Below are 246,628 nucleotides of genomic sequence, written 5' to 3' on the forward strand. Positions count from 1 at the left end.
AATGACTAAAAACTTCCAGTTTTGATTAAACTAAAGTTGACTGATTCTCACATTGGTAAATATTTACCTACGACTACCGTTTTTACTACTACAAAAAATTGCCCCTTTAATAACGCCTGCTCGCGTCCCCTTTAGAGTTATATCCCAGTTTTCAAGTAGTTTGTGGGCTACGCTAGGTTTGTATAGACTGGTTTGTGATTTAATTCTACCTAATCCAACCTAACCTAACATGTACGGAATATTTTCTCAAACGGTAGTCGTAGGTAAATAATTACCCTCACATTAAGTGTCATTCCTTGTTTTTCCCTTTGTGATTAGTGTTCAGTAGATATTTTATAACTCATCCATTTATTTCTCATTTTCCCTTTCGAAAACTATAATGCTGTTTTCGTAAGGTTTATTAAACTTAATAAAACAAAAGCTTGTATACCTATTGAATGCACGTACCTATTTTATGCACAAGAAAAGATTCATAAATAAACATCAAATATACTCGCGGCTCCAGGAAACTGCCCTAACCAGTTAACCACTAGACCATATAATATTATTACGCTGACCATATAAATTTTGCAATATCTTACCTACCTACGTAATTCAATGCCAATAAAATTATTGTATTACGATCACATAGTATAAGATTATAACCATTCTTTTTTCATGCTGGTATTCTTGTAATTTTAATTCGAGAGGCGGGTTTGGGTACCGCCGCCCCTTGAACCGTTTATTGGATAACCAACACCTCTGCCATAAGTCACCCCAAGTGATTCGCTACGTTTGGTGACTTAGCAGGGGTGCCCGGGTTCATTGGGTGAGGTGTGTTTAGGATGCGCCTGCCCACCAGCTGGGTGGCGTGCCAGATCAGGAGAGGCTGGTTTGGGGAGACCCTTTGACCTCTAACGGATCACTCGACTCTTGACCTATCGTTGTGCGCCGCAGTGGGAGGGATATATTCCTACGTCTGTCACTCCTGGACACAGTGACCCCTAGATTCCTACCCAGAACTTCGTCTCCTTTCTTTCCTTAAAAAAAAACCCTCCTCGCAGTTTCCCAAAAGATGACATAGGCTCTGAGGGGGAAATTATTTTCCTGTTGAAAAATTGATAAGACAACTACCATTCTAATATTTTAGGCATGCCGCACACGAGAGACTTTAGTTGCGGCAGCAGTCGAGTGCATCAAAATTTATCTTGGTACATAGATTACCGCACACAAATGACTCGACATAAGGGAGGTTTTTTTGAATTTTGGAATAGTTTGACAGTGTCCATGGTCGAGGGATGATTTTTTCAAGTTTTGTTATTATTTCAGTTCTGTCAAGCAACTAGCCTATAATGATATAATAACAGAACTTGAATAGAACTTTCACAGAACCACAAAATGAACATTGAAATTTGATGAATTGTTCAAATTCTCCGAAACAACCCGTCCTTAGATTAATGTTTTATACGTCAATAACAAGACGACTAGATGATAATCTATAAGCATTTGATTCTAAGAAATCCGTCAATGACGATTACAATCATTTAATTAATAATCAAAGAATTTTAACAGTCGCAGTAAAATCTCATATTTCTTTTCATCCCTCTACCTTACCCATCACCGTTGCTATTATTTTTTTCTTTAAGGCCCTGCTTCCACAGGGATACGCAGGTATCCAATCCTCAACGATTCAAATATCTTGGTGACTATCGCCATACATCTGCACTGAGGTTCACACACATGCACCATATTTTGTAAACTCATCCGTGACGCTAGTCTCCTACTACCAGGTTGTCCACGTCGTCGAGACTTTAAACATGGCATCATTCGGGTCAGACATTATGATCAATGCAATGGCAGGATATAAAAATGACACTTACAGCAACCGTTGTTTGTGAGTGAAAGAATTCTAGTTTTGACGCTTCGTGAATTCAACAATAATTGATGGCGATGGGCGTTTGGTGATTTTATTAGCGAAATGTACAGACTACATAAGTTGTTTGCGACTCGAGTACTTAACACGATTATTACATACTCGTGTATGCTCGCGTATAGCATCCTATAGAAGATCGGCCTTAGCTGCTATAGTTATTTTATAATAAAATATCTATATATTGTTAAATTGTTGACAGTGTTAACACAGTGTTAAGTTATTTATTTATTAGAATAGGTGCATTATAATAGTAACAAAATATTTACAACACAAAAAATTGTTATTTTTATTTTTTTCACGTTATTATAATATCTTGTATTTTTTCAATATTTATTTTGTAAATTGCAAACACAGTTTCGCAGAGAGACAGGATTGATGATTAAATCCTCAATTTTTCAAACAAAATTGACATAAATACTAAGAGACGTTATGTTCATACTAATCGGAAAAAAAAAAATGACACGTTTCTATTTCTAGATTTAAATCGAATAACGAAACACACCAGAAAAATATAGCCACAATGATTTGGGTGAATGAGTGAAATGGCTACAAATAACATTACTCATAGCTAAATGAACGGAACGCATTAGAAAGAGATAGCCATTCAAAGAATATGTGTACGGGTGAAACGACTATATTATTATGAAGGCCCCTTGTTCTCTTACCTCCTCGCTACACCAGTTGCGAGCTCAAAGCGGCCCACTGGCAGGCGAGCGTGTCCGCAGCAAGTATGACGTCACAGGCCAGAGACGAGAATTTTAGTATCCAAGTCTTGCTCAGACTGCTCGCTGCGATTCTTACCGTCATTATTGGCTAACAGACAAGCAAGCAGAGTAGTAGAATAAGACTTACTGTCACTAGGTTGTCATTAATACTCGTATTTGTTTCTGCGTTCGCTGTCTCACTTTATTTTATTCGAAAAGCATTATGATGTTCAAAATTGTAAATGGTAGTGTAGACAGCCTTGATTTAATTAACCCCATTGAATTTCATGTACCCATAAGAGCTACTCGCTCTAAAACCCTCTTTAATTGTAACAATTCTAAAACTGAACATTTCAAACACTCGCTTGTAGATTACATGAAATTAGTAATAGGTACGCAGATGTAGCGGATCTGTTTAACTGCACAGAAGCTAGGTACAAAAAAGCTTTAATATCATATCTTTTAAATCATGGCCAATAAAATGTAAGTCTACTCTTACTTACGTAAAAAGTCAAATAAATATTTTTTATTAAAACACAAATAACATTGTTTACATCACTTTATTTCGATACAAAATCTCTGAGATTTGTATCCGAAATAAAGTGATGTAAACAATGTTATTTGTGTTTTAATAAAAAATAAATAATGCCATCACAGTGGAAAGCAGTTAGAAGAAGTTTTCTTCGAAAAAAAATTTTTTCAAATAATGTATATAAAATGAACTGCCTGGGGCAACTGAGGAAACTTGGGTCAATAAAAATAATGAATAAGGTGAACCAACAGCTTGATTGGCACTTAACTACTTTCAACCAAAACCTTAATATAAATGCATACATTTTAGCTATTGTAATATATTATCGAGAATGTATCTATACTATCATATATTTCAATCAATACTAATCTAACCTAGTCTACCTATAAGTTTTGCATGTACTTGTATCTCTAACTTTTTATATCCATCTAGAGTTTCTGTTAATTGTATATTTTCTGATGTCACTGTTTATAATTTACTGTATATGGTATATTTTATACCCTTGATATTAAAATAAACAATGAATAATTGTATTTACTAGAATAATAAATGATTATTGAGTGCATGCGAATAGAAAGAAATTCTATCAGATTTTTTGTTGCTTGAGAATGATTTGTAAACATCTCACAGGAAGGCATTTTTGTTCACAAAACAGAGCCTAGAGCAAAGTGTTAGTGGCAGCCAGTGACAGCTTGTCTGACTGTCGGGCTTATTTGCGATACTAAAGGCAGTAAATCACCAGCTTGCCCATTGGACCCAGTTCAATGCAACCACGCGCGTTGTCTCATTAATCTGCCTTTTTAATTCATCTAAGGGCATCGGGGGGATTGAAATAATGAATAGGTATTATTAGAAACGCATTTATTTTATATTACATAATTGAATAATGACAAAGCAGTTGGTTTTAAGCTTATTAAGTCGATAATCGTTGAATAATATCTTTGTATTTTTTGCAAATATAACATGCTAACTACATCCATGTTAGATGGCCCACCTGATTATACATATCACCAATATGTTTGTAAAATTTCAATTGCATTCAGTATGTGATGTTTGGCAATAAACAGGCAAAATACAACAATAATACGCCATGACATGATGTTTTCTGCGCAACTGTGATGTGTTTGGTAAAACAGTTCACCAAACCCGGTTTCATGGAAACGCGAATGTGTGTAATGTGAACATTTTAAAATAATTGTATAAACTAACCTAATAATTTATTATGTACACTTTATTTGCAAGCAGGATAGAAATAGCACACACAAGTCACTTTGTAGTTTTGGCTTTATCACTAAATAGGTATTTTAAAAGATCAATTAAAAACAAAAGAATGTACATGCATGCTTGCAAAAAATTTACACTTGTACCAACTAAATTAACGCTGGACGCATTATCTCACTCATAACTTTATAAATATACTTTTTAAAAGGTGCATTTAGAGATTGAACATTACCGGGCGGAAATATTAATAAATGTCTTTATTCCGAGGTCGGTACAGTCTATGACTTAGTTGTACGAGGGTTTGAAACTTATTTGAAAAATAAGTTCATTAAATGCTATTGAGCGGGGCTGGCTGGCGGCTGTTGAGCTTCCAAGTTCTTGATGAGCTGGGCCAGCCAGTGCTTGGTGGACTTGTCCTCTTGCAAGCAGAAGGAGAAAGTGGCATCCCGCAGCTGGTCGGGCAGGCATTGGCGGAGGGCCTCTCGAGCTCGGGGGTTGTCTGACAGTCGCAGGTAACACCTCACTACGTGCTTTAGCAGCCTCGCTGACGGCTCCTTAGCCAGGGAGAGAACCATCTTTCCCAGTATCATCGCCACATGTGAGAACCTGTCGTACGTCTGACAGATGTAGCTGAGTCCGCTATCGTCCAGCAGAATCTTTTGCAAGATGAAGGTGGCAACAGTTTTAGAAAGCTCGGAACCATTCTCCATTATTCTCAAACATAGTGGAATGATTTCGGTCGAGAGCAGAAATGTAATCACTTCCTGTTCGTCAGTTTTTACCAAGGCCCCGATGACACCGAGACTTGTCAAACGCAGGTATTCAAAGGGCCTTGTCTTGGACACGGTATGGAGAAATGGGTACAGGAATAATGGCACATGGGCTTGAAGAAAGGCAGATCTGGTTTCCGGATGAGAAGCGACACATTGCATTAAAGCCAAAGCATTGCAAACTCTATTACTTTGATGAGCCGTCAGTGTCGGTGGTATCATAGCCACATAAATGTTGGTAATTTCTTGAAGTAACGCCGCGATGGTCCCGAAACTGTGCCACAATATCGGAGCGAGGTCTGGAACCACTTCACGTTTCTTACTTAATTCAAGAAGTGCATTTTCTCTCGTATCGGGACTGCACAATTCCAAGATCCATTGATATATTTTCTCTCTGTCAACAGCGGTTTGCAGGTTGGCCGGACTCGGCTGCCCACTCATTTTTAAAAAGTCTTGAGTCATTTCCAGGTTGAAAATTAACTAACTTCCCAAATAATACAAAAATAAAGGTATGGTTCAAAATTGTTGACACGAAATTATAAAGCGCAAAATGTGAAAAACAAAGCAAATTCCGAAACTCAGGCGACACAGATTGTTTTTGTGGTGTTGTCAGCATACGAAAAGTGTTGCCTCTCGCGGAAACATAATATATTAACGTCATCCCTGGATTCGCCAAGTGCAAGTTGGTTAAATTTAGTGCGGGGCATTTCTGAACAGCTTTCCTCTTATAAAAATAAAGAAATTATATTTTGTCATTCAGAGTCAACCTATTATGTTAGATTCATTGTACATTTCACGTACTGAACATAATTTATTTTGTATATTTCGATCACATTAAATAATGAAGATCATTTTATGATACTTAACAAAAAAATATTACCTATATTTACAGTTAGTAGAATTTTGTTGTATTATAGAAGAGTGGAAGGTAGTATTATATTCCAAAAATTAGATTTATTGCCATATGTATTATTAAAATTCCAATTTCGGTTCAATGTCTGTAACTCCCATAACTCCGGTTCAATGAACTATACATATAACCGGATTTGCTTTGAATTATATTATTTTCAAAATTGAAACTGTTTGTTTGAACATATTCAGAAAAGCGATAAAGTAGATAAAGATTAGTCGACACAGAAAATTATTTTAATTGTCTTTTTCAAAATTGGAAGTATATATCTCTATTTTTCGCGGGGCTTTTTTTATTTTTTTTTTATTTAATATTTGTTAGTTTTTTACAATAAATATACAATTTATACATATTATACAGTGTTATAAAGGTAAATAATAATAGCTTTTCCTCACCATAAAGGAGGTGATATCTCACAAAAGCGGCGCTATACAAATCATCCAATAAATAAATAAAGAGACGAGGCTCTTGTGTTTGGTGAGTGAATCCTAGCTCAATTATATGGAATAATGTAAGTAAGTAAATAATATATTTGCAAAACCAAAGGGATAAGTAAGAAATAGGCAAGATTTATCAATAATACATTTTCAAGACTTGAAGGAAATAATAATAAGATAAGATATGGACTTTTATAGTAGTTTTAGGTAATTTTTTAATTTTATTTTAAATTTATATTTTCAGAACATTATTATAATTACTATTTATACCTCCCTTATTATAATAGTTGGTGGTATACTTACAAGCAGTTGATCGGGGTTCGATTCTCAGCGGTGACTATTAAATAATATAAGTATTTATATTTACTTTATAAAAAATACAATTTTTTTTTGATCCCTTGATTTTTCTCGGGTCTGCCCTCGTTTATTATTAATATCATAATAGACAAACTTATAAAAAATATAGCAAACGGGAGTATATAAATATACAGATAAAGATAAATACGACATAAAGATAAATAAACATAACATTTACATGACGTAAACATAACATAAACGTAAACTTATAACATAACATAAACATAACACACTTAACAAAAACAATACAGAGCTGGTAAAAAATAATAGGTAATTACAAAATTTAAAAAATAGGGACCCAGACAATAGAGACAAAATTAGTAGAATTTTTTTTAAACAATGTTGTTATGGTAAAAGTGATCGTTTTTGGGTTTTATAATTCAAAATATATAAACCTCGATCGAAATAAGCTCGAATCTGTATGCAAATTTTCATGACTTCGTATTTGGCATTATTTTATCTTAATATACCGTAGTTTCCAAAATTCCACAAAATATGGAAACACGTTAGTGCTTCAAGGCTTCATTTTTAAAATTCTTCGTAGTAGAGATGACAAAGTGGCCATGGAGTCAAAAATATAGATGACCTAATAAATATTCACAGAAAATACGCCACAGATTAGTTTCAAAACGTAATAACTTATCAGTAAACTTTCTGAGGTTAGGATTTACATAATATTAATATGAGGGAAAATCGAGGGGTAGTACGTAATTAAACCTGCATATACCTACGCAAGTACTAATTATCCATGCGACAGCGGTCATCCCTATCCACTGCGTACTGGAAAAGTACCTACGTACCGCTGACTAGTGATGGGAAAAATTCTAAATAGGTTTGAAATTAAAATCCTTTTAAGGATCGACTAGTTAGTTAGGTACTTACGTCAACTTGCATCCCTGTGTGACATCCTTATCAAGTTTTTCTCATTTTAAAATCTCTTGGATGGTACGAGTAGCAAATACTGTAGAATAGGGTATTCGATGGTAGATATTGCTGGTACAGCACAGTTTCACGTTCATTGTAATGCCGGGTTTCCACTTATCTTTTATTTTTTCATGGAACGAAAGTTGAAGTCGATTCAACTTTGGGTTTCTGTCGCTAGAATGCCTATTATTAAAGCTAATAACGATCCGAGTACAAAATCGTAACACGAGTCTTACAGAGTTGTTCTTTGTTTATTCTTCGAAAACAGAGTATTTCACTCATTCCCCAAATTTAAATCAGAAATTTCTAACATTTTGTTTCGTCGATATTATAAATAACCTGTAACTTACTTTTTATGTTTATTTTTACCACATTACTCTCCTTTCTTTGTACTTGTTTTACCTACGAGTTGATTGCGATTGCGTTGATTCATTTTGTTCCCATGTTATTATATTCTATTGTTTGCTATTAGTTATATTCTATACGGGTAAATTGGAGTGCATATCCCATTCATGCAGCTGGCAATTAATCTATTATTATTATTATGTCAATTTTAATGCACTTATTTAATTTATTAAGACTTATTTTTTTAGGTAAAAGCTCTAAGGGCGTAAATAAATAAATAAATTATCGCTGATATATTTTTTCATAGATTCTGTGAAATAGATTACGTGACAGACCACGCTATATTCGCGTCGCTTGGTTTATTTCAGCATATCGCTCGCCATAAATTCTCATTGGGATTGTACGGCGAGCGATATGCTGAAATAAGCCAAGCCATGATGCCTATAGCGTAATCAGTCAGCCCCATTATGTAGTCGAGGTCATCGCTACCGATGCAAGAATATTTCTGTCTTAAAAGAACAGTTAGTCCGTTTGTTAGATCCTATTTTTTAGCCGCCCATATACCAACACCAAGCTACTCAAAGTAAAAATTATGCATTTATTACACCTACATTCATTTTCCTATAAGTTGCTATTTAAAACTATTTAAACGATCGCAGCGCCATCAATTGGAGATACTATCTCTGAAGAACAAGAAATCAACATTGGAGTTCCTCAAGGATCTGTTTTGGGACCGCTCCTATTTATTTTATATATTAATGATATAGTGAAGTGCTTAAAGTACTGTTCCATCAAACTTTTTGCAGATGACACACTTTTATATATTATAGCAAATAATATTGAAGATGCGTTGTCAAAAATACAAAATGAACTTAATGAATTATCTGAGTGGTTAAACATAAATAAATTGAAATTAAATGTAACTAAAAGTAAATTTATGGTATTAGGGAAAAAACTAAACGTACATACTGCCCTAAATATAGACAATCAAAATATGGAAGAAGTAAAAGAAATTAAATACCTGGGAATCATAATAGATAACAAGTTAAAATTTAACACTAACTTTGAAATTTTAAATAAAAAAATGGCGAAAAAGGTTAATTTCTTAAGTAGGATAAAAGGAAAATTGGACATTAAAACAAGGATATTGGTCTACAATACCACTGTAGCATCCCATCTAAATTATTGTACAAGTGTAATATTTCTAAGTAACAAAACCCAAATTAAGAGAATGGAAGTAATTCAGAACAGAGGCATGAGGTCAATACTGTGTTGTAGCAGGTACACCAGAATAAAAACCATGCAACGTCAACTCAATATTTTAAGTGTGTGGCAACGATTAGTTTATAATACCTGAGTGTTTATTTATAAGCTAAAAAATAAAATGTTACCTGACTATATGTCAAAGAATGTTAGAATTAATAGTGCAGTTCATTTATATCCTACGAGAAACTGCAACGATTTTAGGCTTCCTAAAACACACTTATCAGAAACACAAAACAATATTTATTATAAAGGTTTTAAAATGTTTAATGAACTCCCGGTAATTGTTAAGGAAGCTAAAAGTCTTGCAGTTTTTCGTGGATTATGTTTCAATGTTGTTAAATCTAAATTTTAGTATGTAAGAAGTAAATAATATTGTAGTAGTCATAGAAAATAATATATTAGGTATAAGATGTAAACTCTTATAACTAAATAAAATATACATAAAAAAAAAAAAAATTTCCGTCTACTATCAAATGTCAGAAAAACAAATCTACTCCCTGTTGAAGTTGTCCAACGTCTAATTATAAAAATAATATTGAAAAAACCAAGAAATTATCCAACACACCTAATTTTTGAAGAATTTAAATTATTAAAATTTAATGATTTTGTTCAAAAAAACATAATAACTCAAATAATAAAAGAAAAACAAAATCACAGCTTTTTAACTGAAAGTCGTACTCGTCAAAAATATATATTTCCAACACAAAAATGTAACACCACTTTTGCTCAACATCATTACATATATCTAGGGAAAAAATAATTCAACAGCCTACCCCAAAATATCAGAACAATAGAAAACGATAAACACCCAGTAAAATCAATTAAAGAGAAGTTCAATATAAAAATACCAATTTTTTTTTTTTTTTTTTTTTTTTATTAAAAAGAAAGACAAACATTCCCGGGTCACGGATAGATCCGAAGATGTCACACAAGATGTGACATCTTCGGATCTACCGGATCTGCCCTGATGATGGACACTGCAACGCTGTCCGAAACGTCGGCTAAAGAAGGAGTTAGCGCAACACGGCATAACACCCCAAAAACAAACAATAAAAATGCTTTTGGCCGTGAGAATCCAAAAACTTACCCAATTGTAAAATTCATTTTTATGTTCTACGTCTAGGGATGCCCTTTTTTTGATTTTATGTATATAGGAACTAAGTAAGTCGGTACTTACCTTCTTATGTGTAGATTAATGAAGCTAAACTTAATCTGGGTTCCCACCTAATCTATCGAACGATCTATTTCATAGAATCTGTGAAATAGATCAGTGAAGACAGGTTTCCTACGCGATAAAAACCCAAAGTTGAATCGACTTCAACTTGCATTCTATAAAATGGACCATATAATACGTAAGGTGGGAACCCAGCATTACCTCCCCTTTTTAAAGTTCTGTGGAAGGTGTGGGAAGGGTGTTCGTTTTTCGAACATACGAACGGTTCATGCGATCGCAGGTCGCGGCGGCGCTCCCCGGCAGTACGACGCCGGGCGTCGTGTAAACCCGACGCGAAGCCAAACCGCCGTTTCGCGATATTTTCGCTCAAAACATAATAATGTAACGTAGATTTCGAGTGCGCATCGATGTGATTTTGTTATGATCTAAATTACATGATGTAATGAGACAGATTTATTTCAAGACAAACCTATTATAAATTATAACATTACTTAAATTTTCGTGATTCAGATTTTTTTTTAATTATTTGACGTATTATTGCTTCGATGATTTTTTTTACATACATGGTGTCCAGAAACTTGTAGTACAAGCGGAAAACTGGTGAATCTACATCACATTTGGAGTTGTTTTGTGGTATAAGTTTTTTGGATTTGAGTTTTCGTTTTTGATTAAATTGAGCAGGTACGAAGAATTTTTAGGCCAAATAAAAAAAAAACAGTCGCTGGGGGTTAACGTCAGCTATTTAATGTATTTTAAAATGCGCCGAAGCGCCTTGCTCCAAAAGTTTAAAAAAAAATTCAATGTGATGTAGGGACACCAGTTTTCTGCTTGTGTACGAGTTGCCGGACACCGTGGAAAATAACAATTTTATTATGTGCAACGTAGATTGGAGAGGAACGTTTTTATGTTAATTTTCGTCGCGTATTTTAGTGATTTAATGTCCCTATATATTAGCGACCAAATTCTTGTGAAAATGCTTATATTGCAATCTTAAATTCAATCGGCTATCTAAATCTAAGCTTTAAATTGCAAAAAAATCGATAATGCAGCTCTTCTACTCTATCCTAAATGTAAAATTCATAAATCTACTTGTAAATTTTGATTTTTTTTTGATGGCATTTTTGAGTTAAAATTATCACCCGTGGGTGGTATAATTATTTGTGATGTTTACTTCCAGAGTCATGTAAATCCCGGTATGTATGTGAAAATTATTAATATTATACTCCTTTGAAAGTTTTCAGTTCCAACAGCTTTCTCTGTTCAATCATTCCCTCGTTTTAGACAATATAATTTAGAATTGTCTGGAATAATATTTACTTATAAAATAACAACAATCAACTCATGTTTCTCTTTGCGGTTTTGGTAGGTCCCCCTCACCACAATCCGTCGGGTATTATTTACATTATGATCGTTAAGTTTCTTGAACCTGTTAATACTAAATAAATAAATAGTAATACAACTATATTTAATGCAATGATTCATTTTTTTAAATCTTCTCAGACATAGGGCACATTTATTTTCGTACATCTAAATAAAGATTAAAATATAAAACAAATTAAAATTAAAAATTATATAAATGTACAAATTGTTTTCATTTTAATGCGATCAATACTTTTAAATCACATGCTCATCTGATTGGAAACATTTCGTTTTACTTCCAAATTTCAGGACATCTTTTCATTAAAGTCATGATAAAACCTTTTTAATTCTACATTCACCCACAATCCATTGCACATTCTGAACATAAAATCTGTACCGATTTGAAAGGAAGCTGTGGTCGCCAATTTACGCGAGACCATTTGGTCCCCAGGCCCCAGATGGGCTAATGTAATTGATTATCTGTTCAAGAAATTATTTCTTCAAAATTTTCTACAAAAGTAAGATAAAATTGACCTTAGTTTGGCACACTGTCAAAACAGTATTCTATCGGTTTACATGTTCAGTGATCACAGAACATACATAAGGTATCGCTGTGTTTTATGCAACAAAATTAATTTCAATATGTTTTGCACCCGCACCAAAAGTAGCGAACCGTTTGGGATGACCTATGGTAAATGTGCTGGTTATCCAATTAATGGTTCCCGGGGCGGCGGTATCTATACATGTTTCCCAAATTTCGTATACCTAAATAAAAATGCCAGTTCTTGGCCATCTTGACTTTTTTTGCTACGTTCCAGCAATGTAATAAATGTAACGTTTTGTTTGGCTTTGTTTTCTCGGGGAAAGCGATTCCAAGCATGACGCATTGTCTGACTCACGACTCATGGCCCATGACCCATGACCCGTGACCTCATAACTACTCGCCTTCCTCTTCTCCGCCTTTTTGGGGTATACGCTGTATAAAATCTGCAAAGCAACAAGCTTATCACACCACCTGGGCCCCGATTCTCGACGAAGTTATTCTACTCGGACAACGAGTGGTTCGCCCCACTCGTTGTTCGAGTGGGATGACTTTTGACGTTTGGCGTATCCAAGTATGTACCTTCGACGAGACTCGAGAATAAGAAAGTTGACCATTGTATGTACTTTCGACGGTGATTGCGAGCGGCCTGGATTGGAGAATCAATACCTTAGGCCTCGATTCTCGACGAAGTCATTCCACTCGAACAACGACTGGTTCGACCCACTCGTTGTTCGAGTGGTATGACTTAACGTTTGGCGTATGCAAGTATGTACCTTCGACGAGACTCGAGAATAAGAAAGTCGACCAATGTATGTACTTTCGACGGCGATTTTAGCGGCCTGGATTGGAGAATCGATGCCTTGGAACAAACGATATTACGATAACATTTTTTTAGTTACGATACAATTTTATTTTACCCGTGAAAAACTCATAGTACACCGACACTAACAAATTAACAAATCGAGATCAGACAAAAATAAAATAAAATTAATTAAATTCAGGATCTCAATGCAGATTTGATGGCTTTGCCCCGAGGAATTTTAAAACATTGGACGTAGGTATCGTTTATAAAACGAATAAATGTACTTAGACTATGCCTATCTTGTTTAAAACTAGCCCAGAATCGTGATTAATCACGGTATATTATAATTATAGGATTTGAAGTACTTACAAAAAACAATGTTTGCCTTAGGAGCATTGCCTTTCAAAAGAAGAAATTTACCTATCGAATGTTAATAAACTTGAAAAATTACGACATCAATCCATCATGAATTATGAATACCGTTAAACATGTGTGGAAGATTTAAGTTTATTTTTTTATTCTAATCAGTGAAAACGTGTATTTTTAATATTTTCATTAATAATTATTGATTTTCAAAACGATTTAAAAACTCCACATTCCGAAACGGTTCTAACTGGCTACAACGTCATTATGACGTAGAAAACGCCACTGGCTGGTAAGACGGCTAGTGCATAGCTTGCACTGACTTTCACGTGACATCAACGCCTTCATTTCACCAATAAAAACAAACGTGTCTTTTTGGCGGCCGTCCAAAAATGGCACATTTTAAATCATAGAAAAAATAAAATTAAAATACCTTAATTATCGTAATTTTTTTTAAAGTAAAAAAATCATGAAAATGTGTACCCTGTAGTTATTTTATTAATATACATCAGTTCCAAGTTCGAAAATTAAAAGTTATTTGAGATTGAATGATGTTACACAGGAATATTTTACATTACCCATGCACCAACAACCGAACTTAGTATTTTTAATAAGGTGAAGGCGCTCTTGAACCGCGATCATCTGTTCAATATTAATAAATTAATTATTTCTTCACCATACTGGCGCCATCTTACGGTTTTCTCATCAAGTTGTGTCCAGTGTGTAATGTATATGTAGGAACCTTGTGGGTGGCGTAACGGAAACACATGAATCATGATAATAATCATCATTACGTCATGTAAAGTATTGTAAGTCAGGATCGAACCTATGACATTTTGCGCCTGTTGCAGAAAAAATAAATATCACTCCACCCCAAAGAAATATATTTTAAATTCTCACACATTTTGTAAATTCATCTATGTTTGTTTTAGGCAATGCTTTAATGTAAATCTTAGAAGCGGAAACTAAGATACTTCCCGACATCCGATCGAGCTGAAACTCTGCAGATAAACTCGTTGTCGATGTCAATGGCACACACGCGGACATATACGCATTTCAAAAAAATATATACAGGGTGTATCGGCACGTACCCGACAAACTTTAACTTAAATTTAAATTAAAAACAAAAAATTATAAATAAATCCACACTCCGTCACTGTCATTGGCATTGTTCTCGTGTTCAACAGCTGTTATTAGGCTGGCCGCATACATACGTTTTTCGTATTCGATTTCCGAATTCGTTTTCCGTATTCGGACATCCGAATGCACGGAATCAGTAGAAAATACATTAACTGCCGCACACGTTCGTTTTAGTTCCGAACGGAACAAATTCCTTACGCACGTTCCGAATGCCAGCCGGCGCGTTCGGAGAAAACGAATGGAAAAAACCTAATGACGTCATGTGGAACGCAGCTATTGCATACAGTTTGTTTGTGCCGACGCAAACGTACGGAAATTTCCATTCGTAATTCAGTGTTGCCAACGGATCTTGACCTAATATCGCCGTTTCTCATATATAAGGTAGCGTAAAGTAGCCGAATTTGCTGTTAGGTGGGACATGTTTAAAATTGATGTTTTTACGTGAAAATAAAAAAATTTCGTGGGGGGGGGGGGGTGGCTAGAGAATTTCGGGACATGTTTAAAATTGATGTTTTTGAAGTAGCTTAATTGGCGACCAGTCGCCTTTTAGATTTTTTCGGCGCCGATTATTCTCGCTCTGAGTAGCCTAAATGGCGATATATCGCCCTTGTTGGCAACACTGGTTCTGACGTTTATACATTCCGAATGAAGAAAAACGAACGTTTGCGCTAGTCTCACGGAATTCCGAATACGGAAAACGAATTCGTAAATCGAATACGGAAAACGTATGTTTGCGGCCAGCCTTAGCAAGTGTGTCAAAAAGCGTCTTCGCTCTTTCATACACACTAAATAATAATACATAGTTAAAAATGAGACGAATGGTGCCATGCCATTTCGTTGTGATTGTAAAAGCGCGCCAATGTAGTATGTAACGTACGTATATTATTCAACGAAACTTGAATAAAATATTGCCAGATGGGTTTTCAAACTGTGACAAAGGATAAAACAGTGGTGACATGTGGTGAAAGTATGAATGATAATTTTTTTATTAAAAAAAAATGTTACCGGACAGCAAAGTGCCCATAACATTTTTTACTCCAAACGTGCTAAGGAATAGCTGGTTAAAGTTTGTCGGGTACGTGCCGATACACCCTGTATATAATTTTATCTATATACTTTTTTTAAGTTTTAAAATACATTTATTATGATTAAGAAGAACTTTGTTTTTTACGATTTGATTTTTTCTCATTTCTCACGTCACAACTATACTGAATAGCTAATGCAAACCTTCAAAGTTTTGCTGATTTTTGAAAATCCCTCCAAATTATTAGTCATCGTGTTAAAAATGGGACTGTAAGCCGCTTCCTGATAAAGTGTTGGTAAATTCGTAATAATATCGTAACGCGTGTTCATCCACCTGCATTGGTCTTTAATGTATCAGGACGAAATGCAAACATGTTAGACATCGTCACAAAACATTGGTATTTTACATAAAGTTTTTAAGGATACCTATCAATTCATTCGTTAATGGCCTATAATCCCGTTTTTAACAGGAATACGAATAATTTGAAGAGAACTTTTCTCCGTGCACATCTCATTATTATCCAAATATTAACAGGAAAACGAATAATTTGAAGTGAAATTTTCTCCGTGCACATCTCATTTCTAGTATGTTCTTCTTATAAAAGTATGATTTGTACGTCGATAACACTTATCAAGGCAATCATAGCAAGGGTGTACGGACTGTACAACTTACTCGAAAGCCCAAGGGTGTCCGCTGAAGACATTCAGGGTAGGTAGGTAAGTACTCACTATCATTTCGATGAAAGACAGCCATTCAAAATCGAAATGTGACTTGAAATGGCTTTAGCCGCGTTTGAATAGATCTGAATATCTAGGTATTTTCCAGTCTCCATTTCCCCATCTTCTTCCTCTCTCACTCCCTTCAGCATCTGTCATCTGGAAGTTTGGGATACCATGGTCACATTGATATAATTGACACAGATTGTATGGATACCATGCAAAGTGGTAAGCGATTGTGCCTGCTGTTCTAATTTTCCTCACTGGTTACACTTCAAGTCTTTGCCACTGTAGGTCCAGCTCTGCTGTATTCTATATAAACACTCGAGTCGTCTCAGATATTGTATGTGTCAGAAGCAATCTGCGCGTGTGACAGCCAACATGAAAGTATTATTTATGTATCGCTGTTATTTTTTACAACTTGCTGTACCCCACCACGCGTTGCCATGGCTCATCTTGTCTGTGCAGATGGAAAAACAATAGCGCGTGCTGCTTTTACGTGACAAATTGCGCTGTTTAAAAAAAAACATGTTTTTACCTGTCACAGGTGACATCTATGTAATCTTTATATATAAAAATCTCGGCTTGACCGATTTTTATGAAATTTTTTATGTATATTTGTTAGGTATGAGAATAGGTCGTTAAGTATATTTCATACTGCTAGATGATTATGGTGTCCCTACTTTTCTAAAATTCTACTTTTTTTGACGAATATTTTTTTGGTAATTTTTTTTTATTTGGCATAAAAAAATACCTATAACCCCAAATTTTCACCCTCCTACCCCCACCTTCCCATTTTTTTATCACGATTTTAGTATTTTTGTATGAACAAATTTTACCGTCGTTCAAATTCAAAACAGAACGAAATTATTTATGTTGTTGAATGACTGATGGCGCTACGTCCGCCTCATCGAACTTTCATCTACACATGCACAAGTCATTCACGAGAAGCGTCGCGTTATTTTAACATTTTATTCGGCATTTATTATGTATCACAACGCAGTGCATTCATTATTTTTTATTTAACAACCAAAATATTGATAAGAAATAATTTATATGGCAAAACAATGTTTGCCGGGTCAGCTAGTATAAGTATATAAAAGCACACGGGTATTCGAATGCAACGTCGACATTTCAAAGCAATCATTGAAGAACTTTTTGTTCAAAGATTTTGAACAAACGAACATTTACAATTTTATTTATATAGATTATTCTGTATACAAAGTTAATGATCGTGCAGTTTTTTGTGCACATCTTTAAAAAAAAATACTTAAGTTTTCCTTGATAAATCAGATAGGCATTCATATATTTTTCCATTAAAGGGATTTCACACTCTCTCAAATGTAACGGTTTATTTTTTTCATACTTCACGTTGGACTATTTCACGACCTCCTTTCCTTTCTAGTCTCCTTCAACGGACGCAGTCTTCCTAACGAGCCTTCCATTGGCATACTAGAAGTAACCACGAGTGACCAGCTCAGGGGCGGAGGCTCTATTGAAGCCGGAGATAAGAAAACCTCTCAAAGTACGCAGTATGTATAGTATACGGTGACCGGATAACTCATCAAAATGAAAATTCATAACACCTTTAAAAAGTTATATAAAGTCACGAAAAGTGATGAAACAAAAACTTTATTAACTGGGTTAAGTAGGTTAGGTTAGGTTTAAATTTTTTTCATCGTTTCTAATGACTTTATAGCACTTTTTAAAAGTGCGTTGAGTTATCATGGAACCATAGTATACGAGTACAACTGTTAACTCTGTACAAAAATCGTTTTTTTTATTATTTATTTTTATTGAAACGATTGATAACACAGTAAGATAAATAACGTGACAGTGTTCGAATTCTGCTTTCTTCCATCATTGACTGAGCAGAAGTCGTGTCTTGACTCGACCACTTTGCATTTCGTCTGTCTGTAATTTTTTTGTGTTTTCCGTGTCCGGTCGACTGTCCTATCAATATGGTAAGAGCCCTTGTGTCCCTCAGAGTAATCAACATTATGCCAAGTTTTCTTACTGTTCACAGAACTGTTAGTCAGTAAATTGTCGCGTGTGCTGTGATTGGGTTCTTAGTTTGTAGAGCATTGAACTCGCGAATCTCGCGATGCCTGCATCCGAACCCGATGCTTTGGACCATCGTTCACAAGCTGGTCAAAAGTGTCATCGTAAATGTGTCCTGAGTTTGATAGCTACCATAGTACGAAATAACCTAGAATTAAGAGTCAATTATGCCCCCGTGTCAATGGACGGATTACAACAGTTAAATTACAGAAGACGATATAGATGATGTTTTAATACGCTCCGAGGAAGGTGTCATCAATTCCTTCGGCCCCGGTGCACATTCAAAAGACACTGCAAACGCGTGCCCTGTCAACCATATACCGATGTACACGGTTGACATTTTCCAAATGAACTTGCCTTATTATTTTGCTCGGCTCTCTATTGTAATTCCTTTCTCGCAAATTTGAATAACTTATTCTATATTATGCTGTCCTTTTATCTGTGGTGTGTATTTACTATACATTGCTTCCAATAACTTTAATAACTCTATAAATATAATAAATTCTGGGTTCATATTTTAGGTATTCCCCCGTTATACATTTATGCACTGAAGTAAAAAATAAAATTTTACATAGTTTTCAAATTCAATTAAAAATCAGAGATTTTTGTTAAAAATCGGAAACAAGTACACCAATACAATCAACCGTGTGACACTCCTACGCGAAGAGTTTGCGAGGAAATGACACGCTATTGATGTCCCGCTTTAGTTCGCTATGCGGGAACATGAGAAATCTTCACGTTCGTAGCTGTATTTTGATTAAGACCATCGATACCTACGACCGCATAGCTGTGTGTGTTCTAGCCGCCAGCCAGTCGGTCGCGGACCGTCGTTAGATGTTGACCCCTCGCACGCTTTTTTAGCATCTGCCGATGATTTTTTCATATTTTCACCAATTAAATTACAATTATTATTACTTTTGATATAAAATATAATAAACATGAACGATTAGCTATGGATATTCATATTTTTCCGATATTAAATCGCTTATTTTGAGATGTGTATTGAATACACAGCACCGGAATGCGTGGATTTTTTTAGCACATTAAGGGAAAGGTTAAAGTCACAAGGAGAAAATCCATAATTGGTTTTATTTTACCATATAATACTTATGTACAAACTGATTAAATGTAAACTGGTGATTTCCCGAAAATGAATTAATGAAGTGAATATATGAGTAAGACTCGGGTTGACCCTGTGAGAAATGTCCCGTCCTCCTCTGCTGAGAGTTACATATTCAGCCATTTCACTTTATGCTGGCGACATCTTGTAAGTTATACGTTCCTACTGTGCACTTATTATAATACACGTATTTTTTTTTCGTCCACTTGACTTATTAACAACAATTGAAGATTTTATTGACCACGCTATTTGTTGTCATTCTTGATCGGTTTTTGTTTTTTGTTGTCTGTAATGCTTGGGTAGAGACATAATATTTAAAAAAATCGATTATTCTTCTAATGTTACTTTACAAATGAATCTCTCTTTTGAATGAATTTTTTTCCTCTTAATTTTATCCGCATTCCTAATTTCTACCGATTTACAACAAGTTTTTTGTCAACTCTTAAAGATTTTAAGTTCCAAATAAAATATATGTTATTTATGAAGATAATATCTAAACATCTGTTATGCCGAAACATTAACTATATGAAATTCCCTCGATAGAAAAAATCACAAAGTAAGCTCCGAAAATTATTAAAAACACGCTTCGTTCTGTTATTTAAATGTTATAGGCATGAAAAAAAAAGTGTATCTTTAAATACTACTAAAGCATTTGCCGAGAGATTCTTGCTCTATTTCAAACGGGTCGTGTTTTATTAAATAACTCCACCATTTTCGATTAATTATTATCGTTTTTTTAATATCAGCGCGCTCCCTTTAACATTCGTATTTACATATCCCCCTTTCAAACCATCTTCGAACGCTTTCTGTGAAATAGTTCATTGCTTAGAAACAACTGAGATCTATAATACATTATCATCCGCAAATAAAGCAGTGGACAATATAATGCTTTATTACGACAAAAAGTAAGATAATGCTAATATTAAACAATGACAATAGGAGAATAGTATATTATGTTTTTTTAATGTCAGCGCGGTCCCTTTAACATTCGTATTTACATATCTCCCTTTCAAACCATCTTCGAACGCTTACTGTGAAATAGTTCATTGCTTCAACTGAGATCTATAATACATTACCAGCCGCAAATAAAGCAGTGGACAATATAATGCTTTATTACCACAAAAAGGAAGATAATGCTAATATTAAACAATGACAATAGGAGAATAGTATATTATGTTTTTTTAATGTCAGCGCGGTCCCTTTAACATTCGTATTTACATATCTCCCTTTCAAACCATCTTCGAACGCTTACTGTGAAATAGTTCATTGCTTCAACTGAGATCTATAATACATTACCAGCCGCAAATAAAGCAGTGGACAATATAATGCTTTATTACCACAAAAAGGAAGATAATGCTAATATTAAACAATGACAATAAGAGAATAGTATATTATGTTTTTTTAATGTCAGCGCGGTCCCTTTAACATTCGTATTTACATACCTCCCTTTCAAACCATCTTCGAACGCTTACTGTGAAATAGTTCATTGCTTCAACTGAGATCTATAATACATTACCAGCCGCAAATAAAGCAGTGGACAATATAATGCTTTATTACCACAAAAAGGAAGATAATGCTAATATTAAACAATGACAATAAGAGAATAGTATATTATGTTTTTTTAATGTCAGCGCGGTCCCTTTAACATTCGTATTTACATACCTCCCTTTCAAACCATCTTCGAACGCTTACTGTGAAATAGTTCATTGCTTCAACTGAGATCTATAATACATTACCAGCCGCAAATAAAGCAGTGGACAATATAATGCTTTATTACCACAAAAAGGAAGATAATGCTAATATTAAACAATGACAATAGGAGAATAGTATATTATGTTTTTTTAATGTCAGCGCGGTCCCTTTAACATTCGTATTTACATATCTCCCTTTCAAACCATCTTCGAACGCTTACTGTGAAATAGTTCATTGCTTCAACTGAGATCTATAATACATTACCAGCCGCAAATAAAGCAGTGGACAATATAATGCTTTATTACGGCAGAAAGTAAGATAATGGTAATATTAAACAATGACAATGGGAGAATAGTATATTATGGTTTTATTAATGTCAATAATATTTCAAAGGGCTCTTGTTTTATGGGGGAAATATTATGCCAATATTTACATAAAACCTTTCTGACGTCTAGACCGTTTTTACAATGTAGAGCGAGCTCTATTGTGATATTATATCGGTGGAATAAAGACACCGAATTCACCCACTTTTTATGTAAATACAATTCGAATGAACTTGCGTGTTTTGTAAGTTTTATAAAGGAGGTTTAGTGTCATTTCCATTATTAATTTTCAAAAAGCGTTACGTTTTTTCTGATTATTTAAAAATAAAATTTTAACTGAATTGGCAAAAATATTTTTTGTGTTTTACAAGCAAGGAAAATATGCAGTTATTTACAAGTAAACCCATGAATCTAGAATGATTGATTTAGAGTCAATAACTTGAAACCCCCCCGATGCACGGAATTAGGTAGGCGTGTACAATGTGTAGGTACATGTATGTGTTTACATGTATGTGTTTACATGTATGGCTTACATGTATGACTTACACGCGTACAGAATACATAATAGCTGTTAGATATCTTCACTTACATTTCTCTTAACTTTTTTGAAATATGTCAAAACATATATTCTTTCTATAGTATATATATTTAATTCTCAATAGCGTGCATTGCTTTGTGACAAAATGTAGGCTGTATATACTTTTTCAATTCTGGGTACGAATTGTGAATATTTGAAAATGGCCATTAATTTTAAATAATTAAATAAATGCTCTTATCGTATTTCCCTGTAAGTTATGGCCAATTAAATAAATAAACTTGTAAGTTCCTTATCAAATTCAAGGAAAAGGTATAGTTTGATCAGAAAATTGTCACCTTTTAAAAAAATTCTTTACTGATGAAAAATATTTATAATTTATTAAGAATGTCTTAAAATCATTCGTAATCCGGTTAAAAATGGGATAGCAGGCCCTTAACTAATGAATTGATATGTTTCCTGATAAAATTTTAGTAAAATACCAATTATTATAGTATTGTCACGATGTCGGAATACGTGTTCATAAACATCATTGCATTTTCGCATTTCTTCATTAAGATACGCGCAGGTGCGTAAACACATGTTCCGATATTATTACGGATTTACTAAAAGTTTATTAGGAAACGGCAAAATACTCATTTTTCTCCTTGTATTATTTCTTCTTATAGTTATTTTTTCTTAGGGTACAAGCTTTTCTGCCTTTATGAACTGCACGCCACTGGTAATCCTAGCTTTCGTGTCTGACTTCGCATTCATTTTTGGTTTACTTTTTCACAGTTCATCGGGTTTGGATGCTCCTTCCGTTCTGGAAGGAGCATCCTGAGAAATAAATTTAACAATAAGGAAAATAATTCCTGTAACATCGAGAATCTGTATTTGGGACTTATTGGCTTATCCATCTATCTTCTATATATAAAAAATAAGAGTGTCCGTTGTGGGCGGACGGCGTGGTGGACACCGGTTGATTTTTATAGAAATCTACAGTTTATTTTCGAGACTGATGGAATTTTGCACACTTGTCATTAAAAACCAGAAGAAGGTCTGTCTGTTCTCTGTCTGCATTAGATTTAGAAAAACTCTGCTTAGAGCCCGAGCAACCGGGTATTCTGAAATAAAATAAAAAAACTTTTGTTTTTTATGAACCTAATTAAATGGTTATAATTGCCCCTTTTTGAATATAATAATAATATTTTTCTCAGAAAAGAGTTCCAATATTGAATTTTCTGTATTTCAGGTACTTTAGTTTATTTTTGATTAATTAACGTAATGCCTTGTAAGTAAAAACTTCCGTAAAAAGAAAGGACTGCCTTGTAAGTATAAACTTCCGTAAAAAGAAAGGACTGCCTTGTAAGTAAAAATTTCCGTAAAAAGAAAGGACTGACTGCCTTGTAAGTAAAAATCTGTCACAAATTATATACATTATCATAGCTAAAAATCGTCATTTTTTAATTCGTTACTATCCTCGATTGCTATAGGCACATCAGAACTGTCAATGAAATGTTCTCCCTACTGGCTAAAGCTATAAAAAATCTTCTGTTGCATCTGAGGTTGTCTATAATTAAAACAGTAACGAATCACAAAAAAAATGTTAATCTGTTCTTCACACAAAAAAAAAACAATTTTTTTCTACATTGGATTCCCGAACAACATGACTATATTATTCTCCATAATCCCACAATTTTAGGAGACTTAGCTAAGAGAGGATTGATAAATGTAGGTACGTTAATAAATTCTCCCTAATTCCACAATTTTAGGAGACTTAGCTAAGAGAGCATTGATAAATGTAGGTACATTAATGAATTCTCTCTAATCCAACAATTTTAGAATACTTAGCTAAGAGAGGATTGATAAATGTAGGTACATTTGAATTCTCTCTAATCCTACAATTTCAGGAGACTTAGCAAAGAGAGTATTAATTAATGTAGGTACGTTAATGAGGAGGCGGTTTTTGTAAAAATAAAAATATTATTAGATCTCCTTACACCTTTTCCACATACATAATGAATTTTTAATTCCCAGCGAGTGATTTATGCCCGTATTTAAAAGGCTTTCGTTATGCTTTCACGCCCGCCGTCGAATCAATATTATGATATCCCGTCACGAGGAGTTGTCAAAGTATGATAATACTGAATTGGAGCTGGGAACGACGTAACGGTCGACGGAAATCAAGGCGTACGCAGTAGAGATGTAACGGAAGTGTTATAACGGAGAAAACGTAAATGATATAAAATATTGCTCATTTATTGAAAATCTGGTCAAATTATTCGTATTCCTTTCTTAATAAAGTATCAGGTAAGAGGAAGCTACAAGCCAAAAATGTGTATATTCTTGGTATACCTTATATTGTAGGTAATAGGCATTAAAATCGCTCGACAAACGGAGTCTAGAAACGTTTGATTTCAAGCACATAACTGGTTTTTATTTATTTTGTAAATAATTTTATAAGAAAGCATGAAAGTTAATGAAGTGAAACTGTCGCAGATAATCTTAGCTATAATACTGTATTTTTTAAAGTTGTTTCCTTTACGCGTTTATACATTTTAATTGAAAAAATATTTTTTTTAGTAACTTACATTTATATTTTTTATTGAGTAATTTATTATTTTATTTATATTCTACTCAAGCGAAACGATAAGAAAACCTTCAATTTATCTAAAGCATATTTTTTGGTATTCATAACGTACACCAATTCGTTATTAAGATTAATCAACATAGTGATTTAGCATTAAGCTTTGCCTTAAGTTCATTTCCACTGTCCAGTTCGAAACATACGGCCAAACAAACTATTCCACATCCCTAACTCAAAAGCTAACTACATACAACATTCGTTTTTCAGAAGGACATGCACAAAATACAATAATATATTATCAGACGCCGATATTTTCCACTTGTCCTTGGTTCAGTTTACTAAATGCATATTGGAGAAAATTAAAATCAAAATAAAACGCGAATGTTTTAAGTGCATGGCGGGATACGTGTTTGTAAAGATTCTAATATTGTGGTGTTTCGTCATTATATTTTTCAGTAAAAGGACACCTGCATGAACACGTGTTCTGATATATTTTGAATGGACTGATATTTTATCAGAAAATGGATTGTAATTACGTTTTTAACAGGATTTCAATAAATCAGCCCTACTCATTTTTCTGCGTGCAGATGCGGAAGCGGATGTGCAACTGGTATGAAAACAATAAGGGCGGATAATAGAAAGTTTTTAAAACTCGTTGAATGAAGTGTGGTATTTCTTGTATTTTGATGTCAATATATATATTTATTTATTCTATTTCGGGAAATCGACAGTTTACATTTAATCAGTTTGTACATAAGTATTATATAGTACCAATTATTATGGATTTTCTCCTTGTGACTTTAACTGAGACAGCATAATATGGAATAAGTTATTTAAATTTGTGAGAAAATAATATGAATTTTAAAAATTATACAAAACAAAAGATTATATAAAACGAAAAATTTACAAAACAATACCATGCCAGCTATGGAGAGAGGTTGTATATATATAAATCAAATCATAATAGAGATATAAACAATAGAGACATAAACATTATTCACAAACCATCAGAGAAATATTATTTTATGGACCTCTTGTATTTGGTAAGTTCGCAACTGAAAATATCAACCTTGGATAATAAGCTATTGTAATTATTGCATAGTTCAGGCAAGAATTCTGCTTAGAGTTCGTTTTCTGGAATGTTCGGGATGGTCTGGAAAATCTTGATATATAAAAATTCAGCCTGATTATGTTTGTGCTCGCAAAACTCTAAAAGTAGTAGACCGACATCAGTGAAAATTTAAAAGTTTGTTGTTATTAGTGCCAGGAGTGTTTGAGGATGTACAAATAAATAAATGGTAGACGAAGTTGGGGATGCTCGAGGAATACTTAATGCAATATCTCTGCACCATAATGAGATACGGAGTCGAATTAAAGACGATGTAAAATAGTTTTTAACAGTAACATTGTGGTATACAGTAGTGAATGGTGGAAGAAATAAGTAAAAATTGCGGGGGATCCACTATTCTAAATCAATTAATACATTTCGAAAAAATCTGTGTAAAGCCCGGGCATCACCGGGGGCTTCAACCAGTTACTTAATAATGACTTATTCGAAAAACAAATGACTCAAGGCACTGGCGCATTTTGTTTTTGAATCTGAATTTAGATGTACCTATGCATGTTTTAGTATTTTGGTGTCGGTTGTTCCGCTCTCCGCGCACAGTGCCACATCGCACGCGCCCGCCATATTGCTAAGGAACTCTTCCTAGAAAGTTCCGTTAAACTGTTATAATTTTGGGAAGCAGAAGCGGAATTCGATTACATCACTAGTATGTAGGCCGTGGCAGGTTGGAAGCGTACGTGTGTACTTGTTTAGGTGCTTAAATACCAAGGCTATATGCGCGTAAATTTAAGTACCCTTCTTCCTTACTAACTTTTGATTTATTTTTCAAATTTAGCACAGCTGTTCCAAATCCAAATTTAAAACGTGTTCTGTACATGAAACTTATTTTTGCTGATTTTTCTGTTTTACATTTTTCGTTTGAGAGTTGTTAATATTATCTGCAATGATTAAATAATAACTTGAGCAAGGATTTACAGATTTTTAATTAGCAGAATTACCAAAAACAGTGCCTTATTTCAACTTAATTACTGGTAAAAAAATATTTCAACTACCGGAAATCGAAAAAGACGCATTTAATGTAAAAAATCCATTATTAATTATAATTTTGAGCTTTTCATTCATTTTGGCAGTTCCAACCCCAACCGCCCGAAAACAGAAAATAGAATAAACATATTTCAATCTAACCTTTTAATCTTATGTTATTGAGCAAAACCAATTTTTTAATATTTAAAAAAATATATTATATAAAAATTTTTAGTGTTTACGTAAGTTAAAAAAGAGAAATATGCAATGACGTTACAATACTAGACTTGTCATTGTCTCACAAAATTAAGATAAAATGAGCAAGTTAGAAACACTCTTATGTTACCATTAAATTTTTTTTATTTTAATTTTTTTATTTATTTCTTGTAAATTATTTAAAATTATAAATGATAACAATATGCAGACTTATATATATAATTTTTTAGTTTTTTTATTCTACTACTCCATAAGTTGAGCTCAGGAGCTCGTGTTTATGGGAGGAGTATTTACATTTAGTTCTAATGGTTTTTTAAACAATAATCAAAAACTTTTGATATAAATACAAACATAATATTAACATAGGTACATAAATTAGAAAAGTGTGTTTTCAAAGATAATTAAAATAATATATCTTCTTACAGATTAAGTAAACGTGAGGAAATTAAGGGTACAATATATCAGGTAAACAAATTAGAAAATTAGTTTTTTAAAGACAATTAAATTAATATATAAATATTTCTTTACAAATTGAGTAAGTGTAAAAAAATAGGGGTACAATATATCAGTATCCAACTTTAGGGACTTAATTAACTTTTTGAATTGTTCATAATTCACAGTTTCGGTTACACTAATTTTATTTTTGGACAATAATAATATATATTGTACCATCTCACACCTAAATACGAATAGTGGTGCTGAGCCGTGGTCGTTCTAAGCATAGGAATGGCTATTAAACCATTAGTTTTGAATCTATTGCTTATGCTATCTGAGGGGTGAATTTTATAAATAAAATATTCTTTATAAATTTGATATAAGGCGATTCTCTTATACAATTCTGTGATAGATGGTACATTAAATTCCCAAAATATCTCTAAAGTAGGGGAGTCATATGGTTTCCTAAGGATGATTTTTATAATTATTCTTTGAATTGTAATTATGGGCTGTAAAGAAGCTTTAAAAGCCCCTCCCCACCCAATAATCCCGTACTGCAATATGGACTGAATTAATGCATAATAGACAATTTTGATAGTTTTCTTATTTAAAATATTTCGTATATTATAGAAAATATAGATAAGTTTTCTAATTCTTTCAACAGTGAGATTAATATGGTCTTTCTATTTAACATTTTTATCTATTAAGATCCCAAGATATTTTATATTAGATTTATGATTTAGTTTCGCGCAGTCCGTATTACATGTACCTTCATTTACACAATTTTTAGAATGAATTGTTATGTTAATTAGGTTATTTGGCACATCTTCTTGTAGAGTGAAAGGAATACAATATGTTTTTTCTGTGTTGAGTGATAATAAATTTTCATCGAACCAATTTTTTATAACCTTCATATCTTGATTGGCTGCATTGGTAATTTCGTTCCATGTCTTTTTTCGATAATTATTGCAGTGTCGTCAGCAAAGGATATAAGTTTACCATTAAGTGATAATTTAAACATATGGTTAACGTAAATTATTAATAAAATTGGTCCAATAACAGTCCCTTGGGGAATTCCAAATTCTAAAGTTTCATCCACGCTTAGTGAGTTATTTAATTTTACTTTTTGGTTTCTTTGAGTTAGATAGCTTTGCAGCCAATACCTTACCTTACCAATAATACCGATATCATTTAATTTATGTATTAGTTGTGTATGGGAGATACTATCAAAAGCCTTACGTAAATAAAAAATAAAAAATACTTAATTTATTGTTGTTCATGTACGAAAAAGAGAGACATTAAATTATATAAGTGTATGATCGAAATAAACGATAGGACCGGGCGGCGTTTTTGCATTCAAAAGTTGCGTCGAAGACACTCAAGATAATAGAGTGACGACTACAGTGAAGTTTAGTTGGCGACAACACTGACTTGACTGACAACACAGGCGATGCCCAGACCTCTATTCTTATCGGCCTTGTATTTTCTCTATGAAGCATAAAATCAATAATAATCGAAAAAATAAGTAATTTGCTTGTATTTACAAATGACATTTTATTCCTTCTCTTTTAGTGTTTGCTGAGTAATTAAAACACTTTCCCATCACACACAACACCATTTTTGCACTTGTAATGCAATTTACTTTGAGGTATCTCACGACGTAACGCGATGCATGACAGCGTAGTACTAAAACGACGAAATCGAAAGCACTACAATTGACGTACTTTTTGCTTGTCACTTTGAGATTTCTGCAGCGCGTCTCTATATATTCTTCGTTGGAAAAATGTTTACTTATTTTAACTAAACTTTTGAAATTTAATAATAAGTACGGACAGAGAACGTTTGAATACAACATACCGAAGATATTTAATTTATTACCTGACACTATAAAGCAATGTAAGTCTATGAATAAGGTTAAATATATGGTGATAAATTGGCTATTGGAAAAATATATTTACTTTAATATTTATGAAAAAATGTTGAATCTGTAGATATAAGATGTAAATTATAACTTCTAAAATGTATATGTAACTAAATTTTAAGCACCTGTTGACAAGCCAATTCAATTGGCTTAGTAGGACTTGTTTTTTGATATGTATTAACTATTCATTCAATAAAAAAAAATAATAAGAAAAAAAAAAAAAAAACTTAATAAATAAATAACAAAAAATCCACATTCATGTATGTAAGAATTCTATGAATATTCGAGGTGACCGCGAGCTAGACGTAAAATTATCCGTATAAATTTGAATGAAATTGTTATTTAAATGCATTATTTTCCAATTCCGGTAATGTTATATTATTAATCCTACAGTAATTTGGTTGAAACGAAGTACTGTTTTTAAATGATGCGCATTGAGTGCGTCTAAATAGTGAATATATATTTATCGTTTATAGTTACCAGGCTCGCAAAATATTTTCAAGCGGGTTTCTTCAAACTTACTTTAGTTAGTAAAGTTAGAACAATCTATATAAAGCTTTGTATTTCCGACCCATCCGAAGCCGTCACTTCTCGACAATCTCGACGTCGTCGGCCCATCCCATATGTGGGCGACCTTTATTTCTTTTTCCACGACAAGGACGCCATCCGATTAAAATTAAATTTACAATGGTCATCTGTTAGTCGTGCTTCGTGTTCTGAATCTTCCCACTGAGTGTGAATATTAGTACGGTAATGTAATGACAGCAACCTCTAACTCCTAATCCACTCATTTGTCGTTCCTTCTCTTGAAGAAAATAATGCATGGCTCGTTCCATGGTCTCATGTCCTTTTTTGTCACAACGTTCTTGTTCTTGGTAAGTGTCCATGTTTGCGCTTCATATGCTCTACTAGTATACACGCTAGTCGTCTCTTTAAATGCAAATCATATGACTGCCTCCGTGATCCGAGGCCTTTATCAGTAAGTTTTCTCCGTGTACCCTAACTGCTGTTCGAAAATTGTGCTCAGCCGAGTTGGTGACACCTAGATTCAGCTCATCCGCGTTGGTGACACCTAGATTGTGCTCAGCCGCGTTGGCGACACATAGATTGTGCTCGTCCGCGTTGGTGACACCTAGATTGTGCTTAGTCGCGTTGGTGACACCTAGATTGTGCTCATCCGCGTTGGTGACACCTAGATTGTGCTTAGTCGCGTTGGTGACACCTAGATTGTGCTCATCCGCGTTGGTGACACCTAGATTGTGCTTAGTCGCGTTGGTGACACCTAGATTGTGCTTAGTCGCGTTGGTGTCACCTAGATTGTGCTCATCCGCGTTGGTGACACCTAGATTCTGCTCATCCGCGTTGGTGACACCTAGATTGTGCTCATCCGCGTTGGTGACACCTAGATTGTGCTTAGTCGCGTTGGTGACACCTATATTGTGCTCAGCCGCGTTGGCGACACCTAGATTGTGCTCATCCGCGTTGGCGACACCTAGATTGTGCTCAGCCGCGTTGGTGACACCTAGATTGTGCGTTTTATCCTCATTTTAACTCAGAGTTCACTGAAACTCACTTGTTACGTTAAAAAAATAACTCTAAAATTAAACAGTAACTTTGTAAACATCACTTATGGGTAAATACTTAATGCCGACCGGGTTTCGCTACAACCGTAGCCTCATCAGGGCAGTATAATACTCACAAATCACATCACAAAGTAACCGCTTCATATGAAGAAAAAATAACTCTGTTGAATTATTGTGTTATTATTTTTTCGATGTATCTGAAGTACCATGCAGTAGGTACTGTAAGCCTGTCTTAGTTGACCCTACAAAATAAGCTGGCAATCAATAATTTTGACTGTTCGCTTCGAGGTTACTTTCAAATAATCCTTTGTGAAACACCAAGTCCATTGTTTAGGTGGGCCTGAATTAAGTACCTACTTTGTCATTTTTGTGCTCCAGTCTTTGTCAGCCATAAAACCCAGGGATTTGGAGCAAACCAATTTTTCTTTGATCATAGAACCCGCCCTAGCTTCTCTCAAGTAAATATTTTAATATTAGTTAAAAACCAATTTTATTATTGTATTTTGTTATGACTTTTTTATCATTTAAAAATTCACCTAAAAATTCGAAAGCTTTTCGTTTTACCTTTTCTAAGAAATCATTTGGGTAAAACATCTCAGAACACGTTTGTACATCCTCATACCCCAACATACCCATTCCCAACCCCCATAATATTAGATACATTATTTAAATATGTCCTCCCTTCTCGCCTAACGAACCGCGCAAAAAAGGAGAAAAAAATACTTTTGTCTCGCAGCATGACAGATATAAAAATGATAAAATTGACATATGACTTACCTTTGAAATATGTTCATCCACGATTTGAAATTAACTGTACATTTTGACGAAGTTTTGATTGCGATTCCGGCATTATTCCGCACAGAAATACTGCGTACAGATTATTCCGAACACAATGATTCAGTGCAAATGTAAAAAATCCGCAAACGAATGATTCCGGACGCAGATTATTGTTGCGCTCGTTGCAAACTCCAGACACTGATTTTTCCTATTTAAAGTTCGAATTAATTTCAACGTTATTTTTTATTCAATGTTTGCTGAAAAGTGATAGACACTAAGGACGGGTTGTGTCGGGGAATTTGAACAATTCATCAAATTTCAACGTCAATTTTCAGGTTCTGTGAAAGATTTTTTCAAGTTCTGTCTTTATTTCAGTTCTGTCAAGCAACTAGCCTATAATGATATAATGACAGAATTTGAATAGGACTTTCACAGAACCCGTAAATGAACGTTGAAATTTGATGAATTGTTCAAATTCTCCGAAACAACCCGTCCTAACTAAATTTTTTGTGAATTATCTACTTAGATCAAGTGTGCCCAATATTCTTTTTTGGCAAGAGAACTACTCTGGTGGTGTGTAGAGTTGGATATTTGTAAGGGGACGAACCTTTTTTTAAAGAGTACACGAGTCCTCAATTTTTACCAATTTTTTCTCCTTTTCGTTTTATTTCGTACTTAATTTTTTTTTATATGTATCAAATTTGTGTATTTGATTTTTATATTTATTTCCTTTTTTGAGTTGACTTTTTTTATACCTATGTAACAATCCTAGGTCACCATTATATGTAGTTTGGTGACCGAGATAACATGAATTTATTGTAAAGATAAAATTAACAATGAAAAAATAAAGAAAAAACTTTTCTTTTTAATTGGCACGAAGATTCACTTTTTATATAAATCTTTTTCCATGATCTAAATTTTGTTTTTACAAGTGCTTTTAAATGCGTAATAATCTATGTCCTGGGTTTTTCGTGTTCGCAATAATCAGTGTCCGGAATAGTCTGTGCGAAATATTTGTAAAAATAATAATAGTGTTCGGAATAATCCGAGGGCGAATATTTAAAATCACGAAGTTAAAGTCCCTCGGGTGGGACATCCCTTTCCGTTCTTTCTTCGCTTGCTTATCGTATTAGCGCTTCCGGCGATGTCCTAGTACTAAGTACCTACCTACGACTGAGTGCGGAAGGACTCTTAAGTAGGTACTCGACATTATAGACCCCGGACACTGGATTATTACATGGACTTAGTTTCTTTTTCAGTTTTGATATCTATTAACTTTATCCATATCTCTTTTGCGTGGTTCGATGATGAAACTGAACACTGCAAGAACCAAGATCACCGTGGACAAAACAGATAATTAAAAAGAAAAAAATCAACAAACCCAACCTCAATAACCTATCGTTTTCTGTTTTATCTGGCTATCCTTTTATAAATATAGGAGTTTTTTATATAGTTTTAAAATGTAATATTGTAAAGAAAAGTTTGTTTAATCATCATAACTACTAATGGCTGTCGGGGTGTCACGGGCTTGTGTTTCATTATAATATAATTAATGGTGAATTATGTACAACGGTCTATAAACAAAGAATTTGTTACTATCCTGCTAATCCTGGAATTTTAACAATGTTTTTCCATTGTTACATGATTGGTAACTTACCTCGGTCTAGAAATTTGAGACAGACGAGGATGTTCCCATCGTTCGAGACTTGATATATATTATTATATTTTCGTTCAAACGTTTTTATTCTATATGTCGTGCTTTAAGGCCCCGTAGGAAGCGTTCAAATATGGTTTGAAAGGGAGATATGTAAATACGAATGTTAGGGGGAGCGCACTAATATTAAAAAACGATAATAATTAAGCGAAAATGGTGAAAATATTTAATAAAATACGACTCGTTTGAAATAGAGCAAAAATCTCTGGACAAATGCTTTAGTTGCATTTAAAGATACACTCGTATTAAATAACAGAACAAAACGTGTTTTTGAAGTGAAACTTCTTTAGGCGCGTAATGAATTTTCGGGGACGGAGTAAAACCGAGTCACGATCGAAACGAAAATGCGGGTACCCCCACCACCGATTAAAGTTCATTTGATCTAGTCAAAGTTTTGAAGTAACATATAAATGCTTCTTAGCTCATCCCGACAACTGGCGTTGGTGGTGTAATGGTCAGCATAGTTGCCTTCCAAGCAGTTGATCCGAGTTCGATTCTCGGCCATCGCACATTATTTTTTTGTTTTTAACGCCTTTTTCATTCAATATCTTATTTTTTAGTAGGTCAGAACATTTTTTAAAAGAAAATAATATTGCAAAATAATAAAAACACTTATCTCACTGTGATAAAACATTACTCCGCTAGAGCGCGCTTTGCGTTATTGTGTTGGATTAAAATTATTATCTAATCCGTATATTATGATAATTGTATTACATTTATTTAATTAATTTATTTATTTTGATAATATGTAATAATTTTCAAAGTTTTGAAGTAACATATAAATGCTTCTTAGCTCATCCCGACAACTGGCGTTGGTGGTGTAATGGTCAGCATAGTTGCCTTCCAAGCAGTTGATCCGAGTTCGATTCTCGGCCATCGCACATTATTTTTTTGTTTTTAACGCCTTTTTCATTCAATATCTTATTTTTTAGTAGGTCAGAACATTTTTTAAAAGAAAATAATATTGCAAAATAATAAAAACACTTATCTCACTGTGATAAAACATTACTCCGCTAGAGCGCGCTTTGCGTTATTGTGTTGGATTAAAATTATTATCTAATCCGTATATTATGATAATTGTATTACATTTATTTAATTAATTTATTTATTTTGATAATATGTAATAATTTTCAAAGTTTTGAAGTAACATATAAATGCTTCTTAGCTCATCCCGACAACTGGCGTTGGTGGTGTAATGGTCAGCATAGTTGCCTTCCAAGCAGTTGATCCGAGTTCGATTCTCGGCCATCGCACATTATTTTTTTGTTTTTAACGCCTTTTTCATTCAATATCTTATTTTTTAGTAGGTCAGAACATTTTTTAAAAGAAAATAATATTGCAAAATAATAAAAACACTTATCTCACTGTGATAAAACATTACTCCGCTAGAGCGCGCTTTGCGTTATTGTGTTGGATTAAAATTATTATCTAATCCGTATATTATGATAATTGTATTACATTTATTTAATTAATTTATTTATTTTGATAATATGTAATAATTTACAGAAAAAAAAATTAAAACTATCTCCCTCTGATAAAATATCCGTTCGCTAGAGCGCACTACGCGATCTTGTGTGGGATTCTATTTCTGTACATTGTACATTATTTTTAAAAATATATTATATTGAAGTGAAACTTCTTTAGGCGCGTAATTCGGGGACGGAGTAAAACCGAGTCAGGATCGACACGAAAATGCGGGTACCCCCACCACCGCTCACCGTTCACTGTCCCTCTCTCACCATATGCGCTTGTTGAGGTGGGGGAGCCGCTCACGAACGTTCTCTCTCTTCTCTTCTTTCCTCTCTCTCAGACACCAGCGAACTGCGCCACGCCAAGCATCAGCTGCTTGGTTAGTATACTGCGTCGTGAGTGTAATACGAGTGAAATACGTAATTGATTGTGGTTCATACGGTTTAACAAAAGAAGTTTCACTTCTGTCTTGCGTAGGCTTGACACACCCACTTTTTTTTTTAATAATTTTCGGAGCTTACTTTGCGATTTTTTTTCTATCGCGGAAATTTCATTTAATTAACGTTTCGACATAACAAATGTATAGACATTGTCTTCAAAAATAACATTTATTTTTTTGGAACTTTAAAACTTAAAGAGTTAACGAGAAACTTGTTATAAATCGGTAGAAATAGGGTATGCGGTGCCTTAAGATATTATAATATTTTTGTCAAATGTTCAAACTAGCCAAACTTACACGCGTGTCAATTTTACGGCTGTCTCACTTTCATTGGTAGACTGGTTTAACTGTAATTTTCTAGTTACGATTTTTTTTCCTTGTATGGATAACTAAGTTTTGTGAAAGATTCTTGCGTCATGCGTATTTCTTTTGACCGAATGCTTGACAGATGCTTATATTTTTATTTTTATTTTATTTTATTTTATTTGGAAAACCAACAGTTATAATAATTACAAAGTATGGTGTATTAAGTGTTAATTATTTAACCAATAATAGGTTTTCACTTAAGTATTTTAATTATTTAGTGAATATATAATATTTGTGTAATAAAAAAAGTTACATTAGCCTATAGGGATGGGATGGGGAAGGGAGGGGTATGGGATGGATCTAGTCTGTGTAATGTGTAGCATGTACGTAATAAAAATAAAAATGATAATATAATTATTTATTGATTTTAGGTTTGAAATTGTGGGGTGCTGAGTTAAATAAGTCTAATTCACTGTATGAAGTATTAAAATTGTATGAAGCACGGTGAATAAAAGCATTTTGTTTTGAGTTCGTGTTACATTGAGGGATGTTTAATGTGTGATTTTGTCTGGTTTGTCTGATGGGTACTCTTAATTGAATTCTTTCAAGTAATTCCGGGCAATCTATCACAGAGGTGGCAATTTTTTGTAAAAATAGTACGTCTGCGGAGTTTCTACGACTTTCCAGTGACGAAATCCTGAAAAACGCTGCTGACTCCTCGTGACTCAGATGAGGACGATAGGCCCGAAAATCAAGATATCGTAGAAAACGATATTGCACTTTCTCAATCCTTTCTATGTGTGACTTATACGTGGGATTCCAGACTTGAGAGGCGTACTCCAGAGAACTGCGTACATACGCAAAGTACAGCATTTTCATGGTATTTACTTTTTAAAAATTATATATGTATATAAAATTATACATATGAATGGATGGAGTGAACTAGGCCCAGTGGACATTCGTACACATATACTTTGAATGGCTATCTTTTTCATAACCTGTGCTACATTTTTTGTTGTATTAATATATTTTTTTTTGGTACAATATTTTTTAAATTTTAAAGTTTTCCAGTAATGTTGGCCTCACTGGGTGGCTTGCCCGTGCTGAGGCCTTATAACATATCTTGTATTTTTATATTAAATGTAATTGGACAGATGTCGAAATTCGTCTACTAACATTCGATGGGTAAATTTCTTCTTTTAAAATGCAATTGTCCTAAGGCAATCATTGTTTTTTTATAAATTATTTATTTTTCTCAAATACTGCAATTTATATATTCCGTGATTTTTCACAAGTCTATGCTAGTTTTAAATAAGATACGCGTAATCTAATTACGTTTATTATTTTTTAATAAGTTGGAAAATTATTGGATCCCTCGATCAGTACGAAAAACTCGCTACCTACGCACAATGTTTTACAAATCCTCGGGTCCAAGCCACCGAACCGAAATGAGATCCTTAATTAATTTATAAACTTAATTAAGAATTAGCAATCGTGATTTGATCTCGATTTTTAATCAGCTAATGTAATTTTGTTAAAGTGTACCTTGAGTTCTTTCGGACACGGAGAAAAAAGAAATTTGCAAACCATTTGTAATCCGGTTAAAAACGGTATGCAGGCCGTTTTGAAATATAGTTTTAATAAATTCCTAATATCTCAGAACACGTGTTTATGAACCTGCATTTGCATTCATAATATATAATGTCGAAATGCGAAAATAATAGGATTTTTCATGTTCCGATATCGTGATAATATAATCCTTTTTTACTAAAAGTTTATCAGGAATCATATTAATTCATTCATTATGAGCTTGCACAACTGCTTTTTAACCGGATTACCAATAATTTTAAGAGATTCTTAATAAATAATCTATACTCATTTTTCTCTGTGTATAATAATGTGTTGCATAATATCTCAGTTTGAATAGATAAAGCGCTCCGGAAACGAATAATGTCAATTGTCGATGGTTATATCATTGATGCAATTGACAATTATTGGCAATTGATCGTCGAAAAAGTCAATTGAGTCAATTAAAGCGATTGACATTTGCGACTTGATGATGGCGAGAATGATAGATGTTTTGATTGAGCGCGTACACTAGCCCCATTGACATTCGTTCGTTCAGTTGCTCTTTCTAACGAAATCAGTAGTTCTAGTTTTAACTATTTAAGAAATATATTTGTACAGTGCCCTTGAGGTGATTTCTCTCGAAAACGGCGCTATATAAATTAGCCAAATATTATTATTATTATCCCTTTGGAATTCAGTTTCATCGTGGAACGAGATAGTATTTTCCTTTAATGCATTATATCGCGTTAAATCAAAAGTTCATCAACTGTGGTGAAAATATTTAGGGGACGATTGAAGTTTCGTCAATCTTGTAAGCACATTGGCAATTGACATTGATCGTCTCCAGGGCACCGATTCTCTTATCCAGGCCGCTCGCAATCGCCGTCGAAATCACATACATTGGTCGACATTCTTATTCTTGAGTCTCGTCGAAGGTACATACTTACATACGCCAAACGTCAAAAGTCATTCAGTGGGTCGAACCATCGTAGTTCGAGTGGAATGACTTCTTCGAGAATCGAGGCCCATGGTATCGATTCTCCAATCCAGGCCGCTCGCAATCGCCGTCGAAAGTACATACAATGATCAACTTTCTTATTCTCGAGTCTCGTTGAAGGTACATACTTGCATACGCCAAACGTCAAAAGTCATCGAGAATCGAGGCCCTGGGCCCTTTAGACCCAAGTATTTGCAGTGTCAATGCCTTATAAGTGAAGGATTCTCTCTCTAGCACCGTCCTGACCTGATGAAGAACCACCTGAACCTGAACAGGACATGACGGAATTAAATGTCGAATTTATAATGTTGCTTAAAAAATAGCGAAAGACTTTTAGATTTTCATTTGGGTTTTAGATTGTTTCACATTTGTATACAGAAATAAATTAAAAACTAAAATGATTCCTTCTTCCGAAATTATTCCGATTCAATAACTATTCTAAAAAGCCGCTTTTTTATAAAATAAATCACTGAAAGCTCCGTTTTTTTTCTACGAATCATTAAATTAATATAGTCGTAGCTTTGAAATTCTTCGAACCTAGAACCTTTCTCCTTCTCGCCCCTCAATTATTTTTCCCCACAACTTTTACCAATAAATGAACTACCTTAATCACAATGGTTGGTTTTAACATTCAAGTAAAAATCGTTGTGATAATATCTTATTATTCATAAGAAAGTTTTTTTCCTTCTTATACCTAACTAAACAATGTAATTTCATAATATAGGTTTTGATTCTCGGCCGTGGCATCTTTTTTATTTTTTTGTTATAATTAATATCTTGTGATTTTTCACGGCTTGGTGTCAGTATTAAATGCATGCTTTTCATACTTACATAATTTAAAAAATCTGTTTTGAATCTCTTTTTCTAATTCTTGAAATTGTTCATCGGTGTCATCACCATAGCGTATTTTACAAGAGATTCTTCTCCGAGGAGTTCTTACTTTAATAAGTTTTTTTTAAATCGGTTTAACGCAATAAAATTCCGCCTTCATACCAAATTACTTGGCCCAATACCCATTGAGCTGTACATAATGCTTTTCATTCCATGCTCCAGTTTTAGCAGTCGGTAGGTACTACGTAGGTACTCGCATTTATGTATATGAATGTGAATTACAATATAATGCTCTCTGTTTTACTGCAAATAACGTTTCGTTTCATTATTATCGCTGGCCTGCCGGATGTTTGGATTATCAGTGAATTTAAATTTCCAGTTGTACAAATGCTTGGTAATGCGTCTGTAGAAACGCAGTTTTTTTTAATACTAATTTATTTATTTATTGATTAAAGCCCTTTTTCGGGGCTTTTACATATGAATATAAAGACATATACATTATTTATTGTACATAACTGAATTGCTTCATTAACAACATTTTATATTTGTTTAAAGATAAATTGAAGATGTCTACTAACTTGGTATAATTGTTTTCCTCCATTAGTATTCTGGGCAAAGAGGAATACATATGGTAGTTAGTCCCAGAATTTCTGCACTGAAATAAATTCTGACTTCTAGTATTACGTTGTGGAACCCGGAAGCTTATCAATTTTAGCAATACCGGACTATCAACTAAATCATTTAGAATTTTATATAGAAATCCCAAGCCGGTGAAAATTCTTCGGTCTGACAATTTGAGCATATTCATATAGTTTAACAGAGTGTTGTAGTTCAACATAATTGCTGGAATACCCATTTTCAAATTTAAAAAACGTATGAATTTGTTTTGTATTTTTTCAACAGCTTGTACATGTATAGTATAGCTTGTGCATGTACATATATACTCAAGTTGACTTCTTACACAGGCAAAATATAACAATTTAATACACTTTATATTGTTAAAATTTCTGGTTACCCTAGTTATAAATCGCAATATTTTTAAGCCATTATTAGAGATTGCTGTTATGTGGTTAACAAATGAAAGATTTGATTGAAACGGTGATTATTTCAAAATAACAACACTTTTAAATGCTTTCTTTTTTATGAAATCTTAACTTTTTAACAATTTGGGGACAACCTGTTTACAACATAAACGTGATCATACTTTTCTGTCACCACCCACGATTGGCCGAATGATCCAATCGGAACCAAATTATTGTAAGGTGTTTGCAAAATATGAATGATTACGTAAAATTGATAATCGAAATATTTTAAACGGAGAACCAAAAGAATTATAGCACCTACACACCTTTTCAATAAGCATAACTTGTTCCGAAATGTTTTGTTTCTTATAATACATCTAATTTTGAATAGATTTATCTATTTAAATAAAAAATGTAAATTTTTTTTTGTTCAAAATTTTAAATCTCAGAAAGTTCTTCATCGATTGCCTGAAATTTCAACAAAACGTTGCATTCGAATACGCTTGTTTTTATATACCCATTATTATATAGATGTCAAGTATTTTTTTTTTAAACAGCGCCATCTGTTGGACGTAAAAGCAACACGCGCTATTGTTTCTGTATCTTCACAGACAGACGGAGCCACAGCAACGCATGTTTGATTGAACCTTTTAAATGCTGTGAACTTTTAAAATTTATTTTGAAAGTAATTTTTTTTCGTTTGACTTTTGTGTATGTAGAACGAATAAGCGAAGAAAGGAGTGTAAGGAGAATATACATTCTGTTACTGTGAAATTATTGCCGAGAAATGTGGAGATCCGCAATAAGTGCAAGGCTGATGTAAGCCTTGTGATTATTTCAATAAAAAGGGTTCAGTTTATTTCAGTAATGACTTTATTCTTCTCAACAAGTGTACACTTTGACAGGTCTCTTCTCAGTAATAGACCATAGAACAAGGTTAAACAGTATTGCCAACAAAACAATGTTTACAGATACCTTATAGCCAACCTAAGATAATTGCATTTATATTGCCATATTCTAACACCCCTTCTCAATGTAAATACAGTTGTTAAAATTAGGGTCCATAGGGGTTGACATAGGCTTACAATTTTGCATATTAAATCTTTTTAAAATATTCTCCAAATATTCTCTCTGATCTAACTCTGTAATACCAGTTTTCAAATTTTGCTTTACATTTATACCTAGGAAATTTGATATTAGCCCTAAGTCTTTCATTTTAAACTCTTTACATAATATACTCTTAAATTTAGAAATATCTTCCTCATTTGTACCAAAAATTAAAATGTCATCGACATAAGGTAAAATGTACATTTTCTCATTGTCATAATACTTTAAATATAATGAATAGCTCATTGTTGGCGCAGGTTTGATACCTACTTAACATAGAAACCGGAAAACACAAATCAGGCCTGGTACCTGATGCAGCATACATTAGACACTAAAATATTTGTAAAAGACAGTATTGCTGTAGACAACAGTATTCAGAATTTGTGCAGACAAATGATAGGATGTCTAATGTATGCTGCATCAGGTACCAGGCCTGATTTGTGTTTTCCGGTTTCTATGTTAAGTAGGTATCAAACCTGCGCCAACAATGAGCTATTCAGTGCATTAAAGAGAGTGTTAAGATATATAATGTATAGTCTAAATTATAAGTTAATTTATAAATGTAATGATATCATTTTGGAAGGATATTGCGATGCTGATTGGGGTGGTGATATCAAGGACAGAAAAACCACCTCTGGTTATATACTTTAAATATAAACATGAGTCACAGTTAGATTTAACAAAACCCTCCTTATTTACTATAGAATTGAATTTTATGTTCCAACACTTTGGTGAACTCTTTAAACCGTACAGTGACTTATTTAGCTTTACAATATTATTTCCCTCAGAATTAGCCCCTTCTGGCAATTTAATATAGACTTCCTTGTCTATATCGCCATACAAGAACGCCCCTACTACATCCATTTGATATATAGGTAAATTTAATTTAGTCGCTATCGCTACAAAAATTCTAAATGTTGATAATTTAGCCACAGGAGCGTAAATGTCACTTAAATCAAAACAACCATTTTGTTCAAACCCCCTTGCAACTAGCCTAGCCTTATACTGCTTCACATTACCATTTATTTTAATCTTAAAAACCCACTTGCTACTTACTACCTTTTCATGTACTGGTGCATTACAAAAATCCCAAGTATTATTCTCTTCTAAAGTTTGCAATTCTCTACTTATTGCCTCTTTCCACCTATTTGCATCGCTTCTTTCCATAGCTTCTTTGTATGTCACTGGCTCATTTGCTTCACTTACAACATTTTGACATTGATAGAATGTTGTCGGTTTCCTCACCCGCTTGCTTCTTTCATTTTGAGGTAACAATGTTTCATCTAGGTCTGATAGTTCATCATCACATGGCTCATATTCACTTTCACTTTCACATAAAGAACTGTTTTCAGTGAGATTTGTATGACTGTCATTTTGAGTAACTTGAGTTTCCTCACATTCAGCAACCTTTTGTTCTTCCACTGTTTCTTCTGATGTCAGCAAAGTTTGAGTATTCTGATCCGACACATCCTCAATTTCTTCTGTTTCCTCTTGACTTAAAAAATTACATCTCTCTTTATGAATTCTAGCCCATTGTCACTCCGAAATATCTTGACTTTGTTTCCAGTAGTATTTTCGGCTTTATTTATAAAATCCTCCAAACAGCGCTTAATCTCGTGTTTTGCTTCAACGAAATACACACTTCTAAAGTTAGAATAGTCATCCTTTAGAACGACAAAATATCTCGACCCGCCAATTGATTTTTCTTCCATGGGTCCACAAGTATCCCCATGTATGATTTCACATGTTTTTGTGCTCACATGCTCACTCCTCTTAAATGGTAGCCGATGTATTTTTCCTTTCAAGCAACTTTCACATTGGGGTACGTCAGTTTGTTTTACTTCAATGTTATTTTTCTGCAATGCTTTCTTTACGTAATCAAAGTTTTGATGTGCGAATTTCTCATGTCACTCGTATAGGTCATTTTTAATAATATTAGCAACACTTGCGACCTCGCATTTGAAACGAAAATCCATATAATATGAACTGTCTACTCGACTTGCTATCGCACAAACAACGCCATTTTTATAAAATAAACACGAACTGTCACTTGTGACCATAGTGTATCCGCGGTCAGCTGCGCATTTCACAGAAAATAAATTTGACTTCAGATCCGGAACGAACAAAACGTTGTTTATGGTTGAATTTATCCATTCAGTCCCATTATATACTTGTACCGCCATCTGTCCACAGCCTAACACACTAATGATAGCTCCATTTCCAACAATAACTGACTTTTGCGGAACATTTGAAAATGATGTAAATAAAGAGCGATCGTTGCACATGTGTTCGCTCGCTCCAGAGTCAACTAACCACTTTGATTGTTCATAATTTGTATGCGAGGAATTCAACACTACAAAAGCATTACTTGTTTTCTTATTTTCATTTGACTTTTTAAACCGACACTGTGCCTTATAATGCCCGAATTTTCCACAATAAAAACATTTACGTTCGTTTAACTTTTTCTCACTGTCTCGATTACTTCTACACTCAGCTTGTAAATGTCCGACTTTACCACACATGTAACACTTAACATTTCTTTTAGCTACGAACGCAGACGAGGACGAAGTATCTTGTCTTTCATCACTTTTAACTTTCACCCTTTCCTCTTCAATCAATAACCTGGCTACTAAATTGTCGAACGTTTGTTTGTCGTCTGGCGCCGATTCCCACGCCGATACAAAATGTTTGTATTCATCTGGCAAACTCATTAAGACTTTAGTTATTATAAATTTATCAGACATATCCTCGCCCATTTGTTTTAACTGATTTTGCATCTCTTGAATTTTAGAGAGAAAAACTGACATTTCGGTGCCTTTCGCATATCTGTATTGAAAGAATCTTTGTTGGATAATATGGATACTGGTTTCCGACTTCTGTTCATATACACTTAGAAGCTTACTCCACATTGCAGCCGAAGTTGTGCACGATATGATATGTAGCATAACGTTTTCCGACATTCTCGTAACCAGTAGCGTCTGAGCTTTAGCATCTTTTGTCTCCCAAGTAGTTCGCGCGGTAACATCTTCAGGTTTCATAGTGCGCCCTTCAACAATGTCCAGCCATCCCTGTCCTCTGAGAAGTACTGTCGTTTGAAATTTCCAAATATTCCAATTCCTTGCCCCTTCCAACTTCAATACATTGGTAGTCATCACGTTTCCTTCCATTTTGCTATCCTGCCTTGCCTGATCAGATATATCAGTGGTATTTTATCCTTCTCAACGAAAATTTTCTGCACGCGTTCCGGCAACCTAACCTCACTTTTCGCTGATATTCACTCCCGTTGATTTATTTTGCGTACTTTTAACTTCATCAACAGATTAGCGACTCTGGGCCCATAACCTGTGATTTTTTCAATAAAAAGGGTTCAGTTTATTTCAGTAATGACTTTATTCTTCTCAACAAGTGTACACTTTGACAGGTCTCTTCTCAGTAATAGACCATAGAACAAGGTTAAACAGTATTGCCAACAAAACAATGTTTACAGATACCTTATAGCCAACCTAAGATAATTGCATTTATATTGCCATATTCTAACAATGAGTACGATTACGAAAGGGACGCTTAGATAGTTTGTATGTAGAGCGAATAAGCGAAGAAAGGAGTGTAAGGAGAATATCTAAACGTATAACCATCTAAACGTATATTTCCTAATTTTATCCACTACTCTTACGTCAGCCTTGAATTCTTTCCTGATATCAATTTTTGTAATACGGTTAAACGTGGTTTTAGTACTAATACGCCTCGGTGATATAATTTATACAGCATTCAATCTACTTTCATCTTTTCTCTGTCAGACTCACGCGTCACTGCGATACATTAGGATTGGTATCAGCACTCCATATTTGACTGCTAGCCTCGCTTCTTTTGACAATTTTTAGTAGCGCCAACCCCGTGGAAAATTAACTCACCCATTCAAGTAACATCGTAACATTACAGTATGTGAAATTAAACATTTTGAAACCCATGCAATCCATTCTAGTAATTGAAACGTTTAATTTTCACGCTTTTCATTACAGCCTCATTAGGGCCTGTCCGAAGCAGGGTTGGGGGCGCTTCTCAGCGGATTAATGAATTCCCAAAGTCGGGAAAAGCTCTTAGGAAAATTGTTTCGTTAGCCTCGTAATTTTCCCGCGAGAACCCGGTAGGTAGGTACTAGCTACTAGTTGCTACGTGTATTATTTATGTCTGGGTACCTGCTAGTTACATAGCTTCCGTGTGGAGTTGATTTTGTGGCAAAAGGTCAAGTATGAAGGTCGCACGGTATTTTGGATTGTTTATTTAGACATTTACTAATATTATCGTTGAATTATTGTAAGACAGGAATTTGGGGAACATGATGAATTAATAATACGTATTGTATGTGAATACCGCATACGAGTTCCAACTGCTCCTCATTGTCCGGAGCCAGTTTGACTATGGCAGCGCCAATTGAGGCTGTAGGTTAAGAGTAAGGTTTTAAGTACTTGGCTATTTCTATCTGGCACCAAACAACGAAATATTTGATCCATACTTTTGTAAAACAATAATGAATTAATAATACGTATTGTATGTGAATACCCCATACGAGTTCCAACTGCTCCTCATTGGACAGAGCCAGTGGGACTACGGCTGCGCCAATTGAGCCTGTATTAAATTGAGAAGATAGGAGATGGGAATGTGTAAGGTTTGTAAGTACCGGGTTATTTATATCTGGCACCAAACACAGATAAACCCATTTAACGCAATATCTGATCCGCACTTTTGTAAAACAATAATTTGGCGGTTCCGGGCAGTAAAAATTACTAGTGCGGACCCATGAGAATCACGGGATAGTCAGAATTATTGACAAGTCAATTCCGATTTTCAAAAGGACGAAAATAATTTTATTTTAAAATGATAACATTTATTATTATAAGCAGGTTGTACATTGTCGCTTGTCTGAATTCTTCACACAATCAGTTCTAAGTTTGAAAATGACACTTAAATTCATTAGAAACATGAACAAGTATTCCACCTACAGAGGCGTACATTCCATATATGCACGTACTTACCTCCTACCCTACCTTACTCGCATAAAAATATAAATAATATTAAAGTTTATTAAACGATTGCGAGAAATCAATTATTCGCTTTCAAAAATACGCTAGAAGTTCCAGCTACGAATCGCAGTGTCGCGCGCGCCATAAAAGCTCGCTCTACTATAAAGCGTCAAAAGCAGTAACTAAATGTTGAAGTGTGCGAAATGCGCATTCAATAGAAGATTCGTTTGTTTTAGTGTCGAAAAATGTATCAATCAGTGCCATTTGTTGCTACCTCTATTAATTAGTACAATTTTATTAACTAAATATTGACTTCCTTCCATGCGGTAGAAAAAAAGAATTTTTAGATATCCAGTAATTGGCTTGTAATATGAAAAACTGGAGCGGTTTTATGGATATTCTATTGGTAATCCTAACCAACATCGGCTAAAGCCTTCAGCTTAGCCATTATTAGCGAAAACTTACCACGTCTGTAGATAGTAGATTGGCAAATCAATATCAATTCAATCGCTGTTTTTCCTACTGCCTAAAAACCCTGATTAAAAACTCTATGTACACCACCCACAGATCACCATTAATAGAATATGATCACCATTTTACGATCGTAGATTTTTGTAACGATGTTGTTTCGGCGAATTGAATGTGAAAGAAAAATACATTTTAGCAGGACATGAAATTATAGTAATAATATTTTTATTCAGGACGATGTATGATGAGTTCAGAAGGGTGGCAGTCTGGTAACAAAGTACGCACTTAAAATGAAACCTCTATCATAAATCCTTACTTTTGTATCAAATTTCTCATTTTATCATTATTACATTTAGGGACAGAACGACGATAGTCTCTTTGTTGAATCGAATTTCTTCAGATTTCGACATTTTTTGAGGAGAACTTATGGTTCTACAAAAATAATCCTTTTCTTTGACCTTTTTTTTACTTCGTTCATTTTTGAAATAGTTCACATTTAGTGATTACGTTCTAATATGTTTTGCCTTTTTGTATGCCGCACAAGAGTCCCAATTGTGCGATGGAATGAGATCGGGAAGAGGAAGTTGTGAAGTAATTGGCTGTTCATATTTGCCCCCATTTTCATAAAGCCATTTGAATCAACATTTCAATTCTGAATGGAGAAATTCACTAGGATGATACTGATACTATACAAAAATAATAATAAAAATATACTATCTTCCTTTTTTGTAACAAATAGAAATAATACTATCCACACTGGGATCTCCCTTGCTGAGGATTTCATTTTCATATTGTTAAAATTTAGTAGTAATGTGAAGTAATTACAAAAAATATGTTGTAGTGTTTTCTCTGAAACAATTATTAATATGTTACAGGGTGTTTTTAGTGCAATACTTACTATTTCTGATCTCCCTATGGTGTGTAAACATATTTTTATTTGAGATTTAAATTTTATAATATTGTTATGAGAGTGGGATGTTTTTTTTTAAGTATTTGTCAGCACATTTTGATTACCTTTATTTCAGCATATAAATCAACAAAAAAGCTGAATCCGTTATTTTTTTTTCAATTATTTTTATTTCTTGCTAGAGCAATCCCCATTAGTTACAAAACTCATTGTAGGTAGAGAGAAACTTACAATACATAGGTGGGAGTTAATACGTACAATTTTAGATTGGTATTTTTATATCAAAATTATAAGTTTAACATACGAAACAGTACACAAAAATAAAAAGGGAGGTTAAGTTAGTTATACTTCTACCCTAGAATCAAATCATTGTTATTGAGTATTCAGCGAAAAGGTGTTCTGTCGCCGGGTCATAAATCTGTATATTTCAGCCGTGGCCCTTCGCAAAATATGTATAATTTATACCTTTCGGAAAATTCAAACAAACGGTTTTGGCTGGGCTTTAAACGCAGTTAAAAAGTATCGTGAAACCCATAATCGTGCCTTTCTCGCTTTTAATAGCTTTTGGAACACAGAACAAAGAAAGGATGGACATGAAACAAAGAAAATCTTTCGTCCTTACGCACGACTGGTGTCAAATGACCGGGTTTTGTGGTTAAGTTCGCTACGTGTTTAAAAATAATGACTGCTTGTGTATCATCGACTCTCGGCTTAGAAATATTATTCAATTATCGCTTATATATTATATATTAATATATTCGTTCGTCGTATATCGGTTCGTGCAATGAGGCAGGGGAGGCTGAGCCTCCCGTAAAAAAAACATGAGAGGAAAGAGGAGAATACACACGTGTTCGTACATCCAGAATAATTTCAAATTGTATATCTTAAATTTACTACAATTTAAATATTACCTAACAATCTTTTCGTATTTTACTAGGACTGGTTGTAACTCTTCATACCAGTGTGACTCGGTCGGCCACACGTTGATTTCCGCTTGCTCAGCTACTTCATACTACACAACTCAGTACAATAATATGCTAGTGAGGCAGAGATAGGGCCCGCCTCCGATAGTTTCTGATTTCATGTAGACGGAGGGGGTGGGGAAATCACGTGCAACAATAACTGGCACGTCGCGCGTTGCGCGTTGTTTAGTTTGAGGCGCGCCTCAAACAACCAAACTTCCGAGCTAGAACCGATCTAGTTGTAAACTACGATTAGCTTTAGTCTAGGATTTGTTTCATTTTGTGATTTGTGATGTACACGGCAGTACCTATTGTTTTTTTTTATTAATTTAGTGTAGCGAATTTGCAGTTGACTGGGTCTATCTTGCCGTTGTTTCTGGTAATTTGTTTTTTTTTTTACTTTATTTTTTTTTCATTTCTTTACATATATTATACATAATAATAGACAGTAAATAATAACATAATATATATTACCAAATTGTGTACACAAGAAATGAAAACCCACTAAGGCACTGCCTGAGTGTGGGTAATATAAAACCATTACTATATTTCAAGTACCTAAGTATAATATATATAAGTAGAAAAAGTTTTTTTTTTGTTTATAGTTATTATAAAAGTAAAGAGAAAACATTATGTACAATAGTTTCAGCAAGTGAGTTGTAGAAAGGATCAATAAATTTATATAAAAAGCAATTCAATATCTGCGTCATTCAGCCATAATTTTACCTCCTTATTACCTTGATTACCTTGATTGTTTGCACATTATTAAAGCTGGATGTAGGTAATAGGTTGCATTGTTTTTTTAGGTATAGGTAGGTGGTGGGTGTAGGTACGTTTAGGTAGGTGTAAGTATGCGTAGCTATATATAATACTTTGGCGCTAACAAAAAATTGTTCAAAGAAGCGAAGTTAGCAGTCCACAATGGAGTGCTAGTACCTACCCTAGTGTATGGAAGTGAGGCATGGAACTGGCAGACAAAGGATGAAAGTAGACTGAATGCTGTTGAAACGAAATCCCTTAGGCGTATGTGTAGTAAAACCATGTATGATCGTATGAGAAATGTGGAGATCCGCAAATAGTGCAAAGCTGATGAAAGCGTAGTGAGTAAGATTGACGAAAGAAAGAAAGGGACGCTTAGGTGATTTGGGCATGTAGAGCGAATGAGCGAAGAAAGGAGTGTAAGGAGAATATATGATGCGAATGCGAATGGTAGTAGAAGTCAGAATCAGATACTCGAGTCGGACCATGTAAAGAGTGAGAATAATAGAAGATTATGTATGAGACGATGTATGAATGTGAATGAGGCAAGCAGTGTGTGCCAAGACCGAGTTTGGCGGTCCGTCTTCTCTGCCTACCCGTGCGGGAAACGACGTGATGGTTAGTTCGTTAGTTAGTGAATACTTTAAATGTATGTGCCTCCCCGCTTTTCAACCCCTCAAACCGCACTGTATCGCATCCTTAGCAACTCAGAACGGGAAACACTGTCAGTATCGCCCTTGTGAATATTTTAACTTTTCCACAACTAATTTTAGCTATATCTCATGGCCATATCTGAATAGCCAGTTACTTTCTTATCTTCTGAGTTCCATCGAATCTAAATTACATTTATATTACATAATATTAACAAAGTGTTCAATATTTTAGAATTAATGTTGTATTACGTTCCTACTTTATATTCAAGAGCTTTTTAAAATGGATATTATTAATTCTCTGTGCGAGCTAAAACTCTTTACGGGTAAAAGGTTCTCCTGCCCTTTAGCTGATACATAGTAATGTACCCAAAGGAGTGATAACATTCAGGTTATTCCGTAATGAGCTTACCTGTGCTTAGTTGGCTTTGTCTTCAGTAATTGTCTAATATTTCAACAGTAAACTTAATTCAACACAATGGTGTTATTTGAATTGTACAACATTGCCCTTGTCTGGCATGCGAGAGACATATTAATAAGGTTTGTGGCAGTAGGTACTATTTTTTAACACATACTCTTATTCATTTTTGTATTACGTTCTACGCTTTACGTTTTACGCTTATTCACCAATTTGAGTCGTTTTAATAAACGATTTCATCATTATACTATAAATATTATTGAAAATAAATTACTCTTTGCTATTGTTGTTATTTACGGGTTTCTCGTGTTTGTTTTATGAACTATTGAATTATTTATTTATTCATTTTCGGGAAATCGACAGTTTACATTTAATCAGCTTGTACATGAGTATTATATAGTAAAATAAAACCAATTATGGATTTCCTCCTTGTGACTAATTAATAAGTTATTTAAATTTGTGAGAAAGGAATATGTATTAAAAGATTTATGCAAAACAAAATATTATATAAAACGAAAAATTTACAAAACAATACATTTATAGCCATAGAGAGAGGTTGTAGATATAAATCAAATCATAATGGAGATATAAACAATAGAGACATAAACATTATTCACAAACCATCAGAGAAATATTATTCTATGGACCTCTTGTATTTGGTAAGCTCGCAACTAAAAATATCAACCTTGGATAATACGCTATTGTAATTATTGCATAGTCTGTTCAGGCAAGAATTCTGCTTAGAGTTCGTTTTGCTTTGATCAACCCTGAACAGGACACAAGAGCGTGTTGAACACGCAGGTACATTGAATGGAATCTTGTTTAGCAACTCTGGGCAGATGTAGGTACGTTCCTATGTATCATTGTACACATTTATTGTAGTGCGTTTATTCTTTCACATTTACCGAAATACACATTCCTAATATTTAATATTCTCCACTAAGGGAAGAATCTCTCATTAACAAAATTCTTAAAAAAAATATATGATTAAAACTCTTATTCTCTTACTAATAAAGGTGTTTTAAATTTAACGCAACTGAAAGAAAATATATAATTACCATACATTATTGGTTATTAATCAGTTATGGAAAATTAAGAAAAACATACGTTTATTAGTAACTGCTGTGTTCCCACAAGCAGTTCTCCAATTCGTCGTGGAAGGAGATTTTTAGAGAATAAGTTCTTTATATTAAATCAGGGATTTATTCAATACTTCTCGTATTACAAGAGTGACTTCGATGGTCGACCTAACTAGGAGCTGGCTAAATGAGATATGAAAACACCATGTTTGTCTGGAAGCAGCCCAACTGGCCCTAGCGACTACTGACTACTAGCTGCCATCTTGCGGACTTCCAAGCAAGCTCTTTGCACTGCCCTCTATGAGTGCATCTGTGAAGTTCTTAGCTAACTCACTTGCCAACAATAACTTTGAATCAGCAAAAAATATCACTTTCTCTTTTATTTTGAAGGTATTTACAGTTGGATTAATAATATAAGTGTTTCCTTATTTTCTTGTGTCGCATAAGTTGATAGTCATTTAGAAATGCGGCTTATTTTCTTCTTCTCTTAGATAAAGAATGTGATTGTTTTTTACGAAGTTTTTGAATTAAGTTTTTTTAATATATATTTTTATTGCTCGTACCTTTCTAAATAGAAACCCCGATGTAAAACGAATATTCGGCACATTGAGGTGATTTTATTATATTACTTATAGCTTTTTTATACTTTGACACCTATTCGATCGGTCAGTGGCTGAGTTGGCATCGCGTTTGGGTCCCACCCTGGCGTAGTTTGTTCAATTCCTCGTCTGGCTCCTCAATCGCAATCACAAAGTCCTCGATCACAATGCATGCAACATTTTCCGGTTACTGTGGTGGTAGTAGGAGATTTTCAAATATTGTCAGGTAATCGTAACCCGGAAATGTTTGTAGTTCTTTAAAAAACAAAATTTACAAATTTTTTATATGATTTACAGTCTTACAAATAGAAGATTGATTTAGTTTCTCGTTAAACTTCTAGCTTACGTGCTAAGCTCTGTCCTTACTTTCTGATATTTTCATCACTTCGGAATAAAAATTGTCCGACAAGATAAAAAAGTGAGGAACGTGATCATTCAAACGTTCTGGTAAATCGCAACTATAACTTAGACAAAATGTTTGCTGAAAGCTGGAGTAGAAAAAACACACGAACTGTGAACTCTGAAAGAACAGAGTTTTCTGTCTGTGGAATTTTCTATTTCTTTTCTCTAACTCTTTTTAACTATCAATGTCATTTCTATCATGGGTTTTAAAAAGTTATTTAAGTTTTACAAAATAAGAAAACACACCATATTGTTTCTTATTTTTCAAAGCAAGTCTCGTATGAAAACGTTTAGTAATTTAACTAATATGTGAACGCGCCAAAAAACACGCACGATGACGATAGAAAGAAAGATAGTTATGTTATTGTATGGCAACAAAGCTATAGCGGTATTTTTAGACTTATCAAAGGCCTTCGATACGGTTTCCCACGAGTTGCTTCTTAAGAAATTATTATCTTTAGGCATTAATAATACAGCTATGGGTTGGTTCAGATCTTACCTTAGTGATAGAACACAGCAAGTAGAAATAAATAAAATGTTAAGCGATACTAAATCTATCTCATTTGGAGTACCACAAGGTAGTGTACTCGGGCCAATATTATTTCTTATTTATATAAACGATTTATTCAGTCTAAAAATTCCAGGTAACATTGTTAGTTTTGCAGATGACACTGCCTTAATATTTGAGGGTAAAAATTAGAGTAAAACTTTTGAAAAATGTGATACAGGTTTAGGAGTAGTTAATAATTATCTGAGTAATAATATTTTAACTTTAAATACACAAAAAACCAAATACATCACTTTTAGCATTTCTTATAAAAGTCAGCCATCTACCTCTCATAATTTGATTATTCACAATTGTGTGCAAACGTGTAACTGCAACCCCTTGGAAAGTGTAGACAGCCTCAAATACCTGGGGGTAAAAATTGATAAATTTTTGAGGTGGAATGATCATGTCGAAATGTTAGTAAATAAAGTTAGGAGACTTATCTATATTTTTAAAGATCTCAGACATGTACTAGACAAGGAAAAATTAAAAACAGTGTATTTTGCTATAATTCAGTGCCTACTTTCGTATAATATAGTGTGCTGGGGTTCCTGCCTGAAGACTGTAATAGAACCACTTAATATTGCCCAAAAACTGATTCTCAAAGTTATGTACAAGAAAAAATTTACATATCCTACACAGTTACTTTATAAGGAATGTAATATCATGAATTTAAAACAACTATTTATCCTACAAACGCTATGCAGATTTTTTAACAATATTAGTTCTGCGAAAAGAACGCAACAAATTCGTACTACAAGAATTGGCTCTGGTCTAAACTTTATGGCAATTCACCCTAAATCCTCATTTGGGCAGATACATTATTTGTACCAGGCTCCACTTCTATTTAATAGCCTTCCAGATCACATTAAATCGTCAAATTCCTTGTGTACATTTAAAAAGAATGTTAAATTATTTCTGCCATCTGAGGATTTCCAACATATTCTTTCATCTTTGTCCTTTTAAATTGTGGCATAATATTTTGAATAAGTTAATTTTTCATCCTTTTCTTTTTTAATGTAAATTATTATTTTTTTCTCTCTTTCTTTCTTCTCTGTTTTAAAAAAAATAATAGTTTGTTACATTTTTATTGCAATTAAATATCATGGTCACCCTACATGTTTACAGCATTATATTGTAATGAATAGGCTGATAGGTACCATGTAGGTATCCAATTCGCAGAAACGTCAATGTAACAATATTGTTATCTTAATATTTGATTTTTTTTTTAAATTTTTTGTACTATTTTAAATCTCTTATAATATTTGTACTATTTTTTTTAATATTTTGTAAAATTATTAACCTCAACACAGGCTTGTCATAGTGAGGTTAAAAAATATAACTTTAAAAAAAGATACAATGTAAAGAAACGATAAATAAATAAAAATAAAATTGTTATTTTAATTTTTCTTACTTGAAACATTGTTCATTTCATTTGTTTTTGGAAATTGGCGAATAGCAACTACTAATATAAATTATTATCATCGAATAAAGGTAACTTAATTAACATCTCCTCATTTCTCTGACAGTTAACCGACCTTCATTTTAATCTTTTACAGAATTCTAAATTAAACGATGACCTTGTAGAAACCAACTTTTTACTTTAATCAGACGAGATCCGGAATAAATATTCATTCTCGCCAATCTATTTTCTATGTACATATTTAAGGCCCTGTCGGTTACTTTAACTCTGCCACAGAGAAATTATTTGGTTTTCCCCTTTTAGGGAATACAATCCCGGGTTTCTCTTCCAAGCCCGGGATTTTTGAATAATCATCTCGTGATTTAACAAATCAAAACATTGAAAGTATGTAGGTACTTAATACATTTAAAACGTAGTCCAATATGAATGCGAACTAAGGTTAGAAGCCTTTATATTATAATAATATAGTCACTTTTGTTTATTCCTTGTATTGAAAATTAATTATAACATATTTACGGGAATTTTTCCGACAATTTCTAACCTCTAGATCGGGATTTTCGACACTATAATTCAATGTCCCTGGAATCTATTACTTAGCCGCACATCACTAAACTATTCAGACTGTGATAAAATCGCAAAATAAAATTGTAATCAAAAGTCAACAATATCGGTAACACACTCAACAAATAAATACCCGATCAAAATTCCACCCACTCAGATAGGCGCTTTGTATTTAAAAACCGTAACCAAATTTATCTTGACCCCAGAGGAATTTAATTAATGGCCTTTTTCTAATAAATTATGTAGTTTGGACCATGATCCGTTTCCCAAACACCATTTCCCGTAGTTTGTTTGCCCGGGGTTACTTTGTAGTTTGACGTCTCACTTAAACTGCCAAATAGCCCGGGTTTCCATTGGCTAAATCCATATACAACCCAATACACGTTGGGGTTGTATATTTTTACCCACTAATAAAATAGGGTCTACAGTTCTACAGTAATACCACGATCAACTATGTAGAGCAGTTACGCGAAACATTTCTGAGGTCGAAATTGCAAAGGAAGAAGAAAGAAGAACTATTTTTCATGCGTTAGATTTTAATTTAATCGGGATTATTTTTTTAATGTTTTTAATTCTTAAATCTATAATTAATAATAATTTAAATTAAATTTTATTGATTAATGTTGTTATTCGGTTCTGTAAGTTTTTTTGACAGCTGTTTCGGCGTACAGGCGTATCATTGTCATTGTTTATCTTGAAAACATCAATTTCGTTCATAGAATTCTCGACTTGCCCAATCGTATTTTTCCAAATACGAACTTTTCTCAATACTATTGTAAATTCGTTCTTAGAATCTCGCGAATCCTCGACTTCGCCAATCGTATTTTTCCAAATACGAACTCTTCACCATACTATTGTAAATTCGTTCGTAGAATCTCGTGAATTCTCGACTTGCCCAATCGTATTTTTCCAAATACGAACTTTTCACAATACTATTGTAAATTCGTTCGTAGAATCTCGTGAATTCTCGACTTGCCCAATCGTATTTTTCCAAATACGAACTTTTCACAATACTATTGTAATTTAGTTTCGTAGAATCTTGTGAATTCTCGACTAGCCCAATCGTATTTTTCCAAAAACGAACTTTTCACAATACTATTGTAATTTCGTTGACTACCTGTTTTATTCTTCGTTTTAACGAGATTTCGTTCTTAGAAGCTTATCTGAAAAAGTATTGCTGTTTTGTTATTGTTTTATAATGCCTTTGAAAGGAAATACAACTGTCACGCACAATGAACTAATAAGCTTTTAGAACTATGTAATTTGGAAATAAACATTTTGTTGATGTAACGTTTCGAGGCTTCAAGGTTTTGTGATTTAACACAATTTCACAAAACACTTTTCGTAAATTATGATACATGTATATTTTAACTTTAAGTAAAGATCCTTAACTACGGGATTACATTGATTACGGGATTAGTTGTACAGCCGACAGGTATCTTGAATGGTCCGACATATAAAAATATTACTGGATCAGAATATACAGGCTTTTAACCATTGGCGGCTCGTGACTTTTGGGTGTACTAGAGTGCTAATACTTCAAAAATAGCATTATTGATGTTGTAGCTTAAAACTTTTTTTTTCGAAAATTCGATTTTTTGTATGAAGATTTTCAGGAAATTTCTATTAGGATTTCCTGAATATCTTCATTTAAAATATTTCAAAAATATAAAATTGTTTTCAACTACAACAACTTCAATAATGCCATTATGTAATAATAGCACTCTAGTACACCCAAAAGCCATGAGCCGCCACTACTTTTAACTAGTATGTATAACACAGAGTTAGTTCGGTTAAGAGTCTCAACAAAATCTACAAATTTCATAAAATGGAACTAAATTTTTCCTTACTATGGCAACACTGATTAATACAAATTTTACAACATAATATTTATAGTGGATTGATATGTGGGGTTATGTTTAACTTTTGAATCTGACAGATCGACTTGGATGGGAAAACTTACATAAAATCAAACTCCCTTTTTAAATGATTAAGAAATGCGCACCGTTCCCACGTCATTTTTGTTTTATTTATTTAGTTTTTAATATAACATCTTTAATAATTATGTAAGTGTGTAGGTATACCTATTACAAAAATACTGACAAAACCTTTTTTTATGTGGACATATCAAGCAACAGCGTCCCTCTCTGCACAGTGAAAAGGTAGATGAGCTAGTTGGGCAGCGTTATGAGGCGGGTTAAGATAGGTCCTGTAGTAAGGGATTTATCAATTCGGGTCTTGAAGAGGTCCGAAAGCCAGATTTACCGGGCTTCTATAGAGCCCCCATACTTAAACCGGACTGGTATACTTACTCGAAGCATTTCAATGGAATTATATTTCCTTGGAATTATATCGGTAAAGTGTTAAAAAATAACAAAATGTTATTTAACACCAACTAAAAACAGGAAACACTATAAATTACTGAAGACCTAAAGTATGGGACAATACTCACTTGGACCATAGTGTTTTATAAAAGTTACAATACCTTTCCTTTAAACCATCTTTATGTTGTCATTGAAAACCATTTAAACTACCGCAGCGCATTTTTTTCTAGACTTTCTTGTCAGACTGCTGCAATATTTAACCGTTTATTTGTATCATGTGGCAACACAGTCTGATGCTAAATAATCCTTGCGTCCAAAATGAAATGGGATAATCCTTCATTTATTTGACTGTGAACCGAATGTGGTGAAACGAAGCCTTTTATTGGACATTATGTGACCGCTTTTTTGTTTTCGATTAAACCAATAGGATTTGTGCCACGAAATTGTGTGTTTAATCAGTCAGTGCAAACAAAAAGCGACGGGAGTTAAATAATGAACATTTTGTGATTTGATTTACAATTAGGGACTACAAAAACACGATGTTGACGCCGGAACCGGTGCGAAGGTAAGGTTTAATTTATATGACGTAGCCTTATGTTGTATATAATTGTTCCTTTTTATATTATTAATTTAGGTAGGTACCTAGACTTGTATTTTCTATAACTGTTTCTCTTTATATTATTGTACCTGGCCTTCTTCTAGTGATGTGTACTGTTTCTCTTTATATTATCGATGTAGTTACCTAGTGTTTTATTGTGTATAACTGTTTCTGTTTTATGTTATTGATATAGATACATGTACCTAGCCGCCTATTGTGTTCAACTATTTCTCTTTAAGGCGATGCACTACGTCGTGTAATATTTTAAATTGAGCCGCTATCAATAACAACCCCTACTTAGATGGCGATAAGGTTTAAATTCCCGCTTAACACATCCGCCTGTTTTGATTTATGCAAGAAAAAACATGGCCCAAAATTGCCTTTTATTTTATTTTGTGGATGTTCAGGCACAAATATTTAATTTTTTTCGATCATTTTATAAATAACTTAATTTGCCACATTATACAATAAAATCATAACCGAAAATGGGTTCGTAAGTAGGAGATTTTGAACTTTAAAGCAGTTTTCATAGGCCTTTACATTATTTTTTTGTGGGCTTATAAAAAGACTTATCTAAAAAATACTCGATTATTTCAAAGGTCAAGATGTATTCTACTCGCAGTATTTAATTAAAGCATCTGAAACATTTCAAGGCGACCAAATTTTCAAACCAAAAACACATCATTTTGCATTACTACGTATGGCATCGCCTTAAATTGTTGATGTAGGTAAATAGCCTTTTACTGTGTAAAATTGTTTCTCTGAACCCGCGCGTACAAAAGTTTCGCCACCATCGTACATATCCATACGATTGCAAATTTGCAACTTTGTTTCTACCGCCACACCAAAGGCATACGAGGAAGCTACAAGCCAAAAATGTGTATATTCTTGGTATACCTTATATCGTAGGTAATAGGCATTAAAATCGCTTGACAAACGGAGTCTAGAAACGTTCGATTTCAAGCAAAAAACTGGTTTTTATTTATTTTGTAAATAATTTTAAAAGAAAGCAAAAAAGTTAATCAAAGGAAACTGTCACAGATAATCTTAGCTATAATACTGTATTTTTTTCAAGTTGTTTCCTTTACGCGTTTATACATTTCTATTGAAAAAAAAAAAAAATTAGTAGTTTGCTTTTTTATTTTTTACTGAGTAATTTATTTTTTTATTTGTATTTTACTCAAGCGAAGCTATAGGAAAACCTTCAATTTATCTAAAGCATATTTTTGGGTATTCATAATGTACACCAATTCGTTGCAAAGATTAATCAAAATAGTGATTTGGCATTAAGCTTCGCCATAACTCGCAGTTGGGTCGTAGATGGGCGACATTCAGCAAACCTCATGCAAGTGTTCCATACACATACAAATGTGTATAACTATTTTTCTCTTTATATATTATTGTTGACGTTGCCTTTTATTGTGTATTCCTACATATTTCTCTTATATTTCTATTTATCGCTGGGAAAAGAGTGATTCAGGGATGATTGAAGGGTAATTCATTAGCTCGTTTCTCACTACTCCACGTCTACGAATTGATGGATCGTTCATTTTTCGGACAGTATATTTTCGAGTGCCTAATTTATTTAGATGGAAAAATAAATACAATAATTATTACATGGACTATGAAAAAGAAATTTATTTACGTCGAATATTTCATTGTTATTTACTTATTTCGGTCATTTATAATGTGTTTTTTAATAACAAAATGATGTAGTTAAAATTTTTTGAAAGATATTATCTAAAAGTAACACAGAGATGTATATACAGGTTTTCCAATAAGAGGTGTATTTTGATATTCAATTGTAAAAGATCAATGGTTTCGTTGCTTGTGTGGCACGTAGCGCCGTCTTGTTGAAAGTAAACGTTGTCCAGATCAATACCATCCAATTCCGGCCATAAAAAATCATTAATCATCTCTCGATAGCGCAATCCATTCACCTTAACTGTTGCTCCAGCCTCATTTTCGAAAAAGTAAGGTCCACTGACTCCGCCGGACCATAAACCGAACCAAACAGTCACACGTTGAGGATAGAGAGGCTTTTCAACAATAACTCTTGGGTTTTCCGAGCCCCAGATGCGACAATTTTGCTTGTTGACGAAGCCACCGAGGTGGAAATGGGCCTCATCACTCAAGATGATTTGCATTTGATTCACTCAAGTGAATTTTAATAATTTCAATGCGTTGTTGAAGCGTGTATCGTTCCATTTTTATTAATGGCGTAGTTTCTACTTGTTAAATGTCAAAAAATGACAGCTTCAAAAGTGACATCTACCGAAATAGCGGGCTATTCAAAATAATACCTCTTATTGGAAAACCCTGGGATAGATTTTAGACAATCGATCTCTAGAGATGATCTTAAGGTTTAGTTTTGAGTTCAGTTGAGGTTTTCAGAATAATGTTTATTTGAAGCTTTGGTACTGCAGCTACAGAAGTGCGAATTTATATAACACACATAAATATAAATTACATTTTGTACAAATGTTTTATAAAATTATTCATGTTTGCGCATTTTTGATCACATATAGTATTTACAAGTTGTCAGAAGAATATACGTTTTAAGATTAAAGTAAGCCCTTTTCTGCTTTTCATCTGTTTTTCACCGCTTACATTGAGCTTTTCAAGTTTATTATATACTTAAAATATTATTGTACATTTCCTGAAGCCTTACTTAATTAGTATATCTGGTAAAACTCTCGTGACGTCATCGTTCAATACTTCCAAAGTGATTTATACCTTCTAGCTTGTACGGGGCGAAACGGTGCGGCGCGGTCCGGACGCGAACTGTGGGGCCTTGCCAACCACGGGCAGTTACTATGGACATTTCACTTGCCTATCGTATCGAATTATGTAGTAATGTATATTCCTTTATCTATAATAAATAAAATCGTATTATGTTTGAGTACACCGCACCGTTTCTACACCGTTCCCGTACGGCTCCCGCACCGCTTCCGCACCGCACCCGCACCGCAAAACTCTGGCCTATCAATGAGTGTTGACTTGTGTGTTTGTTGAATAACGTACACCTTTACATCAACCTTCATCTAGTCTACAATCAATCGATACTCTGATTAATTTTTCATCATTCTGTTTACTGATCTCTGAGCGTTGATTATGGCCGGAGTGATTCCCCAATTAATCTCTAAAGAATTACAAAATCATTCGCCAATCTCACTCCATGTTTACGGTTGTATTTCTCATACGAATCTGTGGTGTGGACATCCAAAGCACTCGTGAAGGGGGTTCTAATACGCCCTTCGGGTAAATAAACTCCCCGCGGTGGTGTTACTCTGATTGATTTATGGTTGGATTCGGTTGACAGGTTGGCTTACTGGCGAGGGCTGATAGCAAACCAAAAGAGACCAAACCTGCCTTTAGGATTTTGTATGCGCTCATTCTACCGAACATTCGACCCACAATAGACCTGATTGGAAAAAAAATGCGATTTTTCCTCCGCATTGTTCGTACATAATTTACGCTGTGTAGGCGGAAAACTTTTCTCTTTGAAATATTCAACTTCCGTTGGCATTTAGAATTTCCTTGTCAGTGTAAAGTTGTGTATTATTTTGTTGTTTTTGTCAAATCACACTTTCCCAACTCTTATTTTTTCCTCCAGTAAAACACGGTTTTTTGACAAATAAATATTTTACATTGGTTTACGAATGTTGTTTAATGATCATGACGCTGGTTATGTGTATTGCAAATCATCATGACGCTGAGATTTTACATTGGTTGTGAATGTTGCAAATAACCATGACGCTGGTTATGTATATTGCAAATCATCATGACGCTGAGATTTTACATTGGTTATGTACGTTGCAAATCATCATGACGCTGAGATTTTAATTAATTGAATAAGCTGAAATTTTCGAGATGCCACTCTGAAAATCGATCTGTTGTAATATGCATTTTGAACTTTCCTTAGAAAATAAAGCATGTTAAAAGATACATAAACATTTCTCATCGAAGATTCTTTGTACAATGCATGACCAGGGTCAATGGAAAAAGACCCACAAACGTCCGGTGACTTACTCCAGCGTTTTGTGATATATTTGTTTTCGTGATTGAAATTCCAGATCTCTTGAAATATCTTCAAAGAGTCGTTCAAATAATAATATTGATTGATGTCGCTATCTTCAACTATTCAAGCTATTTCCGCTTTGAAAGTTTCAGTTATGTTTATTAAGGAAGTTTTAACAACAATTGATTTCGCTTTTCAACTTCGCTGGTTGCTTTTCAGTACCTCTTACCCATTTATCTAATTCTACTAGATAACATTTCCATTTTTCTTTTATATATTCAATAGTATTATTATTGAATTTACAAAAGAAAAATCTGTGTAATTATTATTTCGCTTGACAGCTGTTTCGCCTTCTGAAGGCATTTTCAAATTGTGGTGAAGCCACTAACAGACCGTATATGTCTATTATTTCCATAGAGGTACTTACAATGAAAAACATTTGAAACCATTTTAATTTTATTACCTACGCCATTATTGAATTCTGAGTAAAATATCGGAAATTATTAATAGTTATTAATAATTACACTTTCGAGTTTCCTCCAATTATTGTATTGTTTAATTTCGACTAAAGGTCGTTTAACCCTTACCACTCCTTTGTCGAGTGTGGCTCGACATTATATTTCTTACACCAACTCCTATGTCGAGTCATACTCGACATTATAGTAACGCAATTTCGAAAAATAATTTAAATTATCAAATGTATTTTTTTTTCTTTTAAACGCTTTATATCTCATTCTGAATATTCCGAATACGCAAAATACATATATCTCGTCAAGTTTCGCCTTTTAGATAATTTTTAAAATCATATTATTTTTAACCTTGTAAATGCACTGCGCAGTTATTTGGTTGCGACGCATGTAAGTAGGTAGGTACTTGCCTGTCTACCTGCGTAACAATAGGAAGCGCTGAGGGATTTCTCCCAACACATAACAAAGGATTCTTATACCTATTCACTTGTTATCACATAATATTTTGTTCTGTTTGTGTATTTACATTTGTTTTTACTGTTTTTAGTAGCAAATATTTCGTGGCCGAGAAAGCACTGAAAAATTTTAAGTGAATAAGGGCATATTAAGTTGTTAATTTTATATATTTCTATGTTTTTTGTACTCTATGTAAAGAAAGAGTAATAAAAATTACATATTTTAAAAAATTTTGTTTAACTTTTTATTGAGGCCACTTTTTATCCCTTTTTTGTAAATTAATTAAGGAGTTGGTAGTAGGTAATTAAAAAAAAAATTAGGAGTGCAAAAAGTTAAGCAAGGTGCTTCATAATAATCGAAGACCCAAGTAGAAGACGATTTAAGGCGAAGCTTAATGCTAAATCACTATTTTGATTAATCTTTATAGCGATTTGGTGTACATTATTAATACCTAAAAAATATGCTTTAGATAAATTGCAGGTTTTCCTATCGTTTCGCTCGAGTAGAATACAAATAAAATAATAAATTACTCAATAAAAAATATAAATGTAAACTACTAAAAAATATTATTTTTTCAATAGAAATGTATGAACGCGTAAAGGAAACAACTTTTAAAAAGTACAGTTTTATGGCTAATATTATCTGTGACAGTTTCACTTGATAAACTTTTTTGCTTTCTTATAAAATTATTTACAAAATAAATAAAAACCAGTTTTGTGTTTGAAATCGAACGTTTCTAGACTCCGTTTGTCAAGCGATTTTAATGTCTATTACCTACAATATAAGGTATACCAAGAATATACACATTTTTGGCTTCTAGCTTCCTCGTAACCACTCGAACATTACATTTGACACTCGTTGTCATATTTACCGTAGGAATCCAATGCATCGATCAATAACGAGGGACAGGCATAATAAATACCTATTCGTGATTTCATTAATTGAATATTCCACATTTATTGAGAAGGTATTCTTGTAATTGATCGATCAAAAAAAAAAATACGGCTACGGCCGAGAGTCGATTCCCGAAAGGCAACTATGCTGACTACATTGGAGTGTCAAAGTAGTCTTCAACTGTCTTTTCGGAAACTTTTCCGCACGAAAAAATTCACAACCGTGACTGTGAAAAACGAAAAATTCTATTGCAAATAAGTGTTCTAATTGTTTGTTTTTCGCTAGAAGAAATTTTGTTATTTATTGTTGTATGCAAGTATCAAACTTCAATACATTATTAAATAATTTTCACAGTTTGCAAAAAATTGTGCCTCTTCAGTGAGCTTTAGATTTTTTTCGCCAGAGTTCGCAAGAATATAAAATATGAAATTCGCATTTGCGCAAGTTGGCAGGCTTTTATATTCCGGACATGTCCCGGTTTTTTGTTGCGTATTTGTGTTTTGTTAGCTAATTCTGCGCATTTCAAGCATCGTATGGCACTTATAGTATGTTACAATTGGGTACTAGCTTTGCTTACGTGCTATGTCGGTACGGCTAAACAAAGAACACCTGTCATACATCTTTGCCTACGTTCGTTATTTGTTGTTTTTTTTTTCTAGGAATTTGAACAAATATGCATTATTTTCGAAACGCATCTTTTGATTTCCCCCCCAAAATAAATAAGAAATAAATTTAAAAAAAAAATAATAAAATATATTGTGTATAGTTTTACCAATGAAATATATAAATTCTGTTTTTTCAAGACGTTCAATATACATTTTATGAAACGTCCTTTATGATTTATGACACAATCAGAAGGACCACCCCGTTATTCATAAAAATTCAATTATTTTAACGATTTTTTGCGTAGAAGAGGTACAACCTTGTTAGTCATCGATGTTCAAAACATTTAATGAAACGTCCGGGAGGAAAAACACGATAAGAATAACTATACCATAATTTATTACCACCCCGTTATTCATAAAAATTCTATTATTTTAACGATTTTTTGCGTAGAAGAGGTACAACCTAGTTAGTTATCGATGTTCAAAACATTTAATGAAACGTCCGGGAGGAAAAACACGACAAGAATAATTATACCATAATTTATTGTTCATCATGGCAGTTCATCGATAATATTCAACAAATCATACTCTTGGAAGGTGGAAGATCAAAATAATCCACAAAACACGGTTGGGTAGTCACACGGTCTAGTAGATAGATGAATAAATTTTTATTATTGAAGTTAAAACAATTTAACGAAATATTCTGCAGAAAAGACAACATGAAGTAGAACACCTTTTGTTACATGGAAGTTCACAAAATTTAACAACCGCTAGAAGCTAGGTGAAGCAGCAAGCAAGAGAATATCTGTTTTTTTTTCAAGAAATTTCAAAGGTTTTTTTACGAAACGACCGATAGAAGAGTTTTAACAAAATCAAAAGGAACTAATAATAAAACATGAGTACATTTATTGAATCATCTAATTGAAGCTGTACAAGATGGATATTCTTAAGAAAGCTTTTCTTAACTTTCTTAACAATTGTGAACTTTAAAACATTTTACGAGTCCAACTTTAATCTTAAGATCTTCTTCTGACCTTTAGTAGTATTATTTGACGTCTAGATTTTTAGGGTCGCTTTTAAAACTTTATTTTATTCTCGAAATATCTATTGTGCAAAGTTTCCACTCCCATTTCGCTAATTTAAAAGCTTTGGCAATCGTTTCCCGGGAGCGGGCGAGCCGTTATTCTTCAAATCCCGCCCGCATTCACTTAATTCTCTAACCGCGTGACCCAACTTGAAAATACTGTTTTATCACTATGAGCATTATTTCTAAACATTTTTTTCTTTCATAATCTAATTACAGCGCATCAGGTGCCAATTTTCTAGATCACTGGAGTATGTAGGTGCAATCAAATATATAGTAATAGCCTATTAAACGTAACGGATCTAATATCTGTTTTAAGACTTAATTTTCTTCGTAGACATCTGTTAGGTATTATTATTATCCCAATGACTGTTCAGTTAAGGATTGTTGTAAACGGAAGTGGCGCTCTCTGTTAATTTGAAAAAGAACCATTTGAAGTTTTCAAACCGCGACAGCGGGTTTTTATGTGCTAGTGCCATTTTTGAGGCTAGCCAATCAGGGAAAGGGGAACAAATCAAGTGTGAGGAGCACGAGAGGCGGTGAGACCGTTCCACTTTCTATGATTTGTTAATAACTTAATCTGATAGTATACAGGCAACTCGCATTGTAATAAATTCAAATTCAAATTCAAAAAAATATTTATTGCACAAAAAGTACAAAGTGTATAACTTATTTATTTATTTATTTATTTCACATATACGGCACAACATGTGCCATTCACATACTAATTTACAGAGAATAGTACAGCAACATAAGGAATGCAACAATATAAATGTAAGTATAATGGTATAATCAGTAGATAGTAGGGAAAGTATGAAAAAAAGAGATATAAATATAATATAAGTAGCAATCTGTAGTATAGTAATATGTCAAAGTAAGAAATTATATGTAATAATATACAAAAAAGTATTATAAGGAAGAATGAAGTGCTTATAAAATGTCTAAAAGGCATTAAGAGTTTGTAAAAAATAAAATAAAAGAAATTAGAAACTTATATGTTACATCCTATTTCTTCCAGCTAACCCAAATCAATATCATTAATATCATACTATTAATATCATACTATCACCAATCGGTAAAATCCTCGAAAATAAAATCTGCTTACGAATTACTAATCCTTTTTACAATGTCGCGCAAATTTCTGGCTGCGTAAAAAACGTAAATACATATCCCAAATCGGAAAAACAAAAGTTTGGGCTTGTTTCCAAAATTTAAGACACTTTTATAATTTACCCACCTCACTAAATTTTAGCGTCGCTATGCTAGGCGATTCGTTTAAGAACGAACATTCAGTTCCTGCTCGGAAAAATCCCACAATGGACAGCTCTACAACCTTTGCCTCACTTGGATGAACTTTTCTGCGCATAGTCTGGTTGTTTCAATGTGCGCTCTACGGTGGTCAGTGTACGAATGATGTCATAGTTTATTCAACGCATTCTCGAACCCTCCTGGTATCAAAAATATGGTCACGTGGTTTAACTCCAGCTCGTCGAAATGATACCAAGATTTCATGTTAGGACAAGTCTGGCTATTTAGATAGATGTCTACGGTTTTCTTCGATTCTAACAATACCTTTTTTATTTTGATTAACAAATTTTGTATCGACTGCATCATTTCATTCAGAGGAAATCTGTTTGTTTCTGAAACGGACAGTCTTGAAATTAGCTCCCCCTCTGCTGTCTAGAATTTTTAGGCTTTTAAAACTATTCAAAACTCGCAACTTATTTTTCATCGTGTGCTCTATAGCTTTAAAATATTATTTGAAATATTCATTCTATCATCAAATATGACAGGACCCCTACGTTATTTTCAATTTTATTCTTAAGTGATGCCGGTAAACATATAAAATTAAATGTACATAATATTAATTTAGTGAGATGTGTATCGGGTGTTTAAAGTTTCAGCTAACTATGCGGCCGATACCTTCTAACTTTTCTCAATTTCTGGGTAAAATTTCAATGTTCACTAGAATACACGTGATATTTCATGAGGCACCACGGAGTTGATAACTTTACTAGAGCCCGCAAATATCGCAGTTCGACGACATGCCAATTTAATTTAGGAATTTTATGGCTTTGAGGTCGTAATATATTCCCAAATGGAAGTAGTGAATTTAGCGCTTTTTACCCCTAGAGCAATTTTCAGAGATTTCCCCTATACGTCAAACACCCGTGGATTATTTTGAAAGATATTTCTCCCAGCCTAACACGGACACTTAAAAGTCATTCTATCTCAGTTTGTATTACGGTGAGATATACATTTAAACAGTAGAACACCACTTTTTTACTTTGCATTTATATGTTTATAATAGACGCTCTGGAGAAAAATCTAAATAATTCTATGAAACAACAAGAACTTCAAAAATATTTTTATAAAAAACGAAAAAAAGGTGAAGTGTAAGGTGAACTTTTACAGTACCTTTGTATGATTTTTAATGTTTTATTTCAATTTTAAAGTGCTAGTTACAGTTTACCCGATAAAAACCATCGCTAAGCTACTTTTAAAACAGTGTTTGCGTTTACATTTTTAAAACTGTTAATTGCATATTATATCATTTGTAATATTATAATCTTAAAGATCTGCTTTTAAAAAGACTATTTAAAAAAACAGCGAATTTATCTGAAATACGAAAAAATGTAATGAAAATATTTCCCGCGCAATCCGCTTTTAACGACATTGCAAAATATAGAGGCTACGATGGTAGTCCCAAATACATATTCTCTTTCGTCATTCCGATATCCTTCCGCTTCAAAAGATAAATAAATTACAAAATATAGATACTGAGATGGTACTCCCAAATACATATTCTCTTTCGTCATTCCGATATCCTTCCGCTTCAAAAGATAAATACATTACAAAATATAGATACTGAGATGGTACTCCCAAATACATATTCTCTTTCGTCATTCCGATATCCTTCCGCTTCAAAAGATAAATACATTACAAAATATAGATACTGAGATGGTACTCCCAAATACATATTCTCTTTCGTCATTCCGATATCCTTCCGCTTCAATAGATAAATACATTACAAAATATAAAGTCATTCCGATATCCTTCCGCTTCAAAAGATAAATACAATATGTGAAGTGATGGTGATGTGTGATGTGGGTCAATCCGATATTTTAATAATCAGGTGACCTTAGAGAAACGCTTCTTATGAATCCCAAGCATCGATGCTTGTCCAATAGCACCGATTTTACAATTATTTTACGGTATGTTTTCCTCTTTTTGCATTCTTTACCGATAATTAAGGATTAATGGATTCCTCATTCGTAATTCCTTTGGTATTCCTGGATAAGGTGATTAATAAAAAAAATTGGTATCGAAAACTTAGGTTCCCCACTGCAGTAGTAAGAATATATCAAAGCAGTGTCTATAGCATATTCTCTATCTCCGGCCAAATGTTGTCTTTGAAACTGGGGCGCCTGTAAAATTATCTTAATGTAGCTACGGAGAGCTCCGTGAATTTTGACGAAGTAAGTTTAAGCTTCGGTTGCCGACATTTTGAGCGTCATCGTATGTCGGTTACCTTCATTAATTTGGTAATATATCTACATGCAGATAGTATAAGATGTTGGGTCTTCCGTGGAAAAGCAAGAACCTGATTGCGTCCTGGAGGTGCATTTTATTAATGTACTATCTGACGTTGATCGGAGTTATTGTAGTTTGGAGTAAAGTTTTGTGTCTTCCCCGGGCTTCTCCGATTTCTTCTACTACGGAAATCGCTTTCTAAACACCCCTGGCATCAATAATAACAAACTTTGATATTTTCGGTGAAATCGGTCCAGTTGTTTTTGAGTCTGAAGGGTACACACATACGAACGTTACCGTTTATTTATATAGGACATATATTTTAACCTTCCTACAAAGTTGTTTAAAAATCTTATTTCATTACTTAGTTTGAATTACTTTTGTAAATATCATTTCCTATAAATTGCTTCTACTGATCGAACTTACAATTTTTTTTCCAATATTATTCCAGCCTGTAATCATTTTTCAACTCTTTTCTCTATCACGCCCAATCCACCTACCCGTATATTTCTTAATCTTTTGATTACGCCAACGACTTTTATTTCCCAATTTCCAAAACAAATACTGAAATCCCTTGGGGATAAAGCTTTTAGTTTTTTCGTTTAAAAAAGTAAAAATTTGATTTGATCGAAATTTCCTCGATTTCTTGGACAGTTCTTTATTTGTTTTCAGCCATCCCATCTCTCACTAACAGGTTTCCTAAATACACAAAGTCGTATATTTGTTAGAAGGATTTCCCTTGCACAGCTATATTATTACACGGTGCTTTCGTATCCTATCATAAAATACCCTCCCTTTGTACCTACCTAAAACATTTTCCCATGTTCTCACATACTTCATTCAATCTTGACCCGAGAGACTTGATATCAAGCAGATATGCGTCACTTGCAACATGAACTTATTTCTATTAATTATGTTAAAAAATAGTGATTTGATCTAAAAAATTCTAAATTGAAACAGCTATACGTACAAAAATCTCGACGCCAGAAGCCACCTTTTAAGAGATTTTGCCTCCGTAGACGGAGAAAAATGAGTACGGCTTTTTTTAAAGTACAGTGTTAAAAATGTGACTGCGTGGTAATTCAGAGTATATATCTTAACACGTTTTCAACGCAAGTGGCCATGTCCGTATAAATATACGAATAAAACATATTCGTGCTGTATTGTTATTTTGTTATTAAATTTGTCGATTCTTTCGTTATATATAATTCGCATCCAGTCCCGTTTTTATTTATTTATTTATTTATACGCCCATTGAGCTTTTACATACAAAGTTCTTAAGAAAAATATTTTGAAGATTGTAAGTTCACAATAGTAACAGTAATAATACATTTAACCATACCCATTTGACATATTATAACAGCAAGTAAATAGTAAATGCGTACAACAATTATTTGTAGGTATAAACCTATTGTACAAAAATAAGAATATGTATTGTTGACAAAATATAGAGCGTTTAACTGGTTATCGTGGCCTGTTAAATCGAGGGCGTTCGGTCGCCATTTTACATACATATTTTAAATAGTTTATATAAAAAATATTGTGAAGATTATAATTATAGAATAGTAAAAGCAATAATATAACCTTCACCATTTGACACATAAAAGCAAAATACCGAATAATTTAACCAGATTTTTAATAAATTACTTAACAATATTTCATGTCAGTAAGTTTTCTACGTGGAGAACACAAATTTTCTAATTTTTAATACTTTATTCCTTGAACTAATTTTCTGAAGTTTTTTTGCAACTTGACTAGCATCCCTAAATCCCTAGTGAATATACTTATGTAGGTACAACAATTTTCGTTAATTTCCTGTATTTCTTTATTTGAAACCACATTAAGCGCCGCCATATAAAAACACTTTCGTTTACTTTGTTTTTAGTTTGCGTGTGTTAAGAAAAATGGTTAATTTGTCGATTTATTGCTCTCCAACTTACAATGAATTAATGGCAACTCGTTTTCTTTATGACAGCCCTTTGCAGGGCCCTTAGATTTTCTCGACAATAATTTGAGTTAATGATGCCCTTTAATGTTTCTTTTGCGAATCGGGCAGTTACCAATATACTAACGATTAGAAACACTAAAAACCTTGCACGGTCAACAGTCATATCGATAACGAATTAATATTGGTAGGAAAATCTTAGCGTTTGTTTGTCGATATCCTAGGGATGACTGACTATCGATAAATTAATCAATATCGGAGAATATAGTGTAGAATACAATCTTTTTAAAAAGCTGTTTTAAGGCGAAGCTTAATGCCAAATCACTATTTTGATTAATCTTTATAACGAATTGGTGTACATTATGAATACCAAAAAATATGCTTTAGATAAATTGAAGGTTTTCCTATCATTTCGCTTGAGTAGAATACAAATAAATAAATAAAAAAAACTCAATAAAAAATATAAATGTAAACTACTAAAACAAAATATTTTAAAAAAGAAATGTATGAACGCGTAACGGAAACAACTTTTTTTTTAAATACAGTATTATAGCTAAGATTACCTGTGACAGTTTCACTTGATTAACTTTTTTTGCTTTCTTATTCCCCCAAGTTCAAATTCCGCAGCGTACAGCAAAAAGCAGCCTTAGCAAGTATCAAGTATCAATGCGGATATAAATCCGCACGAATTTTGGCCGCGATTTTTTTTTGTTATATGTCTATTTTTATTTTTTATATGTTTGATAGATCGTTTTGATGTTAAAAATGACACCGAAACCGAAATTAGTGGTTCCGAGAATTGGGTTACGACAACATTTATCAAAAAGAAAGCGCATTATTATGGAATCAAAAGATTGCAAGAAGTTTTGCTTTTTATCTTTACTAAGTCTGCAAGGACCAACTTTGTCTCCCAATATATTATACTTTCGAAGCGAGTCGACAGAATCAAATGGGGAGTTTGGCTATAAAATGACTCATTGGTAGGTTGAATTATTCGACCGAATTCGTAAAACAATATCTTTCGCTGATTTTTTTGTCCAGTTATTGAGTCGTTTGTTATTCTGCCTGTGTACAATTTCGAATCTACGAATCTGTTTCTCTGTCATCTCTCCAATATGTATCTATCAAACAGATCGAATACAGAAATGCCGCATACACCTATTGGCGCGAGTCCAACTCCGTTTAGAGATCACTTGAATTATAATATTTATGGCATATAAAAGTGCATTCGTTGGCACGTAAACAAAACCCAAAAGGTGGAAGTCATTTACATGGAAATGATAAACATCTGCTATCTGAAATGGGGTCTTCGGGATTATGTATATTTTCTTGCTGACGGTTAGTACTAATTGGTGCAATCTTGAAGCCTGTGTTTGCCGCAGTCTGAACTGTAGAACTTAAGTAAAGAGGAGTATACGTAAAACACAGACAATACAACCTGCAGTGTTCCATAAAACTTTAATTATTATACTAGTCTTTGTTTATGCGCTAGAAATTGGAATGAAAAATTATATACAGCATGCACGGTATACTTCATAAAAGATATATTTATTTATTTATTTAACGCCCTGAGGGCTTTAACATGTAGGTAGTACAATTTTGATGACAGACAATTTTGAAACATGAGAAAGAAATTATAAAAATAAAATTACATTAAAAACTAATATATGAAAGAAACAATATTAAAAAGAACAAGAATATAAATTAAAAAATACAGCAATTTAACTGGTTTACAAAAATTCAACTTCCATTTAGGAATAGTGTTGAAATATGTCTTTTACGTAATCCACAAAATTCGCAAAGTTAATATTAAAAATATCGACATCACCTAAGTATTGGTTTCCCATAGTGTGAACCGTTGTATTGGGGAGTTCGCAATGTAATTGCGCTTATGTGTGTTGCAGTGGAATAGTGTATTTTGTCGTGTTGTTATTGTAGGTATTCGCAAGTTTATGAGTTGCAGAAGTTCGCAACAGTCGAATTTAGAGTTTAGAATTTTGAATAAAAAGGTTAAGTCGTTTATTTTACGCCCGTCTTTCAATGTGTGTATTTTTAAAGTATTTAATAAGAAATGATATTGTAAGTCTTCTAGTGGGATATTGAATTTAAAATTTATAAAACGTTATAGTGTTTATTTAGGAGTAGGTACTTAACAGTTTAGAAACAAGGGATAATGTACAGCCTGATGTGTTTATTGTGGAGTTCCTAACGGTCTAAGCTTAAAACCAAGAAATAATTTAAAATTATAATATATAAATTTGTTTTAGACCACTTTAATTTTAATTACACTCTACCGGTTTCGGAAGCACCCTTCCTTCGTCAGGAAAATGTTAAAACTGTATTTTAATATTTCTTAGTTTGAAACCGGTAGAGTGTAATTAAAATTAAAGTGGTCTAAAACAAATTTATATATTTTTATTGTAAATTATGGCGAGCCACAAAGTCAATGCTTATTACAAATATACAAGAAATAACTTACTTTTTTTCGTAGGAAGCAAATGCTTTGTGGTGTGATATTATATATTAAATGAAAAAACAAAATTTTGAATATACCACTTTTATTTTTGAATTAAAAAAGATCGCCAACCGGGTTTCGCATTTCCCAAGCTCTTCAGGGCTTATTATTAACTTCTATCTTCCTTTTTTGTTACAAGTAGAGTTATGATATCCTCACTCGGATATAAAAAATATATTATGGCGTGTTTTTAGTGCGGTTGAGTGGTTTCTGTTTCAGTCTGTATTTTGTATCAGTATGGTTTCTATTTCTGATCTCCCTATGTTTTGTATCCAGTTTTTTGATTGAGAGTGGGATTTTGTTGTAGAGTTTACCACAGGGCATGAATCTTTTTTGTCGAAATGTTGTATTAGTAGTTACTTGCTGGATATGTTTTTGACCCTGAGATCTAATGTTTTTAATATGCAACGTAGGTCAAATTTTTTTTCGACTATGATACTTTTGATACTAATGAGTTGTTGTTTGTTTGTTGCAGGCAGGCGGCCCTGGCAGCCATGATGATGGAGTTGTCCCACTCGCTCACGCTGAACGAGGAGGCGCTGCAGCAGATCCCTGCGGCCAAGAGACCGCTCTTCATCTTCGAATGGCTGCGCTTCCTGGACAAGGTGCTCGTCGCCGCGCAAAAGGTACTTATCTTGTTCGCTGTGCCCGGCCACACGTGTTTTTGTTGTTGCAATAACTCTGACACCAATAATGAATTATTGCCTTAATTCTCTTACACCCCCCTCAGCTTCTTACTATGTAGGACTGTATGTAGTTCAAATTTATATTCCACAAGAAATTGGGGGAATCGGAAAACATGCAGAACAGAGGCAATATTTGAAAAACTTCTGCTACCACCACAGTAAGCGGAAAATGTTGCTCGTTTTGTGATGGAGGACTTAGCCAGCCGAGGATTGAACTCACGGCGCCTTAGGTGAAACCAGACGCGATGCCAACTCATCCACTGACCGGTTATAGAGGTGCTATTGCGTACTAATATTTCATTGAAACGTGTTTCACTATTATCACGCGAGTAGCAGTGTGCGGGGACCGATTTGGTAGTTCCCGGTCGTTCAGCGCTAAAGCGTTGGGAACGTTGGAGGTCAAATTGTATTAATTGGATGTAAAAAAGTGAAAACCATGTTTTTCGCTTCACGTCTCATCTAAGTATAATACATCAATGGGGATAGTCTGAATTTTCGATAAATGTGATCCAATTTAGAAAACTAATTTTCCGTTAAAAATATTATATTAAAGGGTGGTAGTTTGTCGCTTGTTTGAATTCTCCAAATAAACATTTCCAACTTGAACATGAAACTTAAATTCAAAGCAAAAGTTTTAGGGTTTATTGAACCGGGGCTACAGACACACAATCAAAATTAGTATAACGAATTATTATATACAATAATTATTAGCCTGAAACACAAATATAAATTGAAAAAATTTTCCGGGAAAAAATTAATGTCGCTAACGGGAATTGAACCCCCACCTTCTGATTGTTAGATGCTCGTAACCACTGTTCTACGTCGACTTATTTTTAACCTTTTAGTAAGATGAATTATTTTAAACTACCATAATAAACAGTGTTTTCAAAGTGCAGAGTGGTTTAAATAAAAGCAACAAATCGAAACAGCTCTCCTGTACCTATATATTCCCAGTTTGTCGTTAGTTAGTTATTCTGTTTTGGCTATTTAGCAACGATGTAATTATGCATATTACACGATTCATACGTCTAAACGATTTAATTTTTTTTTAAATTGCTGCTCCATAAATAAACACGTGTTGTCTCTTTTGAAAACCTCTCAAAAGCATTCTGTACTCGTCATATGATGGATAAGAACCGATAATGTAAGAAAATCCTGAAACTTTTGAATCGTTCGTCATTATTTTCAGGAAAAAAAAAGCCTCTACGAAATTTAAATATTCTACGCAAAGTTAAACGCCGGAGGTGGTTGGCTGTAACTTTGATCAATCCCATTACGTTCCGCCGAGCAATATATCGACCGAAAATCTTGGTAATCACCCAAACTGCCTCTGCTCTTAACCCATTCAGACCGTACGTATATTTTAAAATCTATAGATTTTCCGATTTTTTTTACCTACCTAGATCGGAAAAAAATTACCGGTTTTTATTTTCGAATGGCTGGCAGAACTGACTTTGGGCTACCAGTTAACCCTTCAGTACTTTCATCACTTTTGTACAGTTTGCAATGTTTTCTGTTTATTTCAAATGCGCTATATAAAAACAAATAATGTTTTAGTAACTACTTAAAATTATCTTACATCCGATGTATGCATTTAAAATAAACATTACTATTTCTAAATAATAAAATTTTAATATAAAACTTGAAAAATGTAGTCATAAACGCTAACCACATTTTTACTTAAATTTTTACTCCAGTCATAAAAAAAAATTGAGAGAACTCGATATTACAAAAACACGTCCGTTTTGTTTGGGGAATTTGTAAGAAAAGTGTACCTTCACTTTTATCTCGTTCATATAATAATAATAATTAATGAAATAAATTAAAACACTTGTTTTTTCCACGATAATCTTTATTTTTTTTAATCGACATGTTTCGAGAACGATGTTCTCTTCATCAGGACATAAATTGTACTAAAACTAATTATCAAGTATAAAAAAGGCGTGGGAAGAAATTAAAGTAAGGGGGGAAAGAGAGGTGGAAAGGGGAGGAGCTTAGAAGATCAAAGACAAAAAATTACAGTGGAAAAATGTTTGGGATAGGGTTATTCACATTAATTTGATTATTATTAATATTTAAATTTCTATTGACATTTTTCCTAATTTCTAATATTTCTAAATAAATTAAATACTATTAATAATCGGAAGAAATAAATAATAATATAAGTCAAACCGATTGTTAGAATAGCGGCGCGAAATATGAATTATTAATTTTGGATATTTTTAGGATTTTATTAATGGATTCCAGGATAAACATTTGAGGCAAACTGGAAAGAATTATGATTTCTCTTTCTAACGTCAAAAAATTAAGTATTTCCACATGATAGAGAAAAATATAAAAATACTTTTATAAAATATGGACGCCCGGTCATATATGACCTTAAAACGCTGGAGGGGTTAAGGCGTTAGCCATGTTTATAATTGATGAAGTTTGAAACTGAAATATCTGAAATTACCGTTTAATTACGGTAATTATTAAGTATCGAGAAAAAAATCGAATAATTTCTACAAGGTTTGTATCTTTTTTATTTCAACCAGTTTTAATTGCGGTCTGAAAGGGTTGAGTATTTTCCTCGAGAACTTTTTATGCTTTCCCGTACAGATCTCTCGCTTTTGCAATTTTTATGGGATTTGAATCGGCCGATTAGCTGCACAGAACTCGAACCGGATCACTATATTCTATTGAAACTGTTTAAAGTTTTGTTATTACTCGTTGCAGATTTGAATTCAAATTTTGGTCACAGAAAAATAAGTATTGCTGATTTATTAAAATCTGGTTAAAAACGGTATTGTCGGTCTTTTCGTGTTAAACTTTTAGTACATTCCTAATACACGTGCTCATGCACCTGTATTTGTCCTGATAATATACAATGACGAAATGCGAAATAATTAAAAAAAATATTAACACGTGTTCCTACATCGCGATAACATATTCGTGTTTTACTAAAATTTTATTAGGAAACATATCAATTCATTATTTAAAGGTCTGCGATCCCGTTTTTAACCGGATTACGAACAATTTCAAGAGATTCTTATTAAATTAGCAATTAGTTTTCTCAGTGTGTTCATTTCTTTTGCGAAAATCTGAGCACTTAATTAATTAAAAGTTCAGTATTTTACAATTATTCAAATTCGTATTTTATTTCTTGTGAATCTTACAAATATTGTAAAAAGGGATTATTATTATTTTTTATTTTATTTTTTATTAAATATACAAACACATAACAATACTTTACAAATGAAGATATTTCGAGGCTGATAGCGAAGAAATGATATATTTTTTAAAGAAACTGCCCAACTCGATAGAGAAATTATTTCTCGTGTTTGGATTTGGTAATGTCTTCATTATAACATAAATAATATAATAGTTATTAATCTTAGAAAACGTAAGGTATAAAAATAAAAATGTACTTATTAGGTAACAAATAGTAGAAGGTAGGTACAGAACTGGTTGTAAATTGTTCAAAGACCGAGCTGGCAATAATGTATGAAATGGGTACTTAATAAAATGCAACAACAATAAACGCATACTAATAAAATCAATCAATCACACTCCCAGGACACAGTACAAATATTTCGAAGCTCGTAAAATAATTTTAGAGGATATGAAAAAAAATATATATTTAGCGTTTTTTTAATGCTACGTTATGTTTATATTTTTTTAATTAATTATCCTTAGATTTATAACACGATCAAATCAAACAAATTACAAATGAGCTCATATAATTAATTTTGTGAAAAATGTATCCAATGAATTGTTTTTCTAATACAGTTTTATTCCAATATGGTTGAGTTGTGTGTGCAAATACACAATCCACCATGTTAATGAAACATATTACCTTTGAAATACAAAAAAAAAACTACAAACAAACTGCTAGTTAATCTAGAAAATATTTCAATTTACCTTGTTTTTCATTTCTCTCGTTAAAAAGAAATCGTGTTTTTCCGCAAAATTTGAAAGTTCCTAGAATGTTTTTTGGATGTTTTGGCCAAACTAGCATTTCTCCCTCGGAGAATTTAGCTGCTTGTTATTTCCGCTCCGTGTTCACAGTAAGTTCGCACCGCTTGAGATCGTGTCCCACTATTATTTATTATTTTGGTGTTTAATTCGTAGAACTCCATTTAATTTTTTTAAATAAATTTAAAATGAATCAAATTTTATAATGTTATAATAATTATTAAGTTCTGCAAGTATTTCTGTTATTTTTACAGATTTAATGTGACAGCTGTTTCGGCTTTTAAGGCCATTATCAAACTGTGGATATGTCCACACGGCGACGACTTATTTATATGATTTTATTTATCCCCACCCATTTAAATTTCTATAATGTTCAGCTGTCACATTAATAACTGTAAAAATAACAGAAATACTTGCAGAACTCAATAATTATTATAACATTATCAAATTTGATTCATTTAAAATTTATTTAAAAAAATCGTATCCCACGGCTGCCGCTATCTAAAAAACACACTTCCGTTCAAATACATTTTCAGTTATTGTTAAAATATGTTATTAACACAACGCCCAATATTTTGTTTAGCGTATTAAAGTATGTTATGTATATTATCATTAATATTTTCGTATCTAAACTGACGAGAATGAGATGTTCTGCACAACTCTATTCAAAATGTTGCTTGAAGTGGCCTTAGCTATGGCCTTATTTGATTGTTTATTGATCAGATCTGAATAGCCAGGTACTTTTCAGCCTTCCTCTTTTCCATCTCCTTCAGCCTCATAACATACCCCAAACAGGGATTCCATACCCCTAATTTTTGCGCGCACTTGGGTCTCTTGTGCGCTATTAACGTTTAAAAAAAGTATATTATATCATTACAAGCCACTACAATCTGGAAATGACACCATTTACCCCAAAATCTTTATTACCTAGCTGCCGCTGTCACCGTGACTGCGGCCTTGTCACTGCGACTGCGGCTTTGTCACTGCGACTGCGGCTTTGTCACTGCGAGTGCGACTTTGTTAAAGTGGCCACGACTGTGATTTTTTTTCATATGCTCTTGCACTCTGGTACCTACTCCATTAGAAAAGATTAATTTCCGATTTCCCGTTCGATCCGCTCCGTCTGACAGACGTTCGGTAATTTCCTCTTTCATCTTAGTCCCCGCTCCGTCTGACGGGGCCCCTTCCCCCAGCTCTTTATCTCGTTATCTTATTAAATAACGTTTCACTTAACAGCTTTTCTGACCCTCCAAACAATCCAAAGAACGAATTAAAAGAAAATAGACCGATGGGAAACATACAACGTTTTAAAAAATATGATTTTATAGTTTTTTTTTTAAATAATGTTATTATTTTAGGTAAATAAAATAATTAAATGGGATGGGGACAATTTTGTTATCCGAACACGTGCATTACTCGCAAAAGTAAATCTACGATTACACTGGAATTTTTCTTGCAATATTAAAATTTTTGTAAAATATCCTTGATTTTTTTCTCCTTAGATTAAGACCCCTAAAGGTACGCGGTATGAGCGTGGAATACGGTGTTTATGCACTGATATTTATAAATATCGCCCTAGCCCTTCAATATATTCAATACATTCAATACATTCAACACATTTGTCCGTTTGCAATGCTTTCTAGTATTTAAAATGCACCATATACATCTTACTTTTTAATTTTCCGTAAAAACAAATACTGTTTTAGAAACTAGATAAAATTATCCTTCCGGTGGATGCATTTAAAATAAACATCACTATTTCTAAATAATGATAAGTTTATCATTAAAAAATAATTGTTTTGTTTGTTACTGTTCTAGTCTAATCCGGTTACCGGGTTATACGATAATTTCCTTTGCCGTGTAAAAATTGGCTTAAAATATTTTTCATCCATTTTAAAATCAGCGCAAGTTTCCGATCTAGTTTAGAAACTACCCCACAAAACGAGGCCAGGCTTGGCCCAAGTTCGCCCTGGTCAGCCCCCATAAATCTCTGTTCGCCGCCCACTGTGGGATTGCCTTAAACGTGCGATTTCGTGTCCGGAATCCACTTATAAAAATTTTCAACCTGTGTATATTATCTAACTGTAAAATTAAAGTGACACAAACAAAAAGGTTCGTGAATTTTTTTAAATACTTTTATAAGATTTTATTAAAGTTTTCGTTGCTGGTATTTTAGAGCTCTTAACATTTCATTACCGATGTTTTCAAGCCAATCAATTTTCTATAAGATAAATGGAATATGCTGAGTAATGAGGTTTGATTAATTTATAAGTTAATGAGACCTAAAGATTTTTTTAACCCCTCAGGCATATTCTGTCCCAGGTCTCAATATTCCCCCTTTGCAATAAAATCCAAATAAATTGAGTTATTTTTAATGTATGCAATAACTAAAAACTGTTTTTTCGTAAAATGACGAAATACGCTTTATGCAAAAATATTATTATTTGAAATCAATATAATTTTTGAAATATTATAATATTAAAATTTTCAATGCAAACATAAAAATTTTTAAAATGGCCAACCTTAGGTATGTTTTTTTCCGTTTAAACACTGAACTAAAATTACTGATAATGAAAAAACAATTTTTACTAGATAAATTTACTATAAACATTATGATCACCTCCGTTTTTTCCGCTCGGAACCTTTTGTTTCATAGAGGTGTACATTTTAATTCTGTACCTCAGGAGACAGGAAATATTAAAAATTTTCCTTTGATCATTGTAGGGATACCAGACCTTTTGACCTAACTTGGTTTCACATTGTCGTAGGACAACCGTCTTCATACCTCGTGTAGATACTGAAAAAACTAAAAAGGTCTCAAACATAACTCGTTTTCACAACAAACTGGACAACCAATCTTTGACTTCTGAGGTACAGAATTATTCTGTGGTTAACTTCTAGATTTGATTATAAAGCGTGGTGTTTTTGCTTTCTAACACCGTTTCCATCATATTTCTAACCATGATAGTAAGGGAGAGACAACGATTTCTATGAGATTATATGAGCTGTTCCCAAAAGCGAACAAATTAGCCCGAAGGGTTAATACAAATGCTCAGAGCACGTCAACATATTATTACCATGTAGTTATTACGACTCCAGTTCCTGGGTACGAAGATTCAATCCTTTATTAGTTTTAAAAGACGCTATAAAATAGTTGCACTATAGTTAAAAAAAAAACTTCCTTATTTTTTGTGTGTCATTCTGTTTCTTTTTTCCATTAGATTTATTAGTATTTATCTTCTATTTCAATTAATAAATACCTATACTAAAACTCTTTATTCCGTTTCGTTAATGCAATCCAACACATCCCACACTTTTTTTATTTTTTTATTTTTTTATTTTAGGTTTGTCAACAGTGATTCATATCAAAGCCCTCGAAATACAATTACATTAATTAAACTTGGTTGATACTATCACTAATTACAGACAAACACAACATTGATGAACACCACACTGTAAGTAAAGAATAATGTACATGTATGCACCTACATGCATACATGTATACACACATACATACACTTACATATACATTTCATAACAGCAATTCATAACACTTGATAACAATTTGTTCTACGCCGCCCAACCGCCTGTCAACTGCAGCTAGGCTGTACTTATAACGTGTTGGCATATAAATTCAACTTGTATTTATTATCTAATACATTATATTTATGATAAATTCATCCGTATATGAACGAGTTTCCGTTTAATACCGCCAACGGCACTTTTCCACTCTGTGGATTTTCTTAAAACTGTTCTGAAATGGTTCAAAAACCCTCTCCCATTGTGCCCATATTAATTTAAGTTTATGAATGCCTTATATGTGCTGAAATCTAAGAATTATTAAATTACCCACAGTACTGAATTGAAAGGGAGATTAAAATTTCATTGCATGAATCGCGTGAAGATGTCTTTAGTTCCGTTTAATATTACTGCTTTTTTAAAGCAATGAAATAAACTTAAATTGAATCGAAAATCAATAAATCCTAGAGTTTCATAACTTTATAATAATAATTTGTAATTTATTTTACTCACTGTCTCGAAAAGTCACTGTTAATAATGAGAAAGTTGTCAAATTAAGCTAGCGGTACACAGTGGAGTTCTGGTGCAAACTCTGATGTACGGAAATGAATCATAGAAATGTCAGAGAAAGGACGAAAGGAAAGGAATAAATCGAAGTCTTTGAGGCGTAAAATAATAAATGCTTAGAATAATTATTACCCACGAGAAAATGTAACGGTGATGGAGACATTCTGGTGGTTTAGATGTGTAGAACGAATCGACGGAGAATGTGTCTGAATAAATTTTGTTAAAGTGGATGGAAGTATAGAAGTCGGGGACAACATGATATGATGAATTGAAACAAATACTTAACTCGGACCATGTACTAGTCCCGAAGATATATCGTGTCTCCGTCATCGACGATCGTCCTAAAAGCCGTTTAACCTAAGAACGAATCGTAGAAGCGTCCCGTTCTCATGTGACAAATGTCAACCGTGTACAAATGTTGGGCGCCCGTTTGGCGTGTATCCCGACTACGCACCGGTGCCGAAGGGATCAATGACGCTAGTTCCTCAGATCATTTTCCATTGTAATACCGATAGAACAAGGACAGCATACCTACCTGACGCCTGTGCTCTAAAGATTGCAGTCCGTTTGTTAAGATTGGGGAATCTATCAAACGGACCGCCCGTTTCTGCACAGAGTCAAGGGTTTTTTTCAGGTATTTTGGGGCTCCGGACCAGAGATGGCTGCCAAATTCGACAGTAGGGCGCACTGAATTAATTAATTAATTAAGAATTAACCTATAGAAATTTGGCGAACGTATGTTCCTTTCGAATTATATAACTATTTTGGTACTGTCAGGGCCGGACCTGAACCAACTCGGCTTAACTTAACTCTGTCTTACGAGCAAGCAATAGACATAATATGAGATTCAAATAATATTGGAGGAATACGTATCTAGAATAAATGTGTAATTAAAAATGGGTAATTTGCGTTTCAGAGGATTTTACACACCTGGTATAATCATAATTATTAATATTAATCATTATTTACATTAATGATATAATTAAAACCATAAAACATTGCAAAATTAGATTATTTGCAGACGATACATTAATCTATATTTCATGTGAAGAGTACATAGATGCAATCAATAAATTAAATGAAGACCTACAAAATATAGCGAAATGGCTGAAATTAAACAAATTAAAACTGAATGTCAACAAAACAAAATATATGGAAATAGGCAACAAAACGCATAACACAGAGTCAAAATTGACAATTAATGGCGAAAAAATTGAAAAAGTAAATGAAATTAAGTACCTGGGTGTGATACTAGATTCAAAACTAACTTTCGCAGCAAATTTTGAATATATGCTAAAGAAGGTATCTAAAAAAGTCAATTTTCTTAGAAGATTAAGAAATAAACTAAATGGAAACACTACAGAGCTGATTTATAAAACTATAGTTGCTCCACATTTAGATTATTGCTCTACTATGTTGTATTTGGCCAATGAAGGAAACTTGAACAAGCTAGATGTTATACAGAATAGAGCTATGAGATGTATACTAGGAAAAGGAAAATACGCAAGCATAGATCAAATGAGAGAACAGCTAAATTGGATTTCTATAAAAAAGAGACTATTATTTAATGTGTTAATTTTTGTACATAAAATCATGAACAACCAAATGCCAAAATATTTTAAGGATGAAATTGTTTTTAATAGAGATGTTCATAATTACGAAACCAGAAATGTAAATAGGATTAGATTGCCACATATGAAAAAAACAAAATCACAGAACTGCCTAATGTACAAAGGACTAAAAATGTATGATGAAATGCCTGAAAGTCTGAAGAATGAAGGAAGAATGAATGTATTTAAAAAGAAATGTTATATTTATTGTAAAAATATGTAAAATTACAAAATGAAATATGATCTTGTTTATATTAGTTTATATTCAAATGTATAAACTAACTCAATAAATAATAAAAAAATAAAAAAATAGTTGAGGGATAATTTACTCCCGATTTCAACAGGCTGGACACTTTCCCGCGCAGTACGCGGGGTTACGATCATTCTGACTAAATATGTTTTCCGCGCAGTGCGCGGGATTCGTCCGGAAAGGGTTAACATAAATACATTATATTGCAATCATCCCGTCAATTATAGAAGAATGGTCACTCTCACCCATCATGATTTTTGGTACGTTTGTTAAATAGTTCTTGAGCTCCTTAATTCCTTCCCAATCGCGAAAAACTTTCCCTTTCTTTCCTCTTATATCCACTTCTCTGCTGTTATTTTCTTTTCATCTTCTCTCGAGAATTCTTCTATCGAGAACTTCATATAATTTTCGAGCTGAAAAACAGTTAAAAAAATTATCTTATGCATAAGTCACGTCTGCATTGTTTGTATTATTTGTCTGCGTATTTTAGGTTCCTACCTCCGCTCTCTTGTTCGTCTCCAAATTGTTAAATTAATCCTCGCCAACGACTTAAGCCCGCCTCGTGGCACAGGATTATATCCATTGTTTTCAATATTCAGGAAAATGATTAAACTGTTTTATTATTTCTCGTGGATTATCCTCACGGCTTTAAATTTCCTAATGCGGAAATTTTGTGCCTGTAAATAAATGTATCTTCTCGTAGAAGCGTTGCCGACTATGATTTGATATGGCATCACCAATGTTGGTATTTGTTAATATGTATTTATAATATTTATCGAACGCTTTTATAACGTATTTAGTGAAAACATCACCTCCAGTGTGCTTTAAATTTCTGTTTCACATTATAAAGTTAAAAATCACGTGATTCTAACAATATTCGGTTAATTTATATAGCACCGTTTTCGTGAAAAATCGTCTATCATAATCACGTATCATATATAAAATGACCGATATTATAATTGTAAAATTTGTAAAGCTGGAAGTATATATAAAAAATGATTTGTTGCCTCGTCAATCAACACCGTTAATTAATATACTTGAAAATTGAAAACGTCTGTGGAAAATTTTAACAAACAAAATGGACATTTCAAATATAGACTTACATGAAGTTTTAAACTAATTTTCGTAACTACTTTATAGCTCCTCTGATGGTTCCAACAATCAGTTCCAGTTTTGAAAATCAAAGCAAATCGCAGTTCTAGAGTTTATTGAACCGAACACACAGAGACATACCGAAATTGTTATTTTTTATAGTAGATTTTTTGACACTACGATAGTAATTTTTTTTGATAATTGACGCTATTTAGGTATAGATTTTTATTTTTAAAAAAATTCCTAAATTCGTGTTTTTTTTACGAAAAAAACTCAGAAAGTTTATCTTTATTGTATCTTGAGTTTTATTTTATAGCTACTACTTAAGACTTAGAAAGTAAATATATCGGGCATAAATATACGTACTAACTTTTTCAAACGAGACTTTCGTGAAAGAAGAGTAAAAAAACATAACACGCCACTGATGTAATGCAATGTTTATTCTGTTTTTAGCAAAAATTACATATTTATTTTATTCGTATGTAGGGAATTTTATATTCCGGGCTTTCTCTGGGTCTCACGTTGCAAGTCCCAAGGTATATTGAAAAACATTTGGCGCCGATCATTTATAACACGCAATTTATCCATTACGATTGAAAGAAATAGTTTTTCCGCGAAGACTTTCACATCCAATTTGGCGGAACCGCAAATATGGAGCCAACCTTCGCCAATTACCAGCGAACTTGAAATGAATTATTTTCGCAGTATTCTGCCAAAAAAGTTTTCAGACCAATTCTATTTAGTGCCTACATTATTCACGCCAACAGGGGAGTACTGTGGATTTTAGAAAATTAAGTTTTAGCTGTTCAAAAATGATATTAGCTTTTAGCAGACAGAATTTTGGAAATTCGGAAGTAAATCTTTTCCACTTTACGTTTTATTTACCATACTCGAACTACTCCTGATTAAGGGCCTTCGCTGAATTTCTTCGAAACTTACTCGGTTTTACTTATCAGATTATTACGCGCCGGTTTAACGTTGGTATGGTTAAGCCGTCCTTCAGCCCCCGAATTTCTACCGATTTCTAACATATTTTCCTTGTACACTTTAAGCTTTTAAATCCTTAACTATAACTACTTAAAGTAAATATCTACGCTTTTGCCGAGCCGAAACGGTATTTATATGAAATTCCATACAGATAATAAATTGCGAAGTATACTCCGAAAATTATTAAAACACATTTTGTTTTGTTATTTAACATGTTGTAGGTATGATAAAAATTCACATTGTTTTATTAAATGCTACTTAAGACATTTGTAAGAGATTTTTGCTCTATTTTAAATAAGTCCTGCTTCATTAAATATTTTCACTTATGCATATTAATTACAAACGTATTTTTTTATACTAGCGCGCTCCCTCTAACATTCGTATTAACATATCTCCCTTTAACCCATCTTTTTTTTCTTTTTTAATGCTTACTACAGAGACACAAGTCCTAAAGTGGGGTGGGATGTGATTTGCAGCAGTATGATCCGCTAATAATGGTTAATTCCCATCTCCCTCGTTTCTAATATCTATGGTCATACCAGATTAGATTTAGAACAATAACAAAAATGTATCAGGCGAACATAAAGTTGCGGAGATACGTGGCAGCGATCCGTATCAAGTATCGGCTTATCCTCCATTAACATTTGCAACAAGTGTGCCCTTTCGGCACCCTACCTTCAAATGGCATTTAGGCCCTTGCCGCCCCCACTGCCTTGGCATTATCTGACACCATTTTTCAATTTATTGTTTGATGATAACTTTACTGCGCAGTTTCCGACATCGGGTGGCTAATTTTACATTCAACCAAAGTTGACCGTTTGTCATTGTATTGATCTTTGTTCCGGGAAAATATACTTAAACCCCCATTATCCCCGAATGTACTAAGGTAATATTTATAGGTACATATTAGAAAGCCGTTTTTAATAAAGGTACTAACATTTATGTTTATTTGATGACCTATATTTTATAATTTAAAACACAATTAAATAAAGTTGCACTTACCTTTCCCTACTAGATATTTGCTATATCTTTTGCACCTACCTTCCTCTACTAGATATTTGCGATATATCTTCTGCACATACCTTTCCCTACTAGATATTTGCTATATCTTCTGCACATACCTTTCTCTACTAGATATTTCCTATATCTTCTGCACATACCTTCCTCTACTAGATATTTCCTATATCTTCTGCACATACCTTTCTCTGCTAGATATTTGCGATATATCTTCTGCACATACCTTTCCCTACTAGATATTTGCTATATCTTCTGCACATACCTTTCTCTACTAGATATTTCCTATATCTTCTGTACATACCTTTCCCTACTAGATATTTGATATTATCTTTTCCACATACCTTTCCCTACTAGATATCGGCTATATCTTCTGCACATACCTTTTCCTACTAGATATTTGCTATATGTTCTGCACGTACCTTTCCCTACTAGATATTTGCTATATCTTCCGCACATACCTTTCCCTACTAGATATTTGCTATATCTTCTGCACATACCTTTCCCTGCTAGATATTTGCTATATCTTCTGAACATACCTTTCCCTACTAGATATTTGCTATATCTTCCTCACATACCTTTCCCTACTAGATATTTTCTATATCTTCTGCACATACCTTTCCCTATTAGATATTTGCTATATCTTTCCCTGCTAGATATTTGCTATATCTTCTGAACATACCTTTCCCTACTAGATATTTGCTATATCTTCCTCACATACCTTTCCCTACTAGATATTTTCTATATCTTCTGCACATACCTTTCCCTATTAGATATTTGCTATATCTTCTGCACATACCTTACTCTTCTGCAGTAAAAAACTTAATATCACAAACGCAAGAAAAACGATTTCCTATAATAATTAAAAGCTTAAAAGAAGAAGACACTGAAAAAATAAAAGAGAAAATACAAAAGATTAAAATATCGCAGTTGGGAATTCGAGTATGCGAAATTAAAAAAACAAAAAAAAACCTTATAATAACATGCCCAGAAAAAGAAGACGCAAAAAAATTAAAAGATAAGATAAATGAAGTCGACAAAACCATAATAGCGGAGGTACTTCTGAAAACGGATCCATGCGTAATATTCAAAGGTCTTGACAAAGACTATACCGAAAAAGAATTCTTAGAAGACATCATTGAACAAAACAACGACATCAAAATGATATGTGAAAAATACCAAGACAAAGAAATATTACAAGTTAAGGCCATCATTACAAACAAAAAAACTAACAGCAAAAACTTAATACTACAAAAAAATCCCGAAATGAGACTACATCTTATTAATAAAAAAAAAATTCATCTAGGATTCATGAGAATCTATGTAGAAGACTGCAATCCTCTTACCCAATGTTTCCACTGTCAAAGATTTGGACACACAGCACAAAAATGCTACAATAGAATGAATAAACCAACATGCAAGCACTGTTCAGAAGATCATCCCATCTCCGAGTGTAAATCCCTGGAACTGCCACCCAAATGCGCTAACTGCAACTCAGCTAACAAGAAGAAAGAAATAAACTCCTTGAACAGTAAAATGAATGAAGTAGACCACCGAACAAATAGCGAAACATGTAAGTTCCGATCTTACATGCTTAAATTAGCCAAAGAAAGAATTAACTACGACATTGAATAAAAATCTTATAAATAATTTTGTATAATACAACCGAAAATGCATTAAATGGATGATTTCTTAAGTAACGAATTAGAGTTAAATATTAAAATTCAAGAATATGAATGTATATGTACCGATTCGTGTAACAAAATTATTTCTAAAAACATCAATGATATAATTATTATGCACATAAACATCCGTAGCGTTCAAAAAAATTTAGATGAATTAATTCTAAAAATAAATAATTTAATTAAAAAACCGGACTTTATAGTGTTATCCGAAACATTTACGAACGCTGAGTCACCGTCTTATAACTTACCTGAGTACAACTATATTTCTACCAAAGTAGACATCAATAAAAATTCCGGAATAATAATATTTGCAAGCAATAAATTTAGTATTGTTAACATAATAGAACATCCAATACACTTAGTAAACTGCATCGAAGTACATTTCAAACTCGGCAAATCCATATACCATCTAATAGCTATCTATAGAACGCATGGCTCGAGTATTATTACATTTATTAATGACCTCAAATACATATTATTAAAATTAAAAAATAAACTTTGCTTCGTCGTAGGAGATTTTAACGTTAATATTAATGAAAAAATAGAAAATAATAACAAAAATGAATACATCAATTGTATGACTGAACAAAATTTTATATCTTGCATAAATAAAAATACTAGGGAAATAAAAGAACATACTCCATCTTGTTTAGACCACATTTGGACAAATGTAAACATTAAAGATCTTCACAAAATAAAATCAATTGTTTGGAAAACTAACATAACTGATCATCACTCATGCTTACTTCTGTATAATAATAATATTAAACATAAAAAACATAATTTAATAACCAAAAAATCAACAATAGATATGACTATTCTCTCTGAAAAATTAAAAAAGGAAGATTGGAATAATGTTTTAAACAGTGATGATACTGAAATTTGTTCGACTAACTTCGAAAATATTATGTCACAACACATTAAAAATTCGACAACTGAGATAACAACACACATAAAATCAAAATTAAGATGTTTAAAACCTTGGATTACCAAAGGACTTATTATATCTATCAGAAATAAAGAAAAACTTTACAAAATAACTTTAAAAAATCCCCAAGATGAAAAAGCATATAATATTTTCTATAAAAAATATAAAAATAAATTAACATCTTATATTAAAAAAAGTAAAGAAGAGTATTTTAAAAATAAAATATTATCTTCAGATAATAACCATAAGCAAATGTGGAAAACTGTTAATTTTGCCATAGAAAATACAAAAAAAACACAAACATTAAGTACATTGAACATGATAAAAAAATTATAGATGCCAATATACAGCCTAAACAATGTGCAAACATATTTAATTCCTTCTTTGCAAATGTTGGGAAAAATCTTGCGAAAAATATTCATAAACCTTCAAACCAAGAAAACCATAAAAATACAAATATACAGAAACGTAATATACTTTCAATTTTTGAAACAACAACAGAATGTGAAATCTCGAAAATAATAGAAAATATGAAAGGAGGTTCGTCCCCCGGTTTTGATTCTATTACGACACACATGTTAAAAACTATGAAACCTCACTTAATAAAACCTATCACTCATTTAATAAACTTAAGTTTAACAAATGGAATTTTTCCAATGAACTACAAAACCACAATAATCTCACCTATTTACAAATCTGGAGATCCACATCAAGCAACGAATTATCGCCCAATATGTCTTATTTCTAATATAGGAAAGATCTTTGAAAAAATAGTAAAAAAACAATTGGTAAATTTTCTAGATAATAATAAAATATTACACAAAAACCAGTTTGGCTTTATAAAATCACTCAGCACACAAGATGCTATTGCTAACGTAACTTCATACATTTACGAATCATTAGATAAAGGTAAAAAATGTGCGGGTATATTTATTGACCTTAGAAAGGCATTCGATAGCATATCCCATGAGATGCTATTAAAAAAATTGAATAATATCGGCATAAAAGGCAACGCGATTAAATGGATCACCGACTACTTAAAAAACCGTCCTCAAGTAGTAAAAATCAATGGTGTTAATAGTGATCAAGAGATTACAAGCTTTGGAATCCCCCAAGGTACAGTGCTTGGACCAATTCTATTTACTATATATGTAAACGATATTTTTTTTCAACCTTTACACGGTCAAATTACGTCATACGCCGATGATACAGTATTAATAATAAGTGATAAGACTTGGGAAAATGTAGAATTAAAGGCCACAGAAGACATCAACACGCTCAAGAATTTTTTCGACACTAATTTACTGTCACTTAATAATGAAAAGACATTTGTAATTCCATTTGCAATCCATACAAATGATACTCCTAAAAATTTTAACATTGTCATACATAATAATACTAAAATTCACAGCCAAAACTATTGCAAATCAAACTGTACAGTACTAAAAACAACAAATAAAATTAAATATCTAGGAGTAATTATTGATAACAATCTGAAATGGAAGGAACAAATATGTCAAGTAGTAAACAAAATTAGAAAATTAATATATATATTTTTAAGAATTAGAAACTTTCTGTCGATAAAAAATCTATATTTAATTTACTATGCCTTAGTTCAATCCACTTTACAATACGCTATTATTAGTTGGGGATCCGCGTATAAATGTAACCTTCTTCCAATTGAAATTATACAAAGAACAATTATTAAAATTATATTAAAAAAATCCTTTGACTACCCAACAGAACGCCTGTTTGAAGAATTTCAAGTCCCTACATTTAAAGACCTATATATTAAAAACTCATTAATCCAAATTATAAAAGAAAAAGATAAATATCAATTTTTAAATAAAAGCAGAACGCGACTTAGACATGTTTTTCTATGCCCAAAACTAAATACGTCTTTTGCACAACATCATTATACTTACCAGGGAAGAACTTTTTTCAATCGTCTACCAGAAGAAATCAGAAGCATTAATGATAAAACCCGAATACTGCTCTCTGTCAAAAGACACTTTAAAAATATTCTGAAAAAAAACTACTGTCATTTAATTAATCTCACAAATATCCTTAGTTTTCCATAACTTCCTTTCTTTTTTAAATTTAATAAATTAATTTATTATCCATCACTACTATCAACAAAAATACTACAGCAAACATACATTTATGTAAAAAGAATTATTTAAGTACTAACTAACAACAACATTTATGTACACTCCCCTTCCATACACAAGCAAATGCTTTCAATGGAAGAGTAGTAAAAAAATACAAGATGTAAAATGAATTATGTACCATGTAAACTTATTATTAAAAATAAAAAATAATTACAAAAAAAAAAAAAAAAACCTTTCCCTATTAGATATTTGCTATATCTTCTGCACATACCTTTCCCTGCTAGATATTTGCTATATCTTCCTCACATACCTTTCCCTACTAGATATTTGCTATATCTTCTGCACATACCTTTCCCTATTAGATATTTGCTATATCTGTTATAAATTGGGGTCCTTAGAAATAATAACTCAGATTCTTGAGAGTTAAACTGAATCACTTTTTATTTGACAATAAACTTCCAATTTCACAGGTATGATTAAGCACTTTTTAATAACTACTCTGGGTACAGGTACTAGTTCCCGTAGTTATTTCGGAGAGGTGAAACCTTTGATTGTTTATGAATAAGAGCGGTGTTTTTAAGCAAAGACCACCTTTTTATAACCTGACAAAAGACTGTTGACATTCAAATTCAATAAGCCGCAAAACAGAGATCGTCTTTGCTGACAGAATTTAATCAAGCAATTAGCAGAGGCGCGAACCTTTCATAAATAATATAATTTAGCTTTCATAGATGTCACTAGTGGTACATAATTACCCTGAAAATTATACATGCACCCCCCGAAAGAAACTTAATTCACCAATTAAGGTTCTTTCTAATAAAAGAAAAATTATATAACTACATAATATAAACATTAATATTAACCAAAATAAAAAAATAAAAATTTAAACTCTAAAATCATTGAAAGAAAAAACAAAATACATATAAAATATAAAGAATTCAGTTTTTAACAACACAACACAAATCTTGATTGGCTTCATCTTCTAATTCCATCTGGATGGGTTCCTTGTTATGATTTCCATGACAATAACCTTGTGCACGAGGGGTCATCAGTTTTGCACGAGGATTCATCAATTTGAGCCAGGGTCATCAATTTGGTTACATCAGTTTGTGGCGTGCAACGAAAAAACATAAAGTGCACGATCGTGGTGTTTCTTCATACCGCCCTTTGTTGAACGAAGCAGTCATTGGCGTTTAAGGTTGTCCTCTACGGGTAGCAGACAGATTTTTGTAATTGGTCGCACGAACGTCCCTTGTGATGTCCGGAGGGTGACTACCCTTGTGATTCCATCAGCTCCAGGATGGCAGGATAGTATACGAGCCATTTTCCATAGAGTGGGGGGTAAGTTATCTTCCTTCAAAATAACTAGATCATTTTCCTGGAGGGACCTCTGGTTGCTGGTTTGCCATTTGTTCCTCCGTTGAAGCTCTCCCAGATAATCCTTTTTCCACCTGAACCAAAAGGATTGAATTAGTTCTGTCATTTTTTGATACTGATTTAGTCTGTTGTATGGTACATCTCGGACATCTTCTTCTGGAATAACAGATGCATTTGTGCCCATAAGGAAATGGTTAGGAGTCATAGGATTTAAATCATTAGGATCGTTAGACAGTGGTGTTAAGGGTCTGGAGTTGAGACACGCTTCGACTTGACATAGTACAGTATAAAAAAGCTCAAAAGTTAAAGATGAACAATTAGTAATTCTATACAAGTGATATTTGGCAGATTTGACTGCGGCTTCCCACAGACCTCCTTGCGTTGGTGCGCGTGGAGCGATAAAATGCCATTCTATTGACCTATTTGCTAAATACTCCTGAATTTTGTCATCATTTTTTCTCAAACTGGCATAAAGTTCCTCCAGTTTATTACATGCTCCTTTGAAAGTAGAAGCATTGTCGGAATATATTTTCTTGGGTTGACCTCTGCGAGATATAAACCGTTTCAAACAATTAAAAAAAGTTTCGCTAGATAAATCTGTTACTAGCTCTAAATGGACAGCCTTAGTAACAAGACAAACAAAAATGCATAGATACGATTTAATTGAGGAGCTCTCTTCAGAACTCCACTTTTGATTTGGAGCGGACCCGCGTAGTCCAAACCGGTTACAGAGAAAGGCCTGCTAGGGGTTATTCGGTCCATAGGCAAATTACCCATAATTTGCTGGCCTACGACGGGGCGGCATCTAAAACATATTATACAGTTATGTAATATTCGTTTTACTGTGTTTTTACCGAATATCGGCCAAAATTTTAACCTTATTTCGGCCAGTAACGCTTGTGCTACGAATGTGTTCCAACGTGCTGGTTGACCTTTTATCCAACATAACGCTATCGTGGAATCACTCCAATAATATGTATCTACTTCCATCATACCTAATGCTTGTTTGACATTTTTTATTAGTTTTGCTAGTAATACAGCGCTACATAGTTCCAGCTTGGGTAATGATATGCATTTTAATGGCGCTACTCTGGATTTGGATGTTATTAAATGAGAATGTTGCTTGCCATTGTGATCCATTGATGTGATATAAATGCAGGCTCCATAAGCCTTTTCAGAGGAATCACAAAATCCATGTAATTTAATATTACTAGGGTGCTTGCATACAATTTTCCTTTCAATCTTCAATTCATTCAATTGGTTTAATTCATTTATATAACTTCTCCATGGCATCAGTATTTCATTTGGTAATACTTCATCCCAGGAAGCCTTGGATTGCCATAACCTTTGCATTATTAATTTCGCCACAACAATAACTGGTCCAAGTAACCCCAATGGGTCAAATGTTGATGCTATGCTTGACAATATTTGGCGTTTATTTTCACTATGCTTTGATGGTTTTGTTATAACATAAGAAAAATAATCTAACTCATTATTCCAGATTAATCCCAGAATTTTTTCATTCTTGGGTTTGTCAGATAGAATTTTTTCACAATTGTTCTGTCCGGCAATTTCAGCTTGGCCCGACTCGGATGACAAATCCAAGATATTAGATCTCCATTTTCTTAACCTCATGCATGCAGACAGCAATATGTCAATTAATTGACCTTTTAAATTTCTACAGGATTCCAAATTATCGTCTCCGGTCAATAGGTCATCCATGTAAAAATTGTTTTTTATGACTTGACTAGCTTTAGGAAAAGTAATTTGGTTATCCATACCAACTTGTTGTAGGCATCTTGTAGCTAGGAAAGAGGAAGGACTTAACCCACAGTTTTCAGCTTGTAATGCTGAATCTCATCTTCCGGTGATTCGCGCCAGACTATTTTCTGCAAGTTGCGGTCAGCTGCACTCACGTTTATCTGCCGATACATCTTCTCGATGTCAGCTGTCATGACATATTGGTGTTTTCTGAAAAGTAACAATTGGGTATATAAATCCTTTTGAATGACAGGTCCTACCATCAAGGCGTCATTCAGGGAAATTCCTTTGGAAGTTTTGGCTGATTCGTCAAAAACAACCCTCACCTTCGTGGTGGAGCTCGATTCCTTAATGACGGCGTGATGTGGTAAGAAAGATGAGTTATGATCTCCTTCTAGTTTATCACATACCTCCATGTGACCTAGTTCCTGGTATTCTCGCATAAATTGTACATATTGCGATTTTAATTCGGTATTTGAAGATAATTTTCTTTCTTAGTTTTGGAATCTTTTCTCCGCTGTTGTCAATGAGTTTCCTAATTGATCAATACAAGGACGGCGTGGTAAAGTTACTGTAAATCTACCGTCTTCTTCTCTTGCATGAGTAGCTATGAAATTAGCCTCGCAAGCTTTCTCCTCATGATTTTGATATTTCATGGGGTTGACTTCTTCAAGATTCCAAAATTTTTCAATTTGATTGCTTAGTTTATTTATGGATAAGCTACAGAATTGTGATACTGGCCTTTGGTTGGGATATACGTTGGTCGGTCCTGAGACGATCCATCCCAGTTGTGTTCGTTGAAGTGTGGGACCGGTATCCAACTTCATTCTATCATTGGTCAGGATGTCCCAAAACCCTTCAGCCCCCAACAAGATGTCGATAGGCGCTGCGATGTTGAAATTCGGGTCTGCCAATTCTAATCCATGAGGCAACTTAATCTGGTTTCTTGGTATTGATGTTTGCGGCAGACTTGTCGTTATTTCCTGTAATATCAGACAAGATATTGTATTTTTATAGTTGGTTCTTAAAGAATTAAAGTCTACCGACACACTTTTCCTTATGTGTGTAACATTATTGTATAGGCCCGATACCGGCTTATTTATGTGATTAAATTTTAAATTTAATTTTTTTGCAAAATCCTCTCTCATAAAATTGGATTGTGCTCCAGAGTCTATTAGTACTCTTGCCTTATATAAATTATTGTCGCTACCCACGATACCTACTAACGCCGTAGACAACAATACTAAATTTTCTGCCTTACCTACGGCAGAATGATTGTTAACTGAGACATCTTCTGCCTCAGTTCCTAAATTTGGAGATTCTACACGGAATCCCTCTTTATGAAGCAACGTATTGTGATCATTACTGTCACATCGTTTGCATTTAAAGGTGATCCTGCAATCCTGTGCAAGATGACCCGGCTTCAAACATTTGAAGCATGCTCGACTCTTTTTCAAGGCTTCTATCCTTTCCGATATTTTTAATTTTAGAAATTTTTTGCAGTAAAAGATCAGATGATCCTCACCACAGAATGTGCATTTTCCCTTTTTTACAGATAATAACACAGTTGATTCCCTATTATTAATCCCTAAATGTGATTTAATTTGGCTGTGCGGTTTTTTGTCCGTAGTTTGCATAAGTTCTAAAGTTTGAGCTCGTAAAGCTAAACATTTCAAGAACTCTTTCAGTGTTGGCAACTTCCCTTCAATAGGGCTTTGTTCCCAATGTTTTCTAGTAATCACGTCTAATTTGTTTGAAATTATGTAAATAATTAAAGCATCCCATTGATTTACTTGAACTCCTAAGTTGTTCAGTGTTGGCAACTTCCCTTCAATAGGGCTTTGTTCCCAATGTTTTCTAGTAATCACGTCTAATTTGTTTGAAATTATGTAAATAATTAAAGCATCCCATTGATTTACTTGAACTCCTAAGTTGTGTTAAGTTAACGTTAGTTCCATCTATCAATCGCCGCAATGCGACTGCATCTTCCTGCTTCATTTCCTTCATTTGGAATATGAATTGAATATGCTTATGTACAGTTGCCCTTAAATTAGAATATCTCTCATGTAATAGTTCCCATGCTCCTTGATATCCAGAATCAGAGATTTCTAAATTCGAAATGATTTTAATTGCTTCTCCCTTTAAGCAAGATTGCAAATAATAAAATTTCTGTACATTATTTATCGAATTATTATTGTGAACCAGAGTCTTAAAAGTTTCTACAAAGGTGTTCCAATTTTTCTGACCTCCATGGAATTCTTGTAACTTTAGGTCAGGTAATTTTATTTCTACCCTCGATTGTTCTACGGATTCTAATGCACCTTTGGCCGTTGCCATTAATGAATAATATTGATTTTCAAATGATTCTCTCTGAGAAGCATTTTCGCTTTCATTTACATCTGAGATTTCCTCAATTTCATCCTGAATAACTTCAAATTCATCAATTATAGATTTAATTCTGTCATATCTTAGTTTTATTTCGTGAGCTGAAAGAGTATTCAATGCATCATTGAATCTGGTTAATTTTCCCCTTAAAACTCCGCGTTTGTTCACTAATCCTTTCAATTTCTCCATCGTATTATGAATCGCGACAATAAATTTCCGATAATTAAATGATCACTACAATAATTCACTAAAACTGGTCAATTATTCGCGTATTAATACTCCAATTTGAAAGAAATGATGACAAAATCCTTACAATGTTTACTATATTCGATAAAATCTGCACATAAAACACGTAGGTAATATTGTTATTGTGAAATGTCATACAAAATTAAGTTATGACTTGCAATTTTTATGATGTTGACAAACAGTAAATCGGAATATCTTGTAACAAATTATTTCTAATATTATTATTTGAATAAAATAATAAGGATATTTTGGGGATTCTAGATGTGATAGGAGTTGGATTTGGAAGGATTGGACTTATCTGTCCGATGCGATGGCGTGTTTCCAGGTTCTCAGACTTCCAGCTACTTCCAGCTTGATCTCTCAAGGATCTCTTCAATATTTTTGGCCGCTTGGTTTTTGTTTAAATTTCTGTAATCTCGCTTGGATTACAATATCCGGATCGCTAGGACCATGTTATAAATTGGGGTCCTTAGAAATAATAACTCAGATTCTTGAGAGTTAAACTGAATCACTTTTTATTTGACAATAAACTTCCAATTTCACAGGTATGATTAAGCACTTTTTAATAACTACTCTGGGTACAGGTACTAGTTCCCGTAGTTATTTCGGAGAGGTGAAACCTTTGATTGTTTATGAATAAGAGCGGTGTTTTTAAGCAAAGACCACCTTTTTATAACCTGACAAAAGACTGTTGACATTCAAATTCAATAAGCCGCAAAACAGAGATCGTCTTTGCTGACAGAATTTAATCAAGCAATTAGCAGAGGCGCGAACCTTTCATAAATAATATAATTTAGCTTTCATAGATGTCACTAGTGGTACATAATTACCCTGAAAATTATACAATATCTTCTGCACATACCTTTCCCTATTAGATATTTGCTATATCTTCTGCACATACCTTTCCCTGCTAGATATTTGCTATATCTTCCTCACATACCTTTCCCTACTAGATATTTGCTATATCTTCTGCACATACCTTTCCCTATTAGATATTTGCTATATCTTCTGCACATACCTTCGACGGCCGGCGTGGTCTAGTGGTATACGCTTTTGACTACAGATCCGAAGGTCGCGGGTTCGAACCCGGCGTGCGCAAATAAATTTTATTTGATTAATTTGTGTTATTTCACAATTAATTTAATTAATTAATTTAAAATAATATATAGTATATTTGCGGCACGTTCCAGAGTGGAAGATACTCTCAGTATCGCCCTGGTGTAAGACCACCATTCAGAATTGAAACGTTGCTTGAAATGGCTTTAGCCGTGTTTGGTGACCAGATCTGAATAGCCAGGTACTTCCCCACCTTCCTCTTCCCCATCTCCCTCCCCTCCCCAATACCCTCAGCCTCACAACATACCCCAATTGGGGATGCCATAGTCTCACTGGCTCCAGACGGGAGCAGTTGGGACTCTTGTGCGGTAATACTGTAAAAAAAAAAAAAAAATACCTTTCCCTATTAGATATTTGCTATATCTTCTGCACATACCTTTCCCTACTAGATATTTGCTATATCTTCTGCACATACCTTTCCCTACTAGATATTTGCTATATCTTCTGCACATACCTTTCCCTATTAGATATTTGCCATATCTTTTGATTAAAAAAACTATTCAGTTTGGTTGGTTGTTGGTTCAGGTTCGTTAAGTTTTTAACAGTTAGTCGTCATGTGTCTAATATGATTCTTCATGAAAACTTAACATCATACTTTTCTCTGATTATTTGATTAATTGCACGGTGTCCCTGACGTGATGTTTTTACAAAAGCAGCGCTATACAAATCATCCAAATATTATTGTTATTATTTCAGTTCAATATATAAGTATATGTAAATACAAATCGTAGACCTAATTGTTCCCAATGGGGTGATTACATCTGAAACAAATTATCAGCTTTTACACTTCTATACTTTCACCGTTGGCTTATATTGTTTTAATTGGGGCAGCTTTTACCATCGGGCATCGTATCGATTATATCGGGTCTGAAACTAGGTTAAGCTATCAAAAACCAACAAAGTTTTTTTTAAGCTATAGCTAGTATTTTATATTGCAAGTATAATATTATTTAACCAACCACCACAACACGGGCACGAGCTTGGTGGTTTAAACATTCTCAATTACTGTAATAAACAATGCACAGAATAAATAAAAGTTATAAAATATATTTGTTTTGAAATAACTAGTTCCAAGACATTTTATAATCGACATCGTGACAAAATCTTGGTATTTTACTAAAAGTTTATCACGAAACCTATCATTTTATTCGTTGAGGGTCGTCTACAATCCCGATTTTAACAACATTACGAATAATTTGAAGAGATTCTTAAAAAATTTGCAATATTTTTATTAGTAATTTTTTTCTTCACCAGACCAACTGAAGACATACGCTGATCGAGGTTATGTTGTAGGAGTATCTGTGTGCCAGAAGTAAGCTCAATTAATTTACTTACTTCACAAAAGTTCCAAATGCTCCCAACCACATGGAGCCAGTGAGACCGGCATTCCCGATCGGGATATGTTGTAAGGCTGTAGCTAGTGGGATGCTGTTCTGGCTATTCAGATCTGGTCACCAAATAACCGGCTTTAGCCATTTAAAGCAACTTTACAATTCTGTATGGTGGTCTTACACCAGGGCGATACTGTGAGTATCTTATACGATGAAACGTGCAGCAAATACCACATATTATTTTTAATGAATAAATTGAGAAAAAAACACAATTTAAGGCCCCGTAGTAAGCGTTCAAAGATGGTTTGAAAAGGAGATATGTAAATACGAATGTTAGAGGGAGCTAATATTAAAAAACAATAATAATCATTCGAAAATTGTGAAAATATTTTGTAAACACGACTTGTTTAATAGAGCAAAAATATCTCGATAAATGCTTTGGTTGCATTTATTATTATCTATTTATTAACGCCCTATCGGGCTTTTACATAGTAAGTTGACAGTATATGTATGTAAGTGTAACATGTACATGGATAAAATAGCTAAATATAATTTACTCATAAGGTAATTAGAAAATAAAATGGTAAAGTAAACAAAGTATGAAGGCAAGACCTTTTTTTAAAGCTAATAAATAATACAATTTAATAACTAGCAAATAGGTCTAAAATTAGTTGCCTTTTGAAACTCACAAAGTTATTAACACCAAATATATCGATAAGTTTACAATATTTGTTTGCAAATTTGTGATGAATTCTTGGAATTGGTGAATACATAGAGTAGTTAGTATTGAGGTTATTGATACATTTAAAAGTGTCTATGCTCCGAGTTTGTCTGGCAGGTACATTCATATAAATTAATTCCAATAATTCAAGGCTTTCAATGAGAGATTTGATAATTTTGAATACAAATAATATATCAGTTAGAACTCTTCTATCCGATAGTTTGAGAAGTCTGGTTTCGGTACGTAAGTTATTATAATTTATAAATTCGATGGAAATATTCATTTTAAAATTGATGTACCGAAGAAATTTATTTTGTACCTTTTCTAAGGCTTGAGAATGAACTTTGTAGAACGGTGACCATGCTGTTGACTTATATTCTAATTTACTTCGTACTAATGAGCAATATAAATGTTTTGAAGTTAACACATTTTTAAACTTTGCCCCCATTCTTAAAATAAAACCGAGCATTCTCATTGCATCGCTAGTAGTTTCATCGACGTGTAAGTTAAACTGTAGACTTTCGTGGAGTAAGATACCGAGATCTAGAATCTGTGAGACTCGAAGAAGATTAGCGCCATTAATGAAATAAGAAAAATGAAGAGGATTTTTACCTTTGTTAAAACTAATAATCTGGCATTTACTAATATTTAGTTGCAAATCATTTTCCGAACACCAAGCAAATCGTTTATTCAGATTCGATTGCAAAATAGCGCGATCATTATCATCTTAATTATTCTGTAGATCTTCAAATCATCGGCAAATAACAGAACTTTGACTTTGCTAAAAATATTCACTATGTCATTGATGAACAAACAAAATAATATTGGGCCCAGATGAGATCCCTGCGGTACTCCACTTGATGCCGCAAATTTGTAAGAAGTGAATGAATCAACCTTTACCGCTAAGTACCTTCTCTCTTAAACCATTCAAACATGCTCCCTCTCACTCCCAACAATTTTAATTTATTATTTTTTTGATAAATTAATGTTTTTAAGACAAGATTTTATTTATGCATAGCACAAAGGATAACAATTATTTTTATAAGCAATAATTGTTCGCCTGAAACACTCATCCACATTGAAAAAATCTCCTGATAAAAAATACATGACGCCAACGGGACTCGAACCCGTGTCCATTCGATTTCCGGTCGAAAGCTCTGACCACTGAGCTATGGAGGCTTATCTCTTACCCGCGAAATTATTCAATATATGCTAGTGTTTCATTCAACAATTACTGCTTGTTACATTTTTTTCACCTGAGAACAACCAACTTTATTTTATATGAGAAAGGCATTGTAAGTGCTAACTCTCTCACTAGATGGCGTTGAGACAAATTGTCTACATTTTTAGGTGAAATACTTGAACTTGTCAAATATTAATTATTATTTTTTTGATAAATTAATGTTTTTAAGACAAGATTTTATTTATGCATAGCACAAAGGATAACAATTATTTTTATAAGCAATAATTGTTCGCCTGAAACACTCATCCACATTGAAAAAATCTCCTGATAAAAAATACATGACGCCAACGGGACTCGAACCCGTGTCCATTCGATTTCCGGTCGAAAGCTCTGACCACTGAGCTATGGAGGCTTATCTCTTACCCGCGAAATTATTCAATATATGCTAGTGTTTCATTCAACAATTACTGCTTGTTACATTTTTTTCACCTGAGAACAACCAACTTTATTTTATATGAGAAAGGCATTGTAAGTGCTAACTCTCTCACTAGATGGCGTTGAGACAAATTGTCTACATTTTTAGGTGAAATACTTGAACTTGTCAAATATTAATTATTATTTTTTTGATAAATTAATGTTTTTAAGACAAGATTTTATTTATGCATAGCACAAAGGATAACAATTATTTTTATAAGCAATAATTGTTCGCCTGAAACACTCATCCACATTGAAAAAATCTCCTGATAAAAAATACATGACGCCAACGGGACTCGAACCCGTGTCCATTCGATTTCCGGTCGAAAGCTCTGACCACTGAGCTATGGAGGCTTATCTCTTACCCGCGAAATTATTCAATATATGCTAGTGTTTCATTCAACAATTACTGCTTGTTACATTTTTTTCACCTGAGAACAACCAACTTTATGTTATATGAGAAAGGCATTGTAAGTGCTAACTCTCTCACTAGATGGCGTTGAGACAAATTATCTACATTTTTAGGTGAAATACTTGAACTTGTCAAATATTAATTATTATTTATTTGATAAATTAATGTTTTTAAGACAAGATTTTATTTATGCATAGCACAAAGGATAACAATTATTTTTATAAGCAATAATTGTTCGCCTGAAACACTCATCCACATTGAAAAAATCTCCTGATAAAAAATACATGACGCCAACGGGACTCGAACCCGTGTCCATTCGATTTCCGGTCGAAAGCTCTGACCACCAATTTCGCGGGTAAGAGATAAGCCTCCATAGCTCAGTGGTCAGAGCTTTCGACCGGAAATCGAATGGACACGGGTTCGAGTCCCGTTGGCGTCATGTATTTTTTATCAGGAGATTTTTTCAATGTGGATGAGTGTTTCAGGCGAACAATTATTGCTTATAAAAATAATTGTTATCCTTTGTGCTATGCATAAATAAAATCTTGTCTTAAAAACATTAATTTATCAAAAAAATAATAATTAATATTTGACAAGTTCAAGTATTTCACCTAAAAATGTAGACAATTTGTCTCAACGCCATCTAGTGAGAGAGTTAGCACTTACAATGCCTTTCTCATATAAAATAAAGTTGGTTGTTCTCAGGTGAAAAAAATATAACAAGCAGTAATTGTTGAATGAAACACTAGCATATATTGAATAATTTCGCGGGTAAGAGATAAGCCTCCATAGCTCAGTGGTCAGAGCTTTCGACCGGAAATTGAATGGACACGGGTTCGAGTCCCGTTGGCGTCATGTATTTTTTATCAGGAGATTTTTTCAATGTGGATGAGTGTTTCAGGCGAACAATTATTGCTTATAAAAATAATTTTAATTTACGTATTAAGATTCTGTGGTTTACTTTATCAAATGCTTTACTGAAGTCCGTATATATGGAGTCAGTTTGATATGATGTGATAAAGCCATTGACGATATCATTAGTGTATAATATTAAATTGGAAAGCGTTGATCGTTGATCGTTGATGAAAGATGAATCATTGTAAGATTGATTTCATGTAAGTCAACAAAACAAAACAAAAAACAATAAACGTTAGTGTACAGTAACTGAAATCAATAAAGAATAAAAATTAAAACAGAAACAAAAAAACCTGTTATACTATGTACAATGGAAACATCTCTCTACATAGCATCCCCAGGTTGCATTGGCCCTCCTGTGTGGAAAGAAAGAAATAGAAAATTGCGTGCGAACATTATATTATTTTCTCAAAAGTTATTTTAAGTCAAATTTATTTTTCATCCCTTTTACGACATTTATGTTATTAATTCCATATCTTATAAAATTTCCCCTATTCATCTATTGAACCACCCGTAAATAATCACCAAACTAACTTTTCTTATTTCCAATTTATTGTTTGTCGAGGATGATTTATTTCCCCCCTTCGTTCAATTATTGGGGGCGCTCTTCGTGCCTTCCTTTGCAACGTAAAATAAAGTAGGCCACACACGCGGGGAATTATCTCAAACCAGGTAGCTTCCTGTGCATGTTATTAATTATTTTTCTTAGATTCTTGTAATAGGTGCATTATATACCTTTGTGCAACCAGTTTAAGAAAACATACTTAATTACCAGCCGCGGTCCCTTCATACATGCTTTGGATGCGGTGCATCCCTTGTGTTGTAGAGTAAAAAACAATAATAATTATATTATTGTTATCTATTCCGAATAAAAAGGTTTGGGATTGTTTTTTTAGGAGTTGTAATTCCCGTCCTCAAAGACCTAACCTAACACACCCAAGGAAACGACATACGCACGGAGTGTATATATATATATATATATATATATATATATATATATATATATATATATATATATATATATATATATATACACTCTGTACACTATATATATATATATATATATATATACGCGCATTCGAATGCAACGTTGTGTTAAAATTTCAAATAATCCGTGAAAAATTTTCAGAGATTTAAGATTTTGAACAAACGAACATTAAAAATAAATACACAAATAAATATATTGAAAATTAAATATTTATCATCATTTACAGATCCATTGCCCATTTTAGTGAGAATAAAATAAATATACAGCACAGAGTTTTGGCGGCCGGGCCGACGAGTCACGAGACTGGTCGAATGGAGCGCCGTTTCCGTGCAAGAGCGTCGTCCCATCTTGCTACGCTTGTTACACAAAATTTGGTTTTATCCCCCCGAGCGCGCTGGATGTGTTTCACGTCAAAAACTTATCTATACTTTGAAATTTTATATCATAAATCATCACAATATTGTTTTATGCAGCTACTGTTCATGTGCCACAGTGTACAGCGAGCTTTTGCCATTGAGAGCGCCTTTAAAAGGCTCCGCCACATTGTTTATGATGAATATTCATAGTCTGCCACGAAGCTCAAGCACGAGATTACCGCCCAAATTTATGCAAGCTTTTAAGGCTAAATGCTCTCGAAGAATTCTGCTGCCTTTGCCGAATGGTAATAAGTAATAATACCAAAGTAATCTCTAGACGCCATTCCGATACCGAGGGAAAGTTTCGCTAGAAAGTCATTTTAATTTCATTATTATTTACTCGCTTTTGTGTCACTTCCTTGTAATTATCAATCTGGTACAATTTACACATTTGGAGGGATTGGGAATTAATTAAAATATGATTATTTTTCAATTGACGAGGTAAAGCGGAGTAAAGATGGCTTATTTTAGATATTATTATACATGATGCGGCAAAAACAGGCAGTTCAGTTTTGAAGGACTGTTAAAAAAATATAAGTCCTGAAGAAAGAAGATGGCCCCCAGCAGCGATACATTGATGAAAGCGATTTCTGAAGTTTTCTGCCGCATTTTTGCATATTTCGACGAGTATAGCGGCGATTTCCTCCCGAATTCGATCATGGAATTCTTCCAAGGTGTAAGGCCGATGTTTAAAAACATTTTACTTCAGGTAGCCCTACAGGAAGAAGCCGCAAATTGCAGCCGGAAAGCCCGCTGGTGGCTACCAAAGAACGGCCATTTTCATGGAACGTGCGGACGGCGAAGCCCCGGTGTTGTCAGGATTAAACCATCGTCACGACTGAAAACGGCACGACTTTCCGACACAGTGAGACTCCTGCCAGATTCCTACCCCCAACACGGGATGTACCGACTCTTCAAAACTGCACGGTCTCTTTTGCTGTACCCTGTAGTCACTAGATCTTCATAACAACCATACTCTTCTTCAGAATTTTAATGACCAGATCTGAATAGCTAGGTGCTTCTTCCCCCCTCCCTCCTCCCATCTACTTCCGTGGGGATGCCATAGTCTGGCTTCAGACAGTCGGATGCAGTTGGGACTCTTGTGGGGTATTCACATTTTAAAAAATTATCGTTATTTCCTACTTTTCTACAAATTTACGCCAAAGTCAAAGTCGCATAAAATAAATCAATTTAATTTTAACAATTTATTTTAATTGCACAGATGCTTGTACTTTGAACCTTTGAAGTCATCGTGTGGTAAGTTTTGTTTGGTTAGAATGTTTTGAGTGCATTCATTGGCAATTTGGGTTAGGTTACATTTAATTCACTCAATTACAAATTAGGCTAGTTTTCTTGTATTGCCTCCAAAGGTTAGGGTAACTTTTTAAATGTGATATCGTTGTGTTTTTTTGGAGTTTCTTATCCGAATTTTTTTTATATTATTGTACCCAACTGCCTGAAGAAGGTTAGAAAAGTTAGTTGGAAAAAATAATTGACTTTGAGATAGTGACGTTTCTTTGGACAAATTGTATTATTGCCTTATTTGAAAAAATGGAATGTAAAATACATGGTAGATAATTACGTAGGTAGGTACTTACTTACGAATCTTATGATTTCCGAGGAAATGTTGGTTTTGATTTATTATATAAGAGAAAATTAGAATCTTACTACTTGGACGTTCAAAGAACGATAAGAATAATGTTTGTATTAAATAAACTAATAAATAATTAAAATGCAGAAAATTATAAAAAATGCTGTTCTAGGATAAATTTTCTTATAAGAATTATTTGATCTACTCTTCACTTTCATTCAAGAGAAGATTACGAAGTGCACTCTTGTCATCTTCATTATAGCGTCTTTGTTCCTTGCAGTATCATTTTCATGCTGCATAAGTAATGACCTCTGAGCACATTGTGTATCCTATGTACGTGTCGTGACATCGCACTCCTGTAACTACACTGCGATAAGTCAAAATATTAGGTCCACTGGGACTGGATAACGGTCTGTATATGTTCATTTTTCGTTTGTTTGAATTCTGCTTCTGTTATTCACTGTTATTATTTAGACCTATAAAAAACACATCGCAGAGCGCCAACTGTCGCCGAACGGCACTGACGATGAACGTTAAGTTTTGGTGTGTAGGTAGAAACAAAAGCGGGGCGTCTCTGTGTGTAGAATAGGAAGCTGTTGAACCGTTTTGGAATCGTTTTGTGATGTAATTTTTTTGATTTAGACCTCGATTGGTCCAAAGTTTGATTTTTTTAGGTCAAATTTGTAGAAAAAAAGGTCGCTAAAACGTTTTTTTAAGCCTTCAGCCACAGAAAAAATACGAAAGAAGTTAAAAAATGAATTGTTAGAAAGTAAAAATAATTCTCTATATGATCTAAATTCACCAAATCTCTTAAATTTTTTCGTAATCCGGTTAAAACAGGATTGCAGGCCCTTAAAGAATGAATTGATAGCTTTCCTAATAAACTTTTAGTAAAACACGAATGTATTATCGTGATGTCGGAACACGTGTTCATGAAAAATTCTAATATTTTCGCATTTCGTCACTATGTATAAATAAATAATATTTGTCTTAACTCTAACATTGACATTTTTTCGGATTCACTGCCCAAATTCAAACGTCAATAATTTTAACTGTTCAATGCGCATACATACAGACACGCACACGCCAAACACTCACACATTACGCACGTCACATACACACCTATAAACTACACACGTCACCTGGTAATTTAGGAATAAACATACCACTTAGCAGACATTACAAGGAAACATATCATAGGTACACAACATGAAGTATCTTATTCCTGTATATTGTTTCATCTCTGTAAATCATGTACTGTTTGTTTCTATAAAATAAAATAAAAATACAGGTGAATGAACACGTGTTCCGCTGTATTAGGAATTTACTAAAAGCTAAACAGGAAAAGGCCTACAATTCCGTTTTTAACCGTTTTATCAGTAGTTTGAAGAGATTCTCAATTAATTAGCAATACCTACACATTTTTCTCCGTGTGGACACTGTAATGATGTGCGAAACGTTGGCTAAAGAAGGAGGTACCGCAAAACTGCATAATACTCCTAAAATAAATCACTATAATACTTTTGGTTAGTAAAATCTCAAATCATTTCAATCTACCTCTGCTTCTATTTGTATATTTTAGCACTTTAATATAATACTAGAATACCTTTGGTCGTTAATATCTCAAATCATATCAATCTACCTCTGCTTCTATTTGTATATTTTAGCGCTTTAATATAATACTATAATACTTTTGGTCGTCAAAATCTCAAATCATATCAATCTACCTCTGCTTCCATTTGTATATTTTAGCACTTTAATATAATACTATAATACCTTTGGTCGTTTATATATCTCAAATCAAAACTCAACAGAAGTATATTTTAGCACTTTAATATAATATTACATGTACTCTACCTCTTGTTAATTGGGTTAACAAGAAGTAGAGAACTGTTATAAATATGTAGTACCTATAATATCCTTTGTACTTTCTGTTTACTTGATACAGTACTTCTTTTTGAGTTTTGAATTTTCTAAGCATGTTTAGTTTGAAGATAGGCCAAGAATGTCAACAAATTTGAGACTAGCTTTACTAAAACAATGTGTCGGAAACTTTGGACAGACGCGCAAGATTAAATTTTCACAAAATGTGGCGCTTTTTCATAATATTTGCCCGATGAGAAAATGGCGTAATAGTTTTTGGCAACGTTTTAATATTTTATCATATCAGCGAAAAGACCCTGCTCAAAAATGTGTCAAGTATTATTGTATGGTCCCCAAACAACGACCTATGGGTCCGTGTACAAATGCCGCAAGCCATAACGTAAATGGATAAATTTTCATATTGGGAAGTAATTTATGTGGCATTTTAAAAGCTTATCCATTTTGGCGTAATCAATTCTGCCGTAAAGCTGCTCGTTTCAAAATAATATTATTTTGCATAATTTATCACTCCTGTAATTCTGGACTCTTCATTCTTTTTCAGCTTTCCAAGTAAACACAAATAAATCTTTATTAAATTATAAAAGCGATCCAAACACTCGGGTTTTTAATTAATGTTTATTTGTTTATTCTTTGAGTTGTTTTCTGTAAAGGTTAATTTGAGTGTTTCCGGTGATAAGTTAGCTTAGGTTGAATTGAATTCAAGTCTTATTCAACATTTCAAGGTTGAAGCAATAAACATCTCTCCGTCGTCGTCCTATTGGAGACTGGCTAGCATCAGTAAAAGAGTAAATATATATTTGAGGGGTATTTTTGCAAAACTGCCTTTTTCCAATTTTTATCAAACTTCTAAAATTTAATTTCTACACGATGGTTTTGAAATACGATGTTGTAAAGGCTATTTATTCCCATAGAAAAGTAACTATTTCTTGCAACTCGTCATATTCCATCCAACGTTAGCATCAAAACAGGCTTATTCCAATTCAGCCAACCGAAACTGACCATTTGGTCACGTGACAAAATGGTCGCCTGGTTGATTTGTATGAAAGTTGTTGTCGGTTGTGTTCCATGCGTTTCGAAATCAGTTTATTCCACGACAATTGGTTTTTGTTTCCAACACAGTTCGTTGGATTATTCCACGATTGTCTTGCGTAACGGGCTTTATTTATAATGCAAATTTCTTGCATATATTATATATTTTCTTCCGCCTTTGACCGTTTTTTTCATCTCTCAAAAATGTCACTAAAGTAAAAACTAATTTCAACCGTATATCCTTTTTCGAAATAAGCCATTAAACATATTTTCACGGTTCTATTCATGCCTTGGAACCGTTTGGTTCTGGGGCTCCTCTGATTTTAGGGAATATTGTAGGAAAGGGGAAGGGATAGAGGAATGTTTGCAAAACCAGGGTAGTCGGATATTGTCACTTTACAAAAATTCGAGTAGGTACTGTTTTAAATTATTTACATCTCAAATTTAATGGAGTTCGTTCGAAAGAGAGACAGCCTAACCGGTATGACCAATGGCAGGTTGGATCAATCGTAAGCCTGAAAAATGTACGCTGGCGTTGCCTGCGATAATTGGCTGGGACGCACACATCGATCTATCTGTTTTAGTGAATCGTATGTTACAATTTACAACTATTTGTTGAATTTCGTCCACATTTTTCACATTAAAGACAAGGGCTAACAAAAAAATTACAAAAAAATAACATCGAAAAAATACCAACCGTTCAATAACAGTGTACAACATTATATAAAATAAATCAAGATGAAAAAAAGATTGGGTAAAGTGAAGTCAAGTGAAAACAACAGATTCGAGAAATATTGAAAAATTCCAGGGGCTATCGTAAAATATGTCCGGAATCTTTCCACTTCAGTGATGTTTGGAAAGGAATATGGAAAGTTCCGGAGTTTCTCGGTAGACTATGATTGATTTTGATTGTGCCAAGAGGGAAGATTCTAAATGGTTAATATACGTTTGTAAATAAATTTGGTGTCATTTTCATTTAAATTTGAAATATTCTGGACGTATCTTGTAGTCGCTAAGCTGTGTGAACAATTCTTAAGTATAATGTACACGTTTATCTATTTTAAACTGATTTGATCTCGATCATTATCGGTGGTAACGGCTAAAAGATTATCTTACATTTTGTCAACGAATTATACGGTTCTAACCATACTTTAGCTTTCTTTTTTGATGTTAATACAGTCATTTTAAAATACATGTACGTCCATTTTGCTTCTCTACGTCATTCACGAGAACATAAAAAATTTACGCAATTGAACGCCTTCACAACCTTGTGTTTTTATTTTATTTTTTATTAATCTTTCCAAATTTTATTCAGGTGATTCTGAGAATTTCTTTGCAATGTCATTCCTCCTAATATCGATATAGCGCCCTCTTTAAGTAATTTAGACAAACTTATTCATTGTCTCAAAGATTGCTCGAAGCCTTCGTAAAATTGAGTTTTGCCCTTTATCGATTTCCAATAATTTAGTCTTAGCTCTTTTACAAAAAGCATACCTTTTATCTACAACCAACGTTTTTCTTCGTGACTCGGACGTGTATAAGGGCAAATTTATTAAGACACCCGAACCTATCTCAAATTTCCTCATAAAAATCTCTCTTTGGCACAACTTTGTTACGGAGCACAGTATGTTCTCATCCCCTTATGCCCGGTATATCAGTTGGTCCATATCCTCGCTATGTGCCACATTCCTCACTCAAATTCAGCGTGTTAAATCGGCCGCCTAAGCCTTGGTAAGCCGCAGAATTGTTCATATTTTAGACGTCGAGGTGCTAGCAGTAACAACTGTCAAATATGGCGTTTACGTAATTAATTACGTACTTCCATCTAACCGAAATACACGTAAATTGCCTGATTTTATCTGTACGGACTCACAACAATATTCATGTTCAACGAGCGATGTTGATGTTATTACTTCATAATAAATCTAAAATAGACATTTTTTAAACCTTAAAACCCACACACAGCCCTGAGGAAAATAATTTCCCGCAGGGTCTATGTGGAGTTCTGGCAAGGAAAAATATATGAGGGGTAGGTAGGAATCTAGAGATCAGTGTGTCCGTGAGTGACGGAGTGAGAGACCAGTTGGAGAGGTCAAAGGTCTCCCCAAAGCAGCCTCTCCATATCTGGCACGCCCCGCATCAGGTGTGTAAGGCGCATCCTGAACACACCTCACACGATTAACCCGGGCACCTATACTAAGTCACCAAACGCAGCGAACCACTTGGGGTGACCTATGGCAGAAGTGTTAGTTATCCAATATATGGTTCCCAGGGCGGCTGTAAATAGTCTGTTAAGGTATTATAAGATGGATTTTTCATCGTTCTGAGGTGAATTCAGCGGTTTGTTCGTCATATTTTCATGAATAGTGCATTGAATTCAGAAAACAAACAATATTTAAAATTCAATCACCACCACGCTGTTTCAAGTGGGAAACTTTATCAAAAAATCAACTCGCAAATAAATCCCGCCGAAATCAGTTGACATTTTGAAAGATCTCCCGATGACAGTAGAGAGCATATATGTAGGTAGGTACTAGTCGCGTAGTCAGTAATTTGGTTTTACATAGAAAAATTAGGCACTCTATTAAAATCAAAGTTAATAGTGTGACATTACTGATATCTAGGCTTCCGACCTATATACGAATTATGTTCCAAGCCGCGCTAAGCTCGACATTTCAACCAAGCCTAGCTTTAAATCAACCGATATACCGGGCCTAAGATACGTTTCTAGAACTAAGCAATCAAAACACAAGTGATGGCAGCGCCGAAATTTCTGAATAGACGCGGGAATAATGAACCAAACAACAACTAGCGCCGTCTTGCAATTTTGTGCTTCCAAGATCTAGAATTTGATTGTGATGAACTTGCTTATGTGACTTGATCTGTAGCTCACTGACAATTGCGGGTATTGTGGTTACAGCTTCCAGTTTCAGAGGCTGCATAAACAAGAAAACACTTCACAAACAAATTTAAGGTGTCTGTATTGTTTTCATTTCAAATGTATTATTACCAACGAAGATTTAACATGTTTTGCCACGAACGACTTTATTCAAAACAAGTGGTTTTAATACCAGCGTGTAATACCGGAATTTTTGCGATACTGATTTTTAAAATAACGATATCTCATTATTTAGAGATTTTACAAATAAAACAGTGCATACATAGTGGCATTATATTGCATAAATCAATAAATGGTACCTAACTTAAGTACCTTCTTATCATTCTTAGGCCCAGTTATTTCGCAGATATTCTAATGTAACATTGTCATAAAATGGCCATCCTGCGTCATTGCGCATTCTTTCAAACTATAATAAGCTGACAAGCTTAAACAACATGATAGTTTTCCTTTTCTGCTGATCACAATTTGTTCAAAAACTGCAAACGGATTTAGAATCGGCATTGAACGGGAACTTTTCAACTGCCATGAAAACAAAATGGCGCTGAATTGCCATTGATGAGTTTGTCACACTTAAATTTTTGCGAAAAAACTGGGCCTTATTCTCTATAGCTATTAGTTTCGCGATAAGCTTTGGAAGTATAAGGAATTAAAATATTATTATATTATTCGTAATCAAAAAAGCTTATCCGTGTTTATGGGTTTGCAGATTTTTTTAATTAATTTAATGAATTATACATTTTAATTTTCAGATATTTGTTCTCCTTATGGCACCGGCCCACGCTAATGTGTGTGCATGTATGTTAACCTGTTGGCGAAATTAATCACGTTAACCTGTCGGTGAATGAATCCTGTCGCGATAAGATCCGCACGCGAGGGTTCGCGGGGAACGGGTTAATTCTGCCGTGACTTAGATTAATATTCTTGGAAGCAGCTAAGATGTCGGAAGGCATGGCTTTCAAAATTGGGTTCATGCTTCAAGATTAAATCACGGAGCGTGTAGAACCTGAGGCGCCGGTTTTTTTGCCAACTCTGTCAGGAAATAATTTACCTTACGGAAATAAATAAAAGATACGATAATCTTGAATCTGGACTTGTTAAGTAACATCACGAGATAATTGAGATAAAATCCGATTGATCTGGAATATGCTTACAGCTTCTTATAAATTAATTAATCCTATGGAACAATCTTGAATAATGTTTTTATTTAGAATTGGATGTTGTGAAATTGTGATTTCGTGACATTACGGGAATATGTGAAGAGAATCTGTTGTGCAGTGGTGTAAATGGATTTTTTTCTTACTGCTATGTTATACATAAAGCCTTTTTAAAATTCTTTTTCGTGTATGGGTTTTTATTTTTTTTATTTTATGAAAACACCGCACACGGGTTCCAACTGCTCCCAACCGTCTGGAGCCAGTGAGACTATGGCATCCCTAATCGGAATATGTTGTGAGGCTGAAGGTAGTGGGGAAGGGAAGGAAATGGACAAGAGAAAGGTGGGGAAGTACCTGTCCTTCAGAGAGGGTCACCAAACACGGCTACATCCATTACAAGGAACGTTTCAATTCTGAATAACAAAATTTAACAACCAAAATTTAGCATCAGGAAATAAAATGTTAACTTATAACTATTTTCAAAAACATTGTGAAATGCTTTCGTAAGTGTTGTAAAAAATGTAAGTTCTTTCGGTGCTATTGAAAATATCTACTACTTCTGGTTATTGGTTACCTAAGCTGTGTGTGTATGCGTGTTATAGGGGAATTAATAAACGAATTGGTATTGATATTATTGCTGCAGTGAAAGATAGTTTTAGTTCGTGTATTAGGAACATGAAATGAAATCAGTTGCAAAAATGCAGGGCTGTCAATAAGAGAATAATAAATATATAAGAAAAAAGAAAAATTACATCAGATACCTATTTTCTGTCGGACAGCTTCATTAACCGGTTGAGTGCCAAAAAAATTCATACAGTCGCTTGTAAAATGCCACCAAAAAAACAATATTTTTTAGGAAACTATATATTTTTTTAAAACCCCATTAATTCTTTGAATTTTCAAGGATTTCGATGATTTTTTCGGTGTTTTATTAAATAGAATGTTTAGAATCACGCGGAGGAGGATCCCGAAGTCCAGGCGTTTCGAAAAAATGAGAATTTTACATACAGACGCACGCGCGAATCAGAACACGACTGACGCAATCGACGGAAATCGACGATCGGCAATCTTCGTTAAAACACGAATCGACGATTGGCACCCAAACGGTTAATTTTACATTTTCATCGGACAGTTATAGTTTATATTTTCAATAATAGTATTAAGTTTATAATTTATCTCTTTAACATTTGTGCTGTTTTTTTACAATAGAATTTGAGTGAACCTTATAATGCTATGACCAAATAGATGAGTTATATCAAATACCCTATAATATTAATAATACGTCCAACTCCAGTGAAATACTACAATATCAACAACTCTAGCCGCTAGAAGCGCTAGTGTAGCAAATTCACTTATTTACAAACAATAAAAACACTCCTAGTGGTTTTTCAGGATGCCTGGTGTCGCGAAACTGCGACTCCACTCTATTAGTTGGTTTAGCTGGAATAAGCCCTATGCAACACACCCGAAGGACCAGTCCCAGAACCAAAGATATTAGAAGAACGAGATGTGCTATGCGCAGTTCGTACTGAGTGGAATTGTTTTGCCGAGTGTCGCCGGTTTTGTTCACCAATACTACTGCACACCTTCGCTTGCGCTAAGGTATCCGCACTAATACATAGAACAGATTTCTGTGCGTACACGTCTCGATACCGTTCAAAGTACCCTAATTAGGTAGTACTCCGGCTACGGTCCGGCGGCCAACATAGCATATCTCGTTCTTCTAATATCTTTGCCCAGAACTATGTTAGTTGCAATGTTATATGGAACAATTTATTTTTAATGCATCTGCTAAACTTGATAGACAGTATTCCTCAAGGTTTAAACCTGGGCTTCTGAACTTAAGAAAAGCCCGGATTGGATTATAGGATAAAAAGGAACTCACCCGTCACAGTTGGGACCAGTCTGCCAGATTATGGATGCACTCGAAATATTAATATTTAATTATATTCACAATAATTTCTTCCACGGCTGTGGTTATGTTGTAAGTCGATCCCCCCTGTCTGATGTGCTATTTTATACTGAGCTCTGCAGAGCTACAAATCAGCATAATGTCACTTTATTGAGATCTTGCAACAACTACCGGTCATGGTGACATTTTGGGATGGGTACATTGGGTAGGTAGGACAGTTGCAGGATTTGAGATATATTATCCACCAAGTAAATCTTCCCATAAAATAAATATGTATCTTCCCGTAAATCCCATAATTGCCGAAAACCGTTGACATATGAGTTTGTTAAATTCTACCAAATAAAATGTTATTGCTTTTGTAAAAAGGGGATTAAACACAGACATAGGAATTAATAGACGAGAAGATAATGGCGAGGGGTAAAATCAACTGTTGAAGAACGAAGGGGGTTAAGCTGACTGTGATTCGTCAATAAATCAATCTGACAGTAAATAGGCATCTCGCATTATAATATCACCATTTACTTCTTAAAAGTAAAATCTGCTTTTGAATGAATAGACATTTTTACATGGGAGCGCAAATTACTCGCCACGTTATGAACAAATTAGCGAAGTCCAAATTCGGCAAAAAAATTCGGTTCCCTTTTCAGAGTCGAATATTTCGTTTAAGTATTTAGTTAAGACACTTTTATAAATGTTCATAATTTACTTACCCTAGTAAACAACGATGAGCACACTTGAGAATCGCTACATTGTGATGTGATAGTATATGTTTCTAAAACTGATCCATATAATACGGTGTGAATAAGCTTAAAATAAAGTAAAATAATGCTTACTTATGGAATGTAATACGACAATTGGGTTTATTCTCTTTTTCACATCTATTTTTACAAGTTTTCATATCACAAGTCAACATTTTGCCGTGTTATTTCGTAAAATGAACCGATGATGCCTCGACCATAGTTCGTACAAGAATGATGACGTCACGTTTTCAAATTTCACTTGAGGCCATACGCGAGCCCAGCCGGCTCCAATGGAACCGGTATGGGGAGTGGGGATAATACGCTTTTAATCACTTAGGGCAGGTCTACTAATATTCATATGTCTATGGGATTAAACCATGAAAAATATAAATGTATTAAACAATGGAAAATCCAGCAAAGCTGTGTTAGTTGAGTTCCGTGTAGCATGCTCTGTTCGTATTGAAGTTATAAATCATAATCAATGTTTATGTTCTGAACTTATTATTAAATATATTGATATATAATATTAATAAATAATACATGTTTACATATTAAAAGTATTCTATTACCTTTCTGAATCATCAAAGATATAGTTAATGGAGGCTTTAATATTTTTTTATGCATGAGCAAAAAAAGCAGTAATGTCGTATGTAGGTTATCTAATTTTTGTTTCAATTTCTAAAATTTTTTAACGTAAAATAAAGAATTCAATTCACACAAAATCCATTAAAATATGTGACAGATAACCAAGGCGCACAACTCATGCCGCTAGGAGGTGCTGGTGTTGCCATCAGAATGTATATAAAATGTCAGATGTTGGAGGTATTAAGCCTTAGACACATTACGCTATATTATGCGCGCATAATTTGGGCGTGGAATATACGTATTATATGTTGGGGTCACACACTACGCTATAATCTTCCTCTCGAGAGGGGGTCAGATCAATTGGGGAACTGCCGCCGAATATCATTTCTTTGTATAGGATGTGTCACTTTGATAGATGACAGTCTCGTATTTACGGCGCTCTTTAAATTATTCTGACTCTTTCTCCTGTCGCATAATATAGACAGCGTATATTGTCGTCACGCCAACACTTTTAACACATTATCTTTTTAGGTGTGACAGGTCTACATGCGACTGAATGGCGAGCAATATGGAGTTATATATGGCGCTTTTAACTTATAGCGTAATCTCTCAGTCTCATTATTAATATTATCGGGTATTTTGTTATATACTCTATTCGGCTCCAAATTAATGAAGTATTCACAATTTTTGAAGTAGGTAGGTATATTACAATTAGATTGTCATATACAATTACATTAGTAATCAAGGCGTCAAGAATAGTATATTTGCAAAATCATCAAATGCAAATGCCACCTCTATAACACAAGAATATAGGCAAAATGATTAACAATATTTAATGAACGCTTTCACGCTGCTTTTCTTAAATTCTTTTATGCTAACAAATGAGATAACATTACCAAGTTAGTCCCGTTATCCTTATTCATTTACCGATTTCTCGCTCGCGGGAAAGGGTTCATCGTCCTTACAGGATTGATTATAAAGTGCTTCATCAATAAAACTTTGCCAACTTTAATGCGGAAATAAATTACCATTTTCTGTTTTTCTTATATTTATTCCTAGAAAATTTCTGTCAATAAACTGGCTTACACAGCTTAGGTAACAATTATACAGAAGTAGCAGTATTTTAAGAGCACCAAAAGAACTTATAAAAAAGCATTTCACGAACTTATTTTATTAAAACAGTAATTAGTTCACATTTTGTTTTCTTCCGCCGCGTTTTAAGTTTTAGTTAATTTTAATCATATTCTTATGTTTAACCTTTAAAATTTTTTGGTAATCTTTAAAAATAAAAATTAAAGATTTATTCCGTGTTTTTAAAAGTTCCGTAAGTAGTCCTCGGAAATTTTCTATATTCGCAATTATTTTATTCAATTAACTTAATAATAATTTTTAAAAGCTATGTTTTTGAACCCAAATTTGTAATCTAGCATAGCAAACCATTTAAATCATATTTTTTAATAAAATTTACGCGTAAACAAAACTACTTACATCTACAAGAAAGATTTTACAGTTTATTTGCAATAGTTATACTTTCTCAACCTTCTTATTCCTCTTCTCATTCCCTCCCCACTTCCTTCACCCTCTCAACGATCCCAACTGGGGATTTATTTTTATTTATTTATTAATTATTATTATTAATTTTATTTTAGTAATTTTTACATTTAAGGTTACAAATTACTAATTCATTGTTACATGCATATATGCTATATTTTCTCCTGCTTGATGTAGCTACTACACAACGTCTTGGGATGCCATGACTATTGGCTCCAAACACACGGGAGTTGGTAAGACTCTTATGCGAAAATCGTACCAAAAATATATACATGGCGTCCGTAAATTCGTGGTAGCTAAGAAACTGGTGAATCTTCATCACTTTTGTAGTCTTTTGTGATTGTTTTGTTTGATCCCGAGTAAATCGATTCCGAAGTTGGAATTTTTATATCTTTATTTTTTTAACGCTAGGGGGTTAATATCATCTGTTTAAGGTGTCGAAGTGTGGAACTGGCTCCAAAAGTTTTTTTAACTTTAAAAAAAATTTACCTCAATAAACCAAAATTAAATAATTTAAAAAAAATCTTAGTGCTCAGTTCGAAATAACGTTTTTTTGTTCTCCTTTTCTCACGAGTTTCCGGACACAGTGTACAAATGTATCTGCCGCTGAGACAATTCTTCTGTAAGAGGAAATATAATTATAAAAAATTATTAACAATTTGAAATTACGAAAATATGTGATCAATTTATACTGAAAATGTACATATTAGGACATCATTATTTCGAAACTACAAATATACTAAAATATATTCTCTTATCTATTTTATCTTAAAATATTTTCAATTCTATTATTTCTCTATCCATTACACTGTACGTAATACAATGTATGTCATATTATGTTTACAGCTGCATTCTAATATATATCTGTACATATAGCTTCCGATGATATAATGGTAGCCAAGCATTCTTGCCGGAGCGACGTAGCATTTCCATTACTTCGGCGTAGCCCCAGGGACTGAAGCTTGCTGGCGTAGCGCTGATGGTTACAGGGTTGAAGCGCTACGGTGTCGTAGATCTCTCAATACACGGAAATATGGGAACAGAAATTTGTACGTGTTGTTACTAATGCATTCTAGTGGAATTTTCACCACATATTATATTTGTAACTAGGGCAGACTAGTGAAAATCACGGGGTAGTCATAGCAGCGCAGTTATACAGTAATAGTTGCTTAGGTAAGATTTCTTCGAAACTTTTCCACTATTATCCCGACAGTTTCAGTGCTTCAGATTCCAGTCATTCGGCGTTATTGGGAGCGTTGGAGGTCAAATTGGACTAATTGGATGTAAAAAAAGTGCAACCATTTTTTTTTCACTCGGTGTCTCAATTAAATATTACATCAGTAAGAATAGTCTGAATTCTCCACAAATCATTTCCCATTTTGAAATCGGCAATTAATATAATAATAATTATTTTAGTATTTATCCATAGAAAAAAAGAAGAAAACTAGTGCCTTTTATATAAATTTGAATGGAAACAAATGTTCCATTTAGCCCAATAGCTCAGCGCTCTGTCTCATTTACACTATTTATCCCATTTGAATATCATAAACACAGTTTTTTATTAGTAATTTAAGCCTAGATCGGGCAAATAACGAAACACGCCCACGGGGCACTTGTTGTGTTCTTCTTTCCTCTATGTATTTATCGCTGGTCTGAATTCTCCAAACAAACACTTAATTTTTTAAATTAAACGTAAAAGTTCTAGAGTTCATTGAACTGGAGTGACAGGATTCACAAACGAACTTACTATTTTTAATATAATGCAATGGCTGCCTGAATGAAGTCTCCCGGAGGGCTTTCTGGAAACATAAGACCATGAAATAAAATCTTACGATTCCTAAATGAATCCTTCGAAATATTACTTCATATTTGTATAAGTAGGAACATTTAAAAAAAAAAAAAAAATATTTTATTAATTGTAACTCTCCCATCTATTACAACTTATGTAACATACCGACTGTCGTTCTGTGAACAGTAAACCTCTCGTCCATAAAAGTATGTTTCTAATTTTCACTTTGATACACCAAATTTAAATTAAAACCAATATTTCTTCGTTAAATCATAAGGTTAGTATGTAGGTACCTACTTAAATACCTACCTACTTAATTATAAACTTTTTAGTATTTTATGTAACATTTTTTATTTATTTCAAATTAGGAATTACACAATTTGTCCGAAGAAACATCACTACCACATTGAAAATTCTATTTTCGAACTTTCTTCCTACAGCTAGATACCATAATATTGAAAAGCTCAGACAAAGAAAGGCTTGCTTGGATAAAAAAGTGTATGCTGCAGATTTTCGAAACCGAAAACGGAACGTACAAAAATTTACAGTCAGATGAAATGCCAAATTAACCCTGTATAAAACAATTATTAGAACGGTCTTGGCCTATGGATGTGAGGCGGGAACACTGACAGCAAAGTCTGCGGAACTGCTGGACACCTTCGAAAGAAAGGTACTTCGAAGAATCTTAGGAGCGGTGCGAGAGGGAGAGGCATGGAGAATCCGCCACAATAAGGAGCTATATATATGACATCTACCAAGCTCCCAGACTCTCTACTCATTTACGGCTCCAAAGACTAAGATGGGCCGGACATGTGCACCGAATGCCAAACACACGTGTACCAAAGAAGGTTCTAACAGGACACCCGGGAGGCAAACGAAAGGCGGGCAGACCTAGGCTGAGATGGGAGGACGATGTCAGGAAAGATGCCAGAGGACTACTCCATGTTGCAGATTGGAAGACGACGGTCGAGGACAGAGGGCGGTGGAGGCTCATGTTAAAGGAGGCCAAGGCTCGAAATGGGCTGTAGCGCCATTGAAGAAGAAGAAGAAGAAATGCCAAACACTCGAGTTAAAAAAAAATCGCTACTTTTAATCAATTATTATTTTATTTCTTACGTTATTTTTTATTTTCTTAATAATGACAATATTTGAATTCTTAGTGCTACCATAATTATGAGCTAAAAATGTTGCTTGTGCAATGATGGGGATTTAACTAGACAGGGTTGCGATGCCTGGGTGGGAACCCGATACATTGGACTACTCGACCAACTGACCGATCAGAATATCCAATATTCTTATATGAATAAAATACTAAACCTTTTTTTGCAATTCTATTTCCCAGCATGTATTTTTTAGGTACCTACTTCAAAAGTGTATTTCGGTACCTACCCTTAAATTATACCAGCTGCTATTTTCAATTACCACCTGGGTTAAGCTATATAACTAACTAACTAACCATCACGCCGTTTCCCCGCAGGGGTAGGCAGAGAGGACGGACCGCCAAACAACTCGGTCTTGGCACACACTCCTTGCCTCATTCACATTCATACATCGTCTCATACATACTCTTCTATTATTCTGACTCTTGACATGGCCCGACTCGAGTATCTGATTCACTTGATCGTGCCATGTCTTCCTCGGGCGTCCCCGACTTCTGCTACCATTCACATTTGCATCATATATCCTCCTTACACTCCTATCTTCGCTCATTCGCTCTACATGCCCAAACCATCTAAGCGTCCCTTTCTTAATCTTACTCATTACGCTTACATCAGCCTTGCACTCTTTGCGGATCTCCACATTCCTCACACGATCAAACATGGTTTTACCACACATACGCCTCAGGGATCTCATTTCAACAGCATTTAATCTACTTTCATCCTTTCTTTGCCAGTTCCATGCCTCACTTCCATACATCAAGGTAGGTACCAGCACTCCGTTGTGGACTGCTAACTTCGCTTCTTTGGACAATTTTTTGTTAGCGCCTACGGCGTTTAGTCCTCCATTAACGGAATTACCTGCATTTACCCTTCTTTCGATATCTCTGTCAGCCTTCCCATCTCTCGTAAACATACTTCCTAAATACACAAACTCATCCACCTGCTCCAAGTATTCCCCATTCACAATTATATTGCACACTGTTTTCGTACTCTCTCTTTCAAACACCATTACTTTAGACTTACTTACATTCATCATTAACTCATTCTTCATGCATACTTCGTTCATCCTAGACACGAGAGACTGTAGATCATCTTTACTATTAGCAATCAGCACCGCATCATCAGCATACAACAGGCAACATACTTTCAAATTATTCAAATTCGCGCCCAATCCCACCTCTTTCAATTCTTGCATACAATTATCCATGTATAGATTGAATAACCACGGTGACATTACGCAGCCTTGTTTAACACCTTTTGTGATATCAAACCACCCCGTAAAACCACCGTTTACCCTAACACATGCAACGCTTCCCTCATACAGAGACGCAATTGCCTGAATCAGATTCGTATTCACTCCATACTTGGACAACACCTTCCATAGCTTTTTCCTGTCGACTCGGTCGTATGCTTTTTGTAAATCTACAAAGGCACAGAAAAGTTTCTGGTTTTTTGCCAGAAACTTCTCAGTGAGCATACGCAATGAGAAGATCTGGTCCATGCACCCCCTTCCACTCATGAAAGCACCTTGCACATCCCATATTTTATCCTTTGTTTCCTTTCTTACTCTTTCAATCAAAATTCTACCATACAGCTTGCCAACTGAACTAAGCAGGCTAATAGCCCTATGATTCCCACATTCCATACGTGACCCTTTACCTTTGTATAATGGCATGATCACAGCCCTTCTCCAATCTAAAGGCGTGTAACCTTCCTTTAAACATTGGTTAAAAAGATTGCACAACCATGTGAGAATTACACGGCTACCTCCTTTAAAATATTCAGCAGCAATATTGTCAAACCCAACAGCCTTACCATTCTTCATACATTTAATCGAGCTTTCTATCTCATCCATGCTAATTTCGGTAACATTCACTCCATCGTCATTCATATCTGATTCGCCACTGGAATCACTGTCATTCACTTCGCTTTCGAAGACTTCCTCGAAATAATTCATCCATCTCTCTTTTATTTTTTCCTCATTCGTCAACATTTTTCCATCTTTTGATTTTATCACTTTCATGCTTCCGTTTTCTGGGCCACTCCGGGACCTTTTGACTTCTTTCCAAAACAACTTAATGTTTTCTTGGAAATGGTTTGTCATTTTCATTCCTTCTTCCTCTTCCAGGCGTTTCTTTCGTTCTTTCACTCCAACTCTTACTTTTTTCTTACATTCCTTATATACTTCTTTCGCTCGATACTTCTCTTCGCTGGAAGCACTGCCAGCCGCAATCAGACACAACCATGCTTTCTTCTTTTCTGAGACCAGTGCTTTAATCTCATCAAGCTATATATAAACCGGAATAAAGGTTTTCCTGATAACGGGAAAACGATTAGGTTTTCCTAAGTGTGGTTTGAGAAGTGGATGGTCAATAACCGACAAAGCAGTTTAAAAAAATAACCCTTTAAATTTTATTTTCTTTGATACCGACTCCTTTTCAATTCTCCCTTCGAAGTCCTCCTCTCCTGGTATTCCTGTTTCGAGGCAGATTGTAGGTTGTTGTATGGGTGTTACAAATTTACTAGACTTACATCAATGGTGTTACATCATGATTTCCTCACTTTCTACTTCATAATTTTAATGATTAAATTACTAGTAGTATTAATAATAAAATTTCGTCGTCCATTTGTTGCGAGGATTTTTTTTCGTACGTAAAAATAAGGAATAAACAAGTTTTTTTTTGTCATGGCAAGTTACCAATGTTTTGTCTATGGATACATGCCTATCTATGTATTCCTCTCTGATATCTATTTAAACTACGGTTGGAAACAGTTGTACGCCTCCCTCTTCCTCATCTCCTTCCCCTCTCCACTACCCTCAGCCTCACAGCATACCACAATTGGGGATGCCATAGTCTCACTGGCTCCAGACGGTTGGGAGCAGTAGGGACTCTTGAGCTGTTTCACATAAAATATATTTTTAATGTTCATATATTGGCAGTTTCCGATTTCAAATGCTGAATCTGATACGTCTCAGTTTTCTCAAAAACTTGACGAATGAACGCTATTAAACAAACTGTTGGATAATCATTCCCAGTTCAGAGTTTTAGAAACGTAAAGTTGTTGTTTTTCTTACAAACTCTTGAAAATCCCTGTCCAATCGAACCCACCGGGAAATAAGCGCCATTTCGCTGAGTCAGACCGCCGCTCTAATTACTGCAGATTTTAGTTTTTCTCGTCTGCTGGACAATGGGATGTCATTCCAGCATCCGAGATAAGTAACGCCCTAAAAATAATGATAGTTTTTCGATAACAATTGAACAATCTGAGAAATTTAGTTTCTACAGAATCAAATACCTACGTATAGAATTAAAACCATATTAAAACTATCGTTTTGTAAAATATTTTACAGGTATGTAACTATTTTATCGCTTGTCTGGATTTGGAAAGATTCTGTTCTTTTTTATTATTATTTTCCACGTAGGTACCGATCTATATCAGTTACATTACTTTAAATATTGCACTCGTACGCACAATTAGCTAGGTTCTATGCGGCTTCGGCCGTGTTCATAAATGCTTTTTTAAAATTTATTAACAGTTTAAAATTATGTGACGAACAACATGGCAACTTGTATTTTTCACTGTTTAATGGATAGCTCTGTAGCTCGTGATAGTAGTGGCGTTCACCTAGAAACTTCAAGCAGTAAAGGCAGTATAAACTTCAGAGCGTCAAAGACATAAATAAACCACTCTCTAGATCGATATCTTCGGGCTTTTTGTATGGCGCCATTTTGTCACCCCCTTAACCACAGACGACCACAGATAAAACTGTCGTTTGGTCCAGACAGGTAAATATATCGTGGACCATAAATAAATCTCAAGGCCATTTAAAAAAGTGCAAACATAGACAATATAACTGCACCCATCTAACATCGTTCATTCACTAGCCCCAAAAAATTATATTTTAAAAATATAAATATTGGAATGCAAAATAAGGAAAATAAAAAAAAACCCACAGCTATGCACACATAAAAATACTTTTATTTTCAGAAAGACAATAGACAGTAATACAAAACAGGGTCATTACAACCGATGTATTGAGCATTGATTTAGCATTGAAGTAGAAGATAATACTAATATATCTAAACAAAACATGAAACAGAACAAGACACAGAAAAATAAAAAGTAACTGTCTCAACTAGGAATCGAACCCAGTCTTACTGCAACAACTTAATAGGATTTAATTTGACCTTGCACAAAAATACAAGAATATATACACAAAATACATATTCAACAAATTTAAGTATTAATTATTATTGCCACAGCACTAGAAGTTATTCAAATTCTCCTGCAAGGGTTTCATATAATTTCCACAGCTTTGTCGTCAGCAAACATCATGGAAAATTCTGGTTACATCTGAATACTTACATGATGCAATTCTGGAGAGGTTTAAATGACCTTGTTTGATGTAATCGTGGCTTTTTTAGCAGTTTTAGCATCCTAATACGTGGTATAGTATCGCGTCGGAATACGGATAGGTCTGAAAAGGAAAATTAATTAAATTACTAGCCAATGAAGTACATTCAGGAATTAGGAACATTGTATCTAAGAACGAGAGGTTAGTACCTGTATTTGACAACGGGTTCGGGTCCTTCTTTCAGTTGGTGGAGATAGACAGGATATTATATGATGACTGGAAGATTAAGCGTTGCCAAGCATTCTTTTTTAATCCCAAAAGTACCGTATTTTCGCTTTCAATTGCGAAATGACAGCCACAAACAAACGTATTTCTTGCTGCTTCTTGCTAGCACGATTATTGAATCCGTCTGAGCAACCTTTAACACAACACGGCATTAATTTATCACCTTGAAGAATTCTAGCACGCAACATTATTTTTAGATGGGTTAGACGATTTTCAAAATTCAAAATATTTACGCTAAAAACTTCAACTGACTTTGACTTTCGAAATGGCGTCTTGGAAATTACCGTTAATTTTTATCGCAGCATTAAACATGCTTAGCTTCTCTTTCTGTTACACAAGTCGCTATGGTAGAGAGCGAGAGATCAAACTACAATTTTTGCTCTGAGCCAATGAGATCTGAGCTTTCAGCCACAACAGCTTTGTCTATAAGAATTTGGGTTGAGGATAACTCCTCCCATCAGGGTTACAAGGTTATGCGAGAGTTATACGCCCCTGGTCAAAGATCTTTTGAGTGTTTTTGCTGCTATAAACAAACGAATTCTTTGTTTTATTCTAAAATTAAACTCTAAAATTAAATGCAAGAAATTAGTACCTACCGAATTATAATACCTAATATACACTCGTGGATGCATTATTTGGGCGTTTGGCTTTATTTTATTTATTAATCTTAAGTTAGCTCACATCTTCGTGTGTGCTAATAGTTTTATAAACATATAAACATGTACATTGTTTGGCAAACATAATCTTTCTTTAAATATTTCACTAAAGTCACAAAAAAAGAAACATTAATAATTGAGATAGACATATTTTCTTAATTCATTTTTGAACTTATTAATATTTTCTATCACAGCAATTTCCTTCGGGATTTTGTTATAGAGTTGAACGGCCTGGTACATCAGAGATTTTTGGGTGCTTGTTTTTTTTCTTGTTGGCAATCTAATTTACTTAGAATTTCTCGTCCCGTGTCCGTGTATCTCGTTATTGTAATTTATTTTTCTTTTCAGTTCCTTAGACATCATCCCTAAGTTAATTTTATGTATAAAAATAAGTACATTCAAATACACAGTTTGCTTCACCGTCAAAATATTCAGCTCCTTTAACATGTCTCTTATCCGTTTGTATATGTTGCGCTTAAGTATTATTCGCATTGTTTTATTTTGCAGTATTTGCATTTTTTTCATTTTCTCTTTATTGCAGAGAAAAAGAATACTTGAACAGTAATTAAAGTGTGGTTTAAAGTGTGGTTATTTATGGTCAATAGGACCTTAGCCAATACACCAAAATCGATGGCTAGAAATATATCATTTGAAAACAGTGCTCTGCAGTAGAGATGTTAATCCAAAATCCCTTGGCGAATGGTCAAATACTATCACGTTTTCTCAAAAACTCGAATGGGGTAGAAGTATGGAGCCCGACAAAGGCGATAGATAATAATTTAGATGCCTTTGAACTCTGGGAACACGGTCGCATGTTGAGAATTCTCTGGACATGCCAATAATGTTGAGAAATCCCTGACTGAAACAAATGCTCGCGGCAACATAAAAAAATCGTAATTTAAAAAATTTAAATCGTCCTACCGGCTGCGCCAGTTTGTTGTTTGACAAACTATTTAAATATGGACTCCAGGGTCATAAAAGCACTTTGGACATATTGGTTTCGTGATGGAATATAATGAGTTCTTATGATTTTATTAGCAAGCGGTAGGAATAATTCTAGGCATCGCTTTTAGGTCTAATACCTTATGTCTCAATCTCTGCATTATCGACAGCGTTGTGCCATCTATGGTTAACCTGTTAAATTACTATCTAGGATATCACAGTTTTATAGTATTTTTTTAATGTGAGACTGCCTAACGAAGTGCGCTAAGTGAAGAAAAGGGAAAGAATAACTATCACAGATCAATCAACTCAGCGTTTCGATTCTCTCATCTCACCGTGGCGTTACTGGAAGTACAGTGGGTGGCCAAATTATTATACTCAAAACTATTTCTTTGTATTTTGTCAGTTTGTTATGAAATAACAAACAATAAATACAATATATACTAGTATATATTGTTTTAATACTAGTAAGTGTATTTAGGAATAAAAATTAAACATGTGTAGATAAGTTGAATAGTCTATTAAAAGAGAAATACATATTATTCAGTATTTGGTTACTCCGCCTTTAGCTTCTATGACGGCTTGAACGCGGCGTGGCATGCTTTCAATGCATGATATGGCTACTTCTTGGAATTTTGGAGTGTTGTGCCATACTCTAATGATATTCTCAATCAGTTCTCTTTTGTTTGTTATAATTTTATCCCTTGACATTTCAGTTTTCAGGACTGCCCACACATTTTCTATAGGATTCAAGTCGGGCGAGTTTCCAGGCCAGTTCAGGGTATTAATCTGTTTGTTTTTTAGGTATTCTGTGATAGATTTGGCTTTATGACAGGGAGCAGAGTCTTGCATGAATATAAAATTCCTATTAGGGAACCATTCTGCTACCTGTGGGATCAGTTTTTCCTCCAGAACTTTCTTATACTGATCCTGACGCATAGTTCCTTGGAAGATGTACAGCTTTCCAGTCCCTTTACTGCTGATGACGGACCATATCATCACTGAAGCAGGATGCTTTACACGTTCCACAATGCAGTCTTCATTGAATTTTTCATGCGTCTTTCGCCGAACAAACTCAGTTTTATCTTGGAGAATCTGTATTGACGACTCGTCCGAGAAACAAACCTGCAAGAAATTGTTTTTGTAGAAATGTGTAAAAAACGATACTCTAAGCATGTGTATTCTTGTATTAGGGTTATTCAAACCTTGCTCCAGTCTTCCTGTGTCCAGTGTCGATGCTCCTTGGCCCAGGCCAGACGTTTGGCCTTCATGGCAGGAGTGAGATTTGGTTTTTTTAGTGGCCGACAACATTTCAGTCCCATTTCTACAAATCTTCGCCTGAGAGTCCGCTCTGATATTTGTACTCCATTATCATTAAGAATTTGTTTTATGACGAGCCGTGGCTTTCGACGGTTTTCAAGTGTAATGCGACGTATTTCTCGCTCAGTTCGAGGTGTTGTAATGCGTTTTCGCCCGCATTTACCGACTCGATCCTCCTTGATCGGTATTTCGGCGTCCACTTTTTGCTTGATATTACGCACACTGGACTGTGATACATCACACAAATCAGCAATTTGACGCTGGGTATATTGACAATGCCGTAACATTGTCGAAATCTGTGCTTTCTTCCTTGGTGTGAGGTCAGCACACTTCCCCATATCTGTTAATAAACATTTTTAGGTTAGGTCGGTTGACAACCATTAAAAAACAAAAAAAAACAAAAACTAACTAAAACATGATCACAATGTATTGATCGAGTACTAGAATAATTCTAAATGTAAAAAAATCGAACACTTACTGAATAATAAGTCGATAACACTGAAGCCAAGATTTTTTTCGAAGACTTCTCACAAGCCAGCACAGTAAAATTTTCGACATATACTGATACTAGCAGCCGCCATTTTGATAAAAAAAAACATTTATGTGTTTCCACACTGATAAAAGTGTTGCCAGATATAGTGGCTAATCGGTAAATTGAAAAACCATAACATTTTTCCAATAATAAATTAATTATAGCCACCACTTTCACAGATAGCGACGTTTTTTTGTTTGAGTATAATAATTTGGCCACCCACTGTATATTACAATATTTCAAGTGGCGCAAATATCATGTACATGCTATTCTACATTTACGTTAGATAAGGGGGTGGTTAAGCCCTCGTCCCTGCTCTAACAAGGGCGACTTTTGACCATCGTTATGTTTCCTTTTAAATGTATATAATATTGATGATGTGTTTTTGTAACATAATATTAATTAAACTATTAAGTGTGATTTTGTTCCAAGTTATTATTTATTTTCTTTTGAAATTTCATTGCTGTTCCTTCGTGTATAAATACTAATCAAGCATCCACATGTACATATACATAATAGTAATTTCTTGTGTGCAAGGACACTTCAGGGTCTAGAGTCATTTTACATAAATGTAGCTTCCTTTAAGCCCCGCATACCCAATTTCTACCGATTTATAACAAGTTTCTCGTTAACCTCTCAGACAAAGACTTTTATTTACTATGTGTTCCTTTGAGAACTGTCGTGATAATTTTTATGTTATTTACGAGTTTTGCTAAAAGCTTCATAACTCACGTTTTGGGAAACGTAGCCTCATTCTAAAAAATGTTTTGGAAAGATTATGAAATCCACTATCGCATTGTGTTTTTATACGTAAATATTTGCGTTTCTAAATATACATTTTATGAAAACGTCAAAAATATGTAAAAATCGCTTACCATCATTTCAAAGCCTTGAAAAATGTACTTTTTTCTGAGTATCATAAAGAAATAACACTTTATATATTGAAGAAATATAATTAAAAACTATTAGTCACCTCAAAATATTAACCGTCCAAACTAAAATATTTTTAATAAATTATTTAGAAACGCAATAAATTATGAACGAACAAGATGACAGATTCAATCGGCTTAGATAATGCACCTCTACGTTCCATAGATATTCTTGAATACAGATGCGTAGCGTTATTCATTATCGATACTCTGTTCTTTAAATCATGGCAATCCGTATACTAGTGATGGAAATAAATCGATTTTTGTAAAATCTCGCGCGTTTACGTGAAAAGACGTTCTAATGTCTTGACCGCTATTATAATATTTATGTCTTTTGACGTTCTAATGTTCTGAGTGGTTAACTCTTTAAGTTTTTAAGTTCCAAAAAAAAGTTATTTTTGAAGATAATATCTATACATCTATGAAGAAATGTTAGTAATGTGAAATTCCCTCGATAGAAAAATAATCGCAAAGTAAGCTCCGAAATTTATTTAAAACACGTTTTGATCTGTTATTTAAGGCGATGCACTACGTCGTGTAATATTTTAAATTGAGCCGCTATCAATAACAACCCTTACGTAGATGGCGATAATGTTTAAATTCCCGCTTAACACCATCCGCCTGTTTTGATTTATGCAATAAAAAAACATGTCCAAAAAGTGCCTTTTATTTTATTTTGTGGATGTTCAGGCATAAATATTTAATTTTTTCCGATCATTTTACAAATAACTTAATTTGCCACATTATACAATAAAATCGTAACCGAAAATGGATTCAAAATTAGGACATTTTGAACTTTAAAGCAGTTTTCATAGGCCTTATACATTATTTTTTTCTGGGCTTATAAAAAGACGTATATAAAAAATACTCGATTATTTCAAAGGTCAAGATGTATTCTACTCGCAGTATTTAATTAAAGCATCTGAAACATTTCTAGGCGACCAAATTTTCACACCAAAAACACATGATATTTATTTATTTGAGGAACATAAACAGTCTTAGTAATACAATATACATAAGAGGATAACAAAAAAAACAGACCAATTATTAATGTTCACAAATAGATATTCAGAAACATAAAAATAATCTGTAAACTAGAATAATTAATAAAAATATTTAAAAAAAAACAGAATAAAGCAGCAAATAAGAAAAATAATAATACGAATGTAAATTCAACAAACGATAAACCTATAATATGCCTACCATAAACAGCAATAAATAAAAGTGATTATAACTATACTTAAATAGACTTGGGTTGGAACGGGAAAGGGGAGGAGAGGGATAAGGAAAAGTTGCCACGCAAGTAATATTAAAATATTAGGTACAATCAATTTAACAGTCGTGAATATGAGTTAGAATGTAATACAATGAAATTCTGTAGTGATAGTAACTAGCAGTGAATATGTCAGCACGAGTGTCTATATTTGCAAATTTATTATTATAGTAGTTACATGTCCTTTGCATAAATTCATTTTGATTGGAATTGGTATTGCATCTATCAATGTAGAAAAGGGTATTTTGTATTATGATTTTGCATTACTACGTACGGCATCGCCTTAATATGTTATAGGCACGGAAAAATTTACAGTCCATCTTTAAATGCAACTAAAGCATTTGTCGAAAGATTTTTGCTCTATTTCAAAATTATTATCGTTTTTCAATAGTAGGGCGCTCCGTCTAACATTCGTATTTACATATTTCCTATTCAAACCATCTCTTTACGGGGCTTTAAATATTATAATATTATATGTAGTACTTGGGGTGCGCCTCGAAGGAGTAACCATTTGCTACTTAGAACATGGCGGGAAATCGTTAAGTTCCTCGACTATACTATATTTTAATTTATTAAGCAGACCCGACTTGGTCTACCTGTTAACATTGGGGTTTGTCTTATAAAATGTAAATGTTTATTTTACCACAATAGTTTGCGAAAAATGCTGCTTGAATAATGATAATATATTTGTTCTATTGTATTTATAAGTTTATTACGCGGTTATTGTTAAGATATCATTAATTTATTTATTTGTACCTAAATAATTAACGGTAGGAATTTCTCAAACACAAATACCCCCCTAAACCCAGTAAAGCGGTGGCTCTGGTAGCGGTTACATAAAAGTTAATCAATTAATCACACTGGGCTTCCTTGCGAGGGAGAAAAGTGGCAACCAGATGCTTTCTGGAACAAGGGTCGGGGAACCGGGCTAAATTACTCTAAATGGGGTAAAAACTAAAATGTCACTGGTAGGTACTGGTTAAATAAAATATAGAATAACTTTTCTTTTAAAACTTTTGTACGTTATACTCATCGATGTAATTAATGCATGTATAATTGAAAATAAGATAACACTAATAAATCTAAACGTGACAGGAAACAGAACAAGACACGGAAAAATGAAAAGATATCGGTCTCAACTGGGAATCGAACCCAGGATCTCTGTCTTACCGGGATAACGTCTTTAACCACTCGATCATTGGGACCTAATTATTATAAATTCTTGAGTCAGTTGTTGAAAAAAGTTATTCCAATTAAAAATTTTAATATTCATTTAGACCAAGGCTGCCCAACCTTTTTAAGAGTTGGGCGAAATTGACGATTTTGAATCACTGGCGGGCCACTGAATACCTGACGGTTCCTATTTCCATGGGGGGGGGGGGGGTTGTTAGAGAATTTCTATAAAACATAATTCCCCACAAAAAAAATCAGTGCTCCCCACAAAATATTTAAAATCCATGGGGGAGGGGGTTGTTACGGAACTTCGCTGAGAAAAAATTCCGCGCACCCAAAAACATCATATGTGAATTCCATGGAGGGGGGGGGTGGCTACAAGATTCCATTTCAGACGCAAAAAATATTATATCAAAAACCGGTGTATTTTTGTTTAAAAAGTGAAGTTAGATTTTTTCGTCGCTGATTCTCGTTCTGAGTAGCCTAAATAGCGATAAATCGCCTTCGTTGCCAACACCGGTGACCGCGCGCAAGCTGGATTGTTTGTTTTACCGCGGGCCCGCGACACTTTTTCAAATTGGCGGATTGGCGGGTTTTTTGAAAATGGTTCACGCGGGCCACTTATAATTCGTTCGCGGGCCACATTGTGGCCCGCGGGCCTGGGGTTGGGCAGCCTTGATTTAGACTTTCAGAAAAAGTCAATAGGTGTCCCGTATAAATGAAAATCAGATATGTTTATCCGATACACTATCTAGGTTACGAACCAATTCTTTTTAACTTTCTAATCATTTAAAAAGATAGCTGCCAGAAATATGTAAAAAAAATATTTTCAAGATAATATTAATAATTCTGAATTTGAAATATGAGATCGACAAAAATGATGTATACTAATTTGGTCCCAATAACCGAGTGGTTAAAATTCTTGTCAGAGATCATGGGTTCTATTCCCAGATGAGACCCTTATATTTTATTTCTGTGTCTTGTTTTGTTTCAAATTTCTTTAAATTTATTAGTATTATGTTTTTCTTCCATACATATTATTTACTGACCTGGACAGAATATTATAAAAGTTATTTATTGTACCCGGCTTCGCCGGAGTTTAAACGCATTTTTTTCTAAATGTTTGTTTTTTATTGCAAATTCAGCATCGTGCCATGTCTTTCAATGGTGAAATTAAAATTTCAAAGCTCCTCGGCCATCGATATACTATCATTAGTTGGTCGATGTCCGTAGCTCATGGTGGAAGTGAAATTGCGACATAGCTGCGCCGACTCAAAAAAATTGTAACGGCGACAAAACCTAGTTTCCTAGTTCTTTCACACAAACGTAGTATTAAATTTCGTAAGTATAAACTTATACTTTAGGGCGTACATATTGAAGTAAGCTGCTAGAGTTTTATAGCAATCGTTAAGAGCCTGCTTTACAAATTATTATTAACATTTATAACGCACTTCCCTTGAACACTTTTAAGTTTTTATGCTCTTAAAAAATAGATTTCATTTTTTTTTGAATAATTTCTATTCAGATGTCGAGTTGAAAAAATACAAATTATCTGTATAGAAAAAAATGCTATGAAAATTATAAAAAAACCCATCTGGTTCAGTCATTTAATATTATGTCGGGGAATTTTTACCCCACACAATAAGCCCTAAGAAAAATAATTTCCTATGTCATCTTTGGGGAGGCTGTGTGGAGGTTTTTTTAAAGAATGGAGGAGAGGAAGTTCTGGGAAGGAAAAGGTATGAGGGCAGTGTGTCCAGAAGTGACCGACGTATAAACCTGTCCCTCCCGCTGCGGCGCAAACCAGCCTCTCCCGATCTGGCACCCCACGCAGCTGCTGGACTGGCGCACCCTGTACACACATCACCCGATGAACCCGGGCAACCCTGCTAAATCGCGTAAAAAGAATCGCGAACCACTTGGGGTGACCTATATCAGAGGTCTTAGTTATTTAATAAATGGTTCCCGGAGTGGCTGTACCGAAACTCGCCTTCCAAATTGAATATATTCGATCACATTCGACTATAAAACTCACACACAACCTCTTTACATTGTGCAAAAACGTAGAATTAAAATAATATTAAAAAAATCATTTTTATATTCATCTGAACTCATTTTCAAAGAATTTAAAGTCAGAAAATTAAATACTCTTTTCCTGTATCACTCAACCTTACAAGTTTACAAAGATGATATCCTAAACAAAACCGTACCATTCAAAAGCACAACAAATCTCAGGCAAAAATACATGTTACCAATTCCGATTTGTAAAAAAACTTTGGGTCAGCAAAACTACAAATACTTAGGAACAAATTTCTTCAATAAATTGCCAGAAAATATAAGATCACTAAATGATAGTTTCAAAGAATTCAAAACACAATTAAAAAAATATACTGAAAACCTAAACTAAATAAAAAAAACGTAAATAAATAAAAGAAAAACAAAAACAAAAATTTAAAAAATAAAATAAAAATCTAAGAAACTAAACAAATAATACCTCACCCATACACACAAGCAATTGCTTATCATGGGAGAACATTGAAAAATAATAAATATTAATCATATCATAATATCTTTTATCTTATTACTAGTGAAATATATATATGTATATCACACATTGTAAATTTTTTATTGAATAAATATAATTTAAAAAAAACAAATATATTTAAAATAAATCGCGTTTTATTAAATATTATAATCATTTTTTCAATGTTAATGCGCTCCTTCTATCATTCCTATTTACATATTTATTTACCTTTCAATCTATATTTAGTCATCTTCTTTTTCTTTTTGGAGGCATATAGCGGAGCCTTAAGTTTTTTCTCTCTTTCATATCTAATGAGTTATATCGTCATACAAAAATAATATTTGGATTCAAAACCCTAAAAATTTCTCCGATCCTGCTCTGAAGGCCAACTAAAGGAAGACGGAAGCGGAAGGATGGAGGCTGTTGGACTTAATGCCTCCAAAGTAGAGCCTCCAAGTACGATGTTAGTAAATAATAGCGACGCGACGCAAAGGTCTGGAACTAAAAATACACATCCCCGCAGGACACAAATAAACTTTTTAAATTACATAATTATTGCTTGTAATAAATGTAGGTACAATGGAGTTATTATTTTTTTTTTTAAAAGAAAAACAAACATTCTCGGTTAAGAATAACCTGACAATACATTTTTGAATACTAGTATAATTATGAGCAAAAATGTTACTTGCGAAATGATAAAGGACTTGAAAGAGGATTGAAATTGCGAAAATACATTTCGCTCTGAGAGCAGCCCAATCTCCTGCAATCTCAATTTCCGTCTGTTACTTTGTTAGACATGAGCGATGGGCATGACTCGTCTATTTGTAACGATATCAAATATGAAACACAGACGGAAGCGGGTACACATAAACGACTATTTTAGACAACTAGCCGCAATTCTTAGCAATCGTAAATAGAATAATAAAGTGTTGTTACGATAACGTTAATCTTGTGAATCTAGTTCTTCGGGGCCCTTTCATTGAATATCGTGAACAGTATGTTTAAATGCTTGCAACAAAGACTATACATTGAGGGTCAACATAAAAATTTGCATAATCTGCTCGTTTATAAATGACGATAATTTAATTATGTTTAGGAAAAACTCTTTTTAGAAGTTATCGGTTAAAATATAAAGATAAATTATTTGTACATACGCAAAATGGATATGAATAAATACTCCTAGATTTGTTCTTATACAAACTCAATTGTTTTAAGAAAGGCATACACATACAAAATTGTTTCGGTGATTCAAACCGAAACTATTTATTCATATTCATATTGCCTGTGTAATTTTTATATTTCAAAGCATAACTTGCAAGAAGTGTTTTTTTTCCTTTAATAATTAAACAAGCGCCATCAATGAAAGAGCAGATTAATAATTATTTTAAGTATGCCCTTAATATAGGAAAATTTATCAAATGGATTGCCATTTTACACAGTTTAAAGGCCGTTATATCGAATGGTTTTGTTCTGTTTTTCACAGAATCCATTACCATTTAGGTGATTTTGCCAAATATTATCGTTATTTACGCAAACAAATTGTCGGCGAATTATTTTGCTCCCATCTCAATTGACACTAAAAATGTTGTAAAAGTAATATGTACTGTTTAGTGAATAAATATCTAGTAATCAACTTTTTGGGCTTTTATTGTAAATACATCATTTTTCCTTTGCAGAGAGTTGCTTACAAACAACTTTTCTGACGTTCCGAACTCTTTACGGTTCGTCACTCATCTCGTTCGATCTGAGGAATATCTTGGATAATCCAATCAATCATTGATTCCCTAACTTAGCTGTACCCATTAGCGTAAGTTGAGCAAAGCTGTTGAATCAAAACCGCCAACATCACAAGGTCGGGACACTGATGATATAAAACAAATAAAAAATAGGTGGGTTTTTTTAATCTACTTGGTTTTAACACTGAATTTGTGCGCTTAAACGTGGTTTAGGCAAATTTATGACTCAACGGTCGCTAAGGTTGATTGATAACAAAGATCCAAAGAGTTTTCTAATAAGTAATGTACCCCGACAATGTTACGAATTATCATGATGAAAAACAGAATATTCTGTTTGTTAGTCACCAGTCAAACACACACGCTTAATATTACAAAATACATTTTACTGAATTTCTATTTAAGTACACGCTTATAAAGAGCTTTATGTAAATTATCTGCCTCGTGGAATCTGACAGTTTAACTCCACTCCATGACACTCGCAGGCGCCGAAACAACCGACCAAGAGTGAAAAATAAATAATTTTCCCTCAGTACCATAATTAATTATTATTTCGTGTAGGTACATTTCAACTCTTTTCAGCTCTCTTGAGCTACAGCAAAGGTAGAGGGTTGTTGTTGTGATTGACAGAAACAATAGTGTAACTATAAAAAAGCCTTATGGTCCAAGAAAATGTTTTTCACAACAACATCAAAGGATGTTTAGAAATTAGTGAAAATCGCCAAAAGGAAATACATCATATTCTAAGGAAATTTAATGTTCGGAAAAGTTGTTATTTGTATTTTTGAATTTTACATGTCAAAGAGGATGTTTAATCATGTGGAAGAAATGCGCGCTTTTAGAAATTTAAATAAAAAGTTGGAGTTATGTTGGATATTGCCTTTTTCTCGTCCAATATCATAATTCCTGTCAAGTAGTGAATCATAACCTCACATATGAACCTAATACAATTTGATCGAAAACTGATGTTGCCTAGAAATAAACATTTTTATTTTCATATTTGTAATAAGCATTTACTTTGTGGCTCGTCATAATTTACAGTAAAAGATATAAATTTGTTTTAGACCACTTTAATTTTAATTGTACTCTACCGGTTTCGGAAGCACCCTTCCTTCGTCAGGAGAATATTAAAACTAACCTATTATAGAAAATATTGACAGATATATACACAAAAAATATAATTTAGGTATTTGAGTGGGAGGTTAACAAAGGGGGACGGGTAATTGGGGGGATTCCAGCAATTACCCGTCCCCCTTTGTTAACATCCCACTCAAATACCTAAAATATATTTTTTGTGTATATATCTGTCAATATTTTCTATCATAGGTTAGTTTTAATATTCTCCTGACGAAGGAAGGGTGCTTCCGAAACCGGTAGAGTACAATTAAAATTAAAGTGGTCTAAAACAAATTTATATCTTTTTTTGTATTTTTATTTTCATTTTATTAAATTTCTACACTTTCTTGACGGAGTGTACATGGTTTGTGTGTGTTTGTTTACGCCGTTACCAGATTAGTCATTATTTGCCAGGTAACACGGGTTATGTTTTCAGATCATTATTCAAAGGCTGACTCGTGCATATTATATTACGCACATATCAGTTTTGCGGAGGGTTGACTAACAACTAACCACTACGGGGTTGGAAGAGATTAATTATATTCAAAGGGTGTTGTTATATTTAAAAAAAATATATGTTTTGTATTATCCGTTACAGTCTGGCTATGTCAGGTAAATATTTTAACTGGTGGACTACATGGAGAATCTTAAGTACAAAGAGGGAATTAATTGTTATTTTAATGACGAGCTGCTCACATGAAGCAGCTCGTTAAAACACAAAAAGTAATAATAAAAATAATCCTGAAAGTACCCATAAGGACTCCAACAAAAGAAATTTAAAAAAAATTAACGTGTTCAGCATTATAAAACTGTACTCAAAAAATGCACTGCTCAATTTTAAAGAAAAATATGAATACCTTGCTGAACAACACACCTACACTACAAGGACGAAATCCTCAAATCTACTAAAAATTCCAAAATTAAATACATCTTTCGGCCAGAAAAACCACTATTTCCATGCTATAAAATTATATAATGCCCTTCCTATTGAAATTAAAAACACCATGGATATAGAAAAGTTTAAAAAACACATCAAATTATGGCTAACTAAACATGAAGATGAAGAAATCATTAAATTTATGAAGTAACCCCAACGCAACCTACAGACAACAAACATAAATACGTTTTGATAATTTATTTTATATTTTGTGGGAACCAACAAATTAGAAGATGAGGAAATCATGATCAACACAAATACAATAAACTACAGTCCGCCTCGGAACAGGAATACCTAGTGATGAGGACTGAGAACAAACTACATTAGTTTATATCTTTATTTTACTTAATATTGTATCTTTTTTACTTAACTTTATATTGCCGTTAAATAAAAATTTTAAAAAAATAAAATGAACCATCCTGCGACATAACATATTAGGATGCAAGTACAATGGCTTACGACGGAATTCTCATGAGTTTTACTATCTTTAGTATGTGATTATGCTTATCCGTAAGTTACTAACTCCGTGGTCTATGCAGCCTTTTAGCACAAATTTAATATGGTGTCGTATTTTACTTTATTCACCCTTGTTAGAAGGAATCGCCGAGAACGTAAACAGAACGGAACGGTAATATCTTCGCGACACAAGTCGTAAAAATAGCAAATGTTGCCCCATTCTTCGATGCCCATATTTGCCGATTTTTACAGCGGACATCTGCGATTCACCCCTTCGTATCTTCAGAGTTTTCTTGGGTTTTATGTCCTGCAGTTTGAGAAATGTGTAGGTACCTACCTTTATAGGTAAGTACTGAATAAATGCTGTGTTTATCACAGCATTTCCGACGCTGCTTAGGATATGAGGTCCATTAAATATTTATGTTGCGATAAAACATAATATGTATATTCTTCTTATGAATGTGCCACGTTACTGCTACTAACGATTAATAGTTATGTCGTCGATACCGAGCCAGTATTATAATATACAGATATTCTTAATCTATAATCATTATCGTTAAGTTTAATCGTCATCTTATAAACTTCAAGCCACAGACCACTAGCTACTGGCAACCACAAAATATTTTTTTACGTACGTACGTAAAATAACTCAGATTAACCCTTAAGTGACGTGGTGAACAAAACTTGGGTAAGTAACGTCGTGGTTTCCATGGCTCACATTTTTTAAGTAATACTTGTAGGTTATATGCGGTTATTTTTAATTTTTAATTATTTATCACAAATCTTTACAACAAATCAGAGATATAATGCAAAATAATAAACAGTACTTTTTCACTGTTGAACTTAGACGGAAAAATTCCTTCCACAAAACTTTATCCATAAACAATAATTAAAGTACAACAAATTATTATAAGCAATGATTACTAGCCCGAAACACAAATTAATATTGAAAAAATCTTCAGAGAAAAAATAAATGCCGCCGATGGGAATTGAACCTGCAGCCTTCTGATTGCATTTATTTTTCTTTTTTTAATGTTCGCTTACTGTTTCTTTGTTTGGGTGTCATAAATATCTTTATTTTATTTTCGTGTTTTCTTATTACATTAGACAATATTGTCCTCGTTTATTACACGAATCCATCATTTTAATTAGGACTTTATAAAATAGCGGCCATCTTCATTATTCTACAGTGACAATAATAAAAAAAACTAATTTCGGTTGTGTGTCTGAACTCTAGAACTCGGACATGATTTGAATTTAATTGTCATTTTCAAAATTGGAACTGTTTGCTGGAAGAATTCAGATGAGTTTAAAGTGTCTACCGACAGTATAATATTTTTATTTTCTTTTACAAAATTTTAAATTTAATATTCCGTGATTTTTCGCGGCTCTGCACTTATACGAATAATAATGTTCGATTACATCTATTGACGAGGCAAAGGTTTTGGCTTTCAATATAACGTCTTTTAAATTTCTGGATTGATAAAAAGTAATACCGGTAATATTCAAAGAACGTGCTTCTTTTCTTAAGTTAACTTTTAAAAATTGGTAGCACACCCAGCTAAAAAAGAGTTTTAGTTAAATGTTTATCATGCTAATGAGTCACTTCCATTTCTATCCAAATAGCCAGGGACCAGGGACCAGGAACCCCCATCCCTTTGATAAACCACAGAAAGCCAAGTAATAAAAATGCATGGCAATCACATTTTTTCTTATCTTCCTTATTATGTTTTCCCCTTTCTCTGATATTCAGTAAATTTTGGATTTTAAAAATATCGAATAAATGCGGTTCTAAAAATAATTTCTAAAAATTGATAAGTTTCGCAAAGCAAATATAATGGTTTTTGCCTCTTAATATTAGTTTTGTACGCAGGTACTCTTTAATTAAATTAACCTCTGTTATTATATTCACGTAAATAAAAAGCGAGTTTTTCATCAGTTAGTTTAAGATTTCTAATAAGTTGCATTATTTTTTTTGTTTACAATTAAACACCATAGTACATCGAATAACGGACAGCTTTATGGTATCTTTCATTCATTTTTTTAATGTATTCCTGAATACTAATTTGATAGCTGTAAATTGTTTTATTACACTTTTAAAATCGGAACAAAAATTGTGGGATTTTAGAAGACATTTTTTCGTTATTGTAATTGTTGTTTCGGCTACTTTTAAGTAAATGTCAGATATTTTAATACTGTTTAGGTTTTATTTGTACTTATCTAGACATTATATCACCGGCCCTTAATTAAATTCAAATCTCCATATAATTGAGAATTATATTGAGAAATGAACAATATCAAGTAATAATTGTCCCTCATTGGAAAACGTTCACAATATATCTTATCTGGGTGTAAAAATGAACAAAATTTAAGACGGACTCATTATATTAACTATGGAAATAATAAAATTAAAAAACTTATTATTATAAAAAGTTATTTTTAATACCATCAGGAGTGCCTTCAGTAAAAAAATCATGATCTACATGGCTCTTTGCCAATCACTGTTAGAATACGGTATTATCGGATGGGGCAGTGCAAATTACAATATCCTAAATAATTAAAATCCAAAAAGCCATAGTGAAAATCATTCTCAAAGCCTCTTTAAGCAGTATCATTGAAGAAATCTTCAACAATCTTAACATTATGTCAATTAAACAACTATATGTACTCGTATTCTAAAACAATAAGTACAAAAAGCAAGAAATAACAACTAACACGTATATTAGAAACACTAGATCTGTGGGTCGAAAACTTACCCAACAAGCAACTACAAATAATACAACATTTAGGCAAAAAAAGCTACCTATACTATGGGACTAAACTCTACTATATAATCCCAATATCATTTAAAACTTACAATACATTATTATAACATTTAAATCTCAAATAAAAAGCTGAATACAAAACATGGGGAGATTAGAAATAGAAAATATACTGGCACCAAATACTGAACCATAAGACTGAAACTGAAACCACTCAACTTCACTAAAAAATACCATGAAATATATTTATAATTATTTCAGAAAAAAACAGTAGGTACGTAGGAACACTTCGCGTCTGGAGTGTTCCGGTTACGATGCTTTTTGTATTGGCGAGACGTTCTAGATGAATCCCGTAGCATCGCTACATATTTATAATTACTTTCTTAAATTATCAACACAACTTTTTTTTATAATGTGTATACGAATTCCTCCGCACGGGAGATTCCAGTAATGAATCATTACAAAAAAGGAAAGATATTATTATATTACACTTATTGTTTCTTGAATAAGATAGAGAAGTGATGTTGAATTAAATCAGAGTTCGTATGCTAGTATATTTTACTCAGGAAACCTATTTGCTCTGGAGTGTCGAGTCTTTCAAATAGTGTTTGCTAAAGGCTGTCGAACGTAAATGCTCTACGCCCATAACACGGATATGTAGACGGAAAAGGAAACGATTTTTTACAATTTGGCTCTTATCCAAGATAAATTCCTCGGATAAACAACCAATGGAATCTAAACTAAAGACACGTTCAGACGGGAGTCAAAAACCAGCCTGTAGTCAACCAGTCTACTAAAAGATCGCTCTGAATGTATCCGGGCAGATTTCAATCGTCGGACCAGAAAGGACGGGTGGAACCGTGGATAATAAAGACAAGAGAGATGGGCCATTAACCAGTATTAGATGAAACACTCGCTCGCACAAATCGTTTTCAAACCGCATCTATGCACAGTGTCGCTCCCCATTTTTTTAACTACACACCAAACGCATAACTTTCATTGCATAGCCGCTTTTATAAAATAGTCGTAGCTCGACGACAGTCAACACGCTTCCATACCAAATTATCTCCCGTTTTATATTATCCGTGTCTCTGTATTTTAGTAAAAAGGCGGTATATAATTAGTGACGGAAAGACTAGAGCTATCCATCCCTTGGGTGCCTGTGCACATTAGGGAGGCACTGAAGGCATGCTCAATACCCACAATCCACATCGAGATAGAGCATTGTAGAAATCTCTAAATAGTATAAAAGGAAGTCATTATCCTCGTCTGTCTGTTTGTGCGCTTAGCTCTTCTAAACTATGCAACTAAGTTTGATAAGGTTTTCACTATCATTTAGAGAATTTATTCCGGAAGGTTTATTTATGCAATACATGAATATTATATTTATTTAAAGTAAAGAAAAATCGAGCAACGGCGGGTCACGTCAGCCATTAAACAATAAATAAATGAGTGCAAACTGCTTCAAATACGAATTATTCATCAAATGGTTCAAGATAGACAACACTGTTGTTGTGAATCCATCGTTGATGGTGGGGGAAACTTGTAGTCTTGTATATATAAAAGAAATCTCTAAAATTCTCCGAAGCGATTTCAAAAAATTATTTAATATTTTTTATTAGTATTAAGTACCCAAGCTGAAGAAGAATCAACGTATCGCGTTCATCTCGACTTGATTCCGTGAGTATTTTCATTTTGCAATAGCTTTCAAGCGCGGGACAGGCTCTAGTCTCCCTTGTTATTGGAGCGCCCTCCCTGAATTCCGATGTAAAAATAATCCAACAAGACCCGTCCCACCCCTCGCAGTTTCACTGAATTTACTTTTTGATACACACTACTCGATATCAATACCCACCCCTGAGGCCCTTCTGGCATTCCCTTGAAAAGGGTAGGTTTGGTAGGTTAAGGTGACCATTCAGAATGTACCATTTTATTGGTTGCTTTCTTGAGTGAAATGACCTTTCCTGGGTTTAGTTTAGTCCTAATTGACGGCTAAACCTGGGAACATGTTACGATAATTTCTCTTTTTTTCGATCACATTTTATGTTATTCGTACCTCTCTCACCGAGTTATTAAAATAATTATTACCAATTATTCATTAAACAATATGCCTTTTACAAATTCACGAAGATTGTTTCAATAATTAAAACACAAAATTCGAACAGCAACAAAACAAATATTATTTTAAAAACTATCCCGTAATGTAACACTACAACAGCCCAACAATTTTATAAATAAATTGAAATTAAATGTTTTATTGAAATAGTTTATTGAAACAATATAGTAAAAATTTAAAAGCAACACAGATTTAAAAAAACTTTTTCAATAAAATTATTCGCAACTTGTTTATTTCATTATCTTAGTAGGCTCATTATACTCAACATTCTTACTAATAAAAAAACCCTTTTCAACCGTTAAACGGTGTTTTTTTAGTTACACATTGAATATTGACTGTACAAGCACTGTTTTAAATTCTTACTAATAAAAAAATGTCTTGCAAGTACTGGCAACTTCTTATATTGGTGGACTGACGCATGCGCCTGATTGGCAAACTGACGCCACTTAAGCTAAAATAATTTCTTAGAAATAGGTGTTTTATTATGTCTTAAAAATTATTAGTAGGTAAAGGGGAGAGGAAGGGGAATATGGGATAAGGATAGGAGATACACCCGATACCTTTCCATACTCACGTATTAATTTATGATCGTACGCGTTACTTCTGGTAGATATTTCTGATGTTTATTGCTAGAATGTCTGCATTTTGAAATTTTCTGTTATCTTCACTCTGCAAGCCCGAAACGACTCAATGGAACTACACCATCAATCACGTAGACGTCTTACGCCTTCCATATCAATTTTTCCCTGGGTTTATCAGTTTGCGAAACTTTTATTATTTGTCTCTCCTTACGATATTACCAAGATATTATCAGATTTCCTTTTCCAAAACAAGCCTTTTAAATAAGCGTCTAGCGCTATATTGCGCACAGTGTAAAATAAATTGTTTTATAAAACATTATGAACTATCTTGCTCGCTGTAACAGATGGACAGTTGATGAATATCTTATCTGACGATAATAGTAAAACATTCGAAGAAGCCCTTTCTTTAATTTCGGTCACCCAACGGTAGAATATCTCCCGTCCGAATATTTTATTGAATATTATATGAGGTTTCTTATTTATTCGTAGGGTTTTAATTCACCTATTCGTAGAACAGAATTCATTAAACCGTAAATAGTGACATGGGTTTTACATGTAAAACGACCTTTTCTTGTTATTTTTTGCTGATAATATATTTTTTGCCTGTTTCAAATCTATTTTTTATTCAGTTTCAATACATTTTTTTCTACATAATAACATGTTTTTTTAATAGGTTTAGAAGAGTTTTACTTTCAAGGGTTGACAGGTTCGAAATTGCCTTAAGGCTTACGTGATTACAACAACAATTTGGTACAGTCCTAAAATTTCTGCGACTGCAATTTTTTTTTATTTTCACGCGCAGTAAGAAAACGGTCACTTCAATTTGATGGCGTTTGTACAATAAAAAAAATATAATTAAATTTATTTAGCACACATTTACACTTTGTTGAGGTTTTAAGGAAAGACGGAAATTACAAGGTAGTTAATCACTAAGCATCTTGACTGTATGTGAGAAAAAAGAAACTCATGATTTGTGTCATGATAGAGGACGTAACTATTCAGGGTAAAAAACACATCTGTTTTCCAACATGTTACAGTTATGAAAAATACAGTGTTTCTTTAAATGTTACATAATTATATTTACATATTTCATACTGCGTCTGAGTAAATTATTTAAAAATCCACGTGCGCTAGTAATGCTTTATTCCTCACTAGTCAGAAGTACACTGGAATATGCATCGCCTGTCTGGAATCCCAAATACACTTACTATGTAAATAATATAGAGCGCATACAAAATAAATTTATTAAGTACCTAGGTTATAAATACAACAATAATTATATCTGCACTCTCCAATCCCTGAAATCAGGCGAACGGTAGCTGACATGACATTTCTCCATAAAATAATACACAACGAAATAGACTGCTCAGAACTTCTATCCCAAATAAATTTTAACACCCCATCTAAAAGAACTCGACACACCAACCTTTTTTACACAACTAGTAATAATACAAACGCTGCAGCCAATTCCCCTATTTCTCGCATCCTTCAAACATTCAACTCAATTCAAACAAGCACAAGTACCGATATATTTTTTGATTCTCTCCCTCTATTTAAGAAAAACTTTTTTAGCACACTAAATTCGCCAACATAACACATACAACCACACACAGACACACACGCACACGTACACACACACAAACACTCACACACACCTCTCTCCTTCCCCAGCACACTAATTAACTTAACTTAAAAATGTAACTTAACCGTAAATGTATAATATACCTCCTATGTATATATGTCAGCGACATGTCATTGGTACCAATTATTATACTAACTTTTATAACTTTGTAACTATTGTCATCTATGTAATTATTTACTGTTTGTTTCTGCAATAAACAAAAATAAAATAAAATAAAATAACTCAGATATCAAGACGTTTTCGGGCCTGATGATTAAATTTCTTTAATTCGCAATTTTCGGGTATATAACGCGAATATTCGTATTTTTCATGCGGTATTCTGGTAGGAACGTAACCTGTGTAAAAAAATAATGTTATGCATTCTAAATCTTTCTTTGTCTATGGTTTTGACAACCAATATAATGGAAGCTAACTTAACCGCCAAAAACTGACATAGTTGTTTCGATTTATACCATCATTAAAATGTATTTATAAGTTACGTAATTTTTTTTAGCTGATAATACCAAAAAGAAAACTCGTTTAAATAACACCACCTTTTCCAAAAATAATGCGAATTTCTCAAAAAATAACGCGATTTTTTTAAAAATAACACCACATTTCATTATGAAAATAATGCGATATTTTCAGGTCCCTACACATTGGTCATTTGTCATCTCAACCTTGGTTATATTCCCATATGTATTCAATTTTCTAATTTTCTTTGTGGAAGATTTACGATCCATTTCCCAACGCAATCACCACATACACCTCCTTAAGGGTATTGAAGATTTATTGCCTTCAATGTGTTGTTCTGGGTAGTGTACAATATTTCTACAAGTCAATGACCGATTAATATTTCGAAGCCAGTATTATCGAATAACGTATCTTACGGTAAGAAAAAATTTGAATAAAGTCTGGTCTCATTCAAACGAAGAAATTATTCCAACGACCCATACTCCAATGTGCTTCACTGAAAAACCCAGTGTGGCCTGTAGGCTCTGCCACACGTACGCTTCCAGGCCGCCGCGCAGAAAACTCCCCCATTGGCTACGCTGTAAACTGTTACTTTACTTTCGGACTTTACTTTTCTGCGCGGCGGCCTAGAGTAACGCGTGGTACCGCCGCTCCGAAGTGTACGTGTGGCAGAACCTAATCAGATCAGACCCTGATACCGTTGAGATTTCGCTAAAGCCGACTTAATTAAACTTATCATAATTACCATGTAATATTTTTATACTTATTTCAGAAAAAACACAATTTAATATATTTATAATTACTTTATAGTATTATTTATACTTGTGTCGCGAAACTGCGACTCCAGTGTATTAGTTGATAATAGGTGCTACTGGATTAAGCCCTACGCAACACACCCGAAGGACCAGTCCTAGAACCTAGAACTATGTTAATTATATTACTGAGCGTATTATTTTTGTTAAAATGTGTTGAGGATGTTCAGTTATTTAGATTTAAACTGGAGCAAATTTAATAGCGTGTTACTGTATTGCAGTATTATTGTTGTTGATATTATAGATATTGGCATATCTATGATATTTTAGGACCAATTTGTTTCAACTTTATTCTACCTATAAAAAATGTTTACAGGATTTTCTTATTTCTTACAGTTAAACTAGAAACAAATATTATTCAAAATTAAATAGAGATAACTAATACTGACGATACACAATTGTAATAATATTTGCCTAATTTATGTAGCGCCGTTTTCGTGAAAAATCACCTCAAGGGCGCTGTACAAATATATTTCTGTGAACAGTAGACCTCGCTTCCCAAAAAGTTTATTTCTAGTTTTCTCTTATTAAATAAATGAAAACCAAAATTTCCTCCGAAGTCCTAAGATTTGGAAGTAGGTACCTACTTAAATACCTCCCTACTTAAATATAAATCATATGTTATATATAACCTTTTTTTTAAATTCAAGTAAGGAATTATACAATTTGTCTAAAGAAACGTCACTATCTCAATGAAAATTATTTTTTCCAATATTTCTTTAGGCAGGTACCTACTACCTTCCTACATTAGGTAAGTGTGAGAAAGTCCGAATAACCACAAACAATTTCCAAAGAAATACAACGTAATTTCAATTTTACTGTCATCTTACCAAAGATAATACTTAATCTCATTTAAAAAGATTGCTAAAACGTTTCTTTCGAAACATCGTAAGACGTAGCCCGGGTCTGACAAAGAAGCAGCTGAAAATTCTTTTTTGTGTCACTTTTCCATTCTAGTTGTTTTGGTTTCACGTTGGGAATTTTTCTCATTTTATTTAACGAATGTAATAGGTGCTTATACATGCCGTACCCACGGGCTAACTCATTAATAAAAGTAAAAAGAAAAACTTTTTTATGTACCTTGTGCAGCATGCAGGCAAGCACGAATATGCAACACTTGAAAATACCTGTTTAAAACAAGCTCGCTTTAATTTTTTCATAACGCCTTTAGAATTGCTACGTTAATCGCACAAAAAGCTTTTCGCACCTAGCTACTGTAAGTATGAATAATCCTTCTATTTTTTAAACATGATCCCAATTCATGTGTTTACTCGCGGCTGCGAGACCTATTAATACGTTTATTAGCCCAGTCAATGAAGGTTTTGTGTCGGAACTAATTCCCCGGAAGCTGAATTTTTCACAGATTGCAACTGGGGATGGAGGTATGAAAATGTAAATGAAAATGGTGGAAAGAAGAAATTTTTGAAACCATTTGCTCCTGATGACCTTCTTTATCTGGTGTCCTGTTCCTGCAAGTCTGGATGTGGAAATTACTGTGGCTGCAGAAAATCTGGATTTACCTACTCTGCCATGTGATACAACCGTAACGGATTATCATGTCTGAACACACCACAGTATGACGATTAAATGGAAGACTCTCTTGACTAGAAAATTATTTGAATATTTGCCTAATTTTGTCATAGATAATATTGATAATTATATAATATAATTTACAAACCGTTTTGTCATTATAATATTTTTGAGGTATATTTTAAGAAGCTTGTTTGAAAGTAAACCATTTTAGATTTATGCACTATTTTAAGTGATTTGTTGTTTCGGTATTTTATTGTTGATAGGTGCACATAATAAAACAAGTGAGAATTTCCACAAAAGATTTTTTAGAACTTCGCCATAACATAAGGTCTGCAATATTTTAATGTTGTGAAAGGGTAGTCCCACGCTGTTGTAGGTATTTTTGGCTTATTTCACATAACTTTTAAAAATAAGTTTAAAATTTAAATAATAAGTAACAAAAAATCATACAACATAATATGACTGTTTAGCCAGACCGGGGCACGGCGATTGGTGGATAATGAAAGCGCTTCATTGGGCAGGGGAAAATATTTATATTACCCCCCTCCCCTCCGAACTAAAACTGGTAAATAACAATAAAACTCTTCAACGTTAAATGAATTTGTTATAAAAAAAGCAAACACATGAATTCATTACTTTCCTTAGGTTTTTGTAATTTCTCGCTGCGCCGCGAACCGCTGCGCGTTCGAGCCGCCGCGCGCCGTGCTCCTTATTAACAGCCTACGTGCCTTATTATAAATTAAAACCCATAATTATATACATTATTTTACAGTTAATAATATTGTCTACAAGTTTTGTTGATTCATTTTTTTTCATTAACAGGCTCAGAAAAAAGTTATGTGCAAATATAATCTGAAATACTATTTAAAAAACTGATATTTTTCCTTTACTAATAAATTGTAGAGATTGTATAGCTTTTCTCGCAAAAATGAAAGAATACAATTTTTTAGAGTAACTAATTAAAAACTAAACAATAAATAAATAATCTGATTTTATAAAACCATTAAGGAGATATTAGCGTATTCCGAAAGGCTTTGAAAATATATTCAAGAGGGGGTGGGGAAGGAAGCACAAAGGGGAAAGTCGGGGACTTTTGTAAAAATACATGTCTAAAGGTCTTCTAACATCTGTGAAAAATTCAGCTTCCGGGGAATTAGTTCCGACATTGGGTCTTTTTTTCCCTTCATTGACTGGGCTATATGGTTATAAGTTACAAATTTAAACGTAACTCATTTTAATATTCAATATGATATAATATCTGATTTCTAACTATGTACGAGAACTATTAACGGCTCTACGATTTTAATCTTTAAAGTTACTCATTTCAATATTTTACCTCCAGGCCTCTGGCATATTGACCATTATATTTCCGCTTCTCAATAAAATCCAAATAACTGTATTTATTATATATCCAAATAGGAATATGTCAGAACGTATCCCAATTCTAAAAACTGTTTTTGAAAGGTGATAAAATACGCTTTCAAGTTTTGTTATTAAAAATAAACAACAACAAAAAATTGATATCAATACATAAAAAAGTTTTAAAAGTGGCTAGCTAACCTTGCGTTTTTTCTTCCGACATCAAACTAAAATTATTGACACATTACTTTTGGATTTTGACGGAAAAAAAAAATTTATTAGATAAATGTATGTGTATTGCCACTTCGCTTTTTTGTCATTTAAAAATAGTTAGTAAAAAATTCTCAAAGTTTCATATATTTTTCTCAAATTGCGGTCGAAACCTTTTTAATATAAAGCTTGGTATTTTCTCTTTCTAACACTGTTTGGTTCATATTTCCAACTAAGTCGGTAAGGGATACACGACTATGAGATCGTGTGAGCTGTTCCGAAAAGCGAACAAATTGTCTTTACGGATAATAGCTGTTCTCAAAACCGAACAAATTAGCCCGAGAAGTTAAGTACCTACCTGGCTACTGTGATAGTGATTAATAAATACCTACCCCTATTTTTGACAGTCCTGATTTCAAATCAATGATTCCCAAAATGGGTATTATCGATTCTCTGGGGGTGGTGAAGGGCAACAGGGTAACATTGCAATTAGGGAATGCAATCCCGCAAGAAAATGTCAATCCAGGTATTTGCGGGACTGAACAATCTTAGTCCCGCTGGATCCAGGTATTTGCGGGATCCAGCAGAGTGGACTTAGATATCTAATCAATCGTATAATAAAGACCTCGATCTACCAACCTTGTTTTTAGAGTTTTAAATTTATACCTATAATAAAACAAGTTCTTTGGGACATTTTAAATGATTTATTAATAGGTATACCTTTAGTTAGACATAGGTAAAGTTTAAGTCATAAATTGGCAAAGAATAAGATAAGACATACATTTACATAACATACCCGCCTCGGAACAGACTTTGTCTAGTGAGGTGGGTAAAAGAAATCTATGTACACAAATGAAAATAAAATAAACGCCCGGATTGCCGGCACTGAAACTGAAACTGAACTGAAACTTAAATTTAAATAATAACGTTCACACCATAAACAATATTCTTGTACAATGAGCATCATAAGTTTAACTAAACATTATTTAGGAAATAGCTTCGTAAAAAAGTTAAAGTATTAATAGTGTCATCTGATAAACGGCTTCTGATATTGGACACAAGGTAGCCAGCGGCTGAAAAAGCTCGTTCAGCTTCCACGCTGGTTGGCACAATAATCATTAGCGCATTGTAAGTGAATTGAAGGTATGTGCCTTTTAATCTACCGGACTCGAAGTAATTAGAGTAAGTGAGGGTAAATCTGTAGTTGCTCTCTTTCAGCTTTAAAAGATCTTGAATAACCATAATTTTTAGTGTCTTGCCGTAATTCATAACCATTAATTTGATTGAATTAGACGATGTTGGTAAGTTAAAACCCCCGGCTTTAAAAAGATCTCGCAAATCCGACGAGGTACAGAAATCTCGGAATGGTAAACCATCTTTAGACACCATTCGTGATACCCTCTTTTCGACGGTATTGTTTTCGCTTGAAAAATGGTCAGTGATTTTATGCTTCTTTGCCAAAGTTGATGGTTGAGGTTCACAATGAGCCGATGTGGAAGAACTGGACGTCGTTGCAGTTGTAGAAGCTTCTCTGTAATACCGCCAGTCCAGCGAGATCCCGCAAAATTTTCGACCGAGATTAGTCCCGCAAAATGTCTGCGGGATCTCGGTATTTCGGGATCCCGGTATACCGGGATTGCATTCCCTAATTGCAATGCAGTTGGACAGCGATTGCACTAAGAATGCACCGAAAGATTTTCTGTAAAATATGTTTTCACATTTTCTCTCACTTGAATACACAAATGTGTATATAATTACTACTCGTATATATTTTTAATAAATTTTGCAATTATATATAAGTGTTAAAATCTCAGTCGAAACCCGGTAGTAACTAATTATAAAACTAGAATTGTAATGTTCCAGCTTTGTACAGCGCCCAAGGGTTGATAATCAACAAAAATCCCTTCCTTCTACAACATGGGTCTCTTTATGTCCTCAAAGAGACCCTCCACACTGCATCCCTAAAGATGATATATATGTGGAGTTAATGTAAAAAAAAATAGATAAAGATACAGATACAGAAAAAATTAGCCAAGAGTTATTAATATTTATCAAACAATATAATTTCGATTGTGTATACGTAGCATTCTAATGTTCATTATTCTTATTATTATTTCTGTAGATATTAAAATGAATTTACGTCGTCGTTCTTAAAATAGTTGGTCGTGTAATGGTCAGCACAGTTGCCTTGTAAGCAGTTGATCGGGGTTGGATTCTCGGTCGTGGAACTTTAATTTTTTTTTTAATATTTTTGTTATTTTTACTTGTATGTAAAAAAAGTGAATGTTCTTGGGTGTGCGCTAGTTACTATAATATTATTATTATTATTGGAAATATTGTATTATAAACACGGAGAGTTACTTTCCCCTTTTCTATTATAGTAATCCCACCTCGGTCAAACATTAATTTGATTTATGCGCTATCAGATAGTTGGAATTTCTTAAGCGTTCAAAGAAGGTTTGAAAGGGAGATATGTGAATACGAATGTTAGAGGGAGCGCGCTAATATTAAAAGGCGGTAATAATTAAGAGTAAATGACGAAAATATTTAATAAAACGCGACTCGTTTGAAATAGAGCAAAATGTTCTCGACAAATGCTTTAGTTGCATTTAATGATACACTGTGATTTTTTCATACCTATAACAAATTAAACAACAGAACAAAACGTGTTTTTAATAATTTTCGGGGCTTACTTTGCGATTTTTTTTCTATTCAGGAAATTTTATATAATCACCGTTTCGACATTACAAATGTATAAATACTATCCTTAAAAATAACATATATTTTTGTAGGAACTTAAAAACTTTGTGTTATAGAGAAATATGTTAGATATCAGTAAAAATTTGGAATGCGGGGGCTTTGGTAAGTATGGACTTCCGTGGACTTCTGACACAGTGAACCGATACGTGCAAATTATTTATACAACCTTGTTGACTACTTCAATGTCACCTACAAAGGAAAACGTACGACCTTTAGATTGTAGATTTCCAAGAACTTATCTAGAGAACCCGAGGAGTTATCTATTTATCGAATGGGATACTTCGTTTTCGTTTTTATTTGATAAAGTAAAGGATTCTGAACTTCTTAACCCATTTATTCATTCCGTTCTCAACCTCGAAGACTCAATAAGGGCAGATAAAAAAAAAAATTTTACACAGAGAAAACTTACTGGTTGTTACATTAGCCCTGTTAACGTAACTTATAGTTATAAGTTGTTACATTAGCATTCCAGCCAAGTAATATGCTATATATGAGTGAGTACACAAGCTGAGCTTGTACTCCAATCTTCAGGGTGTGGATTTATATATAGTCAATTTCCCAAATGAAACAAGTCTCTTGATATGAGTTTTTATTGTACAGGTAATACAGGTAATACAGGTTATCAAACAGATCTACAAAAGGTACATAGCTCTTTAAGGCCTGACTTGTTTCTAGCAATCTATTGACTCTAAGGGCTCTGATTGACAAAGGTATAATATTAGCTCACGTGTACTTTACGGTGGATGCGGTGAGACGGTCAGCAGGTGCCATAGGCAGGGGCCTAGGCAGGGTGCAGGACGGAAGCCGAAGGACTGCCACCGGGGCACGCCACGCTGGACGACAAAGGACGCCAGAGCGGCGGCTGGAGGCGCAGAGACGATGGAGCAGGGCGGGGGCACTGGTTGGAGGGCCAAGGGGCTCCACACAAACAGGCTGGAGCGGCAGACGCCCAGGACTGAGGCAGGGGTCTATGAGTTCACTGTTCTCAGCCTGGCGTGGACGGTAGGAAGGGCGGCCGGCATCAACAGGCGAGGAAGAGCTGGAGCACGGGTCGGTTCGCCAAGGGGTTCTTCACGACCCGGCTGTGGTGAGTAGAGGTGTCTGGGCCGTAGACAGCATGTGGCCCGGACGGAGGAGACATGACCCAATTATATAATGTTACGTGCTGGTGGGCCTCAGGCAGAGGGAGACATGACACAGCTCTACAATGTAATGGTGCTGGTGATTCGGGGGATCCCTTTGAAGTGGAGAACTGGTACTCGAGAGGCGACACGCAAGGTGAAACAATTCCGCCGGTCCATTTTTACGGCGTCACAGATTTGAGCGGCAAAAGTTAACTCGGAACCAACACAGCATGTTGCAATCCGCGCGCTTCCCAGGGAACTGAGGCGTGGGTAGCTGGCCGCGAGTACTTGACCTGCTTTGGTCGCTCGCGGGGGGGGCTTGTCCCACTCTTTGGCGCGTGCCCCATGCCCTTATAAGGACACGTTTTGCATCTTAGCCATATGATTGGTTGTAGGTACTTATAGGCCTACGTGACCAATATCAGGTCGGAGACATCGCGGATGTACGTGTATGTATTGGTGTTCACCCGATTGTAGACATGCCGAGATGCGTATATACTAGTGTGTTTACACGCTCTGGGTGTATGATCGAATTCCGGCAACGCGTGAGCATATACTTAACTTTGCAGTTAGCTCTTGCAAGCTTTGTGCAAACATAACACTACCCTCCTTGTCGATGAAACAAGATCCCAGGCAACGTGGCTGAAGCAGGGCAACGTCCTCTTGTTTGCCGTACGAGAGGTACAAAGCTACCTCATTTCACAAAGATTTAAACACTCCCTAACGAGCCAAAACAAAAATTTAACTACCTGAGAGCCAAGTTGAACAATCCTAACAAGTACACTGAACAAGGGTTGCCAAACCTCTTTCAAAAATAATTGCAGAAATGATCTCCAAGGCGCGATACAAAACACGCTATGATTTACATACACAACTTTTTTCCAAACAAAAGAAAACACATGGCCTTCTTCCCAAACAGAAAAGAATACATACGATTTTTCCAAACAGAAAAGACTACACATCACCTTCTTTCCAAACAAAAAGAATACACCTGGCTTCCTTTTTTTTTTTTCTTAAAAAAAAGACAATACCAAAACAACAAATGTAGCAAACAATGTGGTATTACCGAATGGATGTACACAATTTACCACCAGGCCTACACTTTCCATCAAACCACAAAAGAAGAACAATTAACAATGTTCACAATTGTACAATGTTATACAAAATGATATTCTGGTTAGAGAATATTATACGCTTATGCGATTGACCAAAATCAACCCATATTTCGCGTTTTTTACAATGAAATTCTTAAACTAGACATGTTTTTTTTTATACACAAAATTCCTGTTATGGAATGTGTACGCTGATTATATCATGCGATTGATCGAAATCAACCCATATTTGCGTCTTTAACAATGAAATTCTTGACACTATACAACACAAGTATCAATACACATGTTATGTTATTTCTTATTATCCATTGATAATTTTGAAAAACGGAAAACAACAAAAATTCTACTCAAGATTTTAACAATATATTCTCATTTAGTCATGGTTTGTCTGGTTGCTAATAATTCTTAGGCATATAGACCAATCCTCTCGTATCGCATATTGATTATACAGGTCAACGCTACCAAGACCTACCATGTAATTAATTATAAGGCTAATATTATCCTATGACATTTAACGATTTATTTCCTATAAACCGTACAGCGCTGTACCAGGTGTTAACAAGAAACACCAGCACGTCGTAACGAAAACGTTCGACAAAATTTTCAGAACACTCATAAAGTGTTCTCACCAAATGACCAGACAAAACCCAAAATGACCTTAAGTGCAATTATTAACCCAATTCATTGGTTAAGATTCAATAATGTCCCAAAATGACATAAATATGCAACCACCATTTGTCCTTAATGACCAACAATTTTAGATTTCCAAATCTAAGACATAATTACGTTATCTTTACAAAAACTATTTCTTCTTACCGGGTATATATTATAATTCATCTTCCTATGAGAACATACACACCGCACTTGACATGGCGTAACACATATTACAATTACACAATTTTATTTCGTCTCAACTTTATGAAGGACTTTACACGCTGGTTTTTTTTTATTGATACCGAGGCAATCAAATACGTGTTTACAATTAAAAAAAAATTTACACCATAATTGACATGGTGTAGCATATAATACAAAAACACAATTTTATTTTGTCTCAACTTTATGAAGGACTTTACACGCTGGTTTTTTACCATATTGATACCGAGGCAATCAATTACGTGTTTACAAGAAATTACAATACACAACCCATAACTAATTAATAATTAGTTAGGGAACAATTACACAATTTTAATTTACAAACATATTACATACCACTCAACAACTACTGTGTGTGATAATTCAATTTCTGTTATATAAGACTTATTCGAGTCTTTTTAATTTAAAAATCGAGAACTACATAATCCGATTTCTAGAGATTGACTTCCTTAAAAATAACGACACGTATTCACTGCGCAAGAAGGAGAAAAGAAAAAAAATTCCAGAAAAAAAACAAATAATTGGTATGTAACCAATTAAATACAAAAACATTTGACATAATTTTCTATATAAGAGAATGTCTGAACAAAAACCACATACGGGGTTTCTCATTTGAACTATACAATTTATAACACAAGATATTTGAGTTATATTTACAAAATGGGTTCCTAATCTACCACTGATAACTTTAAGTGATGAAGAACGAAATCATCACTTCAAAAGTACAGGACATTTCTTACGCCGTTTCCTGTCAACGAAAAGAAGATTATATATACAAATATAACCTTAATTTGTACTAAAAATTGGTATATATTCTTAGTACAATAATTCCACGAAATATAAATTAAGTTTATTTTTCGGTCCCGGGCAGGATATTGAATGCTTAAGGCGGTTTTTTCCTTACTATAATAAAAAAAATTCCACTAAAACTTAAGGTTCTTGAATTTAACCCTCAATCAATGTAACGTGTCGTGTTTCGTAACGAAATATATACAAAAATGTATATTTTTAAATATAATTTTATATAACTTATGTAGTTACTTCATAACTACAACTTATATCTTCTATATCACAATACTCACTTACTGTGATATAAATGTCTGAGTTTTGATTTATTGTTATTATTACTTTAAAACGAGTTATAGTTATGGAAGAGATAGGTGAAAAGAGAGAGAGAAAAAAAAAAATTATATTGTATTTCTATAAGATGTCTGCTAGCTAGTCAGAATCTCACAGAAACATAATAGAATAAACAGAGTGGCTACTATGCCAGCCAATAATAGATGTACTCAAAGATTCATGACGTCTTTGAGTTATAAACATTGGATGACACATAGCACCTTGTTTATTTAAATAATATTATTAGAAATGCACGAAATATGTATTATAGTTTACGTATTATATCGCATTAAACTGGGTGCGAGAATGAAATATACGTATCAACATGAAAGCGGCGACCTTTGACGAATTCATATTTATTATTATTATGCGTAAATATTGTCTGTTGCGACGCGGGAATGGATCCTTTGTCGGTATTTTAATAGTCGTGAATTATTAAGATATATCAAGTTACTGCTCGTAGCGTGTTTTATTTTTGACCAAACATTTATTTTCTGTGTAATATTTTTCTGTTGCGAGTTTTTATTCTGTTCAATGATTTTATTTTTTGTTATATTACTTTTGCGGCAAGTTAATAATAATAATTCTTTGTCGGTATATTATTAACAGTGAAATTGTTAACGATATTTATTCTCAGACCGGATGAGCAAAGTGATTGTAATTGTAATGACCGCCGTTGCCTTTTCAAAATTTAAAATTCTACCAATATTGTGAGGATCCATGGTTTAATAATGAGAACGACCGGTAAAGTCTATGGATCTTAATTTAAAAACAACCAATACGATATTTATTAAAGAATGTGAATTAAAATAACTGAATTTAATCCTATCGCAAATTGACACTTGGAAGTTCTTTATAGTATTTGAATTATTTCAACTTATTATAATGAAACAGATAAGCAAAGCTTAACCTGACAAAAGGAATTATTTCTATACGAAACAATTAAATTGCATTTCAAAATTGAAATAACACCTCTATCTCTTGGAAACAACCACATTTAATGTTTATTACGCCGTAATTTCTCGTATTTGTTTATTGCGTATTTAGAAATTGGAACTGCGCATTACGACTACCGACGGCACCTATATACTGCGTACGTGTACCGGGCGACGGAACAAACACTCCCGGATCAGAATTGAATTATAACACACAGCTGTGGATAAAAACATTAATAGACAAGAATATTACAGTAACACATTACAAGAAAAGACACATTCCATCGGGTAATTGACTATCCAGGTTGGGCGTCCAGTGTTACATTAGCCCTGTTAACGTAACTTATAGTTATAAGTTGTTACATTAGCATTCCAGCCAAGTAATATGCTATATATGAGTGAGTACACAAGCTGAGCTTGTACTCCAATCTTCAGGGTGTGGATTTATATATAGTCAATTTCCCAAATGAAACAAGTCTCTTGATATGAGTTTTTATTGTACAGGTAATACAGGTAATACAGGTTATCAAACAGATCTACAAAAGGTACATAGCTCTTTAAGGCCTGACTTGTTTCTAGCAATCTATTGACTCTAAGGGCTCTGATTGACAAAGGTATAATATTAGCTCACGTGTACTTTACGGTGGATGCGGTGAGACGGTCAGCAGGTGCCATAGGCAGGGGCCTAGGCAGGGTGCAGGACGGAAGCCGAAGGACTGCCACCGGGGCACGCCACGCTGGACGACAAAGGACGCCAGAGCGGCGGCTGGAGGCGCAGAGACGATGGAGCAGGGCGGGGGCACTGGTTGGAGGGCCAAGGGGCTCCACACAAACAGGCTGGAGCGGCAGACGCCCAGGACTGAGGCAGGGGTCTATGAGTTCACTGTTCTCAGCCTGGCGTGGACGGTAGGAAGGGCGGCCGGCATCAACAGGCGAGGAAGAGCTGGAGCACGGGTCGGTTCGCCAAGGGGTTCTTCACGACCCGGCTGTGGTGAGTAGAGGTGTCTGGGCCGTAGACAGCATGTGGCCCGGACGGAGGAGACATGACCCAATTATATAATGTTACGTGCTGGTGGGCCTCAGGCAGAGGGAGACATGACACAGCTCTACAATGTAATGGTGCTGGTGATTCGGGGGATCCCTTTGAAGTGGAGAACTGGTACTCGAGAGGCGACACGCAAGGTGAAACAATTCCGCCGGTCCATTTTTACGGCGTCACAGATTTGAGCGGCAAAAGTTAACTCGGAACCAACACAGCATGTTGCAATCCGCGCGCTTCCCAGGGAACTGAGGCGTGGGTAGCTGGCCGCGAGTACTTGACCTGCTTTGGTCGCTCGCGGGGGGGGCTTGTCCCACTCTTTGGCGCGTGCCCCATGCCCTTATAAGGACACGTTTTGCATCTTAGCCATATGATTGGTTGTAGGTACTTATAGGCCTACGTGACCAATATCAGGTCGGAGACATCGCGGATGTACGTGTATGTATTGGTGTTCACCCGATTGTAGACATGCCGAGATGCGTATATACTAGTGTGTTTACACGCTCTGGGTGTATGATCGAATTCCGGCAACGCGTGAGCATATACTTAACTTTGCAGTTAGCTCTTGCAAGCTTTGTGCAAACATAACATGGTATAAAATAATTCTAATTGATTAAAAATCTGGTAAAAGTATTCCTGTTAAAAAAGAGTATGCAGGCCTTTAACGAATGAATTGACAGATTTCCTAATAAACTATCGGTAAAAAACGAATTTGTTATGAGGTTCATAAAAATTCTAATTGTTTTCGCATTTCGTAATTATATTTATCAGGATAAGTGCAGTGCATGAACACTTGTTCCGATATATTCTGAATGTATTAATATTTTATTAGGAATTTATCTGCCATGATGTTTTTAACAGAATTTTAATAAATCAGCACTATTTATTTTTTCTCCGTCTACGTGTGGAATTCGAAATGTGGGTATTTGCCTCTCGCGCTCGTTCCAATGTAGACGATTATCTCAATATTATCCTGATAAGCGACCACCATTCAGATTCGAAAAGTTTGTTGAAATGTATATACATATTTATATTTTGATAACAATATCTGAATATCCTGGAGTTTTCACTCTTCTAAAGGGGATGCAATGGGCCCTCTAGCTTCGAGCAGTTAAAAATTTTGAGGTGTATCACGAACTGATATGTATTTAGTCTAAATGTATTTAGTCTATGATTACGAGTAAAAGTATGAACTTAATTAAACATATTAACAACCTATGTTTTTAACTGTCATCAAGAGATCCTGTCTTCAAGAGATACCTGAATGACATTTTTATGTAGCATATTTAAAGAGGGATTTCGTATATTTGTTGTTTTCTTGTAGATGTGTTGTGAACTCAAAAAAATTGTTATTTTTGTGTTTATGTTTTAAAAATAAAAACCTTCTGTTATCACTGTATTACGCAATAAATTATGTAAAATATGTATAATTTAAAAGCCCATCAGGGCGTGTAAATTAATAAATAACGGAACTATGAATTTAAGCCATATTTTAATTGTCAATTATTTTCTTTATATGTCAGTAGCTAAAGTCCCCGTCGTTGCCCTGGCTTTATGCAGAGTTTTTGAAATTAGATGTAGACAATAATTTTCCTATCCTTTTCACTATCCCTCTATCTAACACTAACTTTATCGAAGAACTCGCTATAATCAAATTTATTGCAATAAATAACGAATATGCCCATACCTTAATTGATAGAATCCTTGCAAAAAAACTACGATTTATATCTACTAATGAATTCCTGTATAATAGTATACCCAACACCAGAGTCGATAAAATCCACGGTTGGCGTAGAATTTTATTCATTGATAATTTTTCATCCTCTTGTGTTTCAAAATTAAAACCGCTTTCTATACCAATAATAACCTAGGCGAACTTTTGATCAATTCAAATGATAAAGAAAATAATTTAAGCCATTCTGGCTTCCACGAGCTGAAATTTAATGATTTCCCAGCATTTTACATAGGTAAAACTGCAAAAAATGTTCAAACGAGGGTAGTTGAACACTTAAGGTGTCTAAATAGTGTAGGTTTTTCAGAATTCGCAACACACCTAACAGATAAAGATCACTCTTTTAATAAATCCTCAGGCATAGATGTGCTGCACAGAAATGGGATAGGTTTAAGGTCGAACAATCTAGTCTAGAAGCTCTGGAAATAAAAAAAATAAGTATTAATAAATAAAACCAATTTTCTCAATAAACAATTAGACTTGTCAAATAGCCCCGATTTAAACATATCCCCTCCCCTCCACCTACTTTCACCCCTACCACCCCTTCGTCCACACCACCAAAGTTGATGTTCTCTCTCCCTCTTCTATCTCACCTATAAATACACTGTAACTCTGTTATTGATTTTCTATGTTTTTATATAACCCTGATGAAGGTTCAGGGTGAACCGAAACCGGTTGGTTTTATATGTTGAAAATATATCAGTAAAGTGGTATTAAAAACAAAGTTATTTTATTATGATTATGTATGCAACATGTGAAGATTTAAATAATTTTCCTCTTATATTTGATCAACGTCAATTTTTTATTAATTTTAATTCAACAAACTTTATTTTAATTGAACTCAGCAAATCTCTTATTTTTAATCAAACGTCAAGTATGCAAAAAATTCATCAAGATGTCTAAATTCTGCTTTAAGGGGTGAAAAAAGGAAGTGGCATGGTTTTTTTTAAATCTCTTGTAGACAGTGACGTTCTTGTTTTGAAGGTCAAGCGTGCAAAATTTCATCAATCAGAACAATTCTGTCGATTTTTATAAAATCAAATCGACGCCGTCGGCCACAAACACTATTCTTTATATTACTTTATATTAATAGATATATTATGAATAGATAGAAAAGGATTGTTTTATTTAAGTTTGTGCGTCGTCCCATTAAGTCGGTAAGGGTAAAGAGAAAAAAGAAAAGTCCCACAAAGCCTTTCAAACCGTAACGAACTTTACTTTTTTGCTCGCGGCCTTCAGTTTATGTCTATTCTGTATCATTACCTATCCTTTATTAAGACGGCGGGATAAAATATACTTGCAAAGATGTATACATTTATTTACAATCTAATCAAATTTTATGTAAATCGGTTTAAGAATTATTACACTAAATTGGTTGGATTTTTCCCCATTTCCATTTTCATACTTCAACTTTGAATTCACATTGGGTTTTTATTATGGTAATTCTCCTTAATAAGAATTTATATTTTTATTTATGAATATAAATTTCTACAAGTAAATTTAGGTAGGTACCAAGTTACAGAAAGTAGGTACCCACCACTGATTTGCTAGTTTTAGTATACATTAAGGACGGGTTGTTTCGGAGAATTTGAACAATTCATCAAATTTCAACGTTCGTTTTCGGGTTCTGTGAAAGTCCTATTCAAGTTCTGTTATTATACCATTATAGGCCAGTTGCTTGACAGAACTGAAATAAAAACATAACTTGAAAAAATCTTTCACAGAACTTGAAAATGAACGTTGAAATTTGATGAATTGTTCAAATTCTCCGAAACAACCCGTCCTAAGAGCAGGGTTCCCAGAACTTTTGTGAATCGCGACTAATTTAAAAATAAAACTAATGGCCGATGTTCTTTTTTAAATGCAGATCTTCTTTCTTAACATGTCCACCATTTTAGATCGGCTTAAGCCCCCACATTCCGAAGTTCTGATTTTTCTTGAACACTTTTTTAATCATTGAAGTTTTTAAGTTACCTTAAAAATATATTTATTGTTATTAAGTTTAATTTGTAGAACTCCATTTTATTTTTTATTTTTTATATATTCAATAATATTATTATTGGGTTTATAAAAACAGTTTATTTTTAAACAAGTTCTGCTGTGTAATTATTATTACGCGTGACAGCTGTTTCGCCCTCTGAAGGCATTATCAAACTGTGGGTAGCCCACTTACAGACGATACATTTATATTATTTCTAGGTAGGTATTTTAATTTCAATATTAGTTCAAATATGAGTGCACTATGAAGTACTTAATTATGCTATTAAAATAACCCTATGAGTCATCGTTTGGGAATAACTAACATTAAGACATTCAGTCAAATTTTTAACATTACACTAATTGGGGAAACTTTGCTGGGGTAATAACCATTAATAATTTCTAATATCTTACTCAAAAATCAATTAAGAAATCAGTAATTGAAATTAAAATACCTACCTAGAAATAATATAAATGTATCGTCTGTAAGTGGGCTACCCACAGTTTGATAATGCCTTCAGAGGGCGAAACAGCTGTCACGCGTAATAATAATTACACAGCAGAACTTGTTTAAAAATAAACTGTTTTTATAAACCCAATAATAATATTATTGAATATATAAAAAAAAAAAAAAAAAAAAAAAAAACTTAAAAATATATATTATTTTTAAGATAATATCTATACATGTATAGAGCTGAAACGGTAATTAAATGAAATTCCCTCGATCAAAAAAAATGCCAAGTTATATTAAAATTATAAAATACACATTTTGTTCTGTTATTTAATATACTATATGTATGAAAAAAAATCACATAGTTTATATTTAAATATTGCAACTTAGCCATTTGTCGAGTGATTTTTGCTCCCTTTTGAGCGAGTGAGTATAGTTTTTCCTTTCGACACGGCATCACATCCCCAAAGCTGAGGGAAATCACCGGGCATGCCGCGTGTAGGAAATTAATGTACATTTTTAAAGTTCGGATGCAAATTATGTATACCAGCTTTGTGATTATACATTTTTCACGAAACTTGAAAACCAATCGTGCTTATTGTTACGAGAGAATTCGATGGTAAATTTCTAAATAATAACTGAGCTTCAAAAAAAATCAAAATTTAAAAAAAAATCCCTTACAAAAATTTGGCTGGCGATCCACATATTGGGAGACTCGGAGACTCCATATTATAAAACACCTAAGAATTTCACTGCATAACTGATTATTTATCTAAAATTCAAACGCAAGACAATTTACTGAACCTAAGAATTTCACTGCATAACTGTGATTATTAATCTAATATTTCCAACGCAAGACATTTTACTGAACCTAATAATTATTTGCAAAGAATTACACTGCATAACTGTGATTATTTATCTAAAATTCCAACGCAAGACATTTTACTGAACCTAAGAATTTCACTGCATAACTTTGATTATTTATCTAATATTTCCAACACGAGATATTTTACTGAACCTAAGAATTATTTGCAAAGAATTACACTACACAACTGTAATTATTTATCTCAAATTCCAACGCGAGACATTTTACTGAACCTAAGAATTTCACTGCATAACTGTGATTATTTATCTAATATTTCCAACGCGAGATATTTTACTGAACCTAAGAATTTCACTGCTTAACGGTGATTATCTATCTAATATTTCCAACGCGAAACATTTTACGCTTACAGATATACGACTTTATCGAGCTAGTTTATATATCGTCAAATTCCTATTTCTAAAAGCGTTAACATTATTTGCCTCGTGTTTCTTTTTTCATCTGACCTTTTGACATGAAAAATAATACTGTAGATATCTTCATAACCTTTACGTAAAAATGATACGCAATAACGAACCGGCTCATACCTCTTCTGTATTCTGTATACATGTATTCCAACCAAAGCATTCTTGCTTTTATACCTATCATTAGTTAGACAGATTGATGGGAAGGACTACCGATTCAAATTAATTAGAAGGTTGTCGTTTTTCGAGTGGAATGCTTTGAGATTACATAGAAATGTCCTTGGTTTTATTTATATCCTACCCTTCGCAGAGGCACAATATGAGTTTCCTTAATCTGGCCCCTGCCGAAAGCTCGTAAAATGGATTTTTATGCGTAATGAATTTATCGGTTTTCCGTGAGATTATTATTTATCCTACGGATTTGGATGTATCACCTGCGTCACTTTTATATCCGCCTAAATTCCTTTTCTGTCTGTTTTGTTTTCGGAGTCCTGGGTTTTTTTTATTGCGAACGCATCCGTAGCGGCGGTATGCAACGGTATATTTGTAGTTGGTACACGGGGTTATAGTGTAATAAGGAAGAGAAAGAACACATAAAATAGAAAGTACGCACTCCCCACGAAAATTGATGGGAAACATATTTTTATAGGAAATCGTAAATAAGGTGGAACCAAAAAGCCCATTCCTAATTTTATAAAAATTACGTAACATTCCCCATCTCCTGTCCCTCCGACACTATCTTCAGCCCCACAACATACCCCATTTCGGGATACCGTAGTCCCAGTGCAGTGGTTCATTCGGTTGGGAGCATTTGTAACTCTTGTGTGGTAATAATGTAAAAAAGATTATTATGCTCATGCTTTATAGAATTTTGAAACTGACCTAATTCCGTGTGGATTGCTAAATGATTAGTTTCCGCATGTTTATGAGGTTTTCAGCTATGTGTTGTCGCGTGTTTGTTCCCCATTATAAATGATGTCCTTGACAACTTGATGGTAAACAATGTTTTTTGTTGTACCTATTATCCCACCAAAATTAACTTTTTTTTTCTGACGAAACGTAACCTGCTGTTGTGCACTTTTTTGCCGTTTCCAAAATGGAATCAATGTTTCTTCACTTTTACCATAGACAATAGTCAAAGGGAGATATAGCCGGGCTACAACCAAACTGCACGGACTATCAAAGTTTAGTGTTTAAGTTTATATGTTGCGGACACTATGGTCTATCCCTTGTTTATATTAATAGATATTATGAATCGTTACCTATATAATAGAGTTTATCGAAAAAATTTTAAATTGATAAAATGTTGTCTATGGACCCTGTTAAAAATTGGGGATGATCCTTTTTGAATAAATACTGGTTTTCTTGACACCACTTTACATTTATTTCAAACTATTGAAAACAGGTATAATATTTATAAAGAAACTGTGCGAATAACACTGCTACGATCGCTCTGACTTATGAGCTTGTTTATTATCGAGTTATTGTTGAGAAAAGAACGAAAAAATACATAATGCGAGCCTTTTTAAAGACTTCAAAACCCACTACATGTAAATAAAACACTTGTCATTGTGATGTCTAGCAGTAAAAATGAAACCTGCTATACCGACCAAATTGACACTATTTTCTAAGCAAGGACTCACACCATTTTGGTTAAACGTAGTAACTTCAAATTTCTAGACTACAGATGTCGGTAGCCTGCAAAATTGAACATATTGCCAGGGGGCGGGATTCAAAAATTGCACTAAATTTTTGAATGATAATCTATTTAAAAATAAACTATAAACCAAACAGAATAAACTAAAAATTCTTAATCTAAATATACCACAAAAATACTAACAAAATAATTCAAAATAGCAGAAATTAACAAAATAAAACCCCCTTTTTTTTATGCCCTACTGGTAAACTTATAAATTTAACTGTATAAATGCTGTTGAATTACTCTATTAATTAACTAAAAATAACTAGAAAATTATTAATCCTATTAAATAACCAAAAAAAAAATTCAAAAATGACTAAATTACACACGTCTGCATACTAATTTTTACATATTTAAATAGTTCAATAACACAAATAATATAGTTTACACTGAACACAACACAATTATTGTTCCTTTTTTTTTCTTCTTTCTTCTCAGGTCTTCTGCTTGATCCATCCAAGGTGGAGTCGAGAAGATAAGCATCATAGTGTAATGTACATAATCAATCCTTGGTAAGGTCCGGGACGTCAATTACAGGTTTAGTGTCTGAATCCAGGGGCATCAGACATATCTTTGTGATGGGCCTCACAAAGACTCCTTGAGGTGTTTTTAGTGTAACAACTCGTACTACTCCATCCGCTCCAGGGTGTGTATGCAGAATTCGGGCCATTTTCCATAAAGGTGGAGGTAAATGATCTTCCTTTAAAATCACCAGATCGTCTTTTTGCAGTGCCCGTTGAGTGCTGGTCTGCCATTTAGTTCTCTTTTGTAGTTCCATCAGGTAATCTTGCTTCCATCTAGACCAAAAAGATTGAATTAGCGAACTGATCCTCTGATATTGAGTTAGTCTGTTGTCCGGTATCGCCCGGACGTCTCTCTCAGGAATGATACAGGATTCAGTGCCTATAAGGAAATGGTTTGGGGTAAGAGGTTGGTAATCATGGATGTCGTCGGATAAGGAAGTTAATGGACGGGAGTTCAAACAGGCCTCAATCTGACAAATTAAGGTATATAAGAGTTCAAATGTTAATGAAGAATTGTTAGTGATTCTATATAAATGGAATTTTGCTGATTTTACTGCTGCTTCCCACAAACCTCCCTGATTAGGGGCTCGAGGGGTTATGAACTTCCACTCAATACCTCTGTTCACTAAATAATTTTGAATATTGTCGTTGTTTTCCCTCAAGCTGGTGTACAGCTCTTTGAGTCTGCTGCTAGCTCCTTTAAAATTACTAGCATTGTCGGAAAAGATCTTTTCAGGTTGTCCCCTACGGGATATAAACCTTTTTAAGCTGTTCAAAAAAGCATTGCTAGATAAATCCGAAACTAATTCCAAGTGAACGGCCTTGGTTGAGAAGCAAATAAAGATACATAAATACGATTTTGCGAGGGAAGCCTTCCTCAGCGTCCCACTTTTAATTAGAATTGGTCCGGCGTAATCTATTCCGGTGATAGCGAAAGGACGACTCGGCGTAATTCTTTCGGGTGGCAAATTTCCCATGATTTGATGACCGGTTCGGGGACGACATCTAAAACATACAACACATTTATGTAATATCTTTTTAATAGTATTTTTACCAAAGATGGGCCAAAATTTTAATCGTATTTCAGCTAACAAAGCTTGAGGTCCTGCGTGTAGGTTTACATAATGGTAGTGACGTATTATCAATTCAGTTAGCTTATGTTTAGCCGGCAAGATAACTGGGTGTTTTTGTTGGTAAGATAAATGTGTAGCCAAATTCAACCTACCGCCTACATATATTAGACCATCATGTAAGAAGGGATTAAGAGATTTTAAATTACTTTTCTTGTTGACGATGCCATGGTTTTTTAATTCTTTCAATTCCTTTTGAAAGGCGTGTATTTGAGCTGATCTTAATAGACATTTCAAGCCTGATTCCAATTCAGCCACACTTAAATTGTCTGAAATTTTACCCTTAACACTTCTGCAGTTATTGACAAATCGCAATACATACGCAGTAACACTTTTCAATTTAATAAATGATGAGAATTTTTCAAATATCTCCCATTCTTGAATATCTGTGGATAATAGAATATTTTTGCCTTTGAGTTCAGGAGGGTTTGAACACGAAATATTTGATATAGGCCAAGCGTTGACTCCCTCGGTCAACCAACTTGGTCCATTCCACCATATTGCAGAATTTATCAATTTATCTGTAGTGGTTCCTCTTGAAAGTATATCTGCTGCATTGTCGGCTGATGATACATGTCTCCATAGATCTGGATCACTAAGTTCTTGTATTTCGGCTACTCGGTTTGCAACGAAAGTAGCCCATCTCGTAGGTTGACCTTTCAGCCAGCACAACGTTATCATGGAGTCACACCAATAATGTGTGTCGATCTCCACTATATTTAACGCTTGTTTTACGTTTTTAATTAATTTAGCCAGTAGCACAGCACTACAAAGCTCCAACTTGGGCAGGGAAATACACTTCAATGGCGCCACTCTTGATTTGGACGTTATTAAATGTGAATGCCGCTTACCGACATGGTCCACTGACACCATGTAAACGCAGGCTCCGTAAGCTTTCTCAGATGAGTCGCAAAAACCGTGTAGTTGTAGATATGTAGATTGCCTGCAAATAATTTTTCTTGGTATTTTCAACACATTTAGTTGAATTAATTCTTGAAGGTAGGACCTCCAGGGTGCTAATATTTCATTAGGCAATGGATCATCCCACGCTGCTTTAGACTGCCATAACTTCTGCATTATCAATTTGGCTACAATTATAATCGGTCCTAGAAGACCTAATGGATCGAAGGTTGATGCGATGCAAGATAATATCTGTCTTTTACTCTCGGTTCGACTCGATGGTTTCATTATTACATAAGAAAAATAATCAGATTCATTATTCCATATTAATCCTAATATTTTCTCAGTCTTTGGATTGTCAGTAATAATTTTTTCAGAATTGCCTGATTCGGCAATCTTAGCTTGGCCCGACTCGGCTGACAACTCCAAGACATTGGACCTCCATTTCCTCAAGGTCATCCCCGCAGACAAAAAGATGTTGATTAATTGCTCTTTTAACTCTCTACAGGATTCCATGTCATCTCCTCCGGTTAACAAGTCATCCATATAGAAGTCATTTTCTATGACCTGACTAGCTCTAGGAAAATTTATATTGTTATCCATACCAATTTGCCGTAGACTTCTAGTGGCTAAGAAAGAGGAAGGCCCCAGACCATATGTGACTGTCTTCAGACGGTAATGCTTGAGCACCTCCTGCGGCGACTCGCGCCACACTATCTTCTGCAGGTCACGGTCCGCTTCACACACATTAATCTGGCGGTACATCTTCTCGATGTCAGCCGTCAGTACTACTTGATGTTTCCTGAAATGCAATAGTTGGGTGTATAAGTCCTTTTGTATAACAGGTCCTGTCATCAAGGCGTCATTGAGAGAAATTCCATTTGAAGTTTTGGCGGAGCCGTCAAAAACGACCCTCACTTTAGTAGTAGTGCTTGATTCTTTTATTACAGCGTGATGAGGTAAAAAATAGGATTCACGATCCCCCTTTGACTGGTCACACACCTCCATATGACCTAATTCCTCATATTCACGCATGAATTGTATATATTGTGTCTTCAATTCGGGATTTGACACAAATTTTCTTTCTATATTTTTAAATCTTTTTTCAGCAGTGAGCAATGAACTTCCCAGCTGATCAATGCATGCTCGACGCGGTAAACTTACTACGTATCTACCGTCGTCTTGTCTAGTATGAGTACTAGCAAAACTGGCTTCACAAGCCTTTTCTTCATGATTTAGAATCTTAGTGGGATTAATCTCCTCCAATTTCCAAAATTTTTCTATTTGGTGACTTATTTTATTTATAGATAAATTACAACAATCTGATACAGGCCTTTGCTTTGGGTACATGTGGATTGGTCCTGATATGATCCATCCCAGTTGCGTACGTTGAAGTGTTGGTCCCGATTCGAGTTTCAATCTATCGTTGGTTAGGATTTCCCAAAAGCTCTCCGCGCCCAACAGGATGTCGATGGGTGCAGCTATATTGAAGTTCGGGTCAGCTAGCTCCAATCCTCGTGGTAACTTGAAGTCTTTTTTCGCCATTGTCACTTGTGGTAAATTTGTTGTAATCTCCTGTAAAATCAGACATGATATTTCACTTTTATAATCAGTATGAAGCGAATTCATCTCCACTGAAATTCTCTTTTTTATGTGAGTGATGTTATTATGGATCCCAGAAACGGGTTTGTTTATCAATTCACATGGTAAATTTAATTTATTAGCAAATTCTGCTCTCATAAAATTTGACTGGGCCCCTGAATCAATCAGAATGCGGGCTTTAAAAATTTTATTGTTACTACCCACAACTCCTATGTTGGCAGTTGACAATAATATTATTTTTTCTGCTTTATCCGATGCAGAAAAATTCGATACTGAAACCTCGTTATCAGCATCCATATTGGAGGCCTCCCGCAGAGGTACCTCATTGTGTAGCAAGGTGTTGTGATTATCTTTGCCACAACGCCTGCAAGAAAAGGTTGCCTTGCAACTCTGTGCCTGGTGACCCACCTTTAAAGATTTAAAACAAGCTTGGATTGATTTCGTAGCATCAATCCTCTCATGTAATTTTAATTTTAGAAATTTTTTACAATAATAAATATGGTGACCTTTCTCGTTACAATAAATGCAGTTGTTAGCCTTTACTGCTAAAAATACTGATGAATCTTTTTTGCAATTATTGTTGCCTAGTTGTGTTTTATGTAAGCTAGAAAATTTTTTCTCAGAAGCGTTCATCAGTTCCAATACTTGGGCTCTAGCAGATAAACATTTTAAGAATTCCTTTAACGTCGGTAATTCGTCTTGTAATATATATTGTTCCCAATTTTTTCGGGTAGCTGTGTCTAATTTATTTGATATTATATAAATAACCAATGGATCCCATTGATCTACCTTGACCCCGATATTTTGTAATGCCTTTAAACTAACGTTTGTTTCATCAATTAGATACCTCAATGCTACAGGCTCTTCTTGTTTCATGTCTTTTAATGAAAATAGAGCTTGGATGTGTTTATGAACGGTAGTTCTTAAATTTGCATAACGTTCATTTAATAATTCCCAAGCGGAAATGTAATTTAATTCAGAAATTTCTAGATTAGCAATTATCTTTAATGCGTTTCCCTTTAAAGTTGATTGCAAATAAAAGAATTTTTGTACGTTGCTTAAATTACTATTGCTATGGACTAAAGTCTTGAAGGTTTCGACGAAATTAACCCAATTTTTCTGATCGCCATGAAATTCCCGTAATTGGAGGTTGGGTAGTTTAATTTCCACCTTACTTTGATCGACGGATTCGATCGCGCCTTTGGCCGTTGCCAAAACTGAGAAATATTGGTTTTCGAAAGCTTCTCGTTGACTATAATTTTCAATTTCGTCTGAATCCGGTAACATTTCAATTTTCTGTTGAACTGCTTCGAATTCATCTAACAATGATTTCACCCGCTCATATCTTAATTTAATTTCATTTACCGACAATGCATTTAAGGAATCCGCGAATCGGGTTAGTTTTCCTTTGATTACGCCGCGTTTGTTTATTAATGACTTCATATTTTCCATTTTTAATTATATTTTGTTAATATCGGTTGACAATTATTTTATTTTAGCAAACACCCGTTTGAAAGAATACCACGACAATCTTGACAATACTATTTGAGAACACTATTCAATAATATTATATTCTTATTTTCAAGTGGGTAGTGATTTTATTTATAATATTGACTCTATTTAAGATTAATCTCGTTTAAATTACATGAGACCTGAATAAACATAAAATGGATGATAGGAAGGAAAGCACTGAATACTTATCTCAGATTTGCGATGTGGTCCACTTTCCTTAATGATTTCCAGTTTCAATCAATTTTGTATCCTTTTGGCTGCTGGTTCTTTGTTTTTTTTTACATACAATCTCCTGATCGTAATCCGGTTGAAGGATCAATGTTAAAAATTGGGGATGATCCTTTTTGAATAAATACTGGTTTTCTTGACACCACTTTACATTTATTTCAAACTATTGAAAACAGGTATAATATTTATAAAGAAACTGTGCGAATAACACTGCTACGATCGCTCTGACTTATGAGCTTGTTTATTATCGAGTTATTGTTGAGAAAAGAACGAAAAAATACATAATGCGAGCCTTTTTAAAGACTTCAAAACCCACTACATGTAAATAAAACACTTGTCATTGTGATGTCTAGCAGTAAAAATGAAACCTGCTATACCGACCAAATTGACACTATTTTCTAAGCAAGGACTCACACCATTTTGGTTAAACGTAGTAACTTCAAATTTCTAGACTACAGATGTCGGTAGCCTGCAAAATTGAACAGACCCCATAATCCAAAAAAAGGACCCATTGAAAAACATTTAGGTCTCCTGCAAGAAGTCTAAATTTTTTTGTCATTACAAAATTAATATGTCAAAATATAGTATAGTTTGTTTTCTTTTATTATTCTGCCTAGATCTGTCATTCCCAGCACCATTAACACTAATTTATGAAAATAAGCTAAATTCATAAAAAATACTAAATTTTAGTCCAAGTGCGGGAGACCTAAACCTTCCATTGAAAATGTTTTATATACGTTTTTTTTCATGACCTATCGCTTAAATTTTTAAACTTGGAAAAAAAATCACTTTATTCTTCATAAATAAATATATAAATACAGATATTTGGAAAAATTGAATTTACAATCCAAAATTTTTGTGGTTATTGTGGATATTTATTTAAACTTGGAAAAAAATCACTTTATTCTTCATAAATAAATATATAAATACAGATATTTGGAAAAATTGAATTTACAATCCAAAATTTTTGTGGTTATTGTGGAAATTTTGATTTTCAAGTTCTTCTGATGAACCCAATCATACAGTCTTAGTTCATAAATTAACTGAATTGTGTACGGAACGATCTAAAGATTGGATTTATATTTTGACTAACGCATCTGGTATCTAGAATAGAAACAATATTATAACAACAACTGAAAATATTCATCGGAATTTCATTTGCATGATTTAACCACTTGAATGCTGGCTTTCCTTATAGTACCTACAAAATAAAAGTTGTGGAACACTACTCTAGGTGTGGGAGACAGATCTTTATTTATACTGAATTTTGTCATTTATCAAACCCTATTGTACCTGTACTATGTTGTTTGTGTCTATAGTATTTTCTTTTCAGAGGTATGTTGCATGTTTAGTCCACTTTTTAATATAGTTCTTGTTATTGAATGCTGGCTTTCCTTATAGTACCTACAAAATAAAAGTTGTGGAACACTACTCTAGGTGTGGGAGACAGATCTTTATTTATACTGAATTTTGTCATTTATCAAACCCTATTGTACCTGTACTATGTTGTTTGTGTCTATAGTATTTTCTTTTCAGAGGTATGTTGCATGTTTAGTCCACTTTTTAATATAGTTCTTGTTATTGTTCTAGTCTGACATCAAAGGATGCCAGCAGAAACTGGTTGCACAGCTGACGGGGCTAGTGACAGACGGGGGCCCGGGACCCCCGACGCGGCGCCTACTCGCACGCTGCCTCGCCACGCTCTTCTCCGTGGGGGACACCTTCCTGCTGTTCGACACAGTCAACAAGTGCAATGACATCCTAAAGAACAAGGACGACTCTCCCAGCTACCTGCCCACCAGACTGTAAGTTAATTGTACTTTTTATATCAGCAGATACAGTGGCGCTTCTGATAGGGCAGGTTCCTTCACTTCCCTTCCGTTCACCAATCCCTTCAGCCTCATAACATCCCCAAAACAGTTTGTGCGGGATTCATATGAAAAACATTATATTAATCTGTAGGTACCGTCCACATATAATAACAATAGATAAGACTTCTCATACCTAATTTCAATGGTTTCAAATAACACCGCCTAAGAGTAATATCATAATATAAATGCCCATTGAATTCTGATGCGTCGCTTTGCTTCGAAAGCCTAGATATAAATGCAAGTTCCGTACAATATAAAACAGAGCCCAATGTTATTTGATGCGTCACTTCGCTTCGAAAGCCTAGATATAAATGCAAGTTCCCCTTCAATATAAATCTGATGCGTCGCTTCGCTTTGAAAGCCTAGATATAAATGCAAGTTCCCTACAATATAAAACGGAGCACAATGTTATCTGATGCTTCACTTTGCTTTGAAAGCCTAGATTTAAATGCAAGTTCCGTACAATATAAATCCGATACGTCGCTTCGCTTCGAAAGCCTAGATATAAATGCAAGTTCCCTACAATATAAAACGGAGCACAATGTTATCTGATGCTTCACTTTGCTTTGAAAGCCTAGATTTAAATGCAAGTTCCGTACAATATAAATCCGATACGTCGCTTCGCTTCGAAAGCCTAGATATAAATGCAAGTTCCCTACAATATAAAACAGAGCACAATGTTATCTGATGCTTCACTTCGCTTCGAAAGCCTAGATTTAAATGCAAGTTCTCTACAATATAAAACAGAGCACAATGTTATCGTTCAAATCGCATTATGTAATATTTGTTCATTTAAAGGCTAATAGTTAGCCTGAAAAGCATCACGCCACAAGATAAAGAGATGAACTTAACGACCCAACTTGTTACAAGCTTCTAAACATGTACGCGAAAGCGAAGATCACTCATTTTGTGGCAAAAGTGTTGTCGTAATTTGTTGTGTAATTGTGACGAAGTTGTTTAGTTAGAAAGAAAAGTAAGATTTTTATCAATTGCTACTTTTATCGATATGCCGCCTTGAAGCCATGTATAAGATTTTTTATATATTCATATAGCTGATTTAATTGTTGATTATAATGTTAGCGAGAGCTCTGACCTAAAGCATTTGTAACTGCCGGAATTTTGTGTTTAAAAATTATCTTCACAAAGCTAGTAGTGAGCGCCTTCCAGCAAGTTCGTTGGGATGAACACAAATTTTGCTCCGTGCAGACCAGCAAAAGATAAAAAACAATGCTTCTTCTGATCTTTTGACTGCGAGATAATCAAAGATATTAGAAGAACGAGATATGCTATGTTGGCCGCCGGACCGTAGGCGGAGTACTACCTAATTAGGGTACTTTGAATACTATCGGGACGTGTACGCACAGAAATCTGTTCTGTGTATTAGTGCGGATACCTTAGCGTTAGCGAAGGTGTGCAGTAGTATTGGTGAACAAAACCGGCGACACTGGGCAAAACAATTCCACACAGTATGAACTGCTCATAGCACATCTCGTTCTTCTAATATCTTTGGAGATAATGCATATTCTCTTTGATAAATGTTTCCTGAAACCAATATTTTTGGTTTCTGTGTTAATTTTTAAATTCACACGCCCCATCTAGATAATGGTCGATGGTAGGTATCAATTTTCAATCAGAACTTTTGTGTTTCCAGGGCCGCCATCAGCTGCGTGGGCTGCATGTACGAGAAACTGGGCCGCATGATGGGACGCTCATATGAGGAGACGGTTCACATCCTCATCAGGTCACTCAGAAGTGCCGAGTCACAGACCAGGATAGAAATCATGAACACCCTTGAAAAGGTATACTTTAGAATTACGCCATTCTTCTGGGTATAGATCATATTAATATATATATAAATCAAATTAATAACCTTTTAAGGGACAGTTTTTATTGTCTAACAGAAAAAAAGCATGTCCTTACTTCCACATTGTTTTCCACTCGCCTTAATATGATACTCTGAAACACAACTTCTTTGAGTGTCTTATCAATGATCAATTTCCAAATTCTTGTAATAATCGTTAAAATTTTAAACTGAATTCTCTACCAGTATTACCTGCCTTTTAAATCTCTGTGTTTCCTCCATCCAACAACATGGGTCTCTTCAAGACCCATGTTCACTCCTTCCTCTCCTCAAAATGACCCTACACACGGCAACCCCAAAGATGGGAAATTGTTTTCCTCAGGGCCTCCTATGCGTAGATAGTGTAAAAAAAAAAAATTCCTCAAATTAACAATTTATCGGCAAAATTATTACCATTAAAATTTGTCAATAATTATTGTGGTTTAAAATATATTATAAATATGTTTTATGAATAAAATATTTATCTTAAACTTGACCGAGATCTCCTTAACTCTTGGTGTGCCTACGTAAAATTTTCGCCGTGCGCCATCTTATTCTATTTCATCATAACTTACTTGTTTTTTTGCAAATTTATGTTTTTGTAAATTGTACCATTTTACCAGATTATGTGTTTGTACATTTATAAAATTATACAAATACATTATTATTAATGGCCTATATATCATAATTCTAAACACAAATAAATAAAATAGCACATATCTGTACAAGATATTTGCTATTTATTTGGATTAAAAAACTAATTTTTCAGTTTGGTTGGGTAATTTGGCCTCAAATTAAAATTTTAGTTTTGTATGAAAAAGGCCGCGCAGCCTTTCCTCTTCGATTGCATGGCAATTTCTTCACGCTTAACTTAACCGCTGTGAGCAAAACTAATAAAACTTTGTTCACTCAACTTGCTCCTGGTTCAATTCTGTGTGGAATCTCATTCGCAGGGGGTTGGATAGAAAACTTTGAGAATGTGTGGAGAAAAAAAACTGTATCCTTTAGAAAGATTTTTGTGTTGTGGTTGGTGAAGAAACTTTTTGATTGTGTTATAAACTTTCTAGGAATGGCATTACTACTTTCTTTATTTTAGAGAAAGTTTGAAGAATTTACTTCAATTGAGATATCTCTCTGTCATTGTTTTTTAATAATAATAATATTTGTATTATTTGTACAGCACTGTTATTGTGAAAATTTATCTCTAGGCTGATGTATTCAGTGATCTAGGAACTGTAATGTTTCTGAAGAATGCCAATATCAAAGTAAATAATATTTCAACACGGCATAACACCCCAAAAACAAACAACAAAAATGCTTTTGGCCGTGAGAATCTAAAAAACTTACCTCACAATATTTCAAACTGTTTGAAATGTCATTTTATCAACACGCGCAGACCTGAGAAAAATTACAGGATATAATTTTTTTTTTTAAATGTGTATAATTGTGTGTAATATTTTTTTTTTAATTTTCCCAGCGCTGAGAATTTATTTTATTTATTCTTTATTTATTTATTTATCATGTGCATCTATATAAAAAGGTTTATATATTTTTTTTGGCTTTGCCTGTCTCATTAGGAAATCCTGTGCCGAGACAGACTAGCTTACAAATATTTTATAATATTAAAATAAAGTACATTTTTCAATAAAGCAAAAATATTTGAAATTTTCAGGTTGGTAGGTAGTGGTAATAATAATGAGATAGAGGATTATATTTGGGTGAGGTTACTAATTATTGCAGAACCTTTTTCGATGATCCATTGTTTGATCAGGATTTTGTATTTGTTAATATTATTCGATTTTCTTGTTTTTTCAGGCAGGTTATTGTATATTTTAGACGCAATGTATTTGAAATTTCTCTGACCAAATGTTGTGTTTGTTTTAGGTGTTTGTTATAAGTTCTTTGGTTTTGTGTCTCGTGTTTACAATATTTTGGGTATTTTCATAAAATGGATGTGTTTTATTTTTAAACAGATGGTTAAGATAGTTTTTGTGTAAATTAAAATGTCGAATATCTAATACATGGAATTTGTAGAATATAATATCTGCAGTAAGTACTTGTTTCTAAGGGAACTTTAAGAATAACTTTCATAATTAATTTTTGTGCCTTCGATAATGAATCTATAGCTGATAGTGTTGCACCTCCCCATGCGATTATTCCATACTCAATGATAGATTGACACAGAGAGTAATAAACAATTTTCATAGATTTGGAGTCTAGTATGTTTCTGATGTTTTTGAAGAAATAAATATGTTTTGTAAGTTTATTCGTGATAAGTAGGCAATGTGTATTCCACTTAAGATATTGATCAAATGTAAGACCAAGGTATTTGATATGGTCCGTTCGATCTAGGCAAGGACATTGACAGAATGTATTGTGAGTACAAGAACATTCATGTACTTTTATTTCAACATGTTGATTAGGTTGGCCAACGATATTCATACTAAAAGTAATGTATTTTGTTTTGGAAGTATTTAGTGCAAGAGAGTTAATATCTAGCCATTTTTTAACAGAGTTAATTGATTTCTCAGCCATTTTGTATGCGTTTAACCAAGTGTCTGATTTATTGAGTAGCACAGTATCGTCAGCAAAACTTACAATTTTTCCATTTATCATTAGGTTACAAAGATCGTTTATGTAGATGAGGAACAAAGTAGGGCCTAAGACACTTCCTTGGGGAACTCCGTAGGTTATAGGGAGGGGTTGGCTGAATTTGTTTTCGATTTTGACACTTTGGGTTCGATTAGTTTGAAGAAACTTTGAAGAAATTCTAGGTCTTTCCCTCTTATACCAATGGCATTTAGTTTATTAATAAGATGGTCAAGGGAGATAGTATCAAAAGCTTTTGAGAGGTCTAGGAAGATAGAAATGCATTTTTTTCCCTTATCTAAATTTGAAACAAGAAAGTCTGTAACAGCAATAATAGCATCGGCAGTGCTCTTATTTGACCGAAAACCAAATTGATTTTCGGAGAGTAGCTGCTTGCTTTCCAAAAATGATATCAGTTGTTTGTTCATTATTTTTTCAACTACTTTCGAGAGTGAGTTAAGTATTGTTATGGGCCTGTAATTGTTAATGTCCACTTTTAGACCACTTTTGTATATGGGTATGACGAGCCCTTGCTTTAATTGTTTAGGGAAAATTCCCTCTGTTATGCTGAGGTTAATTATGTAAGTGAGAGATCCCAATAGTTCATGAACAAGTGTCTTGAGTAAGTTTACGGTGATGCCATCCATACCGGCGGACTTTGTGTCTTTCAATGAGTTAATTGTATTCTTAACATCGTCATGTGTAACCGTTTGAAATTTAAATTGTTTAGAAAAGGGTATATGTGTATTTTCTTGTAATTTTGTATTAGAATTTGGGGAAGACATTTCGTTTGCTAATTTTTTCCCGACATTAGTGAAAAAGTCATTGGCATGGTTTAGGATTTTTTCCGGATTCTTTGAGAAGTCGACGGTCTGTCCATCAATAATGAGTTGTTTTAGGTCAGTGTTTAACCTTTTCACCGCGATCAAATGTACCGAAAATTACACCCGTACGCGGTACTCACTTTGAAAATCGAAACCTACCACTTGAAACAGCTATAAATCTCTTATTTCTAGACAGATTTATGATTTGCTTATCTTAAAAGCTTTATTAATGCTCTTGAAATTTGTTGAAACACATAAATAAACAATAAACCGCAAGATACAGATATAATATTATAAACAGTGACCCATCACAAGAAATCAACAAGAACTGTCGCCATCGCATGCACACTGCTATATTGTTTATAGTATTTACTTACCCGGTCTGATGGGATTTGGACCACTGCGCCGATATCATCAAAACACAATTATTTTTATTATTATATCTACTAACAAATAAAGTTTTAATAAAAAGTTAACACGAGGAGAAATATTTATAAGTTTTGTTTTTCATGGTAGTTTCTAAAACATGGCCACACACACAATGTCACATCGCACTCTGGGCATTTATACTGGGACATTTTCCTTTTTTTAGAAATGGCGCACACTCGGCAGGCTCGGTGAAGTTTTTGAGAATTATTTCCCTTTATTGGGTGGGGCATATGTTTTGCTAATGCCTTAGCAGTTAGTCTCAGAGGTAAATCGTGTGAAGAGCGAGAATGAGGCTCAGATCGGGAAGTTTCATGATATTTTTGCAACAATTGTCGTATTACGGCTAATTGGAAATCTGCTAAACTAACATTTTTATTTGTAATTGATTTAAAAGCTATATGAGAGTTCAATAAATACAGATCAATAATATGGAAGGCCACTTTTTTATACCACTTAATTGTTTTTCGCAGGCAATTAATACTACTTAACATCAAGTCCACTTTGTCAACAGAACCCATACACTTATTATAGTCTAGAACGCACTTGGGTTTCATAATTGGTTGACGAGTTTTCCAATCAACTTTTCCCGTCATGTCCATGGAGTCGTCATGTAAGGTTGTTAGCATGTGAACTTCTCTTTTATCGCACCACTTTAAAGCCAACAGAGGTCCACGATGTTGTGCTTTCATTTCACCCTTTTTAAGTTTATTAAATTTTGCCATGCCTTTTCGTGTCTTCCGCACCGTACCACATGCATTGGTTTTGTTAGTATGGAGAAAATCATATAGTTGAGGGCTACTGTACCAATTATCAATAAAAATATTATGTCCTTTATTTAAATAATCTTGAAGTAGTGTCGTTACTACAGCCCCCGAAACTCCGAGACATTCAGAGTCAGTTATGTCAGTCCCTTCGCCACAATAAATAATGAAGTCTAATATAAAACCCGTCTTCACGTCACACAATACAAACATTTTAATTCCAAACCGGTGACGTTTGGATGGTATATATTGTTTGAAAATTAAACGCCCTTTGAAAACAATTATGCTCTCATCGATGCATAAATTTTCATAAGGTATCAAAGTTTTTTTGAACATTTTTCGGGTATGGTCAGTTAGGATTTTAATTTTGTAAAGTCGGTCACCAGGAATTTGTGTGTCGGGGTTTGAGAAGTGTAACATTCGCAATATAATTTCGTAACGATCCCTAGACATGGTTTTTCCGAAAATTGTACTAGTGAGCAATGGGTCAGTGGACCAGTGTTCTTCGATAGTAAGATGTCGGTTTCTCGTCATTAACATTAACAGTGCAAAAAAAATGTACATTTCTTCGACAGATGTGTCAACCCATTTACGAAGTCTGGATTTATGGGAAGGTTCTTGTTTTGATATGGTGGCTATGTAATATCGATTAGTTTCGATCACCATTTTTGTCACTATTTCTTTGTTCAAGAAGTATTCAAAAAAGTCAATTTCCGATGAATTACCAGAAAATAAAGTGGATGGATCAAAACCTGACACAAAATCATCAAATTCATGAACTATTGGAATAAATGGACCAGAGGTCCAAGAAGAAAAGCAGTCTGCATTTACGGTATAGTCTAAGTTAGGTGTACGAGAGTCATGATCTTGGCTTGTCCCGGGGGCGTTTATTTCACTGTCACTAACTTCTTCAGTAATTGGTATATCTTGATCATCTTCACTTATTTCTAAATCAGAGTCCATGTCTAAAAATGTTTCATAAATTTCGTCTTCCGTAAGACTGGGGTTTGCCATATTTAAGGGAGTTCAATTTTGATATATAAACGGTAAGCCTATAAATATAGACAGATATATTACTATTTAGGTTGTCCACAAAATTTAGAAATAAAATCACAAAATAAAGTCAATCAAAAAGTCTTGAGTAAAATAACTATTTTTAAAATACTTCACGTCACAAGTTCACAAACAAACGAAAGTCAATCAAAAAGTCTTGAGTAAAATAACTATTTTTAAAACACGTCACGTCACTTAAGTTCACAAACAAACTAATGTATCACAGAAAAATAAATTACTTAAAAAGATTCGCAAAATAGAAATCGGTCAATATTTTACATCGACGCATAAGTCCATCAAAGCAGATTAGATCACCTAAGAAATACTATGGATGACACAACGGTTCAGCGGCGCGACATTCAAATGACTGAATGAAGATTTAACGAATCATCGCTTTCACAATGTTTTATGTAAACAATTTATTATATTTTAACCAGCAAACGCCTGATGTCAGTAAGAAAAAGGATTGAACTATTTTTTGGTTCAGTTATCTGCTAAATTCGTCGCGTATTTACGTAGTATCAAGCCGCTAAAGTGAAACGCATGATATGATGCGCGTAGCGTGGGGGGCACAAATTATTTTCGCATGAATTGATGCGCGTAGCGGTGAAAAAGTTAAGTTAGGCTTAATATGAGTAGCTTCGCGTAGAATGTTCCACATTTCTTTTGGATTACCTTTGCTTTCTTTTATTTTATGTCTATAATACAATTCCTTAGCATTTCTGATGAATTTTGTACATATGTTTCTGTATCTTTTGTAAAAGTTGTTAAGTATAGTGTCAGAAGGATTCAATGAAGTTTTTTTATGGAGTAAGTTTCTTTTTCTTATACAATTTATAATGGTGTGATTTATCCAGGGAGTTAGAGGTTTAAATTTGTGAGGGATTGTTTTTAATATAGAATTAGTGTTATTATTTATTTCAGTTTGTAGTTTGTCTATGAAGTAAGTCCATGCATCATCAGCGTTGGGTATGTGTATTAAGTTGTGCCAATAATTATTGGAAAAGGATTTTTTTAGATTCTCATAATCAACTCGTTTTATGCAATAATTGTGTTTCATTTTTGTATTTTTAGATGGTATGTTTAATGAAATCATAGTTGCATAGTGGTCAGTAATGGTAGATTCAAAAACAAGTGTTTTATATGGATAGTTCGTTTTTATCGTGATGTGGTCAACACAAGAGCTGGATTCTTTGGTGAGCCTAGTTGGGTGATTTATCGTAGATATTAATCCATGGTAGCTAAGTAGGTTTAGGTAATCTTGGCATTGTGGGTGTGAATTATTTGGTAAAATGTTAATATTAATGTCTCCGACTAAAATTGTGTGTTTTTTGTGCGCAATTTGTGATAATTTTTGTTTAGGTTTTGTATGAACAAGGTTATATTGTGGTAGGATGGAGATCTATACATTGCTAGTATGCATGTGTCACCGTACGATATTTGTAGACAATTTGCACCCGGGATTATTAATTCCAAAGCCTGAACATTCAGTAAATTATTTACGTATATAATAATGCCATCATTCTGGTTGTGATGGGTTTCTGTGGAGAAGTATGGAAGTATGTGTGGAGTATAATCAGGAAGGTGTTTTGGTACATATAGTTCGTTAATCCAACATTCTGATAGAATTATTATATCAAATTTAACCTTTAGATTATTCAGTAATGAGAGAATTTCTTCCCAATTTTTATTTATGGGTCGAACATTATGGTGAAAAATTTTTAGGTTCAAGTAGTCTTTCATTAGTAAATTACAAAATTTTATATCTGAAGATACATAATTATTAATTTTATCAGAAAATACTGTTTCATTATCTAAAATCAGTCTAGCCATTTTTAATTTAATTTAATTTTGTATAGTTAGTGTAAATGGAAATTTGAAGCTTTAGGCTACGTCCGCACAGACAGGCGGCTTGCTTAGCGCCTAGAGCCTAGTGGCTTGCATTCTGGCTACTTGCTAGGATACACGGTGGCCGTACTGAAGATGGTTTGCGTGGTGGGTTGCTAGGTGTCTTGGTCATTTACTTGTTGTCACGTTGACGAGATGTCACTTTCAAAAATAACTCTAAAACTGCTACTTACAGAAAATTAATCTTTAAAATATACCATTTCACGGCCTTATCCATCATGTTGGGTTCATGACATAATTAAGTCACGGTCAAGTCATGGGGAGTTTAATGTTCTGTATAAACAATTGCGTAATTTTGACGAAAAATTTTACCAGTCCAGAGAATCATTTGATCTACCTACTTCTTAGTATACATAATCCAACGCCATAACCATAATTAACGTCTCATTTAAAAAAAAATTATGATATAATTTTTTTTTTTTTTTTAAAGACAACCACACTTTTATGGAGTTCATTAGCTGGATTCCACAGAGTTTCTCTTTTAAAAACAGATGCAATTAATATTTCATCCATTTTTCTCTTCAAAAATGCCTAGTGACAAAAAACCAACACGTTCGTTCACTTCGATACACGCAAAGCGACTAGCATGCGACTAGCTAGGCGCCAAGCACGCAGTGCGGCCAGTCGCGAGTATTCTAGAACGTTTGTTTTACTAAGCTACTCTCTAGGTGACTCGCTAGACTCTAGGCGCTAAGCAAGCCGCCTGTCTGTGCGGACGTGGCCTTAGTGATTTACGAAAGTGTCTCTATATTTTTTAGATCGTTTTCATGTTTAATTTGGATTGTTTTTTTCCCGGGTCCTTTGCGTACAAGTAGCCTGTTGGCTTTGAACCACACAAATTGGTAGAGCATTTTTTTTGCCGTTTGCTTTGTTTTCCACAATAGTTCTTTATAATAGGGTGTGAGCACTTCACTAATATTTATTGGCGAGTTCGAGTTTTGTGTTTTAGCCGCATTTTTTAGTGAGAGAATCGACTCCCTAGATTTTGGATTGTTAAAAGAGATGTGCAATTTATCCGGGGTATTCCGCCTGCGGTCTTGAGTCCTGGTCACCAGACGAATGTCCTGTTGTGGCAGGGACAGTCCCAGCGAGCTGGCTACCCGAAGTACAGCTTCCTTGGGATGTTCGCCCGGCTGCAGCCCCACATCCACCATCTCCACACTGTCGGACAAATTATCCTGTTCCAGTTCTGCAAGTCTGGATTCAAGGCTCGAGATTTTTATGTTTTTCTTGTCATTCTCCTCCCGTAAGAACTTAGTTTCTTTGTGAAGATCCTGCATTTGTTTGAAGCTTGAGACTAGGTCTTCATATTGGTTACCGATGAATTCACTACTTCTCTTTAATTCACTTATCTCTTCTTCAAACATTTTTTTCTCTTCAGTTTTTTTTCTGTCAAAATGTTAGGTGATTCGTTCAAATAATACATCAGTATCTGTACCGGAATATAAAGAGGGTGAGCTCGGTCGACTTTTGCATTTCGGACAGTTCCAAGATAATTTATTTTTAACTGCCATTCGTTTGAAATTTGAGTCTGAGATGTTTATTTATTTATTTGTTTGTACACGCCCAATTAGGGCTTTTACATATGATACAATTATAATACATTTGATATAATCAGAGAGTAGAAGAGATAAAACAATTAAAAATGTACCGAGTATAAAAATATTAAGTTAAAAACAACAAACAGAGTAAACTATAGAATGCACATTTCTATAACTTTAGATACATTGAAAATTATAAACATTACAAAGCTCAAGATAGACATACAGTTTTAATAACAATGAATCTCAAAAAAATCAAGATAGACATACAGATTTAATAACAAAGTTTTTATAGGCTGACAGACATTCAGTACCGTTGGTGTTCATGTTATATTTATTCCCTGCACTGTGTAGTCGGTTCATTACTGAATTTAATTCTGCTTTCGTACCTGCAATGTTACAATGGTAAGGTACCTTCTGACGAACCGTTCTACTAGGCACATGAAAGTCAATCAGCCTAAGGAGTTCAGGGGAGTCAAACATGTTATTAACAATTTTATAAAGAAAAAAGAGATCAGAACATATTCTTCTTTCTTTTAAAGTGGCAAGGCCCATGACTTTCAATAGTGAGGTGTAGTTAATGTTTTCAATGGGAATACCTAATCTATAATTTATGTTTCGTAAAAATTTATGTTGGATTCGCTCGATAGATTTTTCATGAACATTGTAAAATGGATTCCAAATGGTTGAGTTAAATTCTAAATGGCTTCTGACAATGGATGAATACAATATTTTTAAAGTTTTTAAATTTTTGAAATCTTTTGATGTTCTTAATATGAAACCCAACATTTGCATCGCTTTAGTGGTTATATTGTTAATGTGGGAGATAAATGTTAATTTGGTGTCAAATATTATCCCCAGGTCTTTTATTTCGGGAACAGATACTAAGACTTGATTATTCATACAGTATGTGAAAATCATTGGGTTTTTCTTCCTATAAAATTTCATGACTTGACACTTTTTTACATTAAGGGTTAATTTATTTTGCTTAGGTTAGTTTATTTATGTTGACGCAGTGATTGTGGAACGAGATGTTACAGTTGGCACAGGTGAGTGCATTGTCGTTTTTGGATAGCGTGATAAGACAGCCTTCACAGCTCATTTTGTTTATATTTTTCACACTGTTTATAAAAACTTAGAATGCAAAAATTATAACAGAGCAATTTCTTGAGGTTGTTTTCAGGATCAATTGAATCCTGATCAACTGCTTGGAAAGCAACTAAGCTGACCATTACATCACCAACATTGTAAGAACGGCGGCATAAATTCATTATATGTACTGAAAATATAAGAATTTTGTATTTTTCAATTTAGAATGTTAACCGAAGTTATATGATTTAAGCCTGTGACAGACCACGCTATAAACGCGCTATATTTCGTGGCTTGGCCTATTTCAACATATCGCTCGCTATAAATTCCTATTGGTATTGTATGGCGATATGCTGAAATAGACCAAGCCATGATGGGTGTAATGTAATGTGTCGCCTACCTTAATAATTAAGGCCGCAATAATTATACTGCTGATCAGATAGCCTTTTCAATAAAAATATTTTTGTGATACCTGCTTAAGCAAAAAAATAAATTGTAGCGGTTCTCCAATTCAGAGAAAGACCGTGGGAAATGGAAGAGTCATATTCATCGGGACATTTGGAGAATGTAAATTTAATGTTTATATACAACTAATATAATTTTATTTATGTTTTGTTGATCAGGTTTGCTGTGGTATGGGCTCCGCCATCAACAACGTCCACAAGGACATCTACAAGGCGGCCAAGCAATGCCTGACGGACAGGTCGATGCCCGTAAGGTGTGCGGCTGCCAACTGCCTCATCGCCATGATAGAATACGCCCCTTTCCTGTACACCACGGAGCTTGAGAACATGGCCGCGCTGTGTTTCAGAGCTTTCGACGGAAGCACTTATGAAGTCAGGTTAGTCCTTTTTTTTTTTCATCTTATACCCTCTCTACTCAAATTTAACACAGGAAGAAGTAGAAATTTTTCTTGACAATGTTTACAAATGTTACAAAAATAAAAAATAAAAATATAAAAATAAAACAATATATTATTCAAATTTTTTTTATTATTTTCTCCTCATAAGGGTTTAAAAATCCCGCAAAATTTTCAAATCCAACGAGTTGCAGGATGGAATTTAAAAATTCTGCAGGATTCGTGGGATTTTTATTAGTTAATATATTGAAATAATGCACATATTTCATAAACATTTTTCTTTTTATTTAGTATCAATTATCTTAGATACTTAATATGTTAAAAAAAAAAAACATTGAAAACGTAACATAGTAAATCATTAATGAGCACTTTTCCTATCAATCATCTTTGGTACTAGTCATATTATAGCAAGATATTGAAAATGTCACATATTTTAAGAAGACTGATAAAAAAAAAGGTTGTTAAAAAATATTACTACATAACTGTCGCTGACAAGACTCTCCGCAGTTTGAGATTAATCATTTTTGGTACTAGTGATATTATAAAAAGACGTTGAAAACGTAATGTAATAAGAATTTTAAGAAGACTTTGAGAAAAAAACTTAGGTACTGACTTCTGAGCATTCTGCTTCTCATTCTCTTCTTGCTTATCATGTTATTCACAATTTGCAGTAAATCAAAACAGTAAATAGTTTGCAGTAAATTTAGTTTTTTTTCAATTCTGCAAATCCACAGCGTCAAATATTGCTCAAATTCCGCAGGATTGTGAAATATGGGATTGCGGAATTGCAAATCCTCCTTGTGATCTATTTTATTTTCTAAAATTTCATTAATTTCTTCATTTACTATTTTTTTTAATTCACTTCTCTTTTGAGTAGGTAGTTATCTACCTACATTTAGAAAAGTATTTTACTGCGGTCTGTTTTTAATGCCATTTCTTGCCAGCAAGATTGTCATGTGTTGTCAATTTTTGTCTACATATTGCCCTGTCTTGCCGGCGAGTTCGCTCGGCTACCTACCGATAGTAAGATAATACATATTGCCAAATCTATTTCCTGTTAGAATATATGCGCCTCTGTTCGCCACCTACCTGTTACCAACACTGTTATGACTTTGAACGCAATTAATAATTTCATGATATTGCTTTTATGTGGAGTTATTGTAGGAAATCATGTTTTTGCATTGTGAATTTTTCTTATACATACATTACAGCAATCTTGACGGGACATGGCAATATTGACAGCCAACAACTTGCCCAGCAAGTCTATTGACGGGCAAGACTATTGTTCGTCAATAGGCAATAATAGACAATTTATCTTTCTCGTTTACCAGCACCCTTATCCATAACCTAATAAATTTATATAATCTGACCTGCTATTGTTTCATTATTCAGATGTGCAGTGGCTGAATTACTAGGATCTTTAATGGCGGCCACTCAAGCCGGTGAAATGACTGGGCCTCTTCTGAAGGGTAACCAAGGTAAGAACTTTTAAGATTTTTTCTGCTTTTATATTTAGTACCTACCTAGCCAGAAGTAACTTTATTTTAAACGTATTTCCTTCTACAGCTCAACAGAACAAATCCAGCAAAGGTGGAATTTCACTGGAAGAGGCTCTGAGCATATTGATGGGGGGCTTTTTGAGGGGAGGCAGCTCTTTCCTAAAAGGTGAAATTATCAAAGCTGGTTCTGGTGTGAACCGTGAAATCCGGGTTGGAGTTACACATGTGAGTTTTATTTTTACTACTTTATGCTACACAAGTAATTATTATCTTCTATTCTATTATATTCATAAATAAGTGTGTCTGTGGTGGCGTGGCTTTGTTTTTATACAAAGCGACAGTTTTATTCTGAGATTGATGAAATTTTGCATACTGGACCTTCAAAATAAGAGAAAAACACTGTCTACATGACATTTCGAAAAACCACCACCATGTCCCTTTCCCACCTCTAAAACCAGAATTTTGATCCTTGATGAAATTTTGGACACTTGACATTAAAAATAAGAGAAAAGTTACTACCTACATACATCTGATTTCAAAAAAACTCTGCATAAAGCTCAGGAAACGCTGGGCCCTTCAGCTGGTTTAATATATTTTTGACCCATTTGATAGTAATAAGATTTTTTTTTTTTTAAATTAAAATTTTTTTAAAGAAAGTCAAACATTCCCAGGTTACGAATAACCTGACAATATTTGAAAATCTCCTACTACCACCACAGTAAGCTGAAAATGTTGCTTGTGTTGTGATGGAGGACTTAGCCAGCCGAGGAATTGAACACACTACGCCTGGGTGGGACCCAAACGCGATGTCAACTCGGCCACCGACCGGTCAAGATATGGGGCAACGCTGTATTATGGAAGCAGAGCTCTTACAAAAAGATAATTGCAATTGAAATTTTGAACCCTAGAATCTCTACCCAAATGTAAAAGTTTTCATTCTGACAATTAAGTCATCTATACAGGGGTATCAAGATTTTTTTTTTAAATTCCACTCCCTGTAAGTAAGAACCCAGTTAAGCTGGGAATACACAAACTACTAAAAGCAGTCAATGTCGACAACTACAAGCAGTAACTGTATAGCGATCTCCAGTTCTCCTAGTTAAAACCTCTTTTGACATAATATGCTGACTGCCGTGTATTTAGCAGTAACTGCTTAAAGTTGACGAAATCAACTGCTTGTAGCAGTCTGTGTATTCCCAGTCTCAGGGCAGTAACTATCTGTTAACAACCCGTTATTATAAATTAAGATCACAATTAGACTTTGCTCATGTCATTTTGCTTCCTGTAAAATGCACTACTATCTTTCTGTGATTGATAGTGAATGCTTAATGAATTTACTATGTTTATGATTGTGAATGCTTAAGGGCCTTCCTTACTAGCGATCTCAATCGTTGTATGAAGAATCATGAATTGTCAGATTCAAACGACAATCTAAGTTATTAATCGTCAAAATATCGATAATGTAGCCACGCTAGGCTATCATAAATACATTTTTCTGTCGAGATATATGTTTTTACTAACAATTTATTTTCGTTAAATACTATATAATGAACATCGAAGAATTCTCCTACTCATTCGGCTCTATGAGGTGGCCGTGAATGCACGCTTTCTACGGTCCGTTGTGTCAATATTTTTTCAAAGTTCGAAATTCCGCGTAATTATTACACTTCCATGAGACGTTTCAACAATATTCCACTCTATCCGTTGCGCGTAGGGACTATAATAGTGTGTCGCCTTTTTTTATGTTTCATCTGTGCGTTTCCGTCGAAGCTGTGTAGTGTCAAATAGTATTATTAAGAATCAATTTATTGTTAACATTTTTTTGGGTTTCTAGGTAATAAACAATTTAATATTATTAAGAATTAATATATTGTTAACATTTTTTCGGGTTTCTAGGTAATAAACAATTTCATATTATTAAGAATTAATTTATTGTTAACTTTTTTTCGGGTTTCTAATAAATATAGTAATAAACAATTTGATGTTTTTAAAATATAAAAGTATATAAAATATTCCAGCACTTACAATAAAATAAAAGAAGCACATCGTATAAAAATGTTTCAGTCGAAAAGATCGAATGCCGAAATCACTTACTTCGAAATTATTGCAAAAAACTTAAATCACTGTTAGAAGTATCCCTTAGCATTGAGGAAGATTGTGTCAAGCCGTATTTTACGCCTGAGAACGGCTGTACGTTGTGCAATAACGTACCGGAAGACTTTGAATTAGGAAAAATAAAACAGTTTTATTTGGATATATTGAATGGTCCAAAACATGTATTTGGAGACCACTCACTATGCAAGGAACGGGCATACTTTTGCAAACGGGATACTGGCGACACTAATTACGTACCCAATATGACTTCGAGCTTGATAATGTCAAGAAACGCTTTTACAATTTTTGCATGCTACCCGAATTAATTGATCCTCGACACAATCGCTGCATGCCTATTAGAAATCCTGAGTATTTAGAAAAGTGCATAATAGCGAAAAGAAACAAAGTAAAATTGGTTTCAGCTAAAACCAAAACATGTAAAAAGGAATTGTTTCGAAGAAATCAATAACATTTTATTTCATTGAAGTGTCTTCAGAAGAAATTTCATTTATATTCCCAATGTATGTAGTCCACATTTTTAGAAATAGGGAAAAGGAGGGTTGGAAAGTTCCTGGCTATTCAGATCTAGTCACTAAACAACTAAAGAAACAAACTACCTTAAAAAATTGAAAATTAATAGTATTATTACTTCAATAGAAGAGAGTCCAAATATAATTACTTATCATATAAATTACTTCTTCAGTGACATTGGTCCAAGCTTCGCTAGTAATTTGTGCAGTGCTAATAAAACTATTGAGATGTGTCTGGTGAATGATTTTAAATCTGAACTTCACGTTACAGGGGACAATTTTTATTTTAAACCAACTAGCATTTCTGAAGTCACAAATGTGATAAATGATTTAAAAATGTCTTTCTCGTGCGGTATTGATTCTTTAAGTGTTATGGTGTATAAAATGCATGTATCCGAATTAGCTTGTCTCATATCTCACCTTGTAAATACAGGAGTTTTCCAATAAGAGGTGTAATTTTGATATTTAATCGTAAAATATCAATGGTTTCGTTGCTTGTGTGGCACGTAGCGCCGTCTTGTTGAAAGTAAACGTTGTCCAGATTAATACCATCCGATTCCGGCCATAAAACATCATTAATTTTTTTTCAGTAGCGCAGTCCATTCACTGTTGTCCATTCTGTTGCTCCAGCCTCATTTTCAAAAAAGTAAGGTCCAATGACTCCGCCGGACCATAAACCGCACCAAACAGTCACACGTTGAGTGTAAAGAGGCTTTTTTAACAATAACTCTTGGGTTTTTCGAGCCTCAGATGCGACGATTTTGCGTGTTGACGAAGCCACCGAGGTGGAAATGGGCCTCATCACTCAAAATGATTTGCATTTGATTCACTCAAGTGAATTTTAATAAGTTCAATGCGTTGTTGAAGCGTGTATCGTTCCATTTTATTAATGGCGTTGTTTCTACTTGTCAAATGTCAAAAAATGACAGCTTCAAAAGTAACATCTACCGAAATAGCGGGCTATTCAAAATAACACCTCTTATTGGAAAACACTGTATTAGCTTCGAGAGTGGGATGTTCCCTTCTCATTGTAAGAAAGCTAAAGTAATTCCCCTTTTTAAATATGGAGATCGTCTAGATGTTAATAATTACAGACCTATATTCTTACTCAATACTCTTTCAAAAGTAATAGAGAGATTAGCTATGTCGAGATTGGTATCATTCTTAGAAACATATAATATACTCTCTAGCAATCAGTTTGGTTTCAGAGAGAATACAGGAACAAGTGATGTAGTGTTGAGGGTATTGTCCTACATGAAGAGTATCCGTATATGGGTGCGACACCAGATGGAATTTCTTCTGAATACACCATGATTGAAATTAAATGTCCTTTCGCAGCACGCAGCATGCTCATATAAGAAGCAGTAAAATCCAAAAAAATTATGTTAGCAAAAATGGAGAAATTCTGGTAAATACATCTCACGATTGGTTTTACCAGGTTCAGGGCCAATTACATTTAAAACAAAAAAAGCTATTTGTATGTTTGTTGTATGGACTGAACTCGGATAAAAATCGAAAAAATTTTACGGGATGACGAATTTCGGCAGACTAATATGGTTGAACAGCTGAATCGCTTTTACAATTTTTGCATGCTACCCGAATTAATTGATCCTGGACATAATCGCTGCATGCCTATTATAAATCCTGAGTAATTCAAAGTGCATAATACCGAAAAGAAGTAAAGTAAAATTGGTTTCAGTTAAAACCAAAACATGTAAGAATTTTTAAGAAGATCAATAACATTTTCATTGAAGTGTCCTGAAAAGAAATTTCATTTATATTCCTTATGTATGTGGTCTACATTTTTAGAGATAGGGAAGATGGGGGGTTGGAAAGTTCCAGGCTATTCAGATCTAGTCACTAAACATATCTACGCCGTTCTCAAGCAACTTTCAATCCTGAATTATGGTCTCTCACCAGGGTGATACTGAACGTATCTTCCACTTTTGAACGAGGTACAGATTCATTATATGTAACTATATAAAATTTATTTTAATTCTATAATATGACATACTTATATAAATTAAATTAAATTTGTTTTGTCCTCGCCGGCTTTTGAACCCGTGACCTCAAATTAAACTATACAATTTAGTATTAACAGTGCCCCGCCGCACTGCGAAACCAGGCTGGAACAAAGGGAAGCCTTTTGTAACTCTTTATAATTGTATTTATCAAAAAAAAAATCCAAATAAAAAGTTATATTAAATGTTGTTACTGAGAACCTCCTCCATGAATCAAGCTATTGTAATATTGCATTACATTCTAAAATATATTTTAACATAATTTTCATAATCACAATATCTTTAATTAATAATAATTTGTTTTGCTCTGTGCGTGTCTTGTATTGAATGGAACGCACCGGCCAGCTGCCAGGTGCAGCGAGTTAGATATTCGAATTCGCGCTAGAAACATTTAGTAGCGAGGGCCGTTAATGAATTTACTGCGTTTATGAATGTGAATGCTTAAAGAATTTACTGCGTTTATGATTGTGAATTCATATTGTTATTCTTTATGTAATTGGGAACCTATGTATTTCCTCCCTCTTTCCTTTACAATATTATATTCCACACCTAGGCCTTACTTATAAACTTCTTTAAAATTTCACACAATTGATAAACATCTATTAATGTAGGATAAATGGTTGTTTATCAGTTGTGTAAAGTTTAGAACACGTTAATTAGTAAGTCCCCTAATAAATAGTAATAAATTATTAAAGTGTTAGGTGACCTTCTTTTTGCCAACAAAATGTGTAATTTCATCTTATAATTTCAGGCCTATGTCATATTCGTTCAATCGATGGGCGGCTTATGGCTGGAGAGGAACCTCACCACATTCCTGATACATGTGTTGGATTTGGTGGCCAACCCCAAAGCAGCCAGCTCCCACGTGGACGCTGTCTACTCCAGGAAATGCATCAACTTCATCCTTAGAAGCGTTCTCGGCAAGATGCTGGGAGAGAAGGCCCAAGCCTCAGCCTGCAAGGAGATCGTCCAAATCATCGTCAAGCAGATGAACAGCATCGACTTCAATCCCGAGAACGCCAAGGACTTCAATCAGGAGACGCTGTTCAGTCAGCATCTTCTGGTGTGCGGACTGATTGAGATCGGGAATCTGATGTCGGGACTAGGGACTTCTGCTCAGAATCTGTTGCAGGACCAGTCCTTGAATATTATTGAGGCTATTAGCGCAGTAAGTTTACTTTTGATTAACATCATACTTTATATTACTAACTGGCATAGAAAGCTTCAAAGTACACATTCTTTTCTAATGTTGCAATTGTATGGATTTAATTGTTTGCAATATTCTATATTAACACTCCCGTACCGAAAGGGGGTAAAACACCCAAATAAGAATTTTGTTCAATATCTAATTTATTTTTTATATTACTTACTCTAGAATTTAGCTGATCTTAGAAATCTATTTGTTAATCGATCTGCATTTAAAAAAAATTATCCCGTTACTATTTTTTAAGATATTAAATAATATCTTCTATCAAATTCCGATGACATTACCTCTTACTCCTCCCTACATATGGCAGTTTACATGCTTTTGAAATTAAGCTGCACAGGTTTGAGCCTGAGAGTTTTTGTAAATAAAATTTTGATTTGTATATTTCTATCAAAGGATTTCTATACCTACTATTTGCCACTTTTTCTAGGTTCTGGTCCACCCCTGTCATGCGGCTAGACTGGGTGCAGCCTGGTGCCTGCGCTGCATCTGCGTTGCCGTGCCAACGCACATTACTCCCCTCATCGACAGATGTGTCGATGCCATAGAGAATATGAGAACCAGCCCTGAAGCTATCTCAGGTACTAATTTTTCTCTTCCTCTTCATGTTAGGTTTAGGCCTGACCACAGAACAGTTATTTAACCTACAACCAATCTCAAACTTTATTGTAACCCTCTCGCCACGCTGCCAGGTCAAAACATAGAAACTCCCTATTAAAGTCATAAAATATTACTAAAAATGCCCAAAAATGCAAAAAAACTCCCTAGATTTTTATTACTTTGTTCAGTATGGATACCGATTTCTCCTTAGAGTTGAAACTCTCTGTTTCTCCCTACATGTAGGGATTTCTCTCTAAACATGGCAACATCTTATTTCCCTCCAATAATCAGCTATTAAGACAATTGCCTTGCTTTTACTTATACACTTTAAAATTAGAACACATTCAAATATGAAGGAAAGTGTTGTTATTGTTGTGACAAAGTAGCTACCTCAGTTACAATATTAAGTTATAATAAATTATCTATTGGGTAGATAGGTACTCTTTTTTAATTTCTTATATTATCATATTAGGGGCCGTTCAAGTATTACGTAAGCACATTTATTACAATTATTTACCCCCTCTTCCCCGTTGTCACCAAAAGTAAGCAAAGCTCTTACCCCCCCCTCCCATGCTTACGTAAAAATTGGTACCTATATGCATTTTTCTGTTAATGTATTCTGTTTTTTAAACGAGTACCTAAACGTATGAATTATTTGTGGGAATCCCTGAATATGTATTCGGTTTTCAAAAAAGACAATGTGTGGGTTGCAAATGTGTAAAAAAAAATAACTACTGCTGAGCAGTGCTGACGTAATCACTATCTCGACGCCCAACCCCCCCATGTCATCAAAAATAAGCAAAGCAAAGACCCCACTGCCCCACTATAGTGCTTACATAATACTTGAACGGCCCCTTAGCTAGTTTTACCGATGTTTAGAGTTTTAGGCTGGGAATACATGTACAATCATCCAATCAGACTATCAGAAGACCTTTGCGCTATACATCTGTTGAAACAGTCCATACACATCCTATCGATTCCGATCCGACTATAGGATTGGACGGCCTACTCGGAAAGGGCGGTGCCTACTTCATAGAACTGAAATACACGTCCAACTTGTATTCAGACTTGTCATTTTCAAAGGAGTATTGACACCTAACTACTGCAGCACAAAAGTATTACATAATACCTATTTGTATAATAATATTTTTATTACGCGTGACAGCTGTTACATCTTCTGAAAGCATTATCATACTAGATATCTTCAGGAAGCGCAACAAATATTCAATTCATTATAAATTGAATAATAATATTATTGAATATTGGTATTATATCATACTTGTTAACACTTTAAATAAAACTTGTATTTACATAAAATTGAGAGGGCATATCAAAAATTAAAATTCCGAATGCTTGAGATACCGTGTCGCCGACACATAAATGTTATTTAATCAAATTAACTCTGTCGAATAGAAGGATATATGTAATTGGTAATGAGTATTAGGTGCTGTTAAAATAACGGATTCTGAATCACATCTATCTCTTAACCCGGAGTCGCCAGACAAGGGAAAGATCACCACTAAGGACTGCCTCAATATTTACGCTGTCCCGCCTCCACTACTCACCGGATGAAATGCGAACATCCACTGGCCCAAAAACCTACAGCCAATCACAGCAAAGATGCGCAATAATCCCAAAAGGAGCATAATTACCACTTCAAAATGATCATTTTGAAAATATATATCTAAAATAATAACCTGAAAACTGACACCTAACTGTATTTCCTGCACACAAATGCTGAGCATCAAAGCTATTCTGTAAAACTGTATATTTTATTGTGAAACAAATTAAAGAGATGTAAAAGTTGAACTGACTTGGTTAGAAGTATTGCACCCAATTTTTTCAAGCCTCTTGTAGGACAAAGCAGATAGGAAAAATGCCTAAATAAACACACCCTCAATGAAAGGGGAGTTTCACATCAATAAATGCCTGACCCGAGTTTTTCCTACAAATATAGAGCCAGATTCTATGTCAAGTCAGTTCAACAACTACCTCTAAAGAAGAAACAGTTCAGCAGAAAAACCAAAACCAAGTCTCTTAGTGTAATATTTGTACAAACGTAGCCACTCGTCTCATAAATTTATATGAAACAAAAACTTTAAATTAAAATGAAGTTCTCCAAATTAAAGTTGATAACAATAAATAAGTGTCAATCCCTATGTAAGTTTTAAGGAGTACCTTGATGGGAAAATAAAGGACTCGGCCTGGGAGGAAGTCAGTAAATAAATAAATTAATTACACCATAGATTATAAAATATTGGACACGAGATTCAGACGTGAATTTGGTTCGTCCGATCTGAAAGTCTGATCAGACAACCGGAAAGAAAAATCGGACATGTTTTTCCGGCCTTATAGATTTAAAATTAATTCTGGGCAGTTTCTGAATCCAGTCAACCTTTTCCAATAATCTTTCTTATCCAGGTTACAGCGCAGCACTAGCAGCCGTGTTAGGGGCAGTCCGCCTCTCCCCGCTGGGCGTCCCACACAACCGAGGGAAGGTCATCTTCAACACGGCCGAGGAGCTCCTGAGGTCCGCCAGCCAGAACAGTCGGCTTTCCCTCAACAGAACCCACGCTGGGTGGCTGCTCATAGGAGCTATTATGACATTGGGTAAGAATATTATCAATTGATTTTTTCTATTAAGATACGTCGCTTCCAAAAAAGTTATTTTCTAAATTTCTCTTGTTTAATAATTTAAAACCAAAATTTACCCTGAAATCATAAGATTTTAATTAAGTAGGAGAATTGAGTTGGGTGATTCCTGCCAAAAAGCAAAGTGCAAAACGGTTGAGTTAAAACAGAAGCTGCCTCTATCGATTGCAGGCCCAGCCTCTCCTCACACATCTTTGGGGTTACTTTCCCTAACTTTGTCCAAGGGAGTAAACTGGACGTCTTCCTTCTGAAATTGTAAGGTTCTAGTATTTTATGCAGAAATTGGTCTTCTATCATTCTGAGTACATGTCCAAGCCACCTCATCTGCGACTTTTCTATGAAGGGTAAAATACTTGGCGGCACAAAAATCGCCCCCAGTGCAAAATCTTATGAGACAATAAAGCGGTTGTCTCTTTCGGATATGCACCGTCGTCACCCTGAACCACGCCTCTAAATGAAGCCACCATTCTCTTGAAACTGTTGGAAAACCCATTGAACTGCTAAACGGCCTAAGTTTAGTTACCGAGCAACATCACACTGTAGTATCCCCGATTGCAGTAGTGCCACCACTTGAGCGGCTCGTCAACAGTGGTGTCCATTTTTAGGAATTGTTCAATTTACTTTCAATTGATATTAATGTTGTTTGGGTTAGATGTATTGGCTCGGGGAAACTTACTCTGGAAACTTATTTTCGATGATGCGCAATTTTTGTGATGCTGAGTGTATGGTATCTAATCATTACGACACCTAAAGTTATCAGTTTCCTTTAAAATAATGATTTGAATGTTGACAATACGTTATTTCATCATTGCGTTTGCAAAAACGGCTAAATGCCAGATTTCAGCAAAACATTTTTTTACACCAAGTGTTTCTAATTTAACTTTCTAAAAAATCAAGGAATCGGCCCCAATCTTGGCTATGTGCATAAATTTAACTGTTATCGCACAATACTCATTCAAACGTTGTTGGTTGACGCATTTGAATATTTTTTCCTTTGTTTTTTGCTTCACCTTTAAAATTTGGTAAAACTCACATAACAAGTGCAACGACGATATGTACCCGTACTTACCAACAAAACTTTTTTTGCAGATTGTGGTCTCTGTTTTACAGCCATCAAAGAAAATATATCGCGCTTTCATCACTATGTAGGCACCAAGCAAAACCCTCCTAATAAGATGAATGAAAGATTTAAGGATACCTCCATCAAGTCTCAAGATTTTTAACAAAGTTATTGTTTCATTTATTTCAGGTGTGCCCGTTGTCCGTGGTCTATTGCCTAGAATGTTGCTGTTGTGGAGAAACAGCTTCCCAAGATCCAACAAGGAGTTAGAGTCGGAGAAGGCTCGTGGAGATTCTTTCACCTGGCAGGTAAGAACTGAATTTAATCTCTTTAAGCTCTAATTTAAACTCTCACTGTTGTTTTATAATGTTGCTTTAACTCTTCAGGACTATGGCATATTGAACATTATATTTCTTAAAGATGCTACAGCTAGTTTCATATAAAAATAATGTTTAAAAAATTTTCATAAATTTTTCTCAAATTGCCGTTGGTTCCATAGAGGTGTACATTTTAATTATTCTGTGGTTAACTTCTTTATTTAAATGTGAAGCTTGGTTTTTTCTTTATTATTACTGTTGAGTTCTTATTTCTAACTATGACGATGAGAGAGACGCAATGATGAGACCAAATGTGCTGTTCCGAAAAGCGAACAAATTGTCTACGGATAATAGCTGTTTGTTCAAAAAACTGAACAAATTAGCCTGAGAAGTTAACCAAATACGCTATAATATTAATACCTCCAACTTCTGACATTTCGCATACATTCTGATGGCAACATGCTACACTAGTGCCTCCTAGCGACATGAGTTGTGCGTCTTGGTTTTCTTTCATACATTTCAAATAATAATAATGTGAAATATTTAATTCTTTATTTTTCGTCAATAAATTATAGAAATTGATAAAAAAAAAATAGATAACCTACCTTACTGCTGTTTTGGCTCATGCATAAAAAAAATATTAAAGCCGCTATTAAAGGACTAATTAATATTGTAGGGTATTTATTGTAATTAATTATTTATTATTATTTCAAGTCAATTCCCATAATTATAACTAACCTGTTTTTTGACATCCTGAAAACCATTTGGAGTGTTTTTGTTGTTTGTTATTATAACATTTGTAAACTGCACACACAGAACTTACTTTTGGGACATTTAAATTTTTTTTTCAATGTTGATCAAAATATAAAATAGGAAGTGCAAAACACCACCACCAATTATAAATAAATGCAATTTGCCACCATTGAAAGGAACGTCAACCTCAATATGCTACAGTAGCGCGTTGTTGATATTGTTGTTGTTGAGTTGTTGATATGCCGAAATAACTAAGTTTAGTCGCGTGTGAAAAGCTACTTCTCCACCCCTCACGTTAGACGACTCTACAGTTCATTTTTGCCAGACAGCTAATTTACTTTTTGAGGTAGGTCAGGGGCGATCTGGTATAAAAGTGGAGTTTATTGTTTTATTTTAAATAATAACATTTTCATTTCAAAAAGTTTGACTAACCAAAAGTAATGGAATTTTACAAAGTCAGCCAGCAATATTCAAATGTGCAATGCTTATGTCCTTGCAGGTGACCCTGGAAGGAAGAGCTGGAGCCCTGTCAGCCCTGCACAGCCTGCTGCTCCATTGCCCCACTCTGGCTACTGACGATGTCACCAGGCGCCTCACACAGCCAGTGGAAAGCGCCCTCGCCATGCTTACTAAGTAAGTTCATTCTTGGCCATTATTAAAACAATACAAATTTAAAATACATAAAAATGACCACTAATAACTTTCGAACGGTGAGTTTCGACATCATTATATTTTCCCAGTTTTTCTATTTTAAATTTTGTTGTGATTCGGTGCGAAATTTCTTTTTCTTCGTAAAGAGTTTTTAAATATTCTTCTAACCACTCAAATTTAGATACGAGATTTTTTTGAATTGTATTTAACAATTTTATTTTTTATTTTTTACAAAACCTAAAATTATGGGATGAATGGCGAAATCTATGTGAATTCATTGGCTTTAAACCCCCGTAAACAGTTTATATGTTTTGTATTAATATTTGGAGATATGATATTAATTAAATCGAATGGCCGAATTGAAAACTGAACACCCGGAAATCTTCATCGCTCGAGTGGCTAACAATAATCCAATAATAACCCAATCCTGTCTGATTACGTCTAAAACGGATCCAAATGATAATCTAGTCTCCTTCAACGGAAGCAATCTTCCGAACAGGCCTTCCATTGATATGCTTGGTGTAACTATAAGTGACCAGCTCAGGTACGGGGGCTCCATAGAAGCCAGAGTAAAGTTTGCCTCTCAGAAGCTGGGCGTACTGTACAGGGCCCGCAGATACTTTAATAATACACAACTGCTGACCCTGTACAAATCGCATGTGCGCCCTACTGTCGAATTTGGCAGCCATCTCTGGTCCGGAGCCCCAAAATACCTGAAAAAACCCTTGACTCTGTGCAGAAACGGGCGGTCCGTTTGAATCTTAACAAACGGACTGCAATCTTTAGAGCACAGGCGTCAGGTAGGTATGCTGTCCTTGTTCTATCGGTATTACAATGGAAGATGCTCTGAGGAACTAGCGTCATTGATCCCTTCGGCACCGGTGCCTAGTCGGGATACACGCCAAACGCCCGCCCAACATTTGTACACGGTTGACATTTGTCACATGAGAACGGGTCGCTTCTATGATTCGTTCTTCGGTTCAACAGCTCGGCTGTGGAACGAACTGCCGGCCTCTGTGTTTCTTCCCTCCTACAACTTGGGACTCTTCAAGACCCATGTTCACTCCTTCCTCTCCACAAAAAGACCCTCCACACAGCATCCCCAAAGATGACATAGGCCCTGAGGGAAATTATTTTCTTCAGGGCCTCCTGTGTGGAGTTAATATAAAAATAAAAAAAATTAAATAAGTCACCATATTTTTTTTATGCTTCATTTTGAAAAAACGCTCTTCAAACATGAGCAAATCCATCAAGTAACTTTGGTAAAAGTGGCCTTTTATCACTTTTCAAAAAAAAATTTGTATGTACATATGTAGTGTTCTTTTCCACAACAACCATTTTTTTATGGACAAAATTTTTCTTTAAAAAAAAAAACTTGTGTAAAAACAAAATTTAACAACACTTGAAAGTAGAATCCATCCTTTTGTACGGCTTTTATGTGTTCAAGAGCAACCTTAATTATTTGTACATATTCTAAATGGAATTCTTACAGCATTCAATCAGTGCTACGCCAGCACGGCCAGCGTCTCAAAGCAGCCGCCGCCCAGGTGCGCTTCCGCCTGTATGCCTGTCTCACGTTGCTGCCACCCGCACCAGAGCCCTGCCACGCCGCCCTGCTGCGAGCGCTGGTGGCCGAACTGGCGCTCGCCGACAGTGCCGCCAACACGGCCACCTCAGGACTGGGCGGACGCAGCCAGGACACGGCCGCATTGGGCATTCAGCGGACGCAAGATACGGATCACGCAGATGTGGAAGATCAGGTAAGCTAAATTGTTTTATCTGGGAGTTAAAAAAAATAAATCCCTACAGCAGCAATGGGCAGTAGGCGGTCTAGCACAGTGAAATTGATATCTTTACAATATCGGGTCGATAGGCGTAACTACTGATGATTTCCATAGCACGGTCATGCTGTTGATAGCCAAACCAATATTGATAATCCAATAAATAAGTAATCAATATACTCTGACAACACTGGAAGTATTGTCTATGAATTGACATTCTGAAACGTTAAACGTCATTCAGCTACGTAAAAATATTAATAATTTTACAATGTTGAATTGAAATACTAACTTAAAAATGCATTTTCAGTCCAAATTTTCTTTTTGACGTCCCTAAAAAGGGAAAGAAGGGTAAATGCAGGTAATTCCGTTAATGGAGGACTGAACGCCGTTGGCGCTAACAAAAAATTGTCCAAAGAAGCGAAGTTAGCAGTCCACAATGGAGTGCTGGTACCTACCTTGATGTATGAAGTGAGGCATGGAACTGGCAAAGAAAGGATGAAAGTAGATTAAATGCTGTTGAAATGAGATCCCTGAGGCGTATGTGTGGTAAAACCATGTTTGATCGTGTGAGGAATGTGGAGATCCGCAAAGAGTGCAAGGCTGATGTAAGCGTAATGAGTAAGATTAAGAAAGGGACGCTTAGATGGTTTGGGCATGTAGAGCGAATGAGCGAAGATAGGAGTGTAAGGAGGATATATGATGCAAATGCGAATGGTAGCAGAAGTCGGGGACGCCCGAGGAAGACATGGCATGATCAAGTGAATCAGATACTCGAGTCGGGCCATGTCAAGAGTCAGAATAATAGAAGAGTATGTATGAGATGATGTATGAATGTGAATGAGGCAAGAAGTGTGTGCCAAGACCGAGTTGTTTGGCGGTCCGTCCTCTCTGCCTACCCCTGTGGAGAAAAAGCGTGATGGTTAGTTAGTTAGTTAGTTAAAAAGGGAGGTCAATCCTGGTAACATTTATTAAAGTGACTGAGCTACTTTGTTAAATGAATATGGTGAAACATGAGAGATAGCATAATGGGCCTACAGCCTGAGTGCTTATAGAAGCTATATCCAATCTCCTTATTTATATATTTATCATTCTTTCAATAAGACGCTTGTTCTCCAAATAAAGAGATTACTTATCATTCTTGTCCATAATACAATAATATACGTTTGTCCACATTAGGTGTATAAATTAATTTTTTCTAGTTAGTTTGGTCATGGAAGCTTTTAACGTTAATGATATGTATAATATCAATGTGTGCCCCTTTCCAGCTGCTCTCCTCCCTGTCAGCTTCAGGCTCGGGGGCCCTGGAGCACGACCCCTGCTGCCTTTACCAGCCTTTGCCCGCTGGCCAGTACTGCCCGGGCCCCCTGCCCCTCGGCGTGGCTGTCATCGACATGTCTGTCGTCCTATTTGGACTCATCTTCCCCAGGGTGGCCAACAAACACAGGTAAAGGGATACAGAAATACAATATTCTCAAAAAAAGTTTATTGTTTGAGTACCTACTTATAGTGATATTATTTTTATTTACTGGCAAAGAACCGGCAACGTTCCATTTTCAAAAACTCTAACGGCCGTTCTTCCCAATCCTACTGATCAACTGCTGAGCCGAAATTTTGGCTCAACACTACTCAAACGCACAACTATGCTCTTTCCAACGGAAAAGTGACAACTGAGTGATCAACCAATTTAAGGAAGCCAAACTACTGGATTAAGCTTGCCTCAGTAAATTACTACTTATAAAAAGTGTCAACAGAGTGAAACATATTTGCGAGGCCAAGGCACGGTGGCATTAAAGTCAAGCTAATACTTTATTTTTAACATATTTCATACGCTTAAATATTAAATATCGGTTTACGTATTACAGTACTTAAAAAAATATATGCATTAATAATAAATACAATAATTAATTCGTCAATGTTAATTTAGCATTGAAAGTTTTAACTTTGATGTCATTTTATTGTCTATGAAAGTGGGCATTGCCACTTAAGATAATCAACAGTAAAGATGTTTGGAAACAGGCGAATTGAACGTTACTGAATTAATCACTTGGCTGATCGGACCCTGAGATTGATCGTTCGAAATTTTGGGAACAACGGCCGTAATTAGTGTATAATAATATTCCAATTTTTCTTTTGACGTACCTACTACAGATCACAATGATATTATTTTATTAATATACTGGTAATGTTCCGTTTCAAAAAACTAGACTTTGTGAACCATAAATAAAAAATCTCAATTAAAAAAATTTAAAAAAAAATCAATATTTTAATTAAGTACTGATCATGATATTATTACCGCCAATGTTCTATTTTCAAAACTCATATTTTTGAACAATGGATCAAAGATAATCTCAATTAGAACATTTTTAAATGAAACCAAGAATGTAATCAATTTTTGTTTTATGCAGTAAGGAACATTAGATATCTTGAAATTTTATCCTTTCCAATATAAAATTCCAGACTACAGATGCTCGATCACTTTGCGGAGTGCATCAGGCTAGCCAAGTCTACCAGACAAGAGGCCATTCAGACCAATGTCTTTGCTGCTTTACTGGGAGGACTGAGAGGGTTGGCCGAGGCTAAAGGAGCTCTAGGAGGTGAAGACGTTAAGAAGAGCGCTAGCACACTTATTATCGTGAGTACTCTATTAATTTTAATGAGAATTATTTTGGTTTTATTATTATTTGCGCCACCTGTTTGAATTCATTGATACATATTTTTAAAAGATTTCAATTTGATAACCTCATTTTGGTCCTGCCTCTGAGACCTCCATTTTATCCTCTCTTTATGTTACATGTATAAATGCCTATATCAAAAAAGCCTTTTATTTTCGATATCTTAGTCTGGGAATACACTGACTGCTACTAACAGTCGATATTGACAGCTTCAAGCAGTGATTGCAGAGCGTTCTGCAATGAGGAACTCCAGTGATAAACTCATGTTTAGCTCTGTTGACACTGTAGATAACAGAAACAAAGCGAGATATGGCATGGACATTGACTATAGCCAAGCTAAGAGTAATGGTTGACACTAATGTATAGTGTGTATCAAAATAATGTATATTTTCATAATCATTTTCCGTCTGTTTTCCAGAGTGGCCTATCGAGCTCAAGCCCCCTAGTGCGCTGCCTCTCTGGTCAGTGCGCCGGCCGCCTAGCGCAGCTACTTGGCGCCCCCTCTCCTGGGGCCCAGGACGGCGCCGAGGCCCTGGCCAGCTCCTTCATCAGCCAGTTGAGGGCGGGCCGGGCCGCTTCCCAGCGCAGCGGGCTATGCATGGCGCTGGGGGCCCTGTACCGGGCCCGGGGGGGCATCATGGGGGGAGCACAACACTACGGGGGCGCCCTGCCCGTGTTGCTGGCACTGGCACAGGATCAGGCTAGCTCGCATGTTCAGGTAAAGCAAAATCAACATGTTTATTATGAGTCATGATTTTGCAAATCCCATTATGGAAATTATTGCTGATTTCGAAACATCATCAAATAATTTTTGAAATCCGTATAATAAATAAGTAAATATAATATTTTTGTTATTTGTTTTTGGGCTGATGATGGACACTGTAACGTTGTCCGAAACGTTGGCTAAAGAAGGAGTTAGCGCAGCACGGCATAACACCCCAAAAACAAATAACAAAAATACTTTTGGCCGTGAAAATCTTAAATCAAATATAATATTAACTGCTTTCCTAGTAGATAGACCATGGAGATACGCATGAAAGAAATCAAACAACAATTAATTAATTTAATATTATACGTTTATTAATTATTAAGTACATAAAATTTGTAGGATGTAAATAACATGAAATGCCAGCCTTCAAGGAGGTTATTTTTTTTGTATGTGTTTGTAAATTAATGATATAAAATTTGACTGGTAAGTGGCTGAATTGGAAACGCATAGGGTTCCCACCCAATTGTCGTGGATTCAATTCCTCTACTGACTAAGTCCTCCATCATTGAACGTACATCATCTGTCGCTTATAATGATTAACAGAAGATTTTTTCAGATTATTCATAACCTAGGAATGTTTGTCTTGATTTATAACTATTTAATGTCTTGAATGTTTTTCAGGTGTGGTCTTTACATGCTCTATCGTTGATAGCTGACGCTGGAGGCCCTATGTTCCGGGGTTTCGTGGAGCCGACCCTGACAATGGCCCTGAACCTGCTGCTCTTGGTGCCGCCTTCGCAGGAAGATGTCCATCGTTGCATCGGGAAACTTTTGTCAGCGCTCATAACCACTATTGGACCGGAACTACAAGGTTTATTGATATTTTCTGTGTATTTTGTTGTTGATTTTTAGTCCAGGCGCACACAAGCAACTTTAGTTGCGGGCAACAGTTGCATCACTGCTTCAAAATCCACTCTTGAATATGTGAGGCGAAGCAACACTAGGGAGACTTTTGGAATTTGTACGGATTTTGAAATAGCTAATAAGGAAGTTGAGTCCATTTTTTTTATTTTTTTTTATCAATGTTCGCATTCAAACTTAAATACTGGTATTTTTTTTTTTTTTTTAAAGTTTGTTTTCATAATTAAATTAATTCTTAAAGTTTAAATTTTATTAAGCCCGCCAAAACAAGCGGAATCCGAGCGGTAAGAGGCGGGGTGTGGTGTGACGTCATTAGAACTGTGAAAACCACGACGCTCAAGCATTTTGTATGGAAAAATTTTTAATTCTTCAACAAGGAATTCCAGTAATTTTTTTACCAATGTTAACCGTCTATTAGAATTGATGTTATTAAAAAAAAAGAAAATTGATTAAGATTTCATAGTTAAATTAATATTTTAAGTTAGAATATTTGCTTTTCCCGCCCGGTACGGTACTTGTACGGTATTGCCGTCGCTACTTGTTGACGTTCCACGCGCTAATTTAGGACCACCGCGCAGAAAAGTAAAGACCAAAAGTAAAATAACGGTTTACAGCCCAGTTCACTGTGAGACCTTTCTGGGCGGCCGACGGCCTGAAGTGTATCACATGCTATGTGACATGTATAAGAATAAAAACTTCTAAGTTATGCAATAAACAACATATTATTATAAAGCACTATACGAATATGTATCTTTAGAAATCCATTTCATATAATAATAACAACAAATACGTACATATATTTGACAAACCCAAATAAACCTTTGGCCTATACACCTCTCTCATCTAAACCGACCATCTCTCATGTAATAGAAAGAGATACACCATAGGTGATCCGTTGAACGTACAAGTCACGACACATGTGACATCAGAATTCTTTCGACCAATCGTGGAGCGTATATAGTCTATTGCTATTGAATGCTTTTTCAAGAACGTTTAACTAATTCTAAGAATAATAATATAGAAATATATTTATATTTTTAGAATCAATATTTTTTTATCTACATGAACATATTTTTTATAAGTCAAAATATTTTTCACTCAACTTCCTTATTGTCAACCTTGTTAATACATTCTCATATTGTTTACCACGCCTATTTGCTTCCTGGATGAGCTTTTCCATACGCGCAGATATATTATATAGATCTACGTCCACTTGTAAAAAAATATTGTGTCTGAAATTTGGGAGAGCAGAAGTAGCTAATTTATTTTAATACATTACTAAACCCCAAATGTGTTTTTATTCCAGGCAACACTGCATCCATCTGCACCGCCCGCTCAATGTTCCTGTGTGCTTGCGCCATAATGCAGGAGGTCGGAGCCCCCTCAGTACAGGGGGAGGCCATTGGCTGTCTGCAACAGCTGCACCTCTTTGCTCCCCGTCATCTCAACCTATCAACGCTCGTGCCCACTCTATGCGTAAGTCTTTCAAAAGTAAACAAACCGATCTTCCAATTTGACTAAGTACAATTAAATCAAAACGCTTTCTTCTTGTTTTTCTGTATTATTAAAGTAACACTTTATTTATTCTCCTGGTATTTTAATGGAGTCTTCTCCGAAGAACTGTCATTGGTACCTTTGGCATTGAAAGACACATACATTTACTGCATGAAAATTTACATTATTTTGCTAAAGAGCTTGGCTGTGGATTGACCTGCCAGTTTTTTGTGTTTCCTCCAACTTAAAACAAGGATCTCTTCAAGACCAGCGTTTATTACTTCCTATCCTTAAAAATGCATGCCAAGCAGCATTCCCAAAGACATCTCAGGGCCTCCTGTGTAAAGTTAATATTAAAAAAAGGATTTTATTCAAAAAAATGTTGTGTATCTTCCCTTGCAGAGGAACTTATCGAGCAAGCATCTGGTGCTACGCCGAGCTGCAATATCTTGTCTCCGGCAGTTGTCTCAGCGTGAAGCTAAAGAAGTCTGCCAGCATGCTCTCAGTTTGATTGGGGAGCAAAACGCCAACCCTCTGAACAGTAAGTTTTATTTTTTCCATATTTTGTAAGATTCCTCAACAACTCTAGACCATGTATTTATGCTAGGTATCCTATTACTGTGAGACTATACTGTACTATTACGTGGAGAGTGACTGTTGGAGTTTTTAGTTTATTTTTTTACATCATCGAATGGTTATCTAAGGCTGATTTAAGTGTCACGCTCACCGTCAGCGCTCATAGATCAGCGCGTAGTTCGTCAGCGCTGAGGCTCAGCGTGGCTCGTTTCAGTATCGTACTGACTGCCTTACTGTACAGTCGAAGACCAAAATACGGAGTGTATTAGTTATTGCTGCTTTGTACTACCTATCCCAAAAAAATAAAAACCGGCGACGACGAAGACTCCATGTTCATCCATTGATTGAGCAGAGAGCCGTTGCTGGAGATTTGTCTTGTTATATGGCACTTTGAGGGCTGACGAAAGCAAATTCTTTAATTACTTTCTAATGTCAATGACTTCGCGATTCGCCATGACTGTACATGCGATGATATCTGCTCCGCTCGACACTAGAACGCTCACTGAAAGCAGAGGCGCTCGTGCGATCGTCAGCGCCGACAGCTACGCGGCGCCGACGCGCGACGCGTACGGCCGCGTAGCCATCAGCGCTGACCACCTTGCGCGCTGATAGCTACGCGTCATTCAAAAACGCTTCCTAGATGTTCATATATCTCGACCATCAGCGCCGACGGTGCGCGTGTGGTCGGCGTGACACTAAAATCAGCCTTAGCAAAGATAGATGTAGATTAGGGTGGAGTGACATTGCAAAAATCAAATTTCGGTATTGTAATAGCTGCCAAAAGATGCTTCATGTCATTCATATTCTCGTAAAAATACTTAAAAAAATCTAAACTTATGTCTTCATTCAACAACCTAGCGATTTCGTAACGTAAAAAACGTAAATTTAGCCTTTTTTTCCCAAAATCTGAGTACTGTCTCAAAAATATAAAATAATATCCATTACTTTCAATTGCATTTACCTTATTGAACATTACATGTTTTATAAAAAAAAAAACACTGCATAAATTGCTCTTAAACTAGTGAGTTTGTGAGCGCTGTGGAGGTGGGGGGGATAATTTCGCTCCTATTGTTTCGTCGCAGAAACTAGATGCGACTTGCATCTAGTTTCGTTTCGGCTACCGCTGACCGTAGACGTGTTAGAATCCTTGTCCGATTAAATTTTAACACATATAATTGTTGTGAAAATGAATGCAAATTACACGAGAAGCAAAATTTTATGTCCAATATTCGGGGCACCAACTGAAATGAACTCTCAAGTGTTACCTACTGTCTCAGAAGTGATTAAACATTATTTGTTCTTACGATATGAGCGTAATCTTAACTCTACAGAAAAACCGTCAGTATTCGAAATAAAAAGTGTTATATCTGCAATTGTTGAAGGAATTTGGAAGCGCGCTTCTATTCCCATTGTTTCACACAATCGAGTGATGAAACTGATCCAAGATCATTATAACGAATACTTAAAACTTAAAAATTGGCCAAAAAAAGTGTGCATTATTATGTTAAGTAAAATTCTTATAAAATCAAAATGAATAAACTTTTCGATATTGCTTCATGCAAATGTAACAATCTGAATATGTGTTCCTGCGAAAAGACGCGCAAGGTACCCACCAAAGAACAAGCATTCCTTGAAGACCAAAGATCCTCGAGAAAAATGATGCTGGGAGCAATAGACACCGACACAACAAAAAAATTACATCGGAAAATGAGGATGCAAGCTCGTTTATCTGAACTTGCTTCGAAGGTCAGCTCATCTACAGCATCAGCGACAAAACCACGTCAACCCTTTTTTGATGAAAACCAATCATTTTCTTCACATTCTTCGCAACCTCCAGAAAATTCCCGTATGATGTTAAAACTCCCCACTTTGGCCAGAATCTGCGATCAGTATGGTTTGTCAGACAGGTCAGCATCAGCTGTTGCAAGTGCTACATTACAAGATTTTGGCATAGTAACCGAAGACGACTCTAAAATGGTGATTGATAGGAGCAAACTCAGACGAGCTAGACAAACGTGTCGCACTTCTTTAATAAAAACATGGCAGATGTCGTCGGAGTCAACAAAAATTCGAGGTCTATATTTCGATGGAAGGAAGGATAAAACACTGTCTCAGGAAAAAATAGGGGATAGATATCATCGGAGAACGATTTCAGAAGAACATTATTCCATTTTATCTGAGCCGGGGTCTCAATATGTTGGACATGTTACACCATCATCAGGAACTGGCAAAAACATCGCAAAGAGCATGTTACACCATTTAAAAGTGAACGGTTTTAATTTGAATGATTTATCAGCGATTGGATGTGATGGGACTGCTGTCAATACAGGCAAAAGAAATGGAACTATTAGATTCATGGAATTGGAATTAGGTCATCCGTTACAATGGTTTATCTGTCAGCTGCATGCAAACGAACTTCCCCTTCGCCACTTGTTTCAACACTTAGATGGTGCTACAACAGGACCTAAAGGGTTTTCAGGACCTATTGGAAAACTTCTTTCAAGCAGCTCTGAAAACACCGTTATAAATTATTCACCAATACACTTTGAGATGCACAAACTCAACGCAGAGGAATTGAAAAATTTGAGCACGGACCAAAAATACTTGTACGAAATATGTTTTGCAGTTACAACAGGTCACTGCCCACCAAATTTAGCAAACCGTCATCCAGGTAGTATTTGTCACTCACGCTGGTTGACAACAGCAAACTCAATACTTCGATTATATATAGGAACAACTAACCCTTCAGTGAACCTAAAAATTCTTGCTGAATATGTTGTTAAAGCATATGCTCCGACATGGTTTGAGATAAAGAGGCACCCGTCGTGTTAAGATGGGGCACTACATGACTATAATAAAACTCACCCGATATTTGAGCACCGATCTACGAGATATAATTAATCCAGTAATTCAAAGAAACGCCTATTTTTGCCACCCGGAAAATCTGCTACTATCCATGATAATGGATGACAACCTTATTGTAAGAGAATTGGGTTTGAGATGAATATCAAAGGCGCGAGATAGATGTCCGAGTCCATCTGTTGTTAGAGACTTTATTATTCCAACAATAAACTTTTCAGCAAGTAAATATTACGATATTATCAACTGGCAGGAATGCGAAGTTACACCGCCACCGATACTATCCGAAATCAGTAATGATGGCCTAGTCAAAATGATAAATAATTTCGGTGAAGAAAAGGACAGTATTGAATTTCCCAGATTTCCCTGCCACACTCAAGCAGTCGAGAGGTGCATCAAATTAGTTACCCAGGCATCGTTGTCTACAGTTGGGCCTGAAGCAAGAGATGGATTCATTCGGGCGACAATAAAATCTAGTCATATAATGCCCGAATTTTACACCAAATATCATTTCAAAACACGATAAATATTATAAAACTTCGATAATGTTTAAAAAAATTCTCTTTGTTAAAGTATTTTATTTAATAAAAAAACATGTTTCTCAAAAACACGAAAAAAACAATAAAAATCAATAATCCTCTTCAAAAAACCAAAAATAGACCCCGCCTTGAAACTATGGTAATTTTATTTTTATTTTCAGATGTGTTATGCACCTTATTAGCTATAAAACCCCTAATAAAATTGTATTTTTGCTATGAATATCGCTTGTTTATAATGCTTGGCAGAGTTTTCAGCGACTTTTTTCATACAATTTTTTTCTAAATATAAATGTGCTGGTTGTTGAATAAAGGAATGTTTCGATCGAGTTGATTTTTTTAGACGAAAGAGGTGTTATATAAAGGCAACTTTTTTTTGCTATTACAGTACTGGCATCTTTAAAAAAAAAAGTCCCATACAACGTCACTCCACCCTGATGAGATGAAATTACAACGCAAACGAGCTGCCCTTTTAAGTTAGGTGAAAAAGAATTGGGAAAACTGGAGACATCTGTTGAAGAAAACTTTTCTTTATGTTTAGGATTTGTAAAATCAAATAGATTTTCTTATTTTGCTAAGTTGTATTCCTTCCCTACCTTCATCTTCCCCGTCTCCTTCCTCACCCTACCACCTTCAGCTTCACAACATACCCCAATTGGGGATGTCATAGTCTCATCGGCTCTAGAGTCTAGGCAGTTGGGACTCTTGTGCAGTTTTGGTTTGTAAGTACAAAATCAGCATCACATTAACAGAAATTTAGCGGAAAATCATCTATTTTCAAGGTGACTTATAGAAAGCTCATATGCTACCCTTATACATATCTGTTATTTCATGTATAATACTGATGTTATATTTGTTTGTATATCCAGGCACCACAATAACCGAGTCTGGCCTGCCCGGCACCTTGTTTGCCATGCTGGACACGGAGACAGATGGCATGGTGGTTCGCTACACGCACGACACTCTCACGTCCATGGTGCAGGTCTTATCGGCTGGACAGCTGTCCCAGTGGCTCTCGCTGTGCAAGGCGGTCCTCACCGTTCAACAGGGTAACTTATCTTTTTACCATTAGCTAGCTTCCTTTCTTTTAGTTATACTTCAAATCAATAGTGGAGATACATTGAATCTCTCAATCATCCAGCTATTCCTGACAAACTAAAAAGTATGATTGCAGTACATTGCGACAAGAATTTTCAATATTCTTCCAGAGAGCATAAAAAATTGTGATTCACAAAAATATTTAAAACAGAATGTAAAAATTTGGATCAAAAGTAATAATAAGGCCTGTACTCAGCCAAATTCAAAGTTATTGATTTAATCGAACCATCCAGTTACATTATTTTACTATAAGTTATAAGTTAGTGTATATTCATAGGCACATATTATCAAATAATATGCAAAATGACTACCTCAACAAGTCTAGCCAACTAGCCTAGTGAAGCGAGTTTTGAGAAACCTCACCTTATAACTATGCATTTCTATTCTTTACTACCTACTGTTATTATTATTTATTTTACATATTCACTGTAATAATAATAATAATATTTGGCTGATTTATGTAGCGCCGTTTTCGTGAAAAATCACCTCAAGGGCCCTGTACAAAAATATATTTATAGAATAATAAATATATTAACACTATTCACTAGATAAAAGACTTATATCTAGTGACTTACGACTAAGGCTTATAACTACTGACTTAAAACTAGTGACTTACATATAAGACTTATATCTAGTAACTTACGACTAAGGCCTATAACTACTGTCTTAGTGACACATATATATATATTTACACATGTAGTTTAAAGTTGACTATAAGAGGTTACAACTAACATACTTACATTCAAAAATACATATTTTGGGTTTCTGGTATTTTGTACATTATATTCAACAGATATTTTTAGTTGCTAATTTATAAAAATAAAGATACATATTGTTATGATTTTGACCTGATGCATTTGTCCACTCAGCTACTAACCGGTGTGTGTGTGTGTTTACAGAAACTACAGCAGAAGAAGCACCGTTAGGAGATTTGGACGGGGAAGAGCAGGGGGATGATGACCAGGCCGAGTTCCACGCAGACCAGACAGTGGTCACACACCCGCCTATACAGCCCAGGTGGCCCACCAGGGTGAGGACATGTTCATTATGGTTCCATGATAAAACAGAACAGTGACAAAATATCTTGGCTCTCTGCCATTCAATGTTACAAATACGGTATTATCGGATGGGGCAGTGCAAATGATAATACAGTAGAATCCCGTTAATTCGAACCCCGATAATTCGAAAAAACACGTAATTTGAAATTTTCGCAAAAAAAATATCGGCAAAAAAAATTTTTCATATAAAATAGTTTTTTAATTCGAAATTTGTTAATTCGTAATTTGAAATTTATTTTTGTCTGCGCTTGAAAATTTGTTTGTGTAATTCGAAAAAATTCAATTTTTGCGAAAACAAATCATAAAATTTCATAGATCTAAAAGGCAGTCGTAGTAGTAAAATGCCGAAAAATGTATTTTTACCTGGTTATACATCGTCCTAATGAGTGTTATTATTTTGTAAATCTGAATCGATTTACACTGGAATGTAGTATTTTTTCCAATTTATTTCGAATATCCGAGTTTGAGGGGCTGAGAAAATACGTTCTACGCGGAAATATTTCATAGTTTTACGAATTTACACCAAATATTTGAATTTAGGGTCGGCCGCGACAAAACTCGGCCGTGAAATTTCAATTTACACTTAGATATATCGCATTTTTACGAATTTATTTCAAATGGCCCTCCGCGATAAGTATTGGACTCGAAATCTCGATTTATGCGGAAATATATTGTATTTTTACGAATTTATTTCGCAAATCTGTATTTAGAATAGCGCTGTACATGTTGTTATTGGTTTCAGAATGTTCAAAATATTTGTTGTGTAAAGCTAATAAATATTTGTATTTTTCAGGTGTTTGCAATGGAGTGTGTTCAAAGGATAATGACTGCTTGTGAATCAGCAGGAGAAGCACATTTCGATCTTCTCCTGGCTAAGGAACAACAGTTGACCAGAAATAATGGTATGTAATTAGCACTTACATCACAGACTAAAGAAGCTGTAGACTGCCCATAAGGGCGAGAGAACAAAGTGCGCGGAGAAGGGAGCTGGCTTGCGCGTCTCTCTTTCGGTGACTTGTCAATAAATTAATACGACAGTCTACATGCAACTCGCGTTCTACTACATTCATATCACTATTTAGTCTTTGAAAATAAAATCTGCATAAAAATTACCAGCTTTACAGTAATACGCTAATTTCTCGCTACTTAAAACACGTTATTAAGAATCACATATCGAGCAAACATGGTTCGGCTTGTATCCAAAATCGAAAATTTTGTTACATAAGAGACGCTCACAAATGTTTTGTAATTTACTCACTGCGGTAAAAAGTGTACATTGCAAACAGTTACCTTACTTTTCTGCGCAGGGTCTGATTTTTTCAATAAGCATTCGTCTGAGGTCAAAGTACGAATATAGTCATAGTTTATAATACATGCTTGAACCTTCTTGGTGTCAAAATATTGTCACATGGTTTGCCTCCAGCTCTTCGTCATAATATCCAGATTTTGCATTAGGTTTTCTTCGATCTGTGTTTACAATCCTTCATGGCATTTGAATAGGGGTCTAGAGTGAGTTGATGTTCACCCCTCCGACAAAAGCATAATATTGCATTTCTAATTATCTTCACCTGTATAAAAGCTCTGAAAGTAGAAGCAAAATTGTCAACATCGAAAGTGCTACCTTTTGAAAATCGGTCAGATAGAGAGAGAGAGAAAGAGAGAGAGAGAGAACTATCAACTATTTCGTCAAAAACTGCACGGTAATGGTATAACTTCCATGTAAATTTCTAAGATTGTATATTATATGATAGAAGAACTGCATTGTTTCTGACTTTCATAAATTTTCCTTTAAATTCCAGTGGATTATCTAGTGCTCCATCTGGCCGACCTGATCCGGATGGCCTTCATGGCGGCCACCAGTGAATCGGATCCCCTCCGCCTCAGTGGACTCCGCTCCCTTTGCATCATCATCACCCGCTACTGCCGGGTACCGGAGCCAGAGTTCCCGGGACACTTGCTGCTGGAGCAGTTCCAAGCCCAAGTAGATGCAACCAATATTATTATTTATTTATTTACCAATCTTCCTTATTAATGTTAATAAACTTTCCATCATCTAATATAACATACAGTCCGTCAAGCTAGTGAAGAAATTTAATAAAATGGAACTAAAATTTGTCATCACTATTGCAACACCGATTTTAGAACCAATTAGAGTAGATTCAAATGTGAGGTTATGATTGACTTCTTAATCTGGCAATATGATATGGGACAGGAAAATTGGCATAAATCAATTTTTCTTAGTGTCCTTTTACTATAATTCATTTGTCTTAACCCTTCCTGCGACCTGAATTAAAACTGCCAGCGATAAAAAATATTTCCTTTTTTTTTATTCCTTACAAGTTGTGCTACTTTTCTTTATGACAACATTAGGTCTCTTAGGGCATATTTCACTTAAAATGGCAAATCATACACCAAATAAAAGCATTAAAATTAAATAATAAAAACATGAGAATAAAGTCGAGATTAATCACAAAATAGAAACGTGGCTACCGCGTTTAAATGAGGAGCTAAATATCAAAGATAAAAATAGTGTAATATAATCATTTATATAATAATCCAGTATTTCCAGCAATTGGAAAACGAAAATTGCCAATTTTTATTCACTCTAGGTAGGGAGGAAAAAATTCTAAAATCTATGTATTTTCAATTATACATACGGTAGGAATGAAGTTATTTTAGTAAACTCCTTCTGCACAGTGTGTGAGAAGTCCGAGAATTGGGAATATCACCAATAAATAGGGGAGTTAAAGTATAGATAATTTGTTATTGTTACCAGGTTGGTGCTGCACTAAGACCGGCTTTCTCTCCTGACACACCTTCGCATGTGACCTCTGCCGCCTGCGAAGTCTGCTCCACTTGGATTGGCTGCGGAGTAGCCCGAGACCTGAATGATCTGCGAAGGTACATCCTCACAATTCCATATTTCTAAACTTCATCATAAGAAGTCAACAAAAACAGGGGCCCTAGCATATGAATACATATCAACATTGACACAATAAAATTAATTTTATTAAGGCTTTCATCTCGTGGTGATTAGTGGACATGAGCGAGCATGACAATTACATTTGTCAGTTAACATGGAAACAGTATCATTAGTATACCTACCAGGCCCATGAACGACCTAGATAAGCTTGTCTACAAGAGTAGATGTTGTTTTGGCTTGAAATGAGAATATGCTTGTTTGCTACCGGAATGTCACTTATCCGGTTGCTACCTCTCCATAACCATCACCTGCTGGAAAACTATTTGAAATTTGGAACAATTTTAAAGAAAATAGTCCAAATTCGAGTGCTGTTGTTTTGAAAAACAGGAGGATTCGAACTACCTTGGAAGCGAGTTGTTGGTGTTGTTCATGTACATACCTAATCTTATTTTTAAGTAAAAAGAAAGAATTTTACTATCTTGCAAATACATAATATCGTTTTATGTGCTCATTCATTTTTTTGTCACTATAATTACCTCAATGTATTGCGGAGGAACTCACTAAATTATGTCGTGTGCTACTTCGCGGAGATTCAGTGGTGAGTGATTGGTCATCCCGTTTTCCTTCCATACCTTGTTCTTCCTACACATACCAATTCCAGCAAACACCATTCCGTATCGTCTAAAGTATTTACCACGTATTGTCCACTTTCATGTGTATCTGGAGCTGTAATTCGTATGAAGTTTTGAATGCAACAGTTGTATTATAATAGCTTAATGTCCGCTGTCAATATATACCGGTCAGTGGTTGAGTGGGCATAGCGCTTGGGTCTCACCCGAGCGTCGCGTGTTCGATTCCTCAGCTGGCTAAGTCCTCCATCACAACACAAGCAACATTTTCGGCTTTCTGTGGTGGTAGTAGGAGATTTTCAAACATTGTTGGGTTATTCGTAACCTGGGAATGTTTGTCTTTCTTTATTAAAAAAAAAAAAAAAAAAAAAAAATATCATTTTTACATCTAAGAAATAGATGATATGGTGGAATTGAAGGGATCGAGGGATCGAAAAATCAGTAAATAGGTATTAAAATGATGTTATTGGATTTAACATTTCCAGGGTTCACCAGCTCTTGGTTTCCAGTCTCCACAAGCTGAATACGAAGTTGAACAACACAGCCCAGATTTACAATGAGAGTCTCGCCACCCTGGAGAAACTTGCTATCCTCAAGGCTTGGGCTGAGGTTAGTTATTTCGACTTTTTTCAAAACTCATCACTTTAGGTGACAACGCACTGCTCTTAAGACAATTTTTAGAATACCGGTTCGATTTGATTCTAGATAAATTTGCTGTTTTTGAATTATTACCTGAAATTTTTTTTCACATTTTTTTATGTATTCATACCTCAATTTCCAGGTCTACATTGTAGCAATGATCAGCAACGGTAGCGCCCCTGGCAGCGCTATAAAACAGCTGGAAGATGTCTCGACTCCTGGCACCAATGGCAACCAGACGGAGTTCACGCGGAGCTTCAGCGGCTCCCTGGGTGGGGACTCCCCTACCACCCAGGAGGAGGAGCCTAGCGCCCTCAGAGCCCTGCAGAACGACGACTTTGGGAACTTTGAGTTCAAGGGGGAGAGCCTGCTGAAGCTGGTCGAGCCAGAGCTGGAGAATCTAGCGCAGAATTGGTACGCAGCTCTGAGGGATCACGCCTTACTCAGTCTTCCACCAGGTAAATACCACACAAGAGTCTTAAATGTCTGGAGCCAGACGGACTTTGGAATCCCCAATTGGGATATGTTATATGTGTAAGTGACTCCTGCCGTCTTTACAATGTTTACAATGCAAAACGTAAAGAGTCAAATCTTATTCAGTCAGCTATTCTGGATTATTTTTTAATGATAAACTAATGTTTATAAGACAAGGTATTTTATGAATAGCACAAAGGATAACAAATTATTATAAGCAATAATTAGTCGCCTGAAATATTATACTTAACATTAATTTATCATTAAAAAAATAATAATATTTGACAACTCAAAATATTTCACCAACAAATGTAGATATAATATGTCTCAACGCCGTCTAATTGATGATTAAAGTACTAGTACATATTGAATTATTTGGCGTGTTGGGAATAAGCCGACGTAGCTTAGTGGTCCTCAGCACCTGACCGGACATCAGAAGGTGAGGGTTCAATTCCCGTCAGCGGCATTTATTTTTACTCGGGAGATATTTTCAATTTGTATGGGGTGACCGGATAACTCATCAAAATGATAATTCATTACATCTTTAAAAAGTTATATAAAGTCATGTTAAGTAATAAAACAAAAACTTTATTAACTGGGTTAAGTAGGTTAGGTTTAAATTTTTTTTTTTCATTGTTCCTAATGACTTTATATCACTTTTTAAAAGTGTGTTGAATTGTCACTTTGTTAGCAGGGTACTCACCTAACCGTGTAACCTGTAACGTATCTGATACTGTATCAAGTGAGTACGTAGGCACGAGTCTGCTGCGAGCCGCTCGCGGGTGGAGCGCAGTGTGCTCGCAGTGACCCTGTTTCACTGCGAGCACCATAGCGAGCACTAAAGGCGGATCCGGGAGGTCGTAGCTGGATACGCGGTTACCGTGGACGAGCCGTACCCACTTGCAGATTGATACAGTATCGGATACATTACATGCTACACTCTAGGTGAGTACCCTGCTGTTGAGTTATCATGGAACCATTGTATGGATATAGGCGACTAATTATTGCTTATAATAATTAGCTATTCTGGAGTCTCAGAAGGCTTCCATCTCACCTTCTGTACAATTTACCCACACAATGCAGTTCAGATTTGCAGACGGTATGAGACTGACACTTATACATATTGCCTTTTCTTTATCTTGACAGAGTATGGGTCCCAATTACCGCATGATGGTGGTGCCTTCTACACAGCGGATACGGTGGAGGGAGCTCGAGGCCACTACCACGATGTGTGGCCAGCCTTGCTGCATGCCACCGCCCTGCATTTCAACAAGCACACCAGGGAGATAGGTAAATACCACGCATATTAAATATGGATAGAATATAACCCACTTAATTCAAATAAATTATTAAGAAAATTAAAGTCCATATAGACCATAGGGAGCAATGGAGTGACCCAGACCTTCCAAACAATGGTGCCAGATGCAAATGGAGCAACCCATTTCGAATTAACGTGGTTCTACTGGGTTGCCTCTTTTTAAACCGTACTTATACGAAATGCCATCAAGTAACCATATACATACATATTTGTTACCTAATTTACAATAATTATTCTTTTCAGTTTTAATGGAAGAACCCAAGGAAATGGAACCTGACAATAGTATCAAGCCGAAGAATGATAATAATAATCCCGAATCTTTAGATGCCGATGATGAGAAATTCCATCTTCTCTTTGGTAAGCTACCGTTATGTCTACATACTTATTTCACAATTCCTTTTAAAAGCATAACTGTCTCCTCATGTTGTTATGCTTGTCAGCTGATTTGATAGAAAGCTGAAATGGACCTAGAATCGGCCTTTATTGGCCGACGGAAACCTTTCAAATATCAAAAAAACAATATGGCGCTGATTGGCCATTTGCTGACAATGTTACATTTTTACCTTCAATAATATTTAAACTCTAAAATCGCACATTTTTTCATATTCACTGCCCATATTTAAGAGGAGCATCATACCAATGATTTAAACTGTTCAATGCGCATACATATATACACACACACACACTATACTTTCACCCAGTAATTACTAAATATTTAAACCGAACCACATATAATGCTGCACATCGTTTAAATGTTTATTTATATAATTAAAATATTTATATAATATATGCTTATAATTTTCACGTATAAACACAACAAGATTTCTGTGAGTCGAGCCAAGAATTATGGAAAAGGAACTAAGCAACCGCAAGCGGCGTTTTGACTCATGGAAATTTTCTCCTGTTTATACGCAGCATAAGATTTTAATGAATAACACTTGTAATGACAAGGAAACATATCATAGGTACCCACTTTAAAATATTTAATATCTGTAAATTGTTTCATCACTGTGACCAATGTACTGTTCTTTTCTACGATATGAAATACATTATAATCAATGAGTAAAACCTCAAATTGTAATATTTAATTATTGAAGACAATATTAGCGATTCTTAATGAAACGAAAATTTAAAACCGAAAAAGATACGGTCGCATCTAGGATCTAGGACCTACATGCAACCCTATCTTTTTCTGATTTCACTATTTCAAATTTTCGTTAGAGAATCGCTAATATTTTCTTCGATAATTTAATAAATACATTAATAGGCGTGAGTTTCTGACTTCCGTAAAAGGTATTATACAATGTATTAATGTTTTCATTCAGGTATCTGCATGGAAGCTTTGTGCACATCCCGGGATACTTCTCATCAGAATGCTGTGACGTGTCTTCTCTCATTAACCACCCTACTGGATACAGCTAATAACAGGGCTAGGCTATTGAAAGACAGGTGTGTTATTCATCATTTTTACTTAGCTGGTAATAAAGTAAACTTCAGTTTGTTAACCTTTTAAATAACAAGCTCCCATGACCTAAATACTGCTTTAGTATGCCAAAGGTGAAAATCCCACAACAGAAAGTATTATTTTCATACATAATTGGATATGCCGGCGCTCAAAGGATACAAATTTTTCATATCCAATTGGCGCTTTAGAACTAAGAGCAACACCATTTTAGAAAAAAAAATTGGTAGATTCAAATGTTCAACTTCCAAATTTGACAGTTGACTTGACGAGCAACAACTTTTTTTTTTAATTTGCTATAAATGCATGCTGAGCTGCATTAAGTTACATAACAAGTACCAAAAACTTTCTAATGCAATTATTTGGCTCACCCGCATTAAGTTGTACAAAAACCTTTCTAATGCAATTATTTCGCTCACCTGCTTTAAGTTACATAACAAGTACAAAAACCTTTCTAATGCAATTATTTGGCTCACCTGCGTTAAGTTACATAACAAGTACATAAACCTTTCTAATCCAATTATTTGGCTCACCCGCGTTAAGTTACATAACAAGTACATAAACCTTTCTAATCCAATTATTTGGCTCACCCGCGTTAAGTTACATAACAAGTACCAAAAACTTTATAATGCAATTATTTGGCTCACCCGCTTTAAGTTGTACAAAAACCTTTATTATGCAATTATTTCGCTCACCCGCGTTAAGTTACATAACAAGTACAAAAACCTTTCTAATGCAATTATTTGGCTCACCTGCGTTAAGTTACATAACAAGTACAAAAACCTTTCCAATGCGATTATTTGGCTCACCTGCTTTAAGTTACATAACAAGTACAAAAACCTTTGCAATGCAATTATTTGGCTCACCCGTTTTAAGTTACATAACAAGTACAAAAACCTTTCTAATGCAATTATTTGGCTCACCCGCGTTAAGTTATTTCAACCAACTCGGTGTTTCCATTTACAACCATTTAAACAATCGCATTACCCTCCTTTTTGCCTACATTATTTTGAGGACCTGTGCACGCATGAACCTAATAAGCCCTGGATGGAACTGTTCGAGGAAAATTTGAAGCTGCAGCTTGAGGGGGAAGATGTATGAAAATCGTCAAAGCCTGCTTAAATTTTTTTATGACATCCCTATCCCTATAATACCAAAAAAAAACCTATATATCATAATCAGGCGTATAACTGCATTAATAATACAAAAAATAAAATAAAAATATTTCATTATATGTATACCACTTTACACACAAATCAGAAAAAAGATTTTCATACAAGACGGCTGCCAGGCAATTTCCCCTCACCCTAGATTTGGCTTCAATGCCATTCATTCAAAATCCCGCTAATGCTCTATCTGTGCACGTGGCTAACTTTTGCAGGCCATTTTTAAAAGTGCAACTATGCAAGTAAAGTTGCACATCCCGAAATTTTTTACAGGTAAGGGTAAACACCCTTACCGGTTGTAATTGTGAAAAAAAATTGAGTGTTTTAAAATTGATGATTTAAATTGGTTGTTTTTGCAGATCCCTTGCGATTGAGTTGTGCCACGTGTTACACCGCATTGGTCTGACCCAAGAAGGTGCCCAGCCCCTACTTCTGGCCGCAGAGGTGCTTCAGTCAACCATCATGGCTGCCAAGGAAGATCTGGATCGTAGGATGAAAGACAAAATTAAAGGTAGGCCTCATCTCATTTTGTTCCCCTTGTCCTGTTCGGGTTGGTACTTAAAGGTAAAAATTACGTACGATCCAAAGGGGGGTCACTGGGGTCCCCCGTAAAATTGCAAAGTGTCGGTGGCTCCTTCTACTCGTTTTTAACCCCTTGTGCCCTTTCCAGTAACACTCAGATATAAGTTACTATATACCGTTTTAACTGGACGCCAATCATTAAATAATGCAAAATATGTTGTACATATATGTATATTTTATCATCCTTGTCCTTTTATAATGTAATTCTTATTAATTTTCTTCTCTCTGGTCCTTTTTAAATTACTAGTTTATTACGTTTTTTTACAATCAAAAATAATACTATAATGAATTGGCTGGAATTAGCTTAATAAATTGGGATCACATAACTACAATCGTTAATAAATCCCTCAAACTACTTGGTTTCATCACTAGAATCACTTCGGACTTCAAAAACGTAAATACCCTTAGAACTCTTTACTGCTCCTTGGTTCGCCCCCCATCTTGAATATGCTTGTGTTATCTGGTCTCCTTTTTATGCTGTTCACATTCGACGCATTGAATCTGTTCAACATTAGAAAAAGGCAAATACTCATATGATGAAATCGAACTGACTCTAAACCTCTCTCCTTTGGAAGTTCGTCGGGAAAGAAATGACCTCATTTGCTTCTTCAAAATTATAAATGGTATTATTGATTCACCTACTCTACTGCAACTCATTCCCTTCAATATCCCCTCGCACAGACTCAGAAATAATGAACTGCTCTTCCTCAACCATCATTCGACAAATTATGGATATTATTCACCATTGTCCAGAATGTGTAGACTGATCAACTAAGTCAAAACCTTAACTTTTTTGGGATAAGTCTGAATGATTTTTGCCAGTCGCTAAACAAGTGACGGAATATTATAAGTGTCCCGTGGTCCTGACCCACGGCGTATTCTTGACTTGAATCGACTTGTTACTTTATTTTCTTATATTATATCTGCCTTATGTCTTTGCTTTCATGTACCTTTGTCTAATCCTGTATTTTTCATTTTACTGTATTCGTGATATTATTTTGTAATTTGGACGATGTCTGTAAATTAATTAATTAATTCATAAAAAAATTAATAGATATCATGTAGGTACCCAATTTGTAGAAACATTAATGTAACAATATTTTTCTCTCAATATGTAATCTTTGTGTTATTTTTATTATTTTGTAAAATTATTAACCTCAACACAGGCTTACAAAGATACAATGTAAAGAAACAATAAACAATGCCAAATGGTGAAAGAGATAGAACGAAATCTATATTTTTGTAGCCCTTTCCGGTAAAATTCACCTTTTTGAAGTGAAACTTCTTTACGCGCGTCATGCATTTTCGAGGACCGGAGTAAAACCGATTCATGACCGTCACGAAAAACCGTGATCATTTCGCTATAGGAGCTAGCTAATATTATATACCTAGTTTAGGTCACTCTCCAAACTCAGCTTCGCGGTCTAGAGGCAGAGCGCCCGACTGTCGTCGTGAAGAACCGAGGTTCGATCCCCGCTTTAACAAATTTTTTTTTTCTTTTTTGATTTTTTTAATACGAGGAAAAGTGATAAAATGCTCAGGTGCTGCGACTTTTAGATATTTTGACTATATGATATTTTGGTCGAAATATAGCTTACAAATCGAGTCGGTAGAGTCGCTCGGTATTTTGATTAATTATTTTTATTTTGAATCATTAAAATTACTAATCAAGGCCGATAACGCAACTAATTACCCTCGCAGACGTGCGTGACAAGTTTTTTTAGTAAAAAACACAGCCGTAAGTGAGTTTTTCAAAATTTAGAAATGTTTTTCAAATTCAGACTCCATACGGGTATGAGACTGTTAAAACACAATAGATCTTTTCCAAAACGGACAAATATACGGAAATATTTTGAAAAACGACAGATATGACTTCACACTGCCGATATATCTTCGATTCGACCCTATATAAAGCGTTAACGAGACGTTATGTGATATTATTCATTTGCCGTGTTTGAAAATGAAAATTTGCGCGGGACAAGTCAAGTACACGTTGTATACGCGGTTCTCGTCGCGCGAGATACCTCTCCTCGCCGTCTAGAGGCAGAGCGTTCGACACTCGTTATGCGGGACCCGGGTTTGAATCCCATATTTTTATAACTTTTAATTTTTTTTTATCACATGCTACTTATAAATATGTCAATAGACAGAAAAAAAAGAGAGAATGAAATGAAAAGAGAGAGAGAAGAACACTAAAAGTTTCACTTCCGTCGTGCGTAGGCTTGCCACACACTGTATTTTTTCGACCAAACTCGTGGTTTGTTTGCACGAAGGAATTTTTTTTAAAAGCAGTTGCGATCTGGGGGAGGTAAAATGTTAAAAAATAGTAATGGGATATTTTGTTTTAAATGTACATCGATTACCAAAGAGTTTTTATAGGATTACCTAAATTATAGACTGTGTTGTGTAAAAAAAACAACTTAGATAGCACACAAAACGCTTGTTTGGGGTAATTATATTACCACCCTTTGGTATTGGAGTGTTAACACATACCTAGTGCAATATGAAAATAAACGTTTTATTAATAAATCATAATTTGCAGTGTTGGTGGGCTAAGTGTAGGTTTTGCTATTGCGACAAGGGATATTGCCGACTGGTTATGAGATTTACATTTTCCTTTTCTACCCTCACAGTTAACATTTATTGCCTTCCAGAACACGGAACAATGAGCAAAACATTGCTGATTGGGCAGTTTTCATCGGGTTGTCATCCCAAGCATTTAACATCCCCATAATTTTAATTGTATCTTTTAAACTTTCTAGACCTCTCATCCGACGAAGCAGACTGCAACAACCCGCCCGCCTCTGTCCTCGAAACGGTCCAGCTGCTGGGTGAGGGGGGCCCCACAGGCGACCTACCCCCGGGCAAGTCCCTCCTGTTCTCCTGCCTCGAGGTGTGCCTGTGCCTGCTGGTGAGGCAGCTGCCCTGCCTTAGCCCCGGCAAGCCCCAAGCCGGGGGGCGCCCGGGTAAGGTGAAGGGCATCGGACAGCACGGGCCGAGACTGCTTGTTAAGGTTTTGGGCTGCATGGCGCATCTGACAGGATTGGGAAGCCCCCAAGGTGAGCATTGTAACCAATTTCTTATAACATAATTGATTCAAGGTTTCTCCGCAGAGGTCTGTCCTAGCGCATATTCCTTGCTTCATTCAAATTCACCCAAACTCTTCTGTTATCGTGATTATTGACATGATCTGGCTCAAGCATTTGATTCACTTTGATCGTGCCATGTCTTCCTTTGACGATCCCTACTTCTTCTACCATTCAGTTTTATGTCATATATTTATTCTCCTTACACTATTTTCTTCATTCATCCGCTCTACATTCCCAAACTATCTAAGAGTCCCTTTCTTAATCTTTTTCATTATGCTTTTATGAGCCTTGCATTTTTTCCGGATTTTCACATTTTTACACGGTTGTACATGGTTTTACTACACATACACCTACACACTTGACCGGCATTGACACGGAAAATCCTCAATGCATCCTCAAAATGCCGTGGACAAGGATAGAATATCCTATTTGGAAACTAGCTGCAGTCCCCGGCGTTGCCCGGGCTTTAAGCACACTTTTTCCATATCAGATGTAGACAGTAATTATTTTCCTCTTATTTTGAACGTCAAGTATGCAAAACTTCATCAAGAAGTATCAAAATTTTTCCAGGTGGGAATAGGGGGATTACGAAATTGCATGTAGACAGTGACCTTCCTCTTGTTTTGAAGATCAAGATTGCAAAATTTCATCAATCTTGGAGTAGATTTGTTTGGAGAAGAAATGTATAAAAAATAAAGCCAGGCCGCCGGCCCAAATACAACATAGGAAACATAGCTAAAATTTATGAAATTATGCTATATATAAATAAACACAATTTTATTTACACACATTTACACAATATATTTGGACCCGCAACCTCTGGATTTGTAGAAAAGGATTGTAACCACTCTACCACGGAGGCTTTCAAAACATTTCCAGTTATTTGGATTCAAATGATTATTATACGTAATTTCAGGTGCCGTGGCGATCCTCCCTACCATCCTGTACCTCACCACGGGGGTGATCAAGGAGACAGGGCAGCAGGACTGCGTGCAGGGAGCCCCCATCAGCGCCTGCATGGAGCTTCTCACCTGCATGGGCCAGGACAGCCATGCGCAGTATCCCGACACCAGGGAACAGTGGGGCTCGCTCATGCAGAGCGTGCTCGCCAAGATTATTGATCTTTCCAAGAATGGTAATTCATTTGGTTCCACTTATTTACGATAAAAGACAACTACTTACGTCGGGGATACGGTAAAATATGCATAGTTACATTTCTTGCCAATCAAAGTTAAAAATTTAATGTATTTTGATGGTGCCAGCAATATTTTTTCTAGTTTGACATACTCGTATTAACCTCTCAGACAAAGACTTTTATCTACTATGTGTTCCTTTGAGAACTGTCAAAACGTGATAATTTTTGTGTTATTTACGAGTTTTGCTAAAAGCTTCATAACTCACGTTTTGGGAAACGTAGCCTCATTCTAAAAAATGTTTTGGAAAGATTATGAAATCCACTATCGCATTGTGTTGTAATACGTAAATATATGCGTTTCTAAATATACATTTTATGAAAACGTCAAAAATATGTAAAAATCGCTTACAATTATTTCAAAGCTTTGAAAAATGTACTTTTTTCTGAGTATCATAAAGAAATAACACTTTATATATTGAAGAAATATAATTAAAAACTATTAGTCACCTCAAAATATTAACCGTTCAAACTAAAATATTTTTAATAAATTATTTAGAAACGCAATAAATTATGAACGAACAAGATGACAGATTCAATCGGCTTAGATAATGCAACTCTACGTTCCATAGATATTCTTGAATACAGACGCGTAGCGTTATTCATTATCGATACTCTGTTTTTTAAATCATGGCAATCCGTATACTAGTGATGGAAATAAATCGATTTTTGTAAAATCTCGCGCATCTACGTGAAAAGACGTTCTAATGTCTTGACCGCTATTATCATATTTACGTCTTTTGACGTTCTAATGTTCTGAGTGGTTAAGCATGTCCAGCGATTCTGAAATTTTATTATTTTTTGAATGCCCCCATTACTCTTAACCAGTGTAACTTTCTGACCTTAATAGTACTCACGTTAAATACTTGCCCACACAGTAGAACCTCGTTAATTCGAAATCCACGGGACATCAAAAATCAAATTTCGAATTTCGAAAAAGGAATTAAAAATTAAAAAAAGACGCCGAAAATCGAATTTTTCAGTCGCCCCTTCAAATCCGGGTAGTATCTTAGGAGTAAATTCGTATTAATAAGAATTATTCCTTTATTTTCGCGGCCGATTACCGCGCTTTTAAATTCAGATATACAAAATAAATTCGTAAAATTGCGATATATTTACACGTAAATCGAGATTTCGCAGCCGATTTAGGTCGCGGCCTGCCCTTTATTTCGTATAAACCTCCCGGAAGAAATTCTCTAAATGATAGTGAAAACCCTATCAAACTCCGTTGCATAGTTCAGAAGAACTAAGCGCACAAACAGACATACGTGGATAGTGACTTTGTTATACTATTTAGAGATATACATATGTAATTATATGCATATATATTGCATTATCATTTCAGATGAGGAAGATGTGAAACTGGATGTGACAGTGACCATGATGTCCATGAGTGCGATCCTACCCTTTGCCCCCCCGACACAAATGCTGCATTTCCCTTGCATCAATCACTTCAGAGCCTGCTTGCAGAGCAGCGATCCTAAGGTAATAAAAATATTTTTCTAATTCTGGTTCCCGCTTCTATGGCCAGTTAACTATCGCCATATTCTAGAAGCTTCACTCTGCGGACACAACTCAGTAGAAGTCATAAATACAAAGGGAGATATGGCATGGAAGCGTGCCAAGCATAGATGATTATAAATTATAAATTTATTCCTTTAAATGTTATGGAAGCCAAAAGTCTCGCAGTTTTTCATGGGTTATGTCTCAATGTTGTGAAGTTTAAATACTAGTAGAATATTTTTACATTAGTTTTAGAATAGATGTACACTAGATATAAAATGTTAACTTTTATAACTAAGTAAAATAAACACTATGTGATTTGCAATGGTGTGGGTGAAGAATATTTTGCGCTCGGTTTCATACCGATCCTATCTCCCTTGTTTCTATTATCTAAGTAGAACGGCACTCGTACCAGTCATGGGGTTGCAGCATCTTCATCCACTCGTCGCTCGTAAGAATTAATTATTTTAATGTCTAGTTTGAAAGAGATGGAATGAGGAGCGAGATAGAAATCGTGTGTTCGATTGTCCACTCTCACAACATTCAGTCAAGTGGACTATTTAATAAATGCCATCCTACATCAATTCATACTAAATCTTTAATCTAAGATCATATAAAGGACCCTCCACAGAGCATCCCCACATACAAATAGGCCCTGAAGGAAATTATTTATCTCAAGGCCTCCGTCTGGATTTAATCTTTTAAAAAATCAACATAGTTTTTTTTTTACTATAATACAGCTATTTTAACACTCCGATGGGCAATGTGGTCTGGCCAGGCCATATAAGAGGTGTGGGCTGTCAAACTAGTTTTAGATAAGGCTGGTGTGCAAATAATGTGTATGAACGTGTCAATGTTCTAAATGTGTATATAACGGGAAAAGACAGAAACATAGGAAAAGATGTATATTCATTGATGTATATAATATTATCTTAAAACTTTAAAAAAAAATGGTTTGACCGACGATTGAACCTTCCTATCCAAGAACTGGAGTCGACAACTCTATCAACCTCGCAAACTGCCGATCGGGATTTCAGAAAAATGTGTCCGCGTGTGTGTACGTGATTGCCACCAAAAGTTGACAAAATTATTTTTTTTTATGCTTCCGATTTTGTTGTCCGGGTTAAATCTTCCCCATAGGAAAAACTTAACCCTTCCACTCACTTTTCCACAAATGATCAGCTAGTCAATCAACACTATGTAAGTGCATTATATAAGTAAAATAAATACAAAACAATACAAGAACAACAACACGTCAACTCATCAGATATCAAATGGGAAAAAAATTCACCGTCTCCAGATATTTTCATATCAGAGGGTTCGGCTCGGTAGAACTTCTAACAGGGCCTATAAATCCTACTGATCCCTCAACATAAATATTTAAAAAATCTTTTGTTATCCTACATGTATTCAAAATGACCGACTTTTGCATCTTTATATATAAATTTTTTGATAGATCTAATACGCCTAAATTTTTAATTAGAGAGCTATGTATAATGCCAGTAGCCGAAATAACGAATGGTAATATTTTTATAGTCTGAGAATGCCAAATTCTTTTTATTTCATTTCCTAAATCTGTGTATTTTATTATTATTATTATTATTATGCGCAGAGCAGGCAGCATTCTGCTGATGCGCTCATATCTGATTTCACAACAAGTTTGACAGTAAGTTGTTTTAAGTTTGAACTAAGTCCTTTCTTCTCTCCAAATGTGAATCCAATAGAGCTTTGAATTGATTTATATTTGTTGCATCGATGACATGTTGTGGAAGTTTGTTCCAAGCATCCACTACTCTATTTGCAAGGAAGTGTTTTCTAGGATTAGATGCAAAAGGCGTTTTGGTAATTTTTTTTGAGTGTCCACGGAGATTTATATTTTTATTAGTAGTGAAGATTTCTTGGATGCTAGGGCAACTGTAATGTCCAGATAAAATTTTGAAAGTCTCGATCAAGTCACCCCTTTCTCTTCTTTCTTGTAAGGTTGGTAATCTTAGTTCCTTGAGTCTATCTTCGTATCGTAGATCTTTCAGAGCTCTTGGTATTTTAGTGAAACGTCTCTATACTCTCTCTAACAGATTTATATCCTTTGCAAAGTAAGGACTCCATATTTGGAAAGCGTATTCCAGGAGAGGTCGCACATATGTTTTATATATTTTTAACATCATGTCCGGTGTTAGGTCAAGGAAGGTTTTCCTGATTAGATATGTTAGTGAATTTGCTCTTTTCACAATTCCAGCGATGTGTGGTTCCCATTTCAAGTCCTGTGATATGGTAACTCCTAAGTCTTGTTGTAATTAAGTAATGTAAGTCTTCTTGTCACTGCTTTTAGAGGTGTTCCATTAAGTTTGATGCATACGAGTTTATCTGCTGAGTTTCAGCTCCATCGATTTTTAATTGTTTTCATACTATTTTATAATCCAGGTGGTCCTCCGCTGCTCCCAGCTGCTTCGCCGCCTGTGGTCGCTGGGGCCAGGCTGGGCGCGCTCACTGGCGCCCCCGCTGCTGCGTGCTCTGCGCTCCGCCCCCCGGGCACCCGCAGGCGCGCCCCAGCCCACCGCCCAGCACACCACGGCCACACAGGCCATGTTGGCAGCCGCCGAGGCATTGCTTCCCATAACGCCCGATAACAGCAGTGAGTTCAATGGGAGATCTTTGACTTTAGGTTTTTGGTGGAAGATACTCCCAGTATCGCCCATTCGTTTCACAATTAATTCATAACAAGACATTCCAGATAGACTTTATCCCTTAGAAGACGGCTCATATTTTGTAAATATAATATTGAAAATTCTATTTGAAATAATTGACAGGCATCTACTATGTCCATGTTTTACTTAGGAATTTTCATGTACAATATTGAAATGCATTCAAATCTTCTAAAACCTTGCTTTATACACTGCACATTACAGTGCACCTCAAGGTAGTCATAATTTCATTATAGTTGGTAGTATCCTAAGGGTTAACCAGTGATTCTTTAGCTTATTTAGTTGAGTAAAAAATGAAAATGTGGATGTTATTTTGCTGTCCGTTGACATATTTTTTAAACTTCTAAGTTTTATACCAAAACTGGGTTATGTTGAAAGTAAAACAAAATTGAAAGTTCTATGTTTGTCTTGTACTTTTTAAAATTGAATCGTATTTATTTATCTTATAATATATATCTAGTTTCTAATCCTTTTTAACGGAATTCATTATGTTTTTATTTTATTTTTATAATTATTAGATTAACCAGTCAAGCGATAGCTACCCATATTTAGGTCTCATTCCTCTTGAGCGATGGCTGCCTAAATTTAGATGAATTTTTCGAATTGTTTCGATATTCAAAATTACTGAGGGTTAATTCACAGAATTTCAATGTTGATTTTCAAGTTGTGTGACAGTTCAAATTCTGTGAAACAACCCATCCTTAATTCAGGATAAACGATGAAATAAATGTGGATTAATTGGCTCTAAACCACAGTAAGCAATTTACATGTTTTCATATCAATATTTAGAGGTATAATTTTTTGAATGAGCGCAGCTGAATCTAAAACCGAATGCCCGAAAACTCCATCGCTCAAAGCATTTGTTTAGTAAATGGAGCAATGGATTGCTCAAGTGGTTAATTAACAAAAAACTAGTATTATAGTAAACGGAGTCATAAATTTCTCTAAAATATGTGTCGTCTGAGAGTTGAAATTTTGTAAATGTGGGTTATTCATTTCTGCATTTTCGTACTCAATTTTGTAATAATATTATGTTTTTTTTCCATTTAGTTCATTCAGCGAATAGAATATTTGTAGTACATATTTATTTAGACATTTTCTTTTTATTCTGCAACCATAGGAGATTCCATGAGAGGCAAGTAAAAATCATAACAATATAATTCCACTATAGCAACAACATTTTGGCTTTTTTTCTTCATTTAAATTAGTTGAAAAATTATTTATACAAACAAGTAACGATACTAGAGTATTATCAATTACCAATGTAGCTCCAGTGAGACAAAATGTAGTCATTTAAGTTAGTTTTTTAGAATTCGTATTATAAGTATTTGACATAACGTTACAAGAATTTGTGTGGCGAGTATACCAACATCGAAACAACACTGGGCAAGCAATCATGTTGACACTTGGAGATCTGACCACCGGATGAAACATTTTAACAACACATTACCTCTATCCAGGGTGGAAGATACTTTCAGCATCACCCTAGTCAAAGAAGAGTTATACCTTTGTTTAGTGGCCAAATTCAAATGGTCGGTTTCTACTACATAATCATCAGTTCAATGATCGGTGAATTCCTTTAGCCTCACAATTTTTTCCAACATATGTTAGTAGTTGAGTTTTCAAACACGTTGGGTTCCCATCCAGGCGTCGTGGGTTCAATTCCCCTAAGCCCTCCAACATTGCACAAATAATATGTTCCGCTTATTTTAATTGTCAGATTATTCAATACCAAAAACAAGTAAACGTCTTTCTTTAAAAAAAAATTTTTTTTTAAGAGTTTCTTTTTTTACTCACTCCTTGCGGTTGACGCTTTTATGTGGTCGCTATGCACGGTGTAAAGAAACTCGTAGTACAAGCGGGAAATAGGTGAATCTAATTCAAATAGAAAACCCAAAAAACTTTTTTTTCTGAGATTTTTGATTTTTTTTTTAAAACTTTTTTTCCATTTTTTTTGTCCACTAAAGGGTAAAAAAAAACCCTTTCAGCCGAGTCTAAGCTTCGACGCATTTAAAAAACATGATACAGCTGAAATTGACCGTTAGCAACCGATTTTTTTCATTTGTCTTAAAAAATTCCAACTTTGGATTGGATTTAGTAGAAAACGACAGCTCACAAGAATCCTAAAAAAGTTTTACAACAAAATCGACTCCAAATATGATGTGCATTCATCAGTTTCCCGCTTGCACTATGAGTTTCCGGACACCGTGCATGAAAATTAAAAAAAAACGTTTTGTTTCAATAGCGTTTTTTTTTGTTTTTACTTTGCAGGAGTTCAGATGCTGTGCCTCATTGTGCCGATCCTAATTTCCTACCTCAAGGAGACGGAAGACTTGATAACTTGCTCCCAACACTGCCGGACCCTGCACGACTACAGCCTGCAGTGGCTTATGAAGGTCGGACCCAAGTATCAACAGGTATGACCATTATTCATTATTATAATATTGTGTCCAGTTTAGTGTAATACTTTTTAGGCAGATTTTTCCTTCAAAATGTCATCAGTTCTACCAACCCTTGGAGAGTCCTAGAAAAGACTTCTAATGAGCGTCTTCGTGGGCATGTGTTATTTTTGAAATGACATATACATATACGTCATTTGTCAACAAATGACTTATGCAGAAGACATATCCATTTATGATCGAGTTCACACTATGGTTTTTTTGGTTAGTAAGTAATGGACTCTTTCAGCTGAAAAAAAATAGTATTTGTTCTACAAGGATTGCAAATCACATATTATCAGTTTTTGACGTATAGTGATACATAAAAGACATACTGCCGTAGGAACAGGCTGTTAGGTATTAATTGCAAATATTAATGAATTAATTTTTTTAGTTTCACGGATTTGGAACAATTCATCAAATTTCAAAGTTATTTTTCAAGTTCTGTGAGAGTTCAATTCAAGTTCTGTTATTATTTCAGTTCCGTGAAGCGATTGGCCCATTATGTACTACCATTCGTTCGGTAATCTAAACTTTGCTTACTGGACAATGTGAAGGACACTAAATATGACCAAAGCCATGTTTCAATTCTGAATGGTGGTTTTGAGATTATCTGCAACTCTCCTAGAGTCAGTCAGAACTGTCCAAAATTAGTAGCACCGAAGACAATAATTTATTTGTGCATTGATAAATTAATGAAATTGTCTGTTTAATCTTTTAGGAATTTAAGACATTAATGTCTCAGTCAAGCGAGCTTCGCGCCAAGCTGGAGAACGCCATCAAGGCCAATCAGATCGCCACCAATATCCTGGCTAACAAGAAGCTCCGAGGCGACGGCCAACAAAACAAACCCCTCAAGCCAATCATCCAGCTGAAAACAGATTTTAGCAACTTTAGTTAAATCAAATGTCTCATGTCAAACAATCCTACATCAACATATGCAATAAATTCAATTCAAACCTTTTGAATTGTCAAAATGAAATAGGCCAAAATATTTCATGAATACATCCAGCTATAACATACGTGTATTGATTATCAGTATGTTCAATTAAAAAATTGGTTTATTAGACACATATTTCCAATCCTGCGTCTTCACAATCTAATTTACTGTCGAATTCAATCCTATATTTAACATTTTCGGGCTGCATTTGGTGGGTGGATATAGGTACTACCGCCCCGGAAACCATTGTGTAACCAACACCTGTGATATAGGTCACCCCAAGTGGCTCGTTACGTTTGGTAACTTAGCGGGGGTTCCCGAGTGTATCGAGTGAAGTTTGTTTAGGTCTCGGTGGCGTAAGCGTCTACCCACCAACTGCGTGGTGGGCCAGATTAGGAGAAACTGGTTGAGGGAAACCTTTGTAGCAGAACCCTCTCAACCCATCGCCTTGCACTGCAGTGAGGAATGCTTTCATACATCCATCAATCCTGGATATACTGACTCCAGATTCCTACTCACTATATTACTATACCTTTTTCCTTCGCAGATCTTCCTCTCTTTCCTTTTCTTAAAAAATCCTCCACACAGGCATCCCCAAAAAGGACCTCCTGTTTGGAGTTGATTTAAAATAAAAAAAAATTGTAGGCAATGTCGTAATTTGTATGTATTTATATCTTTTATTTCGAGGGCTTAAAGTCAAAAGATGTTTACTACTAAAAACTTACAAATAATTCTAGGCCCAAGTCAAATAACGTTATCTACAAAAAAATATACCAGTAATTCGAGGCCTTAAAGTCAACAAAAAACATGCCAATAATAATTATCGGTACGTTTTTTGTAGATAGCGTTCTTTGATTTTAAGCCCCCGATTTTATGACGCCTCATAAGAACTTTATTGCTGGGTGGCAATTGGAGGATGGAAAGATTTGTTATTATGGTGTTGAAAGGCCCGGATTAAATGAGGGAGGAATGATAGATGTCGGTGGATTGTTCCACGTGTGTGTCGTATTGGAAGAAGTCAGACAAATGACCCGTTCTCATGCTGCCGACATCGACTGTGAATGTATGTACCTCATCTAATTATTATTATTAGACGGAATAAAACTTAACAAAAATTACGTATTAAGTCTTTGTTAGACAATTCCTGATATGTACTCTGAAACCACATATTTATAATTAATATTGAAATTGTTTCCTTAGATATTTCGCAATGTCTCTATGACGGGGCAACAACTACAGAATACTTCTAAAATTAAAATAAACACTGAAATAAGCTTTCAAATTTTATTATTAGAAAAACATATAATTTTGAATATATTCAAATTTTGAAATCAAATGTAAAATTTATAAAAATGACTATGTTTTTTCATCTAAACACTGAACTGTAATTACTGATAACGAACAAAACACATGTTTTATAAGACAAATGTATTATAAATATTATTTCCACCTCACTTTTTTGTTGTCTCGTATAAAAATAATTAATAAAAAATTCACAAATTTTCATACATTCTATGAGATCATATGAGTTGTTCACAATACCAAACAAATTATCCTGATGATTAAGAACCCTGTCATAGTGAGTTGTCGATTTCAGGGGGTAATTTTTATTAAATTTTTAATGACTTCACTAAAAGATGGATGCATGAAAACTTTTGAATTACATATTTTCAAGTTAATATTGTTTAGTATCTTTGAATACTGCTTCATTTCTTAATTTATTATTTTAATCATTCATTCCTTCAAAATGTGAAGACCAACTGCCTAACGGAGTTTTATTTTAATTCTGACTTTTTTTCTTATTGTATTGTAAAACTTGAAACATGCCATTCATCTCCCCATATTTGACTGGACATTTGATTTGTATGATTTGTCACAGTCATCATAGTAAATCTTATAACCTTTAAAATTGTATTTATATGTTCTGAAAATTTTTACCTTTCTCTTGAATAGGCATAGTTTTAACATACTCGTAATATTGATCGAATGTACTGATATTAGAGAATCTTAAACTTAAATAAAATATAACTACATAGTTATTTAAATGTTTATTACTAATATGACAAAATCCTACTTATTTAGGGATTAATTTAGTAGTAGAATTAATTAGATTGACCAAACGATTTAGAAATTCTTTTTTTAATGCTTTCCCAAACAATTAACCGAATCAAAATAAGTTACGTCGAATCATCTTTTATCAAACTTTTTATCTTGTGTGAGAAGGCAGTAAGTATGTATGTAAGAATATAAAATATATAAATTAATAGTTGATATGTATGACTGTTTATATAAATATTATTTAATTATCCCTAAATAAATATTTTTATTTCTCTTGGAGAAAATGTGTAGCTGTAGCGTTTATGTGGTAGAAAAAAAAACATGTGCCACTATTAAAAATTTTTCTAATTCAACAGGTATTATGTAGGTACGTATGTAATATTTTTAGAACTTTGATGAGAACATTTCACTTAAATGCGGTTAGGGCCATTGACTTTTTGTACTAGAGGGCCTGAGATTGAATAAAAACTGCATTCTTTTGTATGTACGAATATAGTCCTAGCCAATTTTTATTTTTTATTGTTTTTAAAACAATGCAACAAATTATTACAAATCTTCTGGCATCAAAATTACTTTTCTTTAAAAAACAATGGTTTTCAGCTGTAACAATATAAACTAGCAGGTAAAAACACACTTTTTTGTCAGCTCTTTTTTGAGCTTCGCTGAATTTAGTAAAAGCCCCTGTTAGTAGAATTTTGGCCATTTGTTTTGCCGATAACAGCAATGAAAAAATTTAATGTACGCAAAATATCGACAAATTTGAACACTTCTTTGCCGACAATTCCTAATTAAATTTTCCTAAATTTCTTTATCCAATAGAATAAATATAATGTGCGAAATTTTGTTAATTGAAAAATTCCATTACGAAAATATCATCAAATTCGTACATTTGGGCTACAATAGTTATCTTTGAAAATAATAAATATCACCACTTCTACATCATGTGGAGTGCGGAGCTAGTATATACGGCAGATATTAGGGTAATACTACTATGTCAGACAGATTACAGCGCTTCCGTTAGTTGCTACGGCGTATGTACCTTACCATCACCCCACACGGTGGTTATGGGAAGTAGTACTGCCGTACGACAGACATTAGGGTAATAACACCACCAGAAATAGGTTTCTTTTGCGCGAAAAAGTCACCACCCATCACTGCCTAAGGTCCAGGTGTACAAACTAATCAAATTTGACACTGTCACAAATCGGCAGTCATTGCCATTTTGAAATATTTTAGATCTTAGCATCTTGTCAAATTTTCAGTTGGGTTGTTTGATCGGTCACTGATCAAATCATAAAGGTCATCGACATTTAACTAAATGCTGCATGCTTAACCATTCAAACGTAAAAATATTTAATGGCGCTAATGGTTATTGCCGATCTGATAACAACTTCAAATGCGAGGAAGTTCCAAAAAACTGGATCCAAATGTTATTAATGGCAAACAAAAATGTTTAGGTCTCAACTATTTTGATAATAAAAATAATATTTCTGAAGTTTATTATTATATTTATGACATGTGATGTCTGTAATTTAAAAAAAAAAACACTATTTATTGCACAATAATGCTTTTGACGTTTTTGATTCCTTGCAACATTTTTAGTACTGATTTTATATTAGGTTAATTTTTATTTATACCTTACTTCCTGAGCTTTCCATTTTTTAAAACATAATATAATATATTTAATTTTAATGGAATAACTTTTGAATATTACACCAAAGTAATATTTAACCATTGAAAAGAAGGGCCAGTGGTTTCACAGAATTTGAAAAATTCATCAAATTTCAAAGTTAATTTTCAAGTTCTGTTATTATATTGTCACTGGCCAGTTTTTTCACAGAACTAATTAACTTTGAAATTTGATGAATTGTTCAAATTCTGTGAAACAATTGGCCCTAATAGATCTAAATAAAGCATGAAACAGAACTGAGAAACAGAAAGTAAAATAGTAATGGTCGCAACTGGGAATCGAAACCAGTCTTATCAGGACAATGCTTCTAACCACTTGACCATACTCTATACAAAAGGAGATTATCGTAAGAATTTTGTGCTCACTGCTACTATTCTCCTGCTGTCGGTGTTCTCTGTACAAAAAGACCCAGGAGGTTATAAAAATAAATAAATATTGATATTTTCATTTCAGTTTTTTTATGCCGTGCTTGAATTAAATATATTACTTTTTTTAAATTGAGCTGCGATTTTTTATTGCTTTCTTTAATTATCACTTCGAATTTAGCGCATTTCAATCTGTATTAATAATTTTAAAATAGTTGTTAACCTGAAAAATAATGTTTAGTACTGTAATATTTGAATGATTTTAACAGGGTGTCTCTTGAAAGAATGAATAATTAATAAAAATAGGGTGTTGTAAAATCTCTTCATATATTATAAAAGTTGAAAAATATTTTATTCTCAATGACATAAAATACTACTTATTATAAAGAATTATTGATAAAAAAGGTGATTCTCAAAAAATTTTCTTTATCAATCAATCATGTCTATTTTTGGTATTTTTAATTTTACATGTGTTTTAATTTATTTAAATGTTTGTCTTCAATCTTAATTTGACTGTCAATGATTTTTACAGATTATTTATATTTTATAGAAAAGTGTATGTATACTGTAGGAATCAAATAATGGAAAATAAAATATATTGAAATAACAATTAATTATTAGCCAAATGTTTTATTTTAGATTTTTACTATTTTCAGGGTTTCAAAATAATGTGAAAAATATAAAAAAAGTAACCAAATTCATTTTTTTTCATTTTTAGAAAATGAATTTTATAAAATATTTTACGATAAAAGAGACAAAATCAAAAAAACTAACAGACCGAACGATTAGTTTTACATGACAAAATTTAAATAATTACTTATATCATTGATGTCGCTATTCCAAATTCCTGTAATATTCAAAAATCTGTTTCTGAAAAAATAAGAAAATACACAGATTTAGGAAATGAGATTAAAAGAATTTGGCATTCTTAGACTATAAAAAATATTACCATTTGTTATTTCGGCTACTGGCATTATACCTAGTTCTCTCATTAAAAATTTAGGCGTATTAGATCTGTCAATGAATTTATGTATAAAAATGCAAAAATCAGTAATTTTAAATACATGTAGGTTTACGAAAGATTTTTATAATTTATGTTGAGGGATCAGTAGGATTTGTAGGTCCAGTTAGAAGTTCTACCGAGCTGAACCCTCTAATATGAAAATATCTAGAGTCTGTGAATTATTTTCCCATTTGATCTCTGGTAAGTTGACGTGTTGTTCTTGTATTGTTTTGTGTTTATTATGTTTATATAATGCACTTGCATAATGTGGATTGACTAAATGATCATTTGTGGAAGGGTTTAGTTTTTCCTGTGGGGAAGATTTAAGGCCGAGTGTAGACCTGTCAAAGTCAACTATTTTCGACACACAAGAACTCTGTTGTTCATTTCCAAAACAATATTTTTTCTAACTAGAATTTATTTTAAAAACGTTTGCCTAAAAACAGTAAGATGGCGGTAATGTAAGTCTTCGTTATCATCGTTATAAAAGTTATGAATTTCAGTTACCAGATGGCACTATTTTTTTGTATTATTTATTTAATTAGTTTATACTACGTTAGAATATAAACGAATATATACAAGGTAACATTTAATTTAATTGTATGTATTTCAATATTTTTACAGAAAGCCTGACATTTCATTTTATATTATTATTATAACTATTTTAGATGGGGAAGAGGAAGGTGGGGAAGTACCTGTCTATTTAGATCTAGTCACTAAACACGGCTAAAGCCATTTGGAGAAACGTTTCAATTCTGAATGGTGGTCTTACACCAAGGCGATACTGGGAGTATTTTCCACTCTGGAACGTACCGCATATATAGTATTTATTATTTTAATTAATCAATTGTGAAATAACACAAATCAATCAAATAAAATTTATTTGCGTACACTGGGTTCGAACCCGCGACCTTCGGAATGGGAGTCCAAAGCCTTACCACCGGACTACGCCGCACAGTGGGCTGAAAATCGCCTTTCATAGACATAGAGACTTGAATTTTCAAGAGTATTTTTTTTGGCTAGAAATGGATTTTGCTGATCATTAATATGCTATAAAATTTCGTACGAACCCATTGCGTGTACATATGAGTATGCTTTGTCTAGTTTACAATATTTTATTTACACTGCAAGCCTAAAAGCATTTAAGCATTAAAATGAATCATCAACATTCAAAAATGTTTTTTTCAACTTTGAGGATTTAAAAAAAAAAACCGCATGATGCGCCACAATACGAAGTATGTCAAAAAAATAGTATTATATCTGTGTGTAAGGATGGAATAGCCAACCTTATGATTCCAGAGATAGCCTCATTTTTAATGTCAGTGCCATTTTATCAGCGAAATTTTATAGCATATTAATGATCAGCAAAATCCATTTCTAGCCAAAAAAAATACTCTTGAAAATTCAAGTCTCTATGTCTATGAAAGGCGATTTTCAGCCCACTGTGCGCCGGCCGTCAGATGCATGCATTGTTAAAAATATACCTACCTACATCTGGTAAAAAAACAGAGAATCTGTGCCCGTTCTCCCTCGGTCAACCATAACCGTCATAAATAACATTATTGTTTTCTAAGGCCCACAGAAATAAAAAAAAAACATTGCGGCTTCGACCTAACCGTCCACAAAATGTGATTCAACAAATCGCATCTGGAACGAAACTGGCAAATATTCAACTTGACTAATCTTAACAATTAGTTTGAAAGCTTGTTGATATTGATATCCATAATCCATAGTAGACCTCAGAACAGGTATAAAACTTATTGAGGACTATGGAAATGGAACAAAAATAAATACAATTAAACTTTTTCAAAGTAATATATTTAAAAAAAAGAATCGGAATGTGGCCTGAAACGGCTTTAGCCGTATTAGGTGACCGGATCTGTATAGCCAGGTATTTTCCCATATTCCTCTTCCTAGCATCCCATGTTTGTATTGACATAAAAAAGATAGTGCTATGTATTTGTCTTTGAGAAAGGAATGAAGCAACCGCAAACAACGCATAACGCTGCTTGCGGTTGCTTCGTTCCTTTCGTTTCAATGTGTTTATAAATTAATACTGTCACTTTTTCATACAATATTTTACATGAACATTTTATTTTGCCAAAATAATAAAAACAAACATGATTTATTTATTTATTAGATGTTCCCTCTTTTGTGAGAACAATTCACTTGTAAAAATTCAGTTAATTCATAAATAGGTACAAACAATTACAAAAATATAATCAGACAAATCATACATTTGCATACAAACAAATATATATATTTATATATGATACGATGGCAACAAACATGGTAACACTTTTAGCTCAAATTCATTGTAAGGATATATTCTTATTACTTCTACTCCACTTTCAGAATAAATTATAATGTCACAGAAGTCCTTTCTTGTAATGAATAATTGTCCTTGAACTTGAAATGAATAATTATGTGACTTCTTCAACACAAGTATTCCATTCTGCACGGCAACGAAGATATTATCTTCCAGAGCTGCGTCGAAAATAGTTTTGTTTCCGATTGAGGGCAGGCATTTTACTTCCACTATACCATTTTCTCCAAACAATCCATCTGGACTTGCCCCCAAGTATGGCCATTCCTTTCTCAGAAAAATACCACATGGCGACACTTTTACCTTGTATCTTTCCTCGTACAAGTCAATCGCAGTCTTTTCTTTGATTCTGCATTGAAATGAGTTCAAAAGAATTTGACATTCTCAGACTATAAAAATATTACCATTTGTAATTTCGGCTAATGGCATTATACCTAGCTCTCTTATAAAAAATTTAGGCGTATTAGATCTATCAAAAAATTTATATATAAAAATGCAAAAGTCAGTCATTTTAAATACATGTAGGATTACAAAATATTATCATATTATTAATATTTATTTTTTTTAAATATGGTATAATATCATATAATTTAATAATAATAATATTTTAATTATAATATATATTTTAATAATTATCATATATATTTTAATAATTATCAAATAATAACTTAATAATATAATCGGTTTGAAAAATAAACAATAACCAAGACTCCGACCATGATAGCGCCATCTGTTGGGATATTTAAAAGAACCTTTTAGTTCGTTGTTCTACCGTATTAAAATTTTCAAATAGGCGCCACCAGACGGCCTATTTTAAAAGTAACTTAAAAATCTAAGTGTTCTTTCTTAAATTATAGTATAAAAAATATTAAATTAACTTTAAAAAATGGAAAAATATAATACCAATAATTTATCGTTTAGTTTTGTTAAATAAACGTATCCAAAGTTTTATAATCTGCATTTTAAAAACAAGAACAATTAGTGTTTATGAAAAAATTAAACTACGAACCTATTTTATTTATTTTTTAGTTTTTTTTTTCGTACGTTTAAAGAAAACCCCTTCAGGTATTTTTTGACGATATTCAGCCTTTAATAGTATTTTTTAAAACGCACATATTACGGTCTGAAATAGGTCATATTTTCGATTTGATTTTGATAATTACTAAGCCTATGTTAATTTAAAAAATGTATAAAAAAAAATTTACTTGTTGAAAACACTATCATTATCGATTTGCTTAATAATATTATCATTATTTTAAATTAATAAAAAACTACACTCGGCCTTAACCCAGACGTAAAGTGGGAAAATCCATTAAAAAAAAATGAGATAAAATAAGGAGTTGGGGACACCCCAGGACACAGCACTACAATGAATCAATCAATGAGTTGGATCATGCCTAACGTCAGAATAACAGAAGAAGGAGTATGAATGTGATGTCAAGGTTTGTGTTCCAAGATGCCCCATCCTGTTATGGACGTTAAATGGATGTTTATGGATATTTATGGATATCTATGGATGGTTATGGATATTAAATGGATATGTCCAGAAAGTCGGAGTATTTCACGCTTTGCAATAAAATGCAAATGGAATATTTATGAACATATCTGAAAACTAAAAACTTTTTTTGAAAGATGATGCAATACGATTTCAAATTTTATTATTAGAATTTTTTTAAATGCAAACATAAAAATAACTCGTCTACTAAATTAATCTAAAATTATTGATAATGAAAGAAAAGAAAAACACACACATTTTATTAGACAAATTATTATAAAATCACACCCATCACTTCACTTTTTTTATCATTTTTTATAAAATAATTAATAAAAATTTTACAAAGTTTCATCATTTTTTGTAAAATTGCATGTTAATTCTTCTGTGGTTAACTTCTAGATTTGAATATAAAGCATGGTGTTTAATCTTTCTAATGGAGTTTAGATCATGTTTCTCACCATGACAGTAAGGGAGACACAACAATATCTATGAAACCTATATGAGCTCTTCCCAAAAGCGAATTAATTAACCTGAGGGGTTAAATATATATTTATGGATAAGTGGGGGGCACAAACGTATATTTTCTACATCAAACTATTTATTTATTTATAAGTACATGTTACTTGATTAATACATTTATTAAGAGAAGATACATTAGAGCACCATATTAGGCAGCTGCCTGTTTTATTATAATGTGCACTTAAGGGGGTGAAAGATTAGAGATATAACTCCGATACGCTCTCCATATAATCCTATACAGACCTGTCACACCTGACAGATGATGTGTTATAAGTGTGGGCGTGGCAACGATGATGCGCTGTGATCTGCTAGCCAGGCTATATTTGAAAATTATGCGACCCCCTCTCCTGCCGTGGGAGGAGAGGGGGTCAGATTAATTTACGGAGCCCCGTGATTACGCGGCTGTCATCCGTCAAGGTGACAGATCCCATACAAAGAAATGATATTCCGCGGAAATTCCAAAACCCTATTAGAGGGATAAACAGTGAAAATTATTTGGATTCATTGACAGTAAGCAGTTTATATATAAATTAGACACCTAAGTCTTGGATCATCAGTTAAGACAGATCAAACATCGATTTTTCTAAAACCTGTTCTTTTATTTTATTGTCATAAAATGCATCTCATCTGTTCTCAACACAGGATATCCAAGTGTTACAGTCGCAGTTTAACAAATAAGAAAATTTAAAAAAAAAACCCGCCACCAACCCCAAACAACGAAAAAGGGGGAGGGGACTGTTGAAAAGGGAGATGATCCGGCTGGGAAAAAGGGGCGGGTTGGGATGTTCAGAAAAAGGAGATGGAAAATGGACGAAATGCGTATTAAATTTTTTCATGTTTTGTGTATGAAAACACATGTTTTATCGCAAGAGACCCGACATACATCCAGTTACTTTTGGAACCGGTTCCCCAAAAAAAAACAGGGGGTAACTAGAGAAATACTCACCCTGAGAGGTTTCTAGATAAATTCTGAGAAAAAAATGAACAAAATATTTGGTCGTTTTTAAATATATATATA

At 34.3% G+C, this 246,628-nt stretch overlaps 3 protein-coding genes across 5 annotated transcripts; 1 reads left to right on the forward strand and 2 right to left on the reverse strand.

Moving 5' to 3' along the window:
* Positions 1 to 4,010: 4,010 nt before the first annotated feature.
* Positions 4,011 to 5,744, reverse strand: Rcd-1 (Required for cell differentiation 1). Its single transcript, XM_089640020.1, has one exon. It carries the CDS (start codon positions 5,599 to 5,601, stop codon positions 4,705 to 4,707), a length of 897 nt encoding a protein of 298 aa, XP_089496146.1. The 5' UTR covers positions 5,602 to 5,744; the 3' UTR covers positions 4,011 to 4,704.
* Positions 5,745 to 57,823: 52,079 nt separating this feature from the next.
* LOC149417427 (HEAT repeat-containing protein 5B) lies at positions 57,824 to 238,737 on the forward strand. Its single transcript, XM_089640295.1, has 36 exons — positions 57,824 to 57,961; positions 73,991 to 74,141; positions 174,836 to 175,050; positions 176,768 to 176,915; positions 187,774 to 187,991; positions 189,402 to 189,487; positions 189,576 to 189,733; positions 194,905 to 195,321; positions 195,791 to 195,941; positions 198,382 to 198,570; positions 199,862 to 199,980; positions 201,242 to 201,375; positions 202,886 to 203,153; positions 204,440 to 204,618; positions 205,632 to 205,806; positions 206,265 to 206,564; positions 207,237 to 207,426; positions 208,783 to 208,952; positions 209,373 to 209,511; positions 213,811 to 213,990; positions 214,939 to 215,069; positions 215,891 to 215,999; positions 216,897 to 217,078; positions 217,874 to 217,998; positions 219,135 to 219,258; positions 219,431 to 219,746; positions 220,909 to 221,052; positions 221,324 to 221,437; positions 222,406 to 222,529; positions 224,068 to 224,219; positions 227,053 to 227,349; positions 228,296 to 228,514; positions 229,917 to 230,056; positions 232,496 to 232,706; positions 235,048 to 235,193; positions 235,936 to 238,737. Exons 1-36 carry the CDS (start codon positions 57,936 to 57,938, stop codon positions 236,113 to 236,115), a joined length of 6,327 nt encoding a protein of 2,108 aa, XP_089496421.1. The 5' UTR covers positions 57,824 to 57,935; the 3' UTR covers positions 236,116 to 238,737.
* Positions 167,062 to 171,910, reverse strand: LOC149417428 (uncharacterized). 3 transcript variants are annotated; one of them, XR_016303257.1, is made up of 2 exons: positions 169,153 to 171,910; positions 167,062 to 168,878 (listed from the first exon to the last, which is right to left on the reverse strand). XR_016303257.1 is itself a non-coding variant. In XM_089640021.1 (2 exons), exons 1-2 carry the CDS (start codon positions 171,800 to 171,802, stop codon positions 168,790 to 168,792), a joined length of 1,383 nt encoding a protein of 460 aa, XP_089496147.1. In that variant the 5' UTR covers positions 171,803 to 171,910; the 3' UTR covers positions 167,084 to 168,789. The 3 variants fall into 3 exon arrangements, 1 of the variants encoding a protein (XP_089496147.1); XR_016303256.1 differs by having other exon boundaries at positions 169,099 to 171,910; XM_089640021.1 differs by having other exon boundaries at positions 167,084 to 168,878; positions 170,509 to 171,910.
* Positions 238,738 to 246,628: the final 7,891 nt, after the last annotated feature.

Source organism: Hesperophylax consimilis, chromosome 15 (assembly GCF_061612785.1).
Source record: "Hesperophylax consimilis isolate HC1 chromosome 15, BYU_Hcon_1.0, whole genome shotgun sequence".
NCBI lineage: Eukaryota > Metazoa > Arthropoda > Insecta > Trichoptera > Limnephilidae > Hesperophylax > Hesperophylax consimilis.

What these genes read in the sequence shown, in the direction of transcription:
- Rcd-1 (XM_089640020.1), bottom strand. Translation starts at nt 5,601, where the DNA reads ATGACTCAAGACTTTTTAAAAATGAGTGGGCAGCCGAGTCCGGCCAAC.
- LOC149417427 (XM_089640295.1), top strand. Translation starts at nt 57,936, where the DNA reads ATGTTGACGCCGGAACCGGTGCGAAG. An exon ending in ACAGTTGACCAGAAATAATG is followed by an intron (nt 216,000 to 216,896) that starts GTATGTAATTAG and finishes TTTAAATTCCAG; the next exon opens with TGGATTATCTAGTGCTCCAT. An exon ending in TATTGATCTTTCCAAGAATG is followed by an intron (nt 228,515 to 229,916) that starts GTAATTCATTTG and finishes TTATCATTTCAG; the next exon opens with ATGAGGAAGATGTGAAACTG.
- LOC149417428 (XM_089640021.1), bottom strand. Translation starts at nt 171,802, where the DNA reads ATGGATGCTGATAACGAGGTTTCAGTATCGAATTTTTCTGCATCGGAT. An exon ending in TAGAAGTCTACGGCAAATTG is followed by an intron (nt 168,879 to 170,508) that starts GTATGGATAACA and finishes TGTATGTTTTAG; the next exon opens with ATGTCGTCCCCGAACCGGTC.